Raw genomic sequence first — 279,670 nt, 5'->3', positions numbered from 1 at the left:
AAAGTATCAGGACGTCGGGGGTATGCAGCCGGGGTGTTTTCCCACTGTTACTGCCGTCAGCCACCCACCGCAAGAAACGGGAACAACGCGCGTGTGATTGTCACTGCCCTGCTGCCTCAGATGCCTCTGATACCTGCCGGTTGCTCATATGCTGCCCTGTCTTACCCGGGCTTCCGTGAAGGCTACGAGTGCACGTTCGTTCCCAGCTATGCCACCCTGTGCAAGCGGTTCGCAGCCTTGTATTAAAAGGTTGGGAGATGTATAACTGTGTGACAAATGTCTTCTTTCAAAGGCTTCTTTTAATCTCTCTTCTGTTTCCCCAAAACTATGTAAACCAAATTTTGCTTCAGGTTACAAACTTTTACAAGTTGAGGTTTGTCCTAGTTCTACTTCGTGCAGCTTTATGTATGCTCAAAAAAAGGAATCTTTCTCCTATGCTTTGTCATCCTTGTCTCCCATGCATGTACAAATTGCAGGTAAACCGCTGGGGAGTTTTGGAATGTTGTATGCTGTGGAGTAAAAACTTACTCCTGGGCTCTGTCTTAAAATCATTTAGTTTCATGAATTATTTCCTAGATAAGACAAACATACATCATATGGTTAGTCAGAAATTATTCTAAAAGTTTATTAAATCTCATCTGGAGAATTTAAATGAACTCAAATAAGTAAATTAAGTGCTGAGTTAATTAAGTTGTTAATTAGTTAATTAACTGTTATGGTTTTAAGTGATGCCATTATCAAACTGACATAACTTTCAGTTTCATTTCCTATACATAGAAAGTCTTTATGAAACTGTAAATGCTTGGGGGCTTAATTCTTTTTCACAGAGTTTTGCACCAAATGCTACCGTATTCATAATAGGGTTTCCATTATTTAGCGGTGAGGGCTGTTTAAAAAAATGACTCAACTAATTGCTTTTAAAAACAAATTATTTTCCCCATCATGTTATTTTATCCTAGATAGAACTCCAGATGTATACAAAAATGAAACAAGATGATGGAGATTTTGTAACAAAGAGGGATGCTCAGAAAAAATTGCCCACTTTGAGGATAGTTTCTCTGCTGATCACTAGAGAATATTAGAGTGCACAATGTCAGTGTGCGGTGGGTTTTTGCATTAAGGGCTCCCACTTGTGGCATTGTTACTACAGGAAACTGGGAAAAACAAACCAACAAACAAAAATCCCCAAACATCCAAACTTTCTAGATCTGAGTACTGATGATTTCTCAGGTGTATTGTACCCAAGTTTGTCTAATGCATGTATCTTTGATTTTTCACAAATAATTGATGAGGGAGTGAGGATCAGAAGGAAAAAAAATAGCTCAGCCTGTCTTAAGTCATTCATTTAAGAAATTCTGTTACTCTGCAGTTGTAGCTGTGTGAGAAATGCCGAACTAGAAAATGCTGACTTTCCCTTCTTACTTTAGGAGACATACTGAAATACATAGTTGTCCATGGAAGGTACTGTCACTGCTGAGTCTGTGATGCTGCAGAGGCCTGCACATCTTCTTTTGGTTAAGAACACAGTGCAGTTAGTGTTTTAATACAGAGAACATGGACATAGCCTCTGAGAACATGGACATAGCCTCTGTGTAAGAAGACTCACTTGTTTATTCTGGTGTGCCTCCATGGGGCTGCTTGCAGGTAGTTTGAAGGCTGCTTCTGACAGTGATGGAAACATTTGAAGTGATGAATACACACAGAATATTCTCAACTGATGCTGACATTCCTGCAAGACTACTAGATTCTGCCAGTGTATTTATATCTTGAATTTATTTTGTATCTAGTGATCCTATATGATTTTGTTTTCTTCCAGACAGAATATTGATAGGAGTATGTACTCCTCTGTAACTTAAAATCAGCTTTACATTAGTTCATCAGCTTGCCTATATTGTACCATATGCTACTCAGCTTGTTCAAAAGCAATAGTTACATGAACTCTTGACACAAGTCCCCATGTGTTTTACATCCAAGCCCAGGAAATCATACAAATTATAGGCAGAAAGACAAACTAGGTTTATTGCCAATCCAACACAGAATATTCCCTGTAGGGCATTTCTGTGTGCTTTCTGCATTCTAATTTAAATAACTTGAGCAACAGATCTCCCTGTTAAGAAAGCTGATCATTTTTCTGTAAATGTTGTGGTCGAGAAGCCTTTCCCACTTTGTTCAGCGTAATCCCACTGTTTTTAAAGTATACTTTATGTGTAATACTAAACAATTATTTGGATTTTGGAGTTTAGGATCTTCAAATATTAGAAGATGTTTATATCCTGTTCCCCAACCTATGATAGAAAAATGTACAAACTTGCAGTTGCGTGGTTTTTTTTTGGTGTCACTGCTGTTATGCTGCTGATTAGTTTGACTGTCAGTCTTTCTCTACTTTTTATGAACCATAATTCTGCTAACAAAGAATTGACTAATTTACTTTTTCATATGAATGATTTCAGAAAAATAATTTCTCTCTTTCTGCAGTAGGAATGTTTCACCTCCATGGAACATATCAGATTCTGTTTCATTACCTTAAATCACTTTGAGATTTGGTTGAGGACAAGCTCAGAAGAGACCAGCTTGCTACTGCTGCTGATATGTTTTTTGTGGAAATGTAGCAATTCCTTTGTACTGGACACTGTGCTTAAAAAAAAAACCAAACAAACCACCAAACCAAACCAAACCAAACCACATCAACAAAAAAACCCACACACACAGACCCCCGCCCCCAACCTTTAAAAACATTAACAAAACAAAACCTCAAATATATTCTGTAATTAAAATATTTTCACTAATTTAAGAAATAATACTTTCAATGACCCAGTATTTTGTATGAAGAGGAAAGAATTTTGCCTCTTAAGAGTGCCTGACTGTGTTACACATCTTTCCGGGACAGTTGGTATTCTTGATACATGCTGCAGAGGAAACAGAGATAGGACAGCAATCATTATTCTTGTAAATTTGGTCCTCTCAGCAATGAATAATAGTACTATTGTCACTGCAATCTTGTTTTACATTTCAGAGCATACTACTGAATTCTTGATTCTTAGTGTGGAAAAGTCATACATACGTGATATATGTATATATATATGTGTGTGTGTGTGTATGCACATATATATATATTTATTATCAGAAAGCAAAAGGTATTTGGGGGATGCTCTATTTTATTTGGAGTTTTTTTTTGTTTGTTTTTATTACTGCTGTAAACTAAACATTTGGTTTTTCTTCACAGAAAGGTGAAAATGCAACAAATCGTTATGTTTGTAAAACATTGGAAATGTTTCTTGTTTTGAAGATTTGAAACTGTGGCACACACATTATTATCACTACAAAGGCAATCTCAAACATCTATCTGTCTGTGTTATGCATGTATCTGTAATGGGAAAAGGTGAAAAATAAACCCCCAAACCACTATGGCCATTCTTGCTGTAGTCATTCTCACTGTGCTTGTTTTCTGTCATGCAGCCTCAGAAAAGTGTCTCCTTGAAATTATCAGGTCAGCTCGTGATTGGAATAATTACAGAAAATATTTATGAGCATCCATGGATAGCCCTGGTGGTAGCACCATATACCATTGTGGAATTACGTGGAATTAATCAGAAATCAAGTGTTAGTGCTTCTATGTATGCATTGTAACAACCTTGATCAAACACATCACGGAGAGCTTGTGTACTTAGCAATTCCTTCCTTTTTGGAAGGAACTAATTTTCTCACCAGGGAGAATTCCTGAGATCACTCTAAACAGATTATCCCTTTTTAAGGTTCTCCATGTGCATGGCATAAAACTTTGCCCTTTCCTGTTTTAACACGAAATGTAAAAACATGGACTGCTGTGTAACAGATCGTAGAAGTCTGCCGAAAACAAACAAGCAAACAAAACCTTTCTGTTTTATTTGTGAATTGTTGAAACGTAGCTGCTTTTTCTAGATATTGTGGCCTGGTTGGTGAATTATCTGGAAGTGTTGAGATAATGTTGAGATACTCTTCCAGTGTATCTTGTCAATTTCTATGAGTAAATATAGACCTACCTGATTCTATTTATTTATTTGTTTGTTTGTTTAAACATGACTTTTTGTGTATTTATTCAGGGAAAAACAACTTCTTCCTTCAGGACCAGTTTTGTGGCTATTTTGTTTGCTTGTTTGTTTGTTTGTTTTCCCTTCCAGATATGGCAAGCATGGCACTGGGAAAGGAGGAAAATCCAGATTTATATCTGGCAGAAAAATGACTATGTCAAGGTTATAAACTCATTTGCTTTTCCACAGCTGGGGCCAGGTGAGGTAAAGCTTTAGTTTCAGAAATAATTGATGGATGTTGGAATAGCAATCACTTTTTAGTATTAACTTTTTGTGTTCCCACAGTGCCCAGGACAATGTTAAGTACTGTCAAGAACAAAACAGAAAGGATCAGGAATTCTAGAAGTTCTGTTTTTAACAGTCTTTGAGTTTGGGCTATACTGTCTTTGAATGTGTTATTTTTAAATACAACCCAAAAAGCTGTTACTACAGCAACAAAAATCAGCCAGCTAAGAGTACTGTTAGACTCCCTGTCTACTGACTTGGACAGACAAATAAATATGGGGGAAATGGCAGGAAAAAGATTGACTATCTGATGCTGGAGGTGCTAATTGGTGAGTGTTTAAAAGCTGCTTCAGAAAGTTCTTTTTAAGAAACCACAGGCAAATCTGACATAATACAGAGCCAGATCAGAGGTAAGCTTTCTAGAATAACATTCATGAGTCTGTTGTGCTCTTCCCTGTCCCCTGTCTTCCCAGCCTTTTTTTTTTTTTTATCTCAACATGTCTGTGGTTTTGTTTGTTTGTTTTTTGGCAATGCTGTAGAACACTTCTGTGTGGTTGAATGTAACTTGTAGAGAGGCAGCATTTCATCTGGTTGTTTTTCAAAGGCAAACCACTGCAGCAAAATGATACGGATATGTCTCTGGAGGAGACCGTATGCAGTAATATAAGGGGGTGTGGGGAGTATTAGGTTTGACAGCAGGCAGCAAATACAGGAAGTTCAAGGAATATTCATGCCAAAACAATTACTGTAAATGACAACACTGGCCATTTTAAAACCAAACTGTTAAGCATTCAAGTGTTAGGGAGAAAATATTCAGGTTAATTTCATATATTTATTCAAAGTAATAGGTTTGGGGCCATGCTATGTATGTATATAATGAAAACTAAACAGAGCAGATAGAAATGTTAATTTTAAAGAACATTTGCTTTTATACCTGCATTTCACATCCCGTAACAGTGCTGAGAGATAATCCACAGAACAACAACAAGAAGAAGAGCGATTATCATTATTTTTTTAACCTATTTATTAATTTATTTTGCAATTTTTGTAGTCTGTGTGAAACCTGTTTTAAGAGCAGGTGTTTCTTTTGCTGCAGTGCAGCTCGGTAACCAAGCAGTAGAGGGCATTATTTCTTTAGGAGACGATACTAGTTCCATTAAAAGACTAACGTTTCATTTGGCAGGGTGGTGGTCTTGGATCCCTTTTGTCTTTAAATGCAGCCCATTCACATGTAGATGATGGAGACTGGGTAAAGAGATAAGTTCTCACCACAAATCTGCAACATGCTTTTTAGGGTTGAGCAAACAGTTTCTAGAATTGTAGATGTGTTTATTTCATGGAGTATTTATTTGACAAATGAGAGATTATGTACTTGTCACTCAAATTTACTCTGCAACAGTTTTATAAATTCGTTTTTTTCAAAACCCAAGCTGTTTCAGTTGGCTATGACCAGTCAGTAATCCTAACAAAAGCACTTCCTATGGTACTTAGAGCAAGCTGTTCATGTTGACTGCAGCACTTGGGTAGGTATTTTGTGAGCATGTTCAAATGGAGTTGCTTGAGACTGTTTCAAAATTCCAGCAAGTATATGTGTTTTGTTATGGGTTGTGACAGTGCCCTAACTCAGCTCTCTTTGAAATTGAATTTAGCATGTTTCATCTTCCTCTCTCATTTGGAAAACGCTTACACATCCAGGGGCTAGACCCCACTCTTTCAAAGATTCGCAGAATCGTCTGGGTTTGAAGGGAACTTAAAGATCATCTAGTTCCACCCCTCCCTGCCATGGGCAGGGGCACCCTTTACTAGATTGCTCAAGGCCTCATCCAACCTGGCCTTGAAGACCTCCAGGAAGGGGACATTCACAAACTTCCTGGGCAACCTGTTCCAGTGCCTCACCACCCTCACTATGAAGATTTTTTTTTCCTAACATCTAGTTTAAATCTGTCTTTCCCAAGATTCAGTCCATTACCTCTCATCATGTCAATACAAGCCCTTTGAAGAAGTCCCTTCTCAGCTTTCTTGTAGGCCTCATTCAGATACTAGAAGGCAGTTGTAAGGTCCTCTCAGGGCCTTCTCTTCTCCAAGCTGAACAGCCCCAATTTTTGTAGCCATCCCATATAGGAGGTTCTCCAGCCCTCTGACCGTCTTTGCAGCCCTCCTGTGGACCTCCTCCAGCAGTGCAACATCCTTGTGCTAGGAGCACTAGACTCCAAGTGAGGTTTCATGGGATCAGAGTAGAGGGAGAGAATCACCTCCCTCATCCTGCTGGTCATGCTTCTTTTGATGCAACCCAAGACATGCTTGGCCTTCTGGACTGCATTGTTTTTCACCAACTGATACCCCAAAGTGCTTCTGCTTGAGACTGCTCTTGAGCCACTCCTTGTCCAGTTTATATTTGTGCTTGGGATTACTTTGACTCAGTTGCAGGACCTTGCACTTGACCTTGTTTGAACTTCATGAGGTTGGCTTGGACTCACCTCTCAGGCCTGTCCAGGTCCCTCTAGATGGCATCCCTTCTCTCCAGCATGTCCATCGGACCACACAGCTGGTGTCATCTGCAGATCTGCTGAGAGGACACTCAGTCCCATTGTCCATACTGCTGACAAAGATGTTAAAGAACACTGGTCCCAGTATTGACTGCTGAGGGATGCCACTTGTCATTGGTCTCCATTTGGACATTGAGCTGTTGACTGCAGTGCTCTGAGTGAGAGGCTATACAGTCAATTCCTAATCCAGTGAGTGGGTTACCCATCAAGTCCATGCTTTTCCAGTTTGGTGACCAGGATGCCATGTAGGACAATGTCAAATGCTTTATTTACACAAGTCCAGGAGAATGCCTATCAAGATCCCCGTGTTGGAAAGCAGCAGTTTAGCTGAACACTCAGTGCAAAAGGTTAACTGGCAGTGGCTGTGGATGACCTTTCTGGTCTTGTTGCATGCCCTTCACCAAAGAAATGACCACATGTTGGGTACTACGAGAGATATGTTTTAAGCTGCTCTTCTCTTGAAAGGAGATTGAGATTTTTTTTTCTTTTAAAACTGAGGTAAAACTGAGACGGCAAAATGGTTTCCAGATGTGGATATAAGGCATAGGCATGGGTATAAACAAGATATAGGCATGGTTAGACCCATTATATTCCAGATTTAATTTCAGAACTTGGCTCTTACTGAGTCTAGCACCTTTTGTGTCACTGGATTGTGCAGAATCACAGGTGAAGTAAGAAACAGTACAGGCAAAAAAGTGGGTTTGTATATATACACAATTTAGTAACATCAGGGAAGCAAAAAGATCTGCTACCAGAAATCAGTGTGTTTACACTTTAAATTTAGGCTCATATTGCAATTATATTTATGACATTGCACCCCAAAATGTGAAAATAAAATGCCTTCATGTTGCATTGTCCTACTAATTCACCTCTGCTATGTTATAATTTTTCAACTGATATTGCTTGGTCATCAATAGTGTACAACCTCACCATATATCAAAAAGAAACAGCATGGGAGAAGCTGTAATTAAGAAATACAGGAGGAAGCCTGAAAAGTCAAAACTCAAAAGTGATTCAATAAAACACTACTCTCCTTATGATGTATGATTTCATTTGATGTGTGGTTAGTTGTTGTTTTAATTTTGCACTAATTTTCCTTCAGTTACAAACCAACTGTATTGGTTTTGTGTTACTGTTGATATTTGTTTGCCTTAAAATAACACCTCTAAACCCCAAACCAAGCCAGTGTTTAGTTAGTATAAAATAGCAATCAGCTATAAATGAGATGAAAAGCCTTAGTTCCCTGGAAAATGGAAAACCGTTCATGTCTTTTCAGCTATCTAGCAGCTCTTCTGGTACTGCAGACCTTCAAAGTAGTTACCTGAGATAATACCTGCAAACAAAACTCCTTTCTGTGACACTGGACTAGTCAGTCACAGAATGTTCCCTGCCTACTTTGTTTTTAAATGAACAATTTTTGCTTACATAATCGGAAACTTTCAGGAATCTGATTCAGCAAAACAACACTTGCTGTTTCTGAGGATGACTTTGAGGAGAAGACAAGGGAATATGGGCACATCCAGACTGAAATTATGTGTGAAAGAATAAAAATAATCTTGAAAAGTAAGTGTCATTGCTCTCTACAGGTGTGGAATTGTGAAGATGGTTTTGAGTCTGGAATCTTTGCTGTCTGATGCTTAGCTGAAACATCTACTCTATGTTTGCATTTTGATGTGATGAGTTTGCAAAGAAAATACCAGCAAAAGGAAAGGCCACCTCAGTGTCACAGTAGAGTAATGAGAACAAAAGTGGTTTCCAACCACAAACTGATGTTTCACAGTATCACAGTATCACACAGTATCACAGTACCACAGTAGCATCAGGGTTGGAAGAGACCTCACAGAGCATCAAGTCCAACCCTTTACCACAGAGCTCAAGGCTAGACCATGGCACCAAGTGCCACGTCCAACCTTGCCTTGAACAGCCCCAGGGACGGCGACTCCACCACCTCCCCGGGCAGCCCATTCCAGTGTCCAATGACTCTCTCAGTGAAGAACTTTCTCCTCACCTCCAGCCTAAATCTCCCCTGGCACAGCCTGAGGCTGTGTCCTCTCGTTCTGGTGCTGGCCACCTGAGAGAAGAGAGCAACCTCTTCCTGGCCACAACCACCCCTCAGGTAGCTGCAGACAGCAATAAGGTCACCCCTGAGCCTCCTCTTCTCCAGACTAAACAACCCCAGCTCCCTCAGCCTCTCCTCGTAGGGCTGTGCTCAAGGCCTCTCACCAGCCTCGTCACCCTTCTCTGGACACGCTCAAGCATCTCAATGTCCCTCCTAAACTGGGGGGCCCAGAACTGAACACAGGACTCAAGGTGTGGTCTAACTAGTGCAGAGTACAGGGGCAGAATGACCTCCCTGCTCCTGCTGACCACACCATTCCTGATGCAGGCCAGGATGCCACTGGCTCTCTTGGCCACCTGGGCACACTGCTGGCTCATGTTCAGGCGGGTATCAATCAGTACCCCCAGATCCCTCTCTGTCTGGCTGCTCTCCAGCCACTCTGACCCCAGCCTGTATCTCTGCATGGTGGTTGTTGTGGACAAAGTGCAGCACCCTGCACTTGGAGCTATTGAATGCCATCCCATTGGACTCTGCCCATCTGTCCAGGTGGTCAAGGTCCTGCTGTAGAGCCCTTCTGCCCTCCAACCCAGCTACATCTGCCCCCAGCTTAGTGTCATCTGCAAACTTGCTGATGACTGACTCCATGCCCTCATCCAGATCATCTATGAAGATATTAAAGAGGATGAGGTCCAGCACAGCTCCCTGAGGGACACCACTAGTGACTGGCCGCCAGCTGGATGTGGCACCATTCACCACCACTCTCTGGGCTCGGCCCTCCAGCCAGTTCCTAACCCAGCACAGAGTGTTGCCATCCAAGCCATGGGCTGACAGCTTAGCCAGCAGTTTGCTGTGGGGGACAGTGTCAAAGGCCTTGCTGAAGTCCAGATAGACCACATCCACAGGCCTCCCCACATCCACCAAGTGGGTCACCTGATCATAGAAGGAGATCAGGTTGGAGAGGCAGGATCTGCCCTTCCTAAACCCATGCTGGCTGGACCTGAGCCCTTTGCCATCCCTTAGGTGTGCTCTTATCACTCCCAAGATAACCTGCTCCATCAGTTTCCCTGGCACTGAGGTCAGGTCTGTAGTTCCCAGGTTCCTCCATTCGACCCTTCTTGTGGATGGGACCACGTTGGCCATTTTCCAGTCTCCTGGTACCTCTCCAGTGAGCCAGGACTGCTGGAAAATGATGGAGAGTGGCTTGGCCAGCTCAGCTGCCAGCTCTCTCAGCACCCTGCGATGGATCCCATCTGGTCCCATGGACTTGTGGGTGTCCAGGTGGCTCAGCAGGTCCTGAACTAATTCCTCATGAATTTCCAGGGCAACACACCTCTCCCCGACCCCATCCCCCAGTTCAAGAGGCCACTTGCCTCCTCCTCCCTCCTTGCTGTTGAAAACTGAGGCGAAGAAGGCATTCAGGACCTCAGCCTTTTCCTCATCATCAGTTATAGTGTTCCCCTCCTGGTCCAGTAAGGAGTGGAGGCTCTTCTTGCCCTTCTTTTTAGCGTTGATAAATTTATAAAAGTGCTTTTTATCATCCTTCACAGAGGTGGCAGCCTAAGTTCTAGCTGGGCCTTAGCCTCTCTAATTTTTCTCCTACATAATCTGGCTACCTCCATAAACACGTCAGGAGAAGCCTTCCCCTCCTTCCAGAGGTGATACACCCACTTTTTTCCCCTCAATTCCTTCAGGAGCTGTTTGCTCATCCAGGCTGGTCGCCTTCCCCGCCGGCTCATCTTTTGGCACATGGGAACTGCTAGTTCCTGAGCCTTCAAGAGCTCCTGTTTAAAGTAGGTCCAACCATCCTGGACCCCTTTGTTCTCAAGGACTGCTGCCCAGGGGACTTTGGAAATAAGTTTCTTAAGCAAATTGAAGTTTGCCCTCCAGAAGTCCAAGATGAGGGTTCTGTTATTGTTTCTCCCTATCTCCCTGCATATTGAAAACTCCACTATCTCATGATCACTACACCCCAGGCAGCCTCTCACTGTCACATCTCCCACCAGCCCTTCTCTGTTGGAGAACAGCAGGTCAAGCTGAGCTCACTTAACAGCTGGGTCATGAAGCTGTCCTCCATGCACTCTAGAAATCTCCTGGACTGCCTCCTCTCTGATGAATTAAGTTCCCAGCAGATATCTGGCAGGTGAAAGTCACCCACAAGAACAAGAAGAGATGATCTTGAGACAGCCTCCAATTGTTTGTAGAATACCTCATCTGCTTCCTCATCCTGGTTGGGTGGTCTAGAACAGACTCCAACCAGGATGTCAGATTTATTAGTCCTCCCTCTGATTTTAACCCACAAGCTCTCAACCCCTTCATACCTCACCTCAAGCTCTGTGGCAAGGAGTTTGTGAAGAAGGCTTACAGACTTGAGATAAAAAAAGACTTAAGGATCTGTGGAAAAATAACTTTTAAAAATACCTTAAACCAAAAGTTGTTTGTTTGTTTGTTTTTATGGCAAGGGAAAGTTTTATGGTTACAATTTGTCCAATGAAGAGCCTAACACGCACTTCTGGTGTAAAGAAAGGTGATGGGAATGCAGAGCCAGGCATACTGATGAGACAAGAGAAAGCAGGATTTCTCTGTGAAATGAAGAGCTATGAGGTGAATCATAACATAAGCTTTTGGAATATGAATTGTCAGGCTTGACCTTGCAGCTTCTATGCCAGGTAATACAGTCACAACAGCTGAAGGACCATGGAAAGGTCTTCTATCAGCTACTGGATATGGTGACCCATGGATTAATTAGATGAGGAAATGCAATGCTTATGGATTGTGGCAAGTTCTGATGCTTTGTTGGTCAGCACTGGCTGATCTATACATGAATGAAAACAGTTTTATAGGCAGTTCTCCTAGTGGAAGGACTCCTCTAAGTCCCTAGGAAGTTGAGCAATAATTTAATAAGACTTTTCAATACTTGCATTTATTTACTTGTGCACAGATATGAGAATTTTACATGAAAGGTATTAGACTGAAGTTGATGTGCTCAAAACCAGAAAAGAAGCCTGGGTGAGAAAGCATCCCAGGTTCTCCAAGTTTTGCTTTAAACACTGGTCTGTCCCAGCTCCAGTTGTGGCATACTCATTTTCCCCTTAAAGTATGAAGGCTGAATTCTTCCCTGTGTGTTTGGTTGCTTCACCGGTGAGCATAGCAGTTTGCAGACTCAGTTTGGGTGGAAAGCACTTAACAGAATAACTGGGAAATAGAAAGTTCTACTGTTAGCAACATGTATAATTGGTTGGTATTGCTCTTTATATGACATTACCAGTCCTGAGCAGAAATAGAAGAGGAAAAAAAAAAACCCAAAAGATTAGAACCATAGAATCAACCAGGTTGGAAGAGACCTCCAAGATCATCCAGTCCAACCTATCACGCAGTCCCTATCCAATCAACTAGACCATGGCACTAAGTGCCTCAGCCAGGCTTTTCATGAACACCTCCAGGGATGGCAACTCCATCACCTCCCTGGGCAGCCCATTCCAATGGCAAATCACTCTCTCTGGCAAGAACTTCTTCCTAACATCCAGCCTGTACTTCCCCCAGCACAACTTCAGACTGTGTTCCCTTGTTCTTTTGCTGGTTGCCTGGGAGAAGAGACCAACCTCCACCTGGCTACAGCCTCCCTTCAGGTAGTTGTAGACAGCAATGAGTTCCCCCCTGAGCCTCCTCTTCTCCAGGCTAAACAACCCCAGCTCCTTCAGCCTCTCCTCACAGGGTTTGTGTTCCAGGCCTCTCACCAGCTTTGTTGCCCTTCTCTGGATATATTCCAGCATCTCAACACCTCTCTTGAATTGAGGGGCCCAGAACATTGCATTACAGTAGTACCATAGCATAACGAGGCTGGCTGTCTCAGGACTCAAAAGGTAGTGTGATCTCAAACTTTTAAAAGGCATGTGCTGATGCTGAAATAATGAGGATATCTATCTTGAATGTTAACCTATGATGAAGTCTTCATCATTGCTAAAAAGGCACAGCATTCTCTAGTATACTTGGGTTTTAGTTTTGTTTTTTTTTTCCCCTGGAAAAAATGGCACTAGCAAACATTAAATATTGTGTTTAAATATTAAACATCAAAGTGCACCATCAATTTTTAATAAACCAATTAACAAAGAAATATCTCCATTTATTTCTGTGCAAATGTAAGGGTAGCACAAAGAGTTTAGCAGACAGAATGTCAGTTGCAATGAAAAGAAAGCACAGCATTATGAAGAAAAACTGCACTCCCAGAAGGCATGTTATTAAACTCAAATAATACTGAGAAGAAAGGGAGGGCCTGAGATTTTAAAAGACATCTTAATCTGGGGAGGTGGTTGAAGGATATGCCCTTTAAATCCTCGAGGATTCATTCAAAGGAAACTAGTGCCCCAACTTGTAAGCAACATGAGTTACCTTTAACATTTAGGAAACGAATGCTGCAGAAAAATAAATTGATTAGCTGTAGTTTTCACAATTGGGAGTGTATTTTCATAGGGAAATATTTCTTCGTCATGTTACTGCAGACTCCTGGTGCCGATATTCAAATGCAAATCCATCCAATATTTTTTAATTGTAAGCTTATTTCCAAAGCAGACTTTTCTCCACCTAGCAAAGTAATAGGAGATTCTGTCTCTGGAAGTCTAAGAATGCTAATAGGAGCACATCATTGCTGTCTACAACTACCTGAAGGGAGGTTGTAGCCAGGTGGGGGGTGGTCTCTTCTCCCAGGCAACCACCAACAGAACAAGGGGACACAGTCTCAAGTTGTGCCAGGGAAAGTATAGGCTGGATGTTAGGAGGAAGTTCTTGCCAGAGAGAGTGATTTGCCATTGGAGTGGGCTGCCCAGGGAGGTGGTGGAGGCACTGTCCCTGGAGGTGTTCACAAAAAGCCTGGATGAGGCACTTAGTGCCATGGTCTAGTTGACTGGCTAGGGCTGGGTGCTAGGTTGGACTGGATGATCTTGGAGGTCTCTTCCAACCTGGTTGATTCTATGATTCTATGATCTGTTAGCAGCAATTTTATTCACTTGACACATTTAACATGGAAATGCTATCTTTGAGGCTAAGATGATTTGTTGTAAAAATAGTTAGATGCTAATAAGGACAATATGAAGTTCATGAGGTGGGATAACATCTGAAACAGCCTTATTCCTGGGCAAAGGCCACCTGGCTGTGCTATGTGACATCTTGTATAGGTGGGACCATTCCAAGAATCTGTGGCTTCAGAGTTGAAGCACTGTAGAAAGTGAAGGCTAACATAGAGGTTTAAAAAATGTAAGAATAGATCCCTTCCCCTCATAAACCCATAGCTCATAGAACAAATCAGGAAAACAATGAATTGCAGGTGTTACATAATAACAATAACACAGTAAAAATACAGTATGGTTAACATTAACACTAATATTAATAATTGTATTATATTAAATAGTAATGATAATAACAATAATGAATTATAATAGTAGTAGTGCTTGTTGTTGTTATGAAATTGAAGGGGTAGGGATAAATTTCCTGTGTAGACTGATTATTTGTATCAGCAGTGCAGGTTTTCACAGCTTCCACTGCAGAACCTATTGCGTTTCTTCTCCTAAGATAAAATGTAGGACTTAATATGGTTTGGATGCATGTTCTAGTTGACTGGATAGGGCTGGGTGACAGGTTGGACTGGATGATCTTTCAAGTCTCCATCAATCTGGTTGATTCTATAACTCTATGTTCTGCTGGGAAAACAATCAAGATGGGAGAGATCTACACCATCACTGAGCTGTACTTCAAGACCAACTACTGCAGTCACTGTTTTTTAGCTTACTGAGATATGATGGTTTGGGTGTTACTCACCAACACCCCCCCAACCCCCCACCACCCCTCCACTTAAGAAAATTACCCAGACTAGACTCAGCTGAGCTGGACATTAGAATGAAGCTTTAAATCTACAGCTTATATTTACAATATATACAGCTATATACAGAAATATATGTTAAAAAAGTAATACAGAAACACAACACCCCTCCCAGAAACCAGAGTCCCCAGGAGGGGCTCTCAACCACCCTTCAGCCTCTGTTCCACTCCTCTGCCTTATCCCAGACTTTGCCTTCTTGAACTCACGTTCAAGGTGAGTTTGGAAAATCAGCCGGGGGGGTTAGGGAGCAGATTAGTTAAACAGACAGCAGGTTAGAGAGACAAAAGTGCAGGTAGCCACAGCCAGAGAGCAACTCTTATCTATATTTATGTTCTTTTTTTTATACATCTCAACAAGCCTACGAGTGAAGTAGACATCACCATTGTTTCCTTTTCACAGCCTGTAATCTAATTCTTATCACCAAAATATTCCAGCTAGCTTCAAACTAGTACATGAGAGTATAAGACTACATTTTCCCCCTAGAGTCAAAATGTGATTGTTGTTTGTAAACATTTTTCCTCTTAAGTGTATTCTGAACTTTTAAAAATCTGTTGAACTAGGTTCATCTAATCTTTACTTCGAGCTCTTCTCTCTCTGATTCAGGCAGACACACATACCCTCCTTCTTTCCCAACACCACCCTCAAATCATCCCTCTAAATAAAAAATAAATGTACCTTTTAGATCATTAATTTTTTTTAAAGGCAATGGGACATTTAGAACATTCAACAGAATGATGCTAGAGTGCTTCCCTTTGTGAACATCCTGAACGAAACAGCCCTGAGAACAAACTGTTCTGTTTTGCTATTAGAGCACTGCTTTTTTTCTGGCACTTAATACCTCACTGAACACCACTGTTATCTTACAAGACCTTCAAAAATTGCCTTCAGCCTGTTATACTAAAGCCAGAGGCTTAAGTGCAGAGCTTTGTGCTGTTCTTTTCTGCCCAAAGCAGTTACTCCCTGCACTTCTCCATTTACTATTAATTATGTATGACTAGCACTTGCACATATACTGGAAATCTACAGTGCTTATGATGGGATCTCAGAAGATGCAGAGGAGAGAAATTTCACATTTTCATATTGTAACTGCAATTGATGTCTGGGCTCAGATCCCAGCAGTTGGACTCGGTTATCTTACAGATCTTTCCCAACCAAAATAATTCTATGATTCTGTTGCTTAAGAGACCCAAGAATTGCTAGCATAGGTCACATTGTAAAATCACAGAATCATAGAATCATAGAATCAACCAGGTTGGAAGAGACCTCCAAGATCATCCAGTTCAATCTATCCCCCAGCCCTATCCAGTCAACTAGACCATGGCACCGAGTGCCTCAGGCAGCCTTTTCTTGAACACCTTCAGGGACGGTGCCTCCACCATCTCCCTGGGCAGCCCATTCCAATGGGAAATCACTCTCTCTGTGAAGAATTTCCTCCTAACATCCAGCCTATACCTCCCTCAGCACAACTTGAGACTGTGTCCCCTTGTTCTGTTGGTGGTTGCCTGGGAGAAGAGGCCACCCCCCCACCTGGCTACAACCTCCCTTCAGGTAGTTGTAGACAGCAATGAGGTCACCCCTGAGCCTCCTCTTCTCCAGGCTAAACAACCCCATCTCCCTCAGCCTCTAAAAATTGTGTAAAGCTTAAAGGTCTAAGCAGAGGACATTCTTCCTCCTTCTTTTGGTGTGCTAAGAACAGACAGCTTCTCATTTATTACTTCCTTTTGGCTTCTGTGGTCAAAATTTAGATGGAACTAAGTTCATGGGAAGAATGATGTGCCAATTGTAGACCAGTTAAAGTAGCTTAAATAGTTTGGTCTAGTCACTTCCTGTTGTGTTGGTGGCTATGCTGACCAAGCTGTTCTCACTCCCCATTCTTAATTGGGGAGGTGGAGAAAAAGTATGATGAAAGGCTTGTGCATTGAGATAATGACGGGGAGAGATCAATCACCAATTACTGCCATGGGCGAAACAGACTTGACTTGCAGAAATTAATTTATAGCAAATCAAACCAGAATGGGGTAATAAGAGACAAAAACAGATCCTAAAGCACCTTGCCCCTATCCCTCCCTTCTTCCTGGGCTCAACATCACTTGTGAATTCTATACCTTCTCCTCCTGAGCAGTGCAGGGGGATGAGCAATGGCAGTTGTTGTCAGTGCATCACAGGTTGTTTCTGCTGCTCCTTCTTCTCAGTCTCTCCTCCTGTTCAAATATGGGCTTCCATCCATGAGCGACAGTCCTTCAACAGCTTCTTTAGTCTGAGTTCCTCCCAAGGACTGTTGTTCTCCACAAACTCCACTGTGGGTCCTTTCCATGTGCCTTTTGCATGATGCTCTTCAGGAACGAACTGCTCCAGTGTGCAGGGTCTCAAGACCTGCCAGCAAACCTGCTCCAGCGTGGGCTCCTATCTCCATGGATCTACAGAGCCCGCCAGGAGCCTACTCCATCACAGGCTCTCCAGGAGGTCACAACCTCCTTTGGGTGTATCCACCTGCTCTGGAATGGAATCTGTTCCACTGTCAACCTCCATGGACTTCAGAACAATATACTGCCTTGCTGCTCTGGTGCCTGAATGATCTTCTCTCGCTCCCTCACTGGTCTTGGTGCTGTTTCACATATTCTCATTCCTTTCTTCTGATTGCTGCTCTGCATCTGTGTTTTTTCCCACTTCTTAAGCATTTTATCATAGAGGAGCTTCCACTGTCACTGAAGAGTTGGCCTTGGCCAATGGAGTGTCTCTCTTGGAGCCAGACAGCATTAGCTCTGTCGGACATATGCGAAGCTTCTGGCACCTCCTCACAGCTTTTAGCATACTTAATATCCAACCATTGCCACACAAAACCAATAAAGGCTGGGACACATTCTAGCAGAAATCAGTGATAGAGTTCCTGTTAGTGTTCAATAGTAAATCACTGATGTATCTCCAACATACTACTACTGTGATTACCAAGACACAACACTGAAATGCAAAGAGTGGCATTTCGTAAACAGATGAACATTTGTTTTGGAGTTCTCTGGCTGAGTATACATGAGCTTGCTGTCTTTTCTAGAATTCCTCCAGCTAAACTTGCTGAAATACTTAAAGGTTTCATTCTATCTAGTTTTATCCTGGTTATTAATGAAATAAGCTTTCTGTTATAGTTTGTTTGCAATAGTTGCAGGAGACAAACTAACAAACTGATTGTATTCTATCAGAGGTTATGAGATGAAACTTTCAGCAGAGAAGTCAAAGTTAATTAATTTCAAAAATTTAAATTAATGAGGAACATTTATTTATTTATTTATTTAGCTGTCCACTGCAGTATCAGTCCATCTTTCAATCCCTGGAGCAGAATTTAACTTTCATCACTATTGTTAATTAATCCATTGCTGGATAGAGTAAAACCCCATGAAACAATCTGCATATCTCAAGTGTCTATGATTTTGTGTGCCACTAGAGTGTGAAGTTGTAGAGAAGCAGCTGAGGAGATGGATCTTTCAGACTACTACTCCTAATTCACCCACTGAAAAAATTTGTGACCATTTAACAGATATCTGATCCAAATCTCTCTCTCATTGATTTCGCATGGTCTTACATAATACATGGCACTTCTACTTTTGCACTTTCTGGAAATCTTGAGACAAAAATATGAACATGGAAAGAATCAGCCTGAAATACCAACATTGTTGCTTTCCTTGTATCTTAAAGGAAAGAGAGTCCCAGTTGAACGACATGCCAAACATAGATTAAGTGTAACACGAGTGTATATGGTGGAAGTTACAATTATCACTGTTACTATTGGGTTTTTTTATTCTATCAAAAGGAAGAGAAAAACACATTAGCTATGTATTCTGAGATATGTTTCCAGATTGGCTCAATCTTTTTAAACAAAAGATGAAAGGTAAATTCATTACACAGACTACTGGAAAGCGAGTCTTCTCTTTAATTAATTTGCAAGGATATGCTCAACACGCATAGTCACTGAACTCCGATAAATGTTTGTGTGTTTGCATGCTTGTGAGGTCTGGGCTTTATGAAGGGCTTGCCATAGTATTAGTTCTCCTGTATTAAATAAGTGGAAGGAAGGAAGATTTTTTTTCCTTAGAGATCAGTGCAGGGAAAGGAAACGTGTAACATCTGTCAGCCATATTTTAGTTTATTTTGGGCTGTTGTTATTTATGGCATTAGCAAGAGAGGCAAATTACAGTATGTTGATTGATGTTGGCAGTTAAATCAGAAACATTTCTGCACAGCTACAATTTACAAGAAATAACACCTATTTCATTTCAACTGAAATACTTCTGTTGAGTATGAAACAACTGAATTAGATATGGAACAAGACATTAGATTTGGAGTTCTGAAAGCACTTAAAAGCTCTAGGCAGTTTATGCTTAATTATCTCTCCAAGGTAGAAAATAATTGTATATAGGTAGATCCCTTAACACATTCTTCTTCATCCCTACCTTGAAATTTCTTATCTGAAGGAGAGCTAGAGGATAAGTACAAGTACAGTCTAGCCAGGAAAGTGGATAGGTTAGTTGCCCACCAAACTATTTACCGTTGCTGGGTGTCTTGAGAATTTGCTACAAAAATCAATTGTGTGTCCTTTGTTCTGTACTATGTCCTATTTGAAGTAAATAATGCTAATTCAGTACTCTTGAGGAAAAAGAACAACTGCTCAGATTGTTGCCAAGTTGAACAGCACCAATAAGTTTGTCCTTCATAAAATTATTAACTTCAGTAATAGTTGACTATTACTGAGATTACAAACAGTTGCTTTCCTGCAAGAAGTTTCTGAGTGGTAAGCAATCAGGATGCACAAAGGTGAGTCTAGAGATGTTCAACAAACTGACTATTGTCTTCCATGAGTTATATGTCTGCAATTCTGCTTACAGAAGCTTTGGACCATGAAACTAAATCACAGGATCACAGGATGTTAGGAGTTGGAAGAGACCTCTGGAGACCATCAAGTCCAACCCCCCTGCCAAAGCAGGACCATAATCTAGTACAGGTCGCACAAGAACATATCTAGTCTCCAGAGAAGGAGATTCAACAACCTCTCTGGTAAGTCTGTTCCAGTTCTCTGTGACCAATACAGTAAAGAAGTTCCTCCTCATGTTGAGGTGGCATTTCCCATGCTGCAGTTTATGTTCATTGTCCCTTGTCCTATCACAGGGCACAACTGAGAAAAGGCTGTGCCCTCCCTCTTGATACCCAGCCCTCATATATTTGTAAACATTTATTAGATCCTCTCTAAGTCTTCTCTTCACCAGATCAAAAAGCCCCAGGTCACCCAGCCCCTCCTTATAGGGCATGTGCTCCAGCCCCTTGAAATCATCTTCATAAGGGGCTTTGTAAATCCCGTTATTCTGCCACTAATAACAGAGTCAAAAAATATCTGTTCCTCAGTCATTCCATATGTTCTTGGCAGGTATGAGCTTTTAAACTAACAGAGTGACTACATCAACATACAACTACATTAGAGAGGATTCCAAAGGGTAGCACAGAAATTGCTTATCAAGAGCTGTAATAATAGAAGAGTAGGAGGCAAAGGAGACAACTTTTAGTACTACGAAAACAGTGTTCTGCAAATATAAGCCCATAAACGTGAGATGACAGAATACTGCTAATGATGGAAGTCAGTACGAATAACTGTAAATTCTGGGACAGTATGAGAAAGGCACAACTAATATCCAATACCAAGTTTTAGTTTAATTCCAAACACAAAAGTGTGGCTGTTACAAAGCACTACAATTCATGTGATCTCAGGTAAAAATGAGTATTTCATTATTAATTAAAAAAATAATAATAACAACAAAAAAGCAACACTTGTGGATTAAAGAATTTTTGATGCTGAAGAGGAAAGGATGATAAGGAGGAAATCTTGAACCCAGTGGTTGACATGAACAATTCTGTTGGCTTATAGTAGATGCAGTATTTAATCTTTAATTTTATATAAATAAATAAAAACTAAAATTATCATTTAAGAAGCACTGCTATTTGGACATGGCATTAATTCACCTTCAGATGACACAACAAAATTCTCCCCTGTCCAAAGGAGAAAAGAAATACAACATTAAAAAAAAAAAAAAGCCATTTTTAGATCAAAACAGTTATCAACAGACAAGTGAATTTACTGTCATATTCAAAGGGTTATGATAAAAGTATGTGTTCATCCTGCTTATGCTTCTTTTTACAAATATTGATTATTTTTTACACCCTCATTTATTAATCTATTCCTCCTGTATATTTCACTCTCAGTGGTTATTTATTCTACAGCTGTGCAATTTGCCAACATGATTACTGTGCTAGTTTGAAGCAAGCTAGAATGTTTTGGTAACAGAACTAGATAACAGGCAGTGAAATGAAAAACAATTGTGTCTACTTCTCCCACAGTTACGCTGAGAACTCTGGGAAGAAGAAAGACTTTTTCTCCATTTTGTTTTTCACTCTTGCTTTTGCCTTAGACCTGGTCACATCTCATTAACCCTGCTCCTACTAACCTTGCTCCCTAACCTCTTGGCTGCACCTCTATTCTTCCTGAGAACTGGGGTAAGGTTAAGAGGGCCGGGGGGAGGTGTTGGGGTGGTTTAAAAGCCCCTCCTGGGGACTCAGGTTTCTGGGAGGGGAGTTGTGCTTTTGTATTGTTTATCCTTTGTATATTTCTGTATATAATTGTATATAACTGTATATATTGTAAATAGCTGCTTGTAAATTCTGCTAGCTGTAAATAAATTGCTTCATCTATATTCCCAGGGTCCGTCTGAGTTAGCTGGGGCAAATTCAAAAGTGTGGGGGGGGCGGGGTAACCCCCAAACCATCACATTTTTAATTGGCGCCCAACGTGGGGCTCGAACCCACGACCCTGAGATTAAGAGTCTCATGCTCTACCGACTGAGCTAGCCGGGCCTAACACAATCTTCCTCATAGCATTCCTAAACTCATTGGAACCATCCTCTCTCTTGGCAGCTAATCTCACAGCACTCCTCTCACTTGAGTATTGTTGTCTCAGCACATCTACAAGGTCTCGCAGACTAACTGCCTCCTCTTCCTCCTCTTGCTGCTGATCACCAGAGGTCCCCTGTCTTACATCCTCCTGCGAACCACTCTGTGTTTTAGCTTTTGCCTTAGCAGGTGCCAGAAGAGCCTGAGCAGCAACAGACTTGGATGTGTCTGCTGGAGGATTTGAATCTTTAGGAGTCTGACTTGGAGGGTTTGAGTCCTTAGGGGTCTGACCTGGAGCTTGTGAGTTCAAATCTGCCTTGCTTTTAACAGGAGGATTTTGGTTCTGGTCTGCTGGCTGGGGGTTTGAATTGGCTGAGCTGGTGTCATTAGGATTTGGACTGACTGGGCTAGCGTTACCAGCATTAGCATTAGCATTAGTGGGATTATTTGCCTGTCCTGCTGGGATGCCTGCCAACCCTGACTTGTTTTCATTTTTGCTAGGAACATTCTGATTTTGGGTACCTGTCTGTGCTCCTGAGGCTCCTGCTAAACTCTGACCATTATTTTTGTTTTTGCTATCATTGTTTACGTTAGTGGCGGGAACACTGGCCGTGTTCCCAGCACTTGGAGAAGGAGGGGCAGAGGCTGGCAAGGGGGAAGCCGATGACTGTGTTCCCTTGTTTTGCTGTGAAAGAGACTGCTTCTGAGACACAGAATTTTTCCTAGCTCTTACAGAAACTGGTTTTGAATTTTTCACAAATAATGCCAAAATTAATATGAAATTTAAAACTACAAGAGCCAGTATAATGCCCAGCATCCCTGCCATGCTCTGTTTCGAGTAGAAATCCTTGCATGGATTTGGCATTTCAGTTTGGGGCTGGATGACCCTCATGAGAGCAGTAGATAAAGCAGACTCTCGATTGATTGTAACATTATTGACAAAAACTCTTGTAATATCACTAGTAATATTCTCAGTGACACTAAAACCAGCATAACCAAGAATAAAATCACCCCAGCTCCAGAACATGTTTGAAAGCTTAACTTTAGCCTTCTTAAAAACTACATGAAGTAAGAAATAACCAATTTGATCTTTGATCCAGTTGTACACAAAAAACCAGAAAACAGGCCACACAGCAATCCCCACCAAGTACAATAGCTGCTTGATTAGCTTCATCTTAATTCCCAGAGCTAATTTCCACTCACTGAAATATCGAGCCCCACGTTGGGAAAGCCAATTAAAAATGTGATGGTTTGGGGGTTACCCCGCCCCCCCACACTTTTGAATTTGCCCCAGCTAACTCAGACGGACCCTGGGAATATAGATGAAGCAATTTATTTACAGCTAGCAGAATTTACAAGCAGCTATTTACAATATATACAGTTATATACAATTATATACAGAAATATACAAAGGATAAACAATACAAAAGCACAACTCCCCTCCCAGAAACCTGAGTCCCCAGGAGGGGCTTTTAAACCACCCCAACACCTCCCCCCGGCCCTCTTAACCTTACCCCAGTTCTCAGGAAGAATAGAGGTGCAGCCAAGAGGTTAGGGAGCAAGGTTAGTAGGAGCAGGGTTAATGAGATGTGACCAGGTCTAAGGCAAAAGCAAGAGTGAAAAACAAAATGGAGAAAAAGTCTTTCTTCTTCCCAGAGTTCTCAGCGTAACTGTGGGAGAAGTAGACACAATTGTTTTTCATTTCACTGCCTGTTATCTAGTTCTGTTACCAAAACATTCTAGCTTGCTTCAAACTAGCACAGATTACTTCTAAGCTCAGTGTTGTTTCCACTAGTAAGTATTGCATTTTTTTTTTCACCTGCTTTACTTGCATTTTACAATTTTCCCCAGGCTGTAAATCTTTCACACAACCCCCCTTCTTGCTAAAGCAAATGGAACTGCTCATTGGGTAAGTAAACAGACTGAACTCAGCACTCGGAAAAGCCTATTGAGGCATATATTTAACTGCCCTGCATGTTAACATTATGATTGCAATGACCTTGTGACTATGAAGTCACTGTTTATATGCAGTAGGCAGATGAGAAGAGCAAAATCTCTAATCTGACCTGTCTTTCTAGTTTTGTTACACGTATTTGGAGTGAGGGTCTAGAGGATGATAAGCATAGCTTTATTCTTCCTAATCTCCTTAACTATATAACCTCTCTTTCTGATTTCCATGAAAAAGGCATCCTCCAATCGATGAATGACAATCTTATGCCACATAGGTTTGTACTGACTTGCTAAGTAAATTTTACTCCTTTATCCTGTATTCCCGCAATAATATTCTGATACATACTTTAGCCAGAGTTTATGTTCTGGAGAAGAGATGGGCTCTCATAAGAGTATAATGGATTCTCTCCAATTCCTGAAGTGAATGAAGATCCAAACAGTGACTATCCAGCAGTCACTTAGGAACAGACTGAATCCAGAGGAGATGACTGAATTGGAGAATGTATAAAACTGACAAACAAATCCTGAGAACAGTATGTATTTTGTCCATTGGAAAGCACCACTAACTGCAAATCCGTTCACAGCTGTAAATTCTCCACAGGAGACCACAGTGGTCTAGATAAGTATTTCATATTTTTAAAGTGTTTTGGGATATTTAAAGCATGAATCTTTTCAAACAAACAACAATTGAGAAACAAAAGGTGAACATGATTCCAGTAATCCACATTAAGGGGTAATTATTGAAAAAGGTCACATATTGGAGCAGTAAGCTTCATTTGAGGAGGGCAGAACAACATGTTCTCATCTCACTTAGCGGTCTCTGCTAACAAAATTTGAGAATGTTAATATAGGCTTAATAAACACATTGCTTATACTTCAGCAAGAAATGCACACATTGTAGACACTGAATTAATTTGAGGAGCTTTTTAGTACTCTAAATGAATGTTCTTAAAGTAAATTACCAAGCACTTATATTTGTTTCTTGATATTTTGTGTGATATGCTTTATGAGAGACCCAGTTCACTGTTTGTGTTTGCCTGTTTCTGCTGTTGTGCTGTGTAATAGTGAAGTAAGCCTTTCATTTCAGCTCTCATGAGAGGACTTCATGATATTTTACCTGTGCTTGTAGATTCTGATACTGGTGCTCTTTATCCCCTAAAACCAAGTAGCCCTGACTAAATAAAATACTCAGCATTTTGAAATCTCAGTTTTTCTTATGTAAAATACATAAGTAAAAAATTTGTTTTTTTTTTACAGCAGTTTATTGAAGGCAGAAGCTTTATCACGCCTTTTTTTTGATCTGCCACAATTTCTAGTTGCTTCTCTATTACTGCAGCTCTTATCCTTAGTACAATTTCATGCATCCAAAATCAGAGCACTGCCCTCACCATGTGAAGACCTACATTTATTCTATTCTTTCCCTTGAGAATAGGAGTGCCCTTAGTCTAAGAATGAAAAATTCATTTCCAGAGAAAATTCTACAACAGCTGCATGAACTGTGTTTGTACTGTGGGTAAGTAGGTGAGTTTGAATAAATATTGTAATTAGGAACATAACAGGATTTTTTGATTACTTAGATAAATAACACCAACATGAATCTTTTCTTACTGGTGACACTAATGACCATTAATGACCAAGCCTGTTATCTTTACAGTGTGCATTCTTAGCTGAAAAGGCTACATCTTGAATACAAGAAATTATACTATTGACATGGAAAATAAATATAAATCCTTGGAATTAATCTCATTGGTTTATGATAACCCTCACAAATATGACAGAAATAACAGAAAAGGCTCCAAAGCTCTTCTTTAATTTGTTTTTCAGGCACACACAATATGTTTCTAAGCCACACAGAGCAAGTACCATAAGAGGTTTCACACTTCCCAAAATATAAGTAAATACAACATATTTACTCATTATCTGCAGCCCAGCTACCTTTGTTCTCCAGCACAAAGGGCAGATCAGCAAAGCATCTTCTAAGAACAGGTAGTATCTTAGACTATCCAGGATACCTTATTATCACTGTATACTGCTATAGCCTGTTGACATGAACAGACCAGTCCTCAGGTAAATCTGTCAGTATCATTTTCTTTGCTGACACAGAAGATTTTAGTTACTTTCATAAACATTAGACTGAACATTTAATTGCTCTTCTAAGAGTGGAGAAACTGAGTTTCACTTTCCTAGCTTTGTAAAGATTCTACTTCATCATCATCAGCCCTAGAATAAAAGGGCTTCACCAGCGATGGCTTATCTTGGAGCTGTATGCAGATTCGCCACAGTACAGCAAATCTGGGGTAAGTGTTCCAACATACTTGCCCACAAAATAGCACTCATAGCAGACACTATTTGAGGTATAGACTTAAAGAAAGAAATAGGACTTGCAAGTTCTATGCACTTTTTTGACATAATCTTTCCTTTAAACTGAAACAGGACTATTTGTGCATGAACTCCTCTCACTTTCATCTCCAGATGACTATATGGCTTTTGTAGTTCTACTGCTGTATCTATATGCTTCATTAAAAGAACAAAATTTCCTTTGTCTTTTAAAAAAGGAAGAAAGAAAGAAAGAAAGAAAGAAAGAAAGAAAGAAAGAAAGAAAGAAAGAGCGAGCAAAGGTAAGTTTCCCCTCCCTATAACAATCCATCTCCCTTGAAAACAGAAAACAGCTACAGAATGCTATCTATTGTGCTTTTAAAATCATACTGAATGTTTTTAGTGGTACTTGGGACTTCCACAGTAAATGATCCAATGCTCCTCTATTTACAGGCAAACTCTTCATCCTCTGCACATCATTTCACAAAACTTAATTTTAGGTGAAACGTAGCCACTGAAAATTCTGTAATGACCTCAAGGCCAATGACATGAATTTGTTGAGTATGTATGAATTCCAAAGTTCAACGTAAGAATTGTAATGGCTCTATATTACTATTTTAAGGAAAGTAATTATAGCTACCTATGATACATTGCTATGGAATGAGAAGACTTGGCTAAAAATTGTAAGATATTCTACTAATCACATAGTTTCTCACTTAAAAATTATTTTAGCTGATCTGTGATGAATAACTGCATACTTTGGTCAGCTCACAAAATAAAAAATACTTCTATTATTCTTTGGATTTCAAACAGGAACCAATACAATACTTAGTGTAATAAGTTTCAGAATTAGGTTTATTGTTACAGAGGTATTATCCTGTCACTGTGATATTCTCTAATTTAAATGTGGGGAATATATTTTTTTTCTGTGTTCAGACTAATACCTGTAAGAATGTCCTCATGTGTTTGTACACTAAACAACTCAAAAGTCAGTAATAATAAACTTGCTGCATGTAATTGATTACTGGTAATATGTAAAGCAGCAGAAGTTTTATGTACTGTTTCACTGTGATTTACTTATAGTTAACTTGCAAATACCTTGTGCTCACTGCAGCATACGTCCTTACTGTCAAAAGGCAAGAGACTAGATGTTGCTGAGAAATCTGTGTTCAAGGACTTTGGCCCATGTTGTGATAGTTTGGGTGTTAACAGCCCCCCTACTCTTATGAAATCATGCAGATTAGACTCAGCTGGCTGGAGGTTAAGGAATGAAGCTATATTAACACCTTAGCAAAATTCACAAGCGTACAAAAAGATATACAGTTATATACAAGCTAAAAGTAATACAATCAGATTGCCAGGGGGAGTCCTAACCCAAACCTCCTCTGCGCCCCCCCCCCCCCCCCCCCCCCCCCCCCGGCCCCCCCTTCCCCTCCCTTCTGAAGTAACCAGATCAACTCATATATATCTCACGTGATAAATCTGGAGATGTGAGGTGAGATGTCAAAAAGACGACAAAGACACTAGAGGGAAAAGGGTTAGGGCAGATTAGAATTAAGGCAGAGACAACCACAGAGACCAGGCCACCATAAAAAAGGAGCAGAACTGAGAGCTGAGAAGTGTGTGAGAAGTGTCTTGTCTATATTTTGACTAGTTGTGTTTCTCAGCAGAAGAATGGGTGATATAGGGTACTGTTGCTGTTTTGTTTTTTTTTATTGTTAATGTTTTTCTTTCTTCCCCTTTCCTCTTTCTCACAGCTAAGAATTCCTCTCAGTAAAATATTCCAATTAGCCTCAAACCAGCACATGTGTGCACGGGAAGCAGGGTGTTAAATGGTTCAAGTCAAATGGCTTAAGCCCTTTCCTCCTGTTTTGATAGGGGTTAGTGTAGTTTGGAAACATACTTTCTGCTTAGTTTAAATGGCACTACTAAATATTTTTTCAAGTAGGTTCCAAGTGAGGGGTGGGGGAACAGGAGGTTTGGTAACACCTTCAACCTGTAAAGCCTTTACTTTTTTGATTTAGGATAATTTTAATATAAGTAGCCTGTATTCAGGCGGTGCAACTGAAGTAAAGTATCTGTTTCTTAGTAGATTGATCATTCAAACAGTTAGAGGTGTGTCACATGTGATATGTGATTTGCCTAAGTTCACAGTATAGGTGGCAAAGAAAGAGGCACCAACACAGCACACTGACTTCCATATAATGTCTTATTACTTATATGGAAATTTGATGAACAACGTGGGAATTCAGTTTCCATTGACCTAATGCTAATGAGAGATGAATCTGGATTCTGGCTTCTCACAATCTTTATTCTGTGTTATTTTGGTACAAGTTGATGTTTAGGAGGGGACTAAACCTGCAGTTTGATTGTCCGTAACTGTTGACCTGTACTTTCCCACAAAGCAAGCCATTCAATCAGCCATTGCTTGGGATACTTCCAAGTGCTTTTAGTATTGATTCAGTAATGCTTTTTGGCTTTGAACTAGTGGCCAGCCTTGGCTCAAAAACACGCACTCTGGTATCTTACTCAGTTTCGCATAGAGGAACAGAACAGAACAGAACAGACAATTGCTGTAACAAAAGAATTATACACTCTTCACAGCTAAAATGAGATTAATGCATCCAGTTCTTTGAGAACTTCAACAGATATTTGTATCAGACCACTAGGAGTCATCTCCTAACCAGGCATGGCTTCTCCTTGCTCTTTCTCTACCCCCTTGGGAAAGCCATAGCAATTTCATTTTTACCACACCTAGTATTTCATATGAGTACAAGTAATAAAACTTTCACCTTGAAGTCTATGGTTAGGAACGAAGTAGTTGAATAAACAACACTGTGGAAACCAGTTTCTTTAAATATATGAATGGCAAGAGAAGGGCCAAGGACAACCTCCAGTCCTTACCAGATAGAGAGGGGAACATAGTGACAAAAGATGAGGAAAAGGCAGAGGTGCTTAACACCTTCTTTGCCTCAATCTTCACTAGTGGGACAGGTTGTCTCCAGGACAGCTGGACTGCTGAACTGGCAAATGGAGTCAGGGACCAGTACAGTCCCTCTGTAATCCATGAGGAAGCAATAAGGGACCTGCTGCGTCATTTGGATCCTCACAAGTCCATGGGACCGGATGGGATCCACCCTAGGGTGCTGAGAGAGCTGGCAGCTGAGCTGGCCAAGCCACTCTCCATCATTTATCAGCAGTCCTGGCTCACTGGAGAGGTCCCCAAAGACTGGAAGCTGGCCAATGTGATTCCCATACACAAGAAGGGTCGTAAGGAGGCGCCAGAAAACTACAAACCTGTGAGCCTGACCTCAGTGCCAGGCAAGGTCATGGAACAGGTCATCTTGGGTGCCATCACAAAGCACCTACAGGATAGCCAAGGGATCAGGCCCAGCCAGCATGGCTTTAGGAAGGGCAGGTCCTGCCTCACCAACCTGATCTCCTTTTATGATCAGGTTACCCACCTGCTGAATGTGGGGAAGGCTGTGGATGTAGTCTACTTGGACTTCAGCAAAGCCTTTGACACTGTCTGCCACAAGAAGCTCCTAGCCAAGCTGGCAGCTCATGGTTTGGACAGATTCACTCTTATATGGGTCAAGAACTGGCTGGAAGGCCAGGCCCAGAGAGTGGTGGTGAATGGTGCCACAGCCAGTTGGCAGCCAGTCACTAGTGGTGTTCCCCAGGGACCAGTACTGGGCTCAGTCCTGTTCAATATCTTTATTGATGATCTGGACGAGGGCATTGAGTCCAGCATCAGTAAGTTTGCAGATGACACCAACCTAGGAGCAGATGTTGATCTGTTGGAAGGTAGGAGAGCCCTGCAGAGGGACCTGGACAGGCTGGATGGGTGGGCAGAGGCCAATGGGATGAGATTTAACAAGGCCAAGTGCAGGGTTCTGCACTTTGGCCACAACAAACCCAAGCAGCACTACAGGCTGGGGACTGAGTGGCTGGAGAGCAGCCAGGAGGAAAGGGACCTGGGGGTACTGATAGATAGTAGGCTGAAGATGAGCCAGCAGTGTGCCCAGGTGGCCAAGAGAGCCAATGGCATCCTGGCCTGCATCAGGAACAGTGTGGCCAGTAGGACAAGGGAGGTTATTCTGCCCCTGTACTCAGCACTGGTCAGGCCACTCCTTGAGTACTGTGTCCAGTTCTGGGCCCCTCAATTCAAGAGAGATGTTGAGGTGCTGGAACATGTCCAGAGAAGAGCAACAAAGCTGGTGAGGGGCCTGGAGCACAAATCCTATGAGGAGAGGCTGAGGGAGCTGGGCCTGTTTAGCCTGGAGAAGAGGAGGCTCAGGGGTGAACTTATTACTGTCTACAACTACCTGAAGGGAGGTTGTAGCCAGGTGGGGGGTGGCCTCTTCTCCCAGGTAACCAGCAATAGAACAAGGGGACACAGTCTCATGTTGTGCCAGGGTAGGTATAGGCTGGATATTAGGAAGAAGTTCTTCACAGAGAGAGTGATTTCCCATTGGAATGGGCTGCCCAGGGAGGTGGTGGAGGCACTGTCCCTGAGGGTCTTCAAGAAAAGACTGGATGAGGCACTTAGTGCCATGGTCTAGTTGATTGGTTAGGGCTGGGTGATAGGTTGGACTGGATGATCTTGGAGGTCTCTTCCAACCTGGCTGATTCTATGATTCTATGACTTCAATTACTTTCATGACCATTTTTTTTCTAAAGAAGAGAGGAGACATTCACATTGTAGAGGTTTTAAGCATTGTTGATGGACCATCTTCATGTTTGGAGGAGAAAAGTCTTCTGATATTTGAAATGCACTCTTGCCATCGTTATAGGTTGAGCAGTGTAACTGAAGTGTGTAAAACTGTAAATTGTAAGTAACATGGTAAAGCATTGCTCCCCACAGAGAACCAAGATGCTTAAACACAAGATGGCTGGATAACTAGTGACTCCAGTTGGTACATGTCCAGATGGTAAAATCTGTAAGAAAAAAGTAGTACCTTTCATGGGTGTATGTGGAAATCATACAGAGACTGAAAATAAAAATGTGCCAGTACCGGTGCCAATGCCTGCCTCTTAATCTACTATTGAAGTGTTTATCATAAACACTATTTGTGATAGAAATGATAAACCACTTGATATGTCCAGAGAAGGGCGACGAGGCTGGTGAGAGGCCTTGAGCACAAGCCCTATGAGGAGAGGCTGAGGGAGCTGGGATTGTTTAGCCTGGAGAAGAGGAGGCTCAGGGGTGACCTTATTGCTGTCTACAACTACCTGAGGGGTGGTTGTGGCCAGGAGGAGGTTGCTCTCTTCTCTCAGGTGGCCAGCACCAGAACGAGAGGACACAGCCTCAGGCTGTGCCAGGGGAGATTTAGGCTGGAGGTGAGGAGAAAGTTCTTCACTGAGAGAGTCATTGGACACTGGAATGGGCTGCTTGGGGAGGTGGTGGAGTAGCCCTCCCTTGGGCTGTTCAAGGCAAGGTTGGACGTGGCACTTGGTGCCATGGTCTAGCCTTGAGCTCTGTGGTAAAGGGTTGGACTTGATGATCTGTGAGGTCTCTTCCAACCCTGATGATACTGTGATACTGTGATATGTATCAGGACAGCTCTTCAAATTCCATAATAAATTGTGAAGATCCAAGTATTTCAGAGACATGGGTAATTCCTGCTTCTCCATCGTGTGAAATAAACCCAATCTCACCTGTGTGCCTCTAGGATAAGTAACATGGCTATGAACCACAAAACTATAGATCACAAAAGCCTGCAGCCTTCCAATATCTGAAGGGGGCCTACAAGAAAGGTGGTGAGGGATTTTCAGGGTGTTGGGTAGTTATAGGAGTAGAGGGAATGAATCCAAGCTAGAGGAGGGTAGATCTACATTAGACATTAGAAAGAAGTTCTTCACCATGACGGTGGTGAGACACAGGGAAAGGTTGCCCAGGGAGGTGGTGGAAGCCCCATTCCTGGAAGTTTTTAAGGCCAGGCAGGATGTGACTCTGGGCAATCTAATCTATAGAATCAAGAATCAGTCAGGGTGGGAAGGGACCACAAGGATCATCTAGTTCCAACCCTCCTGCCATGGGCAGGGGCATCCTACCCTAGATCAGGCTGGCCAAAGCCTCATCCAGCCTGGCCTTAAACACCTCCAGGAATGGGGCCTCAACCACCTCCCTGGGCAACCCAGTCCAGGCTTTCACCACTCTCATGCTGAACAACTTCCTCCTCATGTCCAGTCTGAACCTACCCACCTCCAGCTTTGCTCCATTCCCCCTAGTCCTGTCACTACCTGATATCCTAAAAATTCCCTTTCTTTTTTTGTAGGCCTCCTTCAGATAGTGGAAGGCCACAAGAAGGTCATCTGGGAGCCTCATCTTCTCCAGACTGAACAGCCCCAACTCTTTCAGTCTGTCCTCATAGCAGAGGTGATCCAGCCCTCTGATCATCCTCGTCGCTCTTTGGACACAATGCAGCATCTCCAAATCCCTCTTGTCATAGGGACTCCAGAACTGCATGCAGTACTCCAGGTGGGTTCTCACCAGAGAGGAGCAGAGGGGGAGAATCACCTCTCTTGATCTGCTGGCCACACTTCTCATGATGCAGCTCAGGATCTAGTTGGCCCTATAGGCTGTAGGAGCACACTGCTGGCTAATGTTGAGCTTCCCATCCACCAGCAACCCTGCTCCTCAGGGCTGCTCTCCAGCCACTCACTGCCCAGCCTGTAGTTGTGCTTGGGATTGCCTCAACCCAGGTGCAGGACCTTGCACTTGCTCTTGTTGAACCTCCTGAAGTTGGCTTGTGCCCACCTCTCTCACCTGTCCAGGTCCCTCTGGATGGCATCCCTGCCCTCCAGTGTGTCTGCTGCACCACAGAGCTTGCTGTCGTCAGTAAACTTGCTGAGGGTGCACTCAATGTCACTGTCCATGTCATCTAATGAAAATGACCCTGCTTATGGTAGGGACACTGTATTTAGATTACCCTTGCAGTCTCTTTCCACCCCAGCAGTTCTGTGATCCTGTATCACATAGTATGCATGAGGATATAAGGCTTTACTAGGATACTTTGTATATGGTGTATATTATTTTTCCCAGGATGGTAACAGTGAAAATTAGAGGTTTAGGAGATCAAATACTGCAAGGCATTCTCCTTCTTTATAGTTACAAGAGCTATAGGAAAACAATAAAACTATTTCATCATATACTCCACCATGCTTTAATAAGGCTGAAATTAAAAAATGAATTTTTCCTTTGCCATGTGAATAGAGAAGCATGTGCTTCCAAACCATACCCTCTCTCAGAAGCACGTTATTTGCATCTGCACTTTCAAAACCACGAAAATGTACAAATCAGAGCTCACAGTTCACAGGATAAATCTCTTCAGGATAGCAAGAGGTATTGCAAAACATGCTTATGAACAAGCTAACACTCAGCTTTGCTCAGCAAGTCTATTTTTTTTACCAATTCAACTCTACAACTGAGATAGAGACACTTCAGGACACACAGGATTCCCACCGATTAAATACAGAATTATGAAATGCACCACGGGAAAAACACCCCTCAGGAAGCTTTTCTGGATGACTGTGGATTGGTTTTGGTCAGCTAATTCAGAAAGATGAATTAAAAAAAAAAATGGGTCCTGATTAATTTCTGATTTAAACTTCAGTAAAGCAGAAGTGACTTAGTGGCTGCAAGTGGAGTAGAAGAGAATTGGGATAAAGAATTCCTATAAAATATTAAGCATATACAAAGACTAGTTCTGTATTAATGGCTTTGCACAATAGGATGTGAATAATTAATTACACAATATCATAGAATCAACCACGTTGGAAGAGACCTCCAAGATCATCCAGTCCAACCTAGCACCCAGCCCTAGCCAGTCAACTAGACCATGGCACTAAGTGCCTCATCCAGTCTTCAACACCTCCAGGGAAAGGGACTCCACCACCTCCCTGGGCAGCCCATTCCAATGCCAATCACTCTCTCTGGCAAGAACTTCCTCCTAACATTCAGCCTATACTTCCCCAGGCACAACTTGAGACTGTGTCCCCTTGTTCTACTGGTGGTTGCCTGGGAGAAGAGACCAACCTCCACCTGGCTACAGCCTCCCTTCAGGTAGTTGTAGAGAGGAATGAGGTCACCCCTGAGCCTCCTCTTCTCCAGGCTAAACAACCCCAGCTCCCTCAGCCTCTCTTCATAGGGTTTGTGTTCCAGGCCCCTCACCAGCTTTGTTGACTTTCTCTGGACACATTCCAGCACCTCATAATTTCTCTTGAATTGAGGAGCTCAGAACTGGACAGAGCACTCAAGGCATGGTCTGACAGTGCTGAGTACAGGGGAAGATTAACCTCCCACATTCTACTGGCCACACTGTTCCTGATGCAGGCCAGGATGCCATTGGCTCTCTTGGCCACCTGGGCACACTGCTGCCTCATCTTCAGCTACTATCTATCAGTACCTCCAGTTCTCTTTCTTCCTGGCTGCTTTCCAGCCACTCAGTCCCCAGCCTGTAGTGCTGCTTGGGGTTGTTGTGGCCAAAGTGCAGAATCCTGCACTTGGCCTTGTTAAATCTCATCCCATTGGCCTCTGCCCACCCATCCAGCCTGTCCAGGTCCCTCTGCAGGGCTCTCCTACCTTCCAACAGATCAACACCTGCTCCTAGCTTGGTGTCATCTGCAAACTCACTGATGCTGGACTCAATCCTCTCATCCAGATCATCAATAAAGATATTCAACAGGACTGGGCCCAGCACTGATCCTTGGGGAACACCACTAGTGACTGGCTGCCAACTGGCTGTGGCACCATTCACCACCACTCTCTGGGCCTGGCCTTCCAGCCAGTTCTTGACCCATATAAGAGTGAATCTGTCCAAGCCATGAGCTGCCAGCTTGGCCAGGAGCTTGTTGTGGCAGACAGTGTCAAAGGCCTTGCTGAAATCCAGGTAGACTACATCCACAGCCTTCCCCACATTCAGCAGGTGGGTAACCTGATCATAAAAGGAGGTCAGGTTGTTCAGGCAGGACCTGCCCTTCCTAAAGCCATGCTGGCTGGGCCTGATCCCTTGGCCATCCTGTAGGTGCTTTGTGATGGCACTTAAGATGACCTGTTCCATGACCTTGCCTGGCACTGAGGTCAGGCTGACAGGTCTGTAGTTTTCTGGTTCCTCCTTCCGGCCCTTCTTGTGTATGGGTATCACATTGGCAGCTTCCAGTCTTTGGGGACCTCTCCAGTGAGCCAGGACTGTTGGTAAATGACAGAGAATGGCTTGGCCAGCTCACCTGCCAGCTCTCTCAGCACCCTTGGATGGTTCTCATCTGGTCCGATGGACTTGTGAGGATCCAAGTGACTCAGCAGGTCCCTTACTTCTTCCTTGTGGATTACAGAGGGACTACACTGGTCCCTGACTCCATTTGCCAGTTCAGCAGTCCAGCTGTCCTGGAGACAACCTGTCCCACTATTGAAGTTTGCACAGAATAATTCCAGAGGCAAACAAGATGCTTACAAAACAGTTTTAAATAGTTTTACAAATATTTTTCAGTGAAATTATGTTTTATTTTCAAGAGAGCTGTCCTGGGGCCATCTCTGGATTGCCATATGTGGACAACAACAATGGAAGACTACTTCAATATTACAGCAAAATTTATTTACTGATTCTGCCTATAACCATGTACAGGGACCTATTCATCGGATGTACGAAGCAGTAATTTATTTACAATGTATGGGAGTAAGTGTGCTTATTGGTAGGAGGTGCAAGAACACAAATCTGCTGCCTGTTTAGCAAGTTCAGCTTTTAATCCTCCGACTATTTGCTGTACTGAGCCTCTTTTGACATTTCTGCTTGTAACACCTATGTAGCAATGAAGTATATAAGCATCAGCTTCCTAAACTTCAGTTTGGAAGATGTAACAAGATGGGTTATTTTTTATCTTACCTTGTTTAGCAGACTTGGACAAGGAGAAATATATGCTTTACTCCATTGTTTTTGCAAGATCATATTGATTTCTTACTTAGCAAAACATTTTTAGTAAATCTCAACTGTACCTCTCAAATTACACAGCAATTCCTGTATCGCAGTACTTAAGTTTCAGGCTGCAAGTATGAGACTCTGCAAACCTGGTAATCTTTTAAGGGACTACAGACTGAATAGGAAATCTCTGACAGAATTCTGAAACACAGTGAAGTGTCTCACAAGGATGAGTGTTCCAGTAAATGAAGTAGAATTCTTTTTTTACCTTTTTTTTTTTTTTTAACTGTAGAACATTGTCATTTGTAATGCTTTGCTTCACATCATTTGCACTGTGCTTCAGTCCACTCAAGTACTCTAATGAAGATTTACATTTCAAATTTAAAGGGTTGTGATACAGATTAGGACTTTTTTTTTTTTCCACTCTCCAGAACACTTTGAAACAGGAACATATGACTAGGCAGCACAGACTGATCATGACAGGCAACTCAGTAATAGGATCTGCAAGGTATCATGCAAGAATTAACAAATCAAATGAGAGAATTACACTCATAAGAAAAGGTTTCTTAATAAGGACACAAGAGCTTTTAGCTTTTACAGTAATATCTTCAATGAGGTGTAAAATAATACACAAGAGAAAAAGATCACATATCTCATAGCACTTAAGTTATTAATAATTAGCCATTGCTAACTCCTCGGTGAGGCGTAACTTGATTGGAATAATAAATCTGTACTACTCAAGTTAGTTATTTACAGCAGGCAAAGGAAACACACCAGTGAATACTAGTGCAAGAGCACTGGAGTAAGTATGAATTCTGCAGTTTATCTCCTGGTTTGCTCTTCATTCATTTCATGACCTTCCATTGACTTCCACAGTCCTGGAGAGGGACTCCAGCTCTTTGAGGTTTCACATTATTTCTCTGTAAAGTGGATACTATCCCAGAAGCATCCTTTTTTGAGTTGTGTATTTGAATACATACGAAATATGACTACAAGGTCTACAGTCAGAATAGAACCCGTCTGAAGTAAGAGGCAGTTTCTGGAGCCTAAATTGTGCATGCTGGACCTTGTGCCACTGTGGTAAGGAGTCCCTGAAGTGGTCATTGTCTCTGAGCCCAGTGCCCGTGAGCTTTCTGTTGCTGAGGTTTGCTAACTGTAAATTGGAAAATGGAGAAATACTTGCCTAAGGACCTAGAGCAGCCACTAAATGATGCCTGTTACTTTGAGATCCTGAGATGAGTCTTAATGCCCTCTTTATTACAGTCAAACACAAAATCACAGAATACAGTGGGCTGGAAAGGACCTTTAAAGGTCATCTGCTCCAACCCTTCTGCAGTAAGCAAGGACATCCCCAACTAGACCAGGTTGCCCAGGGCCCCATCAAGTTTGACCTTGACTGTCTCCAGGGATAGGGCCTCCACCACTTTCTTGGTCAACCTTTTTCAGTGTTCCACCACCCTCCTAGTAAACAACTTCTTCCTTATGTCCAATCTAAACCTGCCCTAGTTTAAAACCATTGCTTCTTGTTCTATAGCTACATGACCTTCTAAACAGTCTCTTAGCAGCTTTCTTTTAGGCACCCTTCAGATACTGGAAAGCTGCTGCAAGGTCTCCCTGGAGCCTTCTCTTCTCCAGGATGGACAACCACAGTTCTCAGCTTGTCTTTGCAGAAGAGGTTCTCTGGCCCTCTGATCATTTTTGTGGTCCTCCTCTGGACTCTCTCCCATCAGGTTCACCTCCTTCTTGTGTTGTGGGCCCCAGCAAAGGCCACAGAATGCCAGGTAAAGTCTCATGACAGCAGAGTGGCAGAATTCACTCCCTTCACCTGCTGGCCATGCCTCTTTGGATGCATCCCAGGATGTGACTGGTCATAGGGGCTGTAAGTGTGCAGTGTCGGTTCATGTTCAGCTTCCCGTCCACCAGTACTCCCAATTGCTCTTCTCCTCGGCTGCTGTCACATAAACCCCCAGGCCATATTTATAATGGGGGTTGTCCCACTGGGGGTCTGCACCTGGCCGTGTTAAAACTCAGGAGGTTCCCCTAGGCCCACTTCACCAGCTTGCGCAGGTCCCTCTGGGTGACAGCCTGTCCCTCACGCATACTGACCGCCTAACTCAGTCTGGTGCCATGTGCGAAGTTGCTGAGGGTGCGCGGGCACACACTCGCCGCCTGAAAGGGCCTGACAGGTTGCGCAACCCGGGGGGGGGGAAGCGACCTGCAGCCCGGGACGGCGCTGCCCGCTCCACCTCTTGTACCGCGGCCCGGCCATGCAGCTGAGTTCCGCGACACTCCGCGGAGCTCGGCGCTGGCCTTGCGGCACGACTTGACGTCACTGCCCGCGGCGGGTGGGGCGCGGCGGGGCGGGGCGGGGCGGGGGCGAGTCCGCGCTGCGCAGCGGGCGGCGCAGGGAGCGCGGGGCGGCGGCGGGGTCCTGCTGCCGGCCGGCGCCATGGAGGAGTTTCTGCGGCGCGCCCAGACCAAGCTGGTGAGTCACTGCGGGCAGCAGCGGGCGCGAAACTTCGCTCGACTTCTCGGTAATAGAAGTAATCTACCGCTGCCGCGCAGCCCCGGGTGTGGCACCCGCGGATGCTCCCAAAAACTTCTGGGAGCGTTTGAGCCGCGCAGCAGTGCGGGCAGTGGGGAAAAGATGGGGGTTGTGACCTCTGCGTGGGGACCGAGGTGTGTTTTGAGGGTCTCTTCTCATACCATGCTACCCTCTACTGCTGAATAAGGAAGGCTCCACGTTGGGAATAGGCGAACACATACTTGACAAGCGTGTAAGGGGTGGTTCCATGCCGTTCTTGGGATTGTTTGTGCCTTTGTCGGCACTTGAATTTGCATAGTTGAATGAGGGAAAAAATGTGTCAGAAGTCCCTGAAAAACTGTCTCTTGTGTAGTCTGAATGGTACTGGGAGTAGGCGATAAGTTTGGATGAGCAAGACCTAACTGGGGAACGTGTAAAAGTGGTCGAGGATGTCTCTCATATACCATAGGTACCAGTATAGTGTTAATAGTAGTTAATATTATGTTAGAAGTCGCAGGCATAAAGAGGTCCTGTTCTCGAATAACTGTTGTTAAGGTTGTGCTGAAACCACGGTGGGTTTATTTTGTTTACAATGATCTGGGTCCAAATAGCAGTGTTTTTTTTTCCCCTCGTTCGGTGCAGAAGTAGGATGGTTCTAAGAATGAGCTTGCCCTAGGCTGGCTTGTTTCTAGTTGCGAGGGCTGTTTTCTCTGTGCAAAATTTGGTTTTAGAGTGGTTACCTTACATGGGCACTCCTCCTAGCTATCTTAACTGCAAGAAATACGTTCAGTTATAGGACCAGTAGCTTCTTGGTTTGCCTCTTGTTTTTGGGTGCTTGGGACCTATGAGCTTGTAGGGTTCCCTCCCTATCCATTTGAGAGTTGCTATACATAGTTAAGTGTGAACTTTGTTGATAATTAGAAACATAGGGCCTTCCCGGTTTTGTAGACATGTTGTGGATCTCTAGAGAGTGAGCAGTCATAAACCCAAGATTCTCTTTTTGTGGTGGCCATCATTATCTCTATGTAGTGGTTTGTAAAGAACGGTCGTTACACTGCCTTTTGTTGTCGTGCGTATGCTGGAAATCACAGAAGTGAGGCATTTTTTAGATGTCTGGCAGACTAGAAGAGAAAATTAATTCCTTGGTAGCTCCCTTAACACTTAACTGTGCTATTAAATGTTAAGTGTAAACATGAGGTGTGTCATCTTGACCTCGTGCCAGCTAAGCTGGTTTATGATGTGTTTTTAGGAGTTTGTAAAGTGTTTCCTTTATGTTTTCATGTAAACAGATTAAAGTTTGGTAGCCCTGTTAAAAGATACTGCGTAAGCGCAGTTGCAGTTACTTTGTACATTTTTCACACCAGCGTTCCATAAGTTTTAACGTTTCAGCTTGAGATTTGGTTTTAATGCGTCTCCTGCTCTACTACATCAAAAGTGGTTTTACTTAATAGACATTAATTATGTTAGGATAGCAGTCCCCTCTGGACCATTAGTAAATAGCAAGCAGTAAGAACAACTTGTTTTCTCTACTAAAAGCTAATACTGCATTCATCTTTCTGAATAGCTGTTGATAATTGTGAGTTATCTGGAAAATTGTAGTCTGAGGAGGCCCATGGTTGATAACATTATTTCTCTAATTTAGAAGATGCAGAGAACACAGCAACTGAACAGTAGCCCATTCTGGTTTTGCAGTTGCACGGTCATGTCAGCTGAGCATGTCTGGGGAAGAAGCATCTGGAAACTAGTGGGTTTAGAAGAGACCTTTTTGTTTCTCCTGACTGCCTACATCCCACAAAATTGAAGACATCACTTTCATTTTTCTCTCTTAAGTCCCCAAAGTATCACCCTTACTGTGGGGAAAGTCAACAACCTGCAGAGGCGAGTCTGCTCAGCAGCCACACGCAGTAGAAATGCACTAAAATCCTCTTAAGTCTTACAGATTAACTTCGATTTGCCAGTTTACTTTGTACCACAGTAGCCTGAAAAAGGTAATCCAGAGTGATTGAAGATTTGCTTTTTGCGATGCAGAAGGTTAATGCTGTGTTTTGCTTCCTGCTTGATCAAGCCTTTTTTTTTTTTTTTTTTTTTTTTTTAATCTTTCTTCATTCATGAGGTAGCCATAGACTGACTTGAGGGCAAAAGTGGGGGCTGTGTTTGTGTTGCTCCTTGTGCAGGGTGAAGCTGCTGGGGTAAATGGCTGATAACTAACAAGCTGCTGTGCGTTGCTGTAGCTGTATCTGTGCAAGATGCTTAAAGCCCTACAGATACATTGCAGAGTCTTGATGATGTCAGTCTTAGAGTACTAGTATTTCACACCATAGGTAATCTTGTTTGGGTAAACTGATTACAGTGCATTGCCTACATAAGTACTACTCAGCATGAATAAAGGAAAATTTTCCTTGCTTGTGAACAATAGCTTCGGAAGAACAATTACTCCAGACAGCACAGCAAAACCTGTTACTGAAAGTACTTCATCATTCATTTTGATCTGGATTTAGCCACAACATGAATCAGAACTGTTTTTCCACGTGAAGCAAATTCTAGTCTCAGAATATACCGCACAAAGGACTTGTGTTTTTGTTTTCTGAGACTCTTGCATCATGTACCTTCATTGATTGTTAAAAATTCTCTATGTATTGTCTATTAATGATGAAGTCTCTGTTAGACTATTCTTTCTTTAAGAACAAATATTTTTGCTTTTGTGGCTTGTCCTATAGTCATGTAGATTTAAAAAATATATTTATAATTTTTGAGAATCCAAGAGAAAAATATGGTAGAAGGCAGAACATGGCAGAATATAAAATAGGTACTGGCATTTTTGAGCATTTGCAGTTCAGACTTGCAGTGTTTTTCCTTCAGTTTTTCCAAAGTCTAGCAATGAAGTGAGAATAGGTGAGCTGAGCTGAGACCGGAGAACCTTCTACACCAGTGCTCTATCTTGCTAAGGCAGAATTACAAGAAGTAGAATATGCAGGTCTTCTGGTCATGTCCTGAAAGCTTAGATCAAGATGTTTATTTGAGCTACCATGTTAGTCATGGCTAGAGACATCAAATACATTTGACTGTATTTTGGGTTGTTGTGTTTTTTTTCTGTTTCTTTCTTTCTTTGTTACTTGTTTTGTTTTAAAATCAACTTGCTGGATTCCACAAAATCCATGAGACAGTGAATTTTACAGATTTATCATGTGCTTTTTGAGTGAAGCAGTATCCCTTTTTGTTTGCTTTAAACCATCCTCACAATTGTAGTGGGCATTCCCTAGTTCTTATGGCTTGAACAAATATTTTTTAGTTTACTTTCTCTATGATTAGGAAAATATTACCATATCCCTCTTAATTCCTCCCAGACCTTTCCAGGTAGAGGTTTTCTGTTTCCCCTTCTTACACAGGCACTCTTCTATCACTCTCCTCATCTTTATGGCCTCTCTCTGAAGATTTTATAATTTTATTAACCCTTTGAAAGTCGGGGAGCCCAGAATTACCTGTCATATTTAAGGCATAGACGCATAAAAGACTTTGGCAGTGGTATTGCAATGTTTCAGGTTTTTCTATTTTCTCAAGACTTCTTCATATTTTGCTTACTTATTACTTGTCCTGCTTTGCTGTGAGAAAGCATTTTTCTTTTGAAATTGACACATGATTTTTTCAATCCTGCTTAGTAATACCCATTAAAAAATGTACATATCTCTGTATGGTACCTAATTATTGTTATAAAATGGAGATGGAGCTGTTTCTTCACTTTTCCCCTAATCTCTGCTGGTTGACCTTCGTTTTTACTTACAATTATTATGACCTAGTCCCTCAGTGTCATGAGTCCTTTCTGCAATTTTTGTAACTGGTTTTCAGATTTGACTCTCCTGAATAATCCTGTATTGTCCTCAGCTTTTGTCACTTCATTATTTGCCTGTCTGTCCTACTGGAAGTAATATTATTTATTATTTATAGGTATGAAGAGCTGCCCATACCCTCATGGAAAAATCTTCAAAAATATTTTTACTTCATTGTGTTCCTGTCCTTTGCTTCCTTTCTGCTCTTTGTTATACCATGAGAGGATTATGTAATTTTTTGTTGATGATTTAGTTCCTTTACTAGTCTCTAGGAAACATTTCAATATTTTTTGAGAACCAAATACAGTGCATTGAGCAGCCTGTCCTTCTCTGCATACTCCTTGAAATATTCAAAGAACTTGAAAAGATTCTGTATGAATCTTTTAAACAAAACTTGCTGTTTCCATCTCAGTATATTATTGATATGCTTGATGGCAATTCAGTTGGTCTTTTTGTGGGTTAGACTCTTTCATGGTCAGCTTTACTCGTAAGTGGGAGAGAAGTAATTGGTCAGCCTATACAGTATTTTATATAGTAGAAAGAAAAATTATGCCTTCAGTGATGTAGCTCCAGAATTATCAGAATTGTTACTAAAACATTAGATGTGTTAAATGGAGAAGTAAAAATTCAGAAATTATTTCTTTAGTAATTCACTGGTGTGAAATACTGTGTGCTACATGAGGCAAAGTGTTATTTTTTACGTAATCTCATGTGCTTCAAACTTTTTGCAGTGAAGCTGAATGACTTTGAGAAGGTAAGTGAAGGGAGTCTGGCAAAAAAGAATCTGCAAGAATTAAAAAATAAAGAAAGAAAAAGAGAGAGAACTCCCCCTTAGAGATAGTGAGACAGTGGCTTCCAGCCAGTACTTTTTCCCTGGCCTGAGGTCTGTGCTTAATGGAGAGCCTAATGCTTCATATACTGGCTTCCAGGAAGTCAGAGAGGACAGAATGAGCTCTGGTAACGGCTTAATGTTCAGATGATTGTGAGATATCCCCATGCTGCAACAAACTGCTTCAGACTAGCAACTGAAAGATGGTCTTTCCTCTCCGAACAATAGCAAATTAACTGGAGAAATAATTTTTCTCAGTGCTGTGTCATCTTCAGGAGTTAAGAGCATTTGGGAAAAAAAAAAAAAGCCCTGAACTCCTTAAAACTTCTATTTCTGGTAGTCCTACAGTGCTAGATCAATGCAACACCTGACAGAGTAATACCCTGAGCAAGTAGGGAATTATGCCTGCCCCTAGAGAGATGTGCCCAGTGTAAAGTTGTACTCTGTGACTGGACATTTTCCAAAGTGAGGGCCAGGCCTCAAACTAGGGAGATGCCCTTGAGGTAAGTGAAAAAGGCTTCCAAGGCATTGCTTTGATAGATATGGAAAATTAATGTGGTTCCTGGTTTTGAGGCAAAGAAGTTCAAAGAACAGTTGATGATGATGGCATGACCTGAGCAGATTTAGGTGACCACAGTTTAAAAACAAGCTGAGTCACTTATGTGTTTACCCATATTGCCTTTGTTTGCTTATCTGGAGTCTTGTTCTCAGTGATAGGCAGTGGTTACTTTGAAAGAAAGATTTGATTTAGCTTGAATAAAAGCATGGTTTTACAGAAAGACATTATGCAAGCGAATTAGGGGTTAGTTTCCCAGAAATTGCTGAACTTATCCAAGGAGATGGGTGAGAAGAAAGCATTAAGACAAAAGATCAAGTCTTAGCCTCTTCAGTATCTTCTTTGCATTAATCTATCAGCACACAGGAGACTCAACTCCATTTAGCAGGGCACTTTTAGTATGTAGAGAATTAAGAGTACTGCTAATGATACTGGCTTTAGTTGGAAAACCCATATGTATAAGTTGTACATACACCTAAAAATGTTGCAGAGTCAGAGTCTTACAGCTTATTAACCTTTTGTTCCTTAAATCACTACGAAGAAACCAGGTACCATGTAGCTGGAACTTCAGAGTCAAGGTTCATTAGTAATGTGGAAAAAAGAGTAAACATTGCATTGATGTAATTCTCAGATAAATATTTAAACAAAAAATGTTTGTGAGCAGTGATAAACAGTAACATTAAAGGACTTGCAGAGATGGAGTGAAATGATCAGAAAATATATTGGGAAAATCTGTTGAAGATTAATTACAGATCTTAACTCAGTATGCAGACAAAAATCTGTGAGCATTAAAACAGGAAGATGATAATGGGAATGCCACTGTAATGCATGTAAGATATGCTTGCAGGGAGGTGTAAGTGTTAAAAAAGGCAATTTGGCATACAGTCTTCATATCCCATAAAAAGGCAGTAATAGACCAGTGTATGTTTATACATATGCTTAGAGACCTTTTTTCTGGAGAGTTATGTCCAGTAGACTTACTCTGTCTCCTTTTAATTGTTACGGGGTTTCAAGTAGAATGCTTTCTTCTAATTTTGGGTACAATGTAACAAAAAATATTCCTTAACTGGAGGAAGAATTTAGGGAATCATAAAAAAAAAAAAAATCAAGAATTGACTTCCAGGGAAATACAAGTGAACAAACCAAAATTGTATTAAATTATTCCTCATCTGAGATATGGGAGCAGTCTGAGTCTCTGGGGTACTGAAAGCAGTGCAAAGAAGGAATCATTCATTCATGTACATATGTATACATAAGAAATGGCAGAGCAGTCAGCAGAGGCCTAATAAGAGGAGAATATTTTGTGATAATGAAGCCTTTCCATAAAAGTAAACCAAAACAGAGCTTGAATCTGATAAACATAAATAAGACTACTTTAAAACACAACCTGCTGTTGTCTAGAAAACACATTGAGTGATTTAATGGATATACAGACTACAAACTTGTAGCAGAAACTGGTAATTAAAAATATTTTTCCTTGATGGAGTTAACTTGGCTTTGGAGGACAGAAATAACACTGTAAAATGATAGCCTATATACCTTGTCTTTCATCAGCTCCAGGTGCAGTGGTATTGTCTCCTTTTTTTTTTTTTTAAAAAAAAAAAAAAAAAGCCACATTGTAGTGGATTTTCCATTGGTAGAGGCAAAGTACCTCAGATTAATAAAGATAAAGCCAAATTGTATCCTGAATAACTTACTGGATATTGAATAATTGTGTGAATAGCTGAAATACTTTGCTTGTTGTTCTACATAGAATTGAATTCCAAAGGCATTTCAGAGCAGTATGGATGAATTTGCTAGTGTATCAGGATACTCATACTGTTATGTAAGTGTAATACTGAGGTATTGACCAGGATCCTGATGCTGTTGTGCGAGATGCTATGCAAATACTTCATAAAAGATTGGTTCAATCACTTTCTTTGAAAAAGTCCATAAAGTAGGCTGGAAAACACAAGAGGAAGCAGATGAATCCAAAGTAGTATTAGAGTGGCACAGGTAGGTGTGATAACATTTATGTAACCTAGTATAACTTACTGGCATTTTGGTAAAGGATAACTTTGAGTAGGAGTTAGAAAAAGGAGGAAACGAGAAGGTCTGATTGCTCTTTCTGTTCCTCTGCTATTGAGTGGCTGCAGATAAAAGTTGACATTTCATTATTGAATAGGCGATAGGCTAATCGGTGGGAAGACTGAAAACATTTCAAGCAGTGACTGGCTTCTATTTGACTTGGTGGGGCAAGAAGAGAAAGGAGAGAGAGGTGCTTGTATGGACAGCAAATGTAGCAGGATCAGAGATACAGACTAAGGGAAGGCTTTCTACAGCATGGTTCAGGAAATTGCCAGGTTTTCTCTGCTGAAGCCAAATAACATCTGTGTGATTAAAACATTAAGCGGTGGTAGCCAGAGTATTAGCTCCGAGGGTAAATAGGAGAGGCTAGTGAGAAAAAAACAAAACAAAACACCCCCAAACATTTGGAGTTTGCAGTATGCAGGATGCGTGTGTCTAAACAAAACGTGATGGAAGGATTACAGCTTACCTTTAACTGTGCTGTGTTAAAGCATACAGCGAAATTATGCCAGGAAGGTGGAGAGAAGGTGTGGGATTTTAGTATGAAAGGAGCAGCACTGGAGTATCACTGAAGTTCCACTTGCCAGGCTGCAGCCCTGAGAGGGATCAAGCTCAGAGTCTAAATGACTTGATGTCATTGCTGTTACATGTTTTTTTTTTCACAAAGAAGACAGCCTGATGGTAGCAGTAAAAAACTGCAATGATGTCATTTGTTCTAATGAGATACAGAGATTGCAGCACAGTAGGGACAGAGGATGGAGGCTGGAAAGGTTAGGAACATTTCAGAAAACAATGACGTGCAGATGATGTCAGATAGTTCTTTTTCCTTGTTTACTGTATCATTTGACAGTAACTGAATAATGTGTAATAGACCTAATGTGCTGGCTCAGTTCCATCTTGCACAGTCATAACCTGCTTTTGTACATTTCCCTCTAGCTTCAATTTAATGGTCACCTTACATCAACTTCTGTCTAGAGCACAATGAGATTTTGCAGTGTATCTAATATGATTTACCCATTGTGTACTATTTAAGAAACCTTAGTTTTGCAATATGTTGATAGCAATAGTTGTGTTTATATATTTTTGTAATTGGCACAGTTTTGTTTCTGGTTTTGTTTTTTTATGTGGAAGTGCCTCTCTGTACAATGCCTGACACTAACTAACCAGCCTAGCTGGTGAATCAGCTTTTGACTGAGTGGTGACTGTCTTGCTGAAGTGACATTTTCTCTCATGGTTAATCTTATTTTGTTATATTGTGATACAAAGCATAAGAGTTATTATACTTAATATATACTTAGTTGCCTTAATCACCGTAGTGATTAAAAAAGCCTGATCTAAGATGATTTGGTAGGGAAGAAGAAATGTCTGAACTGCTTCTTTGGATACTGCCATGCTTTTGTAACTCATGGAAATAAGTGGAGGCAGTCTAGCTGGTGCTGACAGGGAAGGGTGTATGCTGCTTGTTGAACTTTGTATGCAGTTCTGCAGTCAATGGCATAGAAGGGAAAACAGGAACTTTTGATTTTGCTGCCTTTTTTTTTTCTCTCAATTGAGAGCAGAATTGCTCCATTTGGAATACATTTGTCACTTTCTGAAGCATCCATAAATCATCAACTTTTAAACATTTGGAGGGACCATCTATTCTAAATAGAAGCAGTTGGCAAATAATCAGCTGAATGACTCAGCATGCCTTCTTTTACTTAACAAGGGTTTTAACACTCAAAGTCATTTGCAGGCCTGTCTGTGTTACAACTGAGTCAGATGAAGTGCAGTCATAGATTGACTTTCTGGAAGAGTATGCTGATTTTTTTTTTGACAGTGCATGTATGCAGTCCACAGATGCATGTTTTCCTAGCTTTCTTACAGATCACAGAATCACAAAGAATGTTAGGCTTTGGAAAGGACCTTGAAAGATCATCTAATCCAACGTCTCTGCTGAACAGGATGACCTAGAGGAGACCACACAGGAATGCATCCAGGTGGATTTTGAATTTCTCCAGTGAAGGAGATTCCACAACCTCTCAGGGCAGCCTGTTCCAGTGTTCTGTCACCCTCACAGTGAAATAGTTTTCCCTTATGTTTACATGGAACTTCCTATGCTCCAGCTTGCACCTGTTGAGGTCACCCCACAGTCTCTTCCAAGCTAAAGCGACCTAGCTCCATCAGTCTCTCCTCTTAAGGAAATTGTTCCACTTCCTAATCATCTTTGTGGCTCTGCACTGGACTGTCTTAAGAAGTTCCTTATCCTTGAACTGTGGGCCCAGAACTGGGCACAATAATCCATATGAGGCCTTACTAGTGAAGACCAGAGCAGGAGGAGAACCTCTCTGGACCTATTAGGCACTGCCCTTCTAATACACTGCAGGATGCCACTGGCCTTCTTGGCCACAAGGGCACAATGCTGGCTTGTGGTCATCCTATTGTCCACCAGGACTCCTAGTCCTGATAAAAAGCAGTTCCATGCTGCTGTGTGTGGAATTTGTTCCCTATCTTGAGAATTTGGTGAATGCTACAACTTCATCTCTGGCAGAATAAGCAAAGCCAGTGACTTCCTTTATTCGTTACTGCACTAAAATATCTATTCCAGGTATCAGAGTGGTACAGGTTGGAATTCTAATCTTTCATCTCCAAAGACATAGGTGAACTCTCATCATAGTTTAGATCACGTGTGAAAATGAGTTAAATGATCTCATCTTAACAGCTATTTGTTCGACTCTCAAAATGTCTGCAGTAATCAGTTGGCAGGTTTTGCACAGCAGAAGAGAATTTCTGAGGCTGGATCTCAAGTCTTTGGTTGACCTGTTTTGCAAAATTTGTGCAACAGTTACTGGTATGAGCCTGTCTCAATATCAAAATATTGAGCCTTCATTTAAAAAGCCAACCAACCAAAAACCAAAATGGTCATCCACTTACCTCTCCCCATGCTGTGTGAGAATTTGCACCACTTAAAATCTCATGATCTCAAAATAAAACTTGCTTGCAACTTCTAAATAAAACATTAATTGTAGTTGAAAATGTAACTGATCTAAAGAAATACTTTAGGTAAGTATGAAGTCTGTGAAGTCTGCTTGACTGCTGAAATCTTGTTTCTCAGAACTAGAGTGAGTTACAATATATGGCTTGTTTATGGAGGCAGTTTATATGCCATTTCTGTATTGTCTCTCTGTTCCTAGCGTTCCTCTACTGAGTTGTCTGTAGTGACAGAAAACGTTGTTTGAGAAACCTTGCAGGATTTGTACTGAAATTTCCCCCCCCAACTGTCTGGTAGAACTTAGGTGAGATTCTTTTCATGCTGTTGAATGCTATGTCACTTTTCTGTTGGGTTTGGAATTAAAGTTCTGCTCTGTGTTACAGTGGTGAAAATACAGAGTAGTGCCAGTTCTGGTAGCGTTAGTTTGTTTATACAGAGAAAAATAAGAGGCTGGCTTCACTGTGCTAATATGGAGCACTAACTATAAGAATGGAAAGATAGGCTGGAAAAGGTGAAAGGGGTAACAAAAACTTGCACAAAATTGGAAGTTTTTAAAAAAAGTAACTTTAACAAATATTACAATGTATTTAAAGAAAATACATTTAAAGAAAAGGGATGAGCATAGATATTGGGGAAAGGGATAAGCGCAGATATATACAAAACCAGATGGTGGGTGGAAACAGATAAGGCTTGACCACGCAGCAAACGGCTCCCAGACAGTAAAAAACTCTCCACTTGAAGGAAAATGAAAGGAAAGAAGAGTGACTGGGAAGTTCCTGCCCCCCAGAAGAGTGGGTAGGAAGGAAAGGAAAGGGAATAACACAATCAGATTGCTTCCTCTGGGGTTGAGTGATACCCACCTGGATTGAGTTCCACCTTAGAGTCCATCAGTTAATCCTTAACCCACAACACTGTCGGAGTTCAAGAAACATATGGGTGACAATTTTAGTCATAGGCAGTCTTGAAAAGAGAATGGAGTTGGACTCAGTGATCCTATGTGTCTCTCCCAGCTTTAGGTGTTCTATGACCTTGCTGTTTTGAGGCTAAGTGGAATATTATAGTGAGATAAATTAAATAGTTGGTCTGTATCATTCATTGGTTTGCTGAAAGGGATAAAAGGCCAAAATGTAAACAGTTAGTTCCTCTTTTGCCTTCTTCATTCCTAAGCATTGTATATATGTGCTTCCCCTTCACTCTGCTCTAATCTCTCCACTAACAAATAACAAGTAAGCTTTGCTGACTGTCTGTCTGGGAAAGAGAGGGAGAGAAAGAGAGGCTTTGAGCCCCTTTTGGACCCTTTTTTTGTCTGTGAGGGGATTTGGATTTCTGTATTATTTCTAATTTGTATACAGTTGTAAATACTTGTAAATGTGTGTGTAAATTTTATATATTCATATATATGCACACACACATACTTCTAAGTATGTATATATGATTGTAAATTTTGCTTTGCTGTAAATACAGCTTTATCTTGCTTCCAACCTGCCTGAACTGGTCTGGTAAATTCAAATAATGTGTGTGGGAAAAGTTTCTCAACCTACCACAATGACTATGAAATACAAGGAGATTTTAGGTCTTTCTTTGGAGCCGAAAGAAACACAGTAAACACATTTTTGCAAGCTTTTCTACAAATTCTAAAATAGATCTGTTCTTCCATGTGGCCATATTTTTGCATGCTCTTTTGGGTATTTTCAAGGCTGAATGTTAGTAAGTATGCTATTAACAGATCAGTTCAGAGCATCGCAGGTTCTCAGGAAAGCATTTCAAGTCAATTGACTGTAATTTTTAACAGGAAAGAGAGGCTGAGCTCCATCCCCCAGAGACCTGAGAAGAATCCACAGCTGCCAGTAAATGGAACGGGTGACTGGATGTCACCTACGCTGTACATTGGTGTAACTGAAAGATCATTTATCTTCAAGTTAAAAAGATTCAGCCATTGCAATGGACTGTTCTTTTGTGAGAATCCAGAGAAACTAAGGAGTGGCATGTTTTCTAATTCAAATATCCTTCTTCCACTCCCCTCCTAAGACTAGCATGACATAGAATTTGTTTAGAACATCCCTCAACACATTCCTGAATGTTTAGAAAGTAACTATTTTTTGTGATAATTTGATATTGATAGATGATAGATAAAAGAACTTATTGTGTACACTGAGAGTTAAAACCTTTTGCTGTTATAAGAGAAACAGCCCAAAGTGTGTAAGAATAGGTTACAGGTAAGGCAGAGGAATCTTCCTGTACTTTCTGTGTTGTTACTGAGTACTTCAGTACTTGCACACCCCGTTCTACCCCTGTATGTTAACTGACTATTATTTTGAACAAGATTATGGTCTGACAATTAAGCTAGGAATAGCTTGCTGGAAATGATGGAACTTTATTTGAAATGAGTGGCGAATGAGAGACAGTCAAGGCCAGGGAGTGGGAAAAAAAATAGAAAAAAGGAAAAAAAAGAGAAAAATGCAAAGTAGAATGACAATATGAAAGATATTATCTATTGAATGCAGAAGTGTCCTGTGTGGTGTCTGGTTCTGTCAAGAATATATAATCTTGAAAATGTGACTTGAGTCTTGAAAACTCCCTCCTTATGCTTACATTTTCTTTCTCCGATTTTTAATTGCTGTGGTTAGAAAGATACTGATTTCAGGGGCCCAGTTTTACATAATTGAAAATATTTCTGAGGGCATCTAATTAATGAAATCAACATGCAGAAAATTTAAATAGCTTAAACCCACCGAGCTTTAGTAACTAGGCTTCTTTCTTGGCAAGCCTTTATATAAATTTGCCCTTATAAATTTGACAGTTGCACTGGAGTACCAGAAAGTAGTGCAAATCAAGGCAGCCAAGTGTCAGTTGGAAACACTTGGGTGTTTTCAGTTACAGAGAGCTGGGCTTTCCCCTTTTTCTCCTCTTCTGCCACTAAATGGTTTATAAGAAGAAAAGTTTTTCTCTTAGTTCTGAAGAAGGAAGTCTGTGCTGAGCTGCAATGCTGTCTCTGTTTTTGACAGGGTGGTCTGTTATACTGTGCTTTATATTAGCAAAGGCTATCTAGTCTCTATTTCTTAAAACATGGTCATTGTAGGTGCGTCTTTTGATGTGTCCCTGGAGTAAAGAATGATTGAATCTGATTTTAGCTTTCTGTCATCAGCTCTTTAATTACAGGAATTAGTGCCAAATCTTTGAATTGAACTTAGTGGGAATAAAAAGGAAGATGGAGAACATTAGTGTAATGTGTTCTTTTTAGCTATTGATAGTCTGCAAGTTAAAAGGTTCTGATAGTCAGTCAGGTGTGATGTTGATTTTGTCCCTGTCCTCAGGCCCTCATAGCTGCTGTACCAGTAAACCAGTAGTAGGGCAGGAATGGAGTTGGATATAATTAGTTCTGTAGTACTGGTAGTGAGAACTACCAAACAAATAAAAGACTGATGAAAGAAATGTTTACAGTAGGGGTGGAAAACAGGATCCCTGTCTGGTTTTACACAGCTTCTATGTTGGGCATTAATTCTTGAGCAGGTATTCCTTATATTTCAAGTCTCACAAAGGTTTACAGCAGTAGTTCTCTTGTATTCCAGGCTAGTAAATAGGAGGATGTGCAGATGCTCTGTCCTACTGAGTACAGCCAGCATGTCCACATGAATATGTACATGCAACCACCAACATGTAAAGTATCTAAAGTTCATACCTATGAACACTGTGCTACAGAGATGTTACATATCTAAATTTGGTTTCTTCATACAAATGCTTAACCCTCAAAAATGCAAAATGTGGTATTATTTTCAAACAGTGGAAGACATTTAGGAGTGAAAAGTCACCCTCTAGTCACTTGGAGGTGAGAGGCTAAGTTATAGTCTGTACAGAAAAGTTTGAAGAGAGGACAAAGTATCTTTACCGAGATCAGTAACAAGACATTGAGTAAGTAGCACTAGCACACCTCAGCACTTTGTGGCAAAACTAAAGATATTTTGGAGAAAATTGGAGAAACTAATATTGTTCCAGAAAGCTGCTAACCTTCGTGCTTTTTCTGAAACTTTATTTTGGGGTTTCTGTTGAGTTGTAATTGGTGTTAATGTCAGATCACAGAATCAACCAGGTTGGAAGAGACCTCCAAGATCATCCAGTCCAACCTAGCACCCAGCCCTATCCAGTCACCTAGACCATGGAACTAAATGCCTCATCCATTCTTTTCTTGAACACCTCCTATGGTATTGTGATAATCACTTGGACTTAAATAATGTTTAAAAAGGCACTTTTTTTTTTGGTCTGGTAAACAGTAATATTTAATATCTGGAAACGATACCATACTGCTATGTTTGCTTTGGACAGAATTTCTGAAATGCCTTGTAATTTTTTTTCCCCAGTATTCTTTGCCATTCAGAATGTTTATGCTGCGTCTCTGGTAGTTCAAGGTTTGGTACTGACTGTCATGTTACTGCTATCATTTAGCCATGACAGATGAAGAAAGTGCCTAGACAAGGATGATTCTGCCTTCTGTGCTTTGTTGTTTCCAAATTATTCAGACTTCCAAATCTCATTATGATTTTTTTTTCGTGAGGAGTTACAGATTTTCTGAGGAGTCAACAGATTTTGTAATTTAAATGTTTTCTACTACAATTTCTGACTGGTGGTTTTTATGATGAAACCATCCTGGGAGGAGAATTCCATTCATGAGGAGCAGTAAGGTATAGATTCCAATTAAGTGTTACAAACTTTCCCCATGTTGTGCATTTTCAAGTGGCATTTTAAGTTGGGTTTCCTCTTATTGTTACACACAGCTATCACCTTCCATCACATCAATTTCACAGACTAAAGGTCAGCAGAGTAAACCCTGCAGTTTTTCTTGCTAGTGTTAAGGATGTTGTAGAGGCCACATGCTTCAGAATGTATGCTTCATAACAAAACAGGTATTTTATATCATGCTCTTGAAAACTTGTATGTATGTTGCTGCCTATATATCTTATATACTATTTTCATATTTAAAGAATTAAGTACAAATTAAACTATTGTGGTGGTTTTAGAGTTAATATTCTAGCTTTATTTGAAGATGTAAGTAAAGAATTGTATTGGGTATAGAAGAAGATTAGCTAAGTCTATACCATTCTGTTTGTCTGCTGGAGTAGTGTATAATCTGCTGTGTAAACAGTTTTATTCCCCTTGCCTGACTTCTGCACTAACTTTGGTTGAGTACGTAACAATTGGGGCTTTCCTGGTTTTCTCACTGGGGTGGGGAGAAGAAGGTGATGATTGGCCCCTTCTGGGCTTTGTCCAGGGGGAATTTCTGTGTTACTTCTAAATTGTAAAAATCAGTAAAAAATTCTTGTACATATGCATTGTATTACATCCTTTTACATTTTAGCTTGCTGAAAATATATAACTTCACTTGATTCCAAACCTTCTGGGCTAGTCTGGTGATTTTATTTAGAGGTAATTTTCAACCCACCACGACTTTCTATTTTGATGCTAATTGTGACACCAACTGCCATAATTACTAGAATCCTGGTTCCCCAAAAGGATTGAAATAATTACAACGTATTTGAAAAGCTGATTTTAAAATCACAGGAACGTGATATTGATGTGACTTTGGCAAGTGCACGTGGCTCTCCTCTGATAGTCATAACTGTTTTTATAAGTAGACCTCATTCTCAAAATTTGCTTCTCATCTATTGCTGTACCTGTAGTAGATGACTCAGATCATAAAGCTTCTGTGTCTTGGTCCTTGTATAAATTTAAACATCTTACAGTCTGTTTGAATATTTGTGTAGTGGAATTTCTCAAATCTCCTTTAAGTCACTTTTTTCAAGACCTGATGTGCTGAAGTTTTAACTCAGAAGTGGCAAGTATATGCTGGTATTTATACATATAGGCATATGTTCAAATATGCCTGTGGATAAATATGTTACTGTTACACCTTATTGTCTTTAGCTGCTCCTGAGAAAAAAAATACTGTTCCACTTAGATGGCAGTAGAAGGGAAAGAATTATGTTGTGTTTATTTCTAACAGACTTTCCTAATTCCATTAACACTGAACAGATATCCTTTCAACTGCAATACAAGGCCAGCACATGCTTCCCATATAAGGGAAAGAAAGTTCCACATAGCTGTTCCTTTCATTCTTTTGGTGCAAAATGCCAACATGACATAAAATGCTGTGCAGTCTTCCTCTGCTCTGCTGAGATTTATGCGATTAGGTAAGCAGAAACAAACTGAAGGCATGTCAAATGCATGTCAGAAGACATGTCCTGCATCTGGTTTGAGGCAATCCCAAGCACAAATACAGGCACGGCAGTGACTGGCTGGAGTGTAGCCCTGAGGAGAGGAATTGGGGATGCTGGTGGACAGGAAGCTCAATATGAGCCAGCAGTGTGCTCCTGCAGCCTATAGGGCCAACCAGATCCTGGTCTGCATCAGAAGTGTGGCCAGCAGATCAAGGGAGATGATTCTCCCCCTCTACTCTGCTCTTGTGAGACCCCACCTGGAGTACTGCATCCAGTTCTGGAGTCCCTGGGACAAGAGAGATGTGGAGATGCTGGAGCGTGTCTAGAGAAGAGATATGATGATCATCAGAAGGCTGGAACACCTCTGCTATGAAGACAGACGGAAAGAGTTAGGGCTGTTGAGTCTGGAGAAGAGGAGGCTCTGAGGTGACCTTCTTGTGGCCTTCCGATATCTGAAGGGGACCTGTGAAAAAGCTGGGGAGGGACATTTTAGGATATCAGGTAGTGACAGGACCAGGGGGAATGGAGCGAAGCTGGAGGTGGGGAGATTTGGACTGGACATGAGGAGGAAGTTCTTCATGATGAGAGTGGTGAGAGCCTGGACTGGGTTGCCCAGGGAGGTGGTTGAGGCCCCCCCCATCCCCGGAGGTGCTTAAGGCCAGGCTGAATGAGGCTCTGGCCAGCCTGATCTAGGGTAGGGTGTCCCTGCCCATGGCAGGGGAGTTGGAACTGGAAGATCTAGAAGCTTCTTAATGACTGAGCAGTTCCAACACTGCCACAAAGGAGCCAGGGACTATCTTGAAATTTCTATTCCACCTTAGTGAGTAGAACAGACTTTCCCTAAGGCTCCAGGCTATGTATTTGTAAGTGGGGCAAAGCCATTTTGTGGCTAAACCTTTCCAAATTTTCTGATTCTCCTAAATGAATGAGTTGCCCATAAGCATCCTTGTGAAGATTTTCCTGACTGAATTAGAGCCCAAATGTATTTGTATATAGTTGTGGGCAGGGCTTTTCCGGAAATAAAATTAACTACATATTTTATATTCCTGCCTCACTAATTGCCCCAACTAAATCACTCTACCACTGTTCTTTCACTTTACCAGTAGAAAAATGTGTGTCTGGCTGCTGTGATCAGTCTTGTGTATCATATATTCTGTCTTGCATACATCCCTTTTGTGTTTGTGGTTTTGTTTTGTTTTGTTATTGACTGGTTGGGTTTTTTTTCAACTCCACCCCCAGAGGTTTAAGGAATTCTCTATGGAAGAGGTGACTATGAAGGGATATTTTGCTCCTAGACTTTTTAACCTTCAGAATCACTTTAAGCAAGTTTAGAGCTCTGTGTTTTGGTAGAGGTAGGGTATTGGCCTGATGTAAGCAGATCATTCTTTGCTGCTTGTGGTGTCTCTCCTTATCTTTGGACTTGTAGTTCTTAGCTACAGCAGAGACAGAAGTCAGTGGGTACTCCTTTTTCTAGCAGTGTGCTCTTCAGTTGAAAATTAACTTGACTCTTGAGGAAGATCAAGAAAGTCTCTGTGTGTGGGAGAGCATAGTTATCAGTGTTTTCCATAGATTAAAAATACGTCATTGTGGGTTGAGTACAGAACTAGAAGATACTGTTGATCTGTTAATTGAAAAGTAAAGTATTTTAATTGTTTGTTTGTTGCTGGTTTCTTTCCTGGAATATTTTCTGTCTTTTAAATTAGCTAGGGCAGCAGGTTTGCCAAGGATGATGAATTGCTCGTTTTGGTGTTAGCTAAGGGGATTCAGCAAAACTATATCTGAAGAGAACTATATCTGAACAGTCGTTGCTGTCTTTTTTTATGTGCTAGTTTGTCCATTTATGTCTGCTGTGTCATCCTGCTTAATGAAGTGATTGTGAAAAACTGAATCAAAATGGATGAAACTGAGCCAAACTTAAACTCTTCCCAAAAGTATTCTAGGTTCATTCATTGTTTTCATATTCTGTTGACACATTTTGGTTTTGACAGCAATGAGTAGCATGTTTTTAAACAAATTGGTTTATAGGTTTGTAATATAAACAGTGCTTCAATTGACTTAGTCAATGCACTTTATTCTATTGTTTTCTGTAATTTTAAAGCAATAGTTCCTGTGTTTATACCATGAAGCTCGCCTGTAATATTATATATTCTCTGTTTCTGTGGTTCTTCTTTATGTAATGTATCTTTCATAAGATTTTTTTTTTAATTATTGTACTAGCTAAAATGTGTCTGTGCAATCAGTAGGCTGTTCACTATTACAGAAGTTTTCACTCTGTTCAAAGTGAGGGTTTTTGTTAGCTACAGTGATGATCTGGCTATAGCTCTACATGGCAAGAATGTGTTTATTATATGGTGGCTCTTGGCAGATCTCAGCTGTGCTAGAACATTACTGTGATGGCCAGGAGAATTAACATAATTTGTTCCTTTTATTTTTTTTTCCTTCCCCTGTGGTCTTAGTGTGTTGAATTTAAAATATGGTTCAGGTCCACGTGTTCTACATCAAAATAATAATGTAAAGTGGAGCTGTGAATCATACAGGCAATAATATTCATCCCCATAAATACTGTTTGCAGTATCAACATCTGTATGTGAGTTTGAGGTGTCATTGGCACTATACAGAAGGACTAATGCAGAGCTCCTACCCTAAATATGTGGCCTCTTAGATTTTTGGGGGAATCTCTGTAGTGGGTACTGTGGTGCTCTGTGGGACTATAACTGTTGCAGTACTGAGCTCTGGGGTGCAAAAAGGAGTGCAAAATGCAGATTCAAGCATATTCCCACCTATAGATCTTTCTCAGCTTGTCCCAGACATAGGAGGCATGATTCCACCTGCTGATAGATTTTTTTTTTTTTTTTGCTTCTTCTGGAGGATGTTTTCAAAATTATTATTATTTCTTCCAGTTACTTTACTACTTTTCCATTATCAGTTCTGCAGGACAAATACCAAGATTAGATTCAGTGTTCTGCCTGATCCACTACTTCTATTAAGAAATAAGTCCCTGCTCAAACTTTTTTTTCTCTGAAAAATCTTACATCTTAGAGCAATTTCATTTTTTTTCCTGAAACCTGAACATGAAATTTCAGTTTCTTACCCCTTTCCCATTGACTAGAAAAAGAGGAATTTTTTCATTAAATTAGGACTAGAGTTGCTTTACTTCAAATAGGAATATTTGTTGGGGTTTGTGTGGTGGTGTGGGGTTGTTTGTTTGTTTTGTTTGTCTTCCACAGGAGTGTATTTTACCTGTTCTGTCTCATTAGAAGAAAAACTAACATGTGCACAGCAAAAACGGATGTTTTGGATTACTACTCTATATTGCCTTTCAGCACACTTTAATTAAAGTGGCATTTGTTTGTCCTATAATACCACCATTCCCTATTCGATGTACTGAGCAAGCATCAGGGTGACAAGATAAGTTGCTTTGTTTTGTTCCATATGTCTCCATTCCAAATTTTCCATAGTTTTAATTGGTTCCCTGCAGAATAACATTTACAAGCATATGGTATGGAAAATGCTGACTGCATTTGTTATCCTATATTTTAGTACATTGGTGGCACTAGATCACTAAGCCTTTAAATGTGATTATGATGTTATTTAATGCAGTCAATAGTGTGCTTAAAACACAGCAAAAATCTGCAGTAAGCCAAATGATATCAAGGAAATATGTTTGGATGCCTTCTTGGTGCTTCGGGGATAGATGGGAAAGTCTGGTTCTGGGCATTGCTTATGCTGAAACATACTTTGTCATGCAAGAGCCCTTTTGAAAGGTCTGTGGAGGCTGCTTGCTGTCACAAGAAGAATATGCATAAGAATGTGGAGTGCAGAGAAGGGGAATTACATGATGCCTTGAAGATTATTGATTTCTGAAGAAGTGCATTGGTATTAGCTGATTAAATGAAATGCAGGATCAGCCCTTGAATCTCATGTTTTTGACTTTGGAGATACCAGTGCTTTGCACTGATTCTGCTGTGGCAGGAGACAGCCAATCTGAAGGAGAACACAAGTGACTGTGAAGACCTTAGTCATCTCAGTGTGTGTGAAAGTGATTTCAGCAGTATAGGCGTATGCCTTTTCGATTGTGCTGGAAGGGAGGATATGTTGTGGAGAAGAACGACTGAATTGGATTTCTTTCTGAGACACTTCAGGAAGTGCTCAGTAGATCATTGTGTCAGTGACTGTTTTGGATTCCATGAGCAGATTGGAAACTCATATGCAGTCCAAAATATCATGGAGATTTCTGATCTATGGATTATGTCCTTTGTGCATGGGTTCAAGAGGTACCCTATCCCTTCTAGCAAGAACCCAGTCTAACTGTTGTGGTTTAAGAGCTACCAGGTGGGTGGGTGGAAACCTGAAACCCCTAGGTGGGTGGAAATCTGATGCCCCCTCCTCCCCCAACTCTGGTGGATGGGAAACGCCAGGGGAGGGGTTCCCCAGGATATCTTGTTCCCTCTTTTTCCTGCCTAGTCTATATAAGGGAGAGGATTTTTGCAGTTCACTCTCTTGCCCTTCACCTCCTTGCCTGCCTGAGAGCTGCTGACAGCATGGTTGTGCCTGACACGTGCTCTTGGCCTACCTCCATGTGTTGGTGTTACAGTTAGATGGTAAAAGATGAGGTGCCGCGAGAAATAGACACACATACACTGTTACATATTGTAAAGGTAATCTACTAACGATATGATAATAACAAAAGAATATCCTGCCTAGCACAGCAGTAGCACAATACTTGCAAACATGCCATCAGCCCCAATAGATGAAGTAGTACACAGTGGAGCATAGTCCGGGTTTGGAGATGGCAAGGTACCAATACTTAGTGGATCCCTTCCCTGACACTAACGTTGACCAAAATTGGTTACTGTGCCGTGTCACAGCTCCAGGTGAATTATATACTCTCTGCATCCTGGCACATAGGTCAAATAGGCTTCAGGATGCAGGCAGAGCACACTCTTAATAATGTAGTGCTAAAACACCATGTGCTAGTTGGAGCCTAGCTGGAATGGGTTGGTGAGAAGACTAGATTACAGGCTGTGAAAGGGAAACTGATGGGAAGATGATTTTTATGATTTCATTGTTTGCAGGGCTACTTGTTTGTCTTGAATCACTTAAAATATAGTTCATATTGAAAAGGAAACTGAAGTTTATGCAGATCCGAAACTGAAAATGTACCTACACATAATGTTTGAGTGCAGTATGGTCACAAATATTATTTACAGCACACGGTTAAAGATTTAGAAGAAATATTTAGGTTGCAAGATGATAAAGATGAAAACAGAGTAATGCTTGCTTATCTATTATACATGTAAACCCAGAAAATTCAGTCTAATTTTATGATCAGTAATGCTATTTCTGCTGGGCCTGGGCCGTCGGCTCACTTCGGGGCATAGTTTCCTGTTTAACTTGTCCTATTTGACTTGGTGTGTATCACCTAAGGGCTACAGTCACTTAAGAAACATAAAGCTTAACTCCAAAGGCTCTTGCACAGCAGTGTCAAATGCCTCTTAACTCCTGGTAAATTTATTCTCAGATTTGCTGCCTCCATTTTAGAGAAGAAGCAAATCTTCTCAAACAATGAAATCACATGTTGTAAGCCTGTGACTGAGGCAGGTAAATGAATTGCATTATTTGAGTTCAATTCCTTTGCCTTCATCAAAAACCCATAATCTTTTTTCTACAACACACTTTCTTTGCTCTATAAATCATTCAGCTTCTGCAGTGTATGATTGTTGTGGTTTAGACCCAGTGGGTGACAGAGTGCTGTGCTGTGCTGCCACTTGCACAGCCCCTCCACCTCTCACCCTGCTTCTGCTTTCTCCCCAAGTGGGATTGGCAGGAAAATAAGGGGCAAAATTCAAACCTCTGTGGATTGAGATAAGGAGAGTTTAAGGGAGCAATGCAAAGAGTGAAGCAAACAACACAAATAACAATAGTACAAATCAAGTAATATGTAGAGTGAATGATCTAAAACTCGACCTGCTTGCCTGATGGGCCATCCCCTTATATGTCAGACATGATTAATGGTATGGAATACCCCACTGGCTGTCTCAGCTGTCTGTCCTGGCCATGGCCCTTCTCAGCTCCACCTGAGTAAATTAACTTTATCCTAGCTGATGCAAGCACAGTGGTATGCAGGATTGTTGGTACCAGTCACCTCCTGATGCACCACAGAACCAGTATAATGTAACAGAGACATTCTGCTTCTGAGGTAAACATGCTTTTAATTCCTTTGTTTTTAATACCTCAAGAGACATCCTGATCCTCTAATAAGACAAACAATTCCTAAAGGAGATTAATGCACAAGACTGATAGACATACCAGTCTTGCCTTTTCATGGCAAGTGACAAGTGGGGAAAAAGGAAGAGGAATTGTGTAACTTGATTTGAAAATTCAAACGTATACTGTGACTGACTTTGGGCACCAAAGATAACCTGGAATAGGAACATAACTTGTACTTTTGCAGAGTTGTATTGCTGTATGCTGTGTTGCTGATACTCAGCTATTAGGCGAGAGCACAAATTCTTACTAGAACATAATAATTTGAACAACAAATGTGTAAATACAGCATAAAACAGAGGAGAACTTTGATTTTTACTTAAGTAACTTCTATGATAGAGAATCCTATTGACAGGCTATCAAAGTACTGCTGATTCAAGCCTGAATAATCATTGTGCTGCAAATGTTTTCCTTTTTCAGCCATATGAGAGTATATCTATCTTGTTTCAGTTTGGCAGAAAGAACAGTGTTATGTCTTTACTGAGCCAAAGGTCATTTAAATAAGGTTTTCCCTTCTTCACTTTGTTTATTTTGTGTCTTAAAGGGCTGTTTCTTTGATTCCCTTATGCAAAGAATACTTTGTATCTGACAATATATGTGACCACAGATGTTTGGTTTTTTGTGGTTGGCTTTGTTTGTGGGTTAGTGTGATGACTTCGGTGTTAGTTGCTACTCCCCTACTTTGGAATAACCCAGACTAGACTCAGCAGCTCTGGAAATATAATGAAGCTTTATATTTACATCTTAGCACAATATACAAGCAGATGTTTACAGTATATACAGTTATAGACAGAAATATACAAGGTAAAAGGTAATACAGAAACAGAACTCCCCTCCCAGAAACCTGAGTCCCCAGGAGGGGCTCTCAACCATCCTTCCACCTTCTTCCCACCCCTCTATCTTACCCAGGACGTTGCCTTGTGCCCAAGGAAGATTGGAGGGTCGGCCAGGGGAGTTAGGAAGCAGATGGATTAGTCACATAGATGGCAGGTTAGGTTAGAGAGAGAGGCTGAGCCCCAGAGAGACAAATAGCGACTCTGTTATCTATATTTATGTTCTTGTTCTTATACATTGCAACAAGCCTATGAGTGAAGTAGACATCACACTGTTTCCTTTTCACAGCTTATAATCTAATTCTTACCACCAAAACAGGCTCAAACTAGCACAGTCCACCCCTGTCTATTTCAGCCAGACTATTCCTGAGAACTTACTTGCCTAATCTAAAACAATATTTACAATAATGAATATTAGAAGTTCAGTTCACTTTTCGTTCTGGCTATCTCAGATATAGGTGATTCAAAAGCTCAGAAAACAGCAGTTTCTCTCCTCACAGATGAGACAAGAACAGGGACTCCCAGGTGACATTGGGTTCATGCTCACATATTGTAAATTGTCTTGTAGATTGTGTCTTATTGGATGCTGATATTATCTAGAACAGAAAACTCCTAACAGCTTGTATTATACATTTTGAATTTAAACTCTTAGCTAAGGTTAGATTTCTCCGTGGAATACACTGGATTTCACCATTCTTCTGCATTACCCAGTAGGTGTGACCATGACCTTCAGCAGACACCACTCCTCGGACAGGTTTCCCTTCGCCCGAAGGAGAAAATACCCAAACAGTTTTCCCTAACAGATTCTTTTCACGTACAACAGGAACTTTATCACCGTCTACTGTTTGGACCAAGTCTGATTGTGCTGGTCCTGCTCTGCTTACAGAACTCCTACTATTTACCAACCAAGTTGCTTGTGCTAATTGTTTGTCCCAGGTTTTCAGAGTTACACCACCATGGCTTTTAGGATGGTTTTTGGCAAACTGGCTCAATCTTCCCTGAAGCTGGTGCATAGTAGGGTATGTGGTAGATACACTCAATACTGTGCCCTTTGGCCCAACTTTTCACAAGATTGTTCTTGAAATGAGTGCCACTGTCTGACTCGATTCTCTCTGGAGTTCCATGTCTCCACATGATCTGTCTCTCCAAGCCAAGAATGGTGTTACGTGCAGTAGCATGTGGAACTGCTTGCCAGAACGAGACTGAGGCAAAGTGATGTAGTCAATCTGCCAGGCTTCACCATACTTGTACTTTGACCATCTCTCACCATACCATAAGGGCCTGATTCGCTTAGCCTGCTTAATAGCAGCACAAATGTCACAGTCATGGATGACTTGGGTGACAGCGTCCATGGACAAGTGAATTGACCTATCACGAGCCCATCAGTATGTTGCATCTCTGCCATGATGTCCAGATGAGTCATGGGCCCACTGAGCCAGGAACAGTTCACCTTGGTGTTTCCAGTCAAGGTCAAGATCAGAGTTGGTATCAACTTGAAACATCTTAGCAGCTTGCTCTGCCTGCTGGTTATGTTGATGTTCCTCAGTAGCTCTGCTCTTAGGCATGTGTGCATCTACGTGCCACACCTTCACTGGAGTTCTCTCCAGCCGTGCATCAATGTCCTGCCATAGATCAGCACACCAAATAGGCTTTCCTTTCCTCTGCCAACCATTCTTCTTCCAGTCTTTTAGCCAACCCCATAGAGCATTGACTACCATCCACGAGTCGGTGTAGAGGTAAAGGATAGGCCAATTTTCACATTCAGCCACATCAAGAGCAAGTTGAACAGCTTTTACCTCAGTGAACTGACTGGATTCTCCTTCTCCATCTCTTGCTTCAGTAACTCTCCTGGTAGGACTCCAGACTGCTGACTTCCATCTTCACTTGTTCCCAACAAGACGACAGGAACCATCTGTGAACAAAGCATAGTTCTTTTCCTGATCAGAAAGATCACCATAGGGAGGAGCTCCTCAGCGTGGGTTACTCTTTCCTCTGGGGGTTTTGTACAGTCTGTGCCTTCCGGCCAGTTGGTGATCACCTCCACCAGACCAGGTCAATTGAGATTACCCATTGGTGCTTGTTGGATTATCAGAGCCATCCACTTAGACCAGGTTGCATCTGTGGCATGATGCAGTGATGAACCTTTGCCCTTGAACATCCAGTTTAGAACTGGCAATCTAGGAGCTAAAAGCAATTGTGACTCAGTTCCAATCACTTCAGAAGCTGCTTTCACTCCTTCATAAGATGCTAGTATCTCTTTCTCTGTTGGGGTGTAATTTGCCTCTGAACCTCTGTAGCTACAACCCCAGAAACCAAGAGGATGACTACGTGTCTTGTTTGGAGCTCTCTGCCAAAGGCTCCAAGTTGGACCATTGTCACTGGCAGCCATGTACAGAATGTTCTTAATGTCTGGACCAGATCTCACAGGTCCTAAGCCCACTGCATGGACTACTTCTCACTTGATCTGATCACTGGAATTCTTTCCAGCTGTGCATCAATGTCCTGCCATAGATCAGCACACCAAATAGGCTTTCCTTTCCTCTGCCAACCATTCTTCTTCCAGTCCTTCAGCCAACCCCATAGAGCATTGGCTACCATCCATGAGTCAGTATAGAGGTAAAGGATAGGCCACATTTCACGTTCAGCCACATATAGAGCAAGTTGGACATCTTTTACCTACTCTTCTGGTAGGACTCCAGACTGTTGACTTCCATCTTCACTTGTTCGCAACAAGACAGCGACTCTGTTGTCTATATTTATGTTCTTGTTCTTATACATCTCAGCAAGCTTATGAGTGAAGTAGATATCGCTGTTGTTTCCTTTTCACAGCCTGTAATCTAATTCTCACCAGAACATTCTAGCTAGGCTCAAAGTAGCACAGTTGGTTTGATTTTCTTGGTTTTGTTTTATTCTTAATGTTACAGCAAAATTGGTATCAAAACAGGGTGCAAAAGTCCTGCTTCCCGAAGGTATGTGAATATAGGCATACATGTCTACCCTATTTATGAGCCGTTTTGCAGACCAGTTACTATGGAATGTACTATATACTCACACCCAGTCATCCAGTATAAGTGGTATCCCAAAGTCTGGCCATGAAGGCAAAACTTTGGAGAAGCAAGAGGATTTGAACATGTAAAGCTTATAAAACATGGAGGAAAGTCAGTGCCAAGCCAACTCATGGAATAAATCTGATTTTAAAAGGAACCAATAGGACTTTGATTGATGTTTTTAATTCTTTAGTCTTTCTTTTCATATGTAAATGGATTATCTGCAATACTTGATTAACCTTTATTTTTCAAATTAATATTTCATGTAGCAATCATTGTTACTTTTTTGCAATGTGAGTATGTGATACGGGGAATGTATTTAAAGGACAGGGTAGATCTCTGTGCAGTTTTATCCTATAAAATTAATTAAAAGTGAAAAAGGATGTTGGTAGGCATTAATCCTTGAACAGTGTGAACTGTGTGGAGCTTGTCTGTCTGAAGAATGCTAAATCAAAGCCTGTTGGTAATGCAGAAATATTGAACTGAGCTCCAAGCAGTGATAGCTGGCCACACCAATTCTTGATTAGAAATGACTAGCAAAGAATGCTCCTATCTTGTGGAAATTCCAGGAACAATCTGGGGATAAAGCTTTCTCACCTGACTGGCATGCCAGATAGTTAACCTGCCTCATTTCCAGTATTAATTTCGAAGTACCATCATGCCTCCATAGAATACCATGATTTTGGTAAATGGCATTGTAAAATAAAATTCTCTTTACCAAGCTTTTGACTGTTAATTGTGGCTTTTAGAGTATTCAGAAGACCAATAATACTCCTGTGGGAAGTGCAGACTGTCAGAGAGGAAAGAGAGGAGAGTGAAGATAACACCAAGTAAAATACCTGTAGCAGTTAGACCCTGGATAAATTATATATGTATGACAACTAAGGTGCAAAGACCTTCTCCTAGCCTTCATTATAGACTACGTAGTTGTAGCCATAGTCTTTTGTCATCAAATCTTAATGCAGCACAAAATGTCAGGTGATATTTTATACCTATCCAACCACTTCTGAGGTCAACGTTGAATTTTTATGTATCTTTTGAATTATTTTTTTATTATCTTTTTTGTGAGACTGGGTCTCCCACACAAAATGAGATTTAGAAAAATTTCCTTTTGTTTTATTACATTTTACTCTGCTAGTGGGTTGATGTTTCCTATAAAGCTTTTTTTAGATCCAGAATTAAAGAGCATTGTAAAACTTAGATCCAACTGGTAATGGTTTAAATCTAGCACACTTCAAATTTTCACTATTAAATCACATTCCTTAGGGAAGATTCCATTATGTAATGGTACAGTTTATAAATATTACAGTTAGCTACATTATTTATTATATACTTTACATGACAAATGTGATACTATGGGGGTGGAGAAATGTAGTAATTTTTTTCTATTCTCAAAAATAAGAGAAAAGAAACTTGGCAAGATAAAAGGCTGGCTTTCTTCCTTCCAATTTCCTTCCTTCTGAATTCCTTTTGAATTCTTCCCCTTCTTTCCCCCCGTCCCTTCCCTCCCTCCTTTCCCCCCGTCCCTTCCCTCCTTTCCCCCCGTCCCTTCCCTCCTTTCCCCCCGTCCCTTCCCTCCTTTCCCCCCGTCCCTTCCCTCCTTTCCCCCCATCCCTTCCCTCCCTTCCCTCCCTTCCCTCCCTTCCCTCCCTTCCCTCCCTTCCCTCCCTTCCCTCCCTTCCCTCCTTTCCCTCCTTTCCCTCCTTTCCCTCCTTTCCCTCCCTTCCCTCCCTTCCCTCCCTTCCCTCCCTTCCCTCCCTTCCCTCCCTTCCCTCCCTTCCCTCCCTTCCCTCCCTTCCCTCCCCTCCCTCCCTTCCCTCCCTTCCCTCCCTTCCCTCCCTTCCCTCCCTTCCCTCCCTTCCCTCCCTTCCCTCCCATCCTTTTATTTCAGATAGACCACCATGGAGCTTTCTTGTGGAAAGACTCATGAAATATTAAGCTACCTTGAACTTTACATAACATAGTAAATTATCTGTGCCTTGGCTTAAAGCTATTTCTTTGACAACAGAGGTTAACCAAAAGCCCTCAGGCTGATGGAAGTGTAATAATGCCTGATACTATAAGGAAAATGCAGAATGTACTGGATAGGTACTACTCTTATGTAGTTTAATTTATGCATTCCAATTTTATCATCAACTACTTAAACTTAAAAAATTTTAATAGATATACTGAGCGTTCATGATTCCTTTCAGGTTTGGCTCTAGTAACTGCAAGAGTTAGTCAAATTTTAGTCCTATTGCAACTGAGTCCCACAGATCTAAAGCTTCATCTTCCTGATTTTGGGCTTTTCTGCTGAAAAAAGAAGCCTTACTTCCATGTACTTGCTTTCTTCTAGCTAGCTGAGTAATGAGTAGTCTGTCCAACCTAATTGCATTGGAGATGACAGAAGAGGAAGCATTATCAGACCTGGGAGGGCACACTTCAGGGTTGCTTTTAAGGAGAGTGTGACATTTGGAAGATTATTAATAAGTAGTAGTAACATACTAAGAAGCCATTCAAGTAGCTGCATATGGTGGTAAGAAATGTTGATGAAATTTTGTTATCTTGGACCAGTAAGAGAGGAAGGAGAAGAGAATGAAGTTATGCTTAGCAAATAGATATTCAGAGATGAGGAAAAGCAAAATTCAGCATGTGCAGACTGTCAGTGGAAGGTCTATCTTATAGAATCATAGAATCAGTCAGGGTTGGAAGGGACCACAAAGATCATCTAGTTCCAACCCCCCTGCCATGGCCAGGGACACCCTACCCTAGATCAGGCTGGCCAGAGCCTCATCCAGCCTGGCCTTAAACACCTCCAGGGATGGGGCCTCAACCACCTCCCTGGGCAACCCAGTCCGGGCTCTCACCACTCTCCTGCTCAACAACTTCCTCCTCACCTCCAGCCTCACTCTCCCCATCCCCAGCTTTGCTCCTGTGATGGTTTGGGGGTTACCCCGCCCCCCCACACTTTTGTATTTGCCCCAGCTAACTCAGACGGACCCTGGGAATATAGATGAAGCAATTTATTTACAGCTAGCAGAATTTACAAGCAGCTATTTATAATATATACAGTTATATACAATTATATACAGAAATATACAAAGGATAAACAATATAAAAAGCACAACTCCCCTCCCAGAAACCTGAGTCCCCAGGAGGGGCTTTCAAACCACCCCAACACCTCCCCCCGTCCCTCTCAACCTTACCCCAGTCCTCAGGAAGAAAAGAGGTGCAGCCAAGAGGTTAGGGAGCAAGGTTAGTAGGAGCAGGGTTAATGAGATGTGACCAGGTCTAAGGCAAAAGCAAGAGTGAGAGACAAAATGGAGAATGTTTTCTTCTTCTTCCCAGAGTTCTCAGCGTGACTGTGAGAGAAGTAGACACAATTGTTTTTCATTTCACTGCCCGTTATCTAGTTCTTTTACCAAAACATTCCAGCTTGCTTCAAACTAGCACAATCCACCCCTTGTCTACTTCGCTCAGAGTATCGCTGAGAATTATCCAATCTAATCTAAACCAATATTTACACTAAAACAATATATACAAGTTCAGTTCACACTTCAATCAGATGTAGGTGATTCAAAAGCTCAGAACAGGGACTCCCAGGTGATGTTGGGTTCGTGCTCACGTACTGTAGATTCTATCGTAGACTCTCTCAGTGTTGGGCGCCGATGTTACCTAGAACAGAAAACTCCTAACAGTTTGAATTTAAACTCTCTCAGCTAAGGTTAAATTTCTCTGTGGAATACACTGGATTTCACCATTCTCCTGCATTACCCAGTATGTATGACCAGGACCCTCAGCAGAAACCACCCCTCGGACAGGTTTCCCTTCGCCCGAAGGAGAAAATACCCAAACAGTTTTCCCTAACAGATTCTTCTCATGTACAACAGGAACTTTATCACCGTCTACTGTTTGGACCAAATCTGATTGTGCAGGTCCCGCTCTGTTTACTGAACCTCTACTATTTACCAACCAGGTAGCTTGTGCTAAATGTTTGTCCCAGTTTTTCAGAGTTCCACCCCCCATGGCTTTTAGGGTGGTTTTCAGCAAACCATTGTAGCGCTCAATCTTCCCTGAAGCTGGTGCATAGTAGGGTATGTGATAGATCCATTCAATACCATGCTCTTTGGCCCAGTTTTTCACAAGATTGTTCTTGAAATGAGTACCATTGTCTGACTCAATTCTCTCTGGAGTTCCATGTCTCCACAAGATTTGTCTCTCCAAACCAACAATGGTGTTACGTGCAGTAGCATGTGGAACTGGATAGGTTTCCAACCATCCAGTGCTGGCTTCTACCATCGTCAGCACATACTGCTTACCAGAACGAGATCGAGGTAAAGTGATGTAGTCAATCTGCCAGGCTTCTCCATACTTGTACTTTGACCATCTCTCACCATACCATAAGGGCTTGATTCGCTTAGCTTGCTTAATAGCAGCACAAATGTCACAGTCATAGATGACTTGGGTGATAGCGTCCATAGACAAGTCAATTGACCTATCACGAGCCCATCGGTATGTTCCATCTCTGCCTTGATGTCCAGATGAGTCATGGGCCCACCGAGCTAAGAACAATTCACCTCGGTGTTTCCAATCAAGGTCAATGTCAAGTTCAGAGTTGGTATCAGCTTGAGCAATCTTAGCAGCTTGATCTGCCTTCTGATTATGTTGATGTTCCTCAGTTGCTCTGCTCTTAGGCATGTGTGCATCTACGTGCCGCACCTTCACTGGAATTTTCTCCAGCCGTGCATCAATGTCCTGCCATAGATCAGCACACCAAATAGGCTTTCCTTTCCTCTGCCAACCATTCTTCTTCCAGTCCTTTAGCCAACCCCATAGAGCATTGGCTACCATCCACGAGTCGGTGTAGAGGTAAAGGATAGGCCAATTCTCACGTTCAGCCACATCAAGAGCAAGTTGAACAGCTTTTACCTCAGCGAACTGACTGGATTCTCCTTCGCCATCTTTCGTTTCGGTAACTCTCCTGGTTGGACTCCAAACCGCTGACTTCCATATTCGCTTGTTCCCAACAAGACGACAGGAACCATCTGTGAACAAAGCATAGTTCTTCTCCTGATCAGAGAGATCACCATAGGGAGGAGCTTCCTCAGCACGAGTTATTTTCTCCTCTGGAGGTTTGGGACAGTCTGTGCCTTCTGGCCAGTTGGTGATCACCTCCACTAGACCAGGTCGGTCAAGATTACCCATTCGTGCTCGTTGGGTTATCAAAGCCATCCATTTAGACCAGGTTGCATCTGTGGCATGATGTGGTGATGAACCTTTGCCCTTGAACATCCAGTTAAGAACTGGCAGTCTAGGAGCTAAAAGCAATTGTGACTCAGTTCCAATCACTTCAGAAGCTGCTGTCACTCCCTCATAGGCTGCTAGTATCTCTTTCTCAGTTGCAGTGTAATTTGTCTCTGAACCTCTGTAACAACGTCCCCAGAAACCAAGTGGACGACCACGTGTCTCATTTGGAGCTCTCTGCCAAAGACTCCAAGTTGGACCATTGTCACTGGCAGCCGTGTACAGAATGTTCTTAATGTCCGGACCAGATCTCACAGGTCCCAAACCCACTGCATGGACTACTTCTCGCTTGATTTGATCAAAGGCTGCTTGTTGTTCAGGTCCCCACTCAAAATTGTTTCTCTTACGAGTCACATCATGCAGAGGTTTGACAATCTGACTGAAACCAGGAATATGCAGTCTCCAAAATCCCACCACACCAAGGAAAGAAAGTGTGTCCTTCTTACTGGTGGGAACTGCCATGGTAGAGACTTTGTTGATCACATCCTGAGGAATGTAACGGCGACCATCCTGCCACCGCACTCCCAGAAACTGAATTTCTCTGGCAGGTCCTTTGACCTTGTCTCTCTTTATGGCAAAACCTGCTTGCAACAGAATGTCAATGATTTTGTTACCTTTCTCGAAGACTTCCTCAGCAGTTTGGCCCCACACAATGATGTCGTCGATGTACTGGATGTGCTCTGGAGCTTTACCTTTCTCCAGTGCATTGTGGATGACTGAGTGACAGATGGTTGAGCTGTGTTTCCACCCCTGAGGCAAACGGTTGAACTGGTACTGGATTCCTCTCCAGGTGAATGCAAACTGAGGCCTGCACTCCTTTGCTATGGGAATAGAGAAGAAAGCATTAGCAATGTCTATGGTTGCATACCATATAGCCTCCTTCGATTCCAGCTCGTACTGGAGTTCCAGCATGTCCGGCACAGCTGCACTCATGGGTGGCGTCACCTCGTTGAGGGCACGAAAGTCAACTGTCAGTCTCCAGTCTCCCGTAGGTTTGCGCACAGGCCAGATGGGACTGTTGAAAGGTGAATGAGCTTTCTCAATGACAGCCTGACCCTCCAATTGACGAATCAGCTGATGAATGGGCAACAAAGAGTCACGGTTAGTTCTGTACTGCCTATGATGAACAGTTTGAGTTGCAATTGGCACTTCCAGGTCCTCTATGTCATGATGTCCCACAACTGCAGATTCATCTGAAAGTTCAGGTCTAACAGACAATTTCAATTTATCATCCTCCATCTCTACAGATGCTATTCCAAAAGCCCATTTATGACCCTTAGGATCTTTGAAACAACCTTGTCTCAAAAAGTCAATTCCCAAAATGCAAGGCGCATCAGGACCAGTTACAATAGTATGTGTCTTCCACTCTTTACCAGTTAAACTGATCTCAGCCTGTACCTTAGTTAACTCTTGAGATCCACCAGTGATTCCAAAGATAGAAATGGACTCTGTCCCTTTACAATTAGATGGCAATAAAGTACACTGAGCACCTGTGTCAACTAAAGCCCTGTATTTCCGAACTCTTGAACTGCCAGGCCACCTAATGAATACATTCCAATAGATTCGGTTTTCTCCACTATCCCTTTCCTCCTCCTGGCTGGAGGCAGGGCACCCCTAATGCTGAACATGGCATGTAGGGTGTACACAGTGATTGGTGTTGTTGCGAGAGGAACTGCAACTGTTGGAACAATTGCAGTTGCTCTCGGGAGCTGAAGAAGTGACAGCTACTTTTCGGGCATTACTGCCTCTGTTTCTGCCACTCTGCAGATCCCTGACCCTCTTTGAAAGAGCTGAAGTAGGTTTACCATCCCATTTGTTCATGTTCTCACCGTATGTGTCACGCAGAAGTATCCACAGTGACGCACGTGATTGCTGCTGTCTGGGTGGAATTTGTCTCCTCCTAGGCTGGAATTGCCTTGTAGGAGGTGGGCGTCTGTTCCTGATGGCAGAAACATGCACCCATTCAGATGATGCAGGAACGGTATCTTTTACCAGATTGGAAATTGAGGTTGTAAGGTCCTCCTTCAGTTCTTTCATGGTATTCTCAAAGCCATCTTTCATGCCCTTTATTTCAGAAGTCATAGTTTGTATGGCACAAACTAGACCAGAATGTGACAAGCTGTCCTCAATCTGCCTGAGCTGGTCAGTGAATTCACCAACAGTGAAAGACCTTCCATTATCACTCCTTGCTAGAAACTTACTGGCCAAGATGTTAGCATAGGATGAAGGAGCAAGCTTAATAAGCTTCTTCATGAGACCTGTTCCCAAAGGAATATCGTCAGGCTCATGAGTGCCATGATCTCCATAAAGCACTTCCTTCACAGCAAACTCCTTCAGAAGCTTAATTCCCTGCTCAACGGTGTTCCACTTCTTGGCAGCCCATGGCAAATCATCTCGGGAAGGATATCTCATAGCCACAGCCAACAGAAGGCGTGTCCACAAGCTAACCCTACCAAGAGGACTTGCTAGGTGTTTGTCCACTCCACTCTCCTTAGTGAGTGGTCCCAACTGCTTGGCAGACTTGTCTCCTACCTGCAGAGCATTAGCACCAATACCACGGCATCTTACTAACCAGCTTAGGATTGGCTCACCTGATTCCCTTGTGTATTCCTTCCTAACTTCCCTGACCTCTCTGAGTGGATCCTTGGAGCCTTGGATGTCATCTTCCTCCTCCTCTTCCTGTTGTTCTGGTGGTGCCGGGCCTAACACAATCTTCCTCATAGCATTCCTAAACTCATTGGAACCATCCTCTCTCCTGGCAGCTAACCTCACAGCGCTCCTCTCACTTGAGTATTGTTGTCTCAGCACATCTACAAGGTCTCGTAGACTAACTGCCTCCTCTTCCTCCTCTTGCTGCTGATCACCAGAGGTCCCATCTCTTACATCCTCCTGCGAACCACTCTTTGTCTTAGCTTTTGCCTTAGCAGGTGCCAGAAGGGCCTGAGCAGCAACAGACTTGGATGTGTCTGCTGGAGGATTTGAATCTTTAGGAGTCAGACCTGAAGGGTTTGAATCCTTAGGGGTCTGACCTGGAGCATTTGAATTATTGGAGGTCTGACTTGGAGCATTTGTATCCTTAGGGGTCTGACCTGGAGTTTGAGAGTTCAAATCTGCCTTGCTTTTAACAGGAGGATTTTGGTTCTGGTCTGCTGGCTGGGGGTTTGAATTGGCTGAGCTGGTGTCATTAGGATTTGGACTGACTGGGCTAGCGTTACTAGCACTAGTAGTATTATTAACATTAGTGGGATTATTTGCCTGTCCTCCTGGGATGCCTGCCAACCCTGACTTGTTTTCATTTTTGCTAGGGACATTCTGATTTTGGGTATTTGCCTGTGCTCCTGGGGCTCCTGCTAAACTCTGCGGCTTGTTTTGGTTATCCTTATCATTGTTTACGTTAGTGGCGGGAACACTGGCTGTGTTCCCAGAACCTACAGAGGAGGGTGGAGAGGCTGGCATGGGGGAAGCCGATAACTGTGTTCCCTTGTTTTGCTGTGAAAGAGACTGCTTCTGAGACACAGAATTTTTCCTAGCTCTTACAGAAGCTGGTTTTGAATTTTTAACCAATAATGCCAAAATTAATATGAATATTAAAATCATGAGGCAAATATTAAAAATTGTGAGAAGAAAAACAGTTTTACAAGAGCATGTCCCGAGGCAAACAGTTGGAATTCCTGTCTTAGGCTGAATAACTCTCATTAGAGCCATATTTAAAGCAGAATTTCCATTGATTGTCACATTATTGACCAGAGCTCCTGTAATGTCCTTGGTAATATTCTCAGAGATATTAAAACCAGCATAACCAAGAATAAAATCACCCCAGCTCCAGAACATGTTTGAAACCTTAGCTTTAGCCTTATTATAAGCCAGATCAATGAAATAAGCAACAATTTGAGCTTTTATCCAATTAAATGCCAAGTAAACAAAGCCAGACCAGAGCAATGCACCAACCAAATACAATAGCTGCTTGATTAGCTTCATCTTAATTCCCAGAGCTAATTTCCACTCACTGAAATATCTAGCCCCACGTTGGGAAAGCCAATTAAAAAAATGTGATGGTTTGGGGGTTACCCCGCCCCCCCACACTTTTGTATTTGCCCCAGCTAACTCAGACGGACCCTGGGAATATAGATGAAGCAATTTATTTACAGCTAGCAGAATTTACAAGCAGCTATTTATAATATATACAGTTATATACAATTATATACAGAAATATACAAAGGATAAACAATATAAAAAGCACAACTCCCCTCCCAGAAACCTGAGTCCCCAGGAGGGGCTTTCAAACCACCCCAACACCTCCCCCCGTCCCTCTCAACCTTACCCCAGTCCTCAGGAAGAAAAGAGGTGCAGCCAAGAGGTTAGGGAGCAAGGTTAGTAGGAGCAGGGTTAATGAGATGTGACCAGGTCTAAGGCAAAAGCAAGAGTGAGAGACAAAATGGAGAATGTTTTCTTCTTCTTCCCAGAGTTCTCAGCGTGACTGTGAGAGAAGTAGACACAATTGTTTTTCATTTCACTGCCCGTTATCTAGTTCTTTTACCAAAACATTCTAGCTTGCTTCAAACTAGCACAGCTCCATTCCCCCTAGTCCTGTCACTACCTGATATACTAAAATGTCCATCCCCAGCCTTTTTGTAGGCCCCCTTCAGATACTGAAATGCCACCAGAAGGTCACTTCAGAGCCTCCACTTCTCCAGAGTGAACAGCATCAACTCTTTCAGTCTGTCCTCATAGAAGAGGTGCTCCAGCCCTTTGATCACCCTCGTGGCTCTTTGGACACACTCCAGCACGTCCGCATATCCCTCTTGTAATAAGGGCTCCAGAACTGGATGCAATACTCCAGGGGAGGTCTCACCAGAGTGAAACAGAGGGGAAGAATCATCTCCCTCACCCTGCTGCCCACACTTCTCCTGATGCAGCCCAAGATGTGGTTGGTGCTCTGGGCTGCAAGTGCACATGCTGGCTCATGTTGAGCTTCTTGTCCCCAAGTCCCTATCCTCAGGGCTGCTCTCCAGGCAGTCACTGCCCAAGCCTGTATTTGTGCTTGGGATTGCCTCATCCCAGGTGCAGGACCTTGCACTTGCTCTTGTTGAACCTCATGAGGTTGGCTTGTGCCTACCTCTCTTTGCCTGTCCAGGTCCCTCTGAATGGATCCCTTCCCTCCAGCTTGTCTGCTGCACCACACAGCTTGGTGTTGTGAGCAAACTTGCTGAGGGTGCACTCAATGCCTCTATCCATGTCAGTGACAAAGATGTTGAACAAGATTGGTCCCAGGACTGATCTCGGAGGGACGCTGCTTGTCACTGGCCTCCACTTTGACATGGAGCCATTGACAGCCACTTCTTGGGTGTGGCCATCAAGCCAGTTCTTTGTCTATCTAGTGGTCTACCTATCAAACCCATGTGTCACCAGCTTGGAGACCAGAATGTGGTGTGGGACAGTGTCAGAGGCTTAGGTCCAGGTAAATGACATCAGCTGGTCACTCCTCATCTATGAATGTTGTGACCTGTTCATAGAAGGCCACCAGGTTAGTCAGGCAGGATTTGCCCTTGGTGAAGCCATGCTGAGTGTACCCAATCACCTCTTCACTATTCTACTATCTTAGCAGTGCCTCCAGAAGGATCTGCTCCATGATCTTACTGGGCACAGAGGTGAGACTGACTTGCCTGGAGTTCCCTGGATCCTCCTTCCTACCCTTTTTGAAAATGAGAGTTATGTTTCCCCTTTTCCAGTCATTATGCCTTGATTTTCTAGAAAACACAGATAAGAAATAAAGTACTGACAACAGACAGTAGCTGATGCTGATTTTGTGTTCTTTTCTGAACCAAAAGAAGCTATAGAAGCTGGAGAGCACCCCCAGCCTCAGGAGAGGTCGTACCAACTCAACAGAGGAAACTTCGCATGAAGTCTGTTTTGCTGAACAAAGAATGCCTGAGACAAAGAATGCCATTTCTTTCATATGCTTCCTTATTCTTCCCCTGTACTCAGCACTGGTCAGGCCACACCTTGAGTACTGTGTCCAGTTCTGGGCTCCTCAACTCAAGAAAGATGTTGAGGTGCTGGAACATGGCCAGAGAAGGGCAACAAAGCTGGTGAGGGGCCTGGAGCACAAATCCTATGAGGAGAGGCTGAGGGAGCTGGGGTTGTTTAGCCTGGACCTCATTGCTGTCTACAACTACCTGAAGGGACATTGTAGCCAGGTAGGTGTTGGTCTCTTCTCTCAGGCCACCAGCAACAGAACAAGGGGGGACAGTCTCAAGTTGTGCTGAGGGAAGTCTAGGCTGGATGTTAGGAGGAAGTTCTTGCCAGAGAGAGTGATTTGCCATTGGAATGGGCTGCCCAGGGAGGTGGTGGAGGCACCGTCCCCAGAGGTGTTCAAGAAAAGTCTTAGTGCCATGGTCTAGTTGACTGGCTAGGGCTGGGTGCTAGGTTGGACTGGATGATCTTGGAGGTCTCTTCCAACCTGCTTGATTCTATGATTCTGTTACAGTGAGTCCAGAGGAGGACCAAGAAGGTAATCAGAAGACTGAAGCACCTTTCCTGTGAAGGCAGGCTGAGGTAGTTGGAGTTGTTCAGCTTGGAAAAGATGGCTCAAGCCAGACCTTGTAGCAGCCTTTCAGTATTTGAAAAGGGCCTACAGCATAGCTAGAGAGGGACTTTTTGCAAAGGCATGTAGTGACAGGGGAAAGGATAGTGGCTTCAGACTGAGGAAGCTAGGTTTTGGGTAGATATTAGGAAAAAATCTCCCCCATGAGTGTGGTGAGGCACTGGAACAGATTGCCCAAAGACCAACCCCACCTGGCTACAACCTTCTTTTCACGTAATTGTAAAGAGCAGTAAGGTCTCCTCTAAGCTTCCTCCAGGCAAAACAACCCCAGCTCCCTTAGCTGCTCCTTGTAGGGTTTGTACCCCAGTACCCTGAGCAGCCTTGTTGCTCTTCTCTGGACACACTGCAGCACCTCAAAATCTTTCTTAAATTGCAGAGCCTGGAACTGGACACAGCACTCAAGGTGTGGCCTAACAGGTGTTGAGTACAGGAGCAGAATGACTTCCCTGCTCCTGCTGGCCACACTATTCCCAATGCAGGCCAGGATGTCATTGGCCTTGGCCACCTGGGCACACTGCTGGTTCGTGTTCAGCTGCTGTCAGCCAGTACCCCCAGGTCCCTCTTTACCTGGCTGCTCTCCAGCCGCTTTGTCCCCATCCTATAGTGTTTCATGCGGTTGTTGTGGCCAAAGTGCAGAACCTGGCACTTGGACTTGTCAAAACTCAATGGCATTGGACTGTGACCATATATCCAGCATGTCCAGGTCCCTCTGCAGCGGCCTCTTACCCTGTAACAGCTTGACACATGGTCCCAACTTGGTGTTGTCTGCAAATGTACTGACAGTGGTCTCAATCCCCGTATCCGGATTATCAGCAAAGATATTAAGCAGAACCGGGCTGAGCACCCATCTCTGGGGGACACCACTGGCTGCCAACTGGATGTGGCACCATTCACCATGACTTTGAAACTCCAGGTTGTGGCTCTCAAAGTTTCCTGGGGCTCGCAGGCTGTTCCAGGGTATCAGGCTCTTGGATGATAACCTGTTTCTTGTGAGACATTGCTGCGAGGTCTAATCCACAAAGCTCCTTTCGCTTGTGGGCTGTAATTGCAGCTGCAGTGATGCAGCTTACCAGAGGCTCTCAGCTCTCCTGGTCTTCCCCTGTCTGCCAATGGGGTGGAATTGCACTGAGGTTGTTGTAAATACAGCTTTCAGTAAGGCTTCTTACCTACTGCACTGGGGTGTTTGTGTCTCCTTTCTGCCTGGCAAGACATTTCTGTCTGCTCCTGGACTTTTACTATGTGCTGTGGCTGGCTGTAGTTTCAGACAGCATTTGGCAAAGCTTATTGCCCACAGTGCAGTAGGGCTCTTGTGCTTCCTTTCTGGGTGAACTGAAGCACAGCAAAGATACTAGGTAGACAAGGCAAGTTGTGTACAGTCTTGACTGGTATTTGTCATTTGCCTGAGAATCAGTTTGGCTAACTGGCAATTGCAATAAACAGAATAATTAACCAATAGAATGGCATTTACCCACATTTGTTGAAGGCAGAGGCCTTCCACGGGGCAAGCATGTGCCAGATGCGTGCACCTTGTTTACAAAAAGGTGAAGATATGAGCAAAACGCACCGGGGCAGGGTCTTGTTTGTCAGACCTGCTGGCACCTGGTACTTTGTCTTTTTCCCACATTCCCCTGGACCTTGGAAAGAGGAAGGTGGAGAGGGGGATTGTGTCTGGACCAGCCAGGACTTGTATTGGGTTGTGTTGTGCCTGTTTGGCCCTACCACCACGCTGTGGAAGATAAAAGTGAAGGTTGTTTTGTGAATTCAGCTGGTCTGAAAAGATAATTTTAACAGACATGAAAATAGTTTTGTAGAAATTAAATTACTCCTTGTAAAGTAACTTTGCTACCTTCCTCCTCGCTAGGTTTTGGGTGCTTTAGCAGTTAGAGTAAGCAACATTGTGGGCATAGACTATAGTACCTCACTGTTCTTGGAGGAGAGTATCATACTTATCCATGGATGATGGTGGTTTTGGCAGTTTTGGTTACCTGAGAAAGTGTTGTCATGTTGAAGGCACTGATTTCTGTGTCTTCTGAGATGCTACAAATCAGATTGAGAGTTAAAAATTGTCTTTTTGTTGTCCCATGGTAGAATTGATAGGCAACACCCATTTGAGCTAAGATGAGTGTTTGCAGTAGCCCTCACTTTTTGTCACTGCAGTTTGGCAGAGCTGATCTTTCACCCAGTGCACAGATCTCAGTTTGTCTGTTTGGCATGCGAAAAACCAGCATTTAACCTGCACCCACTTGTATAACACTGTAGTCATTACTAGACTTGTGATAAGATATAAGTGTAAGAAGGTTTGCTGTATTAAAATAGAATGCAAGAGACGCTACTTAGCAGTTTGGAGTCTTCTGTTAAAATAGTCTGTGCTTCTGACATCAGATACATACCCAGCTGAAATGATAGAGTTGCTTGGAGTAGAAAATGCTGTCCATGTGAACAGGTTATACAAATGTGATCTTTATGCGTTACTGAGTTATTTTAGTGGTTATCGCTGGGGAATGCGAAGGTGAATAATTCAGAACTAATGTACTGAGCAGTGTCAGGCGTAGTGTGTACCTGTTTATGTGCTTCCCTGTAGATGTTCTTGGGTGACAGTATTGCATGTGGCAGCTCTTGCATCATAGCTCCTGTTCTATACAATCGTAGAATCAAGCAGGTTGGAAGAGACCTCCAAGATCATCCAGTCCAACCTATTACCCTGCCCTATCCAATCAAATAGACCATGGTACTAAGTGCCTCGTCCAGGCTTTTCTTGAACACCTCCAGGGATGGCAACTCCACCACCTCCCTGGGCAGCCCATTCCAATGGCAAATCACTCTCTCTGGCAAGAACTTCCCCCTAATATCCAGCCTATATCTCCCCCAGCACAACTTGAGACTGAGTCCCCTTGTTCTGTTGCTGGTTGCCTGGGAGAAGAGACCAACCCCCACCTGGCTACAGTGCTTTTGCATTTCCTTTAATGAACAAAATTCTTCAGACAGAAGAAATGATGTGGACCATCACTTTTCTCTCTCATCAGTGTCTTACATCATTAGCATGTGAAGCACAGGCTTTTCTTTTCTGTTTGTTCTCAACAATTTTGGCCTTGAAATAGAAACCTGAATTAATTACTATCACAGATTATAGGCTGACTTTATATTTAAACATTAGTTGAATATCTGTCATGATTTGTTGGAAGAACTCCATTGCATAAATGCTTTGGTAAAAGTCACAAATGAGGGATTAGAGAGTAAAATGGGATAGCTGTGTGCAAATGAATAGATTCTTACTTACAAAGTAAAAAAAAAATACACCCTCTTGGGAATGACCAGAGAAGGACAGTATGCAATGGAACCCCCTGAATGTCTTCAGATGTTTGAGGTTTGTTCCCTTTCTTTTGAGAAAGCATTGGAAGCATCTGGTAGGTTACCTCAACTGCATTCTCGTCTTAAGCAGAAATACTGTGGAAGAAACCAGAGACTGTTTGGAGGGATATTATGTTAATAGCCTGACCATAGAATCATAGAATCAATCAGGGTTGGAAGGGACCACAAAGATCATCTAGTTCCACCCCTCCTGCCATGGGCAAGGACACCCTACCCTAGATCAAGGTGGCCAAAGCCTCATCCAGCCTGGCCTTAAACACCTGCAGGGATGGGGACTCAACAACCTCCCTGGGCAACCCAGTCCAGGCTCTCACCACTCTCATCATGAAGAACTTCCTCCTCATGTTCAGTCTGAACCTACCCATCTCCAGCTTTGCTCCATTCCCCCTGGTCCTGTCACTTCCTGATATCCTAAAATGTCCCTCCCCAGCTTTTTCGTAGGCCCCCTTCAGATACTGGAAGGCCACAAGAAGGTCACCTCAGAGCCTCCTCTTCTCTGGACTCAACAGCCCTAACTCTTTGAGTCTGTCTTCATAGCAGAGGTATTCCAGCCCTCTGATCATCCTCATGGCCCTTCTCTGGACACGGTCCAGCACGTCCACATTCTTTTTGTAACGGAGGCTCCAGAACTGGGTGATTAGTTTTGTTTATGTGTGGGCTTTTGTGTTTGTTTTGTTTTTAAATCTGAATTGTTTTTCTTTTTTATTTTAAGCAGCTGCTAAAGAGTTTTGCTAGTTCTAATCCCATGTGATTTTATATAGTTTTTAGAACTGCATTATACCTGTTTGGCAAGGCTGCAGCTAATCATAGAATCATAGAATCAACCAGGTTGGAAGAGACCTCCAAGATCATCCAGTCCAACCTATCACTTAGCCCTATCTAATCAACTAGACCATGGCACTAAGTGCCTCATCCAGTCTTTTCTTGAACACCTCCAGGGATGGCAACTCCACCACCTCCCTGGGCAGCCCATTCCAATGGCAAATCACTCTCTCTGTGAAGAACTTCTTCCTAATATCCAGCCTATACCTACCCTGGCACAGCTTGAGACTGTGTCCCCTTGTTCTATTGCTGGTTGCCTGGGAGAAGAGGCCACTATAATGGTAGTGTGACTAGTTAAAACAAATGTTCAGATTTTAGTGATCGAGAGAGTGAGTTCTTAAAACAACACACAAATTTTCCTGCTTTTTCATGTACCTGATGACATGAATAGGTCTGATACCCATCACTGATGACTGTTGAGAATCCTTCCTAGTTGTATACGAGATAGTGTTTTGTGGAATAGGAGCAATTTGTTTTATAAGGATAGGATAATTAGATACATAACCACATTAGATGGTTTGATTTTTTTTTTTGCATTATTGTTTGCACTGGATTCCTAGAAGTACAGTAACTTTGTAGGTTTAATAATCAGTTTGTTAGTTCATTCAGTTTCCTTCTTTTTTAGGGTTAAATTATTTGCTATGTAGTTACAATGAACCTAAAGAAAAAGACTTCTAAATGCTAAATAGCACTGGAAAAGAATGAGCTCATTAGCTTTATTTTAATTTCTCGGGTGGTAGATAAAGCAGAAATGTATGCTACAGAAGAGCAGTATGACCAAAAAGAATAAAATGAAGACAGTTGGTTGATGTTGAAGGCCTACATCTTACATGAACGTATCTATTCCAGACACTGTACTTTTTGGACAACTGTTTTTCTGAATTCATAGGGAATGAAGAATAGGTGTCCTAGTTTTAAAACTCAAAAGTATGTTGGTGACTGTGTTTCATGTAAGGGAAAGAGAACCAAGTTTCTTCCTTATATCCAAGTAGAGGTAAAAATTAGACACAGAGAAAGATTGGTTTGAAAAAACTGCACATGTGGAATTACTGAGGATAATATACTGATTATATGTTTTTGATGAGAGATTAAAGTTACATTTAATATCCACACTCCTAATTCAGAATAACAAGAAGTTATATGCCTGTATGCTGCAACAATAACAGAATTGTTTAACTGCATATGTTTGGTTCTGAAACATACACCTTAGTGTTAGTTTCATATGTTTGTCAAACTAAGAAGCATACCTCATTAAAAGAAAATACATTGGAATATTTGCATGGAGCTGGCTTGACATTAATGATGTGCACAAGCGAAAATCATCACCTCACGTTTTGTGTGAGCTACTATAAAGAAGGTAAACACTTCCCTGCAGAATGTTGCTTTCACAAGGTTGGTCTGCCTTCACTTTTCCTTGTATTTGCAAGGCTATGATTTTATTAAACTCAAAACAGACTTGCTTTGGTTGGCAAGTGAGAACAATTCAAATCATTTAGTGCTTTATGAGATGTGTCCAGTTTCTGAAGAAGGTGAAAGCCACTTGATTTGTCTAGTTACTGACTTCAGAAGAGCAAATTAAACAGGGAAATTTAAAATTGCAACTTGCAGTGTATAGGTATGCTGTATATATTTCCACACTTGGACTGCTTTTCTTAGGAGATTTGAGATGCTTTCAGAAGCTTTTTTTCACAGAGACAGAGAGCTGCTTGTCTGTTACTTTGCTGTTAAAGGAGCTTCTGTTAGGTTAGACTTTGGGTTCTAATCTGGAGTCTCTTATGAAACCTAGATTTCTTGGCTTCTGTGGGAGATGTGAAGCCAATGCGACATGTCTGATCCCACATAAATGCATTCTTACAGCCAGTGGTGAAAAGTGCTACAACTGACAACAATGCTGGATATTTTACTTGCCTTTTGAAGTGTCTTGATGATTTGGTTTTGTTTTGTCATATTTGTTATTCATTGCAGTTATCTTCTTAATGTGTTACAGAGCAGAAGCAAACACCTGGAGAAAGTCCATGTTGTTCTTGGGAATAAGTCCTGTGATTTGGATTCACTCATTTCTACTCTGGCCTATGCCTACTTTCTAGACAAGGTAATGGAAAAAATGGAGCTTGTGGTCTTACCTCATTTGTTCCAAGTTGTTACAGGCATCTTACTGTTAAGCTGTTTAAAACATACTGTGAGAATATTATTCTGGGTAATAATTTTGTTGTGATCAGAGGGAGATTTTTTTAAATAGAGATGATCCAAATTTCTTTCTATTCAAAAACTGATGAGTGGGTATTAGATGACTTATTCAATAGCAGCAAAAAAAAATCACTCTTTACTGGTTTCTCAGCCATTCTGTGGAAAGCATACACAGAACAAGAAAAAAAGCAGTAGACACTTCTAAAAAATTAAAGAAAAGGGAAAAAAAACCCAACCAAACGGAATTCACACTGCTTCTAAGTGCTCACTCTGTTAAAACATCTTCCTATAAAGCATAAAGATAAATAAATACCAGGCCTTATTTTATATAGCTCTGACAGTTCACACCTACGTTTCAGGTCAGTCCTCCTGATGTGCTTTGCTTACCTGTGCTGAACATACCAAGAAGAGATTTTAGTTACTTCACAGAGACGAGATATATATTGAAGGAGCTGAATATCCCAGAGTCATTTCATATCTTCCGGGATGAAATCAATTTGCACCAGCTGAATGCTGAAGGGAAATTGTCTTTAACGCTTGTAAACAGCAACATGCTGACAAGGTATTGCATTCTGTGTATAACAAGATGGCTTGTGTGGGTTTGAGCTCTTTTATATTTTGCATTTTTGTGTGTTGGTATTGGTATTGCTTTGTTAACACAGGCAAACACAACAAAACAAAACAGAAGATGTTAAAATATATTTTATCTCATGTTGTGTCCACTAATAGTCATCTTTCCATCGCTTTTAATGGACCTGCCTTTTTTTAAAGACCTTGGATTAGATTGGATATTTTCCATTAGGTATGCGTAGGTTAGATATTTTAATTTAGCTTGAATTTTCTGGAAGCTTCCTGTGACCAGTAAATTTGAGATCAGTTTTTTTTCATTCTTTTTAGCTTTCACTGAAGCATCAGGACTCTCATGTTGATTTGGAGATGGAGCACTTGCATATGTTCTGTTAAGATGTCTACTAGATTATTGCAGTCCTTATAAACTACAGCATTTTTATCAAACTGTCCTCAAGTGCCAAAGCCTCAGAGTTTCTCTGTGGAAGACTGTCTTAGTCCATATACCCATCCCTAGAAGGGAATGTGTTGGAGAATTCTTGTTAGCAGAGGACACAGAAATGATAAACATGAGCAACTGTGCTGAGAAACGGCCTTGGGACACTGCTAGCCCAGGAAATCAAACTGTAGACAAGTGAGCACCCCACACACAGCTGCAGTGGGCAGAGTTAGATAGCCAAGGGGACTGGAGTAGGTGGTCTGGAGGACTGACCCTCAGATTGTTATGGTATGCTGACCTATCTATGCCTTATAAGTAACCCTGTACCCTCTGATTGTAACCAATCTTGGTGGAGCACGCCTCTTGCTAGAATGCATATAAGTCACTGTATCACAGAAATAAAGTGGATTATGACCATCTACCCATATTGGTGAACAAAGAGTCATTGTACCCACAGCGCTCCACCGACAGGAATGTTCACAAGCCTATAGTGAATTGTTTATGGGGAGCCTCTTTTTAATGATGTGTCTTGCTCAGAGGGAAGGATGCTGTTTACTTGCAACTCTGTTAAGAACTTAATATAAGTAACAGTTTGTTGTGCTGTGACCCCATCCTACTCTGAGAGGTTTCTACAGAAAGTCTAAAATAAGAAACATGCAGGAAATCTCATAGATATTGATTCTTTAGCTGCTGTGAGCTTACTGCATGGTTCACTTTTTCAGAGTAAAAACTGTCTGTAAGATTCCCTTTTGTTTATTAGTCTCTTCCTGTATTCCTTCCTTCCAAAGAATTATTATTAGCATTTTATAGTATTAAGTATAGTTTGGCTTTGTTATTGCTATTAAAAACAGAAAATTGAAAAAAAAAATTAAGTGCAACAAAAAGATCTTTTGTAAGTTTTCAAAATATTCGATGAGGAATATCCTAACTCTCTCCTATATAAAGAGTTGTATTTGAGTACATCCAGAAATATGTGGGTTTTTTTTTCAAATGACTAATTTAAAAATACTTTTATAATGGAAATGTAAACGTTACCCATGTATCAAACAATAAAAACAAAACAAAACAAAACCCTTTAAGCACTTTGTTAAAAAAAATAAAGGTAGGACTTCACAGCAACATTTTTTTGGCTTTTTAGTAGACTTACAAGAGGAGCAGCAATGGTGTTGTAGTACAGAGTTGTAAAAAAATGTTTATCACTGGTTTACTGGGTTGTTTAAGCAGCTAGGAAAAAAATATATATAATTTTTGAATTTGTTTGATAGTGAGGATAAAAGTTTGGAATCAGCTGTTGTTAAAGTCATCAATCCAGATGAGCGATGTGATTGCAGCCTGGAGTTACAAGCATCTTCTTCCTCTTTAGTAGTAAAAGAAATTCTTCAAGAGGCACCAGATTTAATCACTCAGCAACTGGCTTATCTCCTCAGAGGTGAGAGATTACTCTTTATATTAAATACTGAAAGGTTTAATGGAGTGTTTCTAAATGTGCTCATGCAGAAAGAGTGTGATCCATTCTTTGGTTAACAATCCCTTTAAAGACCACAGGAAGCTTCATAAAAGAAGCAGGGAGTAAAGAGTTTGTTAAAGAGTAACATTACATTGAATATTAAAAATGTGCATTTAAAAATAGGCTTGAGAGGTCTTTGCTGTATCAGTAGACAAGAATATTAAATGGAGCTGTCGACACATCAGCTGGATAGCTGGAAAAGCTGTGCAGTTTGTTGATTCCAGGGGCACTGTGGACAGCAATATGGATTGGAATCCAGTATTTACATGTTAAAGCTTCTCCCAGTGGTGGTACTTTGTTGTAGACTGATGTTTTAGTGGCATAATGTGAAAATTGTACTGTTTAGAAATGCTGTAACCAAGTCTTCATTGTCCTTTCCTTTTTTATTCCTGGTAGAGTACAATGGATGGGGCTTTCAACAGTCAGAACTATTTTAATTTCTGTCTTCTTAGTTCATTGGTTGTATTAGTTCCCTCAGTTTATTTGTTGCAGCAGAACTCTTCAACTGGAAACAAAATTGGTGTTCAACAGAACTGATTGCTGCTTATAAGATATTTACTGGATTTTAATAATGTTTAATGAATTTTAAAGGTTTTGAATTTTAATTGATATGCAACTGTTAACTGCCCTTGTAAGAAATGGGTGTGGGTATATTTAACGAGGATTGTGAAAACTTGCCTACACTTAGATTTCAGAAGCTACTGGAGTCCTGGCTTGTCACTGTGTCGTCACTGTGGTAACTAGTGTAATGAAAAATTGCAGAAGGTAATTTTTTTTTCATGTTTCCAGAGAAGCAATATTAAGAGTAACAGAATTTGGCCTGTTTTTTTAGCATCTTTCCATGCTAAAAACCTCTATTAAATATGCCATGAAATATTTTTGTAAACTCAACATTTCTGTTGCGTATCTCTCCAGTAACCTAGGCAAATTACTTCCATGGATGTAGAGCCAGTTACAAGGTCCTACTGTGGCTTTTTAATCTTATCTGGCTTTACAGTGAGTATTTTGCTAGAAGGCTTGTAAGGTAATACAGATATCTTATATTTTAATAATTATTGCATAGTGGCTGTGACAACTTAATTTGTTGCTTCTTCTTCAAACTTCTTGTTTTGCTCGCAGTCTGTTAGCATAATTTTTTCCATTTTGATAACAAAGGCAGACGTTTGTAACCTGCTGTATTTCAGCTTTGAACAAACTTCACATGCTCTTCTGTATTTAAAAAGACAGAAAACTTTTCCTGTTAAACTAGGCATTCTTGATTTAGGTAGCTTAATAATTAAGGACTGTGGGTTTTTTAGCTGAATGCTTTCCTGGTATCTCTCTCCCTGTCAGACATACTATAAGTTAATTCTACCCTTGGGTTTTGAATAGAGGCTGCTTGGAGAGTCAGGGTGTTATACAGCCATATTTGTCTTAAGTTAGAGCTTGTGCTATCCCTGGACATGTGCCAGAAGCAAACGATTATAGAACCTGCCAGAGTCTTGGGCCTGTATTGTTTTATTTCCCCAGAGATGTTTAGAAGGGGACTGTTGCCAAACTCAAGATCCATTAAACTGCTGAATCATTAAATTTTCTGTTGCAGCCAGCTGGCAAGGATGTAATTCCAAGCACTCACTGTCAGGTACCTCAGGTCAATGCACTCTCGAAAGTGCCTCCTTATGTTTATTTGTATAAGGCCTTGAAGTATGCCACAAGGTGCAGGCTTTAACATGTAAACAGAGACAGATTTACAGCAAGAGCATGAGCAGTTTAGGTTTGGTGTGGGGTTTTTTAATGTGTATGACAGTTTGGGTGTTACCCGCCCCCACCATTCTTATGAAATCACCCAGACTAGACTCAGAGGGCTAGAAATTAAGGAATGAAGCTTATATTTGCAGCTTAGCACAACATACAAGCAGGTATTTACAATAAATACAGCTATATACAGAAATATACAAGGTAAACGTAATACAGAAACACAACACCCCTCCCAGAAACCTGAGTCCCCAGGAGGGGCTCCCAACCACCTTTCCAGCTTCTTTCCACCCCTTTACCTTACCCCACCCCTTTGTCTTATGTGCAAGGTGAGTTTGGAGGGTCGGCCAGGGGAGTTAGAAAGCAGAAGGATTAGTTACACAGCAGATTAGGGAGAAAAGTACAGGCACCAGCTGTAACAGAGAGCCACACTGTGTTACCTATGTTTGTGTTCTTGTTTTTATACATCTCAGCAAGCCTATGTGTGAAGTAGACATCACCATAGTTTCCTTTTTACAGGCTATAATCTAATTCTCACCAAAATATTCCAGCTAGCCTCAAACTAGCACAATCCACCTCTGTTTCACTCAGCATTTTGCTGAGAATTATCTGTCTAATATAAAACAGTATTTACAGTAATAAGTTCAGTTCACATGTCATTCTGGCTATTTTGGATGTAGGTGACTCAAAAGCTCAGAAAACAGGAAACAATTTGTTTCCTCACAGATGAGATGAGAACAGGGATTCCCAGGTGACATTGTTTTTGTGCTCATGTACTGTAGATTCTCTTGTAGATTCTGTCTCATTGGACACCAGGTAATATCTAGAACAGAAAACTCCTTACAGCTTGTATTGTACTCTCTGAATTTAAACTCTCTCAGTTAAATTTAGATTTCTCTGTGGAATACACTGGATTTCACCGTTCTCCTGCATTACTCAGTAGGTATGACCAGGACCTTTAGTAGAGACCACACCTTGGAGAGGTTTCCCTTTGCCTGATGGAGAAAACAGAATCATGGAATCAATCAGGGCTGGAAGGGACCACAAGGATCATCTAGTTCCAACCCCCCTGCCATGGCCAGGGACACCCTACCGTAGGTCAGGCTGGCCAGAGCCTCATCCAGCCTGGCCTTAAATACCTCCAGAGATGGGGCCTCAACCACCTCCCTGAGCAACCTATTCCAGGTTCTCACCACTCTTATCATGAAGAACTTCCTCCTGATGTCCAGCCTGAACCTACCCATCTCCATCTTCGCTCCATTCCCCTAGTCCTGTCACTCCTTGAAATCCTGAAAAGACCCTCCCCAGCCTTTTTGTAGGCCCCCTTCAGATACTGGAAGGCCACAAGTAGGTCACTTTGGAGCCTCCTCTTCTCCAGACTGAACAGTTCCAACTCTTTGTGTCTGTCCTCATAGAAAAGGTGCTTCAACCCTCTGATCATCCTCGTGGCCCTTCTCTGAACATGCTGCAGCATGTCCACATCCCTCTTGTAATAGGGGGCTCCAAAACTGGACACAGTGCTCCAAGTGGGGTCTCTCGACAGTGATGTAGAGGGGGAGAATCACCTCAATCAACCGGTTGGCCATACTAAAACATCCAAACAATTTACCCTAACAGATTCTTTTCATGTACAACAGGAACTTTATCACCATCCACTGTTTGGACCAAATCTGATTGTGTAGATCCTGCTCTGCTTACAGAACCCCTACTATTTACCAGCCAGGTTGCTTCTGATAAATGCTTGCCCCAGTTTTTCAAAGTTCCAACCCCTGTGACTTTTAGGGTGGTTTTCAGCAAACCGTTGTAGCATTCAATCTTCCCTGAAGCTGGTGCATAGTAGGGTATGTGATAGATCCATTCAATACCGTGCCCTTTGGTCCTGTTTTTCACAAGATTGTTCTTGAAATGAGTGCCATTGTCTGACTCGATTCTCTCTGGAGTTCCATGTCTCCACATGATCTGTCTCTCCAAGCCAAGAATGGTGTTACGTGAAGTACCATATGGAACTGGATAGGTTTCCAACCATCCAGTGCTGGCTTCCACCATCGTCAGCACATACTGCTTGCCAGAACGAGACTGAGGCAAACTGATGTAGTCAATCTGCCAGGCTTCACCATACTTGTACTTTGACCATCTCTCACCATACCATAAGGGCCTGATTCGCTTAGCCTGCTTAATAGCAGCACAAATGTCACAGTCATAGATGACTTGGGTGACAGCGTCCATGGACAAGTCAATTGACCTATCGCGAGCCCATCGGTATGTTCCATCTCTGCCTTGATGTCCAGATGAGTCATGGGCCCACCGAGCTAAGAACAGTTCACCTCAGTGTTTCCAATCAAGGTCAAGATCAGAGTTTGTATCAACTTGAAACATTTTAGCAGCTCGATTTGCCTGCTGGTTGTGTTGGTGTTCCTCAGTGGCTCTGCTCTTAGGCATGTGTGCATCTACGTGCCGCACCTTCACTGCAGCAAGTTGGACAGCTTTTACCTCAGCAAACTGACTGGATTCACCTTCACCATCTCTTGCTTCAGTAACTCTCCTGGTAGGACTCCAGACTGCTGACTTCCATCTTCGCTTGTTCCCAACAAGACGACAGGAACCATCTGTGAACAAAGCATAGTTCTTTTCCTGATCAGAAAGATCACCATAGGGAGGAGCTTCCTCAGCATGGGTTACTCTTTCCTCTGGGGGTTTTGTACAGTCTGTGCCTTCCGGCCAGTTGGTGATCACCTCCACCAGACCAGGTCAATTGAGATTACCCATTGGTGCTTGTTGGATTATCAGAGCCATCCACTTAGACCAGGTTGCATCTGTGGCATGATGCGGTGATGAACCTTTGCCCTTGAACATCCAGTTTAGAACTGGCAATCTAGGAGCTAAAAGCAATTGTGACTCAGTTCCAATCACTTCAGAAGCTGCTTTCACTCCTTCATAAGATGCTAGTATCTCTTTCTCTGTTGGGGTGTAATTTGCCTCTGAACCTCTGTAGCTACAACCCCAGAAACCAAGAGGATGACTACGTGTCTTGTTTGGAGCTCTCTGCCAAAGGCTCCAAGTTGGACCATTGTCACTGGCAGCCATGTACAGAATGTTCTTAATGTCTGGACCAGATCTCACAGGTCCTAAGCCCACTGCATGGACTACTTCTCCCTTGACCTGATCAAAGGCTGCTTGTTGTTCAGGTCCCTGCTCAAAGTTTTTTCTCTTACGAGTCACATCATGCAGAGGTTTGACAATGTGACTAATCCAGGAACGTGTAGTCTCCCAAATCCCACTGCACCCAAGAAAGATAGAGTTTCCTTTTTACTTGTGGAACTGCCATGGTGGAGACTTTATGACATCTTGTGGAATGTGATGTCAACCATCCTGCCACTGCACTCCCAGAAACTGAATTTCTCTGGCGGGTCCTTTGACCTTGTCTCTCTTAATGGCAAAACCTGCTTGTAACAGAGTGTCAATGATTTTGTTACCTTTCTCGAAGACTTCCTCAGCAGTTTGGCCCCACACAATGATGTCATCGATGTACTGGATGTGCTCTGGAGCTTTACCTTTCTCCAGTGCATTGTGGATGACTGAGTGACAGATGGCTGAGCTGTGCTTCCACCCCTGAGGCAAACAGTTGAACTGGTACTGGATTCCTCTCCAGGTGAATGCAAACTGAGGCCTGAACTCCTTTGCTATGGGAATAGAGAAGAAAGCATTAGCAATGTCTATGGTTGCATACCATTTAGCCTCCTTTGATTCCAACTCGTACTGGAGTTCCAGCATGTCTGGCACAGCTGCACTCATGGGTGGAGTCACCTCGTTGAGGGCGCGAAAATCAACTGTGAGTCTCCAGTCGCCGTTAAGTTTACGCACAGGCCAGATGGGACTGTTGAAAGGTGAATGAGCTTTCTCGATGACAGCCTGACTCTCCAATTGATGAATCAGCTGATGAATGGGCAGCAAAGAGAACGGTTAGTTCTGTACTGCCTGTGATGCACAGTTTGAGTTGCAATTGGCACTTCCAGATCCTCTATGTCATGATGTCCCACAACTGCAGATTCATCTGAAAGTTCAGGTCTAATGTTTCAATTTACCATCCTCATTCTCTACCAATGCTATTCCAAAAGCCCATTTGTGACCTTTAGGATCTTTGAAACAACCTTGTCTCAAAAAGTCACTTCCCAAAATGTAAGACACATCAGGACCAGTTAAAATAGTGTGTTTCTTCCACTCTTTACCAGTTAAACTTGTTTCAGCCTGCGACTTAGTTTATCTTGAGATCCACCAGTGATTCCTGAAGTACTTTTAGACTCTGTCCTTTTGCAATTGGATGGTAATAAAGTACACTGAGCACCTGTGTCAGTTGAAGCCCTGTATTTCCGAACTTTTGAACTGCCAGGCTACCTAATGAATACATTCCAATAGATTTGGTTCTCTCCACTATCCCTTTCCTCCTCCTGGCTGGAGGCAGGACACTCCTAATGCTGAACATGGCATGTGGGGTGTGCCCAATGATTGGTGGTGTTGTGGTGAAAAAAATTGCAATTGTTGCAATAATTGCAGTTACTCTGGGGAGCTGAAGAAGTGACAGCTACTTCTCTGGCATTGTTCCCTCTGTTTCTGCCATTCTGCAGTTCCCTGACTCTCTTTGAAAGAGTTGAAGTAGGTTGACCATCCCACTTGTTCATGTTCTCAACAAATTGGTCACGCAGGCTTATCCACAGTGACACACGTGATTGCTGATATCTGGGTGCAGTTTGTCTCCTCCTGGGCCGGAATTGCCTTGCAGGAGGTGAGCGTCTGTTCTTGATGGCAGAAACATGCACCCATTCAGATGATGCAGGGATGGTATCCTTTACTAGATTGGAAATGGAGGTTTTAAGATCTTCCTTCAATTCTTTTGTGCTATCTTTAATGTCATTCTTTATCTCTTTCATCTCAGTAGTCATAATTTTTATGGCAGAGACTAGGCCAGAATGTGACAAGCTGTCCTCTATCTGCCTGATCTGGTCAGTGAATTCACCCACAGTGAGAGACCTTCCATTATCACTCCTTGTATTCCACTTCTTAGCTTCCCACTCTTCTTCTGTTCCAAGCTTAATTGTGTTCCGCTTCTTAGCTGCCCATGGCAGATCATCTTGGCAGCCAATCTCATAAAGCTCTTCTCATCAGAGTACTGAGATCTAAGTATGTTGGCCAAATCTTGAAGACTGTACTTCTTCTCTTCCTCCTTTTGTGTACCAGACGTTCCCTCCCCTAAATCCTCTTTTGAATCACTCTTCCTCTAGTTTTCCTGGTTGTCCTTGGCCTAGAAACATAACTTTCCTAAGAGCACTTTTAACCTACTCAGAGTTATCCTCCTTCTTGGCAGCCAATCTCACAAAACTACTCTCATCACTGCATTGCAATTTGAGTATATTGGCTAAGTCTCTAAGGCTGTATTTATCCTCTTCCTCTTTTGTACCATGCATCCCTTATCCTAAATCCTCTCTCAAATCACTTTCTGTTAAACATTTCATCGTAGCTTTCACCTTTACAGGAGGAAGGAAGGCTGGAGCCAGAAAGGCTTTGGAAGTCCTTTCTAGCGGGTTTGAATCATTGAGAGTCTGACATGAGGCCTGTGAGTTTGAATCTGGTTTAGGGTTAGAGGCCACTGCTGCCTGAGGATTTGAACTAGGTGAAGAAACAGCAAAGAATTGAACAGCTGGTCCTGTTCTTCGGCTGCCTGCCAAGTTATTGTCAACAACCAAGACTTTGGCAGTTGTTCCAAAGCCTGCAGGAGGAGGTGCAATGGTGGTAATGACAGCCCACTCTTTCTCTCCCACCGAGCAGGCATTATTGTCATTTTCTACAGGGCTTATCTCTAATAATTCTGCTTGCGAAGAAACTTGTTTTCTTTTTTTCCTTAAAAGAGCCATATTGGAATTTCTCATGCACAATGTCAGCGTTAGTGCTAAACCAGAATTGTTAGGGGTGAGGTCACACATGATAAATATACCACTGTATTACGTGTGTAAATACTCACCACAGAGGTCTCTAAGGGCAGTTTTCAGGCAGAATTACCCTCATCAAAGATGTTGGATGAAATCCAGCTGTTGTATTATTTCTTGACTTTTTAAAAACAGAATTGGTAACAGTTTCAGTAATATTAAAGCTTACCCAGCCTAGAAGGTACTCTCCTAAATAAAACCATTTCTTTAATTTTCCTCCACACTGGATCAAACAAGAGGGCACCAATTTTGGCTGTCAGACAACAGCAGAAGAACCACACCCCTATCCAGTACAAAATTGAAAACAAAAATGTAAAATAACTTCATCTGAACTTCCAGCAATCAATAAAATTTAATTAGTCCCACTTGGAAGCACCAAAATAAAGATGCGATGGTTTGGGTGGTACCCATCCCTGCCATTCTTATGAAGTCACCCAGACTGTTGGAGAAATTCTTGTTAGCAGAGCATACAAGAACTGATAAACATGAGCAACCCGTGCTGGGAACGTCCTTGGATCCATCCTGGGAGCTTAGATAGCAGGCACAGGGTGGTTTCCCCCCACATGCAGCTGTGGGGGGGGTGGAGTGCAGCTGCAGGTGGACAGAGATTAGCCAGCCCCAGAGGCTGACCCTTAGAATGTTGTGATATGCTAACCTATGCACGCATTACATGTAACCTGGACCCTCTGACTGTAACCAATCTTGGTGGAGCACGCCTCTTGCTAGAGTGCATATAAGTCACTGTATCACGGAAATGAAGTGGATTTGACCATCTAGCCATATTGGTGAACAAAGAGTCATTTTCCCTTAGCGCTCCACTGACTTATTTCCCAACACCAGACTAGACTCAGAGGGCTAGAAATTAAGGAATGAAGCTTTATATTTACATCTTAGCACAAACTACAAGCAGGTATTTACAATAAATACAGTATATACAGAAACATACAAGGTAAACATAATACTGAAACATAACACCACCCAACCACCTTTCCAGCTTCTTTCCACCCCTTTACCTTACCCCTCCCCTTTGCCTTATGTGCAAGGTGAGTTTGGAGGGTCGGCCAGGGGAGTTAGAAAGCAGAAGGATTAGTTACACAGCAGATTAGGGAGAAAAGTACAGGCACCAGCTGTAACAGAGAGCCACACTGTGTTACCTATGTTTGTGTTCTTGTTTTTATACATCTCAGCAAGCCTATGTGTGAAGTAGACATCACCATAGTTTCCTTTTTACAGGCTATAATCTAATTCTCACCAAAGTATTCCAGCCAGCCTCAAACTAGCACAACGTGAATCTGTGTTTTCTAGTTATAAGCTACAGAGTTGAAATCTTTTTGTGCCTTTTGCAGCAGTCTAACTTTCAGTAGAGAGGATTAGTTTGTTATTCCAGTCATCCAGACAAAGGTGAAGAAATGTCTTGTAAAGAGTTTGGGAGTTATGTCAGTATTTTTTGTTTTCTTTTTTTCTGCTGTATCTTGAACACCGGTCATATGATTCACATGCTCCCTAATTGGTGCATCCTTAACACATATGCCAGAAAGAAATGGAATTGATGCTTCCTTCCTGCAACTTTCCTTCCCCTAATAACATTTTATCCCATCTTTATGGCTTTCCTGTTACAGAATGAAGGCTATTTGTTTAGGTCTGTTTTACAGTTTGGGTCTGTGGGTTGTTTTTCCCCGGGGGTGAAGTATATACTTCAGTACTTTCCATGAGGGACTGTTGATTTTCCCATTTTCCTGTTCTTTATTTTTCCAGGTCACTCAACAAAACCTTGACGGTAGAAATGCCTATATTGTCATTGTGCTGTTTCTCAGCCATAAACTTAGAATTCAGGAGATGCTTGTGCTATTCTTAATGTTTTACCAAAACGACTTCTGCCTTCATTAGATAATGTTTAATATTAATGCACAGCAATTGCTTTTGGCAAAACTAGTGCTCCACTTCCAAACTGCTTTGCAGAAGATAATAAAATGTGTCTTCTTTTTTTTTTTTGTGAGAGAGAGTCTTGCTTTTTTTCTAGTGACCTCTCCATTGGAAACGAATATCTGTAATGTAGTGTGGTGTACTGAAGAAATAATATTGAATCTTGTATTATCGATTATGTATTTTTTTTTCTGTGCTTGTTGGCAGACAGAGCAGCCTCCATTATGCTTTCAGAAACCCTGGGGGAGTTGCACCAGCTCTCAGTAAACTCTGCAGGAGATTTTTGAGCCCATGTATCTCTTTTACAGCAGGTACTTAAAAGAGGGCACATGACTAAATGGACTAGTGACCTTTAACCAAGCAAAAGTACCTTGAGTGAACTGCTTTTCTGAACTATGCAGAATCTTAACCCTCTAGGGATGCTGAGGAGAGAAGATGTGTGCCTTTCTTTCCTGCTGATAAGGACACAATTAAAGAACAAAGGAAGAATAAATGTTGATATTAGGGCTTGCTGACACCCCACTAATTTGAGAAGGATCCTTTTCTTGCTTTCACCCTGGTAGAGGAGTTAGCAGTTGCAAGCACTACAGTATTGCTGTGACAAGTGGAAAATAAAGCCTTTTAGAAACCTTTCTAAGATGTCTGCATACCGTGAAGCATTGTTGCAGGATGACTGTATTTCATTCTTGTAGTAAGAGACAAATCCCAAAATTTCTAGGTTTGCTTTGCTCTTTGAAGTTGTCACTGATAACCAAAATATGCAAAAGGATTGATCCTGAGATGGACTGAGCAGTGAGAGGCAGAAACTTCCAGTTAGATGATGCAGTACAGCGCATGTCTTCAACACATTCTTATTTTACAACTTTACTATAATATCTGTGTCCTGCCAAAGGTGAGATCAAATTCAAGATGGCCTTACTGTTGGAGAAGCTGAAAATCTGAACTATGTGCACACTGATACCTGTAGAGGTACATGGTGGGATGCTGTCCGTGGCGATTTTTCCATCCCTTCTGATTGCGGAATAGATAATAATGTAAAAGCTATCTTCTACCAGTCCAAATGCTTGGAGAGATTAAGCTACTTTTATTGGGATGAGCAATGCTGCTGCAACGCTATAGTAGGAACTACTTTGGTGTGAAAGAAATCCATGTATTATTTTAGCAAACTGATGCTGATGCTGATTTTTTTTTGTGCTACATAGCCACTGTGGTTCAGGCAGTTGTTAAAATCACAGCCAGGAACTGGTGTGGTTACTAGAATCTGTACTGGTGTTAGGACAGTTCTGTTAACTGCTCTTGGAGAAGTAAAGAATCGTTGGAAAAGATGCTTCAGAATGTTGAGACCAACCATTAAACTAACACTACCAACTCCATCACTAAACCTTGTCACTGAGCACCATATCAACATGCCTTCTAAATTCTTAAAGGGATGATGATTTAGCCACTTTCCTGGGCAGCCTGTTCCGATGCATGACAACCATTTCAGTGAAGAAATTTTTCATAATTCACAGACTGCATCTGGTTGGAAGGGACCCTCAAGGGTCATCTTGCCCCACTCCCATGCAATTGACAGGGGCATCTCCAACCATATCAGGCTGGCCAGGGCCCCATCAAGTCTGATCTTGAATGTGCCCAGGAATAGGGCCTCAACCATATCCCCAGGCAACCTGTTTCAATGTTTTACCACTTTTCATTGTAAAGAGCTTCTTCCTTACTTCCAACCTAAATATACCCTGCTCCAGTTTAAAAACATTGCCCCTTGTCCTGTCACTGCACCTGTCTTCATAGGAGAGGTGCTGCATCCCTCTGATCACTTTGGTGAACCTCCTCTGATGCCACTTGAGGCCTCTTTCTCTTCTTTACTGGGCTCCTTTTCTGTCTTACTTCCTGATACCCATTCACTTGGCTCTAGCAATGCTGGGTGACACTGGGGCTAGACAGTTTAATTAGGTGGCCTAGCCCTGAACTGCCAGCACTGTATGGAAACATTGCACTGACATGCAAAATGGTCAAATAATCTATTTAATTTAATTGTAATAATTTGGGAATTGTTTCTCTGAGGAGCAGGAAAAAATACTTTTCAGTAGGTTCTGAGGCTCAGAAACTATCTTTGTCTGACTGTTTCTGTGTGGTTGAAGTTTTACTGTGTTTTAGCAAGAAGGTAGTTCTAGGTTTGTCTTGCAGCCTAGCTGAAATCTAAGACCAACTGGCTAAAAACTGTAGTTATATTGATTGCTCACTTTGAAGTCAGTCCTGTGATTAAACTGGAATGATTTGTGCTACCTGGAGTGAAAGTGAATCAGAATTTGCTAACCTGACACTGAACCCACTGCATAGAAATTAGGTCTGTAAGGCAGACAATGAAGCTTATATCATGTTAACTTCAAAACTGATGACCTTGATCAGATGTACAACTCACAACTCTGGTTTCTCTAAATTTTCCAGTATGCTTGTGTTACGATTTTATCTCCTTGATCTTTCTGAAACACACACTCCTTAGAGGTATACACATCTGTGATAAAATTTGGACACATTGTATGTGTGACTACTTACGCAAATGGACAGAACACTCAGCTCATCCTAGTGTGGCTGGGAGTCTGTATAAAGAGATGCAGCAGCCTCCCTCCGTTAAGTAACTGCATGCTGAATTTGAGCATGCACTATAGGTCCAGTGCTTTCTGCCGGAGTCTCCATTTCCTTTGTGTGTGCATGAGTGACTTCTCTTTCTCCTCTTAAAGGAAGAAAAAAGTGTGCTGAAAAATGAGAAGATTGCAATTGCTGAAATAATTTGTGCAGCCTAGTCCCAGAGCCGCTATTTAGCCAGATGCAGTTCTGTGCTGGCTGGGAGTATGCTGTGGGCTGTCTAATTCATTCTGGTAACCATCATCCCCAAGGTATGGACAGAATATGTTACACAGGCAATGTTACCCAGCTAGAGGTGAGAACAATGAAGGGATATTGCTATGTGAATTATCCTAGAGACTGCTCTAATTGAGAATCTTGCTTATAAAAAAAGGGACTGAAAAGTAGGCTTTGCTAATATATGTAGGTATCTTAGGCACTTTATAGTTCAGTGTTTACCTGTAAAGATCTGCCATCTGCTTTCTGTGTATGTAAAGTTACAAATGTCAGTCTGGATCAGTGTTTTTCACACAATCTGTATTTCTTTGATGTTTGTAATACTTTCAAATAGGGCAGGAGCTTTGCCTTGGAATGTAAGACTGATATACAGAGAGTGACTGTAATAGTTAGATGAATATTGCCACTTACAAACACAGTTCCTGTATAACAGAAACACAGAACAAAATTTCAGATACGTGAATTTCCAGAAATTACTGTCAGATGTGGAATGGCTTTAGGATATTAAGTATTAGATGTTAATGTTAAGCATTATTTATAACTTAATCCACCCAAGATTTATCTAATAAAAAGGTGTGTACTTAGCAGGGCAAAATTGCTTTGCATTCCAAGTGCTTTATGAATTTTGTAGAAATGATCTTCTGTATTTTGTGAGATGGCAGTGTAAGAGACAGAGATACATACTTAATGTTTGGGTGCTAGTAGTGGAGGGCTGTGTCAAAGGTTTTCTTCTTCTCTCTTGCCTCTGTGCTAAAGACTATCTCATACTATTATACTCAGACAATGCAATCATACACTTCTTTGAAATCCCTGCACATAGCGCAGTGTGATAGTTTGAAGCAAGCTAGAATGTTTTGGTGAAAAGAACTAGATCATAGGCTGTGAAAGGAAAACAATGGTGATGTCTGCTCCCCTCAGAGTCTTGCTGAACAAGAAGAAAGTAAACATTAGATAACACTCTTGCCATTTTGTCTTCACTTTCTGGCTGGGCTCTGGCTGAGCTGCATCTCCCTAACCTAACCTTGCTTCTTAACCTCTTGGCTGAACCTCTTTTCTTCCTTAGGACTGGGGTAAGGTTGAGAGGGGCAGGGGGAAGGTGCAGGGGTGGTTGAGAGCCCCTCCTGGGGACTCAGGTTTCTGGGAGGGGAGTTGTGTTTCTGTATTACTTTTACCTTGTATATTTCTGTCTATAACTGTATATACTGTAAATATCTGCTTGTATATGTCTACTTGGATTTCAGCAAAGCCTTTGACACTGTCTGCCACAAGAAGCTCCTAGCCAAGCTGGCAGCTCATGGTTTGGACAGATTCACTCTTATATGGGTCAAGAACTGGCTGGATGGCAGAGCTCAGAGAGTGGTGGTGAATGGTGCCACATCCAGTTGGCAGCCAGTCACAAGTGGTGTTCCCCGAGGATCAGTGCTGGGCCCAGTCCTGTTCAATATCTTTATTGATGATCTGGACGAGGGCATTGAGTCCAGCATCAGTAAGTTTGCAGATGACACCAAGCTAGGAGCAGGTGTTGATCTGTTGGAAGGTAGGAGAGCCCTGCAGAGGGACCTGGACAGGCTGGATGGGTGGGCAGAGGCCAATGGGATGAGATTTAACAAGGCCAAGTGCAGGGTTCTACACTTTGGCCACAATAATCCCAAGCAGTGCTATAGGCTGGGGACTGAGTGGCTGGAGAGCAGCCAGGAAGAAAGGGACCTGGGGGTACTGATAGATAGTAGGCTGAAGATGAGCCAGCAGTGTGCCCAGGTGGCCAAGAGAGCCAATGGCATCCTGGCCTGCATCAGGAACAGTGTGGCCAGTAGGACAAGGGAGGTTATTCTTCCCCTGTACTCAGCACTGGTCAGGCCACACCTTGAGTGCTGTGTCCAGTTCTGGGCCCCTCAATTCAAGAAGGATGTTGAGGTGCTGGAACGTGTCCAGAGAAGGGCAACAAAGCTGGTGAGGGGCCTGGAGCACAAATCCTATGAGGAGAGGCTGAGGGAGCTGGGCCTGTTTAGCCTGGAGAAGAGGAGACTCAGAGGTGATCTTATTACTGTCTACAACTACCTGAAGGGGCATTGTAGCCAGGTGGGGGGTGGCCTCTTCTGCCAGGCAACCAGCAGTAGAACAAGGGGACACAGTCTCAAGTTGTGCCAGGGCAGGTATAGGCTGGATGTTAGGAAGAAGTTCTTCACAGAGAGAGTGATTTCCCATTGGAATGGGCTACCCAGGGAGGTGGTGGAGGCACCGTCCCTGGGGGTGTTCAAGAAAAGACTGGATGAGACACTCAGTGCCATGGTCTAGTTGAGTGGATAGGGGTGGGTGATAGGTTGGACTGGATGATCTTGGAGGTCTCTTCCAACCTGGTTGATTCTATGATTCTATGATCCTATATTGTGCTAGCTGTAAATAAATAGCTTCATTTATATTCTCAGAGCCTGAGTGAGTCTAGCTAGGTGCTTCTAAAGTGTGTGGGGGGGTGGGGAACACCCAAACCACCACACACAGTAATAAATAATTTCAATGGTGAAGTATAAGATTTTATTGTCCTTAATTTAGTGTGAGTAATTGGAAGTGAAGGCTACCTTTATATGTTTTGGTAAATGGGACCCTAATCTCCAGGGAATGGAAAATGGTTACTTTACTGCTTGAATTATCAGGAGTATTTCATATCCAGGATGGAATATATGCAGCATATAGTTGTCTGCAAAGACATTAAAGCTAGCTAATCTGTATTAGCATACTGCTTATAATGAAGTTACTTGTTGGGTTACCTTTCTCTTAAATTTTAAAATTGAATGCATCACTTTGATTGGCTGAATGTACAGTGCTTTCTTTGTATATTCGTTGTCAAGAAGTTAAGCAGAGTCAGCTATGCCAAGATGATGAATGGTCATTTAGTCCAGGCTGGGCAGGGGCACTTTTCACTAGATCAGAAGGCTTGAAGCCTCATCCAGTCTGAATTTAATACTTCCATGGAGAAGGCATCCAAAATTTCTCTGAACAACCTTCTTCAGTTTGTCACAGCTCTGATTGTAAAGAATTTCTTTCTTATGCCCATTGTAGCAGTTCATTGACCTGTGTGTAAAATGAAGGTTTTCAGTGTGGATTTATGGTTTCTGAGCATACCAACACTTGATAATGCCTGGAGAAAGGAACATACCCAGGTGTCTTGCTGCTTGCTAGTGGTCATGCTGCAGAACTCTGTTAGATGTACAGAAGCATGCTGCACACAATGGCAACGCTGGGACTAGCCTGTTAGCTGTAATGTGGGCCCTGACAAGCCACCCAGTTCAGATATTATAAACTGCCTTCATGTCAAAAGGATGTTCCTGTGTGAAGAGTGTTCAGTGTCTAATTCAGTGAATTTGTCAGTGGAAAACAACGACTTCTACAAAAGAAAGTTCTTGGATGGCAATACATTATACATACGTTCTTGTTTCTTTGCTGTTTACAGGGGGCATTGATTTTGTCTTTTGATGTTTCAGGAAGCATTCTTTTCAAGTGCATGTCTTTGGAGACTGAAACTATTACGAAGCATCACGAGAAGGTACTATCAATGCTAGAGGAAAAGTTCCCAGATCTTCCCCCACGAGAGGAAATTATCTCTGTCCTCCAGGATACTCAGTTTAACTCACAAGGTAGTGCAACTTGCTTCAGTTTTTCAGACCTCTTAAAAAATCCGTTGTGTAACTGCATTGGAATATATCAGCTCATTGTGTGTGGTAAAAATGGTAGCAGCATGCTATCTTCAGTAGCAGTTACATGCATTATATTTAATTTTAAATTAAGTAGCTAACACTGTGGATCACAGAATTGTGCTTTCTGTTGAGGAACTACTGAATTCCTATGTACTATTACTTCTACTAGTGTCCTGGATTTGGCTAGAATAGAGTTAGTTATCACAGGAAGCTTGGAGATGGCATAGCCAGGGCAGTTGATGTGAGTTAGGCAGGGGGATATTCAGTACCATACCACAACATGCTTAGTATGTAAACCGGGGGGAGCTGGCAGCAGGGAGGAGAGATCTGATTCGAGAATGGGCTGAGCTTTGGGATATGAGTGGTGAGTGATTGCACTTTGCACCATTCTCTTAGTATACTCTTTTATTAGTACTAACAATTATTAGTGTTATTGTTATTGAACAGCAATAGTTCTCTCCTTGCGTTGTCCTGTTAAACTGTCCTGAGCTCAACCCACAGAGTTTTACCTTTTTTCTTACAATTGTCCTCCCCATCCCACTAGGGGCAGGGGGGAGTGAGTGAGGAGCTGCCTGATCCTTAATTGTTGCCCACACCTAACCCACAACAACAGATTAATTAAACGTTATTTCATGTATGGCTTTTATTGGTGTATGCTAGTCAAGAATTTTTGTTGATGAGCTGTAGGGACATAATCAATGTGTCAGCCCATGTGCAGAACTTGTGCTTCAATTGCTTACATGATGTGAGAGTGGGTTTTGTCTTCTGAACCTCCCTAGATCTATTGAGAGCTGTGTACAGGTGGACTGAATTTGACTTCAGTCCAAGATTAAGGAAGCAGTGGAAAAACTGGAATTGTTTAATATTATTCTGCTAAAAATAGCTGAACACAGTTGTCATATTTCCAGTGATCAGAAGTGGAAATAGTTGAAATGAAACTTTAGTAACTGCTTTTGAAGGGATTTTCTGAAAGCCTGTTGCAATAACTCTACATTTTTTTACTGCCTTTGTGAAATGGGAATTTGTTATCGGCTTCTTGTAAGAAAAGTAATATTGAATAACCGAGCAAAGTAATTTCTTGGTTTCATGCAGAAATCATGATTTACTGGCCTAAATTCATAAAGTCATTTGCTGTTTGAGGCACAGTGAGCTGTAGCCCAGCAGAAAGTCTACAGGTTACAGGTTGTATAGGGTTAACGCTCCAGGGGAGAAACTCTGAACCTGACCCTAAGTGGTCTAGGCCACTCCCCAGGGGTGGGTCTGAACACCACCAGCTGATGGTTAGCCCACTCCCCCCTTCCTGTCCCACAAAAGCAGGGGGACTTCCTGTTCCTCTCTCTCTCCGCATCACTCCGCTCCCTGCATACCACCATACCACATGGCCATCACCCACGAGGCAGACAAAGTCACCATCACAAACTCAGGTTGTATTTATACATTTTGTATTTTTTGCCATTTTTCCCTTCCCTATACCTTTTGTAAACTTCCCTACCTCAGATACCTTTTTAAGTTATTCTTAAACCTTTTTTTTTTTTTTTTTTTTTTTTTTTTTTTTTTTTTTTTTTTTTAACTTCCAAATCAAGAGAGATTCATTTATTTGGGTGTGCTTACCTTTCCTCTCTCTCTACTTCTAATTCCTTTCTTTGGGAAAGGAGGGGGAAGAGGGGAGAGCACTCTACAAATTGTTATTGGTTCTGTCATATTTATCTGAGTCTCTGGGAATTTGAATTAGAACCAAGACAATTTATTTGGCATCTCAACGTGGGGCTAGGTAGAAGAGCATTATTTTAGACAATATTTGGAAGTAAAAAAAAAAAGAAAAGTTTAAGAATAACTTAAAAAGGTATCTGAGGTAGGGAAGTTTACAACAGGTATAGGGAAGGGAAAATAGCTAAAAATACAAAATGTATAAATACAACCTTGAGTTTGTGATGGTAGCTTTGTCTGCCTCGTGGGTGATGGCCACGTGGTATGGTGGCATGCAGGGAGTGGAGTGATGTGGAGAGATGCAGAGAGAGAGAGGAACAGGAAGTCCCCCTGCTTTTATGGGACAGGAAGGGGGGAGTGGGCTAACCATCAGCTGGTGGTGTTCAGAGCCACCCCTGGGGAGTGGCCTAGACCACTTAGGGTCAGGTTCAGGGTTTCTCCCCCTGGAGTGTTAACTCCACCTATAAATATTTTTTAAAAGACAGATGCATAGATAAAGTAACTATGTGAACATAGCCAGGTTATTTTGTCATTAGATTGAATTCAGCACCTGAACTCTACAGGAACAATAATGGGAGGATTCACTTTTTTGGCTTAAAGTTGGTGTTTGGCTTCCTCTTAAAAATCATTAATCCAAACACAATTTATATGTTATGCTGCTAAGTTTTAGAAATCTGTGGACATTTTAGTTGCCACCTTACAATGAAATAAGTGGCTTGCAGCTTTTTTTCATACAGATATTAGGCTATCATGTCTTGATCATGTGATACATGCATGTTCCTACACATCCTATTTACTTATTTTTAGAATCTTTACAGTGTTTTAGACAGAAATCTCGTGTTAGTTAAACATAATCACATGGGTTTTCAATACACTGAGCTTGAACATACCAGCATTTCTGGTGGCCGTTTCATTTTCATGCAGTCGTTTCTGATGTAGCTCTGTTTCTGTGGCACGTAGACATCTAGGTGCATCATTCACCATTTGATGTATGTAAGAACAGAATCGTGCAATTGTTTCAGTTGGAAAAGACTGCTTAAGATTGAGTCCAGCCGTTGACCAAGCATCACCATGGCCATTAAACCATGTCCTGAAGTATCGTGTTTGCACATCTTTTAAATACTTTCAGGGATGGTGATTCCGCAGCCTTCCTGGCCAGCCTGCTCCTGTGCCTGGCCACTCTTTCATAAAGAAAAACTTCCTAGTAGTCAATCTAAACCTCCCTGACACAACTTGAGGCCATTTCTTTTCATTCTAATGCTTGATAGTAGGAAAAGAGACTAACATCCACATCGCTACAACCTCCTTTCAGGTAGCTGTGGAGATGAATAAGGTCTCCCCTCAGCCTCTTCTCCAGACTAAACAATCTCAGTTCCTTCAGCTACTTTTCATAAGACTTTTTCTCCAGACACTTCTCCAGATTTATCGTCCTTCTCTGGACATGTTCTCGATATCCCTCTTGTAGTGAAAGGCCTGAAACTGAATACAGTATTCAAGATAACAGCCTTACTGGTGCTGAGAACAGGGACTGGATCACTTCCCTACTGTTGATGTTCACACTACACCTGATGCAGTCCAGGATGCTGATGGCCCTGTTTAACTGGCTGTCAGCCAACACTCTGTCATGGAGAGTAGCAAAAGGCTCTCTAAGCTGTGTCATGTACACAGAGCTAATTGCAGGTGTTTTTCTGCCAGGCGGCTTTCCCGAACCCCTACCCCAAAACCATAGTATTGTGCATGGGGATTACTGTGGCCCAACTGCAGGACCCAAGAGAAAAATGAGAAAAAGCCACTTGTGTTGGTATTGATTTGTAAAGAAGGTCAGAAAGGTTGAATGACTTCCTGCTTATGGAACATCTTAAGTGCTTTGTTTCTGTTTATTAATACCATGGTATTCCACATATGCTTTTCAATACATTAAGTCATTCCAGAAGTGTTTCCTATTAGTGATTTCATATTAGCCTGAAGGAGTGGCCTGTTGCTGCCATCAACTGGAATTTAGTTTGTTTAAAGAAAACATAAGGGTTTACAGAACTTTGTTGCAGAACACTTAATTCTTCATTCTTTTCTCTCTCTTCACTTTAAATCTCTTCATTGTTTAAAATACCCTTCTAGAAACATTAAGCATTCAAATATTAACGTTGGATTTAATTTTTTTTTAGGATGTCCTAACATAAAGAAGGCTCAATCTTAGGGTCTAAGACGTGGTTTTGTGTTGCTGCAATTGGCCAGCTGTAGGTACTTGCATTTGTTTAAATCCCTTTCTTTTCTCAAACAGGTATAAATACTGAGGAGATTATGCTGAAGGATCTGAAGGAAATTTCAGATGGAGAAATCAAAGTAGCAATTAGCTCTGTGTACATGACACTGGAGGTAAGTGGGAACTTAGGTGACAAACAACCTCATTGTGTGGAGACAGTTCTTTGATTTTGAGCCAGTTATTTCCTTGAGATTTTCAGTGTCTTAACTAACTTCAAGAGAAGTGTTTTTTTCATTCCCTAATTGTAATGTTCACAATGTCACACTCTGTACTGAAAGGACTCTTAATTTCACAATTAGAGGTAAGTTTTGAGTTTTGTGCATGAACACCACTCTGAAGTACCTGAACAGCACAAGACTTTTTTTCTTTGCTCGCTCTCACTAGAGCCAAGGATGGTATGTTTTGCACACTGGTAAAGCAGGTGGTTTGTACAAGCAGTTTGCACTACTTACTTCACACAGTATCTTGAAGGGAATGCACATAGGGGAATTCTAAATGAAATTACCTGGACTTGTATGTTCAGCATATCACTGTGTTATGAACTCAGAACACACAAACTTTAATGACTTCGGCATTTTCTCAGCAATAATAATGGTGATTTGTAGTTCATTCTCAAAGTACCCTACAGGTATTATCTCATTAAACATTTAGAGACTTGGTTTTGCTGCAGGTGCTGAATCTCTCACGTGTGCTTCTGCAAAAGATCAATTAAATTTTTCTTTTCATCAAAAGGTATGCAAAAGTATAAGTTATTGAACTGCTTTTTGTAGGCTTATTTGCTTTGGTTCAGTGGTCTGCCTTGTAAGTGCTAGCACAGAGAACGAATAGAATAATTATACAAATAGAGTTGGGTAAAGAAAGCGGGCATCATCCCCTCCTATTTCGATAATGTACCATGAAGAGGGAGAGTGTTCAACACTGAAGCTCTGATTTCAGTCAGTTTTAGAATAGTAAAGACAGTGATCAGTAAGTCTGACGTTCTAACAAATATCACAGCTCAGTAGCTCATACTCAAATGATAATAAGCTTTTCTTATTTCTGTTGTTATGGCAAGTTTACAGCTCTTTACTGGAAGTAGATTCTGAAAAATTTCTGTTCCTAAAAGCCTGGATTTTAGGCTATTTTTAGGAAAGTCTTGGCCTGGGGCTAGATTCCTTTCCCTCCTCTACTGCTGATTTCCCCTGTTTTAAATAAATAAATAATTTCCTAATTTTCCTCTCTGTAAATGAGGATATTAATCTTCTATTTCATAAATGTGACATAAATTTGAATGAATTGAAGCTTGTGCTAGATAGGTTGCAATAAACTCAGTTTTCACTAGTGTTGATACAGATCTGATAGTATCTCTGGGAATGTTTTCTACATTCTGTACTTTATAAGAAGGAAATTATGGTTACTAGTAAGTCGTCAGTGGTAAGTTAATTCTCATAATTACTTCTACTATTATTGCACAGTTACACTCAGATATGTAGGACACATGGAAGTACACCCTGGTTTCTCGTGAAGACAGACATCAATGCTAAACTATTGATATCATTAGTTTATTTGTACGTACGTGCTGATACCAGTCCACAGTGTGTAATTTACATCTGCTGTGTGATGGCTTACTAGTCAGCTGTCTTGACAAAAGTGAGTCTTTCAGATACTGAAGGAGCAGTGTTGTCATTAGTGATAAAAAAGGGAAGGCATTTCATGTGAGTGTGTTTAGGTTTCTGTAAGAGTCTATATGCAGCTTTGCATTTCTTGAGATAGTTAGAATTGGGTTTTGACTTCCTAGATTTATCTGGCATTAAACCTGTGTGTTGGAATCAAACGTGTGTCTTTGGTGACAGCTCTCAGAGCATGTGTTACTTGAGTTTCAGATGTATAGCAGTGGTGTTTTGTTTTGAGAGAATGACAAAAGAAGAGTGACAGCCATTAGCTCGCAGTTATTGTGGTTGCCTTTGCTGGGATGTTTCCCCAAGTAATAGTAATGGTTACTTACAGGATATTGTAGCAAAATTCAGCGCATGCATTGCAGTTAATTTCTGTTATATTATGTTACACCCTGAGAGTATATTTTGCTTATTCTCTGCTGGAATTCTCCTGGAAATGAGAAATATCTTCTCAGCGTGACTTTCTTTTTTTAAAAAAAATGTTTGTTTGTCTTTTGTTTGTTTATTTGTTTGGTGGTGGTGTTTTTTTTTTACTGAAACAGGAATGTTCCCTGTGTAAACTGATCTCTGTTCTCTGCTTTCTTAAGTCTAGTGCACCAGAACCATACAGATTTCATGAGTGTATGCTTTAGCTGAAATGGTTCATGACACTGTAGCTGAGTAATGTGTTCATTGGACTAAGTCCTTAAGATTTTGATTAGTGAAAATGTGCTCACAGAACTAGTGGTGACTTAGGAAGGTAGAAAATCAGGTTTCTCAAGGGAAGAGCAGGGCAGTTGGTTGAAAACAAGGTGAACAGTCCATGGTTGCCTGCTATTGATTTACAAAGAAAAGAATACATGCAGTTCTATTGAGATTCTTATTCATGTTTCTGGCCATGGCATCTGACTATTTCATGGAGATAGTTCCCAAGTTGTAGAAGTTGTGTAATTTTTTGGTATTGTAAGGTTGGAGTCAATGGTGTAGCTGTCACAGTAAAGTAACCTTCATGTTCATGCTGGCACATTGAGTTTGACTGTCCTTAGATAGCATCTAGTAGTCCAAATAAGTTGACAAACGTACCAAGGAAAAGTTTTTGCAAGATCCAGAACTTTCCTCTTTGTGGCTCTGTGTCTCACAGTGGCCGTTCCAGCAGCAGGAAGTTTAGGCATGTTTTGGTGCACAGTGGATCTGCTCCCTAATGAATAAAGAATCTGGTTTCAAAAGTGATGGTTTGGTTTTATGGCTGTCCTGTAGTATCATAGAATCATAGAATCAACCAGGTTGGAAGAGACCTCCAAGAACATCCAGTCCAACCTAGCACCCAGCCCTAACCAATCAACTAGACCATGGCACTAAGTGCCTCATCCAGTCTTTTCTTGAAGACCCCCAGGGACGGTGCCTCCACCAACTCCCTGGGCAGCTCATTCCAATGGGAAATCACTCTCTCTGTGAAGAACTTCTTCCTAATATCCAGCCTATACCTACCCTGGCACAACTTGAGACTGTGTCCCCTTGTTCTATTGGTGGTTACCTGGGAGAAGAGGCCAACCCCCACCTGGCTACAGTGCCCCTTCAGGTAGTTGTAGACAGTAATAAGATCACCCCTGAGCCTCCTCTTCTCCAGGCTAAACAGGCCCAGCTCCCTCAACCTCTCCTCATAGGATTTGTGCTCCAGGCCCCTCACCAGCTTCATCGCCCTTCTCTGGACATGTTCCAGCACCTCAACATCCTTCTTGAATTGAGGGGCCCAGAACTGGACACAGTACTCAAGGTGTGGCCTGACCAGTGCTGAGTACAGGGGAAGAAGAACCTCCCTTGTCCTACTGGCCACACTGTTCCTGATGCAGGCCAGGATGCCATTGGCTCTTTTGGCCACCTGGGCACACTGCTGGCAGCTATGTTGGTAATTTGGAAAATTTTATTTGTGTATGATGAAAAGTGATGCTTTTACTATTTTTGTAAAGCAAATCAAGAATGTCTGTCTCAGCTGGACCATGTTAAACAAGAGCTAGGTGGACCATTATATGCAGCTAAGAGAGATTACAAGAAATTTGAAGGTTTGAACTCTTGTTGTCTGTAATGATTGGACCATAGTTATGTATTTGGAAACTTTTTTCTTGCAGTATAAATACAGACATTTTAAATGTCATCAGATTGGTCCACGAATTTGCTTTTAATGCTAAAAATAAAAGAAGAAGAAAACCCCAAGTAAACATGTTAACATTTAATCTTTCAGTAGTAGAATTGGAAACAGAAATTCTCAGAAACTTAGAACAGCAGTGCTGTTCAGAAGTATTTTTCTGATGCCTGTTGTGAGAAGTTAGGGTATGTAAAATAAATGATGTATGGAGCTGTAGGAATGCGACTTTGGCAGGCTACCTTATGTCTAAGGAACATTAAACATAGTGTTCTCGTTTAGCAAATAAATAACCATTCATTTCAATGGCTGCATAGTCTGGACATTTGTGCATATTTTTGCAAAGATGAGAAGAGGCCATTAGGGATTTAATATAAAATAAATCGCCAAGGGGTCTTCTTGTACTCCTAGTCTTCCTGCCACATGGTGTGTCACTAATGTGCATAAATGGGCTTAAATGAATTTGTTATCTGTATTACATTTGCAGTATGTATATATTTATATATTATTTTTTAATTGTGTTTAAAAAATAAAACATTAAATACATCATTTCTGAGAGTTGAAAACAGACAATTTGTAAATAAATCAACCTTAATTAAGGTCTTAAAATGTCAGTGTGTGAGATCTGCCTGTAGGAAAATGTATAAAATATATAGTACATGAAGCTTCAACATACTTCTGTTTGCTTTTTTGGAAGTATTGGGAGCATTAAGTCATCACCTATAGGACTGAGTAAGGCAGCCAAATGTGTTAATATAAATGCTGTACTCATGTTTAAACATCAGGCTGCCATGTTCTGGAGTATGGTAGCTGTTCTGTTGGGGTTTCAAATCTGCTGAAGTACCCCATTTGTAATGAGCACAGCCTAACGTGTGGAGATCTGAGGCAGACCTACTTGTATCTGAAGGTATGAAAGGAAACTGATGGGGACAACCTTAAAGTGCTTTAAGTGCTTCCTAATTAATGAAATGGCAACAAAAATTACATTGGTTATAGTGATTATCAGGATTGCTTATAATTTTAAAATTGAGACCAGATCTCTCCTAAAAGATGGTGTGAGGTTGTTTTGAACTGAAACCTGGCCTGCTCAGTGAGGTGTTTCTACAAGAAGTCATGTAGGATGTCAGACAAGAAGTTCATTGTGGTCCTTAGTGTTGTGGAGAAAATGTAAACTTGTAAAGCTGGCCAAAACCACTGTGTTTATGCATAGATTCATGGAATGGTTTGGGCTGGAAGGGACCTTGAAGATCATCTAATTCCAACACTCTTGGCATTAGCAGGGACACAGTATCACAGTATCACCAAGGTTGGAAGAGACCTCACAGATCATCAAGTCCAACCCTTTACCACAGAGCTTAAGGCTAGACCATGGCACCAAGTGCCACGTCCAACCAAGTGCCACCCTCCATTAGATCATATTGCTTATGACCTCATCCAACCTGTCCTTTTTTGCAAGGTATACTTATTTAGTTTACTCTATTTCATACTGCTGTCGTAACTTGCAGTAAACCAGAAGCACAAGGGATTTTGTTCTTGTAGTGTCTCTAAGAATGCACACGTTGTACAGTGATAAAAGGCCTGCAGTGGTATTTGTGCAGGATTGTAGTTTAGTTTGGTGTCTGAAGAAAGTGGATGTATGTTACAATTTGTGTGACATCTGGTCTAAATTTGGCTCATGCTACTGGCTCTAATTTGCCTTCACTGATTTTGTTCAATTTTGGTTCAAAAGTTAATAAAGTAAAATAACTACAAGAATTATAAAATGAATGAGCTTAGACATTATTTACTGACATTACAGTAAAAATGTGCTTATGCTTAAGTATATAAGCTGTATTTTCTTCTGTGTTATTTATGAACTGTGTTTAAATTAAGATAGGTCATGAAATACAGCTGTGTGATAAGCACTATCAGTTAAATAAAATGCTGTCATCTACAGTATCTTTGTTGGACTACATTCCTGACTTCTACAAAGATTACTGATTTATCATTGGTATACTCTTCCACTTGTGTTCTTGTCAGTAACAGCTCAGCTCAGCTGCTCATTTTTCTATGAAATACAATATAATTATTTTTTTAAATTAATGTAAATCTTAACTGGTGGATTTAGTATTTTAAGATCTGGCCATAATTCATGAGAATATAGAAACCAATAATAATTAGGGATAACTACAACAAGAATATTACAGAGAAGTTAAATTTTGTTTTCTGCTACTTAGTTTATGTGTGAGAAATACCCTAATTAGAACATTTTAACTGTTGATCCAAGATTACAGTATAATTCCAGCTATAATAAAAAATATTTGTTTTGGGTTTGCTACTGTTAGTGTTGTATTACTGCCAAAGATGGCAATTCCATCCACAGGAAGTGATGGAGATGCAGGGCATTTAGAGGCAAATGTCCCTCTGGTGGCATTTAGAAATGAACACACATGGATTCCTCAGTTGAAATGCATACAGTAAGTATATAGAGCAGTGATATTTTGATATAGAAAAATTACAAAATATGTCTTCTGTGTCTTGAACTCTTAATTTTGTTCTATCTGTTTGTCAAGGCATGTGCCTGAAACACCTTTGAACTGGAACATAAGTAAATACTTAATTAACACTTGTAAACATTAAAGTAGCCTATGTTTTTAGCATATGCCATTGACTTTTACACCTTCTGCTATGAATTAGGAGCCAGTGCTGAAGCTATCAGTTATTTTAAGATACAGGAACACTTTGGAATTTTAGCAAGTGCTCTGAAAGATTTTTCATAATTTATATTCTCTGGTTAGTTGATGACAGTGAAGTTCCTCCTCTTGACTGGGTACACTGTCAGGCTCACTTGAAATTGGGTGTTTGGTGCGACTGAAAACTTCAGATTTTATTTTATGTACAGTTAATGTATTTACAGGGGAAAAAATACAAAATTATTTGAGTTGAAATTCTTCAAACCATATCTGAATACTCAGATTCAGAGCAGCTAATAACACCAATTGTAGTTCTACCAAACAATACAATTTTTCACTCTCTCTTTCTGGAAGACAGATAAAGCTTTTATCAGAAAGGTATCTGCTCCTATATTCAGAACAACATATGGCTTCTGTGCCTCTCAAACAAAATGTAGTTTTCATCAAAAAGCTTCTCCATGAGCAGTATTCACAAAAAAAAAAAAATAAATTTAATTTTTTCTACATCTCCGTAGCTAGATTGTGTGTGTAGAGTCTTATTGGTTGTTTTTATTTGTTTGTTTGTTTGTTTGTTTGTTTGTTTAAATGAGTCCAGGTTAAGTGTGTCCAGGTTAAGCCTGTGTCTCTTTGGCCCTGTTAAAACTGACATTCAGAACTCTGGTGTATATTGCAAATACTGCGACACCTTATTTTGTGACCATTTTATTTTCTCCTTCTCAGTGTAGACTTGACAACGCCATGATCATGAGCCCTTGTGGCCGTGAGGGCAAATGGTATCCTGGGATACATCAAGAAAAACATTGCATGCAGGTCGAGGGAGGTTCTGTTCCCCCCCCCTTTACTCTGCTCTGCAAGACCTCATTTGGAGTAGTGTGTCCAGTTCTGGGCTCTCCAGCTCAAGAAGGACAAGGGACTCTTTAGAGGATACAGCAAAGGGCAACCAAGATGATTAAGGGTCTAGAACACCTATCTTATGAAAAAAGGCTGAGGGCTTTGGGGCTTACTAGCCTGGAGAAGACTGAGAAGGGATCTTATCAATGCTTATAAACACCTTGAGAGTGGGTTCCTTTAAAACCATTTCAGTGTAAGCAATAACTTGTAACGTTTGTGTTTTGATTTCTAATGGTTGAGATAAAAAAGGTTCTTGTAAAGAGAAATGAGGGTTTTTCAGACACAAACTAATAGAAGCAAACTAAGCAAGATATTATTCTTCTGACCATGAGCCAGCAGTGTGCTCTTGTGGCCAGGAGGACCAATGCCATTCTGGGGTGTATTAAAAGGGGTGTGGCTAGTAGGTCGAGAAGAATTATCCTCCCCTTCTACTCTGCCCTGGTGAGGCTGTATTTGGAGTACTGTGTCCAGTTCTGGGCCCCCCAGTTCAAGAAGGACATAGAAATGCTTGAGAGAGTCCAGTGCAGAGCCACAAAGATGATTAAGGGAATGGAACCTCTCTCTTATGAGGAGACCCTGAGGGAGCTGGGGCTCTTTAGCTTGGAGGAGACTGAGAGGTGACCTCATCAATGTTTATAAATATATAAAGGGTGAATGTCAAGATGATGGAGCCAGGCTCTGCTAACTGATGCCAAATGACAAGACAAGGGGCAATGGGTGGAAATTGAGGCATAGAAAGTTTTTTCACTATGAGGGTGACAGAGCACTGGACCAGGCTGCCCAGGGCTCCCTCTCTGGAGATATTCAAGACCTGCCTTGACATGTTCCTGTGTGATCTGGTGTAGGTGATGCTGCTCTGACAGATGGGTGGACTGGATGATCTTTCGAGATTCCTTGCAGCCCCTGACATTCTGTGATTCTGTGATTCTGAGAATGAGGATAGTCTTTCTAAAGTCGTGCTCAATGAGAGGACAAGAGGTAAAATTTGAACGTAGGAAGTTCCATCTAAATACAAGGAATACTTACTTTATATTGTGGGTGGTGGAGCACAGGAACAGGCTGCCCAGAGAGGTGGAGTCTATGTCTCTGGAATTGTTCAGAACCTGCCTGGAATCCATCGTATGAAACCTGCTCTAGGTGAACCTCCTCTGGCAGTGGACTGAATGATCTCCTGAGGACCCTTCCAACCATTTTCATTCTATGATTCTGCAAGAAGTAATGTGAATACAACTTGCTTAGGCTCAGGTCTAAGAAACACATAGAGTTAGTAGTAAATTCAAAGAGGGAACCTGGTGAAATTATCTGTCATTGTTACCAGTAATTTTTCTTCTTCCTTTGCATGAACAATGAACCTAGTTGGAAAAATCTCTCCTGGATTCTATCTTTGTCAACAAAAGCTGCTGAGCGGTATCTGTTTGTTGCCAATTCTGTTTCTTCTTACAGGACAAATCTCAGTACTAGATTGGGGACATCTACTGGAACAGCTCCCATATGAAGAAAGGCTGAGAGAGGATGAAAAGAAGGCTCCAAGGAGACCTTGTTGCAGTCTTTCAGTACCTAAAGGGAGCATATAAGAAAGACAGGGACTTCTTGATTCTATGAGTATTACAAGCAAGGCTTTTTGTGAAAGGACAAGGGGCAACACTTTTAAAGTAAAAAAGGGTAGACTTAGACTAGATAACACAGAAGCAATATTTTACAATGAGAGATGCTGAAAAACTGGAATAGGTTACCAAGAGAGGTGGTAGATGCCCCATCCCTGAAAACAATCAAGGTCAGGTTGGACAGGGCTCTGAACAACCTGATACTTGAATGTGTACCTGCCTACTGCAGGGCAGTTGGACTAAAATAACCTCTAACCCAAAACATGATTCTATATTCTGTAACCTGACTACACATCAGCATTTCTGTCTTGCTGTTGTTCTTGCCTTTCTCTTAGTCACATTTCCAGTGAATGTTCATGAAATGTGACTTCCTTCCCCTTCTCTCTTCCAGAGGGAAAAAACCAAAACAACAAAACAACTCAAATTGTAGACTTGCAGAAACAGAAAGGAGGAAGGTCAAGAGTAAACAGAATCCACAGGGAATCTCTTTATAGTCACTCTTCTCTTTTTTTCCCCACTGCAAGACTGACAGCAATCTGTGCCTGCATTTCACACTCAGAATTAGATTTTTTTTTTAGAGGTTTTGTGGATGGTAGACACGTGTCCTGGTTTGTCACAATGTACTGAGTGTTTGTCTTGGACTAGAAAGCAAAAGAAGTTAAGATAGGTTAATTTTGTACTCAAAATGGGAAGGAGTTGACCTGAAGCTCCTCAAATGATAGGACACTATGGACATAGACTAGCTGTGAAGATGTGAATTGTTTTGGCTAAATTCATGTGTATGACAGTTTTACAACCAAGAACTCCTGTACTTCTGTGTTGAGCGCTGAGATAGCCATTGGTTTTGTCAGATTTCATCACATATTGAGTCACATTCTACTGAAAATGTATTGTTTTGGTCTAAAGCTTGTCATCTCTATATAAATAGCATTAGTGGAGATGTTTCTCGGTGTTTGCTATTAAACAAGACTTTCTAAATAAAGAGACTAGAGATAATTCAGAAACAAAAAAGTGATTTTCCTTTCACATCTCTCTCAGTTGAGTATTTGCCATATGGGTTGCTCAGCATCACACTCTCAGCAGGTCTAATTTATGGTAAACACACAGTGAGTGAACAGGGAAAAAAACACAATGAAAATATTAATATTCTTCCTCTGTCCCATTTTTTAAAATGGAACTAAACATATTCAGGATCAGCTCATGGAGTTGTGGCATTTAGTTGAGGACGTATGTATTTGCCACTCTGCTGGGAGTTTAAGAATGAAATGCAGCACTGTTCGTGCCATGAGACTGATTTGATGGAGCTTGCAGGGCAGTGTGTAAATTATACCTTCCCTGCTCTAATCTGGCATGATGCCAGCCCCCCCACCTCTCCCGGCTGTGCTTGCTCCATGAAGGGCAGTTGGTGAAAATACTGTTGCTCTTGCTGTGATGTGGGGTGCTTTTGCTTTTCCCTGGGCTTCCACAGGAGGATCAACAACTGAGCAAATGTGTTGGTACTCTGGTCCATAGCTAAGATTTGGAATAGGCCAAGCAGGAGATACAAATAATAGTGTGGATTTTTCTGGAGACTCATAACTGTGGAAATCCACAACACTGACATTTGAAAACATCCCATCTCCTGCAAGTTCTTGGGACTTTCTCTTAATGTTGTGTATGTGCTGTTTTTCTTTTTTTGGGTTACCTTCTCCTTCTACTTTGCTGCTATAACTGTCCCTCAGGGCTTTGAGAACTTGGTCAGCTCCACTCCTTAGTCTGCCTGTATGGGAAGTCACTGGAGAGCAGCACAAAGTACTAAAGTATGTATCAGGGGCCCAAGTGATCTCTCCAGCAGAGAGATCGCTTCCAGCTCTGGAAGTCTGCATTTCTGTACTAAAAAAAAAAAACAAAACAAAACCCAAAACAAAAAACCAAACCCACCTGTTTTACAGTTAGGAGCAGGCATATCTCTGCAAAAGAAATTCAACTGCATTAACAAGCACATTGTTCTGGAAATAGAAATTGGTGCCATTTGCACATCTGGCATTGTAATTACAGTCAATAGAAAGTTGCAAAGGAAAATGCTTGAAAAAAGCCATAGTTTGAGTCCTGCCCTCTGTTTTATGGTGACACACTGGGCATTTTTAATGTACATGCTACTTTCCTTTTTGTCTCTATACTTTCTATACCAGTAAGAAGTCTGCACGTTCCCATTTTAGATCTGAGGAAGTTCTTCACAGAGAGAGTGATTTGCCATTGGAATGGGCTGCCCAGGGAGGTGGTGGAGTCACTGTCCCTGGAGGTGTTCAAGAAAAGACTGGATCAGGTGTTTAGTGCCATCGTCTAGATGACTGGCTAGGGCTGGGTGCTAGGTTGGACTGGATGATCTTGGAGGTCTCTTCCAACCTGGCTGATTCTGTGATTCTATGATTGTATGAACTGTGCATGGTTCAGATTTAGAAGAAGGTTCAGCAATCCTTCATTGGATAATCATGATGTAATTTCCTTTAGGCAACATCTTTTCTAAGTCTTCAAGGGAAAATGTTGGTTACGGCACCAGCAGATAGTCAGTTCAAATAAATACTTTTTCTTTGGATCCTGCTAAATGTTCCTCTCAACATGATCTCCGCAGGCTGGAAGTAAGACTGACAGGTTGCATATTTAGTTTGTATATTAATATTTGCAGTTGTGTTTGATTTCCTCTTGTTCAGTCCTTTGAACAAAGCTTAATTAGAATGGCCAGTTTTTCTCTCTGCTTGTTATTGGGTATTTTATGCTCCACTACTGTGCTGAATCTTGTTCTTCTTTATGAACTAATAGGTTAAGTACTTGTAGATGAATAAATGGAAAATATTTGTTGTTTTATTATCTAGTGTGAATTCGTACTTCATGTATATCATTAGGCTAATTGTTTACAGTGTTCCAGTCAGTTACACTTACGCAGATCCTCTGAGGTAATGGAGTTCTGTTTTGTAGTATAAACCAATATTTACTCAGAAGCCAAACCTCACTCAGCCTCACTTCCTGTGGACTTACAGTATGATGAGTGTAGCTGTAAAAGCCAGAATGAGATTTTCAAGATGCCTGGGTGGACAGAGCTGTGAAAGTGCTAATTTTACTAATTCCTATTTATGCATTTAAATTTCATTGAACTAACAGCTAGCTGAAATCAGGTTGTTTCGGATTGTGTGTTTTTTATGCTTTATTACCATTTAGGCAAAATTAATTTAGTGTCTTGTGTTACCTGGAAACGATTGGAAGGTGAAAAAAGTAATGAAGGATCCTCTGTGTACTGTATGCTCAGTCATTGTGAACTCACATTCTGAGTACATTTTAAAGTGGCATTGAATTTGGCTATATTTTTGATCCATTATTAAAGACTCAGAAAACAAGCATATTTTCAAATGGAGTTCTGCACAGTCAGTGATGTATCTGTGCCTGATGCCACTATTCTTCACAAAATGCGATGGTAATGTTGTTTCTTAACATAAAAACAAAGTTTGACTCCACAGAAGCAGCTGGAAATGGATAACCACAATACGCTTGAATCTCTTAGGAATGCACTGTTTGACATATACTGCTATAAGCTCCTCATATTTAGGAATCCTTTTAAGAGAAATACTTGTGCTGAGTCTCAGCTGGTGTGCATGAAGGAATATTGATTTCCCAGTGGTAACACAGAATTTTATTTTTTTACCTTTTTAATATATATTTAATGGATTGTAACACTTGGGGAAGAAGAAAAAACCTACAAAACCTCCAACACCCAAACATTTCTGATCGTCATCTAATTCAGAGAGAGTTTATGGTTCCGATTCCAGCCTTTTCTCATGTTTTATATGTGGGTAAATCAGAAGGTTATGTCTTGTCCAAGCTAGCAGGGAGCAGAAACAGTCCTTCTCTGTGACATCCAGGAACATAGTCGGTCAGGCAATGTCAAATAGATGCTTTCTGGGTGCATACTGTGGGTGATTTGAAAAAGGATTGTCTGCATTTTGGCAGGAGAGTGATGCTAGCAGCAGTATGCACAGGAACTTGTTGTTTTGTAGTTGCAAGAAGAGTGTATGAGCTTCAAAAGATAGCTATTTCATGTCTGCAACTCCACTGTAGTTTAAAATTTTAAAACATGATTATGATGTCTTAGTTCTCCGTGCGCAGAGTCACAGAAAATTTCTGCAGCAGAAGTGGGTGGTGGAAGCAATTGAAAGAAATGAACTTTTGGCAATTTGATGTCTGTTCAGAAAGAACATTCCAAGAGTCAGAGAAGAGGTGTTAACATGATGGCAGAAGAGGACAGTGAGCTACTATGGCACAGAACATAAAGACATAAACCAGTGTGAGGTGTGACACAAACTCAACTTGTGGGCTTCAGGACCATGCCATAACATTGCTCTTAGCGTTAAGGCTGTTAAATTGTGGCAAGTTTGTGTATGTGCATATAGAATCATAGAATGGTCTGGGCTGGAAAGGACCTCCAAATGTCATATAGTACATGCAGTCAGCAGGGATATCCTCAAATAGATCAGGTTTCTCAGAGCCCTGTTGAGCCTCACATTGGGTATCTCCTGGGATGGGGCCCCACCCACCTCCTTGGGGAACCTGTTCCAGTGTTCCACCACTCTTATGATAAAGAACTTGTTCCTAACATCCAATCCAAATCTGCTCTTCTCTAGGTTAATGCCATTGCACCTCATTCTATCACCACAAGCCTTTGTAAACAGCCTCTCTCCGTCCTTCTTGTAGGCCCCTTCAAGTACTGTAAGGTTGCTATTAGGTCTCCCAGGAGCCTTCTCCAGGCTGAACAACCCAGCTCCCTCATCCTGTCATTGTAGCAGAGGTGCTCCAACCTCCTGATCATTTTCGTGGCCCTCCTCTGGACCTGTTCCATCAGGTCCATGTCTTTCTTATATTGAGGGCTCCAGAGGTGGACGCAGTACTCCAGGTGAGGTCTCACCAGAGCAGATCAAAGTGGCAGAATCACCTCTCCAAATCTGCTGGCAACGCTGCTTTTGATGCAGCCATGGATGTGATTTGCCTTCTGGGCTGCAAGCACACACTGTCTGCTCATGTCCAGCGTCTTGGCCATCAGCACTTCCAAGTCCCTTTCCTCAAGGATGCTTTCTATCACCTCATCCCCCCAGCCTGTATTGACAGTGAGGATTGTTCTGGCTCAGGTGCAGAACCTTGCACTTGCTCTTGTTGAACCTGATGAGCTTCACATGTGCCCGTCTCTCCATCTTGTCCAGGTCCCCGTGGATGACATCCTGTCCCTCTGGCATATCAATACCACCACTCAGGTGTCATCTGCAAATTTGCTCATGGTGCATTTGATCCCAAATGTATGTGTGTCTGTATCTACATGCACTGTGTGTATGTGAGGAACATGTGAGCTGTGAGAAATACGAGCTGTTTACCTGCTGGGTAACATGATGTCTTTGCCACATGGAAAGTGAATCTGATTCATTCTGCTTTGTCCTAATTATCCATTTGCTTTATTTTAACAAATTTAGTTTGTGGTTTAGTCTCTGATGGTACATCTAGATTTCTCAGACTCTGGGAAATAAAATTCTGACTTTCTGAAATTCAGACGTTCTAAGAAGTGTAGACATTCTGAGAAAGCACCTTCCCAAAGTTTCTTGTTTCAAAGAAATGGAGAGAGGCAAGAGACTCTGCTGACATAATCGTTACCATCTGGGAGTGTCATTTCTCTCTTAAATTTGACCACGTGCAAGCAGTAAAATGACTCGGTTACACTTGATAGTAAAATTCCTTTTCCAAAATAGCTTATTCTGTACATAATTTGGCTTAAAATTTGCTGTAGACAATGGAGATTTCAGAGTGGGAGAAGGTATTTGTGGTGAAAGTCAACTGAAGGAAAGTGGCTTCCAAGTGCAGGGTGAATTAACATCGTCCACAGGATATTGTAGAGATATGCTGCAGTGCAGCTTCCATTGAGAAAAGTTTTAAGCTGATGAGGAGCAGTGCTGTTGTACCATAACTGTCTTGGATGGTATCTACAGTAAAATATTTACTATCTAGGCAAAGCAGAATGAAGATCAGGTGGGTAGGATGTGTGGAAATAAGTGCATAATTCCACAGATCAAAGAAGACTATAGACAAATATCTCACACAGATACAGAAGATGTCCCATACTAGGTCCTAATTAATACTGTTTCATAATCACAGACAGTAAAGTCAAAACTCTTCACAGAAGTATGATTTACTTACAATGGAAAAATTAGTGTTTTATCAAAAAAGAGATTATTATGAAGAGGCAGAAACTTGGTTTTCCTGGAGGAAAAAAATCCATTGGCTTTGCAGAATGTATATAATCCTGGTTTTCTTGGTAGTTTTAAAGATACCTCACTGGTAAAGCTTTAAAGAAAAGAATGTCTTGACCTCATAAAAAAGTTACTTATTTGGAATGTTAAATGCAATTATATTGACATATGGTGATAATGTGATAAAGCGTAAGGGTTAAAGGTTGAAGGAACCATGGCTTGGCAATTAGCAATGTAAATGAAACATTCATTATCCAGCATGCTGAGAAGTTGATGAACTGTACAATAAATCTGAACCTAAGTCACTACTGAGATAACTCATTTCAGACATAACAATATTTATTAGGATCCTGGACATTGTTTTGCATTCTCTGATGAAATATCTTGCTATATAGAAATACTTTATCCATTAATTTGTGCAAAATAAGGCAATACTAAAAATTAATAAGGCCCTAGACAATTCTTCAAATAATATAGAATAAAAAAGGGAGAAACATGACAGACATTGAAACTCACTCTTATCCAGAAAGATGTGTAATTAGATGTCGTGGTATCTCTTCATTGCATAGGTATTTCTCCAATGTAAATCATCTTCAATAACTTATGTTAACTCATTTGAAGCCATTTCTTATCTTAAGAGCTACAACTGAAGTCAGACTCTGGCCTAGCAAGTAGAGAGTCAATTATGCAGTGTGGTAAGTTTCATTTATACTTAGAAGAGGATGATGTGCACAGGGTGCAGACTTGTTTGAGAGGTTATGTGGAACGTATTTGCTCAGCATTAACAAGGTACACAAAGACTAGAATCAACTATTGTCAAGCATTATAGGAGTTAACTGTACATGTGTCTCTTTTTGGGTAATGCTCAGTACCAGTAAAGCTAGTACCAATAAAGCCACAGCTATATTAACTTTATGGTAGCAGCGGTAGATTACCTCCCATTCATTAGATAGTGATGTAAACAGTTTAGGAGGGCTTCCTAATAAATTTCTTCAGTAATAATAACCAAGAAGTTAACAGAAGCCAGGACCCAAATATGCACTAGCTTTCTTGTCAGTGAGACAAAAGAATTCTACATTCAAGTGAGTGATGGAAACGGTATGTATTTGGGTTGTGGTTAAAAATACTGTAGATGTTTGTTCCTTTTAAAGCCTACCAGTTTTACATGGCCATACCAAGTGATACATTATATTTTCTGCCTCAATTTTGCATACGTTTGGCATTGTTAGATATCTTCCATTACATTTTATTTTACATAAATTTCCCACTATGGAGTATACAAATTTCTTACTATTGAGGCAAAGCATTTGAGTAGATGTGTATTAATGACATATAAACTCTGAGGGAGCATGACATCCTAAGTAGTTTTCATGCTCGTTCTCTGAAAATTTATTCTAATGGATCATTATGAATCCTAAAAGATCACATCATAATTTATGAGTCGAGCCAACCTCAGTACTACTGTAATCTTCTGCTCTGAGTATCTGATACACATAATTTTAATTTCCCTCATCAGTGTCAGCAAGAAATGCAGCATTTTCCAGTACAAGGAAGTATAATGCATTGTTCAGAAATAACATTATTTAATGATACATAACTATATGGAAGTGGTAGAATTCCTGTAGGTATATAGTAAGGTATGTTTGCATAATATTCTGTACTATACTGAGAGAAGAAGAAACACAAGGAAAACTAAAGAGAATTGGCTCCCCTCTCTCCTCCCTTCATTCAGTATATAAAAAACTACTCAGAGAGTAAGCATATATGATACATGTACTAAAGTGCTGAAAGCTGCTTTAGACTGACCATCTGTCAAATATTTTGTATATTTAGTTTCTTTTTGGAATCTCTCTGGTTTTATCATTCAACTACAAGTTCCTTGGTCACCGCGGTACACAGAGCAGGGGATGTGGGATATGTCAGAGATCCTATGGCCTATAACAGCAGAAAGAATTAAATTTAGTAGACTTGACTTCTTTAAATGGTGATTTAAACTCCATAAAGTCTTAGAATCTTCTTGGAGTAATTGAGATAGCAAAGTTTTATGGATGTTCCAAAATCAGGTTGCAAAACAGCATTAATTGAAGAAACTACTTGGTTGTGGTTATGTCAGAGGATGTATCACAGTATCACCAAGGTTGGAAGAGACCTCACAGATCATCAAGTCCAACCCTTTACCACAGAGCTCAAGGCTAGACCATGGCACCAAGTGCCACGTCCAATCCTGCCTTGAACAGCCCCAGGGACAGTGACTCCACCACCTCCCCGAGCAGCCCATTCCAGTGTCCAATGACTCTCTCAGTGAAGAACTTTCTCCTCACCTCAAGCCTGAATTTCCCCTGGTGCAGCCTGAGGCTGTGTCCTCTCGTTCTGGCGCTGGCCACCTGAGAGAAGAGAGCAACCTCCTCCTGGCCACAACCACCCCTCAGGTAGTTGTAGACCTGTACTTCAGAACCAAATTGGTTATGTCAGAGGATGTACTTCAGAACCAGATTGTCAGAATTTAACAGAGTAAAGCTCAGCAGCCAGAACATATATCGCAAAGATAGATGGAAGATCTGTGCTGAGTGCAGCTCTGCCAGAACTCAGAATGTAGCTACTAGGTTATTATGAAGTTATGGGAAAAACACTATAAAAATATTTCATAACTCCTAAACTGTATTTATGGAAAGAGTCTCTTGTGAGACTCTCAGATATCTCTGGGCATCTCTATAACTTTTACTTCTGTGGCTATTGCTATGCTATGCAGTAACAGTGTGGTATCAGCTGGGAGAGTTTGAGGCATGAAGCTCTAAATTATGTAATTGCTCATCCTTTACCCAAGCTTATTAAATTAAAAATAATCATAAATAAGTTAAATGTGGCCTGTTTCTTATATTTTGGTTTAGAATATTTCATTCAGTGTAACTCAAACTTGCTGAGCCATAGTTTTTTTATACTATTTAGATGAACAGGATTCCTCTAAATTACAGTGTTTGTAAAGTCTTAATTTCCATTGTAAAATGTATTGTTTTGGAGATGTATATACATATATATATGTGTGCATGTATGGTTTCAGATTAATGGAGATCATGAAGAAACTTAGACATCTTGCTCAGCATACTGGAGCAACTTTGTACAAAGGCCTTGCCCTGCATGATTCCATACCTTTATAAAAGTCAATAATCAATTTCCATGCGAGGTTCCAGGAACTCTCAGGTACAGTGACTAAGGTTGTGGGTTCTGAGGACAGGCACAATACAAGTGTTCATACAAATGCAAGTATCAGCCTCAAGCTATCAAAATAAACAACTGAAGTACCAAAAATTCTATACATCATTCAAAATACAATTGTTATGTTCACTTCTTTTCTCATTGGTATTTATATTTGGCACCTACAATGTAAACAAAAGAGGCACTCAGTCACCCTTTGGGGAATTGATGTTAAAAGGCAGAGATTATCCATCCTGTGTCTGTAGGCAATGATATTTTAGGAATCCATTTTTACTAACCACAAATTATTTCATTTCAGCCAATAAGCCTCATTAACCCTGGGTTGGTGATTTGGGCCATTAACAGCCAGAGTTTTTTTGACAGGGAAGTCTTGTGGCAGGGGTTTCTGCTCAGTCTGTCTAATTCCTGCAGGCTCAGTTTTAGTACCCGCTTCTAAATCCTAAATACTTCTGTCCATAATTAGTAAGTTCCTGTGATGCCTTGTCCCATATCTACATTTTTCTTTCTGAATGGTGTCAGTCCATGGTAGTTTGCCCTTCCAGGGCAGATGAAATTCTTTCTCCCAGAGGGATGGATTTTGTTTGGTGTTATAATTGAATGCCCATAGTCTTTAAAGAATCAGGTAAACCTTGAGGAGTCATTCTCTCAGGTCTAGGGGTAACATATCGGAGACCCCTGCTGTGCCTTCAGCTCCCTATCTTACGTTATTTGGAGACAGGTAGCCTTTGGAATTTTTTCTACCAATTGATCCATAGTCCCTATAATGGTTATTTGGTCTCCTCTTTCAAGGGGATTTAGTCTCCCCACCCAATAGGCTACTTTTTTAGGTTAAAAAACAATGATTCTCTGTACTTAAAATCACTCCAGGCCCCAAATATCCCTTTGCATGCTTTTCAATCAGTAAAATACAATCTCCTCTGAAGATAGAGGTTCTCCACACATACTCAATCTTTAATCCCCTTGCTTTTCTACCTTTTTTTTTTTTTTTGGCTTTGATAATTCAGTGGCATAAAAAGAGATGTCCTTTGGGGTTTATTCCCTGTACCTATTATATGCTCACTCAGCTTCTATCAATGGCCTTAAAGGCAGAGATACTCATAATTTTTCTATTCTCTCCTTCAGTTCCTCTAAGTGAGCCTGGGGGTACATAGGTTAGGATTCTATTCCCTGTATCCACATTTTTATGTTCACCTCCACAAAACACCCATTGCTCTCTTCTATAAGTTTCTCCTTAACAGCATTTCAGAACAGATTACCCTGCTGCCTCTCTTCCTCTGACTGTGACTGCAAGACTTCTCTACATCTTGCATTAACAATAATGTGGTACTTTGGTTTGTTGACTGTCACTGTCTTGATTTATGGCAACACACTCCTGGTTCTGGTGTTCAGTGGCTGCCACAAGGGCAGCCCCTGGGACTGCACATAAGAGTGATTTCACTTTCCCTATGTGGATCTGACTGTAAAGCAGCCACTCAATCTACTGCTTGGGGGTCATGACAGTTTTTACTGGCCCACTCCATTTCTGGCACCGAGGGCTTACAACTCTGTTCTTCAGAAAAGTTCAAGTCCAAGGTAATCCTCAGGTCTGTTGCCACAATAATGCATAGATTAGAATCGGGTACTGGGAATGGTCATCTCGAGGGGCTGTCCCACTTCCCAGTATCTCCAGATAGCCCACTTACCTCTCCCTCAGCAGTTGCCCCAGTTGCAGCTTCCTGACCAAACTAATCCAGAATAAGGAGGTGCCCCACTTGTTACTCTTAGTGCTGTGAGTTTCTTGAACAGGACTTCAAATTTTTATACTCTTTCCAATATCACATGTGGCCACAATTCCTCATTCAGTTGCCATAGTTCTAGCACATTCAACTTGTGTAAGCTCCATCCTGCAGTTAGCTGCACGCTGTTTGGCTCTAAACTGCACATACATCCCCTCTGTGGGGGACTCTTCTCTGAAGATGTCCAAAAGTTATCAGCACATTCCATCATCTTTGGATGCATTTGTGCAGTAAGCTTCAGCCTGCAGTACAACATTCTTGAATGTGTAACTGATGATTTTCTGAGCTCCGTCTTGCATGGTAGCACTAGCTCATGGTCTTTTCTGGTTACCAGTTGCCAGAGTCACAGAGCTAGGTATGAGATACAGGGTGAGATACCCTGCTCAGTTGCTTTAGTCACTGTCTTCATGGGTCAGTGTCAAGACAAACATCTCAATTTAGCAACTTAACTCCGTAGAATCACTTATGATGATACCTCAAAATATGTCTAGTTTATTGCAAAGTCCTTGATAAAGCTTCTGGAAAGATGAAAAGGGGAACTTTCACATACTAACATAAACTTCCCAGACAAGTTAAGTACCACTATTTTTTGCGGCATCAAACAAAATTAAGTAACACTGTGACATATGAGTAAACGCCATGGGTCAGGGCTAAGCTGGCTCCTAAATGATTGATAGACACTCCCTATGAACCCTTCTTTCTTCCCAGACAGGAGAGTAAGGGATAAAGGAACAGTCTCGGATGGAGAAGAAAACTAAAGCTGATTTAATGTAAATAATATAGAATACTGATATTGAACGAAACTTCCTTGGGTCTATTGGTCATTATCACCACTGAGATTCTGGAAGTCCTGGAGTGACTCAGTGGCAGTTGGAAACTGGATATGGGAACTCAAGGATTGGAGCTGAAAGCAGAATGAACAGTCCTCCTTGAATGCTGGCTGTTGAAGAAGAGAGCTTGAGCCCTGTAGTAAATGTGGTAGCCAGGTGGAGGTTGGTCTCTTCTGCCAGGCATCCAGCAACAGAACAAGAGGATACAGTCTCAAGTTGTGCTGGGGGAAGTATAGGCTGGATGTTAGGAGGAAGTTCTTGACATAGAGAGTGATTTGCCATTGGAATGGGCTGCCCAGGGAGGTGGTGGAGTCACCTTCCCTGGAGGTGTTCAAGAAAAGCCTGGCTGAGGCACTTAGTGCCATGGTCTAGTTGACTGGATAGGGCTGGGTGCTAGGTTGGACTGGATGATCTTGGAGGTCTCTTCCAACCTGGTTGATTCAATTACTCTATGATCTATCAAGTTAGTTTAGGATCACTTGTCCTGTTTGTTTCTTCTGGCAGGTGCAGCCTTTTACTTTGTGCATCTCCAGTGTAGTACACAAGGTGTAGCAATGATCTTGGTCTGCATACCAGTCTTCAGTACTAACTAGAAAGATCCCAAGTTGTCACTACTGCAAATAGACACTGTGTGCAAACACATGCTGCTAATTTCAGAAGATGCAGTTACTTAGAAGAGATTGAGCTAAAAAGTTAAGTAACTGAAGAAAAAAATGTCTTGGATCAAATTTTTTCTTACCATTTTTGGGTAGACCATTCCAAAGTATCAGCATTTATTGTCAAAGGGGAACTCTTTCATCAACAAAATAGCCTTTTTCAAGTGTGATGCTAGTGAGTGAGTGGAGACCAGTAGGAGTCATGCTTGAGATGAGTTTGTCTGGGTTTTTTTTATGCCAGCTGCTTTATAAGTATCAGTTGTGAGATTTGCAGTCTAGTCTCATTAGTGGATTTTTTTAGGGACTACTCTTCTGTAGCTGGTTAGAGATAGTGGAAAGTACTTGTATTTTACTTGACCATTATTTAGATTCTGCTTTTTACTTTCTTTCCTCTTATCACCTGCAAGGACAGAACTAGATCTGACTATAAATCTCCTGGCAAACACAGGGGCAACAACAAAAGGCCTCAGACCATATGTCTAGGGAGAAAAGGACTGTTGAAAGAAGGTGGTGGTCAAGAGACTCCATGAGACAGGGGGGGGGGGGGGAAAAGTAAAGATTTGTCTCTCAGTAAGTTTCCTGATTACTGTAGACAGCTATGTGCTTATCAGCCCACAGTGATTACCAGGCACAGAGGTAGAATGTGAAGAGCCTGGCTGTAGTTGACATTTACTGTAAGTCAATTATCTAGGAGAACATTTATAGTATGGGTGGAAGATGCCTTTTTGTTAGGTGGCTACCTAACACTACCAGTGAATGATACCCATTTAACAGCTTGTTTATTCTTATATTTTATTCTTTTTATTCCTATTGTTGTTACAGCCTGCTTACTGCATAGCAACTTCTCTGCTCCTGTATTGCAGTAAATGGAGGTCTTGGCTGAGAATTTTAGTGGCAGCTTTTTTTCTGTGGAAAATTGGAGCCATCTACTGTCCAAAGAATGCATTGTTCAAAGTGAAGTGCATGATTTTTCTGTGTTGTCCTGCACTCTAAAAAATCCTTTGGTATTTGTTGTTAGGAGGATATTTGCTAACCACATGGATACATGATTACTTAGTTCTAGACGTTTCTGGGAAAAAAACGTATCCATTAGTACATATAATATCCAAGCTTCAGCATTAAGTGCTGTTTAAAAATTTGTACTACACAGGCATCTTTGAGAATCAGGGAGAAAGCTGAACTAAGAGCAAGGGCACAATATCTAAAAAGATAATTCAGTAAAATTAACAGTTTTTCTACTCAGTTCATAGTTAGCTTCCATTCCTATTTTTTTTCCCAGCACTTAAATACTGTACGGTTCAGCGGAATAAGCATGCCAGGGTCCTAGTTTCCTGTTTCTTCCTAATTTCTGATCTAATGAATAGCCTAAAATACTTGGCCATATATTGAAGAATAAAACCCCAAACAAAACCAAAAATATAAAACCAACGAACCCCCCCCTTCACTGCTTCTGCAGGGTACATTGTGCCATTGTGGCCAGACGCACCAGTTATGTCCTTGTGACAACCTAGCACTGCCTCAGACAGGTGTAGCTACATGGAACTAATCAGTCATATGTCTGTTTGAGACATAAAACAGAGTAGATGCTGCTTAGTTGCAGTGAGCTATTCAAGAGTGAGAAGACACAAGAAATATATAACATACTTATTTGCTGTTAGAGTCAAAAGATACAGACTCATTATCTTAACTTCTAAGGTTCCCTATTATTTTCATTGCTCGTACCTTGTACATGGAGGTGATCACACCCAGTGCAACTGAGACAGCATTTATATGTAGGTTGAACCAAATGATTATAAATGAATTGAGGGATGTCTCCTGGGATTGGACATAGAGGTCTTGTAAACTGAAAATTTTATAAACAAACAGCTGTTGGGAAAATACCATTATGCTGTAATAGCTGCTATTAAAATCCATTAGCAATCTTGATGGCCTGTTTGAATTTGATGCATCATTTGCTCTGACAGCGTTTCTTTCTAAAGAAATTTGTGCAATATATGTAGATTATGAAAGAAGGTAGAAATAGACTAGGAGATTTACACTGTTAACCGAGATTAACACGATTAGACAGTTTGCTTCCATGTACCAGTCAAGCTTTGGGGAATGCTGTGTATCCTTCAGTTTGAATATTCGTGTACAAACAGGAACACATTAACCTGAACAGCTGCTAAGTTTTCTCCATCACTGTGGGAGAAATACGCAGCTCTGCAGAGAGTAAGTATTTCCACGTTAAAAGCTCTGTTTCAGACAAGGAAAGAAATCTCCAGCGTTTTCTAGGAGTTTGTGCCCAAACTGTCATTTGCCTGCTCACAGACCCAGACACCACAGCAGACACCAATTGCTACAGGGGTAGGCATGGCCTGTACACCATGCTGCTGCCAAAACTAGTTAGACTTATAATGGGGTTTTGAAAAATCTGTGTACCGAGAACAGTCTGAAAGCTCTCCTCTTTGTTCACGTGTCAGTGTTAAACGGCCCCTTCAGAAACAGGGATGAAAACGCTCGGAGTGCAGTGCGAGCGCAGGGATGTGCGCAGCTTTCTCGTTCATGGATGCTACAACGGCACCATCTGGTGGGCGAACGAGAACCAAGAAATAAAGTCAACAGATCAAAGTGTCTCAGAGTTCTTCTCTGCTCCCTGGGTTTTTCTAATGCTTGTACTCAGGAGGTATAATGCCCATTATTGTATATATTTGACATCCTAGTTCTCTCTGAGCCTTGTGTCTTTCAGTATTTTATTCAATTAACTCAACAGGAAAATATTTTACAATCTTCTTGTGGTGTAAACTCACATTCCCATTTTATGGATACCTTCTTTTTTTTCCCCCCAGTCTCTTTCTGTTTTCAGTTTCTTTGCTCTTTCTCCTCTCTGATATCTGCAAGCAGTTTTTTGGTAAAGGATGCTGTGTGTTCTACTGTTTCTGCCATCGCTCCTCCTCTTACTCCTTAGGAAAGTACAGTAGTGAAGAAATCCCACCTCGGCTGTGAGAATAGGATGTCTGTTCCTTTTTGTAAGAGGAAAGGGAGGAATAGAAATGTTTGTAGTCTAGTTTAAAGAAAGATAAGTCAATGCCTTTATATCCCTCTGTCTTGCTTTCTTTTGCAGATCTCAAGTGTAGAAACATTTTTGTTAATTTTGTTAATTATGCAAGTATCTTCTTCAAAAGAGCTGTAGGTCTATGATACCACTGTTAATTCTGGTGTTGTGGTGCTTGGCAAAAGGGTAAAACTAAAGTAGTACACGTAAGTTGTTAAAAGAGCTTTTAGTTTACTACTTATCAGTTAGTTCAGCTACTTCATGGTTGTAATGATATATTATGCATTCCAGTGTATGCCATCCTCTAGCACTATCTAGCAGTGTGTGATGGAGGTGAACCCCTCATGTCATTCCACATAGATTTTTTTTCACTGTTTAGAAGAACACTGGATTCTATTTGGAGCCCAGATTTCTGATTTACATGTCAATGATTTTAGTAATATTTTCAGAAAATAAGTGAGGTCCTGAATTTGAAGATGTCAGCTTCACTGAGGTTGAAGTGAGAGCATTCTGAAAATAAGGCAGCAGGATTGAAAGTCTTTAACTGTGGGACTAATGAATAAAGCACTAATGCACATATATTTTGCTTCCATTAATTGTTTTAGTTCCATGAATTTGATAAGATTTTAATGTATTTTAAGCATGGCTTTTTCTGTAAGTGTATTAACAGTTCGCTAGCCTTCCATCCTATCTTTACCTCATTTACTTTGATGTTCAGAGAATGGAAATTAAACAATGAAATAGTTGTATCAAAAACCTTAGTTTTAGAACCTCAGGTTATCAAAAGGCTTCAGTGAACTCGGTGGGTAGCAACAGTAGAAACTGTAGTAAATAAGCTGCTTGATTTGTTAGATGAAATTTTGCTTTGATGTTGCTGAGAAGTACTTGTTTTCTTTCCCTTCAGTGTTAAAAAGATGCATCAGTGATTATGCATGACTACATTCACGAAGCAGAGATGAAAAAATGCTTTTTAAGATGTTACAACTATGCATGGCATGCCTATGACAAACTTAAATACGTGCTATTAACTTGTTGGGTTTTTTTTTTTAGCTTGTTTATTGATATTATATCTAAATGTATTTCCTTTATTAACAGTTTTACTGTGGAATTTAACTGACATATCAGGCTTGGCTTAAGATTTAAGTGCTTGGAGGAAGAAAACTGTAGTGGAGTGAAAGGAATCACTTTTGCTGAATGGAATCACTAGTGCACAGGCTAATTGCCAGCAGTTGGTAAAACCCATTTTAAAGTTATGTTAAACTTCAGAGCCAGTGTAGGTCTACCATAATCAGCACCAATAACTTTTTGTAAACTACTTGGGCTGGCTGCTGAACATGTTGTAAAGTAAAGATTTTGCATGTCACTCTTTCTGTGACATTAAAACTTGTTTGCTGACCTCAACAATATCCCTGTATTTAAAAAAATAAATGTTTCCTTCTTAATAAATATTTTAAATATTGAGAGTTCCATGTAAGTGTAAAGTAAAATGAGAGAAATAATAAATCTATCAGGGCTACTATGAGCCCTGAAGAACAGTAGATGTTAAACTAAATTTACATGCCAGTGTCGGCAGTGCTGCGCCACGGAGTGGTAACTCGGATCTGGATTCAGGATATTGTCTTGCTTTGTATATTATTTTTCACTTTTCGTTGTTGAGAGAGAGAGAGCAGAGCACAACTTTCTGAAGAACACAACCTGGATAAAGCATGTGTGCTAGAGAACTTGATCCAGCCAGTTGTCATCCAAAATATGCCTTACACATGACTTGCATTTTTGTTCTCAGAAACTCTATCCAACTCAATGGGATAAGCTGCTTTCTTAGCTACTGTAAATGTGAAACAGAGACAAGGGTGTTAGAACTGAACTGCCTGGAGTAACGAAGTGTATGTCCCCTGACAGGCATCTGCAAAGAACTTGATTTTGCTTTTGTTGGTAATGACTCCTTTATGTCTTCTGAGGGAACTGACTGTTTAACAAATGACTTGCTGAAGGCATTTTGCTTGCATAACTGTAAGTGCTTATTAGAAGAATCCTTAGGAAAACTTAAGTGAATTGCAGGAAACTGAATTGCTGCTCTTATTTGTAAGAAGGCTGAGATTTTTTTGGAGGCAAGGTTCAGTGTACAGTGTTTGATCATCTCTGTCCCTTTCCTAGTTCCTGTTCAGAAACAGCTGGCACAGATGGGACTAAAGGTAGTTCTTCTAAAAACACATTGATCCTTTGTTATGTGTCTTGGAGGAAGATACTCAGCTTCCCCAGCAGACAGAAAGAATGGAAAATTAATTTGTCTCCAGTGTATTCCAGATGAAGGTTACTCCCTGTCAACAAGGCAGCAGGGGCAGACGAGGAAGGTGTCAGTGATTTCGCATGTATTGCAAAGCTGAGTGAAGCAAAATAATTCAAAATTAAGTTTGCCTGCTTAGCAGAGAATGTGTACTTCATGGAAGGACAGTTTGATAAACTTGAGTGCTTGAAAAATAGCGTGAATGTTGTCTGTGTGGGGAATTAACTGGGAAAAACCCTGCACATTTGTAGTGTTCGCCAAACTTTTTGGAGTCCGTGAGAGGCTTCTTACTAAGTTATTGTTTTTAAGTTTATTTTTCATTAGGCTATTCATTAAGGTTTGCAGAATGGGCACTTAAAGGTAATAATGGCTGTTTGTATTTTTTTGATATGGAGAGACCCCAGTTAGAGTAGGTAATTTCAAAGCCATGGCTGCTCTACTTGTGAACCAAAGGGCAGAATTATAATAAAGACTGAGGTACAATAAAAGAGCGTTTTGCTTCAACAGGAGACCATATTTTCAGTTAGAGAGATCTGGGGCAGTAGGGGCGGGGGGGAGGGGAAACAACAACATACAAAGCTGGAAATAAAATCTTAAAGGACGTTGGTGGTTCCTCCTGAGAATTCAATTCCAAAAGAAGAGAGAATGAGAAATTGGAAATGGGAACAGAGATTTTATAACAGGTGATAGGGGAGGTAAAAAAAGTAATGTAATTCTAGAATTTGCAGCACTGAAGGAAGAAAATGCACAGGAGAAAATAGTATTTTGGAGTCAGGAGAATTATAGTTTTTGGGCAAAACTGGTTTGTTATCAAAAGACCAAGAGAGAAAATGAACAGTGCCTTTAGAAAGGTGGAAAAGAGGTAGCTAATGAAAAAGGCTTCACCAATTACTAAAACTTGATGAAACAACCCAAACCCGACAACGTTAACAACTGAGAATATATTAAAAGTGATAGAGTTGAATACTGTATAGATGATTGTTTTGAATTTTTATTAGCTGATCATTTTCAAAGGAGGATTTTTAATGGTCACAAGAGATCTGGATCCAGCATAGATCTGGATGCCCAATGGCCTTGTATTGGTGAGTGCTTCATTTTTATTGTTCTAGGCCAATTATCTTGCAAAACCATTTGCACAAGTATGTAGTGTGAGATAGCTGTAACAATTAAGTAACTCTGGTTAATCCCAGTGTTGTGATATGTTTACATGAATTAGCAAAGTAGGTGTGATGGGAAGGAGAAAGGTAAGAGAAAAACCTAAGGAATTTGGTATTTTAATTTGTCAAAAACTTCAAGATATTTAAGGGATTATCAATTACTAAAAATTCTGGTAAGTGAACTAGGAAACAGAAAAGTGTGAGTGTGTCCACAAGGCTACACTGCTACACTCAGATTGACAGTCTGTATTCACCAACAGCTTTTGAGTTGCCTTTTGGGGTTTGGTTTGTCTGGGCTTTTTTCTTTTACTGATGGCTGAACCATTTCACATTAAATACCATTAACTCTTAGAAGGAATTAATGCTGAGTGATAATGTTATCCTACAAATATTTTCTAAATTTCTTCTCCTTTTGGCTGCTCTTGATGCAAGCTTTTGTGTTCCGTACACAAGATTTTTGATGGTTTTACAGTCTACATTAGCATAAAAAAATGGTCAATATTTTGTTAAGTACAAGTTGCACAGAATTATTTGTTCAGAATGCCACACTGTAGGCAGAACTGCAGGTTTACTTCTGCTTCCTGTACACAAATACATTCTGCCCCTTAGCATGGTGGTGTTATGGAACAGGATGCTGGTGGAGGCACAGTGCAATGGAACTTTTGCTAGGTAACAGCTCAACTACATCAGGTGGAGACATCTGCTAGCTGCTGTCTTTGGGTCTGCCAGGATTCTCATTCCTTCACCAGTATCACAGTATCACAGTATCACCAAGGTTGGAAGAGACCTCACAGATCATCAAGTCCAACCCTTTACCACAGTGCCCAAGGCTAGACCATGGCACCAAGTGCCACATCCAACCCTGCCTTGAACTGCCCCAGGGACGACGACTCCACCACCTCCCCGGGCAGCCCATTCCAGTGTCCAATGACTCTCTCAGTGAAGAACTTTCTCCTCACCTCGAGCCTAAATTTCCCCTGGCGCAGCCTGAGGCTGTGTCCTCTCGTTCTGGAGCTGGCCACCTGAGAGAAGAGAGCAACCTCCCCCTGGCCACAACCACCCTTCAGGCAGTTGTAGACAGCAATAAGGTCACCCCTGAGCCTCCTCTTCTCCAGGCTAAACAATCCCAGCTCCCTCAGCCTCTCCTCATAGGGCTTGTGCTCAAGGCCTCTCACCAGCCTCATCGCCCTTCTCTGGACACGCTCGAGCATCTCAATGTCCTTCCTAAACTGGGGGGCCCAGAACTGAACACAGTACTCGAGGTGTGGTCTGACCAGTGCAGAGTACAGGGGCAGAATGACCTCCCTGCTCCTGCTGACCACACCACTCCTGATGCAGGCCAGGATGCCACTGGCTCTCTTGGCCACCTGGGCACACTGCTGGCTCATGTTCAGGTGGGTATCAATCAGTACCCCCAGATCCCTCTCTGTCTGGCTGCTCTCCAGCCACTCCGACCCTTCCATAGTATCAGAGAACAAGAGGGTAGTGAAAAAAGAAAAAAGAAGAAAAATATTTTTAAAAAAAAAAGAAAAAAATCCCTCAAGACTAATTCAGCTGCACTACTTCTAAATATGCTTTTGGATGAAAAGTGATGATTTATTAGCTTGAGTTAAAATAATTTTCAAGGATCAGGATGAAATTATCTCCTGTTACAGGCATGGAGGATATCTGTGAATTGTGGAACACAGAAGGCATAAATGTACATATAATTTTTCACATTGTCTGATAGTATCCATTTAAAATTGTTAGCTTCTTGTTATTGTAAGTGTTTTTAGTGGTTCATGCACAGCCTTCCTGTCTGCAGATAAAAAAAAGTGCTCCTGAAAGTGGGAGGGAAAGCACTGTTTCATCCTTCTACACTGATGGCAACTAAAGAGGTACAGCAGTTTTTGCCAGACAAAGCTACATTTTAATGGGCAACTGATGATAGTATACTGTTATCATTATTATGATAAAACAACTCTCCATTTCCAGTTTAAGCTTGCAAGTATTAAAAGCGCAGATAAGAATAGCTCACCACCCTTCCTTGGCGTTTGTTTGGTTTTCTTTTTCCCTTGATTATATCTTCAGGAAGAATTAACATTGCAATATAACATTTGTTCATGGATTCGCAGTGGTTAAATCAATAGTTAATGAGGTTCGTCATATAATTTCAGCTTGTACTTTGTTTATGCTAGACCAACTTTATCCATACTCCAAACAAATTATCTCTTATAATCACCAGCCTGAAGATAAATCTCTAAATGTTTTTCTGATGATAGTGCTGTGGTTGGCAGGTGTTAGAAGTGCCTCCCAGGGACAAAGATTGAAGATGGGCTTGTTCTCACAAATCCTTCAGGCGAGGTTGTTTAGCTTTCTATCCTGTCATCTGCAGAGGAGCGTTGTATGGTGCCCCACTAATGAAATCTAATAGGCAAAGGTCATATATCTTTATGAATAAAAATGCAAAGCTGGTGAGTGATAAATGTGCTCCATGGGGTTCAATGGACGATGCTTAGCAATAAAATCCATGTTTAAACAGTGTTTCAAATGGCTTGGCGTGTCTCTGGCTTTTGTGCCTTAACTACTTTTTATAACAATTCTCATTACTAGTGATGGGATTAGATAAATACAGAAAGAGTTGAATATGCATGCCAAGTTGTCTGTGTAATTAAAGAAATAGGTGAGGACTTCAAGTAGGTAATTATTTTTAAAGTATTCATAGCACAATGAGTAAGATGGCTCACATAAAAAGTACATGGCAGTACTGTATTTAAATTTGAAAGCTCTGTTGACTACCAGTAGATGCAGAATAGATAGCGTGAAGATGTGGAGATTTATGTAGGTTGTAGGATCACTTTAAAAATGCCTTTGTCAAATATCAAAATATTAGGGGGAAAAATCAAAACAGAACATGCAGGCGTAAAATTGCAGACAGAACTTCTAAAGAATCTGAGTCAGTGTCTTTAAGAAATTGATCATCTGAAGTTAAAAGGAATTAAATAAACCAGATATTGTTGAATTACTGCTGTTTTTTGAGGAGTTACCAGTTCATTTGCTATAGTTATACTGCTGAGCTAAGAGACAGTTCAATAAATCAACTCAGGCTTGATGAATTCTACGAACCATTGCAGTGAGTGCGTGGAAGAGGAAAGAAATCTCTTAGTATTCCTGCTTTGACAAAAGGGTATGCAAAGAGCCTGAATGGATGAATGGTTGATTAATTTTGCCAGAAATTTTCTTGACAGCTAGAAATGTGTTTTTGTGTTACCATGTTTGCATGGGAATTATTTTGTAAGATATGAATTATTACATATAAACTTACACCTGAGACTTAGCTGGCTAAAATAGACAGATCCTGATCAGTATAGATATGGTTGTGATGTTTCTTATGTTTTAATTCATCACTATGGCAAGTCAGCCTTTTGCTTGTTACCACTAGCTAATCAGTCAACAGTGAAATCAAATATTGTATGTAATTAAATGAACCTTGCAACCGAAGCGGTAGGTTGTGTGTTTTTTTCCCCAGTACTTTTTAATTGATTTACAAGCTATGGAAAAAAAATGTAGAAGTTCTTAACTTAGGATCAGAAAGCAAAATAATATAAACTAAAATAAAACAGTGTGTCATATGGCCTATTGACACAAAAGTAGTGGGTTTTTTTTTCCTTTAAGTTTCAGAGGTAAAGAATACATTGGATTAGTGTATACTGTACTGTACTTGAGCATGGAGGTTTTTCCTTTTGTCTATACTTAGGGCATGGTTTTTACTGGCAGTGTTTGCTTATTAATATGGGGCACAAGCCATTTTTATTTACTTGTAGGCTGTGGATATTCACAGAGTCATAGAATCTTAGAATTATTTCAGTTGGAAAAGGCCTTTAAGATCATCACGTCTGCTAAGCTAAGGCTGTTGCAGAGGGGGATTCTCAGTGCCTACGCCTATTTGGTGGAAGAGAGAAATTAATTGGGGTGATGTAAATTTTATATAAAAATACAGATTTATTAAATTCAATATTTTGAACTCTTGCCACCCCCAACCACTGTATATTAATATTCAATTTGGTACACGGTTATGAAAACAATTTAGGATAAAATATGTACAGGAATTTGTTGTTTAACTAGCAAACATTCAAACTATAAACAGGGAGAGGAGTTTTCCCTGTGGCTTAATGCCTTTGGGGATCTTATGCTATTTGCCCAGCAGAGCGGGCTGAAACTCTTTCTGCTCTATGGCAGAAGCAACAGATATTTACAGAGGTCTAAAAGCTTTTACTCACAATTCTTATTAATCACCCTCCGGGGCTGTGTCACAGCCTGTGTCTAATGTCCAGTTCTCCAGGGTCTCTGCCTGTGGACTCTGAGGCTGGAATCTTCCCAGTTTGTGGGGAGAGGATAAATCTTCCCAGTTTCTGGGGAAATAGGTTTTCTCTAACCTTTGTTCTCCTGGCAAGGGACGATCTCTGCCTTTGGTACTCCTGGCTCCTTTGGATGCTGTGTCCAGGGATTATCAGCTGGCAGGATCTCAGGAGCAGGAGAATATCGGTGCTGTCTCTGGCACGGTTGTCACGGCTAGCAGGCCGTTTGCGTGTGCAGACAATCCAGAGTCTGCTTCCTGGTTCTCTCAGCGGCAACAGCGCTTACCAGGCAGTGATAGGCAGTGGGCATGCAAAGTGTGTGCGGCTGCTGGGAGTCTGAGCTCCGTAGGTAAAGCAATGCAGGATCTGGTCCTGATAACAATAGCATGCAGATGTGCACAGCTGTCTTAGGAGGCTATAGGCTCCTTATATATCTATCTGTGTGTGCAGGCTTAAATGAGCTCTGCATCTAAGGTACACAGGCAGGTGAGCTGCGAATAAATCAAAGCATGAGGTCTGAGCCTCTGAGCATCGGAGCTATGCAATGGCATCCGAGCATGGGGTCTGAGCGGCTGAGCTGCAAGTGAGGGTCAGAGCTGTGTCTGAGCCGTGCAGGTGAGTCAGAGCAGCAGGGCACTGCAGTGGGGTCCGAGTTGAGCTGGGCTGGGCACATTGTTTACCTGTACACCCCTATTTATTGACTGTGGGCCAAGATTAATGGCTCCTCTGGCCACTAGAATGACCAATCAGGCTGGCAGTCAGCCAAACTTTACCATAATAGGCAGAAGCTCTTGCCTGGACTTCCCTGAATATGGGGATCACATGGACTTACCCCAGGGAGACATGAGCTGGGTGTGTGGGGGCTTACACAACATGTTTACAACCAGGGGTCCTGGCAGAAAAACATGTCCAGGCAAGGCAAGGCATAAACAAGACTCTTTTCAGGCCTACAGGCCCTCCACAACAAGGACAATCAAGTCACCACTGCACCATGTCCCTCAGCACCACATCTATCTTTCTTATAAATACCTCCACAGATGTTGACTCCAGCACTTCTCTGGACAGCCTTTTTCAGTTCCATCACAACCCTTTCGGTGATTTTTTTCCTAGTATCCAAGATAAACTTACCCTAATGCAACTTGAGGTAATTGCCTTTCCTCCTAACCCTTGTTACTTGGGAGAAATGATCAATGCTCACCTTGTTGCAACCTACTCTAAGGTAGTTGTTGTAGAGATCAAGATCTCTCCTCATCCTCTTTTTTTTTTTTTTCAAGGCTTAACAACCTCAATTCCTTCTGCCAGTCTTCACAAGGTTTGTCCTCCAGACCCTTCACCAGCTTTGCTGCCCTTCTCTGGATCCACTCCAGGACTTCAATGTCTTTCTTGTAGTGAGAGGCACAAATACAAACACAGTACTCAAGGTGTGGCCTCACCAGTGCTGAACATGTCACGACTTTTTTCCACCAGGAAGCTTTCCAACCACTCTCCTCCAAGCCTGTAGCACTGTATGGGGTTATTATGACCTAAGTGCAAAACCTAGAACTTCACCTCATTGAATCTTACAGAATCACAGCATCCTATTGGAAGAGACCTCAAGTCCAATCTTCAGCACTAAAGGATCAGCACTAAACCATGTTCCTAAGTGCCAGGTCCACACACTGCTTAAATACCTCCAGGGATGGTGATTCCACCACTGCCCTGAGCAGACCATTCCAATGTTTGATAACCCTATCTGCAAAGGAGTATTTCCTAGCATCCAGCCTGAACCTCCCCCGGTGCAGCTTGAAATTCACCATTTCCTCTAGTCCTGTTGCTTTCCATCAAAGAGCAAGGCTGTCCCCTCCTTGCTCCAGCCTTCCTTCAGGCAGTTTTAGAGAGTGATGAGGTTTTTCCACCTAGCTTGGTGTCATCTGCAGACTTACTGAGGGTGCACTCAATCCTCTCATCCAGATCATTAATAAAGACATTAAAGAGGACAGGCCCCAGTACAGACTCCAGGGGACACCACTAGTGACTGGGCACCAGCCAGACTTAACTCCATTCATCACCACTCTTTGGATCTGGCCATCCAGTCAGGTTTTAATCTAATGCACAGCACACTTATCCAAGCTTTGTCCAGGAGTTTCTGAAGGAGAATGCTGTAGGAGACAGCATCAGAGTTCAGGTAAACAATGTCCCTGTTCCTTCCCTCATCCACTAGATAGGTCACTGTATTAGATTGGTCAAACAGGAGCTGCCAGTCATAAACTCATGGAGACTGGGCCTGATCCTTCTTGTCCTGTGTGTGCCACATGATGGCACTCAGGATGACCGGCTCCAGAACCTTTCCTGGCACCCATGGTCAGACTGACAGGTCTGTATTTCCCTAGATCATCCTTTCAGACCTGCCTGTGGATGGGCATCACATTTGCTAGCCTACAGTCAACTGGGACCTCCCCATTAGCCAGGACAGAGAGAGTGATTTGCCATTGGGAATGGGCTGCCCAGGGAGGTGCTGGAGTTGCTATCTCTGGAGGTGTTCAAGAAAAGCCTGGATGAGGCACTTAGTGCCATGGTCTAGTTGACTGGTTAGGGCTGAGTGCTAGGTTGGACTGAATGATCTTGGAGGTCTCTTCCAACCTGGTTGATTCTATGATTCTATGACTGTTGGCTAATAATGGTGAGTGACTTGTTGAGACATCTGCCAATCCCCAAAGTACCCTTGGGTCAATTCCATCCAGTCCCACAGACTTGTGCATGTCTAAGTGGCCCAACAGTGCCACTAGAGACCATCCACCAATTGGATTTAAATCCATTCTCCACCACTCTTTGGGTTGTCAAGTTTCAAATAAAAGCAGTTTGCATCTGAGAAATATTTACATAGTCTTCAAAGTGATGTGGAATTAGAACAAGTTAACATAATGCAAGTGTGTTAAAGAGAACAGGAAATGCTTCTACAAATATAGGTGCAATAAAAGGAGGGCTAAGGAGAATCTCTGTTCTTTGATGGATACAGGGGGAACATAGTGGTCAAGGATGAGAAGAAAGCTGAGGTACTCATTACCTTCTTTGCCTCAATCTTTCATAGTTATACCAGTTGTTACCTGAGTACTCATCCCTCTGAGTTGATAGACAGGGATGGGGAGCAAAATTAAGACCCTGCAGTCCAAGAGGAGATGGTTAGGGACCTGCTGGACCACTTAGACATACACAAGTCTATGTGGCCAGCTGGCAGGCTCCCATGAGTACGGAGGGAGCTAGTGGAAGTGCTCACCTAGTCACTTTCCAGCATTGACCAGCAATCCTAGCTAAGTGGGGAGGTCCCAGCTAACTAGAGGTTGGGAAATGTGACAACCATTCCCAGACTGGGAAACCTGAATGGAGTTAAATACCATGTGTGGGTACACATGGTGTTCCCCAAGGCTGAGACCAGTTCTCTTTAGTATCTTTATCAGTGATCTGGATGAGGGGATTGAATGCTTCCTCAGTAGGTTTGCAGATGCTAAATTTGGTAGGAATGTTGATGTCCTCGAAGGTATGAAGGCTGTGCAAAGGGATCTGGACTGGCTGGATTAATGGACCATGATCAATTGTATGAGGTTTAACAAAGCCAAATTCTGGGTTCTGCACTTGGGTCACAACAGCCCTGTGCAAGCTATAGGCCTGGGGGAGAGAGGATGGAAAACTTCTGGTGGAAAAGAGTCTGAGGTTATTGGCTAACATTTGGCTGTACATGACTCAGTAGTGTGCCCAGGTGGCCGAAGTGGCCAGCGGCAGCCTAGTCTGTATCAGCAATAGCATAGGGAAGTGATTGTCCCTCAGTATTCAGCACTGGTGAGACCACACCTTGAGTGTTGTGTTCAGTTTTGGGCCCCTCACTACAAGAAAGACATTGAGGTCCTGAAGCATGTCCAAAGAAGAGCAATATACTAAGCCAGTGAAGGGTCTGAAGAACAATCTTTATGAGGAGTGGCTAAGGGAACTGAGGTTGTTTAGTCTTGTGAAGGGGAGGCTAAAGGGAGGGTTCATTGCTCTCTACATCTACCTTAGAGAAGGTTGTAGCTAGGCAGGTGTCAGTCACTTCTCTCAAGTAAAGTGTGATTTAATGAGAGGAACTGACTTCAAGTTGTACCAAGAGAGGTTTAGATTGAATATTAGAAGAAACTGCTTCTCTTATGGGGCTAACAAACAATGGTTCCCCAAGGGGGTAGTTGAATCCCCATTCCTGAAGGTGCTTGAAAATGCATAGATGCATTGCTAAGGGATATGGTTTAAACTTGGCAGTTTGACGATGGTTGAGCTCTGACCTTAAAGATTTTTTCCAACTGAAACAATTCCATGATTTTAAGTACATTCCCTACTTGCAGCAGAACTCCTGCTGTTAGGATTGGAAGTTTATCCCTTTAATTATTTGCAGAGATAAAGTTTTAAAGATGTACTTGAAAAATAAGATAGTGTTTAAGCCTTTAATCTTGAAAATCACATCTATGTGTCTTGTTTTATTTTTAACCCCAAACTACTTATCCTTTAGCTGCCAGAAATGCTGACAAATGGCAGCTCTATCTTTCTCAGTCAGGATTTTCCTATCACTGAAAATATCTATTAAGAATAAGACAAATATTAAGTCCTTGGATTTTTTTTCCCTTGAAGATGGAAACAAAGAAGCACTTTCACCTTCATTTCACTAAATTAGGTAATGTACATGACTTCTTTGATTATGGTACTGCTGCAAAACCTTTTTTTTCTTCCACGTTTTGTGGTCACAGCCATCTAATATGTTGTACCAGTGCATGTCACAGCAGTATGAATACCATTACATGTGTTTGTTTGTGTCTTTAGGCTACACACTCAAGGTTTATCTCATGCAATAGTGGCGGTGCCTTAACAAGACTTCACCTCCAGCCCTTCCAATTAATTATATTCTTTGAATGTATGTGCACAGACGTCACCAACACCAGTAAGCATTTTTGCCTGTTGTGTTTCAGGCAGTTAGTTGCACACTTCAGTAGACAGCAGTAGCTGCCTTGCTTAGAGAGTCATAGAACACTTTGGGTTGGAAGGGACCTCCAAAAGTCATCTAATCCAACCCCCTAGCAGTGAGGAGGGACATCCTCCACTATATCAGGTTGCTGAGAGCCTTGTTGAGCCTCACCTTGAATATCTCCAGGGATGGAGCCTCAGCTACCTCCCTGGGAACCTTTACCAGGGTTCCACCACCCTCATGGTAAAGAATCTGTTCCCAACATCTAATTTAAATCTTCAATTTAAAGCCTCTCTGGAGAGGTCCCTATGTAATCTGGTATAGATGACCCTGTTTTGGCAGGGGGATTGGACTAGATGATCTTTTGAGGCCCCTTCCAACCTCTGAGATTCTGATTCTTTTGTGAACAGTCCTTCTCCAGCCTTCTTGTAGGCCCTCTTCAGATACAGGAAAGCTGCTATTGTGTATCCCCAGAGCCTTTTCTTCTCCAGGATGAACTACCCCTGCTCCCTCAGCCTACCCTTGTAGGAGAGGTGTTCCGGCCCCTTGATCATCTTCATAGCCTTCCTCTTGTCCTGCTCCATCAAGTCTGTGTCCTTCCTGTGTTGAAGGCTCCAGAGCTGGATGGAGTACTCTAGGTGAGGTCTTATCAGAGCAAGATACAGTGGCAGAATCACCTCTCTCAATCTGCTGGCCATACTTGTTTTGATGCAGTCCAGGATGTGAGTGGCCTTCTGGGCTGCAAGCATAGAATTTGCATTCCTTCAGGTGAGAGGCAGTGAATGCTGCTGAAGGCAGATATTCCAGGAGGAGGAAAAATGTTTTAAGCCAAATAGACCATTATGATATCCTTATGTTACATGGGTCTTGTAATGTCTCTTAAGATGCATGGGGACGCTGTACCCCAACTGCTAAATTTGGTTGGTTGTTTTTTGTCATTCTGCAGTAGACTGTACATGCACAGCCCTCACCTATAGTAAGGGGAGTGAGATCAGCGCTAAACTGGTGTTCACCACTTTATTCTCTATGTAGTACTTAACAACGCTGTATAATTTCCTTCTATGTTAAATGTAGGATTCCTGAAAGTTAAACAAAATGCATGAGTAGAGTCCTTACAGAGCAGAGTGGCAGAAGCTAACAGATTCCCATTGTTCTTCTCTTCAGTTTAGGACCTCATACCTCTTTCTCTTAGGAAACTTTAGACAGCAACACAAAGAAAGCAGAATTATCTGCTGTTTTTGTTCTTTTCAGAAGACTGGTAAATGTTGGTACAGCAAAGCTGTGATGTGATAGATTCAAATACACAGCAATCTTCCTTACAAAAAGATGGTGAATTCTGTGTTTTCACCAGTGGTGTTGGTGTAAAAATGAGGTAGCATGTAATGAGATAAGATACAGTGAATATGTTTGTTCATCTTTCTTGAGCTGTGTATCAGCCTACTGTTTATGCTGATTTTTTTCCATTTTTTGATGATCTTACCTGAAAACTTTTAGTTTAAAAAAAAAGATCCTTTTTCTGTTCTCTCTCTCTTTTTTTTTTTTAATAGGAGGGGGCTTCTAGTAATTAGCTGGATTTACAACAAATGGCACACAGACTGCTAGCTCTGCATGTGTGCTGTAACATTGGTGTTTACCCTATTATATTGCAATTTAAGTATGTCATAAAGTTTTATCAGTGATCACACAGAAATAAACTGGAATGCAGAAGAACTGGTTGTGAAATGTTAAGAGAATTCAGTGTGAATCAGTCTGCATTGTCTTCTGTATTGTGATAATTGCCTTGGTTGTGAAAATTGTAATGGAATACAGTGATATTCCTCATTTATATTTTGTGGTGGTTGGGTATTTTTAGCAAATGAGTTGTCAGCAGAAAGGCTTCATTAGACCCATCAGGGTATCTGCCCATGAATAACAAATCCCAAACTGTACTGACAGTTTCCTTGAGCCAAAATGATGGAGCACCTCTGACAAAAGCCATATTGTGCTCTCCATGTGAGGAGTCTGAAGAACAAAAGAGATAGTTTGTTCTTAATTTGGTCAGGTTAATATTGACACAGTTAGCTTAGAGGAATCAGAAGTGTGTCATGCACATTTGCAGTGATCACTTGGGTAAATGGCCTTTGGCTTTACGAACCAGAAACTGTTGCTAGAAATGGAAAAGTTACAAGTTCTCTTTGGCTATTTCTTGGAGATTTTACTTCTTTTATGGGATCATCAGTGTTTAAAGTCAAGTTAACTATTGAATTGAAAAAAAGAGATTCTGGTAAAAAAGTAGAATATCAGGGGAAGAATTTTCACAACCATATATAGTCTACCTGAACTAGTATTTCTCAACAGAAATACATAATAATTGAAGAGGTCATGTTCAAAGACTGTAGATTTCATGAATTTTCTCATTCTGTTTACCAAACTCTGCATTTGAAAAAAAAAAAATTAAAAATTAAAAATTACTACTCTATTTGATTTGTTTCAAGTATATTACATTTCAAGTGTATTAACAGTCCATAATTGTTGTGGGTTTTTAAAGAGAGCTGACAGAGGTTAAACTCTCAAATCAAATTGGAGAGAAACTACAGAATTGTATTTAGAAAGAGAAATACAGTGATAGACATTACAAAGCAATTACCATGGCAAACCCCCTTGAAGTTTCCCCCATCCCCAAAAAAACTAAATCTACATTCCCCAGTGCTCCAATCCTCCCCCCTCCTCCAACGCCTTCACCATCCAAGAGGCCTACTGCTTAGATCTTCCTGATAAAGTGGCTCCTGCCACACATACAGGGCAGGAGGAGGAGGAAAGGAGAATGAACTGACCTTGTGAGTCTATAAAGAGATAGCAGAATTATGGGATTGAATAACAATCTTCTAGTCCCCAGAAAAGAATTTTAACCCTATAGCCTCAACCTGGGACAATAACATACATACATACATACATATATATATATATATATATATATATATATATATATATATACATATATGTATATATATATATATATATATATATATATATATATACATATGTATATATATATATATATATATATATATATATATATATAATAAGTTACTTAGAGATCATTGTGACAACTAGTAGTGTTTACCTATGCCTTTTACCTGCTCTCCACTATGCAGATATTAATCAATACTTGAGCCAGCACATGCTGGTAAAATAAGGAAAAGTAATGTAAGGATGAATAACTGTCTGACCTTTGTCACAGTTCAGCTGTATGTGAGTGTATTTCCTGCTCTACTAATTAATCAGTAAGATATTTTACACTGCTTGTAATTAATTTGCAATGTAGCATCTTAACTGTTGAAATTATTAGCATTCCTGTTATTTGTGAAAGAGATAATTCATTTTCTGTTACCATTTACAATACTTGCAACATTCTGGTTTACTTAGGTTAGCAAATTTGTGGGAGAGTCTGTATGTCTACCGTGCCTTCCAGTGTGTAGTCTTTGGCAATTTATAAGACCTTATTGTTCGCAGCTTTATCTGTTTGAATGTTTGGATGCTTGTGTGTAGAGTACATCTGAATTGCATTGCTGGTACTAGTTTAAAAAAGATAAATGTTATGGATGTTTGAGGCCCATGGATGGAATTAAACCAAGTTTTAGGGGGGAAAAAGTATTGATGGCATTTATTGAAATCAATAAAAGTACCTTTGCTTATTTTAAAAAATAATAATTACTCTCATGCTTTCATTAATAGTTCAGTCAACCAAAAAAAAGAGATGAAGTGAAGTCATGATGCTGTGAGACATGGAATTGATCTTGCTTTTATCAATAGCTCAGTCAGCTACCTTTTCCAGCAAAATACTCTTTCATGTATTCTTTTAGTGAGGACTGTTTGCCTTGTGTTTAATTTCTGGATGCACACAGTGGGGAAACAACTTAAAAGAAGTGTTTGTTGTTGGTTATTAAAATCACCATTTATGGCAAAACTGAGTATATTGATGGGAATTATTTGAATATTAATTGCTGCTTAGTAATCATAATGTGAGAAGCTTGTATTGTCTTCATATCACAAAATGAACAGGGTCTGGAGTCATTATACCTTTGCTGAATAATGACTTTCACAGAATCACAAAATTGTCAGGATTGGAAGGGACCTCAAAGATCATAGTTCCAACCCCTTCTGCCATGGGCAGGGATACTTTCCATTAGATCAAGTTGCCCAGAGCCACATCCAGCCTGGCCTTAAAAACATTCAGGAGTGAGACTTAGACTTCCGCTACCTCTTTGGGGAACCTGTTCCAGTGTATCACTACTCTTAGGGCAAAGAACTTCTTCCTAACGTCTAATCTAAATCTACCGTCCTCTACCTTGGATCCATTCCCCCAAGTCCTATCACTACCAAACACACTAAAAAGTCCCTCACCAGCTCTCTTGTAGGCCCCCTTCAGATACTGGAAGGTCACAATAAGGTGTCCTTGGAGCCTTCTCTTCTCCAAATGGAACAACTCAAACTCTTAACCTGTCTTCATAGGAGAGGTGCTTCAGCCCTTCTCTGGACATGTTCCAGCACATCCAGACCCTTCTTATAATAGGGGCTCCAGAACTGGATGCAGTGCTCCAGGTAGGGGTCTCAAGAGAGTGGTGTAGAGAGAGAGAATCACCTCTCTGAACTTGATGGCCACATTTCTCTTGATGCTGCCCATGATACAGCTGGCTCTCTGTGCTGCAGGTGCACACTGGCAGCTCATACTAATCTTGTCATCCACCGACACCCCTGATTCCTTTTCTTCAAGGCTGCTCTCAAGCCAGTCACTGCTCAGCCTATATTGGTGCCTGGGATTGCCCTTATCCAGATGCAAGACCCTGCACGTGGTCTTGCTGAATCTTACGAGGTTGGCATGGGCCCAGCTCTCCAGCCTGTCAGGGTCCCTCTGGATGTCATCCCTTCTCTCCAGCATGTCAGCTGCACCACACAACTTGATGTTGCCAGTGAACTTGCTGAGGGTGCACCTGTCGTGGAAGGCCAAAATAGGTCTGGTATGTGTCCTGTCTTGTCCAGGCATGATTCCCTACTCCCCCTTCCCCCTTTGTTGGAATAGGGAGCAGTGTGGGAAAGAAGACAAAGGCCTGGAGACACTGAGTCCAAGGACCCAGGTCTTGCCCAGACTTATTCTACTCTTGTGGTAAACAAGATACATGTGCTTGGCCTGTGTTTTCCCAAATAAGAGTAAAACAAGCCCCTGACTTCACCTGGTTAGTTTTGGCAATCTCTGTGATTAGCCAGTTAGTTTGGCTAATCTCTGTGATCAAATGGAGCCATCAGACTCAGGCAGTTGATAAAATATGAGGAAAGTTGTCAACAACATGCTCTGCCTCAGTTGACTTCGCCATGCCATGCTCTTGCCATGCTTCACTCTGCTTCAGGCCAGCTTTACTGTGTAACAGCAAGCTTTGATACCTAAGCTTGTCTACCTGGAAACTTTGCCATGCCTCAGTTTACCAGGAGAGGCATTTAGTGCCTTCATGCAGTAGGCAGGAATCATTGCCGAAAGCTTCTCTAAACCCATGGCCAGCCTAGCATGGAGCAGTGATAAGCTGTTCCTAGCTGGAGAGCTTCCTTACAGAGACCTCACCACAACCTGCATGGTGAAAGAGAAGTTATTGCTACCAGCAAGACTCTGTGCTTGCCTGCGCACCTGCCAATCTCCAAGAGGAGTCTGGAGCCCTGGAAGGGACACTGCCCAAGAAGGGATCAAGAACAGGTCAGAGACTGTGCCAGCCCCAGCACCTTGTGACAGTCGGGAGAAAACTCCAAAAACCTTCAGTGGGTACCATACCACCGACAGCAGCCCTCTGAGTGTTCTGAGTACTGTCTGGAACTATGATGCAGCCCCAGAGATCTGGAGATATTATTTTGTGAGTAAATGTTCTAAAAGCCTCCTTGTGATTAAAGCTCTTTTGCTTTGGTTCTGTACTCTGCCTTCTGCCTTCAGCAGAAAGGAGCCTCTCGAGTGCCCCCTAGAGGGCAAGCAGCATATTGCACTGCAAGAATCTTTCCAGAAGCTCAAATTAATGTCTGCATTTCTGGTTTTCTTAACTGTTTCAATTGCCTGTTCCCTGTGTAAATATCCACAACTGTGTGTTCATACCTTATAAATAAGGGGGGGTTCGTAATATTTAATATTAATAAATAATTTACACAGTTTAATAATATTTTTGTCTGGTAATTAATATTCATCATCGTAATTTTATATTTTTGTGTCATCTCTCAATGCCATTGTCCATGTCACTGGCAAGGCTGGTCCCAGTACTGATCCTTGGGGACCTCCTCTTGGACATGAACCCACTGACAGCCACTCATTGGGTGTGGCCATCAAGCCAGTTCTTTACCCACCCAGTGGTCCATCCATCATACCCATATTTTACCAGCTTGGAGATCAGGATGGGACAGTGTCAGAGGCTTTGCTCAGGTCCAGGTAAATGATGTCGGCTGCTCTTCCCTCGTCTATTGATGTTGTGACTTTGTGATCCAGGTTTGTCAGGCAGGATTTTCCCTTGGTGCAACTCTGTTGATTGTACCAAATCATCTCTTCATTATTCTTCTGCCTCAGACGTGCCTCTAGGAGGATCTGCTCCATGATCCTACCAGGCACAGAGATGAGATTGACTGACCTATAGGTCCCTGGATCATCCTTAACCCTTTTTGAAAATGAGGATTATGCTTCCCCTTTTCCAGCCAGGGACTTCTCCTGACTGCCATGACTTTTGGGATATAATAGAGAGTGGTTTAGTGACCTTGTCCCCTAATTCCCTCAGTAACTGGGGATGTATCCTGTTGGGTCCCATGGACTTGTACACTCTCAAGTTCTTCAGGTAGTCATGAACCTGATTTTCACTCAGAAGGGGCAGTTCCTTCTTCAGTCCCTGCCATCATCTTCCATGACTCTAGGAGTGTGTCTGGAGCCCTTGCCAGTGAAGACTGAGGTAAAGAAGTCATTGAGAACCTCAGCCTTCTCCACATCACTTGTCACCAGTTCTTCCATTTCCTTTCTGAGGGGGCCTATGCCTTCCCCTTGATCTCCCTGGCTAGATTTAACTCTAACTGAACTTTAGCTTTTCCATCCAGGTCCCCTGCTTCTTGGGCATCTTCCTTATATCCCCCACATTGTGGCTGTCCTTTCTTCCACTCCTTGTACAGCCTCTTTTTGTGTGACAGTGTGTCCAGGAGCTCCTTGCTCATACAGTCAAGTCTTCTAACATTCTTTCCTGCTTTCCTCTCTGTCAGTATACTTTGCTCCTGAGCACAAAGAAGGTGATCCTTGAATATGGACCACCTGTCCAGGGCCCCCCTTCCCTCAAGAGCTTTTTCACAGAATACTTTGGCCAGCAGATACCTGAAGCGATCAAAGTCTGCGTGCCTGAAGTCCAGCATCATGAGCTTGGAATGCATCCCGATAGATGCCTTGCGCATCTTAAATGCCAGCACATCATGGTCACTGCAGCCAAGGCTGTCCCTGAGCCTCATGTTGGTCAACAGCCCTTCCCTGTTAGTGAGAACAAGGTCCAGTGTAGCACCTTTCCTTGTTGGTTCCTCCACCACTTGGAGGAACCAGTTGTCATCTCTGCATTCCAGGAACATGCTGGATCGCTGATGCCTTGCTGTGTTGTCCCTCCAGCATGTGTAAGGGTGATTGAAATCCCCAATGAGGACCAGGGCCTGTGAATGCAAAGCCACTTCTGTCTGCTTATATAAAGCCTCCTGTGTTTGATTCTGCTGGTCAGGTGGCCTGTGACAGACCCCTACTGTAACATCTCCTTGCCCTGTTTTCCCTTTAATCTTAACCCATGTGCTCTCACCCAGCTCATCATCCTTCCATAGGTGGAGCTTTACTGATTCTAGCTGGTCACTGATACAGAGGGCAACCCCCCCTCCCCTCCTCCCCTGCCTGAAGAGCTTGTAGCCATCTATCCCTGCATTCCAGTTGTGGGAAGCATCCCACCAAGTTTTGGCAACAGCCACCTGTGTCATGGCTTTCCAACAGCACAGTGGCCTTTAATTCATCCAGTTTATTGCCTAAGCTGTGTGCATTCACATTTGCTCTTAGCGAATCCCCCTTGATTCTGTTGGGGGGTCTTGATCCATTGTCCCTTGGATTGCCTCAGGGCAACAAGTTGAGAGCCCTTACTAGTACTCCACCCCTCTGCCCCTGCTTTGCATAGGCAGGCATGAGATTATTAACCCCTTCTCCCTTCAAATACAGTTTAAAGCCCTATCAATGAGCCCTGGCAACTCCTGACCCCAATTCCTTATACCTCTCTGGGACAAGTACAGCCCATTTGTTTCTCACAGCTCTGGAGCCCTGTGTACCCAGCTGTGATTGTAAAACCCAAAATCCTGTCAGTGCCCCCCGTCCCAGAGCCATGAACTGGCCTTTATCAGAAAGTTCTTTTATTGTGAGAGAAAGGAACAACTAGGATGAGATCAGCATTATTTTGCTTGACCTGCCTGTGCTCTGGTATGACTTAATGACTTCCTCAGTGTTATTGTCACTGTCTCTTGTACTTTTAAATCCTCAAATAATGTGTATCTTCTACTTAAAGATATTTTCTCAGTTTGGTGCTGACACATCTAAACCCATTCCCTCGGCTGTCTGAGCAGTCTCTCGTGAATTGATAGTATTTTGTACCAGGTGGCATTGGTGCATTGTGGTTACAGTAAGAAAATCACACAAACTCTGTGAGGTCCCTTTCATAACACTGCTTGTTAGACCTAAAATTATAATGAGAAAACAGATAATCCTACATTCCTTCAGTGAAAGCCTCAAATCAATGCATAGCAGGCTGGAGAGACCCTGTACTTAGAAGAGCTTTCACCTTTGGGTCATTTTAGCTGTTACAGGATTTTCTTATGAGAGAACAATTTCATTCCTCATCTCTACTTTCAAGCAAAAACGATGTTTGCATGAGAACTTGTTGCAGCCCTTCTAGGTAAAGGCTAGGACACAGAAGTGACGTAATTGCTAGTACCAAGTGGATGCTGCCTACGGGCTTCTCTGATACAGTTATCTGGCCAAGTGTATTCTGTGCCCAAGGAATATGTGTAGAGTAACCTAAGCCAAAGGCCAAGCTGAATGTGATCTACAGAGAATAAACATTAGTAGTATGGAACTGATCTCCTTATGCAACTTACACTGGATGGAAAGGGACAGGTAGGCTGCTCAGAGTTAATCTTTTGGCTTCTCTAAGTCATCAACATGCTGAGAACCTTAAGAAGAAAAATATACACTTTGAATAATAGTGAGTTTGAAAGCATGAAAGAAATTGAGAGAACTTCAAGTATCTGGACCTGTTGATAATGTAGGTAGCACCTGTCTGTTATTGTTTATATTAATGTGGCCCGGTGTGGAGCTCACAGTTCTAATTGCTCCACTAGGGATAGATTCAAATTTTGCACCTTCATGGACTTTGTCATGGCTGTTTCCTGCTCTGACTATTAGAACTTTTCATTGGTGCCACACCCTTCCTTGTAATAGCAACAGCTTCCCAACAGCAAATAGCTGCTAGCATGTGAACGTTGTGTGTTTTAACATCTGTAGTCCATCCCTATGATGCCCTAGTGGTCCTTGGCCTTAAACCTCAAAAATACACATCAGATCACACTCAATGCTTATACTGACTCTGCAGTTCCCCCTTGTTGTGTAGGCAGGATAAGGGATTCCTCCCTCAAAATCCTGCAGGAAGTAGGATTTTTGTCACTCTGCAGTCTACCACTTTCTGACTGCTGAATACAGGCTGAGCTAATAGCAAATATATCTCAGTCAATTCATGAAACTTGCAGTTAGGTCACATGATGTTAACAGAAAATTTCTAATGGCTTGCATTTTCAACTGATACTTTCAATACAGAATATAAAGCATCCTGGAGCTTGAAGGCTGGGTGCTTTTAAGAATGATTATTTACTTACCTTACGTATAGTCATAAAACACCTTGCAGACTAGATCCTTGATTCGTCCATGTCCTTCTCTGTGACTTCCTAATCTTATTGAATTGGTTGTAATTGGGTAACTGAGAAAAGGAGTTATTAGAGATTTTCAGATGGTTTTGAATCTGCTCTAGCTTAATGTATTGTTGTTGTTGTTGTTCTAATAGATATAAACTATTCCAGCTTGTCCTGGTTTTAACTGAGATAGAGTTAATTTTTATCCTAGTAGCTGGTACAGTGATGTAGTTTGGATTTAAGATGAAGGTAGCTGGGAACACATTGATGCAGCTGGATGTTAGGAGGAAGTTCTTCACAGAGAGAGTGATTTCCATTGGAATGGGCTGCCCAGGGAGGTGGTGGAGGCACTGTCCCTGGAGGTGTTCAAGAAAAGCCTGGATGAGGCACTTAGTGCCATGGTCTAGTTGACTGGATAGGGCTGGGTGCTAGGTTGAACTGGATGATATTGGAGGTCTCTTCCAACCTGGTTGATTCTATGATTCTATGATTCAGTCGTTGCTAAATAGAACTTATCCTAAGATTTTTTTCAGTGTCCATGTCCTGCTCATGAGGAGGTGCACAAGAGGCTGGGAGGGAGCATAACCAAGACAACTCACCCAAACTAGCCAAAGAGATATTCCATACCATAGAACATCTTGCTCAGTTTATAAACTGGGGAGAGGTGGCTGGAAGGGGCCATTGAGGGGACAGGGGAAACTGGCTGGGCATTGGTCAGCAGGTGGTGAGACATTGCATTGTGCATCACTTGCCTTATGGGGATCGTCCTTTTATAATTACTGATACTACTTTATTTAATTATTAACCAGTTCTTAATGTACAAGTTGTGGGTTTTTTTCTTTTCTGATTCTCCTCCCCATCCCACTGGAGGGGAAAAGGGGAGAGAGGATGCACGAGTGGCTGTATGGTGCTTAGTTGGCTGGGGTTAAGCCACAATACAACTGCAGTTAGAAGTGGGATAGTTGAAGTAACTTTTCCATGATTTAAGGTGCTTTTTCTAATGGGCTTAATACTTGGGTTTTCAGAAAAATATTTTTGAGTTGAACTTTCAAACCTTACCATAATTCCTCATCATAACCCTGTGTTAAGATTTCATATATGAATGCCCACCAGTAAACTTACAGCTTACTTTTGGGTTTTATGCTTTAATTGTAGAGTCATAGAAGAACACACTGGGTGGGAGGTGACCTCTAAAGACCATCTAGTCCAACTCCCCTGCAGTAAGCAGGAGCATCCCCACTACATCAGGATGATCAGAGCCCCTTCAAGCCTGACAGTGAATGTATCCAGGGACAGGGTTTCACTACCTCCCCAGGTACCCTGTTCCAGTGTTCCACTACCCTCATAATAAATAACTTATTCCTAATGTCTAAATCACAGGATCACAAGATGTTACGGGTTGGAAGGGACCCAAAGAGATCATCGAGTCCAACGCCCCTGCCAGAGCAGGACAATACTGTCTAACACAGATCACAGAGGAACACATCCAGACAGGCCTTGCAAGTCTCCAGAGAAGGAGACTCTACAACCTCCTTGGGGAGCCTGTTCCAGTGCTCTGTGACCCTTACAGTAAAGAATTTCCCCCTTGTGTTGAGGTGGAACCTCCTGTGCTGCAACTTACGCCTATTGCTCCTTGTCCTATCACAGGGAGCAAGTGAGCAGAGCCTGTCCCCCGCCTCCCAGCCAGCCTTCAGATACTTACAAACATTTATCAAATCCCCTCTGTCTTCTTTTCTCCAGACTAAAAAGCCCTAGGTCCCTCAGTCTCTCCTTATAAGCCATGCCCTCCTGTCCCCTCATCATCCTTGTAGCCCTCCACTGGACCCTCTCCAGCAGGTCCCTGTCCCTCTTAAACTGGGGAGCCCAGAACTGAACACAGTATTCAAGATGAGGTCTCACCAGAGCAGAGTAGAGGGGGAGGAGAACCTCCCTTAATCTGCTGGACACACTCCTAATATACATCAGGATCCCATTGGCCTTCTTGGCCACAAGGACACATTGCTGTGCCATGGGTAACTTGTTATCCACCAGGACTTTGCCAGGTCCCTTTCCACAGGGCTGCTTTCCAGCAGATCACTTCCCAGCCTGTACTGGTGCAGTTTATTATTCCTCCCCAGATGCAGGACTCTGCACTTGTCCTTGGTGAACCTCATTTGGTTCCTCTGTGCCAGCTCTCCAATCTGTCCATGTCCCTCTGGATGGTCTCACAGCCTTCAGCTGTCTCAGCCAAGCCTCCCAGCTTGGTGTCATCAGCAAACTTGCTGAGCAGACACTCTGTGCCCTCATCAGTGTCATTGATGAAGATGTTGAACAGGACTGGCCCCACCACTGATCCCTGGGGGACACCACTGGTCACAGCTCTCCAGCTGGACCTGGCACCATTGATTACCACCCTCTGAACTCTATCTTGCAACCAGTTCCTAACCCACCTCACTGTCTACATGAATTTCATGTAAACCATATATTTACACACTACACAAACACAAAAAATGCTAAACAAACAGATTTTTGTGTCTTAAATTTAACTTACAGTGAAGGAGACATGTTGCAAACACATTTGAGTAGATTAATAGATAGTATTTGTATAAATGTAACCGAAACAGTAATTTATTAGGTAGGAGACGGATGCAGTGGAACAACATGCCAAACTGTGTATACAGTTGTGCTGTGCTCACGATGAACTGCTGTTTGTTCAGGGCCAGTGTAGCTTGGCAACATAAGAAGAACAATTATCTAAAAGACAACAAAAAAGTATCTCGTGCAAATAGCAGAAACATAAAGGAGAAGATAAAATTTCTAAGACTTTGCTCACTGGCAGTTCTCTGAATTGAGGACTGGAGAGAGACATTGATACTTCGTGTATCATGTACTAAGGTGAGGAAGAAGGATTTATGGTTTATGTTGCGAAATGTAGATAGTTCATTGTTGAGTTACTCAAAGGGCGAGGAGATTAGGAATGATAAATGCAATGTTTGTATCTTGTGTATTGGGTGTGGAGTGACTGTGAAAACAAGCACATGACTGTGTTTCCAAAAGAAGTTTTAAAATTAGTTTGCTTTATTCTGTCCTTATTTTGTGAGTTTATATTTTGAAGACTTGCATAGAATTCAAAGAGCGAGAGAAATGGTGTCTAAAATAATCAGAGGTCAAATTGTACAGAGTCATGTAGCATAATAATGGATACATATAAAGGGCTGCAAAATTAAGTTAGCACATATAATTTCCTTTTGAGTGCCTGATTTTGCATCTCAACAATATTACTGTAGCATCTATTATTTTAATTAAATTCTGACATATTTCCTAAAATACTGTCTTTCCAACAGAAAAGGAGCTTTTACTTATGAAATAATAGTAGTCCCATACTTTTAAGCAATGATACAAAAGCAAGTAGCAGGAACTAACAAAAATTCTATTTCAGCAGCAGTTTCAAGAAGACAAAACCTGCTTTTAGTTTTTTAACATTCTTTAGAAGTAAAGGTCCATTAATATTCTGTGAAGTTGCTTCCTGATTTATTTTAAGCACATAATGGAATGGAATTCTGTTGACACCCATGGACACTGATGCTTGTTAAAGGCTCTGTCTATTTTCACCACTTATTTGCATTTAAAAAAAGACATGGAGAAGACACTGACATTTATTTTAATTTATTACCATATTTCAGGACTGTGTTTTACAGAGGAGTCTCATTGGTGAGCTGAAAGCGTTCGTAGATAAATACGGGTTTGATGTACTTGTCATTTTGGCCAACTGTGTGTCAGATGAGAAGCAAACAAAACGACAGATAGCAGTATACTCGGAAAACTCAGAGCTAGGCAATCAAGTAAGTACCTGGAAAAATAATCAAGTGATGCCTTTCCTGTAAAAAGTGGGGGTTAAGTAGCATTTATGAAAGCACTGAATGATTAAGTGGGGTCAAAAAGCAGCAATAGTTGGCTGTCAACTCTGTGGCTATTTCAAGTGACTGCATTATTTCTATGATGCAAGATGAAAAGCTGCTATATTTATGATTACTTCAGACAGAAAAAAGCATATGATTACGTGAAATACAAGAAGAGATTCGATTTTTTCAATTTAGCTAAGACAAAATGATCTTTGTTTTTAACTAGTTTTGGCTTAGTTTTGTATTGTGATTTACACAAATGGGTCTTCAGCAGTGAGGGTAAATGGCATCCACCAGAACTCACCTATGTGTATGTTATTGTTAAATAAGTCAATCTCTGAAATAAGGCCTGATTATTACTAGGATGTTCGTTTATCAAAACCAAGTGCTGTCTGGTTTTGGACTAAATGTGCCCCTGTATGGAAAAAATCATCTCAGTGGTTAACTCTCTTGAAATTTTTTATCAATCTTAAGAAGTTCTGATTTTGGTGACAGGTGGCTGAAGGATTCTATTTCTTTCAAGGTCAATATAAATGTATTTATTTTACAAATATTATTTTCCCATTCTAGAAATCCTTTTCTCGTGTAGCTTTATATATTTTATTCAGATTTCTTAAGGCAGCAACTAAACAATTATTTGGATTTTTGTTTACTAATTAAAATTTTAATTGAAACTCAAATAGTATAATTTCAAGTAAATATTCTAACAAAATATATACTATATAATGTATTATATAGTATTAACATGTTATCTGTTTGAGGGCCATAAGTAGGTTGCTACAGTAAAATGTCCAGGAAATAGATTAGCAGAAATAGATAGGTGTGGCTGTGTTACACAGTGACATGGTCAGGATGTGCTCTTATGCCCATGATTGCATGGCTTTTGAAATATCCTGTTTTTCAACAGATCTGCTGTGAATTAGAAGAATGCCAGAATCCTTCGTTGGAGCTGGATCCCGTAGAATGTGAATGCGACCAAATTCTCATTTATCATCAAGAAAATTCTTTGGTGACCTGTGATCAAATTTTTCTTCTAGTTAAGGAAGTTGTAAATAGAAGACAACCAGAAACGGTGTCAAACAGCAGAACTTCTTCTACTGAAGCTGTTGCTGGCAGTGCTCCACTTTCACAAGGTTCTTCTGGTATCATGGAGTTATATGGTTCTGATGTAGAGCCACAGCTGAGTTCTGCCAATTTAACAGAAAATGCTCAAGATATAAATGGATCTATGCAAGCTCATGTTGATGTCAATATAGACCTTGTGAGTCCCGACAGTGGACTGGCTACCATTAGGAGTAGCCGGTCTTCCAAGGAGAGTTCTGTTTTCCTTAGTGATGATAGCCCTGTTGCAGAAGGTGCTGCTTCCCATCACAGTCTGTTGCCTGGCTTTGATTCCTGTAGTCCTATTCCTGAAGGAGCAATAGCCAAAGAAGAAAAACCTGAATCTAGAGATAATAATGATAACTTTGATCTTTTCAATTTCGATCTAACACCCATGGTCGCAGCTCCATCGGAATCATCGTCTCATTCTGTTGATTGTTCCCCAGCAGACGACTACTTCCTCAGTAGTGATTCGTTAGAAGGACAGCTCACTGTGCAGAAAGAACTTGTTGAGACAGACCTGCTAGAAAACAGTACAGTGAATTATTCGACTGACTTACTTAGGACAACAAATGAAGAAGATAATTTAGCAGAATCTGATGAGAATCCAGAACACTGTGAGAAAATTCCAAGTTTGATTGATGTAGGTGAAGGTGATTCTTCTTCACCAGAGTTGTTGAAATCTGCTGATTCAAGAATTCCACCAACTCCTATGAACAGCCTTGTAGAAACATCACCATTAGACAATGGGCAGCCTTTATTTTTCCCACAAGATGTCATTAAAAAAATTAATGAAATAGATGACACAAGCTATTCTCAGACTCATGTTAGATATGGGAGTTGGTGGGATGGATTTGACTTAGAGTCCAGAAATGCTGATACATGGAGTTCAAGTGAGCAGGAATCTGTATTTCAGAGCCCTGTCTTATGGCAAGATTGTAAAGAAAGTCCTTTGCTTAGAAAACATATTGATAGAAGAGCCTCAGATTCTGTGTTCCTCCAAAAGCAGCCAAAGCAAACAGAACACATGAGAGCAGGTCTGTGGGATAATCAGTTTAAGCAAGATAATCAGAATCGTGAAAATCAAGAGAGAAGTGGTGAACATTTGTGTTTGCAAACTACTCCTTTAGAGGAGACAAAGCAAGAATCAGAGAACTTTACTGACCCTTGGCAGGTTAGTCAGCTGACACCTCTGACATCAGATGCATGGTGTAGTGGTGACAGGAAAGGTAATCAGTTAGCTGGAGACCCTTACGAAGTTTGGGCTAAGTTTGATGCAGAAGATAGATCCCCAGAAAATATGTGGAACATACACAAAGTGGGTAGAGAAAAAAATTCTATGAATGTTCCTGAGGAATGGGCCACATCAAGTAATAGTTTAGAAGAACCTTTACAAATTGCAGTCAGTGCAGACAGCGAGACTGAAAATCCACCTATCCAGGTATCTCCAGAAGCCTGGAATAAAGAAAGATATTATTCAATAGAAGAATATGGAAACTCTGATAATACAGATTCTGTTTTCAACAATATGCAAAATAATTCCAAGCTGGGAACAGAGGAAAAAAATGTATTGAGTGACTCTAAACAGAGACAAAACCAAATTGGAACTATACAAACCTGGGATTTGTATGATGAAAACATGAGGAAAGACATTACAGAAGTAGTGGTGCCATGGGAAGATACCTTCTTGTATAAAAGCTCAGATCTTAGTTCATCAAACATAGTGGAAGATTTGGTTATTTCTCCACCAGACACCAATTATTCGACATCTGATTCATATATATCACCTACATTTTTGGGAGATGAAAGAGAAAATGAGGACAAAGATTTTGATGAAGAAACAGTTATTGATGAGTCGATAACCTCAAATTTGTCTGAGCCAAAACTACTTGAGAAAGCAGATAAGAAACCATTGTCTCCTAGAGACATGAGTTTTTCAAGCACCAGAAACACAGGTATCTGGCATCCTCCCTTAAACAAAGTCACTGAGTTACAGAGAAATTCTGAAATGAATGCACTACCTGCCTCTGCTACACCTTTCCACGATTCAGAACACGAAGATAATTACTGTTTTTCCACGGAGATACATAGCAGTGAAAAGAATTTTTCTGCACCCAAAACCAGAAGAATACCTCTGGTATACAATCAAACAGTGAATGACTTATCACCATTACAGAACGATTTCGATACTAGACATACTGCAGCTGAAATTGTAGAAACAGTGAGCAGCGTTCCTGTAGAAGACACAGACACATCTACACCAACTTCAGACACTGGGAATGATTTGGATCTGAAAATACTTGACTTAGAGAGTCAAATACTTGGTAAGAAGGCAGCACAAAATGCTGCTGATGTTGATGAAAAGCTGGATAACCAGAATTCAGTGCAGCAGCTGAATTCACAGAGTGTACAGCGTGAGAAGAGTTGTGAAGAGGGCTGGGACAATACCGTTGTCATCACTCAGGAAGGGAAAGAGGAATATAACAGAAAACATGAGATACATGGACAGGAAATGATTAGTGGCATTTGTAACAAACCAGTGCAGGAGGACTCTGAATCTTCCTGTAATGCAGATTTGGAAGAAAGCAAGTCAACAACTGAAGTTCTTGGCTCCCCAGAAGAAAACATAAACAGTCTTAGCCTGGAAGCATTAATCACAGAGAATGAATCATTTTCCAGTCAGAGTAATACAGTTAGTGAGGAAGGAAGGAAAGACTTGTCACAGAATAGTGCAGAATCTTCTTCGAGCGCTTCTGAGGAAGGCAGGAATTACAAATCTTTTGATGACTCCAGACCACAAAATTACAATTACAGTGAGACATCACAGCTGCTTTCTGAGAAAGCTGAAAAGGAGATTACAGTGACAGAGGATGCAACAAGTCCTGATATGGAAAGTTCTGATAGAGATACTGATAATCCTGAAAATAATTCTTCTGAAATGTGTGTAAGTTCAGGTGTCTGGAACAGCTGTGGAAAGAGTGGTCATCACTTACCAGTATCAGTTGCTTTGATGAATGAAGAACAAGAACTGACAGAAGTCAAAGAAGGACTACATGAAGTGAGTCCTCATTATCCAGACATTTGTAATTCTGAGGTAGTATCTTTCAAAAACAGCTCAGAAGTGATTAGGACCCATAAAAACTCATTCATAGGTGAGTCTAAGGAGAGTCCTTCTTTTGGATATGTCTGTGTTCCTAACATTGCAGATATGTCAGTGGTGGCAAACTCATTTTCACTTGAAATAGGTTCTGAGAGAGATGAAAACTCTGAAAAATTAGATCTTGCTAATAATCTTCGTGGAGAGCCAAGTCTAATGTCTAATGACAGTTTTCCCCAGACTGCTTGGAATTCTCAGCCATGTGAAGATTTGCTGTCTCCTGGAACAAGTCCTGAGGGAAGTGAAGTTCTTGAAATGGCAAATACCACAAGTAGCCTTTCAAAAGATATACAGATCAAAAGTTATTTGGAAGAAGATAATGTGTGGAGTCATTCAATAAATGACTATGCACACTCAAGTGGAACAAGTCCTGATCTGAGTGATGCATCTGTGAATGTGTGGGGAGACCTTCCAGTTGCCAGTCATCACAAAAGAAGTAGGGATATATGTGATATTAAAAATGATAAAAATCTTGAGGATGCTTGTAAGAGAAATGAATTTGGGAATGGACGCAAAGAAGGATTTGAAACAAGTGCTGAGCACAGTGAAATTCCTAGAACTTTAGATTTTTGGAATGCCCATGTAGATGATGATTCTGTATCTTCTTTATCAAGTCCTGACATAAATGAAGATTCAGAGAATTCAGAGGCATGTTCAGAAGTGGTTCATGAAGATTCCATAAATGAAAACAAACAGCACAAAATGTCTGAAATTGGAGAGGATTATGCTCAATCCAATGCATCAAGTCCCGAAGCAAACACAGAAAACTTACTGGTAAAAACTAAGCTGGAAGGATCTGTCCAGGTCGGCATTCTCAGTGAAAGCCCTGAAACAACTGTAGCTGGGAAAGTACTGCAAGGGGACCTGACTGTAATGGAGCACAATGAGACTTCTGAATGTTTAGGTTACTGGAAAACATTTCAGGAAAAAGATCAGGTGAGTATTCTCAGTGAAAAAACAGCTAGCAGAGAACAATTATCTCAAATGAATGAAGATAGTACACTGACTTTTGCTGTTGGTGATAAAAAAGAGGATTCTTCTAAAGCTGTAGATATGTGGAGCATGTCCTCGGAAACTGATTTAAGAACAGATCCAAAATCCACAGTAGGAACATTTGCTTTTCCAACTGACAGTTCAGAATGGTGGAATTCACAGCCTTGTGAGGAAAAGCAATTGAAAGATCAGTGTTCTGTTTCAAGTCACTCTGCAACAAACCAATTAGCCAGCAATAAGGAGGACTTCTGGAGATCACCTTCACAAGGTGAAGAAGTAACAGAGCCATGTTTCAGTAATGGAAGTAATGATGGAAATCAGCCTCTTCCCTTGTGCTGTGATGAGAGTGAAAATGGAAGGCTAGTATATTCTGTGAATATTCCTGATGATCTTAGATACCAAGGCACTGTACAGTTCAAACAGTTTGATCCTTTCATCCTGGATGAAGAAGGAAAGGTCTTGAAAGAGCAGTTGTTTCCTACAGATCATGAAAATCAGCTGACTCAGCTGAGTAGTTTTTCAGATGAAGAGCAAGGTATGCTAAATCCATCGGTTCAAGAAATCACTGCACTGGATCTGCCTAAAGAAAATGAAGGAAATGTAACTCTCATCTCTCAAGAGCAGCAGTGGGATACCTGTGAAGGTGTAGAAGTGCGAAACTCCCTGCCAGATGCTTTCACTGTAGAAGACTTATCTTTTGAAATGACAGAGAAGTCAAGTCCAGGGTGGAGTATATTAGTTCCCTCAACTGCACATATCCCAGATATCTTACAGGATAACACACAGGAAAATAGTCATCATTTATCAGTGGAACCTGACCTATGGACTAATGCTGAGCAGACTGTCACTTTGAAATCAGATGGTGAAAATCCTGATATATTAAGTCACTATGACCAAGACAATAGTTCAGATGTATCATTCAATCCTGATGTGTGCCAGGAGTATGAGGATAAGCATGCTTCTACCCCATATTCTCAGATTGGGATGGATCCTGAAGACAAAAGTAGTCAGCCAATTCACATGTGGTCAAACAAGAGTAAAGAGGCAGATTTTGATTCAGAATGTCAGCTAGCAATGCAGAAGGTAGAGACACAGTGTGAAAGCAGTAGCCCCCAGGACTATGAGCAGGGAAAGACTGATGAATCCTATCAGCTTATCTCTTCGAATACTCAGGAGGCTCTTGAGTCTGCAATTTCAGAAGAGCATGGTCTAGAAAATAAACTTATTACTGACCCAACTGAAATCACCAGTGAATTTTTAAAAGTAATGTCTGTAGATGTGAAAGACATGTTTCACAAAAATCATACTCCTACAAGTCAGCATGCAACACCAACTGATATAGCTCAAATAGCAATCTCACAAATGCAGCTGGTTCCTGTGGATTTTACTTTACCTCACAGGGCAGAACAGTGCCTCAGAGAAATCAGTGCCTTGGCTGAAGTTGAAAAATATTCTGATACTGACCATACAGCAGTCACTGGTGATAAGCTAGACAAGTCAGAAGAATGTGTAGATGAATCTGAGACAGAGGTAGAACATGACATAAAGAACACATCAGTTATTAGTGCCTCAGCAAGTACATGTGGTAGGCTGAACGTGCTAGCAGCAGAAGGGAAATCAGAGGATGAACAGGTAGTCTCTTCCAAATCCTTTCTGCCTGGTGCTAATGAATGCAACGAATCTGATTCAGATAGACAACTGGCTGATGACAGAGAAAAAGAACCTGAAGATGTAATTGAAAATTGTGTCACTGTGTTTAAGAAAGTGCCTTGTGACCAGACACCGGTGGTGTGTGCTCCACCATCCTATGTATCTTTTGATGCTGAACCCTCTGGCAGCAGAGTACGTGTAAAGGATGAGCAGATGCTACATCAGCCATTCTGTGACAGTGTTCGTTTGGAAAAGGCTTCACCATTGCCAACTCCTGTGGAACATGCAGAAGGCATCGTAATGACCGAAGAGAGCAGTATTCAAGACCAGGTGTCCAAAATGCCCACGGAGTGCCTCCAGGAAACTGACACCTCGGAACCGTCAGTCTCCACATCTGCAGTAGCTCTAGGAGCTTCTGAGATTGTGATAGGAGAATCTGAGGCAGAAACGTATCATCTCGACTCACCGGCAGGTGGAGATAAAAGATCACCTGATGGTAAGAAAACCTGCTTTACCGAGACGGTTCGTAGGACAAAGAAAGAAGGGAACTTAATTTCTGGAATGTTATTGCTGCATGATGAGGCTGTGAATGAAGTTTGAAGTTTGCATGTCTCACATATGTATAAAACCGTGCTTGAGAAAGGCCTTCTAGGGAGTTTAAAGCTTTTAAGCATTATTTCTGTTGTTTGTGCAGGACCTATCATAAGGGACATTGAATTGGTTGTCCTTTGGGAATGATTGCAGTGTTAATGTGTAATCTTTAACAATAATGATGATGCTATTATAAAATTCCAGTAAACATTAACAGAGTGAAGCAAACTGAGAAGAGCTTTTTTTCACTATGCAGATTTAATGACATTATGGTGACTGAAATAGTAATTAAAAAACTGAAGGGAGTTTCTGTTTGCCTGTTTTTTAGAAGCTGGTGTGTGCACCCCACTTCATTGGGAGAATATGCTGAGAAAGTCCTCTGAGAGCCCTGAACTGAAAACTACAGAGGCTGAGGAAGACTGGAGGATGCAGGTACGCCAATGTCTGACTTCAGTGGAGATGGATTACATCCTTGTTACTGGGGAAGAAAATACACCTTCAGCAAAGGGTACTCTTGAAAGAAACAAAACTGATTTTGCCTTTCTAGAAGCTAATGTAGCTGAACAGATAGAATCTTGTAAAGCCTTTTCACCGGGCTCCTCGGATACTTTTCAGCCAATCTCCATTACAAATGAAAGGGAAGGTCACACCATTTGTGGGACTGAATGGGATTCTGTTCACTTAGCAGAGAAAAGTTCTGTTGTGCCTCAAAATCTGGATGATGAAGGGTCACAGGAAAGCTGTGGGCAAGATGAAGGCTGGATTATGTTGAGCCAAAATGAAGTTAGTGACGTGTTGCCTGAAGAAGTTTCTGCTGAATCAAAAATGTTAGAATCAGAGTCCGGACGTTCTGGCACAGAACCAAAAGCTGTTTCAGCACAGGAATTGATGCATGACACTCGGGCAAAATTTCAGCTAGAAACTGCCTTTCAGAAATCTTCTGAATATGAAAGCTGTTCTCCTCCAGACAGCCTGACTGTTGTGGATGAAAGTTCAGGCATCGAGGGAACGCGTGTGTTGAAGGCAGTGCATTGTGATGCATGGGAAGAAAGTTCTCAGCAGGGACTTGGAAACAATGTAGCAACAGAACAAGAAATGAAGGAGGAGAAGGTGCTTCTCAACAATGAAGAAGAGATGAGTCAAAAATCACGGTAAGGAATAAACCTGTTTCCTTTCAAGTGTCTTCCATTCATTTGTTTTCAATGTTAGTAAAGTATGTGACTTCATGATGGCAAGACTTCCAAGTCTCAAGCGCTAATAATACTTAAATTATTTAAGTATCATTATATTCTTCCCTTTCTGAAAACAGAATCTGGGTTCTTGGTTGCTTTATATGAACCAAATTAGCATTGTTTTACTGCACAGGAAGTATGTAAGGCCTGGAAGGAATAATAAGGAATAATTCCTTCTATGAGGTCTCATAGGCTTTTAACCTATTTTTAAACATGAAACAGATATGGTCATGGAGTGGAGGCCAAAGCAAGGCTAATGCAATTGTTAGTCCATGTACAATACTAGTGATGAGATTATGAAGAGATCAAATTTAAATGCTGTCTTTGCTTAATATGAAACTGCCGGGACAGAAGATAGGTGAGTGAGAAAAACATGCTGCTTGTGGAGGACAGGGAAAAATTATGATCTCTGTGGCTGTTGACAAGCTGCAGTCAGGTCAGAGCATCATTTCTGTTTGTTCAGACTGAACTGGCAGTTGAGGCAGTTTGAGTATATTTGTACCTATCTTTGGGTGGATGTTACAACCTCTGTGCTTGCAGCATTACTACTGCCTACCGAGTGCCAGCTATGTCAGCTGATGGAGAAGTGACCTTCTTGCCTCCATTTACCGTGGCATTTTGAAGAGGGTGCTTCCATTACTCACTCCTTTTACAACGAGGAGATTGTAACCGCCACAGTGGACATCTAGGATAGCCCAGAGATGCAAGTGTGGGCTTTTCTCCAGGGCACCTGCAGCTGACATGTGGCAGTTTACAAAGAGAAACCTGGCAGTATGTTTATAGAATGAAATCCTTGTGAGCAGTAAAATAACCTTCCTGGTACAAATAAAACCAGAGAGTGCAACTCCTTTGTACTTGTTACTCCTTTTGAGCCACGCTTGCTCAGAAGAGTGTATATAGTATGAAACCTGTAGAAACATACTGTGCGTGTGGAATGCAAGACAACTTTTTACTTTTTTCCCCAAGTTTCCTATTAGTTCATTTTTTATTACATGTCACATTCATAACCTCTGTTATCAGGTTTTAATTAGTCTACAGTTTATTTTAGGCCTTTTGAAATTTTCACTAGTGGGTTTTTTTTTCCCCACTCAGAGGTGGTGTGCCTCTGTGTGATAGCATAACCCTGGTGATAACTGCATGTACTTCTGTGATAGGAAAGCACAGCTTTTTGCTGCCTCCCTCCCCATGCTAAACAGTTCAGGAATTAATATTTCAATATCTGTGATATATCTTGTGTAAAATACCTCCCCTTTAAATAGATCCACACTTCTTTCAAAAAGAGTATTATTACCATGTGTTCGGATCCTGTTATAGCTGAGCTGCTTTTAATGTGCAGTTAGTGCTGCCTTCAGTCTCAGAAACTCTGAAATGTAATGGTGATATTCACGGGCTTAAACCTGCACAGGCTTTAGGTTTTCATGAAAGGCAAGATTTTGAGTAGTTGCAGAGCACACTTTGCCCTCACGTAACATCCTTGGCTGAAGTTGCTTCAATCTAACAGGACAGTTCTGAGTAGAATATGAGATGAGGGAGACTTATTTTGGTAGGGCAGTGACAGCTTTCATTGATACAGGTTAACATTCACTGCCATTAAGAGAGGGGCAAATCTTAAGAAGGGTTAGCCAAAGATGAGCATTCTACAGTTCTGTATGGTATGAAATAAAATGAAACGCTGAGTGCTTGACCTTGAAACTATCAAAAGTAGAACTGTTTGGGACATTCCTGTTGTACCAAATCTCACCCAAGAATAGAAATTTTGAAATTTTGTACAGAACAGAAATCTAGAAGAAAGCAAGCAAGCAAAACCCCCAAGCAGCTGTCTTGTGTACCTGTACTATGTGGAAGAGTGGCTTGGGATTTGTGGCTCTAAGAAAACTAGGTGTCCTTTGACTTAGCGGCAGTTTGCTTGTTAGGACTAGTCCCTGCCCTGAAAGTCATCTGGCTCCATTATATCTGCAGGGTTTCACTGTGAGTTCATCAAAACGAACTAATTCCAAGCAATGTGATTGGCTTTGGACAAACCAGTAATTTCTAGTGAAAATCTGAAAATGCTTACTGCCTCTGGTCACAATAAATGGTGAATGGGGTGGTAAAAAGAAAGGGTTGTTCAGAGGTGCTGGCTGGTTGCAGGATTGCAAATCTGACCCAAAGAAATCAGCTATCAGCTTCTCTGCCTCCCATAAAGAATTTTAAATTAAAAGCAGCCAGATGCTGACCCTGCTTAAGTCATGCTGATTAATTACATCCAGGCAATATGCTAGGGTTCGACTTGCCATGCCTACATGCCTATGATTTTCTTTGAGAGGAAAAGAAAACTGGTCTAGGGATCTGATATTAAGTTACTTTTGTAAATCCACAAAATGGAGTCGTGATAACTTCGAAGGACTAAGATTCTTTTCTAGATGTCTCAAGAAAAGAATATGAATTTTGAACTTGCACTGGTACTAGAAAAGCTATTCCTGTGGCCATGGATTTATAGGGGAGTTTAACGTTATTACTATGACTTGTTAAATTGAGAACTCAGCAGTTCTTCAGGAATTTCTGTAAGTCCACAGTGCAAAAACTTTTGTCTTACAAACAGCAGCAGTTCACACTGGTATTCATTATTCTTAGAACTTAGTATGTTTTCTCAGGCTGATTTCCATATTAAAGTCCAAATCTGGACCATGTTCATGTTATGAGTGCTTTCAGTGAAAACTGAAATGCATGATGTTTTGTGGTGCGTCTGGCAAGGAAAGGGTACAGTAGTTCTTGGTATAGAGTATGTATAAGGTCATTATAGCTTCTCCTATAGACTTTGATGTAATCTGACTCTTAAATTGTTTAATGCTTGCTTACTACCAAATGCCATTTCAGTGAACAGCAGTGCCCATTTCTGACCTTAACACTAGTGGTACTGAAGCCCAGAAAAATAAAGCAAGTAAGTTATTCAGCATCCACACTAAAGATTATTATCAGGAGCGTAGACCTAGTAAAATCTACTTCCCCTTGGGTTTATGTTTTGTTGTTTGACTTTTTTGTTGACAAGGTGTGAAATCTACTGATAGTTTTTTCCACTCTTAATGTTATTTAAAATATTTTACTTATACAAGAACTTCATGTTTAATGAGATTGCTGTTGATCATGCAATTTCCCCTTCAGTTTCTTCTGTGCTTGGTAGGCAATGTTCAATAAACTTGTAATAAGCTTATGTCTTTGGTCATTTAGACAATGATTTCAAACTTTTTAGAGAACACCAGAAGTACATGGAGATGCCCACAGCATGATCAAGGACATCTCAATTGCTTTGGAAGCAAAGAAAAGGCACAAAAAATACTATGGTAGTGTGATACAATGATGTGATGGTCTGGATGTTACCTGCCCCTCCCCCAACTTTGGAAAATCACCCAGAGTAGACTCAGGTGCTCTGGAAATTGAATGAAGCTTTATATTTACAGCTTAGCACAGTATACAAGCAGATATTTACAGTATATACAGTTATATACAGAGATATACAAGTTAAAAGGTAACACACAAAGACTGCACCCCTCCCAGAAACCTGAGTCTCCAGGAGGGGCTCTCAACCACCCTTCCACCTTCTTCCCATCCCTCTACCTTACCCAAGACGTTGCCTTACGCCTAAAGTAGCTTGGGGGGTTAGCCAGGAGGGCTAGGAAGCAGATGGATTAGTCACACAGACAGCAGGTTAGGTTAGGGAGAGAGGTGCAGCCCACAGAAGCACAGAGAGTGACTCTGTTATCTATATTTATGTTCTTATACATCTCAGCAAGCCTATGAGTGAAGTAGACATCACCATTGTTTCCTTTTCACCACCTGTAATCTAATTCTTCTCACTAAAACATTCTAGCTAGGTTCAAACTAGCACGGGTAGAAAGGATGAAACGCATAACAGGAATAAATATTTCTAGATTATATGTCAATTTCATTAAACCTCTTACATAAATAGATGAAGAAACAGCATCTGATATGGTAGAATTGTGTAATGAGACATGCTTTCCAATGAATTTTGTTGTCAGTTTTAAAAACATAAGTTCCTCAAAACATGCCTCAGTGAGCAGTTAAGTCTGAAATTAACTACCCGTTTTTGGCCAGCAAAGTTTAAAACAATATGATACAACAGGACTGCCAGTGGGAGATTGTACAGAAATGCTGGTGTCATCACATAAGAGAAGGTTTTTCTTCTAGTCTTATTGCATTAGAGTCTCTGGATGGCCTAATGGTGCTAGTCACCAGGCTCCAAGTGAGAAAGGTCTTTGAAGTAGTCTTTGGTAGAGCTGAACCAAAGATGAAGTAACTGGTAAATGAAGGCAGGCTGAGCAAACTGGGGTTGTTCAGTGTGGAGAAGGTTGGAGGGAGACCCTATAGTAGCCTACCAGTACCTAAAGTGGACCTACGGGAAAGATAGAGGACTTTTTACAAGGGCATGTAGTGATAGAACAGGAAACAATTTAAATTCAAAGAGGGTAGATTTATGTTAGGTGTAAGGAAGACGTTCTTCACTGTGAGGATGGTAAGGCACTGGAAAAGGTTGTCCATTAAAGTTGTGCCCCATCCCTTGAAGTGTTCAAGGCCAAGTTGTATGGTGCTTTGAGCATCCTGGTCTAGTGGAAGATGTCTCTGACTATGCCAGGATGATTGGACCTAGGTAATCTTTAAAGTGCCCTCAAACCCAAACCATACTGTGATCTCTGAAGAAGTCCTCATTTATACTCAGACAGATGACGGGGATATCTTAACCAATGGATAATAGAATTTGGCAGACCAACATTTATGGAGGCATTTTCTTAATAACTACTTTCTGAGCTTCTTTCCAAACCTACAATTTCTTCACATATCTGTTTTTAGAAAAACAAAACAAATCATGAAGTTCCTGGTTGCATACTGTGTTGAGTAGATTCCTTTAGTAGTGGAATAAGGGTCACTAAAGGATGCAGGCTGCATTTTCTTATCCAGAAGGTGTCTGTCACTTTATCTGAAAAAATAGACTCTTTTGTAGAAGAAAGATTTAATTTTTTGAAACAGAAAGCATAAATAAAAATGAGGTGAAAAAGAGGATTAAAATCTTGATGTTTGCCGGTCACTGTCCTCTTTGTCCCAGTGTCAAGTACAACAAACCCCTAGGCTATTCCACTGGGTTTTAAGAATATCTGTGACTCCTGCTCAGTTTGTCTACGTTAACCAAAAGAAGCAGTAGGAAAAGAAGTTTGAGTAGTAAAACACTGAAGAAAAAACATAACAAACCTATCTCAGTAATATATGAGCACCACAAGTATTAAACTCTAAAGGTTACTTTGACCTCATTAAAAGGTACAAAAAGGTTCAGTAGCACATTACCTAATATCAGTCTATCCAGAAAGAAAGTAACATTTTGTCCAGCTTTCTGTATGTGAGCAGCTGAGAGTGACTGCATTTGAAAATGGAGAATTCATGGAGCACTGTGCAATTGCTGGACAGACAAACAGATTTCACTGCTGCTGCTACTGATGTGACTGGAGGTATGCCAGCAGTAAAATTTATGAAGACTGGAGGTAATTTTTCCTCCTGACAGAAACTGTACTCTGTCTTACAGAGCTGTATAAAGCTTGGTGCCGATCCAGTAGTCGGAGGGGGCAGGGGAAGAACACCGCAGATAACTGTGCTCGTTTTTACCTACCGGCATACTCCTCAGGGTGTGTTAGTGGTTGTGTATACCAGACCATTCTTGCTCTTACCTTCGCTGCAGTGAAGGAAGGATTATCCTTTTCCTTAGTAGGAAGAGATAGAAAAACCTGAGGGAAATACTATGAAATGATGTATTGGCTTGGGGAATAAGAAATAATGAGAGCAGTAGAAAAAAGACACTGATGTTTGAAAGGTTTGGTAGTGGCAGAAATGAGCAGAAGAAAATTTCCTTTGAATGACTGCTAAAGTTTACTTAACCCACTAGACTAAAGCTTCTGTGAAAGAAAGCTTCATTTATCTGAGAGCATGTTCTCAAAGAAGCAAGACTCAGTCTTTTCTGGTCACCTGTATTTCCACTTTTTGTAAAAGATAGTTCACCCACTGCCTCTGTCCAAAATGTATCTCTGTGACCCTTACTGTATTGCTGGCTATTAAAATCACCTAGTACTGTAAGCAATCCACTATTTTTTTTACTAAAAAAGCCTGTTTTCATCACTTTGCCTGTGTTTGGCAGTGAATAACGATGTTTCAATATAAAGAAAGAAAAATCAATGACTGTTTCTAATAAGAGTCCTGAGACTACTCTGCTATCTCTGTGATTTAGCCATATGCACATCAGATCATAGAATCATAGAATCAGTCAGGGTTGGAAGGGACCACAGGGGTCATATAGTTCTGACCCCCCTGCCATGGGCAGGCACATTTTACTCTTGATCAGGCTGGACAGAGCCTCATCCAGCCTGGTCTTGAACACCTCCAGGGATGGGGACTCAACCACCTCTCTGGGCAACCTGTTCCAAGCTCTCACCACTCTCATGGTGAAGAACTTCCTCCTCACGTCCAGTCTGAACCTACCTACTTCCTGCTCTGCTCCTGCTGCCTAAAAAGTCCCTCACCAGCATTTTTTGTAGGCCCCCTTCACATACTGGAAGACCACAATAAGGTCACTTTGGAGCCTCATCTTCTCCAGACTGAACAGCCCCAACTCTTTCAGTCTGTCCTCATAGGAGAGGCTCACCAGCCCTCTGAGCATCCTCGTGGCCCTTCTCTGGACACACTCTAGCATGTCCACATCCCTCTTGTAATAAGGGCTCCAGATCTGGATGCAGTACTCTAGGTGGTGTCTCACCAGAGCAGAGTAGAGGGGAAGAATCGTCTCTCTTGCCTGTTGGGCACACTGCCCCTGATGCAGCCCAGGATCTGGTTGGCCCTCCAGGCTGCAAGTGCACACTGCTGGCTCATGTTGAGCTTCTTGTCCACCAGTCCCTCTCCTCAGGGCTGCTCTCCAGCCAGTCACTGCCCAGCCTGGATTTGTGTTTGAGATTGCCCTGACCTAGATGCAGCACCCTGCACTTGGTCTTGTTGAACCTCATGAGATTGGCTTGTGCCCACCTCTCCAGCCTGTCCAGGTCCCTCTAGATGCCATCCCTTCCCCCCAACGCATCTGCTGCACCACACATCTTGGTGTTGTCAGCAAACTTGCTGAGAGTGCACTCAATGTCACTGTCCATGTCACTGACAAAGATGTTGAACAAGACTGGTCCCAGGACTGATCCCTGAGGGACTCTGCTTGTCACTGGCCTCCACTTGGACATGGACCCATTCACAGCCACTCCTTGGGTGTGTCCATCAAGCCAGTTCTTTATCCATCTAGTGGTCCACCCATCAAACCCATGTGTCACCAGCTTGGAGACCAGGATGTGGTGCAGGACAGTGTCAGAGGTCTTGCTCAGGTCCAGGTAAATTACATCAGTTGCTCATATCTCTCGGAGCCATTAATGAGTTAAGTTAAAATATCAATGTCCTTAACTGAAATACTGACAGAATGGAACCAAGCAAAATTCTCATTGACTCCAGTGGACCAAAGATTTCACCCAGTAGTTTCTCAGCATTTCCATTCTGTCCCCCCAAAGCTAGGGTAAGGCAATGAATTGGGGAGCCCAGGTTTGCTTCTTAGAATCATAGAATCAACCAGGTTGGAAGGGACCTCCAAGATCATCCAGTCCAACCTATCCCCCAGCCCTTTCCAGTCAACCAGACCATGGCACCGAGTGCCTCATCCAGTCTTTTCTTGAACACCTCAGGGACAGTGCCTCCACCACCTCCCTGGGGAGCCCATTCCAATAACAAATCACTCTCTCTGGCAAGAGCTTCCTCCTAACATCCAGTCTATACTTCCCCCGGCACAACTTGAGACTGTGTCCCCTTGTTCTGTTGCTGGTTGCCTGGGAGAAGAGACCACCCCCTACCTGGCTACAACCTCCCTTCAGGTAGTTGTAGACAGCAATGAGTTCAGCCCTGAGCCTCCTCTTCTCCAGGCTAAACAGCCCCAGCTCCCTCAACCTCTCCTCATAGGGTTTGTGTTCCAGGCCTTTCACCAGTTTTGTTGCCCTTCTCTGGATGCGTTCTTGCTTTAATGAGCAAATTAACCTTTACTTCCCTTTGGATGCCTCTGTTTCCTTTTTTTCCCCTCGCATTTCACAGAGGCTGTCATCTTTCACTCCTGTAAAGATTGTTTATTAATTGGCCATCTTTGCTAGAAAACAATTCTGGGCACTCTGGGAATTGGGCATGAAGCTTCAGCGGTGCTTCCAACTCCTGCTGAACTACAAGATTACAGACTTGAAATCAGAATTGAACTCAGGTTTTTTGCTTTGGCAGGACAAAGTGTGACAACTGGCTAAACAGAAGGAGCATTCTGTAAAGGTTCAAAATGAGCATATAAGGAAATGAGCAATAACTTAGAAAGTTGGCTGCCAGAAAGTCCATGTAGATGAAAGTTCATGCCTTGTAATAGGAGTAAAAAAGCAAGTTGAAGCTAAACAAAGTATTTAGACTGGCATGAGCAAGAACTCTTTAAGATTGTTGGCACAATGTCCATCTGAGTTCAGGATGGGAAACTATATAATTAATGTGTTTTTTCATATAATTATATTACAAACTGTTACAATCATTATAAACAGTTTCTTTCTCTCTACTTAGCCTATGAAGTCATTACAGCTGTCTTTTTTGCTATCAATTTTGGGGTGATACAGTATTTCCCATCACCATCTGGAGATTGAAAATTAATTAAAACTAAAAATTCAGTTTTCCATTGCAAAGCCAGCTGTTAAAGAGTAGCAGCAGCCAATATGGTGATAATCCCCTTTGGGTTTGTTTTTTGGGTTTTTGGGTTTTGTTGGGTTTATTTGGGGGGTGTGTGTGTGTAAAAACAGCATTAATGCTTAGAGGCTAAATATCTAAGTACTATATAAAAACATCTTAACAAGATGAGAGCAACACTTCAGTGACAGGAAAACAATTTTAGTAGGAAAAAAAACCTTACTTACAATTATTGAGGTCCTGAAACTTCACTTGAATTGGGAGACTGGTCTGGCAAAGCAACATTCTTAAAGCCAGAAGACCTGAACTACGTTAGAATGGTTTGACAGTCATATGAAAAACTCCCCTACTATTCAAAACCTCATGGTTTTCTGAATTAATTCACAGTATAATTTACTCTAATCAATGTGATCAATGATACGAGATTTCAGCCTAAAGCACTAATGAGCTTTGAAACTTAACCTTGTTGGTGCAGACTTGACCTTGACGGTAAGCCCCAGCAACCCTTACTGGGTCCCAGCAGTGTGTCCGAAAATCTCAAAGATCTTTTGTGTTATTCTGAGCATGGAGGACCAAAGCCTTAAGTTCTGCCATGTCACTAATTTTATAGCTTCGTCATAATAATGCTATTAATGACTGCTGTTGTGCATCAATATTTTATAACTCTTATTTCCTGGATACAGGTTATGAGTGTCTGAACTTTAGATTGCAAATGAATTAAACATTGTCCAACCAGTTCAAAAAGTGCTGCAAAATATTCCCATTGCTGGAAATCTTAGGTAGAACTAGCTGACAGAGGCATTGAAGATGATATGTCTACAGCAGTATCCTCCTTAGAAATGTATTTTCATTTCAGTGATGATTTTTTTACTAGCTTGGTGTTGGTCTGTTGTTTAGAATGGCAGCTGGGGACAAATTTCTCAGGAGATCAGCAGCAGGTTGTTAGAACTTTCCCTGTATGATTGCTAATAGCACGAAGAACAAAGTGGGAGCCACTCATTTTTTATTTGCACTGGGCTATATATGTGTGCATGGAGCTGTACTTACATGAAAATAGGTTTAAGCTTTTATTTGTTTTTACTGCTTATGTCCCAGCAACTTGCTATGAAAGTTTTCAGCTTAACTCCCCTTCAAGAAGGATTTATGTGCTGTGAAGGGAGAAACTAGCTGAATGTTGGACCATTCTAGGGGCTGTTGCCTTGCTGTTATATCCCCACAGGATTGCAAGGCAGTAGAACTGAAAGCTGTTTTGCAACGGGAAAGAACCCTGGAATTTCTAGGGATTCAGACTTTTACAAAAGGAGAGTGTGGGACTGCACTTCCTCCATCCCTCAGAAACAGTCAGGAGCACAGGCCATGAGCATTGCTTGTTTGTGCTTGTCCAATTTGTGTTTCCAGAATTCATCCTGCCTTCTGAACTGGTGCTTATTTGGGACTTTACTTTTAATTTACTTATGCATTCCCATAGCTGGACTGCAAACTGAACAAGTTATGTAAAACACGTTTGAATATTCATGTGCTCTTTAACCATCGATGCAGACAGAAATGAGAGATGAGATGGGTTGAATCCATAAGAACTTCTGTCGTGCAGCCTCTCATCACAGGCTTTCCTCAGGCTGTGAAATGAAACAGCAGGGAGCTTTTCACTACTGCCAGCTGACTCGCTGTGTCAAAGTTTAGTGATGCTCTGGTGTGAAAGATTTGCAGAGAATGTTAAAAAAACCCAAAAAACTCCAATTTTCACAGCCGAAGCAGAGGTCCATGTTCATTCAAGCACTGCTTTAGCTAAAGCCCAGAAGCTGCTGGTTCTGCAGTCAGCTATCTGAAGGCAGGTGATCATCCCTTTTTAGCAGTACCACTAGCCACGTGACAAGAAAATGGTGGAGGATCTGTATTCCTAGTAAACTGCTACAGAAAAGGGGATGCCGAAGTGCAGCAGTAAAGCATCTTCATTATTTTCCCAGTAGAGAGGCCTCTTCAAGTCTTCGGAAGGTAAGCGTCTCTTTGCTCTGAGGGGCTGATATGCGGAAGATTTTCTGATTAACGGCTCTATTGTTGCAGTTACTTTAGCCAGAAAAAGGGGAAATGTTTGTCAGCATGATGTAAAGCACCCAGGACCTCATTACTGAAACCCAGGCAGCTGTATTTTAATTCTGTTGCAGCTCTTTATGAGGGAAGCTTAGATCAGGTCGGTGGGATTTCTTTCGTGTGAGCAAAGGCACGGTATCTGTGATTAGGAAACAAAACTTCATTGCACAATCACCGTGCATGTTAGGTGATTTTCATCTTGTTTGCCTAGCTGAGGATATAGAGAGGATGAAAAAGGAATGAATGCCCCAGCATTGTCAGCAGATAATTTGCTTTTAAGACTGCTTAATTAAACTGGTATAGTGGTAATTTGTGATAGGTCTCATTGTAGGCTATTTGGCAATAGTATTGTTTTCAGGATTTTTGCTATCAGCTGAAGTGTATGGTTTTTAAATTTTCTGCAATGTCCTCTTAAAACATTGCAATGAAGAAAATATGTGATTTCTGAAGGATAACTGATCAAGAGTACAAGAGACATAATAGTCTCAGTGGTAAGATTGTGCAGGCAGTATGTTTGTTTAAATTTAAATACAGGAGGCTGATTCAGCTGCATTCAGATGTTTGTGTTCATGCCTGTGATGAAGGAATGAAAATTTTCTTCAGTTTTAAGTCTGGTAAGCAAGCAAATGATAGTGATGTACAGGAGGCATTGAAAGTATGTAGAATGTCTAAATAATAGCTACTTTGTGCAATGCTTAAAGGAGATGTATAGCCAGCTTGGTAGGTGTGTTTAGCCAGAATCGTTCTAAGTAGTGGGCAGGCAGAGATACCATTTGTGGGCACTTACCTTTATTATCTGTAATAATAAATAATAATAATAAGGGGAAATTTAGGCTCGAGGTGAGGAGAAAGTTCTTCACTGAGAGAGTGACTGGATGCTGGAATGGGCTGCCTGGGGAGGTGGTGGAGTCGCCATCCCTGGAGCTGTTCAAGGCAAGATTGGACGTGGCACTTGGTGCCATGGTCTAGCCTTGAGCTCTGTGGTAAAGGGTTGGACTTGATGATCTGTGAGGTCTCTTCCAACCTTGATGATACTGTGATACTGTGATACTGTGATTTCTCTTGGGAAATCACAGTATCACTTGGGAAACAAGTAGGAGTTGTTCTGGGAAAGAGAGGATGCACATAATTCTAGCAGCGCTGTAGGGGGGCATTAAGGCAATTGTGGGTGCTGGCGGAGGGAACAACACACCAATCCTCCCCTGCCAAAACATCTTTTTTCCAGGACTTCTGTTTTCCTCCTAGTAGTGTGACCTACACTCTGCACTACTATCTCTTGTGGGGTCGGGGTGTACTGCAGTCTAAAATAGCCTTTTTATACCTCACCGTGATGAGCTGGGTTGTTATTTGCCCCTGCTTAGATCTGGGCAGCATTCTGGAAAATGTGCATAGTTAGAGACAAGTTTAGTTTTCGCTTAAGTTTCCTACTTTTAAAACTTAGATCCTGTGACAAGCAGTCTGTCACGGTTTTGTGGCATGTGCATAGTATTCCGCAGTAAAGGAACAGCATTGTTGTTTAACATCTTCTAATAAGTCTATAGGCAAAACCAGAAGGAAAAAAAAACAAACTAAAACAATCTCTAACCCACAGTCTTTGTTCAGATGAGAAATACATCTCTCAAACTGACCCAGAAGCAATATACATTTTTCTCTGTACCTGTGAATATTGATAGTACTGTTTTTATCACTAGCATACTCACGACTTCAGACACTTCCTATCAGACAGTTATCCAGAACAATATGGCGCTACTGCAACAACAAATGAGACTGAGGCATAGAGGAGGGTATGAGTGAAGTCCAACTGATTGCTTAATTTATCTGTTTGTTTCTCCCTTGGACACTGAAGGAAATGGTTTAGCTGTTAGAGGAGTTTATGAATTAACTCATTCAGATATCACTAGTTAGTACTTAGAATGTTCCCACTTTTCTCTATAGCCCTTGCAGCTGTGAAAAACAGTAGATCAGACATATCTATTTCAAATTACCAGATGAAAGCTTACCTACAAGATCAAATTCCCTTTCCTTAACAGAAAATATTGGCAGCACATTCTAAAGAGCACTCTGATGGACAGCAAGCAATCCAGCACTTTTGCCTGCTTTCCTAAAGCAGTAGAACCTATAGCTAATCTTACTGCTGTATTTCCCAAGCCTCAATATGTGAGGGGAAGGAGGAACCCCATTTTCTTGCTTTATTCCTCAGCATTACTTTTTTAGTCTGGCACTTCCTGTCACTCTGGGTCTTTCACAGCATTTTTGCTGTTTCTGACATTATTCTGTCTCCCATATTTCTGCTCCTGAAGGTAATTGGTGGCTTTCTGTGAATCCTATCTCCCTTTGTACAAGCCTTTTTAGACCTGCCTACTTTTGGGTCTGAACACCTACCATTCTAAACATACTGCCTGCAGACTACCTGGTTTGATGTCAGCTTTACTATTTCTGTAGCCCTTACACACCTTGATCAGGTCTTGATCTGGCCTTTCCTGTAGTTTTCCCAAATCGCAGATCACTCAGTATGAATGGGAACTTTTCAGTTACCAATTCCTGCCCATCGGGGTATTTCCATTTTAATCTACTGGTTAAAATCCCCTCTTCACATTCTGTGTTGCCATTTACATTGACTATTACCTTAAAGCCTTTTTAGAGCCTTCTCTTTAGCTCAATCATAGCCAAGATAGGGAAAATGTAGCTGCTGTAGTAGGTAAGATACGAATCCAGATTACAGTACTATCGTAAGTTGTGAGATCATAGCTATATTAACATGGAAAAGATGCAAAGATGTAAATTTTGGCAGTACAGTGACACAGAAGTGAGAAGAAAAGAGAAATACATTCACAAGATTTAAGGTATTGAGTGAATAGAAGCTGTTTGAGAAGGATAAATCATAAATAGGACTGGAGGAAAAAAAAGCCATGAGGAGGAAAAGATACAAAGCACACAGAATTTAAAAAAAAAAAAGTTGTCCTGTATCTTTTCCTTCCTGGCAGCATATTATAAATTGCGCATGGGCCACAGTCAGCACATTATAAACTGTGCATTGGCTGTACTTGAAATCAAAGGACTGCTAGAAAATTCATAATGCTTTAATGAACAGATCAGTGAAAGTGCAGTGAATACAGCATACATCTTGATGTTAAGTTTTTATGATTAGCAACTCTGAAAATCATCCCTAACCTCATTTTAACATGCCAGCAAGACAGAATTCACTTGTTTTAAGATGCTTTGTTAAAACATTTGATTCCAGCTAGTGCACCATGACAGTAAGTATCAAAATCACTGCATATGTCAGCATTCATACACACAGGGAAACAAATCCATTAAGCTATGCAAAAAGTTGATAGAACTATAGAAGAGTCAAACAGAAAACAGGAAACAGCCAGTGAAGTTCAGAAATTAGCTCAGTTGGAGAACTAGTCGTTATTACTAATGGTTAAGAGCAGTCAGTCATTTTAGTATGTCTTCATTTGCAAGCAGACATGCCTGATTTTAGGTTTCTGATCCTGCAATGGCTGCACCATTAATTTATCTCACAGCCTTAGCATGCTTTCTGAAAGTGCAGATGGCTGTGCTGGGTGTAAGGTGCATGCTGCCCTTTCAAGTGCTGTCTCTGTGCCAATTGCATCATTTTGAGCTGCAGGTGTTCTGATGAATGGTCTTGACAACACAGTATGGCAGGAAAGTGGTTACCATGAACCTTAGATATCGGAAGGAAAACAGATTTCAAAGTAAGGTAATCCAAAGCTGAGTTTTCTTCAAGAACAATTAATTGCTTAGTGAAAGCAGAAGGTGGAAATCAGGCCATAGATCTGTGATTAATCCTAACACTTTAATTTTTTTTAGAAATATAATTTTCAGAGAAAATATATTTCTGGATTATACTTAAGGATCTTTTACAGTAGGTTGATTTCACTCCTTCTTTCTCTGCTGGCATTACTTTGTTACAGTGCATTTGTAGTGTTTCTTCAACAGCAGTGGTGGGGTTAACTGATGACACGGACATTATATGTGGAATATTAACATTTATTAATAGCAGAGAGATTACATAAATTTAAACAAGCTAATACTACACTGAATCTACATAGCTCAATGCCAGACCTTGTGAATTTCCTTTGCTGATGGAGGAGTACCCATCACATAAGCTCTCCAACTTTGTGTTGTTAATTCCTGTGATTTTCTGCTGGCTCAGTGAAGATTAAGCAATGCTGAGCCAGACATGTAATAAAGGAAAGCTCTTGCTCTGAAGGCAAGATCATGTGGTGATACATAAATACAACACCAAAGTAGAGCAGTAGATATCAAGTGGCATGTTACTTCTACCTCGGAACTTGTTAGTCTTCACCTGCTATTGTTGATGAAATACTGGGTGAAGAGAATATTATTTAAATGTCAGTATTAGGAAATGCATAGCAAGTTCTACAGTACGCTGTAGGAGGCATGGTTGGTGACAACACTGTTTCACAAATGCAGTCAGATAACATTGCCCTGAAGATTTGTCTTATTTCCATGTCCATTCTAAGAAGTTACTGTGTGGTGTGGGGTAGGTCACTAGGAGTCACGAGCTGCTTAAATGATACATTCTTCTCCTCTCACCCCACTCTGATGTGTTCTTTTTCTGGATGCCAAAGTCAATCCACTGGAGACTGGCTATAGTAGTCTTTTTCAGTGGCATATAGTCATAAGGATAAGTAGTGACATGTGTAAGAATATAGTGTTATAAAACAGTATATTCAGAAGAAAACCCCAAAGATTATTAGGCATCACATATCAGGAACTCACAATTAGCAGATACTCTCAAAGGTACTGTCTTTATTTCTTTTCTGTAATGGTGAATAACCACAGAATCATGAAATGTTAAGGGTTGGAAGGGACCTTGAAAGGTAATCTAGTCCCACCCCTTGCCAAAGCAGGACCACCTAGAGTAGGTCACACAGGAATGCATCCAGGAGGGTTTTGAATGTCTCCAGTGAAGAAGACTCAACATCTTCTGCACTGCCTGTGCCAGTACTCTGTCAGCTTCACAGTGGAAAGTTTTTCATTGTGTTCACATGGGACCTCCTGTGCTCCAGCTTGCACCCTTTGCCCCTTGTTCTATCATTGGACATCACAGAGAAGAGCCTAGCTCCATCCTCCTGACACTCGCCCTTCATATATTTATAAACACTGAGGAGATCCCCCCTCAGTCTTCTCCAGACTATAAAGATCCAGCTCCCTCAGCCTTTCCTCGTGAGAGATGTTCCACTCCCTTTATCAGCCAACCTGCTGACAGTGCACTCTCTCCCCTCATCCAGGTCACTGATGAATATATTGAACAGCCCTAGTCCCAGTACTGACCCCTGAGTGACTCTGCTAGATAGAGGTCTCTGAATAGGCTATTCCATTGAAAAAACTCTTTAGCTTCTTTCCTGCAACCAGTTTACAGTCTCTGTCATTATTTGATCATCCAGATCACCTTTCCTCAGTTTAGCTGCAAGGATGCTGTGGGAGACAACATCAAATGCTTTCCTGAGATCAAAATTAACCACATCCACTACACTGCCATCATCCACATGGATAGATATCCACCTGGTTTATCCTCATACAAGGCTATCAGGTTGGTTAAACATGATTTCCCCTTGGTAAACCCATATTGACTGCTCCAAATGACCTTCTTATCTTTGTACTGAGAATAAGTTTCATCACTTTTCCAGAGATGGAGCTTAGGCACCTCCCTGTGACTTAGCAAAAATGATGGAGAGCAGCCTAGCAATGATTTCCACCAGCTCTCTCAGCACCTGCAGTAGCATCCATCAGGACCCCTGGATTTATGTATGACCAGTTTGTATAACTGATCCCTAACCCAGCTGTCATCAACCAGGGCAACTCCTCCTTTACCCTAACTTGCTCAGGGGCCTCAGGCATCTGGAGCTTCTGAGGACAGTCTCCAGCAGTATGGACAAAGAGGGCATCCAGTAGCTCTGCCTTCTTTTTATCCTCTATCACCAGGTCACCCACCTCATTTAGCAGTGGACCTGCATTGGTTCTAGTGTTAGTTTTGTCTGCAATGTATTTAAAGAAGTCCTTTCTGTTGTCCTTGACATCTCTTGCAAGGTATAATTCCAAGTAGGTCTTAGCTTTTTTCTTGTTGCCCCCCTGCACCCTCTGACAGCAGGCTTATAATCCCCCCAAGAGGCCATTCCTTCTCATCACAATCCATAGATTCTCTTCTTACTCTTGAGTTTGCTCAACAGATCCCTGTTAAAACAAGCAGGTCTCCAGGCTTCCTTTCTTGATTTCCTACCTGTTGGGAAGTTCTGATCTTGAGCTTAGAAGAAGTGGTCCTTGAATATCTTGGGCCCCTTTACCTTCTAGTTCCCTGTCCTATGGTGTTTCCCTGGCAATTGCTTGAAAAGGCCAAAGCTGGCCCTGCTGAAGTCCAGGGCTGTAATGCTGCTTGGTGTTCTGTTCCTGCCACACGAGATCCTGAACTGCATCGTGCCGTGACTGCTGTCGCCACGTCTGCCCTCAGCCTTCAGCAAGACCCCTCCTTGTGCGTGAGTGTGAGGTTTGGCAGTACTCCTCTCCTAATTGTCTCGCCCACCCTTTGCACCAGGTTACCGCTGAGGCACAGGAGGAGCCTCCTGGACTGTGGGTGACTGCCCGAGCAGGCCTTCCTGCAAGGCCTTAGGTAGCTCGGTTCAGAGGCCAGAGATTTGTTCTTACACATTTCTGTGTTGTGGAATTAAGGCACAAGCAAGACCAGATATCAAAAGCGAGACTATTTACTAAAGGAAAAAGTGAATGGAGCAGAGAAAGAAAGAGAAGGGGGGGGGGGGGGGGGGAGGGTAGAAAGAGAGAGGATCGGGATTATATTACCATCGGCCAGAGGAGAGAAAAAGTCTCCAAAGTCCGAGTCGTTTTCAGTTTGTGTTGCCCAGGGATGTTTCCAGCGAGTGATGTCTTCGGTGAGTTCTCTCTTCTCCAGGAGTTCTCCCTTTCTTCTTACAGCAGGCAGAACTTAGGGCACGGCATGGTTGGTGGTCGTGGTGGTGCTGAGGGAGGGTTCCCGGGCTGCTGTTCTCCGTCGGGATGGTCGCGGTGATGTTTCTCCTGCGCTCTCAGAGAAGCCGGTTTAGGCTCTGTGTCTTGTACTCAGTTTTTCCGCAGGTCCCCCTGGCTCACACCTTAGCCACCTTACTGCCTTAGTGCCCGCCAGGTGTGCTGTCGGTGGGCAGAGCTGACCCATCGGGCAGGTCGTTTGCACCAGTTTTCTTAGCACGTGGCGAATCCATATGCCCGCAGGGGCCTGGCACTGGCTGTGGGCCTTGCCCCTCACCCCTCCGCCTCCCCTTCTCCAATTCACATCCCTGGGCATTCGGGCAATCCACCCAGGATGTGCTTGCGCCATGCCTCCGGAGCTGCTGTTGAGGGGAGCGGAGGTGATTTTTGTCTTTGTTGATTTACATGTACAAGAGAGACAAGATTTAGTCTCTCACACACCCATGCTGGTCTGCCTCTCTTTTTGCACCCACAAACAACTCCCCCCTCATCTAGCCACGGACAGAACTCAATAGATACTACATACTGTCTCACATAAAGAGCAACTCCAATACTTTGCCTCGTTGACCTGTACCTGTCATCAATTCCTGACATCAGTTCCTAATGTGTAACTCATAATGCTCTTGTCCAAGGTATGTTAAATAATTAGTAATGCCCAACACTCAGGTAATTAGCAGCTCCAAAAAGCTACAGCAAGGGCTGACTGTCCTGTCCCTAGAGCAGTATTTGAATGGTGCACAAGTAATAATGCTTGAGGATGCAGAAAGAACAAGATACATTATTCAGTGTTTATTCATTGGGTTGCACAGTCTTTCCTGTAGCATCCTATGACCTACTGGTGACAACCTTCTACAAAGAGATCTTTGAGGACTCTGGAATCTGCTGCAGGCAGCATCAGCCAGCCTTGCGTTCCTAAAACACCAGTTCAACAAGATGTCTAGGTTTGTGACTTAAATGCAATTCCTCTCATTCTGTATTGAGATATTTCACTGACATTTCATGTGACTAGAAATCACAGGTAATGGAAGAAGCCCAGGGCCCTGGATGCCTTCCACAGGCCTTCTTCATCCATGGGCATAAAGTTGCTGAAATGGTTTAGTGAATTCCATTATCACTCATCTATTTACTTGTATTTGTTCCTTCTCCACCTCCTGCATCCCTCCCTGGCTTTGCCTGCCTTCTCATGTGCTGTGACACAGGCTGGCAGCTGGCAAGCAGTGAGTACAGCCAGCCTTTAGCAGTAAAAGCAACGGCGTGTGCTAAAGAACAGCAGCTTTTATTTTTTTAAGAGTCTTAAACTGGTAAGAGCAGACAGGAGAACCTACTGCTGTGAGTGGCTACTTGGAAGAAAACTGAGGCTGGCAGTGTGGTTTTACGAAGAGGAACAAGGAATAAGATGGCTAGGTAAACAGATGCGAAACACTACATTTGATCTGATACTGTGAAACATTTTCATAAAGACTGTTTAAGAAATTTATTTAGTGTGGCCCAGAGCAAGAATTTTTACGTTTTCAGTTAACATACTGAAAAGAAAACAATTTAAATATTTTGCCTAGAATGCAGCATTTTCCTGGCAAAAGAGTATTACCTCTTACAGGCTTGCCTGACTTTTTCATCCAAATCTGATGCTGAAAATTAAGTAAAACATTGACGCGTGGAAAATGTCAAAGTAACAGTATAACCTGTAAAAGCTTTAAGTCTGAAGAGTGAAATGTGAAAATGAAAAACTATGAAGGTACGGCTGTTATTGATTTTTAGCAGTGGTTTATTCTGTGACTTGAGGAAGTAAGTGACAAGTTTTTTCTTGTGATGGTTGGGTGTTCCCCACCCCCCCACACTTTAGAAATACCCAGACTAGACTCAGACGGCTCTGGGAATATGAATGAAGCTATTTATTTACAGCTAGCACAATATACAAGAAGATATTTACAGTATATACAGTTATAGACAGAAATATACAAGGTAAAAGGTAATACAGAAACACAACTCCCCTCCCAGAAACTTGAGTCCCCAGGAGGGGCTCTCAACCACCCCTGCACCTTCCCCCTGCCCCTCTCAACCTTACCCCAGTCCTAAGGAAGAACAGAGATGTGGCCAAGAGGTTCAGAAGCAAAAATGAGTGGAGGGTGTGTTAGAGAGATGCAGCTCAGTCAGCAGCCCAGCCAGAGTGCGACAAAATGGCGAGAGTGTTATTTAATGTTTTAATTTCTTCTTCAGCAAGACTCTGAGGGGAGCAGACATCACCATTGTTTTCCTTTCACAGCCTATGATCTAGTTCTTCTCACCAAAACATTCTACCCTGCTTCAAACTAGCACATTCTGTAAAATGGCAGTATCAGGATGTGTTTATCTACTGTCGAGCAGTATAGCAATGATTACTTAACATTTGTACAGGTGTTTGATTAATAAAGCTTTTGATTCAAACAAAGCACCATACTTTTGTTTGTTTGTTTGCATCCAGAGATGGGAATAAAAGGCTCGTGCTATGCATAAATTCCAGTGCACAATCTGTAGATTTTTTTTCCTGAACTTAATTTGTGATTAAGAGCTAACAAATAAATGGCACTAGAATCACAGTTAATTTAGTATACTAACATATGGCTGCTAAATGCAGCTCTTGGGAGGTTATAAAATTAATCCATTTTTTACAAATCACCTGTATGCAGTGTGATTATTTTACACAGCTATGAGTAAAATTAATGACTTTTTTATAGTCTTAGATATCCTGGAGTGGATTTCTTCCAGTGTGCTCATTTTCTTGGTATGTGGATGAGGCTGAAGCATAGTTTCTGACTGATACTGAATGAATCCTGCACGGTGCATGTCACTTTGATTTGTTGTGTCTTCCTCTGAAGTTCAGGGATCATTAATTCTGCTGAACTGAAAAAAAATTCACAGTAGTCTTCTTTATCACTGAATAGAGAACTGCAGAAATTTTGGGGGTTGGCATGGAGCTTTGTAGCAAAGGGCTAATTTTAGAAAGTGATTTCAGGGGTTGTTTTTAGTTGGTGCATTTGCTAATGAGTTTCTTGTTCCCTTAGTTCACAATCCAGTTGTGGGTTTTTTTGGAACTAACATTCTGGCTTCTTTCTCTGTTTCTTTCTGTGTTATTTTCATCGTGCTTTCTTCTGGCTAAAGCTCATGTTGATACTGAATTATGTTCAACTGTTCTCTGACTTTGCTTGTAGAACATTTCTGCCTGTATTACATGGATGAGAAGTACCAAAATGCAAACACAAGCACATTGAATCAGGATTTGTTATTAGTCCATTAGTGTTGAAGGTTTTTGCAATAGCACATCACAGTTATAGTTTATCTATAACCAGAAGAACCATTCTCTGTTTACAGAAAAGATGGAATGACTGTATTCTGTCTTCTCTGAGCGCTCCATGAAAGGGTAGTGATTTTAGAAAGCAGATTATTGCCAATATTTTAAACACACTATTGGAGCAAGGATCTGTGAACTTCTAATCTCTTTTTCTGGACAGAAATGGAACAGCAACCACAAGCCACAAGCTTGGATCACACATATATAACATGAAAAAACAGGTTAAATGCTTTATTTGGATGTAAATGTGAAAGAGCAAAACAATTTCTGTTCTTAAAATGGAATAATGTCAAGTGTTCAATCATGGTAAAAAACAGGGGTTTGCAAGTCTTTTATGTGAGTTGATATGAATGTTGGAGTGGCTGCAGAGATGGGTTACTCTTTGTAAGTTACCTATCTGGTAAGATATTTTTGCTTTAAATTTGGATAAAATTCTGTAGCACATAATTGTAAACTGAAGAGGAATGTGGATGTTAAGAAAACGCTTGTGTGTCAGTTCTTCCTTGATGTAAATTCTGATTTGCAGAGTGCCTTAAAGATTTGCTGCTTCTGAGCTTTTTTATTACTTCTGAGTACACAGGAACAGCATTCTTATTTTGTCTGGAAGAGGCTAAACTCCCTCCAGGAGGTACAATCAAAAGCTGTGGAACCAATCAATAGGTTGCTCCTGGCAGTGAAAAGACCAGAAACAGGCCTGTATAAGGTACTGTGTATGCTGGCCTTGTCCTGCTAAAACACATGAGCCTGCTTAACCATAAGGGCACTTTTCAGGCAGAGCTGTGTGGAGAGTCAGTGGATGGGTATTATTGGATAAATGCCTCTTTTTCATACCATCCAAGGGAAACACTGTGCTGCCATGCCTAGTGCCTCCATTTCTTTTTATCCCTTTCCTGGTCTCTCTGCTTACATAAGGGCCATGTTGCAAGATGAAGGAAGAGTTCAAAGTAGAATTACTTTGTGCTTCTCGTATTCTGCAAAGGGACTCTAGAGGGAACATAAATTCTTTTATCTTGTTTTTGTACCTAATTCCACTGTTCATGCCTTCTTTCTTAAAACAGCTCAATTTTTCACTGCAAACCAGTGAAGCTGAATTTGTATATCATCAGAGACCAGGGTGTACCTGTGTAATGTTTAGAATTGGAGAACATGAAAGAAACTACATGTTTAGTCTCTGAATAACCTTTTCATAATACTTCATCTCTTCTTTCCAAAACAAGCATATATTAATATAAGTTAATTTCATCCATATAATTCCTTTAACTAACCTCTTCATTGAAACCTTCAAAATCTTGTGAAAATTTAAATATAAAACTACCTTTGTGTTTAGAGGGAACAGCACATAAGAAGCATTCTTTGCATGTCCAGCAAAAGTATTTGGCAGTTGTGGTCTCCACTTCAGATGAAGCTGTTTGCCTTAAAAATGTATACCATTTAAATTCCAGCGGATGAACAAATAGTAGTGGTTTGGAGTGGAGGGATTCACTTTAGAAAGGTGATGGTCTCTGCTGGATTATTGTTGCTTTTTTTTCTTTTTTCTTTTTTTGGCTAAAGAATTTATCTTCATGGTATGTGATGACTTAGGAGCAGCTTGGGAAACTCTATGGTGATGTATCACATATGACACAAGGGTGAGGCAGTACAACCCATGGGGATTATGACATATTGCTGTGAATATGCAGAGCCGCTCTTTCCTAAATAACTGAATGTTGCTTTACCTAGAAAAGTCAGGAAGGGTATAATTCGTCTAAGAAATACAGATTTGAGAAGGCATTAAGAATTATTTCAAGATTGTTAATTTCTTGAGCTGTTTGGATGTGTTCCTCTATGATCTGTGTATTGTCCTGCTGTGGCAGGGGGGTTGGACTCGATGATCTCCTTGGGTCCCTTCCAACCCCTAAGATCCTGTGATCCTATGAACAATGTCTAAACCAAGAAAGAGCAAGGAAGTTATTTCAGCCTTCAACCTCTCTCTCCTCCTTTCATAAGAATTTGCTATCTACTGCTGACCCACCTTTGAGAAACAGGAGGATTCTTCTGAATTAAGTATGTAGACCTGAATTATCAAAGCAAATATGCAGTAATTTGATTCACAGTGCAGCTGTTCCTGAAATGACTGCTCTGTGTACCACATGAAAGAAGTAATTTATGACACAAAAAGCTTATTTGACTTCGACCTCTGCTCCAAGTGAAAGATCCCCTTTTTATCAATCCAGTAAATCATATCCAAATAAAATGAAGCTTTCTAAAGTAACTTCATTTACTTTTTCAGTAAGGTGCATTCATGAAAAAGAATAGCAAAAACGAAACAAAACAAAACACCAAAGATTTCTGGTTTTCTAACACTTTTGGCCATATCATCCATGGCATCAGTTGCACTATATGGGAAGCAAACAATTTTTTTAAGCCAGAATTTTGGAAGTATGTGAAGTTCTCTGTGGGAAAGCAAGAGGAGATAGTTGCTTGATTTAAGTTTCTGAATTTGATCTTCTATAACTAGGGTTCCTGCTGAGATCTATTGAGAGCTTGTGCACAGTCAGAGATTACTCTGCAAAGTACTGAACTGCACAGCATAGCATGGCCTCAAAATCCATCAGAAATTGAGGAGTATGTCTGTATAACACAAATCTTGTCCATGTATTGCTCATTTTAATGCTGATAGGGAACCTAGAACTGTGACTAACTCCCATGTTAGACTCCCTGTCCTCTGAAAGACCTACTGAGTGACAATAAATGAGACCCTGACACCCTTTATTAAAAACAGGCAACACTCTCCCCCTAAAAAAAAAAATCTATAATCTCATTCAGAAAATTTCTGAACGATAATACTGTCTTTCACTAATTGAAAATTGATAACCTTGTGTCAACAATGCTTTTAGTAACTGGTTTTGAACTGATTTTTAACTATCTGCCTTGCCCCAGATCTTCCAGAACTACAGACTTTTGATTCCCGAATCAAATATTCCAGTATGGATGATGATATAGATTATTGACATTAAAAAAACTCTGCCACCAAAATAAAGTTAGAGATTCTAAGACAAATTCTGCTTCTATTTACTTGTAATCTCTAAGAGAGGAGTATTTTTTGAGTACATTGCCTGTAGCAGTTGCTGTATTTCAGTAGCAATTCCAACAAAAGTGTGTGTATGAGACACGTTATCTTTCAGTGCCCTAGAAATTTATCATTCTTGTGAAAGCAACTGTAGTGCAGAATTCTGGTTTAACTCAGCTGTAGTGGTCCCACTGAGACCAGACGATCATTTGAACTTTACCTCTTGGAGGTGTGAGAGATTCTAGAGAAAGCAGCAATGAAAACACATACACATTTTTTTACAAAAAGATAAAGATGTTACCGGGAGAAAAGCAGTCTTGAGGCAATCCTAGAAATGCCATCGCTTAGAATAATTCTGTCCCAAGCATTGGAAAAAAATGTAGATAAGTTGTAAATTACTTACTTGTCAGAAATTGTTTTGTTCAGGTGATAACTGTCACTATTTATGCAAGGATAGTGTATAAAGTTCCACTGTGGTCTTACCATATGGAGAAGAAGATGATATTTGTGTTCAAAGATTGTTGTGGGCCTTCTGCAGAGAATACTGTTCCTTTACAGTATAGAAATCCTGGAATTTTGCTGTCTTCCTGTAGATTACTCTTCATACAACTTCAAAGAGCATTTTCTTTCAAATTATTTCTTGGAGTGATTTCTGTAGCTTGTTCAGCAAGGAATTGGCATTTGGTGTGACATCTTATAAATTCATTGTTTATATATTATTATAAAAACTCCACTCTCTCCAGACAAAAATGATGTCCTTGAGCACCATATGTCATCTCTCTACTGGCCCTGGGCTGTTTTAATGCAAGAACTTCCAGTTTTATAACTGGAAAGGTTGTTAAAACTCCAAATAAAATCTGAATCTGAATTGAAAGTGGATTAGAAATATTCATCCTCTCCTCACACTGTTTCCACCATTAAATTTTCTTATCTTATTATCCAGCCGTAACTTGAAACACTTTTTTTTTTAAATTCAGATTTGTCTCTGCAAGGTTCAGAGAAATAGACTTCATTACACATAATTTACTACAAATTAATCAGATAAAAAAAATAATTCAATGATTCTAATTACTTGTTTACATTTTCTAAGTAAATTGTTGTGATATTCTGTGTATCAGTTTCCTGTGCAGCTTCTGAATAAAGATAATGGTACAGAGCAGAAAAAAAGGGAATTATCCACTACTGACAATTTGTGCAGGATACTTTGGTGAAATTTCTTTACTGTTCTATTGAGTATCCAATGAGAGAATTATTTTGAGCCTGATTTGACAGTGATTAATAGTACTCCAGAATTGGTGTGTTTTGTAGAAAAGCTGTTAATCTCTGTATTTGTGAAAGATATTCCCCACAGTAAAGGGGGATAAATTAGCAAGATTAATACATGTTTGTTTTTGTTGAGAGACTAAGCCTGGTCATAAATTGAGCATCGAAGACGTGTTTGACCCTCACTTTATATATAGTCTGTATTTTCTATGGCCTCACAGAGGGAGTGGAATTTCAGCTTGTCTGTATGAGGAATTTGATAGTAAAGACCTTTTATAACTTTAAGCACAATGAAGCCGTGTGCTTACTTACTATGTGTACACATATGTAAACTATACTCATACTGTGATGCAGTGATTGGCCAGAAGAGTCTTGTCTGCACACAGTAACATAATGAGGGTAGCCCTCATTCATGGCAGAAGCAAGGATAGAAAGAAATTGCAGCAATGACACACCAAGAGCCTGTTCAGCTTGAATCACTCAGAACAGAGCTAGCTGATGCTGTGGTAGGGAAAGGAATGTTCTTTGACCTCTCCACAGATTTGTTAATCAAAATGTAAAATTTAATCTGTTTCCTCAGCTTTTGTGGGGAAAAAACAATTTGAAGCAGGAATATATAAAAATACTATAATTGTTTTGGTAAAATGAATGAAGCTTTTTTTGAGTCACATATTTTTAGTGTAAATTGTTTAAATGCTGCCAAGTGATCTGAAAATGTAAAATGTTTCCTATCTGCAGCTGAACCATGCTTCCAGAAAGCATTTTTCTAAAATACTTAAATAAAAAAGAGACATGAAGTAAATTTTCTTTAAACCTTCAAGCAGCTATGTTGCCTTTTTCACTACCTAGTGCCTTTTACTTGTCTTATTTGGGTATGTTAAATATTATTTCTTGTTTAATTCTAAAATGAAGTCTAGGTATGGTATTTCTCAACATCTTAGTCATTGAGAATCTGCAAAGTAGTTTTGTTTCCCACTTCTCTGCTTTCTGTGCTCTCTCAGTGCAGAGCATCAACTGTTTCAGTATTGTAAAATGACTTATCTAGGTCAGAACTGTTAGGAAGTACAAATGTTATCGAAAGAATGGAAAACTCCTGTCATCTCATTTTTGCTGTACACCAACTGTATGTACAGCAACGGAACACTTAGTTGCCACGCAGTTTGCAAAGATTAGCTGAATCTCCCTGTATTGATGTGTCTCATTTGGGCTATTGTCATCTGCCCAAATTTTAATATATATATATATATATATAAAATGAGAAACATTGCTATTTGCCAGTGTAACAGGTTAGCGCACTACAATGGATTAACCTGCCTGTTTCTCCTAGAAGAGAAGTGAGGGGAAAGTAACACACAAAAAACTCCTCTGGGTTGAGATAAAGAGTTGAGATAAATAAAGAGTTTACTGAGTAAAATGAGATAATAAAAGTATAATGCACGGTTACTTTAGCCTGCTTGCAGAAAAAGCACAGTAGAAAGCGGCAGCGGGCAGAAACCAGCAAGCTAAACCGCTACACCCCCCTCCACCTGCCGTCACAGTCGAAGAGGCAACACTTAAAACCCTGGAGCCCAAACGCAGCAACCAGAACAGGAAGCCTCTCGTGTTACAATCTGAACCTCAAGTGCCGTGATACTTGGCTCCAGCCAGCACTTTCATTTGAAGTTGGCATGATGGCAGTGTGCTTTTGAGTAACAGCAGCAGGTATTTAACTTAACCCATGACCGGTAGCCTTACATTATTCAGTGCTGTATCTTAGTCTAAGTGAAAGTGTCTCTGTGTGATTCATGGTCTCCATAGGCTCTGCAGATGTGTGCATAAATAAAGAAGAAGAATGGCACGGAAGAATTTCAGAAACTATTTCTCACATCAATTTGTGATCAGGCTTATGAATAGGATGTGTGGAGGAAAGTTCCAGTTCTATATGAGACCATATGAGTTGTATTGATAGCAACGTCAACCTGTGCACCACTTAAGATTTTGCTTTGTATTTTGCCTCTCAGGTTAGTACAAGACGATGTAGGGATGGACATCCCATTTGCTGAGGGTGTACTAAGCTCCCATTCTACAGAGATGAGACCTGGTGAGACAACTTTCTACTCTTTTTTCCGAGTTATATCTTATTCCCTTCACATTTAATTATGCAGTGGAAAGGGTGTTTCTATATTGGTAAAGAATCAGTTTGGCATTGAAGTGTTAAGTTTGCTTTATTCAGTTAATTTTCTTCTTCACCTGAGAAGTGATAGTGCTAATATTCTCTTATGCATCGTTGCCAACATTTGTTTAGCCCTTGCAAAGTTTAAGTCTCTATTATTAACTTGTATTTGACTGCTGTCTTAAGTAAACTATGTTATCATTAGAATATGTCAGACAGAACAGCTTAAATTTTGCCACGCATTACAGTGGCAAGGGGCAAAGCCATATCCAGCTTTTGCCTTGTTGAAGACTAATTTTATTTAAGACTAATTAAGAGACTCAGGTATTTTTTATATCCATTGGTGTATTGGATAAGATATTGTGTAATTGCAACTAAAGACATAGATACTTGCAAATTAACACCATTCAGTAGCACCAAGTGCATGAGAAAACAAATATTTACAAAGGGGTTTTGCTCATATGAGTTTTTCCGGGATCTAGAAGTGTCTTTGTTCATAACTCAAAGAATCCATATATTACTATTCAAATTTGCTAAACATTGTGGGTCATAGCACGTTCAAGGCTTGATTTCTGTATGATGATTGTAAAAGAGTGAATCTGTATTTTGAGCAATTTAAGAGCTCCCAGCTGCATCTGCTATTCCTGTATATGTTTGGTTTATCTCTTCAAACATTTATACTGATATTTGTGGTTTATGTTAGTTGGTCTTAAATGTCTTAGTTTACTAAAATTGATCTGTCCCATCAAGTAATCTGGGAGATTAATTGTATGCAGAGGAGATATAATTCTTGTTTTCTTCCTTTTTTTTCAGAGCCTCCCAATTCTCTTGATCTTAATGGTTCCCATCCCAGGAGAATAAAGCTGACTGCTCCAAATATCAATTTGTCTTTGGATCAGAGTGAGGGGTCTATACTTTCTGACGAGAATTTGGATACACCAGATGAAATTGACATCAATGTGGATGACCTTGACACTCCTGATGAGGCAGACTCCTTTGAATATACTGGACAAGGTAATGCTCTAGATAGTGAATGGAGACTTTGTTTCTGTGTTTACTGCTTATGTGACCAGTCTTATGTCTGTCAGGCTATCAGTATGGTTAAAACACTTGAGAGTTAATACCTGATGTCCAGATATTTTTTGCTGTTTTTTAAACTTTATTCCCCTGTGAAACATAATATATTTCTGCTTATGCAGAATGCAGAAAGACATAATACAGCTTATTAAATAAAATAAGAGCTACCTAGAGGAAACCAAATTCAAAGTCCTGTCCAGTAGCATAGGATTTATCCAAAGAGTTGTTCAAGAAGGGTGAGAACAGTTGCTCTTTGCCATGAGAAGGCTGTAGCTAACTGCACCTTCATGCAGCTCTGACCAGCTGTCAGTACTTTGGCTTATAACCTTGTGCACAGTGTGTTGGCTCATGTCAATAAGATACTTCAAAGAGCTTGCAGTGTGTAAATGAAGTAGACAAAGCGTGGTGAGGGAGGTGGAAGGTGTGTGCTTGTCATAATAGAACTAGGTAAGGTGCAGGAACAACACAGCTCTTAGAATAGAATCATAGAATTAACCAGGTTGGAAGAGACCTCCAAGATCATCCAGTCCAACCTGTCACCCAGCTCTGTCCAGTCAACTAAGAGCCAAGGCACTAAGTGTCTCATCCAGTCTTTTCTTGAACATCTCCAAGGATGGCGACTCCATGGGCAGCCCATTCCAATGGCAAATCTTCATTCCACCAATTTGAATGTTATTTCTCAGCAGAGCCAGTTGTACAGTGTAGGTACGTCCTGAAGTGTGCAGTGGGCACTTTGTTCTTCGTTTGCATATTAATACTTTTCTCTCTCATGTTGTAGAGTGTCTTGCATCGTCTCACTCACTTGATTTACTCTTATGGTGTACAAGATTGGCTCATCCTTTGCTACTACCTGAAGAGCCATTTAAGAACTATATTCACTAATGCAAATACACTAAGATCATAAGGTATTTGAGGGGAAAGCGAGTGGGACTATTTTGCAATCTACAATAGAAAGAAACTGTAAGAACAGATAAATTTAAACAGAATTTGCCTTTGCATTTAAATTCTCTATTAGCAGTGAGGTCACTATAATTTAAAGATGGTATGCTTTTCTGAGCATGTAAGAACAGTTGCATCAGTTTTAGTGATATTGCCAAAGAGGCATTGTGCACTTAATCATGCATGAGCGTCTCTAATGTCAGTTCTCATTAGAAGGCTGATGTAGAGGATAGTGAGTTGCTTGATGGTTAGAATATTTTGTGGCAAACGTTGAAAATAACACACATGCACACACATGTGTACGTGTGTGTGCTTGGGGGTTTTGACTGTTGTCACTATGGTGTGAGAACAAAGATCTCTGTCTACAGTGAAGCAGATTTTTGTCTTTAAGCCCTCAAGCAAATAATTTCAGCTCCAGTAATTTCAGTGGCACTTGTATTTGTGGAAGTTACTTCTCTCCATCTTTTTTTGCTTCTTTATAAGTGTGGTGACTTGTTCAATTGTGAATGTTGCACTAGTTTCCCTGAGTTCCCGAGTGAAGAAGAACTTAAGATACCTGTGGTTTTGGTGGCATTTTTTACAGTTTTGTAGTTTTGTATTAGATATACTTAATAGGCAAAATGTCCTCAGCTTAGGTGACCTAGGAACAGAGATTATAAAAGGGAAAAAAAAAAGTATTATCAAAATGTGGCAGCAATAAAATAAGTAGGTTATATATTATATGATTCTGATAGCTAAAAGTATAGTCAAAATAACTAGTGCAGAATGGTTTATTTGCATGGTAAATGACCTTTGTTATCTTTGTACTTCTGTCATGTTACTGTTAACAGCTGTGCACTGTGCTGTTAGCAGTGCTCATAAGCTCCCACAGATCAGTGTTTCTAGAATGCTGTGTTAAACCCAGGAAAGTAGATACTGAGGAGACAAAGTTGTTGAGACTGCAGAGAACGGTGAGTTTTGGCTTTTCCTGCTTAGATTACTGAAGATCCATTTGAATAGGTTGATGAAAAGTTCAACATTTTTTTGCACAGCTTGACTGCATACATGTAGAATCATAGAATGGTAGGGGTTGGAAGGGACCTTTGGAGTTCATCAAGTCCAACTCTCTGCCAGGGCAGGATTGCCTAAGGTAGGCCTCATAGGAACCAATATCCACCATCACTGAATATTTTACAAATTAATAATAGTAATAATAATAATAATAATAATAATAATAATAATAATAATAATAATATAATAACATTTTAAGTGTTCATATTGTTTCCTGTAGTACAAAATTAACATTTTACAAAGTTGCATTAAGTTGTCTAGTTTGGAGGGAGTGGGGTGATGGCTTGTATAAGAAGTGTTGTGTACAGCAGGAGTAGGGAGATGATTGTACCCCTGTACTCTGGTGAGGCCACACTTCAAGTATTGTGTTCAGTTTTGGGCACTTCAATACAAGAGGGATGTGGAGGGGCTGGAGCAAGTGCAGAGGAAGGCAACGAAGCTGGCAAAGGGCCTGGAGAATAAATCTTATGAGGAGTGGCTGAGGAAGCTAGGGATGGTTACTTTGAAAAAGAGAAGGCTAAGGGGGAGATCTCATTGCTGTCTACAGCTACCCGAAAGGATGTTGTGGAGCGGCTGCTGCTGGTCTCTTCTCACAGGTAATTAGTGATAGAACAAGAGGGAATGGCTTCAAGCTGTGACTTGGGTGGGCTTAGACTGGACATTAGGAAACATGTTTTCACAGAAGGAATGGCCAGACATTGGAATGGGATGTCCAGGGAGGTGATTGAGTCACCAACCCTGTATGTGTTTAAAAGTCATGGATGTGGTGCCTGGGGATATGGTTTAGGGTGAACCTTGTAGAGTAGGGATACTGGTTGAACTTGATGATCCTGGGGAGTCTTTTCCAACCAGAATGTTTCTGTGATTCTGTGATTTTGCAAGCTTGTTTCCAGTGTCACAGAATATGTGTGTTTCAAAACTGAACACTATCATTATACACTGAGAGCGTTCTACCCTAGGAAAACATGTATCCATACTTCAGTTCCACAATATATAATCTACTGATCAGCAACTGTCACACCAATTTGAAATAGTGTACTTGGGAGAAAAAATCACCTTTTACAGTCTGTTTTTCTTCCCAACCTTAAATCTTCTCAAACTCCTCTTACCTGCAGTTCCTAAGGAAAGCTTATGTGATCATGTTACATATACATGTGTATATATTGCTTGAGATTACAGCCTTTCTTTCCACCATTAAAACCATTTTACACATATTTTTGACTCATCAAGTGGTTAGGCAATGAGGTAGGAGGGAGAATATTACTGCTTTCTTGCAAGATTCCTGCAGGCAGGAATTAAGTAAAGAAAAAAATCGGTCTTCAACTCAGCTTTTGTTTCACCTGAGAGAATCTAATTCAGAGAAAGGGACCTTCCACCAGTATTATTCCCTAGTAGAGACAGAAAGTATAAGAGAGGTGGCAATAGAAATTCAGACCTCATTAGTCCTTCTGTAACAACAATTGTGTGCACAACTTAATAGATTTTTTTTTCACGTGCAAAGGATTTCTGTGTTTTCAGGTTCCTGATATTTGTAACAAAATAGTGGAATTAGTGATAGATTTTAATGCAAAAATGAGATGTATAAATTAATAGTCACTAAATCTGTGGATTTGAACTTAGTTTACTACCATTCTTTGGTCCCACCTGTCCACCCAGTGAAGAATCCAAGCCATGAGCAGCCAGTTTTTCCAAGAGAATGCTATGGGAGAGAGTGGCAGGTGCTTTAAGAGTGTCTGTGTAAACCACATTTACAGCCTTTTCTTTATTCACTAAGTGGGTCACCTTGTCATAGAAGGAGATTGGGTTTGTCAAACAGGACCTGCCATTCATGAACCTATGCTGACTGGACTTGATCACATGGTTGCCCTGCATGTGCTGCACTCAAGATGACCTGCTCCATGACCTTCTCTGGCACCGAGGTCAGACTGACAGGTTTATAGTTCCCAAATTCCTTCTTCTGGCCCTTCCTGGGCATCACATTTCCCAGTCTCAAGCTAGCTGGTACCCTGATTAATGAGGGCTGTTGGTAAATGATGGAAACTGGCTTGGTGAGCAATTACACCAACACTCTCAGTGCCCTTGGGTGTATGCCATCAGGCTACATAGGCTTGTGTATGTCTGGGTGGTGCAGCAGTTCACCAACCATCTCCTTTTGAATCATGGGGGCTTCATTCTGCTCCCCATTCCTGTCTTCTAGTTCAGGAGGCTGGGTACTCAACTGGTCTTAACTACTAAAGACTGAAGCACAAATGGTATTGAGTAGCTCAGCCTTTTCCTCTTCCTTGGCCACTGGGTTCCCCCTCTGCATTCAACAAAGAATAGTGATTCTCATTGTTCCTCTCTTTGTTCCTAATACATTTGTAGAAGCGTTTCTTGTCTTTAACATCTCAAGACAGATTAGTTTCCAATTAAGCTTTAGCCTTTCTAATTTTCTCCTTACATAGCCTCACAACAAATTGTAGTCCTCCTGACTACAGAGGGCCTGCCCTTTCTTCCAGTGGCCATACAGCTCTTTTTCTCCCTGAGCTGCAAACAGATGTCTCCAGCCAGTGAGACTTCTTCCTTGCTGACTTGTCTTTCAGTGCATGGGGTCAGCCTGTGCCTGTACTTTTCTGATTTCCTTCTTGAATGGTGTCCAGCCCTGCTGTACTCCTTGGCCCTTCAGGGCTGCCTCCCAAGGGACTCTTCTGACAAATCTCCAAAACAGGCTAACAACTACCCATCAGAAGTCCAAGATGGTGGTTCTGCTGACTCCCCTATTTTCCAACAACTGATAACTATTATTTTGTGAACACTGTGATCAGGAAAGTTTACATCCTCTGTGTCCAAACAGCAGGTCCCACAGGGAGCCTTTTCAAGTTGGCTCCATCACCAGCTGTGCCAGGAAGTTCTCCTCCACACTCTAGGAACCTCTGTGACTGCTCCACCTCCTCTCTGTTTTATTTTCAGCAGATGTCAGGGAAGTTGAAGTCCCTTACAAGAGCAACAGTGAGCAACCATGAGACTTCTCCCAGATGCCTAAACAATATTCTATCTGTCTCTTCATCCTGGTTGGGTGCTCTGTAGGAGACTCCCAGCATGATATCTGCCTTGTTGGCCTTCCTCTTGATTTTTACCCATAAACACTCAACTCTATCATCACTATCACAGATCTCAAGACAATCAAAACATTATGTGACACCTCAACACCTCTCCTTCCATGCCTATCCCTTCTGAAGAGTTTGTAGCCATTGATTGCAATGCTCCAATATGATGGTTTGGGAGTTGCCTGCCTCCACACACACACCCATGAGAGTAAAATCACCCAGACTAGGCTCAGCTAGTTTGAAGTTATGGAATGAAGCTATATTTACAGCTTAGCACAATTTACAAGCATATATATACACAATATACGCAAAAATATTTACAGTTATATACAGCTTAAAAGTAATACAGAAACACAATACCCCTCCCAAAACAATCAGACTGTCACAAGGCTCCTGACCCAAACCTCCTCCCCACTCCCCCTCTTTGCATTCCTTCAGAAATAACCAGATCAATCTCCATATATCTCACGAGATAACTCTGGAGAGATCTGAGGTGATGTCAAAAAAGACGATAAGAAGGTTAGGGGAAATAAAGGGTTAGGTCTGATTAGTTAAGGCAAATGCAGCCACACACACACAGGCCCATCAGAGAGGAGGGGCAGAACTCAGAACTGAGGAGTGTCTTATCTGTTGTGTTTCTAAGCAGAAGGTTGAGTGAAATAGGGTACTGTTGTTTTTTCTTTCTTTCTTCTCACAGCTAAGGATTCTATTTCTCTCAGTAAAATATTCCAAACAGCCTCGAACCAGCACATCCAGTTTGTGAAACATCCCACCACACTTCTGTGCTGGCCACTGTATCACAGTTTTGTATCTCACTACACGTTTATATACCATATATGCATCTCACTATACCATTGTTTGCTGCTACCTCACTAACTGACTTACACAGTCAAAGTCTGCTCTTACTTACCATTGCAGAGCCAGGGTAGTATTTTGAAAAGAACAGCTGTTTACTCAGTAAAATGTATGGAAACTTTACTAAGAAAATAAATTAATAATATGCACACAGCCATAAGGCAAAGGTGCTTCAGCAAGAACAATAGTACAGAAGAGGGTTTTTTTTCCCCCCCTGTGGATGAAACAGTGTGATGTAACAACATCCAAAGAAGGAAATTAAGTAATTCCAGCTGTGGACAGAATCACTTTTCATGTCACTTTCTCTGTAACCAGCCATTAAGTTTGAAAAACGGGAATGCTGTTAAATTTGTTGTTAATAGCCTTCTCATCAATGTGTGACAGAAAAGTAGAGTTTTTTTGACTGCTTCACAGCTTTTCTGAAACTAAGTGTCTAGCAGAGAGGCTGTGACAAGAGACTTCACATGAAATCTCTTGTCAGCCATGCAGTTTATTTACTGTGATTATTGTGTCTGTGGGCTATATATACCTGTTCTTCCACAAGCACTGGTATGGGTGAGCCAGATCTCATGGCTGTTCTGGACTTCACATCTGGGAGGGAACTGGTATTGAACCAAAAGGCCCTAGACAGGGCAGATACAGTGCTTACATGAGTAAGTGTTTTGTCATGATTGAAGCAGAAGAAGATGCACATTCTTCTTCTTTGCTGGTGCCAGATGTGAGAAGATCAGAGACAGAATGGAAAAAGTTAAGAAGCTGTAGTTCTGTGGTAATTCTTCTTTAGATAAGACATATTGCTGTCTTAACTTTTAATGCCCTGTTTTGCTTTCAAATATAATTTTCATGCCTGCAACACAGAGATTATTGAAGACCTTACAGTGCAGTACCTCTGATGAGAAGCCGATCTAACTAACTGGATGCAAAAATCCCATGGCATTATTCTGCATAGTGCTAATTGTGGCTATTCTTTTAAAAGCTATGAGAAATTTTAGGGAGTGGAAGCTTCTCATTTACTGAGTGTTAGTGATCAAATAATGCTCATGTTTATACCTGTGCAGATCCAGGATATTGCTGCGAAACTCCAGTTGGTTTGTTACGTGCATTTCAAATGTTTGTAACAAAGGAAATATTTAGAGTAATATATACAATTCTATTTTTCAGAAGAGCAGACTGCTACTAAGGAGGCTTCCCAGGAAGAGACTGAATCAATTCCAGAGTATACTGCTGAAGAGGAGCGAGAGGACAACAGATTATGGAGAACAGTGGTTATTGGAGAACAAGAGCAAAGAATTGATATGAAAGTCATTGAACCTTACAAAAAAGTCATTTCACATGGAGGTAGGAAAACCCTGAATGAATTTTTACAGTGCTGGGAAAAAATCATGTCCTAGTGAGCTTTACTTCTGGCAGTTTAGAACTGCTTTAGTTCAGTTATTCTGGCAAAGGGAGAGAGAGAGGTAGATTGTTTTTCAACCGTGGCTGAAATCAGGCAACTTTCATAGAATCACAGAATCATTAAGGTTGGAAAAGACTTCTAAGATCATCATATCCAACCATCAGCACCACACCACCCTGACGACTAAACCATGTTCTGAAGTGCCATGACTTCACCACCTCCCTGGACAGCCTGTTCCAGTGCCTGACCACTGTTTTCTTAATATCCAATCTAAATCTTCCCTGGCACAATTTGAGGTTATTTCCTCTCATCATTTTCCTACTTGAGACTGTCCCCCACCTCACTACAGCCTCATTTTAGGTAATTGTAGAGAGAATGACTAGTGAGTATTTTAAATACAAAGAAATTTCAAGACCAACAAATAAGCTATTATGCATGTGTCATTAACCATCTAGTCATTGTAGCTAAGGCTGTCTTACAGTACAGAGAAGAACCAATGTCTTGTAGAAAAAAAAAAAAGACTTTATTCTGTGGATTTTGGCAAAAACTTTTGCAGAAGAAAGTATAGTGCTTGTGATTTGCTGGTTGATGTATATGGGTGCACAAATCTGAATAAGTAGAGTGACAAGAGAAACAAACCCGCAGTTTTCCTTGGGGCTATCATTCATCTGGCTAAGCTCCTTTTGTTATTTTTCTGCCACTTATAGTTGTCAGCAGATAGCATTTCACCAGCAGCTGTTTTGTGGATGTTTTTTCATGTACTTTGTTAATGATTATGAAATAGTATATGAAGGAAAATACTTATAGTAGGAAAATTACCTCATATGCTTGCTATGTTGCCTCCTTTGCTCGTATGCTCCTTACCCTTCTCAGGGAACTTTAGTTACAGTGTCAGAGTATCACAGTATCAACAAGGTTGGAAGAGACCTCACAGATCATCAAGTCCAACCCTTTACCACAGAGCTCAAGGCTAGACCATGGCACCAAGTGCCACGCCCAATCCTGCCTTGAACAGCTCCAGGAACGGCGACTCCACCACCTCCCCAGGCAGCCCATTCCAGTGTCCAATGACTCTCTCAGTGAAGAACTTTCTCCTCACCTCCAGCCTAAATTTCCCCTGGTGTAGCTTGAGGCTGTGTCCTCTTGTTCTGGTGCTGGCCACCTGAGAGAAGAGAGCAACCTCCCCCTGGCCACAACCTCCCCTCAGGTAGTTGTAGACAGCAATAAGGTCACCTCTGAGCCTCCTCTTCTCCAGACTAAACAATCCCAGCTCCCTCAGCCTCTCCTCGTAGGGCTTGTGCTCAAGGCCTCTCACCAGCCTCGTCGCCCTTCTCTGGACACGCTCAAGCATCTCAACGTCCCTCCTAAACTGGGGGGCCCAGAACTGAACACAGTACTCAAGGTGTGGTCTAAGCAGTGCAGAGTACAGGGGCAGAATGACCTCCCTGCTCCTGCTGACCACACCATTCCTGATGCAGGCCAGGATGCCACTGGCTCTCCTGGCCACTTGGGCACACTGCTGGCTCATGTTCAGGCGGGTATCAATCAGCACCCCCAGATCCCTCTCTGTCTGGCTGCTCTCCAGCCACTCCGACCCCAGCCTGTATCTCTGCATGGGGTTGTTGTGGCCAAAGTGCAGCACCCTGCACTTGGAACTATTGAACCCCATCCCCTTGGACTCTGCCCATCTGTGCAGGCGGTCAAGGTCCCGCTGCAGAGCCCTTCTGCCCTCCAACCCAGTCACATCAGCACACTTCTGTATAAACTAATTCAAATGGATAAAAACTGCTATAAATATTGAAGGAAGAAAATGCAACAAAGCATTTTAAGTGGCATTTTTGGTGCCTCAGGTGCCATAAAGAATCCTTGGATTCTTTATAGTTTGGGAACATTGTTTTCCATCTATTCAGTAAGGTACTAATTAAGTTCTGGTAGTCCTGCTAAAACTGAGGCAAGTAACTTAGATGTTGAATCTTTATCTGGTTGAAGTGACATAACTAAATAATGGTTAATTCTATTACCTGAGGTTGTGGTCCTCAAATTTGCACTTTTACATCGAAAGTAGCTAAATGCTAACTTACAGTTGTTCACAGTGGTCAGTGAGCAGAAGATTTAGTTATGATTAATAAATATATTTAAACCTCCAAGCACTTTCTCACTGTAACAGCACCATCAAAGATTTATGAACGTGATGACACCTCAGACATGGTTTAGCAAATAGACACAGATGGTATAATTTAAGAAACAAACATAAAGTATTTTGAGGCCTTGCTAATGGTGTTTATGTTTATGGTGTGTATATTTATTTATGCAGTCTTTGTATGCTGTAAACTAGTCTAGGTACATTTGTGGCGAAAACTGTCACATGCAGTTCCTACTGGATGATGATATATACTTTTATACGAGCTTTTATGAAAAATAAACACCAGTCCATTGTAGTGAGTGGAGGAGTAGAACTTAATTAATCACTGCGTTTAGTGGAGCAAGGACATCCAGCTGGCGGCCAGTCACTAGTGGTGTCCCTCAGGGATCAGTGCTGGGCCCCATCCTCTTTAACATCTTCATAGATGATCTGGATGAGGGCATGGAATCAGTCATCAGCAAGTTTGCAGATGACACTAAGCTGGGGGCAGATGTGACTGAGTTGGAGGGCAGAAGGGCTCTGCAGCGGGACCTTGACCGCCTGGACAGATGGGCAGAGTCCAATGGGATGGCGTTCAATAGCTCCAAGTGCAGGGTGCTGCACTTTGGCCACAACAACCCCATGCAGAGATACAGGCTGGGGTTGGAGTGGCTGGAGAGCAGCCAGACAGAGAGGGATCTGGGGGTGCTGATTGACACCCGCCTGAACATGAGCCAGCAGTGTGCCCAGGTGGCCAGGAGAGCCGGTGGCATCCTGGCCTGCATCAGGAGTGGTGTGGTCAGCAGGAGCAGAGAGGTCATTCTGCCCCTGTACTCTGCACTGCTTAGACCACACCTTGAGTCCTGTGTTCAGTTCTGGGCCCCCCAGTTTAGGAGGGACGTTGAGATGCTTGAGCGTGTCCAGAGAAGGGCGACGAGGCTGGTGAGAGGCCTTGAGCACAAGCCCTACGAGGAGAGGCTGAGGGAGCTGGGATTGTTTAGCCTGGAGAAGAGGAGGCTCAGAGGTGACCTTATTGCTGTCTGCAGCTACCTGAGGGGAGGTTGTGGCCAGGGGGAGGTTGCTCTCTTCTCTCAGGTGGCCAGCGCCAGAACGAGAGGACACAGCCTCAGGCTGTGCCAGGGGAAATTCAGGCTTGAGGTGAGGAGAAAGTTCTTCACTGAGATAGTCATTGGACACTGGAATGGGCTGCCTGGGGAGGTGGTGGAGTCGCCGTCCCTGGAGCTGTTCAAGGCAAGGTTGGACGTGGCACTTGGTGCCATGGTCTAGCCTTGAACTCTGTGGTAAAGGGTTGGACTTGATGATCTGTGAGGTCTCTTCCAACCCTGATGATACTGTGATACTGTGATACTGTGACTTGTTCCAGTGGCAGACATCTCTGGTAGCTACAAAGAAATACATAATAACGCACAGACATCAATGGAATTCTGAATATTCCTGCTCAGCTCTCAGTGTGAAATAATCAGGATTTTAATTCAGATGTCTGAGGTCTTGTTTTGTTAACTTGCTCAAATCTTAAGATAAAGAACATTTCATATCCTTTACTTTTGAATGGCTGCTGGTCAGTGCATTAGCAATTGTAAAAGAAATGGTGTGAGATAGAATGGTGCTTCAGACCCCCTCTGACTGCATTGGAAATTTTGCCTGAAATGTTGGCCTATCAAAGCAGTTAAAGTCTCGATTAAAATCTGTGTTTATGAATGATTTAGTTGGGGCAATTAACAAGGCAGGAATTATAAAATATGTAGTTCATTTTCTTTCCAGAAAGCCCTGATGACAACTGTATATAAATTAGTTAAATTTGCGTTCTAATTTGGTCAGGAAGATCTTCACGGGGATGCTTACAGGCAATTCATTCAGTGAGGAGAATCAGAAAAATAGAAAAGTTTAGCCGCAAAATGGCTTTGCCCCACTTACAAATAGGCAGGCTGGAGCCCTACAGGAAGTCTGCTCTACTCAATGCAGTGGAGTAGAAATTTCAAGATAGTCCTTGGCTCCTTTGTGGCAGTGTTTGAACTTCTCTGCCATTGAGAGGCTTCTAGATCTTCCCAGAGTGCTGGAAAAGAGGTAGGTGATCTCTGACCTGGTTCCATTTGGCACAGAGTTTTGCAGAGGTGCTGTCGTGGAGGGCCCATAGGCCCAAAAATAGGCTTATTCACACCGTGCTCTGCCTGGACATGTTTTTCTGCCCAGACATGTTTTTGTGCCCATAACCAGCGGTAAACACATAACGAGCACAAAGGGGCACAATAGGCCTGGTGCCATAAAGTCTGTCCTGCCCAGGCTTTAGGTTATGTAAGCCCCCACACGCCCAGCTCGTGCCTGCCTAGTGTAAGGCCCATGCTGTCTCCATATTTGGGAGGTCCAGGCTTGTGGCTTTTGCCTATTATGATAAGGTTGGCTAACTGCCAACCTGATTGGTCATTCTAGTGGCCAAGGGGCCATTAATCTCAGCCCATGTTTAATAAATAGCGGTACACAGGTAAACAAAGTTCTTCGGCTCCCCTGCTTGCTCACTTACTGTCATTATTATGCTTAAGCCTGCCTGTATCTATGGAGCTCAGTCTCCTGTGCATCCGTGTACCCTATTGCATGCCCACTGCCATATTATTGCCTGGTGCATGACACTGCCGATGAGTTACCAGGAGCAGACTCTGCATTGTCTGCACACGATCAGCCTGCATGGCCAGCGTTGCATTGTACTCCTTCTGCACCTGAGGTCCTGCCTAAGAATCCCTGGACAGAGCATCCAGAAGAAGGCAGGAGACAAGGGCAGAGATTGCATCCTTCGCCAGAAGAACAAGGTCAGAGACTCTCCTTTCCCCTGAAGCCAGGAGGATTCCAGCCTCAAAGTCCATGGGCAAAGAGTCCCCTGAAGATTGGACTCTTGCATAGGCTGTGACATAACCCCAGAGCGTGATTGATAATTAATCAGAATTTGTGAGTAAGTGCCTTAATGCCACTGTAATTTCTATTGCCTCCTGCCATAGAGCAGAAAGAGCTTGCAGCCCACCTGCTGGGCAAGCAGTGTATTGACCCCAAGTGGTATTTGCCACAGGGAAACTCCTCGCTCTGTTTATAGTTTGAATTGTTTGCTAGTTATTAATAAGTCATGGTTTGATATTAATCCTAGAATGTCTGTCATAACCATGTGGATCCATATTAATATTAAATACAGTGGTTGGGGGTGGCAAGAGTTCAGAATGTTGAAGTTAATAAATATATATTTTTATAGAAAATTATCTTGCACCAATTAATTTCTCCCCTCCGCCACAATTGGTGTAGGTGGCAGAATACCCCTCTGCGACAGGTGCAGGCAGGATTTCTTGCAGATGTGCAGAGAGCACAATGTCAGTGGCACTTCTTGCCATGTTGTGAGGCATTTAAATGCCGTCTCCTGGGAAATTTGAGGCACTTAAGTTTCCAGGTGCCCAAAATATCAGAGCTAAGCTGGTCTTAAGCACAAAGCAGAGCAGAACACCTTGTCCAAGAGCTGTGAGACAGAGGCAGCAAGGCAGAAGCAGCTCAACTGCTTACAACTTAGCTCAATTTAAATTACTTGCCCAAGTATAATGGCTCCTTTGGCCACAGAGATTCACCAATCAAAATGGCATTTGCAAACCATGTTAGGTGAAACCAGAGTTTGCTCACCCTTATTTGGGCAAGACACCAGTAAGTACCTAAACACCTGTGGGTACCTGTTTATCACTTTGGGAGGGGACATAATGTCTCCCACCCTTGCTTCCCCCATCAGCGGAAGTGTGGGGCAAGCCAGGACATCTAATAGACCTACTGGCCTTCCAGCACAATGAAGTTGTGAACTGAACATGTGGATAAAAAATCATTTTGATATGTGGGTCACAGGGAAACTAGGCAGCTTGAATAGTTACAGCAGCTAGGCCTATTCTCTATGATATTCCCTTTGACAACACTTTAGTGTCTTTGAAATGCTCTAGAGGGCCAGGAGTCTTTGCAAGCTGACAAATCCTTAAGCAATTTTCTGAACCTCATCAGGTTTTCTTTAACCTTAACATATTTGGGCTAAAACAGGGGAACTTCCTGTTTCTCTCTCTCTCCTGTCTGTCTGCTAGCACCACTTTGTTGCTGCTGCTCCTGTTTCTACCACCTCATCAACTTTCCACATGGTGGACAAACTCTTTCTGATTCTACCTCCATCCATTGCCATCAGTCTGGTTGTAGATATATTTTTTTGTATCTTGTTTTTGCCTTCCCTGTACCTCTTTTTAAGTCCCCTATCTTAAATAGTTTTTATTTATTGTTAAAGTTTTTCTTTTAACTTCCAAATTGAAGCAAGACTATTTATTTGGGTGTGTTTTGCCCTTTTTCTCTCTGCATCTAATTACTTTCTTTCCAGGGGAGGGGGGAGAGGGAAAAGCATCTTATTATTGTATTGGCTCTGTTAGCTATATTTTTGAGTCTCTGGGAAATTTAAACTAGAACCAAGACAGGAAAAAAATGGATTTGTCAATTTAGGTGTGGTATTGCCTTCGACTTATGTTGGTGGAGAAATTTCTGAGAGATTTGTTGTTTTGCATAAGATGACTGAGGATTTGGGCAAATGGCTTTTCCTGTCTTCTAGCAATGAAGTAAAAAACACTTTTCCCTTGGGTGAGCACTCCTTGTCTCCAAAACATGTTAAGAAAAAGTGGCTTAGATTTATCTGTGGATTTTTCTTCTGCATGATGTTAGGTGGCATCTGCACATAATCATTCTGCTCTAACTCTGAACTGTGCTGTGTCATTTGATGGACACACCTGCTACAATGTGCTTTTGCACTGCTAGGCTGGCTAGACAGACTGCTTTATGGCACTGCTTTATAAAGCAGAAAGGTTAAGAACACCCCTGAGCTAGGATGGGATAGATGAAATGAGAGTTGTCTCTTTGAAAGTGTGTGAGTCTGTTGTGAAGATGGAAACATAACAGAGAGTAGTATTAGGTGATGAGTGAGGGAAACAGAGTTGTTCTTGTTTCTTTTGAGAAGACTGATATATTCCTTTATGTCAACCACTTAAAAGGTGGAGGTGCTGAAAACAGCACTTAAATTTCTTTCCCTTCCCTGTATGCATCTTTGTTACAGAACACAATGCTACTCTTTTAATTGACCATGACATCTTCACTGGGACACCAAAGTCAATCACTTGTATCTATAGATATGCCATCAATGCTTACTGGCTCCTGACTTGAGCTGCAGCTATAACATACTGTGCCACATCACATAGTTTTAAGTAGTTTTATGCACATTGCCTTTGGTAAACCCTAATCCTGAGTTTTTTGCCTATCCGTGTCTGTCAACAGGTTGGAGATTAAGGTAACACTGCACTGTGGGACTGGAGAAAACAGTGGATACATGCTGGGCTGCAGTGTCCAGATGGTTATTCCTTGGCTAAGGTCTAGGCTAGCTAGCAAACTCAGTGTGGGTGTTAACATCAAAATTATGTATAATCATCTTATCCAGTGCATTCTGTTTAGTTGAATCTACCAAATCAAACCCAGAAAGGAAGAAGTCCAACATAAGCCTTCAGCAGTTTGCTTTGCCAAGCCTCCATTTGAAACAAGGCAGGAGAATTTTTCTAATGTGTGCCTTTTTCCCTCAGAGACCTTTCTTTTGCTCCCTTTGTAACTTGGGAAGCAATTGTATTTTTCTCTCCTTTAGGGAACAGCTTTCTGTCTTCTAAACAGAGAGCACCTTTGTGCATGTTCTTATGACTGGGATAGTGTTGAGATCAATCAGATGGCTGTAGCCAGGTGGAGGTCAGTCTCCCAGGTAACCAGCAATAGAACAAGGGAACACAGTCTCAAGTTGTGCCAGGGGAGGTCTAGGCTGGATGTTAGGAGGAAGTTCTTCCCAGAGAGAGTCATTTGACATTGGAATGGGCTGCCCAGGGAGATGGTAAAGTCACCATCCCTGGAGGTGCTCAAGAATGAACTGGATGAGGCACTTAGTGCCATGGTCTAGTTGATTGGACTGGACTGGGTGATAGGTTAGACTGGATGATCTTGGAGGTCTCTTCCAACCTGCTTGATTCCGTGATTCAGTGATCTACCTGGAGCTGAGTAAGGCATTTGACTCTGTCCCACATGATATCTTGTTCACCAAGCTGGAAAAACATAGACTCGATGGGTAGAGGACTGCTGGATAAGCAATTGGCTGGATGGTTACATGCAGATAGTGGTGATCAATGGCACAATGTCCACCTGGAGACCAGTGACAAGTGACGTCCCTTAGGCATCAGGCTGGGACCATTGGTGTTTTCCATCTTTGTCAGTGATATGGACAGAGGAACTGAGTGCACCTTCAGCAAGTTTGCAGATGACACCAAGCTGTGTGGCACAGTTGACTTGCTAGAGGGAATGGATCCATCCAGAGGGACCTGGACAGGCTGGAGAGATGGGTCCAGGCCAACCTCATGAAATTCAACAGGGCAAAGTGTAAGGTTCTGCACCTGAGCTGGCACAATCCCAAGCACAAATACAGGCTGGGTGGTGAATGGCTGTAGAGCAGGCCTGAGGAAAAGGACCTGGGGGTCTGGATTGATGAAAAGCTTAACGTGAGCCAGCAGTGTGCACATGCAGCCCAGATAGCAACCGTGTGCTGGACTGCATCAAGAGAAGGGTGGCCAGCAGGGCAAGAGAGGTGATTCTCCCACTTTAGTCTGCTCATGTGAAACCAAACCTGGAGTACTGCATGCAGTTCTGGAGTCTCCAATATGGGAAGGATGTTGAACTGTTGGAGTGAGTCCAGAGGAGAGCCACAAAGATGCTCAGAGGTTTGGCGCAACTCTACTGTGAAGACAGGCTATCAGAGTTGGGGCTCTTCAGCCTGGAGAAGGCTTTGAGGAGATCTTATAGTACCCTTCCAGTATCTGAAAGGAACCTACAGGAAGGCTGGGGAGGGACTATTTGCAAGGTCTTGTAATGACAGGATGAGAGGTAATGGATTTAAACTGGAAGAGGGGAAATTTAAACTAGATGTTAGGAAGAAGTTCTTTATGGTGAGGGTGGTGAGACAATGAAACAGGTTGCCCAGGGAGGTTATAGATGCTCTCTCTCTGGAGGTGTTCAAAGACAGGTTGGATGAGGGCTTGAGCAACCTGTTCTAGGGGGAGATGTCCCTGCCTATAGCAGAGGGTTGGAACTGGATGATCTTTGAGGTCCCTTCCAACCTAAACCATTCTATGATTCTAACAGGCAACTGTCCCAGATTCCAGGATGGCTGTTGGTAGGCAGTGGTGCTGCCCAGAGAGTGCCAATATTAGATAACTGAAGTGTCCAGGGTAAAGAAGTATTTTATGTGAAACTTGCAGCAAGGGATTTAACTGATCTTCAGGAGCTTCTAAGGTGTAGTGGGGTGCAGTCGTAGTTTTAATCTCTTGTGGCCACTGGAGCTGCAAAGACTATTTTCTTTAGCCCCTTATTTCTCAGTCCAAGATAAGCATTCAGCATAAGATCATAGAGATATTATGAACCAGGAGTTCAGATAAGATTGTATTACTTGCAAGCTCTTTTTGCCAGTGTCTACTAAAGATTCACTGTTAGTTGTATGAAGATTTTCAGGAATTCAGCATAAGTAAACTTCTTCATTATCACTTGAGAAGGTAGTTTGTACATTTTCAGTCTTCTTTGGCAGTAGCCACAGTAGCTCTGTTCCAGGACTTGGGAGGTTTCTTTTTTCAATTTATCTTCTTAAGAGCATTTTACAAAGATAAAAATGCCTTTTTGTTTTTTTCCCACAGGATACTATGGTGATGGTCTGAATGCTATCATTGTGTTTGCAGCATGCTTCTTGCCAGACAGCAGTCGAACTGATTACAACTATGTCATGGAAAATCTTTTCCTGTGAGTTATTCATGAGCAATGTGATATCCTTTTAAGTTAGTGTTCATAATTATATGTAGTGAGCAATAGTCTGTCATTAATTAAGAGGTAATTTTGGTCGTTAGGGAGTGATCTGAATGACAAGGAAAACAACAGTTTTAGATAAACTTTTCAGAGAGGTATTACTTTGGTATTTTTTACTTAGTCATCCTCCCAAGTTAAAATATATTTGTCAGGACCAAATCTGACTATAGTATCTCCCTAAACATCAAGGAATGCTATATCTTGAGTTTCTTGGGTCTACTGTCATTGCACTCTTTCACTAGTGATTTCCAGCACTTTTGCTGAGAACAATTAGCTGGGTCACTGCACAGGTTTTTGTTGTTCATTGTGAGTTATATATTAGCACAATGCAGCATTGTATATCATACTTTTAATATATGCTGTGGTTGTTCTTAGGAGTCACACAACCCTTTTATTACAGCAGATAAATGACAATTGCTGACACAAACAGCTCTAGGTAGTTTTGTTTACTCCAGCTCCTTCTGATTCAGTTATAAGTGGCAGAGGCCAGTTGGTCAGGACACATACTTGGCCACATGAACCCACATTTCTCACAGGAAATTTACTTCTAATAGCAGCTTGGTTCAGCAGCTGAAAGTTGTGAATGCAGCACTCCTCTGAAATGCCTTCAGCTACTTTCAATTACAGCTTTTCAAAAAATCAGTCATTCCACCGTTTTCTGTGCTAAAACCTAGCAAGTAATTTAAAAAGACAACAGAGTAATTTCCATCTTACAAGACACCAAGAGCACAGACCCAGGCTCCTTAAAACTCCAGTCCTTGAAGGTGCACATGGTGACAGTCAGTGCCTGCCTTCATCATTGTGCCTGTTTGTGAAAAATGAGTTTTGAAGTTCTTTGTTTCTAGCAGACTTTTCAAAGAAGGCCTTTTCAGGCCTTAAGAGACTTTTCACATCCCTTGAAGATGTTGCTGAAGTTGATTTTTATGAGTCATATCTTCTCTGCAGTAGCAGTATAAGTTAAAATTCAGACTGGCTGTGAACCTTCAGCTTATTGTGCTAGTTTGAAGCAAGCTGGGATGTTTTGGAAAAAGAACTAGATAACAGGCAGTGAAATGAAAACAGTTGTGTCTCTTCGCTCACAGTCACGCTGAGAACTCTGGGAAGAAGAAGTAAAACATTCTCCATTTTGTCTTTTCATTCTGCCTTTGCCTTCAGACCTAGTCACATCTCATTAACCTTGCTCCCACTAACCTTGCTCCCTAACCTCTTGGCTGCACCTCTCTTCTTCCTGAGAACTGGGGTAAGGTTGAGAGGGCCGGGGGAGGTGTCGGGGTGGTTTGATAGCCCCTCCTGGGGACTCAGGTTTCTGGGAGGGGAGTTGTGCTTCTGTATTGTTTATCCTTTGTATATTTCTATATATAACTGTATATATTGTAAATAGCTGCCTGTATATTTGCTGCTGTAAAATAAATAGCTTCATTTATATTCCCAGTCTGAGTTAGCTGGGGCAATTCCAAAAGCCCAAACCATCACACTTATTTTAAGGCTTGTGGACTGTTGGTCCTCTGTAAGACAACCAGAAAAAGGAAAGTCTTTTCTTTCAGTTTTAGGCCTATTAACTGCATTGAAGTAAAAGGATTGAGGCAGCCTACAGTGACTGATACATTGAAATATTTGTGAATTGTTTAATATTGAATTATGTAGGGGTCTGGAGACACATGCAAATCAATAAATCTCTTCTCATTTTTGTAACTTAATTTTCTAATAGATGGTCATGCACTTTCAGCCACCCCTACTTTTGATTAACCACCATCGTCAGTTGTTCCAGAGTTTTGCAGTTACTTTGCCTTCTGAATTCTCATCACATTTGCAGTTACCTTTTTCCTATTTGTTACCTTGACTAAACTCATCAAACTGATTTTGAAGAGCTGAGCTTGAGCCAAAACTCTTGAGACAGCATCTTCCACAGAACTTCTTCTAGATGATGAAGAACCACACTGAAAATTCTGCTGTTTCATTTATGGCTGCCTCATGCAACCTAGAAATTAGAAGGGTTTTTTAAAAGGTTGAAAAACTACACTTTGAAAATCAAACCCAGCACCTTTTTTCTTTCAGAACAGGTGATTTTTTTTTTCCAGGCATTGAGAAAAATTCTGTCAATTTCTTCCAATAATAAATAAATAACCATTACTGCCAAATTATAAGAAACTACCAGTTTGCTAAGATTGCAAGAGAGCTTTTTGTTGTAATACTCCTCTTAGTCCTGATGAGAAGTATGCATGATTGTTCTTACTATAACTGATTTTTCATAATATTCACAATTCCATTTGCACCGAGGCAAACACAGATATTTTTTCAGACTGTCTCTGCTTCTGTAACTGAAAAGTTTGTAGTGTTTTGAGATGCACTTCTACACATTTTTCTGCCTGTTTCTTTTGCCACATGCCTTTAGAGTGCTAGGTGTTGTGTCCTGTGCAAAGGGCCAGTTTTATAACCTGTCCAGTAGTCAGTATGTTTAGTTAAATTAAATTTTTTGCATCAGAATGTACATGCAGTCCTTGGCTTCAGTATTTCATTGTTAGAAAGGAGCCTTTGCAAATAAGCAGGGATTGCACAACTGCAAACTAAGAAAGAGCAGTGAGAAGCGTTGAGTGAGTAGTGATTTAGACAGTGCTTATCAAATGCATGGAACTGGTAGTTAGTGTCTGCCTACTTTATGCCCGAATAAAATAGTGACGCTCTTTGGTACAAGCTCCCTTTCTGTCTGTTCTTGTAAAGAAACTGCATCTTAAGGCTCAGGTTAGACTGTGAGACATTCCCGTACACCTGTGAAAGGGGCCATTATGCTCAAGGACAGAGCTGCCTTTTGCAGAGAGCAAGTCTTTTAACTGCAGCTTTTACATAGTCGTGCCTTGGGGCATTTTAAACAATTTGAACATTCCTGTGATGAGCAACGCCCAAATAACTGTAGGGACTGCTGCGCAAAGCATCTACATAGAGAGTTCTGGAAAAGAATTTAAAGGTACTTTTTTTTTACTAAATACTGTACTTTTCTAGGTAGGGTGAGTTTGGCCTCAAAAAACATGTTATGTCTGAATTGTCATTGTTGAGATGAGGAATTTAATGAAAGTTTGGAGTGTTTTGCTCACAAAATGAAGTGATGCCGTGGAGTGCTCTGGCCTATCAGAAGGCAGGTTGATGGACACATTTAGCCTTGTGAGTCAAAGTGCTTGTAGTTGGCAGTCATAGGTTCAGTAGCAGTAGTCTGATACTCACATTCAGTAGTGAGTATCACAAGAATTACAGACAGGTATCTTCTCCTAACCCTTATATTTTTGCATTGAACAAATGTGAGGATTACTATTAAGAGAAGTTTCTCAAGAGTTAATTTCAGCATTTCCTGTAACTACATATGTCCTGATGAGAAATCTCATGGTTTAATGCCCTTTTAAGAAAAAACAAGATTCAAAAGCTCACTATAAAATGGTATTGTAAGAAAACCACATACTTCTGAAGATGGAGACAAGATTGTGACTTTTCTATTTACACTTCTACAAATAGCATGCTGACCAGTTGTGACGGTTTGGGTGTTCCCCGTCCCCCCCCCCCCCACACACACTTTATAAATCACCCAGACTAGACTCAGCTGGCTCTGGGAATATAAATGAAGCTATTTATTTACAGCTAGCACAATATACAAGCAGCTATTTACAGTATATACAGTTATAGACAGAAATACACAAGGTAAAAGGTAATACAGAAGCACAACTCCCAGAAACCTGAGTCCCCAGGTGGGGCTCTCAACCACCCCTGCACCTTCCCCCTACCCCTCTCAACCTTACCCCAGTCCCAAGGAAGAATAGAGGTTTGGCCAAGAGGTTAAGAAGCAAAGTGGGTTTTGCGAAATGAAAGGTGAGGTTAGGGAGTAAGATGTTGCTCAGTCAGCAGCCAGAGCCAGAGTGAGAGAAAATGGCAAAAGTGTTTTCTAATGTTTTCGTTTCTCCTTCCCAAACTCCTCAGCGAGACTCTGAGGGAAGTAGACATCACCATTATTTTCCTTTCACAGCCTGTAATCTAGTTCTTCTCACCAAAACATTCTAGCTTGCTTCAAACTAGCACACCAGTGCTAAGTGTTTGCTTTTGTTTAAAGGGAAAAAAAACAATGTCTTGTAATAAATTAAGTAGTCTGCCTTGATTTATTCTTAGTAGACTGACTTAGTTTGAGCTTGGGTGGATAATGCAAAGTATGTACTAACTTCTGTACTTTTATCAGCTATGTAATCAGTACCTTAGAGCTGATGGTAGCTGAAGACTATATGATTGTCTACTTGAATGGGGCAACACCAAGAAGGAGAATGCCTGGACTAGGCTGGCTGAAAAAATGTTACCAGATGATTGATCACCGGTGAGTAGTGGTTTCCTTTGTGATCCACAACCACTATTTTAAGCATTGTCCATTTCTGTTACTTTCCTGTATGACAGCATTCACTGTGTATGGTCTTTCTATATGTTTTGTGGGTTTTTTGGCTTTGTGTGAAACCATTTCTTTTCTACTTAGATTGCGGAAGAATTTGAAATCATTCATAATTGTTCATCCGTCATGGTTTATCAGGACAATTCTGGCTGTGACACGACCTTTCATAAGGTATGTAGTGAATACCAGTGATTTTCTGTGTCCCTGAGGATACAGAATCAGCCTAAATCAACATAACTCTTAATCTTTGATTGAAGAGTACTGCTTTTATGGTTCTCCTTGGGATTTTGAGTTGAAGCTGACTTTCCTAAAGTGAGTGGAAAAGACTCTGTGATTTATATGAGTGTCTAGTCGTGGACATCACAGACAAGACATAAGCCTCTCTGTGCCAAATTCAGTGCCCAGCTAAAAGGCATGTAAAAAAGGGGTCTACATATAATGATAATTACCTCATTAAAAAAATCCTGGCTACAAAACAAGATAAAGCTACAATTCCATGTTTAAATAAAATCATTGCTGCTTATGGAAGAGGGCTGCTGTCCTCAGCTGCTGCAATGCACAGAAGTTCCAATTTAAAAAAAGAAGGTTTAATGCCACCAGAAATAATTCTCTGATCAGTACAAAGAATAAACAAAGTAATATTACAGACCCTGAGGACCACATGAGTTGTTGAAGAAGATGGGTAAATATTCAGTTGAAATCTTGAGATCAGGGAGAGCAGACTGGCAGAGAGGTCTGTTGAGGATGCTGTCTTGACAGGATGACAGTAGGATGGAGAAGCACAAAGTGTGACAGGCAGAGCGTCACGACAGAGCTGATTCTTTCAGATGTATCTTTAATAACCAAGAAGAAAGTGACAGAAATACTCAAGTAACAGGGAAAGTCTACTTAGAATTATGATGAGAACTCACTGAACTTCATTTGGTGTCTGAGATACTTCTGTTGGCATCCTGTTTTCCCCCCAGAGGACTAGGTAGGCAGTGATTTTTTTTTTTTTTTTAAGAAAATCAATTATGCCACATCTGTTTCAATTCATTAGTCATTCATTCAGAAGATCATATCAAGTAGAAGTGACTAGAGGTTTTGCATTGCCAAAAAGGAGAAAAAGTTTGCTCTAAATAATTTGGCAAAGCAAATTAGCAGTACAGAACTTGACATGACAGAGACCAGTTAAAACTAATGCCTAAAAGTGGAGTGCAAATGTGAGCTGGAAACAGTTGGCCAGGACAAATGGCCAGTGTGACTTATGTGGAAGATGATGTAAGATATTTGAACCCTCACCCAAGATGGAAGAGCACTATGAGAAAGCTGAGTAAAAAACTCTGAAAGTCATAGAAATAAAGACTTTGTTCAGTTATAATCCATGTAAGGAGATAGAAACTTTATTAGATTGAAGGTCAATGATTGTAGCTTAGTTTGCTAGCCCTGAGCTGTTCACTAAACCACTGGCAAGCATGGTGTGGATTCCAGAGTAAGAAATTAATTGGTCCCAAGGCAAGCAGAGATTTCATTCAGATAGTTAACCAAGGGTGTTCAACAGCTCCAAGTGCTGGGTGCTGCACTTTGGCCACAACAACCCCATGCAGGGATACAGGCTGGGGTCGCAGTGGCTGGAGAGCAGCCAGACAGAGAGGGATCTGGGGGTGCTGATTGATACCCACCTGAACATGAGCCAGCAGTGTGCCCAGGTGGCCAGGAGAGCCAGTGGCATCCTGGCCTGCATCAGGAATGGTGTGGTCAGCAGGAGCAGGGAGGTCATTCTGCCCCTGTACTCTGCACTGGTTAGACCACACCTTGAGTACTGTGTTCAGTTCTGGGCCCCCCAGTTTAGGAAGGACATTGAGATGCTTGAGCGTGTCCAGAGAAGGGCGACGAGGCTGGTGAGAGGCCTTGAGCACAAGCCCTACGAGGAGAGGCTGAGGGAGCTGGGATTGTTTAGCCTGGAGAAGAGGAGGCTCAGAGGTGACCTTATTGCTGTCTGCAGCTACCTGAGGGGTGGTTGTGGCCAGGAGGAGGTTGCTCTCTTCTCTCAGGTGGCCAGCGCCAGAATGAGACGAGAGGACACAGCCTCAGGCTGTGCCAGGGGAAATTTAGGCTGGAGGTGAGGAGAAAGTTCTTCACTGAGAGAGTCATTGGACACTGGAATGGGCTGCCCGGGGAGGTGGTGGAGTCGCCATCCCTGGAGCTGTTCAAGGCAAGATTGGACATGGCACTTGGTGCCATGGTCTAGCCTTGAGCTCTGTGGTAAAGGGTTGGACTTGATGATCTGTGAGGTCTCTTCCAACCTTGGTGATACTGTGATACTGTGGTAATTTTAATTCTGTTTCACATGAGATGAAGTACTAGACATTAGGAATCAAGAAACTGAGACAACAGGGCAAAGGACAGTCTAGTCACTGAGGATGTGCTAGAGTAGATTCAAAATTTGACAAGATCATTCAGTAAAGTCTGGGACTCACCTTGACTGACAAGCACTAAATACTTGTCTGATTATGTAGGATAGTGGTTGCAAAGATAGATCCTAGGTGGGGTTTGGTCTTCATGGACCAGATGATCATCTTGGCTATGTTAGGTAAGAAATCGATTTTCTAATACAACAGTTATCTTCAAAAGAAATTTGTCGCTTTCAAGTAATAGGAAATTTTATGTCTGGCAGCACACCTCCCCTGAATTCTGAGAGAAAAAAGGACTTCTTATTTTGGTCATGTATTCGGGATACCTATATGCAGTCTCCCACATGAAACAATTAGTTAGAAATCAGTCCCCATGGTGTAATTATTGTACTCAGAGTCCTAAATTGGAAAAAGTAACCCTTGCAAGACTTTTTTCTTTTCACTCCTTGCCGCAGTCTCTAGGAGCTTCTGAGTGTCTTGCAGCTTTCCAAGGTCCTTTAGCTGGCAGCTCAGATGATACAGGTTGTTTAACATTCTGGATAACATGTCAAGAATTTTGTGTATGTTATCATGGCTTCCACTGGACAGTTGCAAGTGATTCATGCACCTTAAAATGTGGCCACTGACCTGCTTTAGTGTGTGTACCTAGTGATGCTAACCTGGTACAAAACCAAACTAAAATGAGTGAGCTTAAAGCTCTACTCAGGGTACCTTCACATGTTCCTCATTTCAGTTGTCTCACTTCACCTTATCAGCAAGAGGAGGCACAGCAGCCTTCTGCTCAGAACTAATTTCAGATGCTTCATGTTGTCTGGTTGTATGCCTGAATCAGCAGTAAATGGGAAAAGTAAGCTTTTCCTGGCCTACATTTAAGAACGTTTATGGCAAACACTCATTCGTCACTGTTACTGATGTTAAAAGACAACCTAAATACAAGCAGAGCTAAGTTTATGAGCCGACTGAGAAGGATAGGTTTCTCATGAGCTGGCCAATGTGATTCCCATACACAAGAAGGGTTGTAAGGAGGAGCCAGAAAACTACAGACCTGTGAGCCTGACCTCAGTGCCAGGCAAGGTCATGGAACAGGTCATCTTGGGTGCCATCACAAAGCACCTACAGGATAGCCAAGGGATCAGGCCCAGCCAGCATGGGTTTAGGAAGGGCAGGTCCTGCCTCACCAACCTGATCTCCTTTTATGATCAGGTTACCCACCTGGTGAATGTGGGGAAGGCTGTGGATGTAGTCTACTTGGACTTCAGCAAAGCCTTTGACACTGTCTGCCACAAGAAGCTCCTAGCCAAGCTGGCAGATCATGGTTTGGACAGATTCACTCTGTGCTGGATCAAGAACTGGCTGGATGGCAGAGCTCAGAGAGTGGTGGTGAATGGTGCCACATCCAGTTGGCACCCAGTCACGAGTGGTGTTCCCCAAGGATCAGTGCTGGGCCCAGTCCTGTTCAATATCTTTATTGATGATCTGGACGAGGGCATTGAGTCCAGCATCAGTAAGTTTGCAGATGACACCAAGCTAGGAGCAGGTGTTGATCTGTGGAAGGTAGGAGAGCCCTGCAGAGGGACCTGGACAGGCTGGATGGGTGGGCAGAGGCCAATGGGATGAGACCTAACAAGGCCAAGTGCAAGGTTCTGCACTTTGGCCACAACAACCCCAAGCAGCGCTACAGGCTGGGGACTGAGTGGCTGGAGAGCAGCCAGGAGGAAAGGGACCTGGGGGTACTGATAGATAGTAAGCTGAAGATGAGCCAGCAGTGTGCCCAGGTGGCCAAGAGAGCCAATGGCATCCTGGCCTGCATCAGGAACAGTGTGGCCAGTAGGACAAGGGAGGTTATTCTTCCCCCTGTACTCAGCACTGGTCAGGCCACACCTTGAGTACTGTGTCCAGTTCTGGGCCCCTCAATTCAAGAAAGATGTTGAGGTACTGGAACATGTCCAGAGAAGGGCAACGAAGCTGGTGAGGGGCCTGGAACACAAATCCTATGAGGAGAGGTTGAGGGAGCTGGGGGTGTTTAGCCTGGAGAAGAGGAGGCTCAGGGCTGATCTTATTACTGTCTACAACTACCTGAAGGGGCATTGTAGCCAGGTGGGGGTTGGCCTCTTCTCCCAGGTAACCAGCAATAAAACAAGGGGACACAGTCTCAAGTTGTGCCAGGGTAGGTATAGGCTGGATGTTAGGAAGAAGTTCTTCACAGAGAGAGTGATTGGCATTGGAATGGGCTGCCCAGGGAGGTGGTGGAGGCACCGTCCCTGGGGGTCTTCAAGAAAAGACTTGATGAGGCACTCAGTGCCATGGTCTAGTTGACTGGCTAGGGCTGGGTGATAGGTTGGACTCGATGATCTGGGAGGTCTCTTCCAACCTGGTTGATTCTATGATTCTATGATTCTATGATTCTTTTCTTCTTCCAAATCAGAGTGAGATTATTTATTTGGGTGAGCTTACCTTACCTTTTCTCTCTCTACATCTAATTACTTTCTTTTGGGAAAGAATGGGGAAGAGGGAAGGACACTCTATAAATTGGTAATTGGTTCTATTAAATATATATTTTGAGTCTCTGGGGATTTAAATTAGAACCGAGGCAATCTCCTTTGAACTGTAAAACTATTGGCATTGCTTAGCTCGTGATTAGCTGAATTCTGTAATAGAAGTATGAATACCATAATGTTTATTTACTGCATACATGTCTTCTCTTTGTTTGTTTGTTTGGTTTTTTTTTTTTTAATCTAGTGTAACAGATTTTGGGAGGAAAGTAAATCACCATGTTGCTTCTTTGTTTTAGCTCTAAGTTCAGCAGTAAAATACAGTATGTCAACACATTGGCAGAGCTTCGTGAGATGATTCCAATGGAATATGTGCACATACCAGACAATATAGTCAAGTAAGTGATGTGCAGTAAGCGTGCATTTGTTCTATTGGACACTGTTTCCACAAACTAGTAACAGTGTTTCAGAGTATGTAAGAAAAGCCACTTCCCGATACTGTTGTAAATGCTTATGTGTTAGACAAAAATTCCACTGTCAAACTCAGGAGCAGAAAAACACTGTAAAATAGAAACACAAACCAGAATAAATACATGCTCCTAATGCAACCATTTTTTATAGAAAGAGTAAGGCTTTATACTGGACCAAGTGTTACTGCTGGTAAAATGAAGAAAAAATTTGAGAGAATGAAGGCTCAATGTCCCTTCATCAGCTTTGTGACTATAATTTGGATGCACTCACTGGTTGCAACCCAGAAAGAAAGAAAATAAGGAGGGGGGGGGGGGGGAATCTTTTCACAGGTATCACCTATGTGATGTTTTTCTGTAATTTGTATTACTGTTTAAGTATTCTTCAGTTTTAGTCATACAGAACTTTCTACTGAAACAATAACGCAAAGATGGCCTGTTCAGTAAATAACCACTGAAATTCTACTGTTTCACCATTCCTTGCCTTGCTCATTTTCATGGTTTAACCCAGAGTTTCTGAAAGCCAGTGTCAGAGTCCTTACTTCTTACGTGTAAAGGTTTTCTGAATGCAATTATTTCTAAAGAAAGTATGTCTATTGCAAACTGTAGAAAGCTGATTAGAATTGCTCTTGTCACCTGCTTTTTTTTCCACACCTGGGAACAGCAAATAAATATTATATACCAAGACTGAAAACCTTTGAAATTCACCATGGTTTTGATGCAGATCATTATTAAAAAGATAGGCTGTTGAGGAATCATTTTTAAAGAATATTGTTCTTTTTTATCAAAGACTGTTTTCAACAGGTGAACATTCTCTTCTAGAAAGTATTTTGATGATTCGTCAGTGATTAGGTATGAAGAACACTTCTTTGGAGCTGTCATAGATCTCTTCAACCCATGCAGGGACTTTCAGACCTTCCTTATAGTAGTTGTGAAAGCAGCATAATTGTCTTCATCAAGCTGGTGGTGTTAGTTACTTGTGTAATTCCAGGGAGCAAGTGGGAAACTTAGTTCTTGCAGTGGCACTTACTAAAAATAGTAAATTACAATCATGAAATCAGGGATCATAGTGACTTTTGCTCCAATTTATTTGCTGCTGTAGCTTCTTAGAAGGAATGATGCTAGGAATGTGGAGCACAGAGGGCATTGGTTACCTGATAAAGAGGTGTCCAGAATGTTTTAACATCCCTAAGATATTTGGATCCTCCATCCATCCCTTACTCCTTCCTTCTGTTCTTCTTTCAATTCCAATAAATATTTTCATATCTTATGGTTATTTCCCTTTGGTACAGACCTTAACCTGATCGTGTCTCTGCTTTCTTGCTGTGTTTTACTGTTAGACTGTCTGTAGCAGTACATATATCAGTGTTTCACACATCTTTTCTTCCCTGTAGACTGAAAACTGTTTTGCAAGTCCATTAACCTCCCAAACCAAAGGTGAAATGATAACAGGACCCAGTACCAAAGAAACTTTATGTATTAGAGCTTAAGAAATTTCAGGGAATGTGCTACTTCATGTCTCCAGCAGTAAGTTGCAGGATCATGATTTTGCTGAGGGAAAAAAATCAAAAGACAACAGGTATGCCCATTGGTGGCATGCATTTTCAAGATGTGATACGAAGATTTAATGGGTATGTGCATTCAAGGCACTGTAAGTGGTTATTTCCACGTCACACAGAGAAGCTGATAGCTTCCCCTTCTGTTGCAATAGATTCTTGTAGCAAAATCAAATGAAATTCAGCTTTTGGTTTCGTAATTGTTCCACTGGCAAGAACAGAAATACTGCCTCTGGGAATGAGGAATCCCACCTATAGAAAGTAACTACGTTTATTCCAGCATTTGTAGCTGCTCAGTACTTTTTATTGAAGTGGGATGCTGTGTTCCTCTTGTCTCATATGAACTTGGACATCTTTTCTTTTCCTTCACCCACTCTTATCTTGTAAGGTATGATGAAGAGAAGTGCATTAAAAGAAGAATGAGGTAAAACTTGCTTTCTAGCCTACACTGCTGCTCATAATGGAGTGAATCTGTGCGACAGCCTTTCACCTTCAGGCGACCTCAACAGCTGAATGGGAAAGGACTTGCAATGATGTGGAATCTTACTTTTCCCTTCGAGCTGTTGAGATCAGCCTCCATTGCAAATAAAACTTACTGAACCATAAATGTCCTTGACTTGGCCTAGGCTGCAGCTAGTTTAATACTACCTGATAAAGCTTTCAGCTCTGTCCACTGGGCATGCCTCAGACCCCTGCTGCTTTTATGTTTCTGCCTCAAAATGAGCTAAATAAGGAGCTGCGAATTAAAGGTGGGTTGAGCACAAGGATAAGTGGTATCATACGTAACTGAAGAGCTTTAGGGTCCATGCATAATACTGAGTGCTTATTTTAGAAGCATGTACTATATTTGTTCTTTGCTCTGCCGTTGCTCTGCTTATCTCTTATGTTCTGCTTGCTTCTTTGTTTCTTTGTATCAATAACTTTTACTAATGCAGACTGGATGAAGAGCTGAGGGAAGCTTCAGAAGCAGCTAAGTAAGATAGCTTTCAGCTGAATGCTGGCATTGTATTTGTGTTTCACAGGAATTGTTGGAATGCAGTAGTACACTGTTTGCTATAGTAATCAGCTCAATTACTGTGTAAGTTGCCGCATTTGTGAATTGACTTCCCCTCTCACTGTAAGCCACCTGCTTTTGTATTGTTGGATTTCAATAAGGAACAATCATAACCTTGCACTATCACGGGGAGGACTGAAACAACTTTTTTACTCCATTAAAATGGTTCATTAGGCATTTTTGACCATTTAGCCTTTATGTCAGCTTGTAGGAGGTAGTTGTCTTTTCAAATTTCTTTTTTACACTCAATAAAGTCCACCCTCAAAATGCAGTTTCTCTCTACTTCTGTTTAAACATTTTCAAAAGTACCATGGTATATGACAGTGAAAATCCATGGAAGGAAACTGCTTTCTTGTTACTAATCTCATTTCAGTAGAAGAGTGAAGTCTGCAGCGTAGGAAGTGAAAGGGGAACTAAATATCCCTGTGAGACGTCACTGATTATTGTTGCTGTTGGATGTATGAAGTCGCTGTAGTGCATTTCCCTTACCTAACATAAAGAAATAGCTTAAAGTTGTTATTACTCAGACTGATTTGTGTTGCAAGCACTAATATCACTGCGTTCCTGTCATTAATATTTGTCTGTCCATGCCGTCTGTAGATGCTCGCTGCAGTTAGTTATTACATCCCCCAAATTTGATATCATATATAATAGGAAGAAACAAACACAGAATAAATGTTTACTACTACCTCTTTTTCCTTGTACCCAGAACTAGCTGCCTCTCCAATGATCCAGAAATTACTTCAGTGGAGCAGGAGTAAGAATTTATGCCTAATACTGTCATTATATTTTTAACATTATTCTACAGTCATGCTGCTAGGAACTGAGACTGGGTAGACTCCATAAAGCTTTTTGGAGACTTAAATGCTTTTACAGTTATTTTCCAGACCTTATTTCAACATATGCAAGCAGAAACAAGCACTGAAGTTAGGATTTATTATATTTGCATTGCAGATGTATTTGAAGTGTCCTCAACCATTTCCAAGCAGAGACAGAATTTTTAGCCTGGTGATAACCACATTAAGCCATGGGAAGGTCGGACAGAAGGAATACAACTTGGTCAAAGTGAGGGTGGTCCTATGCACTATTCTCAACTTGCCATTCCCTTGTAATTTCCAGATTTCTGGGTAGTTCTCTTGGTGGTTTACTTCTCTTTGCTTTTTGTGCTTCTCAGCTTCTTTCGTAGCTATTAAATCTCCAGTATCTTCATGTCTCTTAATTTCAAACTTGAAGAGGGACCATGGAAATGGGAATATGACAGTCCTCTGACATGCAAAGTTTGTTTCTGTCTGATACCATGGCTGAAGTGTGTGATTGGAAAACCCTACCCTGCTCTTTTTGTGTGTCAGGAGGACTAGTGCTTGAAACAGTGCATATATTCCTGGCTAGCATGTACCTCTAGAGTGACAGGGAGCCTTGGGTGATCCAGGTCCCTATCTATTTGACTGATATCCAGAAATACAGTGGAGTCTCACACTAAAATACTGCTCAGGAAATGGTACAGTATATCTGACCCCTCAGTGAAAGATTCCATCAATAGTATGAGTATTAATAAGCAAGTAAATAATTGCAAGTGCAGATAGCAAGAAGATTAATAAAATTGAGCTTTTCTTTTCACTTTTTCTAAAAATAAAACTGTACCGTAGTGAACTATCACTGCATCATATGCAATGCATAAAAAAGCTGATGTGAAATCTGCCTTTTTTTGTTGTTTCTCAGACACTGTTGTAATTAATAAATATGAGAACCATTTTTTTTTTAAAGTTCAAGAACAGAAAACTAAAAAACCCACATTATTTATTTACCATTTTGACCTTATTGTGGTTTGAACAGTTTCCCTGTTTTTTCCCGAAAGAGAAGCTGGACAGCAAAAAGCAATATGAGAACAGAATTTACGTTTAGCTTAAATACATACAGTTGAGGCCAAAATAATGCTAAATCCTGCTAATTATTTTCTCTGCAGAAACACAGATTTTTCTTCAAAAGTGGAAAGAACTTTCCTGTGGCCATATCACTGATTTCTAGTGGCATTTCTTCAGGAAATAGAATTTCCCATGTAAATGTCTCTGCAATAACAGCAGTTTTACACTGAGTTTGCTAAAAACTCTCTGGAGTCTGCCCAGCTCTTAGTTTTCTTCTACTTTTTTATGTCTATTCTGAAGGTTTTTGTCTGTTGTTGTGCTCTCCTGTGATCTGTCTTGTTCAGCTTTTTACATTTCCTCATGAGTCAAAAAAAAAATGCATTATGGAATAATGCAATAATGGAATAAAGTGAAAGAATGTTGAGGGTGCTTTAAATAGTTTTGCACTCTGTAACGATAAACTGTATTTTGATGCAATATTTATAGTGGTAATTCTTATTCTAGAGAATCTGTCTGAAGTATTTGATGACATGTGCTGTGCACCAAATAGTAAGACAGTGCTCTCAGGAACATCTTTAGGGGCATCTATACGTTGTGACACCGTGGTGTCATTCCAGCAGAGGATCATTCCACATCTGGTGTCTATTTCAGACTGGAATTGCTGGAAATGTAGCTATTAATTTCAAGATGATGGTAACAGATCCAGATCTTACTAAGGTGTATATTTTCCATGTATAGTAGATAGGATGTAGGATGTGTGTAAATTATTTGGCACCAATACATTTAAGTACACGGGGATGCTTAAGAGTTTGTAGTAGACTAGGACCGGGGAAATTATTAGCTGTGTACTTCATAGCACTGATTTGTTTTTCTTTTTCTTTTTTGTTTGTTTGTTTGTGGGTTTTTTTTGTGGTGTTTTTCCTATAAAATACAGCATTGATATGACCCTGAAATGAAAAGCACTGCTGCCAGGCATTTGAAGAAGAGGATCTGCTTGAATTTTCATCACTCAGACACCCATGATCATGGAGTAGAACAGGCAATTGTGGTTAATTTTATTTGGTTTATGATTTTTTTCCATTTGATTCATCAATTCAGAAAGGCCAAAAGGGACAATCCTGTTGCTGTGGAAACAGCAGAATTATAGGACTGACTGTTTGTGGTGTTTTCAGAAACAGAGTTTTCATCAAGAAAGCCATATAATCTAGCACTGATTTCTCTGTGTGTGCAGTTCCTGTTTAAAAGGATACCATTTTGCTAACGTGAACAACTCAATGAGGATGTGGGTTTTTGTTTCATTTTTGTCTTCAGCATATTAATGTTTATGTATTGATGAAGAGAACAGTTATCATTACAGTGAATGTAAGCTTGGTTATGTCAGGGAGCAGCAGCAACTTTATTGTTTAAAAGTAATTCTGGAAATGAGGCAAGACGTTCTTGAATTTATGTTTCTTGCTGTCTGGAAAGTCTTTCCATTTAACCCTAATGACTTCTTTTATTCAGTCACAGAAGAGGCAGAAGCACTGAAAAAAAACCCTCCAAACTAATAGCCATTGAATAGCCTTCCTAGTGGACAAATAAGTAACTTAAATGAATTTAATGTTAATAATTTATCAAATTACTATATATAAAATTTAATAATTCATTATTTTGGGGGATGGTTTTTATAGGAGCAGCAAATCCTATAAGTGATTGTTGTATGTTCTAAAACCCTTGTAGATTATTTTTTTGTGTGTGTTTCCTAAATCTGTTTTTCCAAAACTTAAGTTATGAGTTTTCAGATGTAATCCTAGCACCAATTATGAAGGTTATTACTGCTATGAATATGAAAAAAAAAAAAAACCAAACAGCTAATTTTGAAGGTTAAACGTGTAAATCTTCAGTTGGGCATCACACTAATTTGTTAGGAATGGATTTCAAAATATATTTGAAGAGTGTCTAATGTGTTTATTAAAAGAGAGGCTTTGCAATGCAGTTTATTATGTATGTCATAGAACATGACAGTAAAAATGTGTTTGTTGCTGTCCTGTGTGCTGGCACAAGTGACACTATGCTAAGTCCTCATGCTCAGTGGAAGATAAATTTGGTCTCTCAGACTGCCCTTTTGCAAGAGAGTGCAAATTAATGGTCAAGTAAATTCTATTTGTCTGCTTTAAAAATATAAAAGTCAATAATATAATTAGTGCTTTCACTTCCCTCTAATGAAAATACACATGCACATTCCAAGCCTGCTGAGTCACCTACCATTTGGGATGTTCTAATTGAAGTTAGGACCTAACGGAAGTAACTGTGTTGTGCACTCTCTGAAATAATATTCCTACACTGGTGAGATTTTCATAAGTCCTAGAACTACATCTGTGGATTCTCTGCGTTGTCTGTGGATAAGTCTTTAGGCATAACAATTCAAGATAATTTGCACCTTCTTTTTATGTTTGTGCTAGCTCCGGTCCTGCTTCCAGTCCAGAATTATTGATGAAAGAGAAGACAAGCAAAAGTTTTCCTGGGAAATAAAGTTTAAGCAGTGTCAGCCTTGAAATTTCAGTAGCATCTAAACTGAGAGTGAAAATTCTATTTTGTTCTTCATTTCTAAGACTGTTACTTTTATTCTCTGTTTTGCACAATTCTCTCTCTGTCAATTTGCATCTTGTTTACAAGGTAGCCTGCAGACAAGGGAGCAAGCATCTATCATTGTGTGTGCAGTTGTTCAGCTACTGTATTGAAGGCTGACTACGTAGTCAGAAAGGCGAGTAATGGCCAAATGGTTTCTTATCTGCTGTCATCAGGACTGAAATATCTGCACTCCTGCAGTCCTGGCTCTGTACAGACAGATGGGGCATCACATCTCTGTCATGTTAGCTAGCCTGCTGCATTGCATCTTTCTGTCAGTTCCTGTCAATTTTTACAGAGGAAGGACCTAATCCTGCTGGCCATTGTTTCTGCTCTGTAACTTTATCCTGAGTTAGGATCTGGTAGTTTCCACTTTTTCTCAGATATTTGAATCTTGGCTTGTGTCTGCCTTATAAAAGTGCTGTCACTTAGTATATTGGGGATAATGTTTTATGTACAGGTAAATATTTGTATTAATTTATAGATCCTAATTAAGCTTTACCTAGATCTAAACTATTCAAAGCATTTACTAGCATGAGGTTACATTTTCTGTAGATCTGTAGTTCAAGATACCTAGAATGAGACAAATTACTTACGTCGAGAGAAGTGTTTGCTAAAAGAGAAGTTCACCATGGAAGAGAAGCTCAGCAGAAATCTTTATGCATTCTTTGAGACCCAAGTGGGATATAAGAGATTTGTGGTCTTAATGGTGGATGCTTGCTCTGATGTGCTTTTAATTCTAAAGGCTTTGTGTGGAATTAATAAACTGCAAAGCTAAACACGGATTAATGTGATAAATGTGGGTGAACTAGCAGTTGCAGCCTAAGACAGAAGGAATTTGTTTAAGCCAACTGTCACATTAAAACAAATGGGGCATCAATGTTATGGTGCAAAAATGATTGCAAGATAGTGTGATTGATTTGCTTATTAATATATATTTTGCTATGTTTTTTAATGTTATGATATGGCAATCCTATATTATACTAACAATGCATCAACACTATTAAATTTGTAGTTCGTTGAAAGAGGAATATAGTACATATAATTGCACAAGTATGATCTTTTATACACATTTTTTTTTCTACTGTGTATCAAAGTGCTCAGATCTATTATAAATTAATAGTTACAAAGTTTGTTTTTTTGTTGTTAAAAGACCTATGCTGACTCAAATCATAGATAAAGCAATACAGGAATATCTAATATCGTTGTATACATCTATATATGTATGAATCAGAAATAAAGAACTGCAGCCCACCACTGGAAGTATTTCCTTTCTGATCCACTTTTGTTGTTGTTTATTCCTTGAGTGCATGGAAAAACTGTTTCAAACCACAGTTCTTTACATAGTTCTAATTATTTTTTTTCCATTCCCTATCTGTCCTTCCAAAATTTGAAACTGAGTCTGTTGTGTGTCTCATAATGTTACTCGCCACCTTCAAATCCTTGCTTTGCTGATACTGTTCCTGAAAGACTGCAGAAGGAGCCCTTCATATTCTTCTCCGATATGTGTCTATGCTGTTACCTGAGTGTAACATACATAGAGAGCCTCACTACACGTCATATGGTAGATGGAAAAGGGAAGCCACAGGGTGGAAACAGATTGTCTCGGTTGTAATGTAATTTTCCCAGAGACTCAAATATAGTTGATAGAACCAATAACAATTTATAGGGTGCCCTTCCCTTGTCCCCCTTATTTCCCAAAGAAAAGGAAATAGAGGTAGAGAGAGGAAAAGTTAAGCAGACTCAAATAAATAATCTCACTGTGATTTGGAAGTTAAAAGAAGAAAAGTTTAACAATAAATAAAAGGTAAATGAGGTAGGGAAGTTACAAAGGAATAGGGAAGGGAAAACAAGATACAAAATATGTAAATACAACCAGATTTGATGGCAGTTTGTCCACTTTGTGGGTGATGGCCACGTGGTAAAACACAGAGCAGCAGGAAATACAGGATGGTGATTAGTGGTGAGCAGGGAGGCAGGGAGAGAGAGAAAACAGGAAGTCCCCCTGCTTTTTATGGATCTTAGGAACTGGGAGTGAGCTAACCACCACACCTGGTAGTGTTCAGACCCACCCCTAGGAACGGGTCAAGACCACTCCCCCAGGAGGGTTATCCCTTTGCACACATTGACTGTGAAACCACCCTGAGCAATTTAACAACCTTATTGACTGCATTGAAAGGAGGAGTCAGAACTGGTGGATGTTCAGTTTGTTCACTTATGCAGTCCCATGTGTCCACTCCTGTCCCAGTCCACATCTGTGTCCAGTGGGTACATTTATACTGTTACTACTTTAAGTAAATCTGACAGCTAACCAGGAGCATTTGCTAGTGAATCACCAGGTGTGACCTAAAAGGGGTAATCTATGGATTCTTAATTGCCACCCACCTGCAGGCAACTTTATGAATACTCCCAGACCACTTCAGTGCAAAGTCAGAGATGTCAGATTGAACTAAGCTTTCATGCATTTTAAAGGAGCTTCCTTTTTATCTTTAGAATATTTATTAGATCTGAGGCTTAAATTGTGCCTCAGAAGCAGACTTTATTATGTCCATGACAGAAGTGCTGCTAGATTTCAGGAATGTTAAACGGTGATTTGGTTTTTACTGTTTTTCTCCCCAGGTCCTTACCGTATAATTTAATCACAGTTTTGTTGGCAGTTGATCTCTGCAGCGCCATAATATGGGATCATTTCTACCCCAAGTCTCAGGGGTTGGAATGGCTGTGCTTGCATCCATCACTAATACCGTGGCTGGGAGACCTGTGGTGTCAGCACACTATGTTGTGGAGGCAGGAATTAATGTGTGGCCGAGTTGGGAATTTTTATACAAAAATAATTATTTTATTTTCCCCAAAACCCACCCCCAAAACTATATATACAAAGATTAATTTAGTTTAATTAGCAGAATGAGTTGCATGAGAATTATCTACAGGGATCACAGTATCACAGTATCATCAGGGTTGGAAGAGACCTCACAGATCATCAAGTCCAACCCTTTACCACAGAGCTCAAGGCTAGACCATGGCACCAAGTGCCACATCCAACCTTGCCTTGAACAGCCCCAGGGACGGCGACTCCACCACCTCCCCAGGCAGCCCATTCCAGTGTCCAATGACTCTCTCAGTGAAGAACTTTCTCCTCACCTCAAGCCTAAATTTCCCCTGGCACAGCCTGAGACTGTGTCCTCTTGTTCTGGTGCTGGCCACCTGAGAGAAGAGAGCAACCTCCTCCTGGCCACAACCTCCCCTCAGGTAGTTGTAGGCAGCAATAAGGTCACCCCTGAGCCTCCTCTTCTCCAGGCTAAACAATCCCAGCTCCCTCAGCCTCTCCTCGTAGGGCTGTGCTCAAGGCCTCTCACCAGCCTCGTCGCCCTTCTCTGGACACACTCAAGCATCTCAATGTCCCTCCTAAACTGGGGGGCCCAGAAGTGAACACAGGACTCAAGGTGAGGTCTAACCAGTGCAGAGTACAGGGGCAGAATGACCTCCCTGCTTCTGCTGACCACACCATTCCTGATGCAGGCCAGGATGCCACTGGCTCTCTTGGCCACCTGGGCACACTGCTGGCTCATGTTCAGGCAGGTATCAATCAGTACCCCCAGATCCCTCTCTGTTTGGCTGCTCTCCAGCCACTCCGTCCCCAGCCTGTATCTCTGCATGGGGTTGTTGTGGCCAAAGTGCAGCACCCTGCACTTGGAGCTATTGAACCCCATCCCATTGGACTCTGCCCATCTGTCCAGGCGGTCAAGGTCCCACTGCAGAGCCCTTCTGCCCTCCAACTCAATCACATCTGCCCCCAGCTTAGTGTCATCTGCAAACTTGCTGATGACTGACTCCATGCCCTCATCCAGGTCATCTATGAAGATGTTAAAGAGGATGGGGCCCATCAGGTGTTGATTAAAGGCTTTGTAGGTGGGAACACTGGTACAATACAAACAGCTATTTATGCAAGTAGAAGCTGAAAATGCAGATAACACAGAAACTGTATTCTCAAAAAAAAAAAAAAAAAAAAAAAAAAAAAAAAAAGTCCCAGTGTATTAACTGTTAACATTTTCCCATTAATACATTCATAGAAGAGTTGGAAGAGACCCTAAAAATCATCTAGTTCCTGCCTCCCTGACATGGGCAAGAGTCACCTTCCACTAGACCAGATTGCTCAAAGCCTTGTCCAGCCTGACCTTGAACACCACTAGGGAATGGGCATCCTTGACCTCCCTTGGCAACCTGTTCCAGTGTCTCACCATCCTCACTGTAAAGAATTTCTTTCTAATACCTCATCTGAATCTACCTTTCTCAGGCTTCAATCCATGCTCTTATCATCCTACCACTACAAACCAATATAAAAAGTCCTTTCCCAGCTTTCTTGTAGGCTGCCTTCACATACTGAAAGACTGCTATAAGGTCTGCCTGGTCCCTGCACTTCTCTGGCCTGAACTGCCCCAAAACATCCTGTCCCCATACGGGAAGTGACCTGGTTATCTGTTCTCTGATGGTTTCTAAGTAATCCATGTTACAAACATTTGGGACTTCTTAATCTTTTTCTCAATAATAAATAAATAAATAAAAAGGTGTGGAAAGGCACTTAACCTTTATGTTCTGGTCATTTGCTGTTTCTTTGGGAGTGAAAAGGGGGGGAAAATACTTTTGTCATAGATTTTCAGTGGAAGATGGTCATGAAGTAACTTTTCAGCACAGTTCAAGTGGCATATAATAAATTCTATCACGTGAAAGGAAGATCCATTGCCATGCAGTAAATTAACTAATAATCCCCTGACTGTTAATAAATTGATCACCTGTTTTTTTTTCTCTCGTTATGGGATACCAAGTTTAGCAAGCCGAAGGTAACCCATACCACCTGCTCGCGTTTTTTCTCTCATAGGCTTCATTCAGTGACACCCATATGCTCAAAGCATCAGGGTGTGTGTTCCCAGGGTGCCCTGGCCTTGAGCAGTTGTTGGCAGTACAAAGGTCAAGAGCTACCAAGTGCTCATCATTCTTCTCCTTTTTTTTTTCCGTCAGACAGAAGCCCAGCTTTTGGATGTGGGGATCTCAAGTCCTTCAGATAATTCAGGAGTTAGTAGCTTTGGTGTTCCTGTGCTTTAGAGTCAGAATTCCTTCAATTTGATAAATCTGAGGTGTTTTGGGTTGGTTTTTTTTGGCACTGAGAGCCCAGGTAATATTCTCTTCTATCCTCGCTGTTAAAGGGACCAACCCAGAGAGAGCGAGGAGGGCTCACATGCTCAACGCTTGGCTTCAAGACTGGTGCCTCCAACAGGATTTTGGCTTCTTTGAACATGGATCCCCCCAACTTGACACCAGGTCTGCTGTTGGCAGATGGGGTGCACCTCCAAGTGGAAGGAGGTTTATATCGCAGGGGTTGGCTGGGATCATTAATCATGCTTTAGGTTGGAAGAGGGGGAGGGTGGAAGCCAGGCTTACTACAAGCAAGCCTGAGACAATAGTGAGGCCATGTGGTAGCTCCACTGGCAGCTCCACTGGTGGCTTGGGGGAGGTAGGTAACAATGAGTTGTGTGCTGGAGAAGAGGCAAGATAATGCATGTCAGTGAGGGAAGCTAACAGGAGCCTTCAACCTGTTAACCCTGCAGCACACTGGGGACACACAAGAACTCTAAATCTTGCAGAGGTGGACCATGGGCATCAAGCAGTGAGGAATCAGCACATGCAGAACTTACTGCTAGGTTGGGGGCCATGGAAGGGGCTGGGAATGGTGAGATAGCAAGAGTGGAAGCTAATGGACTAACTCCCTCCCTGAAATGCTTCTACGCCAATGCACAGAGCATGGGGAATAAGCAGGAGGAGATGGAGATCTGTGTTAGGCTGAATGACTATGATGTAATTGGCATCACTGAAACATGGTGTGACAGCTCCCACGACTGGAATGTTGCATGGATTGCTGTGTCCTGCTCAGGAGGGACAGTGCAGCAAGACAAGGTGGGGGAGTTGCCCTCTATGTGCAAGAGCAACTGAAATGTGCTGAGTTCTGTCCAAGGCAGGGACAGAACAGTTTGAAAACTTGTGGGTAAGAATTAAGGGATGTGGGAAAGGAGATTAAATTGTTGTAGGGGTCTACTATAGACCACCAAACCAAGAGGCAGATGTTGATGAGGCTTTCTACAGACAACTGGAAGTAGTCTCTAGAGCTAACTCCTTGGTGCTCATAGGTGACTTCAATCACCCTGATATTTGTTGGGAAGATCACAGAGCCAGGCACAGGCAGTCCACAAAGGCTCTTGCAGGGTATCAATGATAACTTCTTGATGCAGGTAGTGGAGGAGCCAACAAGGAGAGGTGCACTGCTGGACCTTGTATTAACTAATAAAGAGGGACTGGTTGAGGACATTAAGGTTGGGAACAGCCTTGGGGACAGTGATCACGACATGGTGGAGTTTAGTATTCCAAAAGGTAGAATCAGAGCAACAAGTAGAATTGCAACCCTGGACTTCTGCAGAGCTACTCTGTATTCTTCAGAGACATGCTTACAGAAATCCCATGGGCTAAGGCTCTGGAGGGTAAAGGAGCCCAACAAAGTTGGCCAGTTTTTAAAGACCACTTCCTCCAAGCCCAAGCCAGGTGTGTTCCCCTGAGTAAACAATCAGGCAGACATGCTAGGAGACCTGCAAGGCTGAGCAAGGAGCTCATGAAGGAAATCTCAGGGAAGAAAGAAACTTACAGTTCATGGAAGAAATGATCTGTGACTTGGGAGAACTACAGAGAAGTTGTCAGGGCATGTAGGAAGGCAACAATGAAGGCCAAAGCCCTCCTGGAACTCAAGCTGGCAAAGGAAGTAAAAGAGAACAAGAAAGGCTTCTTCAAATATATCAGTAGGAAAAGGAAGAGCAGGGAAGGTTTGAGGCCATTGCTGAATGAGGAGGCAGCCTTGATAACTGAGGATGCAGAGAAGGCAGAGTTGCTGAATGCCTTCTTTGCTTCAGTCTTTACACCTGAGGCTGAACTCTCCTATGTACTCCTGACCCTGGATGAAGGAGGAGAAGCCTGGAGGAGGGAATGCTCCCCACTGGTCCATGCAGACTGGGTTAGGAATCAGTACAGATTGAACATTAACAAGTCCATGGGCCCTGATGAGATGCACCCAAGGGTGCTGAGAGAACTGGCTGATATTATTGCTCTACCACTCTCCATCATCTTTGCCAAATCATGGCAGACAAGAGAGGTGCCTGAGGACAGGAGAAGAGACAATGTCACTCCAGTTTTCAAAAAGGGCAAGAAAGAGGTTCCAGGAAACTACAGACCAGTCAGCCTCACCTCCATCCCTGGAAAAAAGATGGAGCAGGTCCTGCTGGAGGGCATCACAGGGCACTTGGAAGAGAAGAAGGTTATCAGGAGCAGTCAGCATGGATTTACCAAGGGGAAGTCATGCTTGACTAACCTGGTAGCATTTCATGACGCCATCATTGATTTAGGGAGAGCAGTGGATGTAGTCTACCTTGACCTTAGCAAGGTCTTTGACACCATCTCCCATGACATTTTAGTGAGCAAGCTGAGGAAGTGTGGGATGGAAGAGCAGACAGTGAGGTAGGTTAAGAACTGGTTAGAAGTTAGAGTTCAGAGGGTGGTGATCAATGGTGCCAGGTCCAGCTGGAGAGCTGTGACCAGTGGTGTCCCCCAAGGATCAGTGGTGGGGCCAGTCCTGTTCAACATCTTCATCAATGACACTGATGAGGGCACAGAGTGTCTGCTCAGCAAGTTTGCTGATGACACCAAGCTGGGAAGCTTGGCTGAGACAGCTGAAGGCTGTGTGGCCATCTAGAGAGACCTGCACAGACTGGAGAGCTGGGCACAGAGGAACCAGATGAAGTTCAACAAGGACAAGTGCAGAGTCCTGCACCTGGGGAGGAATAATAAACTGCACCAGTACAGGTTGGGAGGTGATCTGCTGGAAAGCAGTCCTGTGGAGAGGGACCTGGGAGTCCTGGTGGATAACAAGTTACCCATGGCACAGCAATGTGCCCTTGTGGCCGAGAAGGCCAATGGGATCCTGGGGTGTATTAGAAGGAGTGTGTCCAGCAGATCAAGGGAGGTTCTCCTCCTACTCTATCCTGGTGAGACCCCAACTTGAATACTGTGTTCACTTTTGGGCTCCCCAGCTTAAGAGGGACAGGAACCTACTGGAGAGGGTCCAGTGGAGGGCTACAAGGATGATGAGGGGACAGGAGGGCATGGCTGATGAGGAGAGGCTGAGGGACCTAGGGCTTTTTAGTCTGGAGAAAAGAAGACAGAGGGGATTTGATAAATGTCTGTAAGTATCTGAGGGCTGGTCAGGAGTGGGGGGACAGGCTCTGCTCACTTGCTCCCTGTGATAGGACAAGGAGCAATAGGTGTAAATTGTTGCACAAGAGGTTCCTCCTCAACACAAGGGGAACTTCTTTACTGTAAGGGTTACAGAGCACTGGCACAGGCTTCCCAGAGAGGTTGTGGAGTCTCCTGCTCTGGACACTTCCAAGGCCTGTCTGGATGTGTTCCTCTGTGATCTGTGTTAGATAGTATTGTCCTGCTCTGGCAGAGGGGTTGGACTTGATGATCTCCTTGGGTCCCTTCAATCTCCTTGGGTCCCTTCCAGCCCCAATATCTGGTGATCTTTTAGTTCCCTAGGCACGTTATCACATAAATCACCCTGTAAGTGATACACTCTCACCTTTTTCCACCTTGCTGTGGTTAGGCATCAGGGTTTTCCACTGACAGACTCTGGTCTTCCTAGAGTGCAAGTTTTACAGTCCTGACACAAAACCTACATTCCTTGACATTTGCACAGGTGTCAGTGTCCTGGGAGGTGTGTTCTGGAAATGGTGCTCTTTGTTACTGGTTCCCACTGTTGTTTTAACCTTCCTTCGGCTGTGTTTGCTCCTGTGTTCACACACATGCATGTTCCCTTTTGTACAGCGTTCATACTGATTTATTTTACTCTGTTGCATATTTCTGCAGCTTTGCAGGACAAAGAACTGCAGTTATGCTGTAGTTGGCAGGTCAGGAAGGTGCTGTGTGATTCTTCACTGTGCTCCACAGTAACTACAGAAAAAAAATTAAAATAAAATAAAGGGAAGTTTTCTTAATGAAAGCAATGAAGATTTTTAAAGTTGGGAAACAGTCCAATATTGTTATCAGTCCCACAGTAGTTTGGAATTTTCTGGGTTAAATGAAAATCATATATTTTAAAGTCATTTTAAAAGTTAGAATGGTTTGGGTCGGAGGAGACCTTTAAAGACCATGTGGCCCAGCCTGCTCTTTTGAGTGACTGAACATTTAAAATGTGGAATTTAAATGCTTCTAAAGAGAGCAAATAAAAGATTGCCTTCCAGTTTTCTCTGAAATTAGTGTGGTGGATGGGTTTTTATCAGACCCAGCTGATTTTTCTGTATCTGTTCTACCTTCTGAAGCCTTTCAGATGGTAAAATTACATTGCCTAAGATTTAAACTCGTGAGTGTTGAAGGCTTGTGGCAGTGCCAGCAGAGTATTTTGTTACAAGTACAAAATCCACAAACACAGATTTTTCAGGCGTGTTATTTGGCTACTTTTAAGCACTAGAACTGCCCCTCAAGTTTCTGCAGATGGGGAAAAAAAGACAGATCTCAGAGTGTTACAGCTCTGCAGATAGATGTACTATTTCTAGGGACAAGAGGGATGTCTCCTCATTAGCTGGCACTGGTGAAGCCAGATGAGCGGGCCCAGAAATGTGTTGTTCTAATCCTCATCCGTTGTGCTTTCCTAAAGTTAGACAACCTCTGTAGCACCCTCTTCTTGCTGCAGAGTACAGCTGCGCTGCAGACGGGTGGTGATTAAGTGTTGCAAAGCTTTGAAAGAAGGGCCTGTATTCCTGAAGGAGCTCATAACCCCTCGAAAGCCTATGGTGAACAACACAGTGAGGGCTTTAGACCTCTGCATTGCTACCAGAAGAATTTAACTTTTTCCAATCCCCTCTCTTTAGCATAACTTCCCCACCTTACCTTGACTTTGTGTGCTTCAGCAGAGGCAAACATTTATGGCTTGGGTATTGTGTTGAGGCTTCTTCTAGTTTCTAAGCAGCAGGTACTGGTTTGCATCCTTTCTGATTCCTGTTATGTTTGTATTTCGTTTTACTCTTGTCATAGGATTATGGAATCATAGAATCAACCAGGTTGGAAGTGACCTCCAAGATCATCCAGTCCAACCTAGCACCCAGCCCTATCCAGTCAACTAGACCATGGCACTAAGTGCCTCATCCAGGCTTTTCTTGAACACCTCCAGGGACGGTGCCTCCACCACCTCCCTGGGCAGCCCATTCCAATGGCAATGCCAAGGTCTTTTAACCAGTAGCTATGTACAAGTGAAAAAAACCCCAAACCCGAAACCCCCAATTAAAAAATCCTAGATCAAGGAAAGCATTCAGTTTTCCAGGTCTTCAGTTAGGGGAAAAAAACAGTGAAATTGCAGTCATGGCTTATAGCATAATTTAACTTCTCTTTTAAAATTGCTTCATGGTAGAAGGTAGTGAAGAACAAACTGTTACCTGTTTTGCTTGTAGATGGTGCTCTGCGTGGTTATCTGCCTATGCTCAGGAACAGGTGGAAGAATGGCACTGTGAATTTAAAACATTGGCAGGTCCTGATGGCATTAGTTGGGTTTACAGTTCTGCCATCTTTGCCTTAAATGCTCAGCTACTACAGAATACAAATGCTGACCCAAAAAAAATACTTCAAGAAGATACTGAAGTCTCTTCTACAAAAAATGTGCTTGGTTCTTGCAGTTATTTTTCCTGGAAAGATCCACCCATTTGAGAAGAAATTATCACTTGCTGCTTGCAGAGAATGACTTCAACTTCTTTAAAGAGTCCCTCTAGCAGTGACTTTCTGGGTTTAGCCATTCAGCTGGAGCAATGGAATTGGCTACTGTGTTATCATTAGTTTGCATCATGCTTGGATTATCAATTTAGAAGAAATTACTTTTGAAGCCAGTATTTTTTTTGTCACAAACAAGTAATTTGAATACTACATAGCACGATTTTGGAACAATTTTTAAATGGCCTGAAGCCAAAGACCAGTACATCCATGCTCCTGCCCCAGCAGTAACTCATAACCTGTGAACAGTGTTGAAAGTAAATGATACCTCCAACACAAAAGAAGTGTTTGAGGTAACCAACTGTGACAGCAGTGGGTTAGCTGCTGCAGAAAAAAAGTACACTGTGCCTCTCTGGTATCTAGTCTGTCAAAAAAATCTATTGATTGTCAAGCCAACCTGTTCAAAGGAATTAAATTCAGGCAAAGAAATAAAAGGCATCTGCTCTCTTCTCAGCATTGTCTGTTTAGTCAAGTCCTAACTTACTATTAAAAAATCAGAAATGTGAGAAATTGATCTTCTTGCCTCTCTCTTACTGACTTCCATAAGCATAAAGTTGCCTCCAGAAATAGCAGATAAATAAACCACAGAGTACTTCCCACACTACTTCCTGAAGAATGGTAAGCAAAACAGACTCCATCCATAAGACAGCGACTCAGAAAATGCAATGCTGATCCTGTATGACAGACCTCTGTTAAGCCATCAAGACTGTAAAACTTCATCTCTGTTCCTATCCCTTTGAACTAAGAGCAACATTGCCAACAGTGCAGGGTCTGGTTGAAGGCCTGTGGCTAGAGGTGCTCTCCAGGGCTCAGTCTTTCTCAGCATCTTCATCAGTGACCTGGATGAAGCGACAGTGTGTGCTCTCAGCATGTTTGTTGATCACAAAAGACTGGGAGGAGTGGCTGACACACCAGAAGACTGTGCTGTTATTCAGCCAGACCTGGACAGGCTGGAGAGTTGGGCAGAGGTGAACCTCATGAAGTTCAACAAGGGCAGGTGTAGAGTTCTGCCCCTGGGGAGGAATAATGCCCTGCATCAATACAGGCTGGAGGTTGACCTGCTGGAAGATAGTTCTGCAGAGAAAGACCCACATGAGTGCTAGTGGTCATCAAGTTCACCATGAGCCAGCAATGTGCCCTTGTGGCCAAGAAGGCAAATTGTATTCTGAGGTGCATTAAGAAAAAAAGTGTGGTCATCGAGCTGAGGGAAGTTCTTCCACTCTACACTGCCCTAAGTGATGCTGCACCAGGAGTAGTATCCTGTTCTGGGCTCCCCAGTTCAAGCACAGGGAACCATTGGAGAGAGTGCAGTGGAGGGCTACAAAGATTATTAGGCGAGTGGAGCATTTCTCTTACAAGGAGATGCTGAGAGATTTTTAGCCTCTAAAAGAGAGGACTGAGAGAATATCTTGTCAATAGATACAAATAACTAATGGGTGGATGTCATGAGGATGGAGCTAGGCTTCTTTCAATGGTGGCCAGTGATAAGATAAAGGGCAGTGGATACAAGCTGAAACATAGGAGGTTTCACTTGAATTTGAGGAGAAACTGCTTTGAAGTTGATGTAGCACAGGGACAGGCAGCCCAAAGAGCTTGCTGAGTCTTCTCTGGACACTTTCCAAATCCACTTGGACGTGTTCCTGTACAACTTTGTCTAGGTGTAAGTGCATTACCAGAGGTATTGGACAAGATGATCTCCTTGCAACCACTATCATAATTCTGTGATTTATACTTTACAAAACTAAACAAACAAACAAAAATATCATAGCTTAAATTATCAGTCTGGTAAAAAAAATAAGGGAAAGAAGAACAGGTCAGGAGAATGACCTGAAGGAAGACAGTGTTGCAGACATCTCTCAGGTCTCCAACCCTCTGCTAGTTCCTGATTCACTTAGGGCAGATCATCTGAGACACATCAGGGTGTGTTTGGCTGCAGCCCTAGCTCAACTGAAGCACGAGTCAGACAAGTCAGCTCTGTTACAAATGTTATTTCCCTTCATTTAAAGAAATTATCCCCTAGTTTTAACTCAGTGTAGGATGTCATCTAGGCAGCACAGAAGAGGAAGCTGGAAAAATTGGGGAACACTGCATGAGTTCAGAAAAAACACAATTGTGTGTTTCCCAGTGGCTTTCACAGAATGAATCAGAAGACATCAGAGAGCGAATGAGGAAACAAATTAAATATAGAAAGGAACAAGCAAGATGCAATAGGGAGGCACATGGAAAAGGGTGTTTCATAGAGGAACATTAACTGTGGGAGAGAAATGACAGAATAAGAGATGAACTGTGCCAAAAGGGATAAGCAGACACTAGAAATGTAGTGCAGGGGGAGGTGGGGGAATCCTGAGAAGTGAATTTAAATTCCAGTGCTGCTTCATGAGTCAACAGCAGCACTCTGTGAAGAAGCTGCCATTCTCTGAAGGTGCCTCACTGGTGTATGATGGTATGGGTGTATAGAGCAATCAGCAGTAAAATATCTCAGGTTAGCCCTTCACCCACCTCCTACCCCATCACCACAGGAAGAGGAAAGAAAATTAATGTGGGGAAAGCAAATGGATTTAACACTGCAGATACTGGGTGCTGTATCTAATGCTCTGATATGCTTCCCCATTACCAGGACCCTGCCCACCAGCAAAGCAGCACTATTCAGGTGGTCTTTGTCCTCCCAAGAAGAAAGGTTCATAGGTCCTGGTGGCTGCTGTTTTTTCCTGAAATAATTTTTGTTTGGGAAAGATTTCCTTCTGAACAATAATGATTTTTTTTTTTGGAGTTCTAGATTTGGAATTTCTGTTCTGTCAGACTGGAAGTGTCTGTTAGAAGTATTTCTAATTCACAGCTGCTATTGCATGGAGAACTTTCACCTTCTCTTATTGTGATGGTTTGGGTGTTCCCTGCCCCCCCTCCCCCCACGCTTTGGAAATCACTCAGACTAGACTCAACTGCCTCTAGAAATATGAATTAAGTTTATATTTACATCTTAGCACAATATACAAGCAGGCATTTACAGTATATACAGTTATATACAGAAATATGCAAGGTTAAAATGTAATACAGAAACACAACTCCCCTCCCAGAAATCTGAGTCCCCAGGAGGGGCTCTCAACCACCCCTACACCTTTCCTCTACCCCTCTCAACCTTATCCCAGTCCCAAGGAAGAATAGAGGTTTGGCCAGGGGGTAAGGAAGCAAAGTGGATTAGAAAAGAAACAGGTGGAGGTTAGAGATGCAGCTCAGCCAGTTCCCCAGCAGAAGCAAGAGTGGTTATCTATGTTTTGCTTTTTGTTTTTACACATCTCAGCAAGCCTATGAGTGAAGTAGACATCACCATTGCTTCCCTTTCACAGCCTGTAATCTAGTTCTTCTCACCAAAACATCCTAGCTAGCTTCAAACTAGCACAGTTATTAATCTCATAGATGTTGTGGGTTAATCCTGGTAGGCAGCCAAGCCACTCACGGCCACTCCCTCACTTACCACGAGATGAGGAAGAGTTTTGGCAGGGTGAAAGTGGGGCCGGGGGTGGGGGAAGTAAAGAGTTGAAACAGCAATAGTTCAGTAGACAAAGCAAGAGCTGCACATGCAAATACAGCAAAATAAGGAATTCATTTGCTCCATCCCATTGGCATGCAGGTGTTCAGCCACCCCATTGAAAGCAGGGCTCCATAACATGTAATGTTTCTGTGGGAAGAAAAACACCATAAGCGTGAGCACCCAACTTTCCCTCCTGCATCTCTCCAGTTTTTATTGCTGTGCATGGCATCATATGGTGGGCTAGTTTGAAGCTAGCTAGAATGTTCAGGTGAGAAGGATTAGATCACAGGCTGTGAAAGAGAAACAATGGTGATGTCTACCTCACTCATAGGTTTGCTGAGATGTATAAGAATAAGAGTACAAACATTGATAAGACATTCAGCTTTCAGGCACAGCCTGGGCTTTTGAACAGGTTTTCTCTCTAACCTCATCCTCTGTCTCTCTGATTAATCCACCTGCTTCCTAACCCCCCTGGCAGACTCTCCCCTTTCTTCCTTGGGGCACAAGACAACATCTGGGGTAAGGTAGAGGGGTAGGAGAAGGCAGAAGGGCAGTTGGGAGCCTCTCCTGAGGACTCAGGTTTCTGGAAGGGCTGTTGTGTTTCTGTATTATTTTTTCCCTTGTACATTTCTGTATATCACTGTATATACTGTAAATATCTGCTTGTATATTGTGCTAAGCTGTAAATATAAGCTTCATTCAAATTTCCAGAGCTGGCTGAGTCTAGTCTGGGTGATTTCCAAAGTGGAGGGGGGCGGGAAACACCCAAACCACCACATATAGTATGAAAAATGTTTGTGTTCAGTTGGAGTTAGTTACATAGCTGTGTCCTCTTCTACCTTCTTGTACACCTCCAGCCCACTTGCCGCCCACTTAGGGCAATGTTAAGAAACAGAAAATGTCTTGAGGCAATCTAAGTGCCATTTAGCAATAGCTAAAACATTCATCTGTTATTAAATCTTCCGAAACTGCTTTTGGGTACAACAAGTGAATTGTTTTATAGTGTGGAGATAGCATCTGTGAATTGACAGGCTCATCCTTTGATGTTACAGTGTCAAGTCATGTCATAAGGAAATGGGTAACATCAAGCTTTTGACAACTTAATGTTACTCAGTTTTTCCTGAGTGTGTTCTAGTCTGTATTTTCTTGAGAAAGAGTTATGTGATCTGCACGTAGTTCTGACTCTAGCCCCTACTGCAAGTTAACAGTGCTTGCCTCCGTTTAATTCAAACATTAAACTTCTATGTTATTGCAGAGTGACTTCTATCCATATGCACGGCCTTCTTAGTTCTGGGAACACAACTCTCTACAAGTGGTGCTGCTTAACCCTTAGGTCAGCACAACTTACCAGTTGTTAGCAGGGTGGTTCCAAGGTGCAGATGCAGGATAGAATAACTCCCATGACATGAATTTTCCAGTGTCTTCCCACAAGTCTTTTCCCCTCCTGTCCAAAAAGGCAGACATATTCTTCCAGAATGCCTTAGTAAAGGATCCAGCATCTGCCTCTGTGCATTACAATTTGGGGGATTATTACAGGAGGTTCAAACAACCCTGACAAACATCCCTGCAAACAGTGACTTGCTCTGCAGCTGCTTTCACTTGAGCTGAGCTACCTCAGCTGAGGTCTGGCAGAAGAGCATACTCTTGACTGTGCTTATGAATGATAGAGCTATAAATTTCTGCAAAAATTCAGTTTCTGTGGGTTTTGTTCTAATTTTGTTTCAGTGGTAATTCACCATCTGGAAATGCAGCATCTCACTGCTACTTCTATGATTCTACTTGCTGACTCTTCCCCTCCCTCTCCCCTTCTTTTCTAAGTGTGAATTGTTGGCAGCTTTTGTAAATCAAGGGGCCGGGGGGAGGGGGGGGAATCTTCAAAAGGTCTGCCTCTTTTAGTTGCTTTGCGCTTCCACACGTCAAGATTTAATGTCTCAATCAGCCCCACCACTTTCTTCTTTCCCATGGAAGGTGCAGCATGGAGGCCACTCAGCTTCTGCAATTGCTCTTTGCTGCCCCCGTGATTTCAGAGGGACTTGATCCTGAAATCCTGTATAGGGTTAACACTCCTGGGGGAGTGACCCTGAACCTGACCCTAGGGGTCTTGGCCCCTCCCCAGGGGTGGGCCACACTCCAGGTGATGGTTAGCCCACTCCCCCCACTTCCTGTGGTATAAAAGAGGAGCACTTCCTGCTCCTCATCCTCTCTTTTTTCCTGCGTGCACGCTACACACACATACACTGATACTGCATACCAGCACACCACGTGGCAGCCACGAGGTAGAGACACCATCACACTACTCGGGTTGTATCCATCCCTGTTTGTATTTTGCTGTTTTCCCTTCCTTATCACACACACACACACAGTATCATCAGGGTTGGAAGAGACCTCACAGATCATCAAGTCCAACCTTATCCTTTGTAAACTCCCCTACCTCCAATCCCTTTTTCTAAGTTATTGTTAAACTTTTCCTTTTTAACTTCCAAATCGAGTGAGATTGATTTATTTGGGTGTCCCTACCTTTACCTCTCTGCCTGTCTTTTGGGAAAAGGAGGGGGAAGAGGGGAGAGCACTCTATAAATTCTATAAATTGTCATTGGGTCTACTAAATTTATAAGAGTCTCTGGGAACTTGCATTTGAACCCAAGACAAATCCACAAAGAACCAACACCATAGCAGCAGCCAACTTGACTTTTCATGCCACTAATCCATGCGGCATATATGGACTGAGATGTGTGACAGCCTTCAGACTTATTGTGAGGGCAAACGAGAGAATGTTCTTTCAGATTTTTCCAGGCTTTCCTGCCCTTCCACAAACTCCTGAATGCTACTGAGTGATTTCCCAGTGCAGAAAGTGAGCTGCAGGCTGTTACTCTGGGCAGGAACACCATGCTGCCATTATTCTCATTCACATTATTCAGAATTTTATTAAAACGTGTATTTTAGGTAAACTCATTCTCAGCCTGTCTTCTCAAAATACAATGTGTTGTGCTTAAAGTTGCAGAGGACGACACAAGGTTTGTGTGAAAGATGTTCTCACATGCATGAGGGCATTAGACAAAATGAAATGTCATAACTCTGCTACTACATATATATTTTTAATGCCATTATATTGTAGCACAGATAGAGAAAAAGAATCATATGTTTATGTTTGGTTGGGGAGTTTTTTGATCCTTTGGGATCTCAATAAATAAACCTAGTTTTGAGATTATTACTTTTTGTAAAGAATATTTGAGTCCTAAATGATGTGAAGAACTGGTGTCTCAGTTTTGGAGCTGGCCTGTTGATCTGGTAGACAAGCCTCCCTAAGAGTTTCTCATTGGTAAGGTTTATGACCAAATAGAATAGCTCTTTGTCCAGTAGGTTACAGCTGCTCAATCAAAGACAAATACAGGTGTGCAAACATATAAGGATGAAAAATCCAGAGTAATATTGTGGTAGGACTTTGTTTTTGTGAATTGGGTATCTGGATGTTTTGACTCCAGTGAGGAAGCACAAATTAGGAAGTAAACATGAGTAGTCCTAACAGCACCTGATAGGAAAAAGGAGAAGAAAATGAACAAGTCTAACTGTTTGATAAAGAAGGGGCAAACCAGAAAATATTTTTAATAGATTTAGAAAAGAAAACTCCAGACCATTGAAACATCCTTCCTGAGGTCAGTATTGCATATGAATAACTTTGAACTTCCACCAGTCTCTAATTGCATTTCAAGTTCAATTCAATCCAAGGATAATCAACTAGATCTTGTGCTGCATCAGAAGTGGGGCAAACAGATCAAGGGAGGTGATTCTCCTCCTCTACTCCACTCTGGTGAGACCTCACCTGGAGTACTGCATCCAGTTCTGGAACCTCTATTACAAGAGAGGTGTGGAGATGCTGGAGCATGTACAGAGAAGGGCCACGAGGATGGTCAGAGGGCTGGAGCAACTCTGCTGTGAGGACAGACTGAAAGAGTTGGGGCTGTTCAGTCTGGAGAAGAGAGGGCTTCAAGGTGACCTTGTGGACTTCCAGTATGTGAAGGAGGCCTACAAAAAAAGCTGGGGAGGGACTTTTCAGGATATCAGGGAGTGACAGGACTAGGGGGAATGGAGCAAAGCTGGAGATGGGTAGGTTCAGGCTGGATGTGAGGTGGAAATTGTTCAGCATTAGAGTGGTGAGAGTCTGGACTGGGTTTCCCAAGGAGGTGGTTGAGTCCCCACCCCTGGAGGTGTTTAAGGCCAGGCTGGATGAGGCTTTGGCCATCTTGATCTAGGGTAGGGTGTCCTTGCCCATGGCAGGAGGGTTGGAACTAGATGATCCTTGTGGTCCCTTCCAACCCTGACTGATTCTATGATTCTGTGTTTTAGTAAGCTCTGTCCAAGATGTTGAACAGAAGTTTGCACCAAGTTGGGCTGCACATTCCTTTGAACACGCAGAAGTTAGAGCTGCCTTTTCAGTGCCCCTGCTTGGGAAACAGAAATGTTTGAAAGTAACTGTGGTTATGAACATATACGTTTTAGGGAGACTTGCCCACCACCTGTTCCAGGCTCACTCAAGAATTAGACACTGGACCTATGTAGGGAACTGAGATATAGAAGAGTAATTTGGAGATCCAGACTGCAAACCCAAGTTTTTTTTCCTGAGTATATTAGTATGAAAAATTAAAATCTGACCATGTCTTTCTGCTGGTAGCTTCTTCATGCAGAGCCAGATGGCAGCTTAAAAATAAATACATGCACTAAAGAAATTATCTTTTTTTATTATTATTATCCAGAAGAATTGGTCCTCAAGACCCTGTAGTGGCTCAGAAAGCCAAAAGCTTCCCGTACTCCGCTCACAAGTTAACAGGCAGCAAACAGTGCCAGACTTGAGGTATTTCAGCCTCACATGGTAGCCTGAGGAGAGGCTGTTGTTTGGTGTAAACGTTTCATCTGCAACCTGCTTTACTAACTGCCAGATCCACTCCCGCCCCTAGCTGCACACTGGCTGTTGCCCTTCCACCACACACCCTCCCTAGAGCCCTTCTCTAGCCCTCTGAATTACCTTTGCCTTCCTCTGTTTTCCTGCATTTCTGAGCGTGCATGTAGCATGCTGTGATTATTTGCATAGGTGAAAAACCCCAACATGGTAGGGCTGGCACGCTTCCACACCTACCTTCTCTGCAACAGTCCACTGTAACTACAGTGAAATGCAGGAAAAGAGTGATTTTACTTATTACTTAAGGAGAAAATTGTGACAAGATGAAAACTAGTTCTGCACAAGTCTGGAAGACACAGAACCAGGCTGCCACCTGACGAAAGCGTTATTGCAATACTTACTTAATTGTAGGACTTGCTTAGGCACTGCCACTTGAAACATTACCCAGTATCTATCAACTCTTGTATTTAGCTCAGGAAATAGTTTTACTAAAACTAACCAAGTTCTTCTCAGCTCGCAGTTTTGCTGAATATATTTCTGTCTGGGACAAGCAGGTTATTATGCAGTGGGGAAAAAACAGCAAGCAACAGATCTGTGGTAGCTACTGGCAACACTGTTGAATTCAGACTATTTACTTGGCTCAATTACTACACTTACTTAAATCTCCCAGGAAAAGTCTGTTGGAAATTTTTCTGCCCTTCCCCAGTGAGACTTTTTTTTTTCAGTTTCAGACCTCTCACATCTCAATACTGGCTACACAGTTTTCCAATTGCTTTCGCTTTTTCTTCCTTACCATTCCTATGAAATGACTTTCCATGGTTGGTTTGTTGTGTGTCTCTGTGTGTGTTCATTTGTTTGGTTGGATGGGTGTTTTGTTTTGTTTTAACTTTGTTCTGTTTATTTCTGTTCTGAGGGAAGTTTGGGGAAATGGGGACAATGTTGTGCTTAGTATCAGAATAAATGTAGTCTAGATTAAAAAAAACAAAACAGTATGCACTTTGAATTGTTTTCTCATGTAAATCCTTATTTTGGTGTCTTTTAAAGAAGACATTGCTTAACTGGGACAGGCACATTTTTGTGTCTTCCTTCTAGTTCCGCTGCAGTCCCCTAAGAGTTTAGTCATTATTTTTATTGTCAAGCCTCCATTTCAAAGATGGGGATGAGACACCTGTTATTATTGTTATTAGAGGAGTTAACACTGCCCAAAGTGTCTAGCTGGTATTTCTACTGCTGGTAGGTGGGGACTACCCTGATAAAGGGTAAAAGTCAGTATGTGGATGCTTGACAAAACTTTCCAGAATGAGACACTGCAAATGGGTGAAGCTAAAAACAACCAGCTAACCTTTCCCATTACCTAAACTGTGAGCATTTACATTGTTGAACAGAAACTGTCTCTACAAATGCTGAACAGTAGCTTTCCTTCACATAATACATTCACTACATTTGTGGTTCTGCTTCTTTTCCTTTTTGGGACTTGGACCAAATAATTAAAGAAATCTACTCTGTGAACACACTGGTCAGGAATTGAATTTCAGCAGTGCTGAAATGATCAGCTAGATCTTCTGAATGTTCCTAAGCACTAGTGACAGCAAGTCAAAATATCTATGTATCTATATGAATTTTAATGCATAGGTTTCAGAGAGTTACACCCTTGCATTTGGTCTTTGGTGTAAAAAGGCAGTGACAGCAGCAGAGTCAAAACAGAAGTGTCACCATCCTCACATTATGACTGATATTCTAGAAATTACTTTCTTACAAATCAGCATGATTTTAAAAAGCGCTTGGAGGCTGTGGCAGGAGAGTGAGCCACTGAGTGCTGCTCATTAGCATAAAGGCAACCTCAGTGGGCTCACTTATCTCAATACCTGCCTCCAGACATCCTCAGAACACATATATTTTCACACATGTGAGCCAGTTTTCTCTTCAGGGACTCACTGTCTGCTGTTTGCTGTTCTATTTGTCAAATCTGGAACTTGTTTACTTGAATTGGCAGATACAGTTACTCTTGAAATCTATTTTCATTGTCTACACAAAATCAACACACAATATTAATCACTGACTAGCTAAAGCCTTTTACTTCAGAACAAGAGTAGTTAGGACCTAGTGAGAGAGTTCAGTTCTCTTGAGAGCACCTAGTATTAATTTGGCTCTGTATCCATTTCAGCCACTGCACTCTCAAGCTGAGCATAAAAGCCTCATTCACTCACATGGTCACATTTATTAGCCTCTTAAAATTTTCCACGAGTATGTGCTCAGGACTTTGCAACAGAAACTCCTCTCTACTCCTGCTCACTTAAATTTCAAGTGGAGGAGAAGTCTCTGTTGTTTTAGTCAGGCCTATGTAAGTACTTTGTTTTGAATCCTCGTTCCCAGATTAAAGCCAACAGAAGTGACTTTAGGACCAAATCATACTCAGTTTGGACATCCTTTACATTCAGATGGATACAGATGCTACATTAAACATTTAAAATGAGAGATGTAGAAGCCAATGCGTTTTGTTAACAGAGAAGAAATGGGAATGAGAAACCCCTGCTCAATGCAGTAAGCATTTCCTGAGGGTTGTGCACTCTGATTCAGGTGGCTTGCTGTGGTGCTTCCAAGATAAGGTTGTTTTGCATCCTGAGGGGATGGGGCATGGCAATACTGTATTCCATCAAAGGTGGAAGAAAAGAAAGTTAACTACATGGTATTTCCTCTGTCCAAACAGTAGTCTGCAAGGTCATTTGTGCTGACCTGTTTCCTTCAAGGGTTCACAATCACAGCACGTGGAAAATGTTTGTCATGCTGTGCCCAGAATGGCCTAGCATGGCACCATGCTGGAAATAAATACAGCTGGATGACTCTGATGGCATGCCAAAATGATTTAAAATGATATAGTTGCTACCCATCTTTTCTTTGACTAATCCCTTACAGCAGAAATAGTCCATAATAAAACTATTTTTCTTCTGGGGAGTTACAGTTCATTGAGGCTAGATGTGACAAAATAATGGGCAGCCTAGAGCTTAGACCTAAAAGTAAAATGAAATACCCAGTAAAGTATTTGTAGAGGCACAGGTTCAATTTTTAAGACATCTAGGAAACCAAGTTTCAAATCTAGTTACCAAAAAAATCTAACAAACTCCATGGCACCAGAGAGAGCCCAGAGAACTGGGATAGTCCATGATACATCCTTGTTGCTGTAGTTGTGACAAAAATAGTTGCCATTTGCTATCCACAAATATAGTTCTATGTTCTGTCGTGTGCAATTGATTTTAAAGCCCATGTCAAAGTTTTAGAGAGCAGAGGAAAATAATTCATTTTACTCCTGATGGAAATAAAATGCAAACGCTCTGCTGAATCGGAGAGGGATATGGAAAAGTGCAAAGATGCACAGGAAAACACAGAATATGTGAATCCTTAACACCTAATACAGATACAGGAGACATGAGGATTCCCCCAATACTTTCCCCCCAACCAAACTAAACTGCAAAGCCCCAGTACTCCTTTACTCTCCCCACATTGTGTCCTGTTAGTCCGAGATTGCACAAACAGAAATTCACTGCAGCCTTGAAGGCCACAGGCAGGTTACTCCCCCATAGGTTTACCAGTTAAGGACTCCCTCTGGCGAGCTGAATGAAGGGAGGGAGAAAAGAGAAAAGCTATGGCTTTGTTACCCACTTACAAAGGGCTAGCAGGATTATGGGACCGAACAATAAAATTATGATTTACACAGTCCACCTCCTGGACCTCTCTGGTCCTCCTGGAGAGCTCTATGGCTTTCTTAATGGGACCACAGCCCATTTGCAGCTTGCTAGGTGGTACCTGTATTACTCTGATTATAAGGTAGCTCAGAACAGCATTTGATTTGACACTTAGATTCCATTTTATTTCTTTCTGGGCATCCCTGCTGCTGCACTCAACTTTGCTGCTGTCTGTGACTTCCTTGGTGGCATCATCTCTGCCACTGCTCTCGCAGTGTGCCTGGCATTGCTGCCCATGTCAAGGACAGAGTGGGCAGAGACATGGCAATGGCAGCAGCACCAGCAGCCATGGCAGCAGGAACACTGGGACTAGCCTCAGAGAAGGTAGGTTTGTGCCATGGCCCTTCTGGACAGCTGGAGAGGATTAGGTGAGCAGAATTCTTATGGCTGTCTGGGTGACCATTTTGGGGGTGAGGAGGTTGTTTTTTTTTCCTTTTGTGTACAGAAAAAGAGCCAGATAGTAATCAGGACAGGAAAGCAATTTAGAGTGCTTTGAAATACAACACCTGGACTAATCCAAGTATCCTGGGTTTATTATGCAGTCAGCTTGTTTAGCAGCATTCAGAAACACTGACTGAAGTGCCTCAGAAATGAAATGACCTATTGCAGCTGGCTAGCACTGAGACTGAGCTTGTAATTAAAGCAGTGTCATTGCCCACAGAAATATATATCCAAGTAATTTTAGACTGACAAAAGAACCTACATTATCCTAGAAATACATGGTGCTCAGTAAGGAATTAGATAATGTTTAAGAGTGTATACATGTTTCCTTAGAATTTCCCCATTGTTCTTATGGAAGGTTGAATGTAAATGATGGCTAATAAAGTGAAAAGCTAATGCATACCACTTTAAAGTCGTGACTGTTGAATGTAGTGACCCTTCTGGTACTGGTAGAACATCTGTGAAACTGGAATTTCCTGGTGACCCTTGGCTCATAGCAAATTGAATCTTAGACCTAACAGGTTTTTCTTGTTTCAGAAAATCTCTACCTGGCATAACAACTAATCTAGGTGTTTAAAATATTTATTTTAATGTAAATGAATTCTAGACTTTCTTTTCTGACCTCTCCTATGAGCCTTAAACAAGCATACCTGATGCAGTGTGGACTACAGTGGCAACTAAATGATCAGCCAACAAAAACAGTTGTGTCTTGGCTTCCATTAACAAAGTTAAATGCAAGAGTTTGTTTGAATAGGTCTTTTTCTGTACATGCATAAATCAGTAGTGTAGTTGTACATCACAGCTTGCTGCAGAGATCGTTTTCCTTTAAAAGGAAACTACCAATAGAAAAAAGAAATTTTTGAATGAGCAAAAGAATTATTTTTTTTCTAATTTTCTTAGTTCCATGATATTCATGGGTATTTTCTGACATCATGTTCAGTGCTGTTTTCTCTTTTCCTTCTCTCCTCTCCTTTCTCTTCTCTTCTCTTCTCTTCTCTCCTCTCCTTTCTCTTCTCCTCTCCTCTCCTCTCCTCTCCTCTCCTCTCCTCTCCTCTCCTCTCCTCTCCTCTCCTCTCCTCTCCTCTCCTCTCCTCTCCTCTCCTCTCCTCTCCTCTCCTCTCCTCTCCTCTCCTCTCCTCTCCTCTCCTCTCCTCTCCTCTCCTCTCCTCTCCTCTCCTCTCCTCTCCTCTCCTCTCCTCTCCTCTCCTCTCCTCTCCTCTCCTCTCCTCTCCTCTCCTCTCCTCTCCTCTCCTCTCCTCTCCTCTCCTCTCCTCTCCTCTCCTCTCCTCTCCTCTCCTCTCCTCTCCTCTCCTCTCCTCTCCTCTCCTCTCCTCTCCTCTCCTCTCCTGCTTTCTCTTTCTCCTCTCTTCATTTCTCTTCTCTTCTTCACCCCCCTCCCCTTATAGGAGTAATTCCCTTTACAGACAGAGCAAACCCCAGAGCATACAAATTACCACTACCTAGCTGTAGTTAATCAAGGTATTGATCAGATGCCCTCTATAATGCATCTGCAGGTGTCTTTCCTTATCCAGGATTTATAACAAGTGTACCTGCACAGAAGATGTTCAGTCTCACCCTGTGAGTGTGAGATTTGGTGTTGAGTCTAGAAGGTCTCAGTACAAGTTATCAGATGTCATAACAAATTGCAGGTGGGCAATATGTCAGACGGGAATTAGAAGTACTAAACTTCTCAAAGGTATAGTAACTGCTGACACAACTTCCCATTATTTATTGCCAGATGGAGAAGGAGCAGGAGCTGGAAATAAGAAAATGTACAACTCTGAAAAATGAAATTAAGCCATGTAGTGTTCCGTGGAAAGACCTAGCAGGAAGATGTAGAGCTGGAGACCAGCTGAAGCAAGCGGAGTTAAAATTAGCTCTAATGCAGCATCTAGGACACCAGGCTGGCATAAAGTCCTCTTGTGCACTGTAGCCAAGCACTGTGATTTTTGAAGCCAAAAAGACATCTTAGGTGGCCTCAACAGTCCTGATGAGGTGATGGGTGAGATGCTGTTCGAGACCAGCTTGTTCCAGACAGGTTGTTCCTGTGTTCAGAACAAGGCTAATAAACAGAGAACTGGAGAAATGTGAGGCGAAAACAGCGTGACAAAAGTAGATGGCACTTGTTGATCCAAAGTGAAAAACATAGTAAAGCTAAAAGGACTTGACATGTTGGTGGATTTGGGATCATGTTTCTTCAGGGAACTGTCAGTTTAACACTGAATTTGATACACTAGATCATATTATCACAGGATGTTAGTGGTAGGAAGGCACCTCCATAGAGTCCAACCCCCCCTGCCAGAGCAAGACCATAGACTCTAGCTCAGGTTGCACAGGAACGCATGCAGACAGGTCTTGAAAGTCTCCAAATGATGTAAAGTCGAATTTAGGCATTTCATTGTTGGCTGAGTTCCAAACTGCAATCTGTTTCTTTCCACAAACCAATCTCTAAAGCAAAATCTGCTGCTAAATTCCTCCCTAAAACTACCTAAGAGTGAGCTGCTTAACACCTCTCTGTTGCCTGAGTCCAGCCAGGATCCACACATAAGGATGCAGATCCAAACTAGATCTGTAGGGATGAAACTAATGAAGGTTTTCTTTTGCATTGATGCGGATGGGTGGATCCTCATGATAAACACACTCTGTGAATAGGATATTCACCTACAATGTCCTTCTCAGACTCTGAGTGTTCAACTTTGTTTTACTGTTGCCTGAAAAGTGTCCTCACAGGGAAGAGCTTAGGCACAGGGATGATCTTCTGTCACTCTTGCATGTGAAATCAAGTACTGCCTGTGAGATAAGAAGCAGTGCAGGAGGCCTGGAGTAGGGGTTTTCTCTTCTTCCTGATAGATACTTTATTCTTTCCAGGCTTTCTTAGCAAAGAGTGTGGCCACCTCTGCCATTTGAAAAATTGTGTCTTCTACAGTGCAATGGGACCTCTATTGTCAGGACACTGTGCTATTAAGAATTTTTTTCTGTGTTTATAAAAGCATGCATCTAAGCACAAACATACATTGCTCTTCCATTTCTCTGTCAATAAGACAGTAGTGCTATTTAATGGTTTAATTTCAAACAGTAGTCTGGATCAAAAGTTTTAATTCAGAAGTGCACGACTCTCTAAATTAAACTGTGTAAAGGTCTACACTGAATGAATACCTAAGACTGTATTAATTGATTTTAAGTATCTAGTGAGAACAATGTGATAAGATATATATTTTAATGTCCAAGTTCTAATTTTCATAAATATTTGACCTTGCAAAAATTGCAGATGTCCACATGTTATCCAGAGAGGCTGGGACCAAAAAAAAATTGAGGCATTTAAGAAAACGTAGTAGTGAATAATAGCGAGACAGAGACAGATGTTGACCGTTAGCTAAAGGCTTCTATTTAAAAGGTGTCACCTTATTTGGCTCTGTTGGAGTCAGTCAGCACCTCTAAAGAAATGTTCTGTGGGTTTTAGTGTTTCTTAATTGTGGTTTTGTGCTATATTTGTGGCAATGCTACTGTTAAAAGTGAGCAGCCTCGCTGAGGAAAAACACCGTTTGACAAGTAACACAGAATACACATTTAGTGGTTTAGCTTGCCAGCAGCAGCTGGCTGTAACCAACCTCGACGTCAGCCTTTTCCATTTCTGGTGAATAAAAACTGTTTTAACACTTGGGCTACTTCTCAACACGTCTGAGATTCTCTGATTTTTAAGTCTGACAGTGAAGGTAGAAAAGGTCAGTTTTAGCTGTCACACCAAGGGTAGCTAATCATGAAAGACAGAATAAAAGCGAAGCACCTTGGTCACCCAACACAGTGGCCTCCTGCCTCAGGCAAGCTGCAAGATGTGTGGGATGTCCCCACTTTGCTCTGCCTCCTGAGTGCCTCACGGGCCAAGACCACTGGCTGTTTCTCGAGTGCTTCCTGGCCCTGAGTGGCTGCCAGTCTTGTGTGCAGTCCCAGATGACTATCAGGCTGGGGAGCAGCCCTATCATCCAAAGCCACTTGAGGGCTTGTAGTAGCAGGAAGTCTAGAGTGATGTTGCCAATCACAACTCTCTTCGGTCCTCTTTTACAATGACAAGGTGCATTTTCTTATCTATTTCTAATAGAAAGAGAATGCGAAATCCAGATTCAGGTCTTTGCAGGTGCTGGGTTTGTGGTCTTGTAATTCATTAACCTTGGATCGATGTCTTTAAATCACCCAGATGCTAAGCATACACAAGATAAGAAGCTTTTCATGCAATATAAGCACATAATGCAGTTTGACCTCCATTCAGTGCATATGAAATGTCTAGAATATATTCAAATACTAAATGTAGTGACAGCACTACTCATGAAAAAAACAAACAAATATGTGTCATAAATCACTATAGTAAGCAGGGCGTGTGGTCCCGAAGGAGAAAAGTAGTTTGAGCTGTTCTGGCAGTAATAAACCTAAAAACTCCATTTGTTTTACTTTTAAGCCTGAAGAACAGCCTACACAGGATAGATGAAAATGTGCTAAGTGACTTCTCGCTATAATTTAGGGAAGGGTGTGGGTGTGCACTGTGAGAAAAAGCCAGGGTATCACTGCATACAGGAGCAAAAGATATGTCTCATTGTTTAAGCTGATTGATGTGTGATGCTCGACTTCCTTTCTTTCACCTTTTAGATGCAAGCGAGCATCCTGATATGCACAGTTTAAGTCAAGAATTAGATGGAGAAAAAAGGGATAAAGTCATCACTACCTTGAACTGATTTTCCACAAGGAGAAATTGTCATAAATAGTTCCATTGTAATTAAGTTGGAAATTTTACTTTGCAGGGTTAAAAAGCCCTGGGACTTCTACGATAGGGTTTTATTTCCATTCACTTTCAAATCGTCTGGCATCACCCGAGGTCATTCATACCGAATGCATATGTGCTATCTTGAAAGTGGAAGAAGGTTTTAGCTTTGTTATGCTTTAGTTTTATTGCTAGATACTGTTCTTATCGCCTCAGGGTGATACTCATTTGGGCTTCTGGTTTTGTCTCAAGAGGTCCTGGTCTGTTGCCATCCCAGTAAGAAGAGTGTTCAGGCATCACTAGCAATGCTATTTGTTAGTGCTAATACAACACAAAGAGAAAAGCATAGATAGAATTATGCTGCTGGAAGCCCCAGGCATTGAACAGAGACTCCAATTCATGCCCAAGATACCTTGCAGACCTCCATTCATGTCAGGGAAAGCAAATGAGTCACCCTGGCAATCATTCAAGCCGTTAATTTCCTATCAAGAAAGTAACTCTCTTCATCATTTCTACTATTAAAAAGGAAAAATGTTCTCCAGAGAACTTTCTGTTGTGCTGTTAAAGACAAGGCTTTATAACCAGTGCTGAGAGAGCTGACCATAGGCTCCACTGGCACCATGCACAGGCCATGGCCATGTGAGGGAGTCATGCAGCATGGCACTGCACAGTCTGAAGGCCAGAAGGACTTACAGCCCCTGCCCAGATTAGCTGTGGTTGGATTATTGACTCCTAAATGTACAGTGAGTGGTCTCCCAGTCAGGATCACAACATCTTCTGTTAACAGAAACTTGTAGTTCTCCACAAGTAAAACTTTGAGTAATTTATAATACTTTGGTAGTGGTAGACAAGATGGAAAGAGACAAGCACAGAGAATTCACAACTTGTTAAAATATCAAATTTTCATCCTAGCCATTTCTTCCACCACCTCCTACCACTTTACTGTTATTTACCTTTGCTAACTTTTCTAATCCTCCCTTGAAACTCTCCTTTCTTTCATTAGGTTTCCTATTTTCCTGAGGGGTTTTCTCCCACTTTCTCCCACAGTTCAAATTTGTTTCAGTCTGTATTATGTTCTCATTCTGTTTTTGTCAGTACAACAACATACATTCTTTGTCTGACTTGCATTTTAGTGCATTGCTCTTTCAACTTTGTGATACAGGTTCTTTGGAGAATGTGGTCTGTCTTTCTGTTAGTTTACATAGTACTTGCCACAGCAGGGCATTTGGATAAAGTTACAGTGAAATCAGTGTGTGGTATTTCTGCTGCCTTTCATTTCCCCTAGACAAGTTACTATTTCATTCTCATAAAAGCCACACTGTGCCCACTGAATAGGGTTCCACTGCCAGTAAAAAGTTTATGGATCCATACCACTTTCTTTTCTTTACTACCATATTCTACTACCACACTACCAAGGTTTACATACAGCGCCCCTATAACCACATCACAGCTAACATTGAATTCTCTGTCCTGTCTTACCATCTCCCTGAGAGGTGAAAAAAGAAAGTGCTTGTGCTACACAGTTTCATCACTGTGATTAGCTTTACACAGCTCATTTTTAAGTCTTCTTTTTTTTTTTGTTGTTGTTGTTGTTGCTTGCCTTTTATTTTTGATTGGTTGGTTTTGCCTCTAAGTTAATATAGACAATTTCAGTTTGCCTAGAAGTCACTGTGCTTTCTAAATCTCTGCAGATGCTCTCTAACAAAACCCCATACTGTGTAAATCCTCTTACAATGCACTGTAGAGTACTGAAATTGCATCATGGACTCTCAAATCTGCCCAGCAGCTGGACTCCTTATGGCAAGAATAATGTGATCAAATGAGGGCTGAGCAGCTCTGAAGACAGGAGTTACATGTCGAACAGCAGCACTGGAATTCATTCAGTAAGAAAAAAATACCAGAGGCCTCTTGGAACTCACTTAATGTTGTCTGGCAGTGTTTTCTCCAACTGCCTAATTCTTTTTCTGCACAATGCCATTTAGCATCCAGGATGATATTTTATTCTACCTGCTATTTTTCAATAAAGGCAGAGAATCCTCTAGCTGGCAATGGATGAGACTTTCAAAGACAGGATAATGAGGAGCATTTTACTCCAATTGAGGTTCATTTGTGTAAGCATTTTCTTTCTGAAACCATGCTGTCACTGTAACTTAATACAGCTTTTTGTGTTTTCCTGAATTCTCCTGCCATTTTTCAGACGTCAATTCCTGAGACTCACCATCAGCCTGAGCCACCATCCCTGCTGGTGGTGTGCTTCTGATATCACAGTATCACAGTATTATTAGGATTGGAAGAGACCTCATAGATCATCAAGTCCAGCCCTTTACCACAGAGCTCAAGGCTAGACCATGGCACCAAGTGCCACGTCCAATCTTGCCTTGAACAGCCCCAGGGACGGCGACTCCACCACCTCCCCGGGCAGCCCATTCCAGTGTCCAGTGACTCTCTCAGTGAAGAACTTTCTCCTCACCTCAAGCCTAAATCTCCCCTGGCGTACCTTGAGGCTGTGTCCTCTCATTCTGGTGCTGGCCACCTGAGAGAAGAGAGCAACCTCCCCCTGGACACAACCACCCCTCAGGTAGTTGTAGACAGCAATAAGGTCTCCCCTGAGCCTCCTCTTCTCCAGGCTAAACAATCCCAGCTCCCTCAGCCTCTCCTCATAGGGCTGTGCTCAAGATCTCTCACCAGCCTCGTCGCCCTTCTCTGCACATGCTCAAGCATCTCAATGTCCCTCCTAAACTGGGGGGCCCAGAACTGAACACAGTACTCAAGGTGTGGTCTAACCAGTGCAGAGTACAGGGGCAGAATGACCTCCCTGCTCCTGCTGACCACACCATTCCTGATGCAGGCCAGGATGCCATTGGCTCTCTTGGCCACCTGGGCACACTGCTGGCTCATGTTCAGGCGGGTATCAATCAGTACCCCCAGATCCCTCTCTGTCTGGCTGCTCTCCAGCCACTCCGACCCCAGCCTGTATCTCTGCATGGGGTTGTTGTGGCCAAAGTGCAGCACCCTGCACTTGGAGCTATTGAATGCCATCCCATTGGACTCTGCCCATCTGTCCAGGTGGTCAAGGTCCCACTGCAGAGCCCTTCTGCCCTCCAACTCAATCACATCTGCCCCCAGCTTGGTGTCATCTGCAAACTTGCTGATGACTGACTCCATGCCCTCATCCAGATCATCTATGAAGATGTTAAAGAGGATGGGGCCCAGCACAGATCCCTGAGGGACACCACTAGTGACTGGCCGCCAGCTGGATGTGGCACCATTCACCACCACTCTCTGGGTCCGGCCCTCCAGCCAGTTCCTAACCCAGCACAGAGTGTTGCCATCCAAGCCGTGGGCTGACAGCTTAGCCAGCAGTTTGCTGTGGGGGACAGTGTCAAAGGCCTTGCTGAAGTCCAGACAGACCACATCCACAGGCCTCCCCACATCCACCAAGTGGGTCACCTGATCATAGAAGGAGATCAGGTTGGAGAGGCAGGATCTGCCCTTCCTAAACCCATGCTGGCTGGACCTGAGCTCTTTGCCATCCCTCAGGTGCACTCTTATCACCCCCAAGATAACCTGCTCCATCAGTTTGACTGGTTTGTACCAGAACCTCAGAAAAAGACACATGAAACCTGACATCAGACAAACGGAATGATACTTCCTCCTTCAGAGTTACAAAGTATGAACAACAAGCAATATTTGCACGGAGATCTGCAGACATTAGTGAAGACGTATGTATTGAGCTGCATTTACAGATAGCAGTTAAAATGCTTTTCCAGAGGGATGTTGGAAGTGTGTCCCTGATTACCTATTCTGCGTTTAAGTACCAGCCTCCATATAAAGAGCCTGAACAACCAGCAGAGAGAGAAACCACCTGCATGTGACTGACTGAGGCAATGGTATGGAGTAGGGTTTGTCTTTAACTTACCTCTGTACAGGTGGTGACGTCTTTAGAGGATAGACAATATTATACCTCTGTAAAATCACAGAATCAACCAAGATCACCCAGTCCAACCTGTCACCCTGCCCTGTCCAATCAACTAGACCACGGCACAAAATTACTCATTCAGGAGACAGACACACGAATTTCCTACTCCTTTAACAAACAGAGGATGTGCTCTTCTTCTAAAACAAAAGGGAAGGGGAGCATTCAGAAGGTGCCTACAGCAGTATGCCTTTGTGCCATCCTGAAAATTAACTAGCTGCTGAGCAATGCACAGCATGGGCCAGGCCAGGTGTAAGGAGACCCATACGTTCACGTGTTTTGGCAAAGCATAGTAGTATGAGCCAATGGCATCCTGACCTGCATCAGGAACAGTGTGGCCAGTAGGACAAGGGAGGTTATTCTTCCCCTGTACTCAGCACTGGTCAGGCCACACCTTGAGTACTGTGTCCAATTCTGGGCCCCTCAATTCAAGAAAGATGTTGAGGTGCTGGAACATGTCCAGAGAAGGGGGACAAAGCTGGTGAGAGGCCTGGAGCACAAATCCTATGAGGAGAGGTTGAGGGAGCTGGGGGTGTTTAGCCTGGAGAAGAGGAGGCTCAGGGGTGATCTTATTGCTGTCTACAACTACCTGAAGGGGCATTGTAGCCAGGTGGGGGGGTGGCCTCTTCTCCCAGGCAACCAGCAATAGAACAAGGGGACACAGTCTCAAGTTGTGCCAGGGTAGGTATAGGCTGGATATTAGGAAGAAGTTCTTCACAGAGAGAGTGATTTCCCATTGGAATGTGCTGCCCAGGGAGGTGGTGGAGGCACCGTCCCTGGGGGTCTTCAAGAAAAGCCTGGATGAGGCACTTAGTGCCATGGTCTGGTTGATTGGTTAGGGCTGGGTGCTAGGTTGGACTGGATGATCTGGGAGGTCTCTTCCAACCTGGTTGATTCTATGATGCTATGACAGAGAGAAGAGGCCTCTAACTTCAAGTGCATTGGGGCAGGGATGTAATTTTGGACATAACTATACAAGTTCCCACAGTGGGTGCTTCCAGTTACTTTTGAACACTTTCCAAGGCTAGTAGCTTGGCATTCAAGTTGTATCAGTTGTTTACTGCAGTTTAGGCAATATCAAATATGGTAAAGAAAATCTGAGGCAGTGCTGTTAATGTAAAAACAACAACAACAAAATAATCATGGTCTCCTTTGCTTGCTGATATTTTCCCTTCTATTACCTTTGCCAACGAATGACATGAAGTACTCAGTAGAAAGTGAAATCATTCCACTTGAATTATATTTCTTTCTATTTTCCCAGCAATTAAAAGGAGTGGCACTTAGCAAATATTAACCAAACACTGCTGTCTTTCAAAATATCTTGTACTACTACAAACCCAGTGCCTATATATAAAGAACAATACTTCATATATAAAGAATAATACTTCCTTCACTCTCTTCTGCACCAGTTTTAAGCCAAGCTTTTGCATGGGATTGTTAGACAATGTATTTAAATACCAAGTTCCCACTAAAGGCCTGCATAATGTGGTTTTCTCTATCTAAACTGTTCTAAGTATCTGCTCCTGTCCCAAGAGATGACAAGCTACACAAACACATGCATCTAGTCTTTTTTTTTACAATACACTTTAAACATACATACCTTTCTAGGCAAGAAGGAGCAGTCATGAAAATAATCACGCAGAACAGATTTCCTTTTCTTCAGTACATCATTACAGCTACCCCTTTAGCCACAATAATCTTTAAACACCCAAAAATCCATTGAATACCTTCTTAGATCAGCACACAACAGAAGATTGACCTGATAGTGCCAACTTCTCTTTGTGTCCAAGAAGGACTTGGGCAGCCACAGAATGATTTTCCTTCTGTTGCACTCCAGGAAAAAAAAAAAAATAAGAACCATCTCTCTACCATCTCACCATTGTATCACACAAACAGATTAGTTTGTGGCTTCACATGAGGATTTGAGCAGAGCTAAGTGGTTGTCACAACAGTTCTGGAAAGTGCTAAGTATTTTCATTCTTTCTCATTAAAAAATAAAACAACCAAATTGCTATTCCCAGCTTTGTCTTGGCTTAATTAAACCTCTGCATTACAGCTGCCAGATTTACGTATGCACCTCAGAAGGTAGTTCTGTCATTAAAGCAAGCACACATTTGGCCAGATTTAATTCCACACAAGTGTGCCAGTATTCTTGTGAAAGGAATAAACACTAAATTGAAAATAACAGAACAGGTGGGGAAAGGGACGAATGTGCTTGGACTTTGTGGGGATCGGTATTGGTAGGGGTAACAAAAGGGTTGTGTGCAACATGGGAATATGAGCTGCAGTTGCCCTAAGGACAGAAATGACACAATTGCTGCAGGCAGCCTCAGCCTCAGTACTTAGTTATCCATCTCTGGAAATTCCCCATCTCTGCTTTCTCTACCTGGAAACTCCTCTGTTTCTATTTACTCTGTTCAAAAAGCCCAAGCCCTGGTAACTTTCTCACAGGCAGAGCACGCACCTTGAAGCCACCTTTCTCCAGTTCAACTCTTACTGCCTCTCCTCCCAGTGTCTTGTTGACTCCTGGCTCTACAAACATCCATGCCAACATCTGTTGTTCTCCACTCGTGAACAAATCCAGTTATTTTATTGCAGATAACCATCCAACAGGTTGGATTTGGTTAATCCTTGCTGACTATTCCCAGTCCCTGTTTTCTTCCCCATGTGCTTGTACATGCCCAAGAGTTCTTGCTCCACACAAGATTTTCCCAGGGATTAAAAGTCAGACCAACCAGCTTGTGGGCTCCCCAGGTTGTTCCATTTGCTGTTCTCTGAAGAAGGGCACATTTGCTTAGCTTTGATTGCCAGAGACCTCCTTCAGTCTCCTTTACCTGTCAGAAGTGAAGGACAACAGCCTTTTGAGGATGTCAGAGACCTCTCTAGGCACCTTTGCTACAGCCAAACTGGCCTCAGGGGCTCGAGTAGGTTGAGGACTCACTTGAAGGCCACCTTGTATCTTAGCCTATATCACTAAATCACTGCCCTACATCCAACAGCTGTTCAAGTATGCTTTGTAAGCTCCACCAGCTGAAAGTAATTGGTGACTAGTGCTGAACCACCAACCAAACCATCTAAGACAGAGCTATGTGAAAGTTGATTGTCATTCTGTTCCACTGTGACTGTTGCTTTCCAGTGTTTTCTGTTCTTAACATACTTTTAAGTTTCTTGACAGACGGTTCTAGTCTGTGCTTATTCATCTTCAGATGATCAAAGGTACCCTTTTGGAGGATTCCCCCTCTCATTTAAACTATTCCCACATGTGACTACTTTTGATGCAAGAAAGATGCCTAATTGGTAGAAATGTCTCATAGTTTCATGCAAACTGGAATATACAGATTATACAGCTGAGCCCTCTCATTTAAAGTATTTCCACATGTGCCTACCTTTGATGCTAGAAAGACGCTTAATTGGTGGAATGCCTCATAGTTTCATGCAAAGTAACTGAAATGTACAGATTTTGCAGCTGAGCTTACAGTACAGCTGGCAACCATAACATGGTTAGGGAAACCTTCCACATTACCAAGTAGCTCAGAGTGTCATCCAACCTGGCATTGAACACTTTGAGGGATGAGGCATCCACATCTCTGGGGAACCTATCCCATTGCCTCAGAACCTTCACAGTGAAGAACTTCTTTCCTACTTAGAATTCAAGTCTACCTTCTTTCAGTTTAAAGCCATTGCACAGAGAGATGCTTAAACATGGATGAAATTATTCTGCTCATTAATCCCCTAATTAAAGAAATTACTGTGCCTTTCAGTGATGTAGCAGTGCAGAAGTGACTGTAATCAATGAAAAACATTTCTGTTTGAATTGCTTTTCATGAAAAGTTCTGCAGAAACATGTTTTAAGTGTTGTATTAAAATAGTGAAAACTATTTCTGTATGGAAGAATTTAACCTGCATTCATGACTCAGATTTACCACAGTATCACAGTATCATCAAGGTTGGAAGAGACCTCACAGATCATCAAGTCCAACCCTTTACCACAGAGCTCAAGGCTAGACCATGGCACCAAGTGCCATGTCCAATCTTGCCTTGAACTCCCCCAGGGACGGTGACTCCACCACCTCCCCGGGCAGCCCATTCCAGTGTCCAATGACTCTCTCAGTGAAGAACTTTCTCCTCACCTCAAGCCGAAATTTCCCCTGGCGCAGCCTGAGGCTGTGTCCTCTTGTTCTGGAGCTGGCCACCTGAGAGAAGAGAGCAACCTCCTCCTGGCCACAACCACCCCTCAGGTAGTTGTAGACAGCAATAAGGTCACCCCTGAGCCTCCTCTTCTCCAGGCTAAACAATCCCAGCTCGCTCAGCCTCTCCTCGTAGGGCTGTGCTCAAGGCCTCCCACCAGCCTCGTCGCCCTTCTCTGGACACGCTCAAGCATCTCAATGTCCCTCCTCAACTGGGGGGCCCAGAAGTGAACACAGTACTCAAGGTGAGGTCTAACCAGTGCAGAGTACAGGGGCAGAATGACCTCCCTGCTCCTGCTGACCACACCATTCCTGATGCAGGCCAGGATGCCATTGGCTCTCTTGGCCACCTGGGCACACTGCTGGCTCATGTTCAGGCGGGTATCAATCAGCACCCTCAGATCCCTCTCTGTCTGGCTGCTCTCCAGCCACTGCGACCCCAGCCTGTATCTCTGCATGGGGTTGTTGTGGCCAAAGTGCAGCACCCTGCACTTGGAGCTATTGAATGCCATCCCATTGGACTCTGCCCATCTGTCCAGGCGGTCAAGGTCCCGCTGCAGAGCCCTTCTGCCCTCCAACCCAGCCACATCTGCCCCAGCTTAGTGTCATCTGCAAACTTGCTGATGACTGACTCCATGCCTTCATCCAGATCATCTATGAAGATGTTAAAGAGGATGGGGCCCAGCACTGACCCCTGAAGGACACCACTAGTGACTGGCCGCCAGCTGGATGTGGCACCATTCACCACCACTCTCTTTCTTACACTTAATGTAGCCAAATTGTAAATGTGATGTATTTAGTTCTTAAATTGTAATTCAAAGAGGAAAAAAGTATGTGCTTGCAAATTTTACTGTTCAAGAAAAAACTGGATGAGGCAGTTAGTTCCATGGTCTAGATGACTGGAAGGGACTGGGTGATAGGTTGGACTGGATGATCTTGGAGGTCTTTTCCAACCTGGTTGATTCTATGATTTCAGCTGCTGAAATAAACCTCATTTATTTGCCCTGTGAATCTGAATATGAAAATCAGAAAGATTTTTAGATTAAGCACAGACTGCACAACAGTAAGGTTTAGGTTGGACTTTACATTCTTCACCAGAAGGGTTGTTGAACACTGAAACAGGCTACCCAGGGAAATGGTGGAGTTACAATCCCTGCAGGTATTTAAAACATGTGTGGTGCTGAGGGACACAGTTTAGTGTCGACTTGGCAGCTCTGGGTTAACTGTTGGATGTGATAATCTTAAAGATCTTTTCCAACCAAAATAATTCTATGATTCTATAAAACTGGATGGGTAATCCACCAAAGGGCTCTCCTGCCCATATACACAGGTAAGGGAGACTTGCACTGTATTTTCAGTCAAGATAGCACTGGGACCTAGCAGATGGGAAGCTAGCAAAAGAGAAGACAGCCTTCAGGACCAACTTTTGCCATGAGTAGGATATATAACCCCATGCGAAAACACTTTTACTGAAACCAAACATCTACTTGTACTTTGGCAAGCTCTGTTGGTGTTTCTTCCAGATGTCACCCCTCTTTCTAGAATCATAGAATCAACCAGGTTGGAAGAGACCTCCAAGATCATCCAGTCCAACCTATTCCCCAGCCCTATCCAATCAACTAGACCATGGCACTAATTGCCTCATCAAGTCTTTTCTTGAACACCTACAGGGACGGTGCCTCCACCACCTCCCTGGGCAGCCCATTCCAATGGGAAATCACTCTCTCTGGCAAGAACTTACTCCTAACATCCAGTCCCACCACAACTTGAGACTGTGTCCCCTTGTTCTGTTGTTGGTTGCCTGGGAGAAGAGACCAACCCCCACCTGGCTACAACCTCCCTTCAGTTAGTTGTAGACAGCAATGAGGTCACCCCTGAGCCTCCTCTTCTCCAGGCTAAACAACCCCAGCTCCCTCAGCCTCTCCTCATAGGGTTTGTGTTCCAGGCCCTTCACCAGCTTTGTTGCCCTTCTCTGGACACGTTCCAGCACCTCAACATCTCTCTGGAATTGAGTTGTGCCAGGGGAGGTCTAGGATGGATGTTAGGAGGAAGTTCTTGCCAGAGAAAGTGATTGGCATTGGAATGGGCTGCCCAGGGAGGTGGTGGAGTCGCTCTCTCTGGAAGTGTTCAAGACTGGATGAGGCATTTAGTGCCATGATCTAGTTGATTGGACAGAGCTGGGGGATAGGTTGGACTGGATGATCTGGGAGGTCTCTTCCAACCTGGTTGATTCTATGATCTGACTAGTTCCTGTGAAAACAAAATGGAATTTCTCTGTGGCCCTTCTGGTTTTGGTCATTTGAAGAGAACAAAAGCTGTCCAGTGGTCAGTTGCTCTAGGGGCCAGGCGTGGAAGTAAGAGCATTATCTCAGTTTCTAAATATCCTGTTTGCTGAGTTTCCTGGCATGACATCAATTCAAATCACATTTGGTAGAGAAGAAGAGAGGGAGGGAAATGTGTGTGTGATCTTTGCATTTCACCTCTTAGCAGAAGCCCTTAATTAAGATGTGCATTAGTAGTGTGAGGTGGGTATTTATTTTTCCTGAACTCTTTTAAGTTTCATTGCTGTCTGATTGTTTTTAAGGATTTATGTACCTCACAGGCAACAGCTGTTCAGTGCTTAGCTCAGCGCCACGCTCGTGGCCACATGCGGAGAAACAGAATAAATGACTTTGGTCTTGCTGCCCCAGAGTTGGTTGATCTGGGTTTGCTGTGGGGTAAAGGCAGGTCCCCTCTACACTTTGGTCTCCCTTTAGCAGTAGGACATGAATGCATCAGGCTGTAAGGCATAGAAGTGTGTGATAAGTTACTTCTTAATGGCATCTCTTTGCTCTGCATGCCCAGCACAGACACGCCAGGCAGACAGCTAAAACAGCACTGCTTTATCCAGAATAAATTAACCCACTGGTTTCATTTGGGCTCACGAGTGATGCAGACAGGAAGGCACCTGGCCTGCCCAGCAGGAGTTGGTGTGTCATAAGCAAGAGGCTTGCTGATTTTTGCAGAAGGACCTGTATGCCTTAAACTTGAAAAGGCACGAAGAGTGACTGAGATTTATGGAAAGCTAAGGGTGACAGCATTTCAGTCATCGAGGAGTAGATTTTACAACACCATCCTAATAATCTAATGATTCAAAGGGGTAATTAAAAGTTTAACTGCCTGGCACAAGCAACATGCTTAATTAACTTCGGTCTGCTATTAAACAGGATTGTGAGCATTACCTATAGACAGGCGATGTGTATATATTTTATACTATAATCCCCTCACATAAACACCAGGAAATCTTCCTTTCCAGCACCATTAACTCAGTTCTCACAGATGGTGCCAAAATGTACTAAAGACTCACCCATAACTATCAATACTAAGCCACAACTCTCGCTTTTCCTATCACACACCAGCTGGTAAAAGCATTGTAAGCATTTCTGCTCCTCACCCTCCTACACAGCAAAGGCCAACTGGTTGAAAGCAGCAGTGGTAAGGGGCTGTCACATAGACAAACTGATTTCATTAAAGTTAGTGGTGGCTTTAGTAACTAGGCACTTTCTGCTAAAGGACTTCTGAAATGCTGCTTGTTAAAATGACTTGGAGGTCTCTTCCAACCTGGTTGATTCTATGATTCCAGTGTGACCTTCTCTAGGTGATCCTGCTCTGGCAGGGGGGCTGGACCAGATGATCTTTTGAGGTCTCTTCCAGTTCCTGACATTCTATGATTCTATGAGAGAATTAAGATAGTGTCAAGTTCCTGAAAAATAAAAATTTAAAAAAAAAAAAGTAAGATTGATATGATTTTATGGCACAAAGTAGAAGATCATTGTCTGTATATTACTGGATTTCCCAACGGGCCTGGCTTCCCAAATTCAAAGAGGAACTTATTTTTCAGTTAGGCCAGTAAGTGTCAGAAACACTTCAAGCATCCTGATTTGGAGGATTTTAACAGGTGCATCATAAATTTTAACAGGTGGCATCTGCTCAGGGCTCTCCCTGACACGTTTTTCTCAGCTGAATATTTTTCTAGATCACCTGGTTCTTTTCTACACAATGTAGTCCTTTGGAGGAAAACAGTTAGTTCGACCAAGGATTTAGTTGTGCTGTGAAGTTTTTCTTGTCAAGCTCTAGTATAGCTACAGAAGACAGATAAAGAAATACTGGCAGATCCTATAAGAATCCAACCATGTATGAGTCCAACAACAATGCTCAGCTTTAGAGCCAAAGAATTTAAATGAAGGCTCTGAGCAACATATTTTCTTGTCTGAAGATAAGGCAATATAAAGCAAGGCAAATAAAGGAGAGCATAATGAAAATACAAAAGATCTCTGTGAGGTTAGTGGCTGTCAGGGGGAAGAAACAGAGAGAAAAAAGTTGGGGAGGATGGGGGAAAGAGGAGGAAAGGGGAAGGAAGCAGGGGATAGGGGGGAAAGAGTTGGAAGAAGATTAGTAAAGGGAGTGGGGGGAAAGGGAGCAAAAAAGCTGGGTGGGACAGGACACTTGATTTGGAATAAAGAACATAACCTAAAGGGCATTTTGCTTTTTCATGTCTGCTGTCCAAGGCAACTGGAGTGCTCATTACCTATCGGAAGTTGTTTACTGTTAATTTACCACGCTGCAGTCTGGAGCATTAAAAGCGCAACAAGGAAGCTGCCCTAGTGCAAAGAAAAGACTTGAAAACTATGGAAACTGATCTTCTAGCTTACTGAATCTTAAACTCAGGATGAATGGTGCTGCTAATTGGAATTGGGAAGCCATTTTATGCAGCACATTTTGTCACACTGTAATTGACTGAAGAGGTACTCACTATATTAGCTCTTTCACATATTCTGTGACTTTAAAAAGTCCACCACTAAAATTTTCAAGAATAAAAGAAGCTATAGATGAAAATGGGGAAGTCTACAACAGAACTTAAATCATGTTTATTATTTTTAACGAGGGCCACAGCCATTCAGAGCTAGCAATAGCACTGAAACTGGAGAAAAAGGATTATGACTTCCTTAGCATAGTACAAGTATGTTGGAGCAGATGGCTTCTTTTTTCATTTTTACCTTCAAATGTATTCATGTTATAACCCAGGTCAATTTTTAACTCTTAGGCCCCTTGTAAACACCAAATAACAGTGATCTGGCTGGTGACCTTAATGATAACCACAATGTGTATCTTGAAGGTTTCCTGTCATTTTCTGTTCTGCTAGATAGGAAGCAGTGAGAGACAAGTATGTTTCCTGTCAAACCAAACCAAACGCAGGAAGAAGATGAAAGCAAAAGTATTAGGTTTTTAGGGTCAAACCTGCCTTTAAGCTTAAAAGCTTTCAGCCTGGTGACTCTTAGTCATACAGTGTGTGTAGTTACTACAGTTACTGTCAGTAAATCAAACAAATTCTTCTTATTAGGACCATTCAAAATGCTTATGTGCAAGTGGGCACTCAGCTAGAAGCAGTGCCTCCAATGCACTGTGCAAGTGGGCACTCAGCTAGAAGCAGTGCCTCCAACGCACCGTGCAAGTGGGCACTCAGCTAGAAGCAGTGCCTCCAACGCACTGTGCAAGCGGGCACTCAGCTAGAAGCAGTGCCTCCAACGCACCGTGCAAGTGGGCACTCAGCTAGAAGCAGTGCCTCCAACGCACCGTGCAAGTGGGCACTCAGCTAGAAGCAGTGCCTCCAACGCACCGTGCAAGTGGGCACTCAGCTAGAAGCAGTGCCTCCAACGCACCGTGCAAGTGGGCACTCAGCTAGAAGCAGTGCCTCCAACGCACCGTGCAAGTGGGCACTCAGCTAGAAGCAGTGCCTCCAACGCACCGTGCAAGTGGGCACTCAGCTAGAAGCAGTGCCTCCAATGCACCGTGCAAGTGGGCACTCAGCTAGAAGCAGTGCCTCCAACGCACCGTGCAAGTGGGCACTCAGCTAGAAGCAGTGCCTCCAATGCACTGTGCAAGTGGGCACTCAGCTAGAAGCAGTGCCTCCAACGCACCGTGCAAGCGGGCACTCAGCTAGAAGCAGTGCCTCCAATGCACTGTGCAAGCGGGCACTCAGCTAGAAGCAGTGCCTCCAACGCACTGTGCAAGTGGGCACTCAGCTAGAAGCAGTGCCTCCAACGCACCGTGCAAGTGGGCACTCAGCTAGAAGCAGTGCCTCCAACGCACCGTGCAAGCGGGCACTCAGCTAGAAGCAGTGCCTCCAATGCACTGTGCAAGCGGGCACTCAGCTAGAAGCAGTGCCTCCAACGCACTGTGCAAGTGGGCACTCAGCTAGAAGCAGTGCCTCCAACGCACCGTGCAAGCGGGCACTCAGCTAGAAGCAGTGCCTCCAACGCACTGTGCAAGTGGGCACTCAGCTAGAAGCAGTGCCTCCAATGCACTGAGCTCTTTTGGAAAATCCTGCTATGGAAAATGACAAGGTAGGGCATTTTGAATGTCATACAGGTTACCTCAACAACAGTTTCACTGGCTACTCATTCCTTCTGAGCACTGGTGAGCTAGACTGAGGAGCTGGACCAGCTTTAAATAGGAAGAAAAGACAAAAACGTTACTGAGTAGGCAGAATGCAAACCTATTTCCTTCCTATCTGGCAAAGGACAAGGTAGCAGTGCAAGGGCTGGTGCAAGCTGGCAAAATGCAGGAAGAACTGGAAAACGCAGGTACTTTCTGAGTGCCTGGGGCAGCATTACAGTTGAAGCCACCATCATGGCTTCAATTTTAACTGCTCTATCCAGCTTCCAAGTCCAGTTCTAGTGAAGTTTTCTGTGTTGCCTTTTTTCCTTAGAGGGAATCTAAAGGTGTTCAGAGAAACCAGCAGTTTTCTTGTGTTAGAGTACCACTATATTCAGAACGAATGGTCACAGGGTTGTATAATCACTATGGTTTCAACTTTTCTCTGGTCCAGAGTCCAGCATTTTTAGCACAGCTTCAAGATAAACTTGCTGCTGCAGTGTTAGTGAAGCACATTTCTTTAACATTCACTCAGCCTGGTGCTACACTTCTATCCCAGTCTTCTGATCACCTAGACAAGTTATGAAAAAACAACTGCTGATGTCATCAAGGGATATAATCTAGATGTTACACCAAGTTTTGTTGGCACCACTAAATTGCTTGACTGAAGGGTAACACTTGTTTTGCCCAAGATTCTTAGATTCAACACAACACTAATGTATGTTATTTCATGAAGAATGCGCAACAAACAGCAATCTTCTCCTATTTTTCCTTCTCTACAGAACACACAGTGAGTGTACACAAGTTCTCTCTTGACTCTCTCTGACTTTTGTAGCACGCAGTCAAGTACCATCTTCACTATCTCTCTGCAGAAGCCATGTCATTACACAGAGATACAGACAGGCGTTAATTGAGTTATTCGAATGCGTAAGTACAAAGCAGGCTGGAATAGGTAAAGGGGTTGGTGCTGCAGCTGTCTAGTAGATTTCAAACAACTGAATCAGCAGTTCACCCGGTGCAGAGTACTTCATTATCTTTCTGTCTCTTTGAACTAGCAGTTCTGGTCTCCTATCAGCTGTCCATGCTGCTGGTCTTCAGCTAAAAATCCTTTAAAAAACAACAACCCTCAAAACAAAAACAAAACCTAAACTCTCACCTTCTTTTCTACTGAAAATACAGCAGGACTTCCTGGAATTTCCCAGTACTGTATGGAATTACACCTTCTTGTAACCTGTGCAAAGGTGGTAGGGCTCAACTGCCAACAAAAGCATTCTTGTAGAAAAGCCAAAGGGTGGAGAAAACAGGGTATTTCCCACCACTGCCTCAGCTCACAGGCTTTCATTACCTACTTATGCATCATGTGAGAGCCTTTGAAGATTCCCTAAACAGCTTTCGAGTGGTTTTGAAGGTGAGGATTGGCAAGAATAGTCCCTATTACAGATTAAATCACTTGCTCCCTAGCTGTTTTCATGACCAACAGCAAACAGTTTGTTACGTTAATGTCTAAGTACTGGGACACACCTTATGAGAAAATTAATGACAAAATACCTTTGTAAGAAGCATAGGCTGCCATCACAGCAACAGTTCAATAAATACAGATTTAGTCTCTTTTTCCATTTAGTAGTGCCTGTAATGAATTCCACTGTCATCTGAGCAGCTAGATGAGACACTTGGCAGCAACTATGCATTACAAATCTATATTGATATGGAAAGAAATACTATCCTTCACCGTGCTTCTGTGCCACACTGCAGCAGCCAAACTAAGCAAGGACCTAACCCATAACAAAACTCATACAGATTTCCTCCTTTCCCTTGTCCCAGAAATATTTTTTTTTTAAAAAAAGGACATAAATGAGCTGCAGCAGTGGAATCTAAACAAGCACAGACATGTGAATGAATGAGCAAATGTGGAAAGGTAGGACTTGCCTTCAGCTGTGTGTGTCAGAAAAAAAACACTTCAGGTTTTCATCATTAGGCTTTTTTGGTGGTGCTTTTAGAAGGATTTTAATTGCAGAAGGGGGTAATACAATTTAAAAAACTAACTTCCCTTTTGCATGCTCAACATTAAAAGAATATGGAATGCAAGCTGAACTTTACAGAAAGAAGAAACCAGCATTTTCATCAGTGACATTTACACACTATTGCAGTTCTTTCAAGGTTTCTGAGAAACTTGAGCCATTTTGGATCAAAAAGCAAGATCCCTGATACAGCAAGAAGTGTGAAATTACAACTGTAATTCTAGTCAGGCACAAAACTGAAGTTTCCCTGAGAACATGTAATTACCAACTAGTGTATAAACTTTATGTCACATTATCAGGGGAGTTTAAGAATAAAAAAGCAAGATAAGGCTACAAAAAATTAAACTCAAGTCCCTGGTACTCCATGCTGATGATTAAATTTTCAGAAGGATTAAGAACATTACAGAACTACAGCAATCAGATTCAAGTTAAATTATGACAGCTGGTGTCGGCATATTCCCTTTCATATGGTTTTCAGATCAATTCTAATGTTGTTTTCCTGAGATCTTTCAGTACTTGGTACAAAGTACTCAGCAGCTTTAATTCCTTCCCCACTCCCAATCCCTCTTGATCTTTTCTTTCCAGTCAGCATAATCTACATGGAGGAAAAAATGAGGAGTAACCACGGACAACATGCATTTTCCAAGCCTTAAAACAAATAGCTTAGCCAAAGTAAGTTTGTCAATTGCACCTTTTAGTTAATAAATACTCCAAATAGTCAGCCTTTCAAAAATTGCTGTCTTCTGTTTTGCATCTGAAATTCCAGGCTTCAGTATGCAATGCAAAGTATCCCCATCTTCACTTGAGACATGTCTTCTCTCCCCCTTGTCTGTGGACAAGGCAGGGAGAGCGTTGTCACCAGCATACCAGTATGGTGAGAACCACTGTATCCATTGTCAGCCTCATCACCACCGGTGGTTTAAAGTACATATCTGTATGCTGTTTGTATATGTTTTGTAACAGGAGCATGCAGCAGGTCAGTTCTTTCGCAGGTACAAAGCTTTGTGCCGCAAATACTCTTCCAAACACTTCACTGCAAAAGGGTCAACATCAGTGTCAAACTTGTTAGCAAATAAGTGGTGGTTTCGTAGCATCCAGTTCAGGTCTCCTACCCCAAAAACACAGACAGAGCGAACATGAACTCCACTGCATGGTGGGTAGGGTGCACCTTTGGACATGTCACCTTCAAAATACTGCCACTTGACAAACCTGGCCAGTGCATTCATGTCAGAAACATCGTACTTGTTACTAGAAGGAACTGCACCTGGTACTTCGGGGATTCTCTGAAGTGTTGCCCACAGGTACTCATCAGGGCTATAGGTGTCTTTTGCCCACTCAATGAACTTAAGTATTTTGCTGTTTTCTAATATGTATTCTACAAATCTTCTGCCAACTACAAAATAGGCACTACCAGAAAAAATCGGAGTACTGAGAGGTGGCAGTTGTTTGTCTATGCCTGTATTCTTTATTTTACCATCAATAATCTCATGGTGTTTTTTCCACCTCACTTCTTTGTAAATAGGCATTTTTTCACTTTCCAGACTGTTTACACCTTTAAGGGCTTTTAATTTCTCTACGATTTCCTGGTTGGTCTTTATGGGAAAGTCCATGCCACAGAGGTTTATTAGGTATTTCCAGTTAGAACTTCTTCTGTAGAGATCTTTCATGCAGTTAATGTCTGCCTGCACCCTGCTCCATGAAGCATACACAACACTCTCTAACTGGCTGGAAATAAAGACATTATCAAAGCATGAGACTATTCCCTTTACAGCAGCAAAAAAAGATTCTGGAGACTTTTTGTCAACGTGAATGCAGTAAAAATTCTGAGGGGCGTAGATTGATCTTAGAAGTCTGTCAAGCATCTCGATTTTGTGATAAACCACTATTGAGTAAGCAATTGGAAATTCTGCTTCTTCATGGCTAAGAGGTTCCATAATGTATTTCCTAGTCTTGGTGAAGGAGGCACAGTCTGCTGTCATGTTAATATAATCATTTGTTGTCAGTCTGGGGCGCTTCTTAAACGACACCAACAATGCCTCAAGCTTTGCTTTTTGAATTTCTTCTATATCGCCCTCTATAATCTTGGTGCAGTTAACATTGCTAATAGGATCTTCTTCTGTCAGCTCTAGATGTCTCCGGTTTAAGAAGTCTTGTTTCTGGTTAACTTTCAAAACCGAGATGATTACTAAAATAAGAGTTAGACCCAAAACCAGCCTGAAGCATGAGTTGTGGCAAAAACGTAGTTTCCTCTTCAGCATTTCAAACACCAGGTAGCTTTGCAAGGCTGAAAAAATGGCCCTCCACTCTGCTCATAACAGCTTCAGCAATTTCAGAGGGGAAAAAAGAGCAACAGCAACAAAACAAAACAAAACAAAACAGCCAGTTTGTCTTTCTCAGTAATTTGGTGACTTTGTCAGGGAGACGACAGTAAAAATCCTAAAACAAAATTAAATATGATTGTAATTCAGAAACTGTAAGACTCCTTTAAAAAAAAACAAAACTGGTAAACAATTACATTTTTATTCAGCAACAGTAAGAAAGGTGAATAGTACAGTCAAATATGCTGCATTTTTTTTTCTAGAGCAGGATTGAGAGGGCAGATAGTTTATTGTTTCCAAACTACTAAGACTGCAAATCAAAGCTCAGTAAGGAGAGGGAGCTGATTTCAGCTGAATCTGACAAAATTAAATCCAGTAAGTCAGATACAGTACTAAGAAATACTCAGTGTTACTACATATTTCAGAATTTGACAAGAACGTTCTATAGTCTCTTCAGCATTAACAAAGACTTCATTACAACTTACCACTCACTTCCTGGACGCCAGTTGTGCTTTAGTTCCTTGTTGGAAATACAGCCCCTGAAGATTTTTATATGTGATACAGTCCCTTCAACATCGTGTAGATGAGCTTAGAAACACCATCAGGAAATAGCTGGTGAGGAGGAGAGAAAGCAATTAGTGTAGCTCCTCAACTTTCACACGTGTGAGAACAGCTGTGACCTAATTGGTAAAGTACCTTTTTAAGGTAAAAGTCAATACTTACTGCCCAAGTCTACATCTGATTAGTGTTAAGTCACTGCAAATGCACGAAGTATTGTGTTTCCATCGTTTAAACACACTTGCTTTTATGACTCAGCAGTTGCTTTTATGTGGAAATATGCTGCAAGGCTGAGCTGCAAAAAGATGTCTAATATGGCAATCTTATACTGCATCTTTATTTCACAGGCACTATGTATTGTTGGGGATTTTTTTTTCCCATTTTCTGCTTAAGCACCTTTTTTCTGTTTCAGTACTCTGTGAAAGGCATCATGGCATCATAGAATCATAGAATCAACCAGGTTGGAAGAGACTTCCAAGATCATCCAGGCCAACCTAGCACCCAGCCCTAGCCAGTCAACTAGACCATGGCACTAAGTGCCTCATCCAGTCTCTTCTTGAAGACCTCCAGGGACAGTGCCTCCACCACCTCCCTGGGCAGCCCATTCCAATGCCAATCACTCTCTCTGCCAACAACTTCCTCCTAACATCCAGCCTATACTTCCGCCAGCACAACTTGAGACTGTGTCCCTTTGTTCTGTTGCTGGTTGCCTGGGAGAAGAGGCCACTCCCCACATGACCACAACCTCCCTTCAGGTAGTGGTAGACAGCAATGAGGTCACCCCTGAGCCTCCTCTTCTCTATGTTAAACAACCCCAGCTCCCTCAGCCTCTCCTCATGGGGTTTGTGTTTCAGGCCCCTCACCAGCTTTGTTGCCCTGCTCTGGACACGTTCCAGCACCTCAACATCTCTCTGGAATTGAGTGGCCCAGAACTGGACACAGTACTCAAGGTGTGGCCTGACCAGTGCTGAGTACAGGGGCAGAAGAACCTCCCTTGTCCTACTGGCCACACTGTTCCTGATGCAGGCCAGGATGCCATTGGCTCTCTTGGCCACCTGGGCACACTGCTGGCTCATCTTCAGCCTACTGTCTATCAGTACCCCCAGGTCTCTTTCCTCCTGGCTGCTCTCCAGCCACTCAGTCCCCAGCTGCTTGGGGTTGTTGTGGCCAAAGTGTAGAACCCTGCACTTGGCCTTGTTAAATGCCATCCTGTTGGCCTCTGCCCACCCATCCAGCCTGTCCAGGTCCCTCTGCAGGGCTCTCCTGCCTTCCAACAGATCAACACCTGCTCCTAGCTTGGTGTCATGTTGCAGTTATGCAGATGCTACTGAGGTAGCTTAGAAAGATATGGTCTAGGGCTGGATTACAGAACTGTGTGTCTTTTATAATTTTTTTAAGTACTATCTCCTGTAGGTAAAGTGGTCAAGAACAGAGTGTCCTTAAGCAACTTACATTGACACCCAAATGTCATTTGTGCTCTGAAATTCATTGCCTAATAATTCAGGGCAGGGTTGAATTTCAAAGCAGCCTCTAACTACAAAAGCCAATATGTTTTATAGATAAAGTCTTCAAAAATTTTATTTTATAAATTAAAAAGTTAATTAAATATTGAAGTGTTTGAGAGATACTCAGCTCCTTTAATTAGTACTTTCTAGGGAAAAAAAAAATAGTGCCTCTGAAAAGCTTTCAGAACAGCTAAGAACAACTTCTACCCCAACAAAATGGTAAGAAAACTTGTTTAAGAAAATGAAGTGTGTACTGTGTCCCTTTCTGGGTTTTGCCAGAGGCTTTTCAGGACAAGAGTTCCCCCCCCCCCCATCTTTTCTTTAAGCTATCATGATTTAACCCCATCAGGCAACCAAGCACGGTGTAGCCACTTGGTTTTCCGTTCTCATAGTGGGGTGGGGAGTATTAAAAAAAAAAAAGTGTAACTCGTGGGTTAAATAATGTGTCAAATAATAAAAATATAACAATAATTATAATGAAATATAATAATAACAGTAATAAGAAGGAATGTAACAATAAAAAGGAGAGAAAATAAACCCAAAATGACAAGTGATGCACAGTGCTATTGTTCACCACCCACTTACTGATATCCAAGGAGCAATCAACCACTCCTGAAGAGTTTCCCCTAGTTTATATACTGAGCATTGCATCCCATAGTATGGAATATCCCTTTGGACAGTTCATTTCCACTGACCTAGCCACAGCCCCTCCCAGCTTCTTGGTCATCTGCTCACTGGCAGAGTGTGGGAAACTGAAAAGCCTTGATTTAGGATAATCACTACTGGAATATCAGTGTATTATCATCATTAACATCATTCTCATACTAAATCTAAAGCACATCACTATAGCAGACACTAGAAAGAAAATTAAATCCATCCCTGCTGAAACCAGGACACTACCCCGCTGTCATTTTAGCTTTTAACTCTCAACTTGTGGCTTTTCACTTGCTACTTACAGAACCTCAGAAAAGGTGCACGTAAGAAATGGAGTCCTGGCATCACAGAGTATTTTGGTAGCAATGGTACCACCAGGGTGCTCTACACATGGGGTCCACTACTATGCCCACAGTGTCGCAAATAGACTGAGGGCATTGATCCATACGTGGTAGATGGGGAAAGGTGCAGATCTCTGCACAAATGTCCAGCATGCCTATGAGAATCAGCAGGTTTTTAAGGAAGCACTGTAACCAAATATTGTGTGATTCAGGGTACCAGCAGGCAGAGACAACAAACTATTTGTGACTGGCAGTGTTACATGAACACCTTACGTACTGTAAAGTGTACTTTGTTCGCAGAGTTACACCTGTAACCAATGAATCCCACATTTCTAGTTTATCTTAGGGAAGGACACATTTGTTCCGAGAATGGTTTAGGTGTATAGCGGAGACAGACTGGAAGGACAAAAATTTTAACCCTCAAGTAAGTAGCCCAGTGAACCTATTGTGCAATTACAGGTGAAAGCATACTGAGATGCCTTCTAAGGGTCAGATCTTACACCTGAATTTGAATTAAACACCACAAACAAACAAAAAACAAAACCACTCCCCAAACCAAACACCAAAAAAAAGG

At 41.7% G+C, this 279,670-nt stretch overlaps 2 protein-coding genes and 1 non-coding gene across 4 annotated transcripts; 1 reads left to right on the top strand and 2 right to left on the bottom strand.

Annotated features, from left to right (window-relative positions):
* Nucleotides 1-21,581: 21,581 nt before the first annotated feature.
* Nucleotides 21,582-21,654, bottom strand: TRNAK-CUU (transfer RNA lysine (anticodon CUU)). The gene has a single exon. It is a non-coding gene; the product is annotated as a tRNA-Lys (tRNA).
* Nucleotides 21,655-38,289: 16,635 nt separating this feature from the next.
* On the top strand, nucleotides 38,290-230,186 carry PRUNE2 (prune homolog 2 with BCH domain). 2 transcript variants are annotated; one of them, XM_064140915.1, is made up of 20 exons: nucleotides 38,290-38,358; nucleotides 83,066-83,170; nucleotides 83,625-83,827; nucleotides 85,537-85,700; nucleotides 101,752-101,904; nucleotides 105,950-106,044; nucleotides 156,998-157,156; nucleotides 158,124-164,613; nucleotides 165,037-165,859; nucleotides 193,464-193,543; nucleotides 194,429-194,629; nucleotides 201,784-201,960; nucleotides 211,913-212,015; nucleotides 216,292-216,423; nucleotides 216,577-216,663; nucleotides 221,677-221,775; nucleotides 223,789-223,824; nucleotides 224,336-224,374; nucleotides 225,164-225,211; nucleotides 227,251-230,186. In XM_064140915.1, the coding sequence occupies exons 1-20, from the start codon at nucleotides 38,323-38,325 to the stop codon at nucleotides 227,270-227,272; spliced, it is 9,252 nt and encodes a 3,083-aa protein (XP_063996985.1). In that variant the 5' UTR covers nucleotides 38,290-38,322; the 3' UTR covers nucleotides 227,273-230,186. The 2 variants fall into 2 exon arrangements, with proteins under 2 accessions (XP_063996985.1, XP_063996986.1); XM_064140916.1 differs by lacking the exons at nucleotides 38,290-38,358; nucleotides 83,066-83,170; nucleotides 83,625-83,827; ... (5 more) ...; nucleotides 165,037-165,859; nucleotides 223,789-223,824 and adding an exon at nucleotides 176,506-176,695.
* Nucleotides 230,187-273,673: 43,487 nt separating this feature from the next.
* On the bottom strand, nucleotides 273,674-276,058 carry GCNT1 (glucosaminyl (N-acetyl) transferase 1). The gene has a single exon (XM_064176548.1). The coding sequence runs from the start codon at nucleotides 275,976-275,978 to the stop codon at nucleotides 274,698-274,700; it is 1,281 nt and encodes a 426-aa protein (XP_064032618.1). The 5' UTR covers nucleotides 275,979-276,058; the 3' UTR covers nucleotides 273,674-274,697.
* Between the last annotated feature and the right edge of the window lie 3,612 nt (nucleotides 276,059-279,670).

Source organism: Pogoniulus pusillus, chromosome Z (assembly GCF_015220805.1).
Source record: "Pogoniulus pusillus isolate bPogPus1 chromosome Z, bPogPus1.pri, whole genome shotgun sequence".
In the NCBI taxonomy this organism is placed as follows: Eukaryota; Metazoa; Chordata; class Aves; order Piciformes; family Lybiidae; genus Pogoniulus; species Pogoniulus pusillus.
The sequence above is the reverse complement of the archived record's forward strand: the minus strand, read 5'-3'. Positions and strand labels throughout refer to the sequence as shown.

Excerpts from the sequence above, each read along its gene's own strand:
- PRUNE2 (XM_064140915.1), top strand. The coding sequence starts at position 38,323 with ATGGAGGAGTTTCTGCGGCGCGCCCAGACCAAGCTG. Across the intron at positions 38,359-83,065 it reads GGCGCGCCCAGACCAAGCTG|AGCAGAAGCAAACACCTGGA; the intron begins GTGAGTCACTGC and ends AATGTGTTACAG. Across the intron at positions 194,630-201,783 it reads CTTTGAATATACTGGACAAG|AAGAGCAGACTGCTACTAAG; the intron begins GTAATGCTCTAG and ends TCTATTTTTCAG.
- GCNT1 (XM_064176548.1), bottom strand. The coding sequence starts at position 275,978 with ATGCTGAAGAGGAAACTACGTTTTTGCCACAACTCATGCTTCAGGCTG.